Source organism: Aptenodytes patagonicus, chromosome Z, assembly GCF_965638725.1.
Source record: "Aptenodytes patagonicus chromosome Z, bAptPat1.pri.cur, whole genome shotgun sequence".
Classification (NCBI taxonomy): Eukaryota; Metazoa; Chordata; class Aves; order Sphenisciformes; family Spheniscidae; genus Aptenodytes; species Aptenodytes patagonicus.
The window spans coordinates 13,878,578-14,115,346 of NC_134982.1; the positions used below are offsets into that span (position 1 = coordinate 13,878,578).

Consider the following 236,769-nt stretch of genomic DNA (forward strand, 5'->3'; position numbering starts at 1 on the left):
CATATGCAGTCTTTGGCAGAGCGGAAGTGAGCCTTGCAGCAGTGAGCAGAAGTAGATATTTATGGTAAGCCAGAACATCAAACAGCTACACTTCTTAGCATGGTAGTATTTAAGATTAACACACCATAAGGTAGCTGTCCCAACCCATCCAATGCACTGAGTACACAAAAATCATACCATGCTTCATAGTTTCCTTGAACTGCCTGGTAGTGGAATGAAACTATTTCAAAACTTCAATTACTTTATTGAAGTTCTGTACAAAGCAGTACAGAAACGTCTGTATAAACAACGCGTTATGATAGGTTTAGCTATCTATGCAAGTGTTGGCCATGAAGCTCAGGAACAAAACCAGAACATATACTTTAGACAAGGGATTCTAGTGAACACAGGATGTTTACAGTGAATGTCAATGCCTCATACTTCCTAACCTCACTTTTGTAAAGATCTTCTCTTCAGTATATTTTTATTGGCCCCCTAATGAATTTTTTTGTAACTAAACCATTTTTTCTACATAATGTTTGCATTAAGCTTATTAACAAATATTTTTAGGTAATCGTGTTTTAGAGAGTTTCTTTTTATACCCCCAAATATTCAGTAACAGTGAAGCACAGTGAAGTGTTTTCAGTTTGTAAAAGATCTGTACGGAGTAATAGACCTGTCTGTCAGTGTGGTCCAGAGCAGTGAAGTGTAAAATGCAATTCAGCCTGCTGTTTCCAAAAAATGTAGAAATGATAGGTAGAGAACAGCAAAAGGTGTCAAAAATTTCTACATGTTGTTTCTAGAGGCCAGGGGCATCAGTAAAGCCTTTGTCAGCACTTTTAAATGTGAAGTCAAATAAAGATGCCTGAAATGGTATAGTATGAAACTATGGAAAAATGTTTCTAAGCACACACTGCACTTGAGGGTACAACCATTCTAACTAGCTTGCAGCTTCACTATGGTATCTGTTTTATTCCTGTTAGTGGATATGTCTCTAATAGAGAAATCTTCCAGAGCTATATAATCTATGAAGTTTATATAGAGTCATAATATGACAAGAGTCAGCAGTGCCTCAGGCTGTCTGGACTCGTAGTGCACTTATATCAGATAATTCCTAACCCTGACAAAACTAAAATGGATTTTAAAAGCAAAAAGAAAAATAACACCTTTGCATCAGTTAGACCTTGGTGTTACTTTTCCTGGGTGGTTTAACTAATGCCTGCTAATTTTGAACAGTATTTTGTAGTTAGATGGTTTTGAAAATGCTCCAAAGAAATGTGAAAAGAATTTTGCTGCAGCACTTCAAAACGAACAACAAGATTTTAAGCATGCTAATGCTGCAAAGTATAAAACTTGATGAACCATTTTGTAGGTTGCCTGATGGATTTAGTCTTCTACTTTGTTTTGGTTTGTATATTTATTACAATTATCTTTGTGGAATATTGAAAATTATATACTACAGCATAGCAAGTTTCTTTATATGTAATTTACAAGAAGTTTCCTTGTGCAGCAAATAAACTATTTCCAATTTTTTCATCTTTGTTCTTTTTGTGCCTTCATTACTTTGTGTATTGAGGGAAATCTCACTACACTGTTTCAACATAGCGCAAATATGTTCTGTATCTCATGTTTAGATAGCTGCCAGATGTACCAGGTTTTCCTCCCTGAAATTGCAACTTGATTATTAACTTTCTTGATCTGTCAGGTAGAATAGAATCCACTCCAAACCCCGTACAACCAGTTTTGCAGATTATGCTTTCTATCCGATTGCTAAGTTCAGAGCCATTTCTCACATGGTCATCCTGCTAGCGATAATATGGTTTTCCCATTCACTGCTGGATGCACTCCAACTAGGTTTAAAACTACCTTAGAGCAGTAGCACAGATTGGTGAGGTACCACAATTTTTCAAAACTGTGGCTCTCTATCACTTAGCACTTCACTCCATGCACAGAACTAGTGAAAGTGTAGATATGTGTATATGCATATGGATATATGGATATGTATACTTCTCTTTAAACTTAGCAACAGTTACACAGTCAGCCCCGTTGCCTTTTATCATCTCTCCCTCTCCTGAGTTTTATTTGAGAAACTAGTTTTTCAGTAACTTACTTGCTAATAATATCTTCCTATCTGGGGGTAGAATACACAAACGGCAGGAATTGCACCTCTTGTGGTTACATCCTAGGGGTGAAGTAGCTCTTCAGCCTCTTGTAGAAAATTCTGTAAGCTGCTCAGTACTGGGTTTCCTTTGAAGAAGGCTGCTGACAAACTGGTATGCAGAATCTGTTCATGGTGAGATCACCCAGCAGGGCAGATCAGACCTGCTTTGAAGGCTTTTGTGCCATCACAAGCAATGGGCCTGCTGCCTAGTATCTCCCATCTGAATTGCCGTTTGCTTTCCTTGTGGATGGCCGGAGGCCGGCTCTGTTGCATAGAGATTTTTTTTTACGGGCAGACCTGTGGCAGTCCTGCATTTTGCCTTCAAAGTTGGTTGTTGCCACATTCGAGTAGAAGTGCTTCCTGAGCACCACTGGCCTGGTGGTTATTTATTTCTGGTCTCCTGCATGGGCAGTCGTGACAGCATGGGTCTTCTCCTGGGCAGCATTTTTATAGCTGATTTCTTCCCCCCTACACTAAGCGTATGAGTACTGGGGATGAACAATACTCTTACCAAACTCGCAGACAGCAGGTCGCACACAACAGAGATCATTTGGTCAGACTGCTCAGCTTCAGCATACAGGCTCTTCTCACCCATCCCATGCCCTGTGACAGTAGAGAATAGTGACAAACGGTGGCAGCAGACTTCAGAGGACTGCGAGTGGGTTGAAATTTGGGAGGAGACATCTGTTTAAATCTGCATTAAGATCACTTTTTTTCCCCCAGCTCTTGCTGGATAAAGAAGGTGTGAGTCCCTCATTATTTGGCTTCTGGCTGTCACAGGCTCCCTCTTTTGCCAGCCTAGGTGGGCACGAGAAGATGATGGAGAATGAAGTGATTCAGGAGATTTCAGCAGCAATCGGGAGGCTTCTTGTGCTGTGCCTCCCAGATGGACAGGTCTTGTGGCTTCAGCAACATGTAGTGGCACATAGCCAATACGTGAGCTCAGGGGTGGTTGACCCTCTTGGATGAGCCTGGCTACCTGGGCACACTCCACACCAGCGGGACAGCAGCATCCTCTTGATCCTTTCTTCGCTGAAGCGTGTGCGTGCTCCCACTGTGGCTTGCGGCTATTTCCTGCTCACAGGTTCCCTGTGCAGAAAAAGGAAAGTGGTCATTGGTCCCCCTGTACCTAGTTTCGGTAAGTTCTGGGTTTTTTCTGCACAGTCCTACTTCTGGAGGACTGAAAGCATTAGTAAGTATCATTCCCCCGAGGCTAGCTTTTCAGAGGAATAGGGGATTGGGAGTAAAAGAAACGGTTGCCAGATAGTTTTTTCAGGTACCTCATGGATAGAGGCACGAGGTAAGAAGCTAGTATTTCCCCATGCTGGCTGAGCAGGGGCCTCAGTGATGGCAGAAAAGCTCTGCTGGTCTTCCTTCCACCCCTCCTCTGGTCAGCTAGGTGACGATGTGCTATGTGTCAGCACGAGACAGCAAAAGCCAAGTGAAGGCCAAGCTGCTGTGCGCTGCAGTAAACCACAGCACAGTGCCCTAGGAGAAGCAACCAAGAGAGGGCCAGTGGAAAAGCTGGCTGGAAATCACTTGGCAGATGCTACATCGCGATGTGGAGCTGCGATTTAGTTTTGAAGCCCACTTCACGTTATGTGAGTTTTCCTGAGCGATGGCTGGCTGGCTGGGGAAAGGAGGTAGGAGGTGTGTGGTTTCACTGCTCTGACCGTTTCAGAGCTAAATAAATTACTGTTGTTATACATGTGTTATGTTTAGACCATAAAAGCTGCTCTCTGGGTGGCTTTGGCAGTGTGGGGTACCAGCCAAGTAGAATGTGCAGGAGGGAGGAGGATAAGCAAGGAGCCTGGAGGTCTATGTGGGCCACAGGGGGAGAGCTGCCGTCATGGCGGTGGAGCAGGGGTGTCCCCATGAGTCTTTGCCCATCTGACCTGCCCCCAGGGAGGCTCTGGCTTGCGTTGGGCCAACCAGAGCGTCCTGGAGCTTTCTCCGCACTGATGCCAGCCTTCATCTGAGCAAAAGGCAGACACAAAAGGCTGAAGCAATCTGCCCTTAAACATGGCAGAGGCCCATATGCTGCAGGGAAGAATTGCTGGCTCAAGCAGTGTGGTCAGGCCTCCCAGTTTGGGGCAGGTCCGGGAGCAGAGGCAGCCTCTTGTGGCTTTGGCTGTCTGTGGGGCCAGGGCCTCAGCCTGCTGCTGCGGGAGGTCTCAGGGTGCAGGCCGCAAAGCAGCTGCACGTTGGGTCATGGTGCTGCACGTTGAAGAAACTCATGGAAAAGCTCCTGGAGGAGTTTGGTGTTGAGGTTTCAGAGTGGCAGCATAGGCAGACGTGATGTAACCCAGCACGTATTCTGCAGGCACAAGCATAACCCAGCAAATTTTTTCAAACAAATAAGAACGGGTGCAAGGCTTTTAGGACAGATCAGTGGTTTAAATCCTTTATTCACTGTGGTTTTGGTCTGCCACAGGGAGCACTAAAAGTGTTCCAAATTTAATGTGAAGCCACAGTTTAAGAGTTTGCCTGAGTACCTTGAAACCTTAATCTATAGCAACACTGCCTAATTCTGCAAACGCGGGTCACTGAGGGTGCTCATGGGTGCAAGCCAACTCTCAGCAAAACATTTCATAGAAGTGAAGTTTCCCAATGCTTTTCTTCATCCCTGCCTCCTCCTCCTCCTCTGTTTGGATCCTTCACTGATCCTTGTGAAAATAAGTAACAGAGATACTAAGACTAGAACCATACTTTATTTTGGTTTTATGTCCATGTTCTTCTCAGGGCAGTAACAAATTAATTCTCCTCATGTTAACAGTCATTTCCACAAACCTCTGTCTTAGAATTATATACAGCGGTGAACTGCAGCTGAAGCAAATTAAAATCTGTGATTTCATAAGTTTCCACTTATTTGAGGAAGCCTGAGATACAGTTTTTGTAGCTACAGAATAGTACTACCAGCAGACCCTGCTGCTGGCAAGAAAACCGTGTGCTTTGCTCGGCACCTACAAGTGTTGGGTTCCCCAGGTTACAATCGCATGTGACAAAATGTCTTCTAGGGGAAATGACAGCCTCTGTCTCGTTGGACCCGGTGATGGGACCCTGGGGTGGTGTGTCACCAACATAAGGCTCCTCTGACGGTCGCTTTTGCCCCTTTGCACAAGCAGTAGAGGTTTGTGCTTTTAGTCCTGCAGATGCCAGTCCCCAGTCCCACCGGTGGCTTCAGGAGGGTCTGTTTTGTGATACAACTTTAGTTCCTGAGGCATTTTATGGCAACACATCTGTCGCTGTTTACAAACCTTTGGCTGCCCTGACAGACTCTTACTTGATGAGTTTAACACAGGCATTTACACAATCATCAGTTTTTCAGTCTATTATTTTAAAAGCCTGATTGCATGCTGATCTGTCCAGATTCAGAGTGTTGGCCCTCCTCGTACATTTTCCAACAGCCTGAAATGCTCAGACGGTTGGTAATGGGGCCTCCTACCAGCAGCTGGAGATTGGAAACAGGCACATCTCGGTGACATCATCCCCCGCAAGGAGCTTGGGGCTGGAGCCCATCTCCCCCGTCCCGGTGGGCGGCCGTCTGCTCCTGCCTGCACAGCCAGGCCCCGCACACTCACGGTGTGCTGTTAACCCTGCCTGGGAGTGATGCCACAGCTGGTACCCTGCACCCAGCGGCTCTCAGGAGGCAAGCATCGCCTCCGTCAAAACACAGATGTGCTCATATGGGAAGCTGACACTCCAGTGTGGTCACTCTTTCCTTCGGGATTAGCCAGAATGCTCCCCAGTGATGGCTGGGCTCAGACCCACAGCACTCTTCTTGCATCCCCTGTCCTAAAGCAGCAACAGTCTTGCACCCTGCTGCACGCTTGGAAGCCCTGTTCAAAAATGTTTGGATGTATTTGCTCCTCTGTAAGCACTTTGCTGCCCACCAGGAGGCATCCCCCAAAGAAGAGGCTGGGGAGCAAGGGGGTAGCTGGATTAAGTGCAATTTCCAGACCAAAAAAAAAAAAAAAAAAAAAGTAGGGGAGGGACAGAGAGCTAAACCTGGCGTTCCTTCCCCTCCAAGCCTCCCTTGCAGCTGGAAAACAATTCAGGGAGCGAAGACACAAAGCACAAAGGTCTGCACTGCCCCATTCCTAGAAATAGCTCCTCTGGGCTCTTGCTATTCAAAGTGCGGATCCAAAAAAAGCAGTGCTGCATTCAGCAGCTGGTGGGGCCACAGCTGGGAGTGAGCACAGCTGGCCAGATGTTGCAGAGCCAGGTGCAGACATGCCTGTGCAGATGTTGCAGAGCTGGGTGCCTGCTGGAAGGTCGCAGTGTAGGGGTAGCAGGGTCCCTGTGCCTGTGGGGAGGGCAGCATGCTCCCCGGTAGTGCTCCTCCTGCCTCGTCCCTCGCAGCGTGTGTGCAGAGGGTTTGGGAGTGGGTGGTGGGAGCGGGACCACCCCGAAGCCCTGCACTGCGTGAGGGTGGCTGCATGGTATCCACAGCGTTTCTAAAATTTCTGCCCTTGCTGCTATGTGAAGAAATCACGTCACTGTCCGACGACTGACGAGGGGCAGGCTGGCAGAGTTTCCTCTGCAGATGCTTTTGCTGATGTGTCTCTGGCAGTATGTTCATTTGCAAATATCTGCGTAAGCCGTGCGTGATCACCCAGCCTGGGTTGTAGCACGGAAGAGGAGGGCATGCAGCTATGCCGGCTGCCCTCGAGCAGCTCTGTGCAGCCCGCGCCTCTCTGAGAGCCTTTCTGGCACCCTCGGTCACCTCCACAGAGTGGTTGCTTGCAGGGGAGATGCTCCCCTATGCTGCGAGCAGGTAACAGCCTGGGTTTACCCCGGCTCCTCTGGGACCTGTTTCATGCCTCTATTTAGTTTATTAGGAGAGTGAATGTCTCCAGCCAGCTGATGGCAGCGTTTAAGAGAGACAGAGCTCTCTCTGTCGAGGTAAACAGCTTATTGTAAAACTATGAGGAGAAGAAACACATTCTTGGTGATTCATGAGGCTACACCTATAAAAGTGGCCGGGAATATTCTCAGGTGCTAGAATGAGACCACCCCTATCGTTACACTGCTTGGGATGGGCCCTGCCACAGTGTTGGCCCAGGCTAACTAGCAGTTTTTGCAAATAACTGCCTGGCACGGCTCTGGATCAGCCCATTCCTCTTTGCAGGTGGCCCTGCACCTTGCAAGGTGAGGTTTCCGCAGTGCAAACCCCGGCTGTGCAGTGCACCAACCCATCCATGCCCAGGAGCATCTCATGCAGCGTTTGCATGGGCAGGTGTAACCTGGGAGCCAGCACTAGGGCCCTCAGCCTGCACTGCGGGGGTTTGTGGGAGCAACTTTGCACCTAAATGCTTGTTCCTCTGATTTCTGGACTGCGCTGAGCTGTGTATGAAATCTTAAGAGGAGTCTGTCTCCTCGGACAGCTGTCTGGTTTTCAAGCAGACAGAGGCACTGCAGTTTGGTGTTGCTGCAAACCCCCTGCAGTTACTGCCGAATTGGGTAGAGTGGCTTCACGCCTCCCTTAGTGCTGCAAAACCATTGCTGCACTGTATTGGCATTTATGGGGTAAAATCCACACGTATGTACAGATAGATTTATTATCTAGCTAGATAAATATAGGAAATACATTGAGGCCTCCAGCTTCCTGCTGGCTTGCTCATTTTTGGTCAACCCCACGGTCCCATCTGAGCTGGAAGGGTAGGAGACTGCTAAATTCTCCATGGAGAGCTTTCATCCTCCCTTCTCTCATGCCAGGAGACTAGAAAACCCACCACCCCCTCCAGGCTCGTCTGCAAGAGCCAGCCACCAACAAAGCAAGTTTAACGTCTAGTTCTTGACCAGTGGCTCACTGGGGTTTTGATCTGCAAAATAAATGATTGGGCTCAGGGGATTTCTGAAGTGCTGACCCAAACTCACCAAACGCTGCTGCATGCCGTCGCTCCGGAGGGAGCGAAATTCCCACCGTCTCTGCCCTCTGTGGGGGCAGATTTTCAATGGTATAACAAAAGGGGAGCTTTTCCTGGATTTCTTTGTTGTGCAAGTTCGGATCTTTCTAGACTTCCTTTGGGGGTATTTCTCCATGGAGGCCCAGGATACTTGCATAGAATGACATTCACATTCATGGTGGATATTCAAGCCCACTTCTCACTGCCTATTAACTCCACAAAGAGATTAGAGCTGCGTGAGCACCCGATTACATTCCCCTGCAACACTCGCTCCCTTGCAGAGCCCTTACAATGAGATTTAGCAATGCTAATGCACTACCCTGTTAGTTGTTAGAGCCTGGCTAAGGAGAGAAGCAGGGTAGAAAGAGGCTGAAGCAGCCTGTTGTGGCCCTCGGCTTCCATTTATACCTAAGCAGTCCCACCCCCCCTCAAAGAGAGATTCATATAAAAATGAGCTTCTGTCTCAACAGGAAGGCATCAAGCCTCTATTCTGTAGAGCTCTATTTTTAAAATAATTCCGTATTTGTTCAGTTTAATGTTAGTCTTCTATCAGCAAAAGCACTCTTTAGTGTTTCTATAGTTATTTATACAATTTCTACACATTTATTTTGGCAAGACCCACCTGCTGGATTCTTAGGGGTTTACAAGCTGCTACAAAATGAAGTTCAAAACAAGACACCTACAGAAAACAGCATGTGGCTTATCTCCACTTTTCTAGCTACTCTGCTAACCTCACTGAAGACCCATCTAGTCAAGAATACATTTCCTTATAAATCCATACGTAATTAGATATTCAACAACTGATTCTTTCTCATGACCAACTTTGAAACAGAGGTATAGAACTCAATTCCTTTGGGGGAATTTTGTGCTCAACAGTCTTCACAGATCCAAATGGTTGTGGGTGGGCCTCAACATCTGAAAGCCAGAGAGACACAAGAACTTGTCAATGTGTCGGGAGGTAAGAGTTAACACTACCACTGGCATCCTCGGTGTTCGCATAGAGATTGTCAGGACTAGGAGCCAGTCATTATTTTGGCTTCCAGTATCGTAGCAGACCGGTGGGACCCAAGGCCTGTTGGCAGTGGTTTTCAGGTAGAATGAAAGAGGTGCCTTCTTGAAGACTTGAGGTCAGTTCTTACTCTGAAATGCACAAATCAGAATAATCGGAGGGAAAATTAATTGTCAGTTTTGTGGCCTCTGGATCTGGATTGCCCAGAGCCCCAAACGCAGTAAATCAGAGCAGCCAGGGAGCACCTACTACAGCTATATTGAACCTGGGTGGAAAATGCTGGTTCCAGTTCCCACCTCCAGTGACTGTTTTTAGTTTACACCACCAGTAATTCCGAGTACTTACATGTACCATTTTATAAGAAAGCAGGTGGGCAAAATCTGACTCATGACAAGTCCGTTCTGTGATACTACTAAAGAAAAAAACATGAACTAAATGTTTCTTCCACTGCAGGTTTCCCATTGTCTGCAAGGGGAAAAGATGTGTCAAGTAGAGGAGATAAAACGTACAAAAGATACAGGCACCTGAGTTTTGGATCTCATGCGAACTGTGGTAGGAAATTAAATCTAATCCAACAGTGGAGGTTTGCAGAATTTTGCAGGTCAAAAAGATGCACAGCGACCTTCCAGTCATTCTCCTCTTTACCCTTCTTATTTTACTGTGTTTGAAGGCAGAGACGTAATAGAATCCATCACAGGTGGATCCTAAATCCACTCCTGGCCTTACTGCAAGGAGTCTGTAGCCGAGACTTTGAGTTTTTGTTCACCTAGAACCATATCCACAGAGGCACGAGGTGCACAAGCACCTCCCCACCTTTGTGAGTCCAGGCCCTGACTTGGTCCAGTGGGGTACAGACGTTAAGCCTTGCAGAAATTGTGCATGTCTGGAATAGCTGTGATTTATGAAATGCAACAGTTACTTTCTGGTATTTTGTGGTGTTCTAACTTCCTAGGATATTATTTCCATGATCACTGTTGGTAGATTACACATGAAATCATTAAAAGTACTATTTTAAGAAGTAATATACTACATCTGTAGGCAATTATATAAAAGTACAAATGTTAAGCCACAGTAATGTCCTTGAACACAAGGAGCTTTGATAGTCTAAAATAAATCACATTAAGAAAGTGATGTGTTCTGTTTCATTTTTATCCTGTCACCCAGAGATTATGTAAATCATTCTTAACACTCAGTAGTCAGGGATCATATTAATAATTCCCAATGAGACCGTAATAGTTTTTTATTCACTGAAGAAATTGAGACAGTAAGTCAAAAAAGTATTCAGTATAGGTGAATTTCCAAGTTTGGAAAAAAAAAAAAAGACGGTAAGTAAGAGTAACTTAGAATATTATTGGGTATCTTTATCAGTCCTGTAGTTCAAGGATTTGTAATTGTTTTTCAAATGTAAAATTTACTGCAATAAATGGATGATCTGCACAGAAGACAACAAAAGTGAACTGCTGACACTGTGTACTCTGAGAGTATACTCTTACTGACATAAGCAAGAGGTGAAAAATGGTCAACAAAAGCATTTTAAACTTAAAATAAAGCCAAAGGACTTGGATTCTGTTGAATTGTGGAGCAATCAACTTGGTAACATATGAACATACTGTTTTCCACATGTGCAAAGCAGGACCTCATCTTCTGACAAACAACGCAACTCGACTACAGCCTAAAGCTGCAGAAACCACCCGCAGATCGCTGACTCTTGGATCACGCCCCATGGCGGCACGGCAGGAAGACTTCAGTCTCTTGCACCTGGTTCAATGCCCAGCTGGTTCAGAGGACCTCCTGTTTTGAGCAGGTTATTTGCAACGGAGAGGTGTGAAAGGAGAAGTGCAACTTTTGACCTAAGTACAGCCCACCTCACTGTTTTGCAAAGCTGGCCACTGCAGAAAATTCTCCAGAAACCGCACTCCCTTTTCAGTGAGTAAGAGGTTAGGCCCATTTTTAGCAGTGATATGAACACACCACTCCATGGGACACAGGCAGCCTCTACTTCAACTTCGGAGTCCCTCCTGTTGCTGAAAAAGGCTATGGAGAAGGTAAACGAATTTCACAAATAATTTCAAATATGAAACGTTTCTCTCTTCTTATGATTCTTAACAGCATTAGTGGAAAGCAGCAGGGCAGGAAGGGGACATGTACATACAGAAACATTTCAGCAGCAGCATTCTTGCGGATGTGTAATAAATTACTAGATGCAAAACAGCAATGTTGCCAGAACAGTTATGAGTAATGAGTAAGTAAATCCTGGCTTCTATCTTAATTTACCAATTCAACACCAGTACTGCAGACAAAAGGGTAAATTGGTATCAGATGAAATTCCAAGGAATTGAGTTATATTAAGAATTAATCAAGATGAGGAGGAGCCTAGTGGCTTCACCAGCAAAACATGTCAGCATTTGCCAGAAAGAAACCACCTGCTGCTACTAAGAAATCAGTTTGAAAATGTCATCCTCTTTCTAGACAAGTTTGGTTTTATTTTTAAGTCACTGAAAGTTAGCTGGCTAGCATACAGCTAGTATGCAGATTTTCCCTTGTGTAATGGCTTAGAACAAGCCAAAGGCAAGTAACAAAACATAAATAAAAATTCTTGGAGAACACTGTGAAAAGCAGCAACATATTACACGAACACCACTTTAACATCTGTGCTGGAATCAGTGGCTACAGGAGATCAACTCCCCTTTTTGCTTTTTCAGCTTCAGTTTTTTGAGTCAAGGCTAAGAAATGTTTGCAAGGGAATAAAAAGGAAGTCTTCGTATTTCTAATTCCAAAGTTAAAAAAAAAATGACAATATCAAGTCTATCAATATCTACAGCTTTCATTCAGTTTTATAAAAAAATACATATTTTATATACCCATAAATCTATAACAGACGCCAAAACATACACCTACAGTTCTGCTTCAGTAATATCCTCATCAGGGCAACAGTAGTATTCCACAAAACAGATCTGTCCATCTTCATTCCTAATCATATACTGCAGTGAAAGAAATCCTTGAGCATCTGTTCGAATGGACACTTTACAAGATAAAGCCAGTGCCTTTGTAGATGGTTTAAGCAAAGAAATCTTGTACCTGCAGGGGAAAAAAAAGTCATCTGAAAAAAATACAGTGTACAGAGAGGAGCGGAAACATTACTCCCAAGTAAAGCCACAGAATAACTAGCAACGTGCTAATTTGATCTTTTCCTGCTAACAACGTCAGACAGACATTGTTATCGCTTAGCTTTTGATCACAGACACAGACTTTTATCAGATGGGAAGTATTTTTTTTTCCCCTGTACTAGTGAAATAAATGGTACAGTAATGCAAAAACAGTTTTTAAAACTTTCCAGCGAGAACGCATGACCTGCCACAGAGGGCACCGATCACAGACTTCCTAACCTGTTTGTCTGGGTCTGGTTACAGTGGAATGCTTCCATCAAATCAGAGTCCTTAGGGTAGTCCAGATGCGCACTTCCTGCATTTCCAAAAGTGGATAACCTGGAAGAGAAAAGGCACCATCTCAAAATACCTGATCACAGCTCTCTAAAAACTCATCAGAATCAGTCGTCTTGCATATCTCACTGGTTGTTTCACAAAACACTATTGTTTGTTTTATTAAAAATGCTAAACTGTCCGCATCAGTGTCACATTTACCAGGTTGTCAATATATTCATTACTATTTTTAATTAGATTACATATTGTGATTTGCTATACTCATTACAATTCTTCTTGAAATAAAGCAATATTCTAAAATAGCTCCCCCCGCTTCACACTAAAAACTTCCAGTCCTTACCAACGAAGGCCAAGCATGAACATTTGAGTTAAAAGCGTAGTTTCCAGTACCTGAAGTAGGGTTTATCTGGAGACATGGTAATCTGCAGAACTTCACTGGTCATATCCAGTTCGGCAAATGCTTCTCGTAGCCCCTCCGACTGCAGGATAATTTTATTAACAACCTTTGTACTGCAGAAATCAAAGTCTAACAACTCATCAGGTTCTTGAGTGTTAATTTTGCACACTGTCACTACTCCTCCTTCTTCCAAGAACAGCATCAAGGGATAACCATAACCACGGTAACACATCCTAAGGGCCGTTGATGTTCCTGAAAAAAGAGAATGAAATACACATTCTTCAGAAAGCTAGCTAGCACATCTGATCACTTTAGAAAATTCACATTTTACTGGCATAAGGGGCACAGATCAATTTGATTCAGCATGTTTGGTCCATCCTCCAATACATTAATGTAGCATGCTTAGTGCAGCCTCCTAGACACCCTATGAAGTGCTAACGGTTATGCAGCAAAATGAAATTATTTGTATGTAGACACCAGTTCAAATCCAACTCGTGTCATGCACCAAATGGGTAACACCAGCTGTGACAATGAAGCTGGATATGCTACAAATAGTTTAGCAGAATTGGAAAATCCTCCGTGGTCCTGAGGCTTTCTCTGACTCACATTGTCTTTCTTTACTACTCGTGTTACTTGTGCAACCAGTAACAATACAAAAACAGGTCTAAAGTGCTCTTACAGCACCTGAAGTGCTACCCGATCCAGCCACAGATTTCTTATGAGACCTTAGGTAAGTATCATTCCTCAGTACCTTATCTGCAAGCTGGAGATAATACTCACAAACAGATGCAGGTACAGCCTGAAGAAGGGAAGGAACAGAAGGTGCCAGGTAACAGCTACTGCACTGGGAGCAGGAGCACAGTGAGCTGATGGTGCTACCTGGAACCCCTGTGGACTTCTTCTAGCCCAGTAAATCTGCACCAGAACACTTCTTAATTCACGCATATGCTTGTTAATGTTTCTGAGGTAGCTGGATGTTCTAGGGTTGCACAAGCCACAGAAATATTGGAAAAGAGATCACATTTATTATTGAGCTGATACAAAATTTTTTGTTAGCAAGACAAATTCCAAGCAATGGCTATACTGTCTCTCAGTGTGCTGATTTCTGCTACAGTTCACAGCAATTAGTCAGCGTGAATCCCTTGTAAGCCCAGTGTGGATCCCCTGTGGCCTTAAGATGTTGTCATGGTTTGACCTCAGCTGGCAATTGAGCACCACACAGCTGCTCACTCACTCCCCCCTCCCCAGTGGGATGGGGGAGAGAATCAGAAGAGTAAAGGTGAGAAAACTCATGGGTTGAGATAAGAACAGCTTAATAATTGAAATAAAATAGTAATAATAACAGTAATAATAAAAGAATACACAAAGCAAGTGATGCACAATGCAATTGCTCACCACCCGCCGACCGATGCCCAGCCAGTCCCCGAGCAGCGGCCCCCCCGGCCAGCTTTCCCCAGTTCATGTACTGAGCATGACGTCACATGGTATGGAATGTCCCTTTGGCCAGTTTGGGTCAGCTGTCCTGGCTCTGCCCCCTCCCAGCTTCTTGTGAACCCCCAGCCTTCTCAGTCGGTAGAGCATGGGAAGCTGGAAAGTCCTTGACTAGTGTAAGCACGACTTAGCAACAACTGAAACATCGGTGTGTTATCAACATTATTCTCATCCTAAATCCAAAACACAGCACTGTACCAGCTACTAGGAATAAAATTCACTCTATCCCAGCCAAAACCAGGACAGATGTACTGATAGCTTTCGTGCTTTTCCAGCTCAAAGTGACAGCTCTGATAAGAGGCTGCCCCAGCTTGCCCAAGCAGTAGTCTTTTGCCTGATGTTGAGGGTATGTGCAGCCTGCCCTGCTGGCCACTTAAAAGCATGTGACAGTGTGAAGCACCATCCCTAGTAGACGGAATCTTGGGGCTCTCTGCATCCCTACTGACTACCCTGAATGGGCTGCAGAGGAACTATTCTGCCAGCTGTGCCCAGGTTTTCCCCTTAAGTGAAGGGCACTGGGGAACAAATTAGTGTTTGTGTGATGTGGATGGTCTGGGCCCTGGACTGAAAACAGATCGACAGGAAAGGCAGCCATGGCATGTGTGAGTCCTAGGGTACAGCACTGGCCTCAGAGTCAGAACTCCAGCCTAAACTTCACACAACTTGCCAGAGATGCCTGAACAAGTTACTTGACACGTTTTCTTATCAAGATTACAGAAACTATTTGAGATCTTCAGCCCCAAACCAGAGCAAGGGTACAAGCTGGGGCTGTTCATTGGACCTCATGCCACAAAAGGGTTCTCTCCCAAAACAAGTGGTTCTTTTGTGCCTTACACAGATCCAGGAAACATTACCTTCACAGGAAGACTCCTCTGTTTCTCAGTTTCCCCAATAGCCTCACACAGACATATACCTTTATTCCATCTTCCAAACTGAATCAGCCTCTTTTAGCCTCTCCTGCTGCAGCGGCCCCTGACACACTGGTTAGGCTCACATCCATCAGCTCCTTTCTTCTCCCCATCGACTGTTATCACAGCACACACTTGTATTAGCTTAAGTAAACAGGATGGATCCTGCTTAACAGCTGCCATGCTCAGAAGGACTTAAGGTGAGGAAGTCAGAAGTTAGGCCAAGATTGGAAATCTCCCCATAGCTATGTACAGGTTTCACTATGTGATTACACGTGATACACATACCCTGTCAAGGTAAATATGCACCATACCTGGCAAAGAACTGGTACCAAAAATGGTCAAGCAGTCAAGAAGAACAGACAAATTGATCCGGAACGTCACCGATTCCTCCTGAACAGCAAACTCCTGAAAAATTTCTGCCTATAAGAGAAAGGAAAGAGATGAAGAGAGGTGAGTTTCTGCAATTATTTTATAGTTTACACTTACTTCCTTAAATTCAGCGCTTTCACTTTCAGAGATCAGTGCAATACAAAGTGATTTCTACATGTAACATGACATTGATTAAAGAAAAATGGGTCTTCATCCTCAAAACTAGTAAAATAAAATCAGGTCACAGGTGAAACAAAGTAGCACGAAAACCTAAACACTTGTCTTTTATAGTTTAAAAACAAGCTACAAATGTTAAAGCCTAAAGCTGCCTACTTCTGGCTGGAAACATTCAGGGAACTATACATGTTAAGTGCCACCCTTCTCCAGAAACAATACTTACTTACTTTTCTTCACTTGGAGCATGAATAAAAATTTCAAATAATAAAAATATGTAAGAACAGAACAGAATAGTGAGTTCAGCACACAGAAACATGCCTTTGACTAGTCTGATGAGGGTAAACTACTCCAGGCTACCTCCCGTTTGCCACTGGGCACTAGCTGCTTTGTGGTAACTGCAGGAACAGAGTATCTCAGAAATAAAGCAGGGTGATGTGAGCTGCTTTTGAAAAAGCAGTTACGTATTTTTATTGGCAGCCAAGAGGGCAAACTGCATCCTGGGGCGCATCAAGCGCAGCATAACCAGCCGGTCAAAAGAGGCGATTGTCCCGCTGTATTCAGCGTTGGTGCGGCCTCACCTTGAGTGCTGTGTGCAGTTCTGGGCCCCACAATTTAAGAAGGATGTGAAGGTCCTTGAATGCCTCCAGAGGAGGGCAACAAAGCTGGTGAAAGGGCTGGAAGGCATGTCCTGTGAGGAGCGGCTGAGGACTGTGGGCTTCTCTAGTTTGGAGAAAAGGAGGCTGAGGGGTGACCTCATTGCTCTCTACAGCTTCCTGAGGAGGGGATGTGCAGAGGGAGGTGCTGAGCTCTTCTCCCTGGTACCCAGGGGAGGTTTAGACTGGACATTTGGAAGCATTTCTTTACCGAGAGGGTGGTCAAACACTGGAACAGGCTTCCTAGAGAGGTGGTCGATGCCCCAAGGCTGTCAGTGTTTAAAAGGTATTTGGACAATGCCCTTAACAACATGCTTTAACTTTTGGTCAGCCCTGAAGTGGTCAGGCGGTTGGACGAGATGATTGTTGTAGGTCCCTTCCAACTGGAACTTTCTATTCTATACTTAACAGCTCAACACTCTCAAAGGAACCTCTGCTTAACCCACTGCTTAACTGCCACTAGCACATGCCGGCCACTCCATGAGCCAGCTTAACTCACTCAAATAGCAGAAAGCTAACCAAACAAATACAGCACTAGTGTAAAGAAGGACTGTGCAGCAAGGAGCAGGAGAAAGCAAGGGGAGATGCAGGAACAGGGAAACTCGGGTTTCTCCTCTTTCATACACAGCTCAGGCTGCAGTTTCGCAGACAGCAAAGACTCAGACTCTAAAGGACAGAAGAAAGGTAAAGTTGGGTTCGAGTTACTACCATAAAATATTCCTCGCCCCTTCCATTTACATCCCCAGTGTCATACATGCTTTCAAAAACAGGAACCAGCACAACGCCTGTTCTTATGAACAAAGCATTTACAAGTTGGATATGCATTAAATAAAAACAAACAAACAAACAAACAAACCAACCACTCAGAAAGTAAACCATTGTTAAAAGAAGAAAAAAGTAAAAGTGCACCTTAAAAAATTAAAATGAAGGAAAGCCAGCAGTCACAGCTATGGAAGAGGTAGCAGAAAAGTGACCAAGGCTGCTTTTGATCTTATATTAAATGCAAGTTAAGAATAAATAATTTAGATTGCTATTTAAAGCTGCCTATATGGACAGTTCAGTGTAGCTGAGACCCTCTGTCTATGCGTAACCTCTCAAGCACCCGTTCTGGACAAAGTTCAGCACAGGCGGACTCAGAGAGGGAAAGGGGCAGACCACCGCCCCAGTCTTGTGATGAAGCACACACTCCTGCCCTGTGGTCGGAAGCTCTCAGCTTAGCCCAGCTGATACGCTGTAGATGAGCGTCTGTGAATTCGTACTCTCTTTCAGGGTTGACTTAAATTCACCTTTTTGGCTTTGGGATGAAACATAATAAAAATACTTAAAGACAGATAGGTACTTTATGAACTTGCTCATGCACCTAAGAACGGTATGGTCAGACGGAGCAGTGGGCTTAGCAGGTGCCAACACATTAAACAAGGGTGCAAGCTCATCACACGAGCAGGCACGCATGAACAAACCAGGCGCTGAGCTCGGCCTTTCAATAGCACGGACACCTCATAAACGACCGCAGTCTCATCACAGCAATTCCTTCACGTCAGCTCGCACAGCTCTGCCTTTACCCCCTTCTCCGCGGGTAAACTTGCTGGACGCCGCCCCTACCACCTAACCGGGGCCCTTCTAAGGCCGCTAACGGCGCTACCAGCCCCTCCTCACCGCTAACGCCGGGGAGGGGCTGCCCCGCCAGCAGCAGCCGGGCCCGGGGCCCGGGCGGCGGGGGGGGGGGCGCAGCCCCCACCTGGATGAAGGCGTTGGCCTGGATGCATTTGGCGTCCTCCACCGTCACCCTGAGGCCGTTGGCCGTGGCGAAGCAGGTGGCGTGGTCCTGGAAGTGGACGGCCCGGAGGAGGCTGGAGAGGTGGCGGGCGTTGTCCAGGCTGGCGGCCAGCACGTACGGCTCGCCGTTGGCGGGCGGCTGCGCGGAGAGCGGCATGGCGGCCGCCCCGCCGCGCTCACAGCGCTTCCGCAGAGGGGCGGAAGTGCGAGCGGGCGGAAGTGCGAGCGGGCGGAAGCGCGAGGGACTGTGGGCACGGCGTGGTGCGGCCGAGATGGTGGCGGCCAAGAGGAAACGTGAGGGCCCGGCTGCGCGGCCGAAGAAGCGAGCTAAGAGGGCCCCGAGCGCCCCCGAGCCGGATGCCAAGGCGGTCCCGGAGGGAGCGGGCACGGGGGAGTACAGCATCCCGCCGCCGGTCTCCCAGGTACCTCCCAGCCCCGCTGCTGAGGGTGGAGCGGCCTGGGCCGCTACCTTGTGCTGTCGCTGACGGGCTGCGCGGCGCCCGGGGGCCGCCTCCCGCTGCCTTGGCTGCTCCCGGGGCTGGGGTACCGGGGCTCGGGGTGTCTGGGGGGAACCCAGCTGCTAAGCGAGGATAGAGAGAATCCCAGCACAGATAAAAGTGACATGCGGCGGTATGTTGTTTCTGTGAAAACAGGCGAAGAGCATTATTCTGGTCAGTGTAAATGAATGCTGCGGCCTTAATCTCAAAAGTATTTTAGAGGGTTGGGTAATTCTGCTATATGCAAAGGATATATGGAAGTTATGCCCGTTTCGTTTAGGAATCATCCTGAGAAGGCTTCGATAATTGCCTCGTAGTTTGCTTAACAGAGAAACAAAAAGCAGCAGGTTGAAGTCTGAGGTCTCATCGCATGCTCGTCTGTAGGAAAAGCGAAATTGTGCTCTGAGACTGTAGCTCAGGTCATTTTGCAGGGAAGGATGTCTTTTGCAAATAAGTATTGCATAGGGCTTTCTTAATACTTAGGTGTTTTGTATGAGTGAAAGGCTTTATGTAGGAACATACTGAAGCAGGCTGGATGACACTTCTTCACGTAAAAACTTACGACCCTGTGTTCTGTAGGAAAGTCAGCACTCTTGCTGAGAGAGTGATTCTGTGTGGATGGGGAGATAACGTTAATAACAAATGTTCTGTGTTTTTCTGTAGTTACAGTTCAAACATTTATTGTTGCTGTGCTGTAGTAGTTTTAAGACTAGAAACTTCCTTTCCCTGCTTAACCTTTGTGTCTTTTTCCTAGGGTAAATGGAAAAACAAGGAGCGAGTGCTTATTTTCTCTTCTCGTGGAATTAATTTCAGAACAAGGCACCTAATGCAAGACTTAAGAACATTGATGCCTCACTCTAAAGCAGGTAGGGTTAGGCATCATCCCTAACTTACATTTTCAGAGTAGTTTTAAACCAAGAACTCCTAACAACCTGTTCTTTTTGAAAATGTGGCACATAACTGTTTTGACGAAACTTTTATCTTAAACAAACACCAAACCTCTTTTGAGCGAACAAATACAGTCACTGTCGTTGTATCTTAATATTTTCTGGGAAATTACTCCTATGGCCTCAGTCCTGTAGGTGCCCAGACACTTTTGTTGCTATGTTTATTTAGTGCATAACATGGCTGAAACAGCTTGATAGTTATTTTTAATCTTTCGTTTATAACCAGTAAAATTTTTGCAAAAGGACTGACTCTTAAAAGAACTTCTTGTGTTGAATTGGTTTTCTAGCCTTCTAAATGTTGTTCTTGTCTTCCAGATACTAAAATGGACCGTAAAGACCAGTTGTTTGTAATTAATGAGGTAATCCACGATTTAACTAGTGCTTCTTTTTTATTTTCTCTGGAAATTCAATGTGCAAGAGAAAAGGGCAACCAAGTTCAAAGGATCTCATACTAGTTATAGGAGTTGTATACCTTCATAGATTAAAATTAGGTATTCAAAAAGTGCTCATGTTAAAACAGGAAGTTGACTTTTGATTAATAAAACCAAAATGAAACCTTTAATTAAACACAGACTTTCGTCATGAAGAAATAAACTGGAATGTGCCTTTCTGTATAGGTGAAAGGTGTATTACAGTTTATACTTGAAGCAAGCAGGGAACAAATATGCAGCCAGGCCAAACAATGTAGTAGGACATTGGTAGTTCTGAAACTAGAACCTAATGTCACAGCTCCTGCTCTGATGTTTATGTCCTGGAGAGCTTATTGGATTGCTTGTAGCTTTAGTAAAGTTATTACTCCTGGTAATAAATACGTGACATTTTTCAACATAACAAGTGCTTCAACTTAAGTTTGGGGATCGGTGGGTGTAATTTATTAAGACGAGACCTTTGCTTTTGAACTTATATTTTGGAGGGGGGAAGATAATTAGAGATTAATGTGGAAAGTTTTTGAAAATGTCTTCAGAATTTTGTAAACAGCTAATTTGGCTTGTCTTGTGTAGGTGTGTGAAATGAAAAACTGCAATAAGTGCATCTTTTTTGAAGCCAAAAAGAAACAGGATCTCTATATGTGGTAAGGAAATGTTATGTTTTCTTACATTTCCATATATAGCTGGGGATGCTTCCGTTCTATCTAAAGTTTCTTACTGTAATAGTGAAGATGCATGAAATAGTGTTGCTTAGTTAAATCTGTACTAATCGTGCACTTCTGTGGGTAGTGCAAGTTTACAATGTGTGACCAGCTTTTGTAGACTGTTTACAGAAGCATTTTACAAAATTGTTTAGAAAGCATGTATTTATAAGTATATTAAAGGAAATCAATGCTGTAAAAGCAACTGAAATTACTTCAATACGGAAATAACCGGTTGGAGTGTACTGTAGAAATTCAGCATACCTTCTGGCTGCTGTTAACATTTTTCTTTTCTCTCTTCCCCACTACCTGTCTTCTGCAGGCTTTCAAATACACCGCAGGGACCATCAGCTAAATTCTTAGTGCAGAACGGTAAGTTGGTTGACATTATCGTGTTTGGACTCTTGCTTTCTTGTCTGTACAGTTTTCTGTAAGTACTAAAACGATCTTTTTTAAAAAATCACTGTAGTTCACACACTGGCTGAATTGAAGATGACAGGAAACTGCCTAAGGGGCTCACGGCCCCTTTTGTCTTTTGATCCAGTAAGTATAGGTTTTATTTCATTGAGTATGCTTTTGTTTTCTTTGCGTGACTATTGTATTTAGCTTTGTATGTGAAATTACATTTTTTCTTTGTAGACATTTGACAAGGAGCCACACTATGCCCTGCTGAAAGAATTGTTTATTCAGGTCAGTCTGTAGTTCTGCTGTCCAGTGTTTCTTCCTCATTGGAAATGTTCTTTGGCAACATACTTAAAAATCTCAAGGGTTTTTTTAAGTAGTAGTTTTACACTTCTGAACTTGCAAAAAAATCTTCAAAGGATTAGGGTCATGTGCTTAAAATCATTGGGACACTTGTTCTTAAGTTTTGAGTTTTGAAATGTAACCTGGGATCGGGATCTTAGTAAATTAAAATTAATTAAAAATAAGCCATTTATGTTTGGCCTCTTAAATTACAGATATTTAGAAGTACTGCCTTTTATTACAGATATTTAGTACACCACAGTATCACCCCAAAAGCCAGCCTTTTGTAGATCATGTTTTCACCTTCACCGTTACAGACGAGAGGATCTGGTTTCGGAATTACCAGGTTAGTGGTCTCTTAGCTCTTTGAGAGGAGCTCAGTGGAATAGTCTCATAGCAAATCCATTAATTACAATAAAATGAGAAGAGTCATTATTATCAGGATATGCCAACACCTAGTGCTTGCACAAAGTAATTTCAGTGTCTTAAAATGACATCTTCTCCCGTATCTCTGGAGAGAGATGGTTTAAGTTCTGTGTACTTCAACTTGCATTCTGTTAGTTGTGATTCTGTGATGGTTGTCTCGGTAATGGGAAGCACTAGCAAAAGCCTAAGCTTTGCTTGCCTTTTAATCTTAATTGCTGCTTTGACCCAAAGTGTGCTGGAGCTTACTTTCTAAAGGAGGAATTCGCAAATACCTAGAACTCTCCAAGTGCTTGCTTGCACCTGAAAGAACTGCTTGATATACAGAATTGTGTTTATACAAGTCTAGCTTATGAGCTTCAGCAGCATCGTATCTTGGATTCAAATTCAGTTGTGTATCGCCGTATGCAAGCTGCCTACAAGGTCATACACTTTGATTTGATCCATGAGAAATGGAGTATTCTTTTTATTGCAGATAATAGAGGAAGATGCATCTCTAGTAGAAATTGGGCCTCGTTTTGTCCTGAACCTCATAAAAATCTTCCAAGGTAGCTTTGGAGGACCAACTCTGTATGAAAATCCGCATTACCGGTCCCCAAATATGGTAAGCAGTTTTGCCTTTGTCTTGTCTTTCATTTAGCAACTAATTTGAAAACCGATCTTGCAGTCTGTCTGTGCAGGAGCATCATGTATGCCTTTCCCTGGGACCCTTTGTAGAAAAGAGTGCCCTAACTGATCACAATTTGAGAACAGGGTAATTTTGTAAAAATTGAATGAATGCAAAATTCATGTCACTGAAAAGATTGCATTACACTGAGGATTTTGACAATTACGCAGAGAAATTACCGCCTGTTTCTTTAATACCTGATTTTGTCCATCTTGCTTATTTGAAACCTGTTGTAATTTAAATTCTTATTTTTATAGCATCGACGGCTGATAAGATTGTCAGTGGCAGCTAAGTTTAGAGAGAAACAGCAAGTGAAGGAAGTACAAAAGATTAAGAAAAAAGGGAGTAAGGTGCTTATTGAAGAAGATCCCACTGAAGTGGTCTTTGAAACTCCAGCTGAAGAAAAGCCAGTAGAAATACAGCTCGTGAAACCAGAGTCAAAGCCAATTGTTAAAGATAAAAAGAAGCCACGCAAAATTCAGAGGAAGAAGCAAAAAAAGCTTTTCAGAACCGAAGCATCAGCATAAATGTTACAAGTGATGAAACTAGCTATATTGACATAATATTGTAAATACTTGTTTTTACGGGCAAAACTAACTGGACTTCAGTTTTGAGTAAACAAAATACCAATTTCTTTATTAGGATTGAGTTTGCACTCTTCTATTGTCATCTTCTCTTTGAGAGGATTCTGGGTTTTGAAAAACAACATGGCAACAGGGAAAGGGGAATAAGACACTCCAAATATTTCTGCTTTTGAGAATTGGCCTCTGAGACTTGAATATCTCTGGGAGACAACTCACTGTAACATGTACAAGGAATAAAAATAACTGGGTGGTCATTGATGCTCATTATGAACTGGCATTCAGAAGTCAGCTTTCCTAGTCTGACACCAGTAGAAAATACTTCAAAAAGTTTTAACTTTATAGGAATTCTCTCTTGGGGAGCATTGTTAATTTTTTCACCTCATAATCCCTCAGGAATGCAAAGGGTTATGGCCTCTTAGTTGCTCTTTTTTATTAATAGTAAAAAAGCTGCTACTTTTGCCTGTGGTAGCTCCTGTACCTAATCAGGTTCTTAGGACCTGAAACGTAGCTATGGGGGAGAAACAGGCTAACTTACGATTCTAACCCTTAATACCAAATTCATTGCAAGTTCCCCGAAGGCAAGAGGTACCTGCTACCTGTGACTGTGTATCAAAACCATACACCTACAGTAGCCTGAAATGGAATTGCCTGTGATTCTGTTACTGCAGCAGTGCTTAAAAGCAATGATTATGTTTAAGAATTCCATGTTTTTATACGCTTACATATGCAAGCAATTTTTTTTTTAAATGCTGTCCTCTTGGTTCAATTGTATGTGTTGTTTTAGGTTTTGTTTTTCAAAGTAGAGTGAGTCCATATAGGTTTTTCCATATAAAATTGGCAAATGAGCTTCCACTATTGCTTAAAAGTCATTACAACCAAAAGCCTTGATTTTGCTCATGGAGATAATGTCTGTACTTTAAATAGAATCATAGAATCATTAAGGTTGGAAGAGACCTCTAAGATCATCGAGTCCAACCGTCAACCCAACACCACCACCCACTAAACCATGTCCCTAAGTGCCTCATCTACACGTCTTTTAAATACCTCCAGGGATGGGGACTCAACCACTTCCCTGGGCAGCCTCTTCCAATGTTTCACCACTCTTTCAGTAAAGACATTTTTCCTCACGTCCAATCTAAACCTCCCCTGGCACAACTTGAGGCCATTTCCTCTCGTCCTATCGCTTGTTCCTTGGGAGAAGAGACCGACACCCACCTCGCTACAACCTCCTTTCAGGTAGTTGCAGAGAGCGATGAGGTCTCCCCTCAGCCTCCTTTTCTCCAGGCTAAACAACCCCTGTTCCCTCAGCCGCTCCTCATCAGACTTGTTCTCCAGACCCCTCACCAGCCTCGTTGCCCTTCTCTGGACACGCTCCAGCACCTCAATGTCCTTCTTGTAGTGAGGGGCCCAAAACTGAACACAGTATTCGAGGTGTGGCCTCACCAGTGCCGCGTAGAGGGGCACGATCACTTCCCTCCTCCTGCTGGCCACACTATTTCTGATACAGGCCAGGATGCCACTGGCCTTCTTGGCCACCTGGGCACACTGCCGGCTCATGTTCAGCCGGCTGTCGACCAACACCCCCAGGCCCTTTTCTGCCAGGCAGCTTTCCAGCCACTTGTCCCCAAGCCTGTAGCACTGCATGGGGTTGTTAATGCAGCAGAGTTCATTGCATGCTGATGAGTAGCAGAAAGTCCAGAGTTTGGTTCACTGTATTTCATGCCCAGACAGTTGACGTTGCCTCAGAGCTGCAGCATGAGGTCAGCTTTAATTTGGGGCTGTATTTTCAAGAAGCTTTTAGGAAATTACTGTCTGCGAGTTAAATGAGTCACTACGTTCGTAAGTTATTAGCTGGGGAAAGCAGCGTACAACTGTTCTCTCACAGAAAGTATAATGGCATCAGCCTCCAACCAGACTAAAAAATTTCAGCCATAATTGGGTGAGAATTTCTCTACAGTGCTCAGCAAAAGTCTGATTCCAAGAAACTTTTCTTGACTGATATTAGCAAATAGTTACAGACCTCTCTGGAGCTATTTCTTAATTACCTTTCTTTAATCTGCTTTCCAGTTCCAGACGTCATGACCTGGTTCGTCCACTGACTAGTGCTGTCTCCCTGTCCGCCCCCCCCCAGCTTCTCTGTGTTTCAAGGTCTTGCTCATGCCCTGTTCCCATTTGGTTTCTCTGTTGGTTTCAGCCTTTGGCATCTTGGTGCTGAACACAAGAGGACGCTGACCTATTAAGCGCTAAATTTTATCCCACTTGGTAGGGCAAGGGAAATTCAGTGTCACCTCTGTAAGGAGGTGGCCTGTGTGCCATCTGATTGGAAGGACTAGTGAATACAGGCATCTGCTTAGTTCATGTAGTCTAATACATAGAATCGTAGAATATCTCAAGTTGGAAGTAACCTATAAGGATCATCAAGTCCAACTCCCTGCTCCTTGCAGGACTACCTGAAACTAAACCATATGACTAAAAGCGTCATCCAGATGCTCCTCGAACTCTGACAGGCTTGGTGCCGTGACCACTTCCCTGGGGAGCCTGTTCCAGGGATTGACCCCCTTGGTGAAGAACCTTTTCCTAATGTCCAACCTGAACTTCCCCTGACGCAGTTTCATTCCATTTCCTCGTGTCCTGTCTCTGGTCACCAGAGAGAGGAGATCAGCACCTCCCCCTCCGCTGCCGCCCATGAGGAAGGTGGGGACTGCCATGAGGGCACCCCTCAGCCTTCTCTTTTTCAAGCTGAACAAGCCAAGCGACCTCAGCCGCTCCTCCTAAGTCTTGCCCTGGAGGCCTTTCACCATCTTGGTCGCCCTCCTCTGGACACAGTCTAACAGTTTGATGTCCTTCTTACGTTGAGGCACCCAAACCCGCACACAGCACGCGAGGTGGGGCCGCACCAGTGCAGTGCAGAGTAGGACAATCACCTCCCTCGACCGGCCAGCTACGCTGTGCTCGATGCACCCCGGGACACTGTTGGCCCTTTTGGCTGCCAGGGCACACTGTTGACTCATATTCAACTTGCCATCAGCCCAGACCCCCAGATCTCGTCGTCTAAACCAAAGCTCAGTTTGTGCAGTGCCAGCTGATAAACGTCTCATCTAGGGAAAAAGGTGGCTTGGGCCAAACGTGAGATCTCTGTGGAGCACAGGTGTCAAATAAAAAAAAGTTGACACTGATAACCTGAGACATGGGAGCTGCCTTGGCTGTACCTCTGAGCTCCCGAGCGCTCACAGACATTCTAGCACAAGGCATTTGGTTATTTGACATCGGGTGACTATAGGACCAAAATCCGGCAGTACGGATGGGGACAGCAGCCTCCCCGTGTTTATCCTTCAGCCACCAGCCGGGTGACACAACGCGCCCGCTAACCTCGCTCGGGCGGAGGCCGAAGGCGTGTGGGGGCGGAAGGGGCCTTGCGCCCCCCTTCCCCGCGGCGCTGCTCCCCGCCTCCCTCGCTCCCCGCGGCCTGCACCCGGCGGAGTCCGCCCCGCCTCCCGCCCGCGTAGCTCCTCCCGGCGGGGGGCGGCGGCGGCGGCGCCGGCCCGGGCTCCTGATGGCTGCGCCGCCGCCAGCCCCGCCTCCGCCCGCTGCCCTGGCCGCGCCGCCGGCCGGCCGGCGCTTTCCCCCACGCGGAGCCGCCAACCCGCCGCCATGAAGTGTCACTACGAGGTGCTGGGGGTGAAGCGCGACGCCGCCGAGGAGGAGCTGAAGCGGGCGTACCGCCGGCTGGCGCTGCGCTGGCACCCGGGTACGGCTGCGACGCCCGCCCTCCGCGGGCCCGGCCCGGCCGCAGGCCTGAGGAAAGGGTTCGGCCTGCCTCGTCCTCGCTCGGCTCCGCGGGCCCCCATCTGCAGGGGGAGAAGCCCCTTCTCCTCGCAAGCGGCTGCAGTCGGTGCCCCGCCGGTGGTGCCGGCGCCGCGCCGGCCGGCCCGTTCCGGGTCTGTCGCAGAGGCCTGCGGGGAGCGGGGCCGGGAGGCAGGGGCCGGGCAGCGTGTCGGTGCTTGCGGCAGCGCCCTCGGTAGCACTCGCGGCTTGGTGTTCCTGTCTCGGGTTTCTGAAGCGGTTGTGGCGGGTGCTGCCGTCGTGCGTTGACTCGTTCACAATTTCATTAAATTGTCTTGTAGATAAAAACCTAGAGAACGCGGAGGAAGCAGCAGAGCAGTTCAAGTTAATCCAGGCAGCGTATGACGTTCTCAGTGACCCCCAGGAAAGAGCCTGGTGAGCAGTGTTTATCTGGTGGCGGCCTGGAAAAGGCTTTTTTAATTCTGTCTCGGCCAGGACTTTGAAATTGCTTCTCGCTGGGCCTTACTGCTAGCGAGTGCGGGCCGCTGTGGCAGGAGCAGCCGCTTCGCTTCGGGCTTTGGAGGGGTTGAGAGCCATACAACGTGCAGCTTCCTGGGGAGGCACAGCTGCGCACCTACACCTTCCTCTCAGTGCTTGGGGAGGTGGCGTTGGGCTGGGCACTGAGGGTGGTCTGGGGACACACCAGTGTTGGCCTCTGTTGCACGTTAGCATAGGTATCCCTCTGGTCACAGTCCTCGCTGCCTGCAGGGAGAAAGAACCAGCACCACACTGAATGCGTGCAGGTGTTCAATGTGCTACTGATTGCTGCAGATAGTGTCATGTTTCCGTAACAGTCCTAATTTGAAATATGCACACACATCTCTTTTTAAGAGGTTGCTACTTTAAATGTTCTGTGTAGCTTGTTTTTGAAATGGGCTGAAGCGCCTACCAGATTATGCAGCCAAAACCACCTGTTAGTAAGTTTGTCCTCCTTGAAAAGAAAGTATCGTTTTTCAATTTTTATATGCTAATGTATGATTTGGGGTGTTTTGTGTGTGTATGTATTGGACGACTTAAATAATGTCCTACTGATTTCTGAAAGCTTACTGAAGCGTCTTGCTCAAATGTGTTTGCTAGCTGCCCGTTAAGAAATTGCTGCTATAGATATTGCAGATAAAGTAATAGTATTCTCTCTTGATCTTTATTTTACTTACTTACTGAGCCTGCCTTTTTTACTCTCTGAAGACTTTGGATATGAGACACAAATTCCAGACACTGGGCTAAGCTGTACATTGGGGTGATATGTGTACTGTGTTAGCTTACCAGCACTGGGGAATGTTCTGTGTGTCTACATCCTTGATACTGTGAATTTTTGCTAGGTATGATAATCACAGGGAGGCTCTGCTGAAGGGAGGAGTTGACAGAGACTATCAAGATGATAGTTTAGATCTGCTGCACTACTTCACTGTTAGCTGTTACTCTGGATATGGAGATGATGAAAAGGTAATGAATTAATTAATCTTCAATGAATCAATTTAAATTTCATGAAAAGTATTGGCATTTGCTTCATGTTGAAAAGCTATATGTGGAATTGCTGAGCACAGGTAGTAATAATGCTCACGCAAATTGTCGTGGTTTAACCCCAGCCAGCAACTAAGCACCACACAGCCGCTTGCTCACTCCCCCCCGTTGGATGGGGGAGAGAATCAGAAGAGCAAAAGTGAGAAAACTTGTGGGTTGAGATAAGAACAGTTTAATACTTGAAATAAAATAATAATAATAATAAATAATAATAATAATAATAAAAAATGGTAATGCAAAGTAAAACAACGAGAGAGGAACAAAACCCGAGGAGGGGGGGAACAACAAGTGATGCAGCTGCTCACCACCCACTGACCGATGCGCAGTCAGTCCCCGAGCAGTGATCATTGCCCCCCAGCCAACTCCCCCCAGCTTATATACTGAGCATGACGTCACATGGTATGGAATATCCCTTTGGCCAATTTGGGTCAGCTGTCCTGGCTGTGCCCCCTCCCAGCTTCTTGTGCACCTCCTCGCGGGCAGAGCATGGGAAGCTGAAAAGTTCTTGACTTAGTATAAACACTGCTTAGCATCAAATAAAACATCGGTGTGTTATTGCATTATTCTTATGCTAAATCCAAAGCACAGCACTGTACCAGCTACTAGGAAGAAAATTAAGTCTATCCCAGCCGAAACCAGGACACCAATCTTTCTAAGACAAAACTGACGCTGGACGCTTAGGGAAGCTTTAATTCCTGCTTATTGTCCAACAATTACTTAGTCATGATTTCCCACTATACCATAAAACTACAGAGTGTGTGTATATTATTTATTTACGTTATAAAGTGAAGCATTCCAGTGCTTTGCAATACCATCTGTTTATTCAAAAATATCTTTAACAAGCTAGAATGCTTCAAACTAAAAAAAAAAAGGCAATATAATAACAGTCCTTGGGGAAAGTGTGCTTCCTATAATTGAATACCCTGTTGGATTTTAAGATACTCATCGTAACTTAAAAAGCTCCAGATTATCAGAAAAACCTCTGCCAGAGAAGAATCCTTATCTGTCTTTGTGTTACTATACTAGGAGTGAGTTAGTAACACCTTAATTTAAAAAGAGATAGGATACTTAATACTGAATTTTATATTTGGAACTTCCTCAAAGCTTGATCCTGTGTAACCAGAAACTTATCAACATCTCCAGCATGCTGAAACTTTTTTTTTAGTTTAGATTTGAATACAGGTGCGTGATGTGTGAGAGAGACAGAGACTACATGAAGGAGATGGAAATAAAAGGAATGTGAGAGAATGGGAACTTTGTTAAACAGAAGGGTCTTGCTATCTAGAGCAAGTGCTTACAAGGCCTTTACCCTGATTTTGAGTTGCTGTTGCAGAATTGTAATATTTCTCTAAAATATACTGCTGTAGCTGAGCATTTGTACATCTATTATTGAGCCATGCAAAATGAGTCAGATATATGTATTTTTTTTATTTCAGGGATTTTTTACAGTCTATCGACAAGTTTTTGAAAAGATTGCAAAAGAAGAGATGGAATATATGACCCAGGAAGATACTGAAGAATTCCCTATGTTTGGATATGCCCAAAGTGACTATGATACGGTAAGAGCAAGTGTAAATCTGAACTGAAAGTGACACAGTTAAGTCATTACTTTGTCCCACACTGAGATCGAAGGAAAGGGTCCTGCTGATCTCCGAGGTGAGTACAAAACCATGTATCTGCTGTCTTTTCTACTACTGTAGACCATTACTACAAAGGAAGTGCTTGTGTTCTGATTCACAATATTTAGGTGAATTAAAATTGGTATTTCCTGTTGGACTATATTATTAGCCAGGCTTTTAGGGTAAGTTGTCAGACAAACACTTCACAGGGCTAACCATCAATTATGCCAATGAAACCTAAAGGCAGTGCAAGGCCTATAAAACAAAAGAACAGATGTTTTCTTTGCTTCCTGATGAGAATAGTTTACCAGTGTTTTAACGCAGCTTACGTTACAGAAAAGGATATTGAGATAACTTTTTTTTTTTAAAAATAACATGTAGTGTCTTGCCTCATTTGGGAAAACTGCATAGCACTTACTGCATAACACAGCCTTTAGAAAATGGGAGATGTGGTGGTTGACCTGCAGTGTGAGGTCCCACTATGATACTCTTGTCATCTACAATTACGCTGTAGTAAGATTTAATTTCCAAAATATTGCATGCTTTCCGTTGGGAAGCAAGAAAAGAAAATGTGTGTGGGACAATTGAGTTCTTGTCATCTGGTTTGCCAACTATTTGTTGTATTCTATCAGACTTACAATTTTTTTTTTTTAAGGTTACTGGTATTCCTGTGTTTAAATAGTAAAGTAATAGCACTTTCCCCAGTGAATAACTGCACAGTATCAGTGTACTCAAACGTTGCTCCTAGTCTGCTACTTCTCCCTGTCACTTTTAGTAGAATTGTACTGTATGACTAATTATTTATGAAATATAAATTGATACACACCTTAAAAATGAGTAATTTCAATGGTACAAAACTTGGCTGGAGTTGGAAACAAAGTTACAAATCAAACTAAGAAGTATAAGAATGGGTGTTTGAATATCAGATGAAATTACAGGATGGCTTAACAAATGGAAATCTTTCCCAGAGAGAGAATATTTAGTGTCTCTGAAACTGCTAAAATCCGTCCTTTAATGGAGTTATCTTGAAACATCTTTTGGAAACTGCTTGTTACAAGGCCATGGGATAGATATGATTATAGACCCAACATAGCTTTTATGCTGTCAATTAATAACTGCAAAAATGGCTGGAATTCTAGCACCAGCAGGCTTTGACATCTGCCTTGTTCACGCTGTTATGGAAGCAGAATGCTCACTTTTTTTTTTTGAAGGGATTGATAGGAGTAATTTATGGGAAATAGCCTCAGTTAAATGGGAAAGTCATTATCCCTGTTATCTTATATTAAGACAAAGAGACTACACTGTCAGAGGATTCCAGCATTGCAGTGCCCACTTCTCTACTCTGTGGAGTATTGTGGGAAAAGGGAAAAGAGTTTTAGAAGGGAGCTACAGAAACTCTGCAGAGGCTTCAAAGTCTGTGATGTGAATGTTCTCTGGTTCAGTCTACTGAGTTAATCCATAAGAAGCTTGAGAGGCAGCTCGATCAATGCCAGGCAGCCAGGGAAGATATTCTTAAGTCTGTGACTTCACAAGACTTCATGGGAAGAGAAGACTTGTAGGTCAATTAGATGCAGAAACAAAAGCGATCAGCTCCAAGTATAAGTAGTAGGCAAAACAAAATCCACCTGGGAGTTCAGCAAGAGCTGCTGTACAGTCTTTTGGAGAATGTCAGAGATGTGCTTGTATATCAGGTAGCTGCTGAGGAGGAGGAAAGTCTTAGCTCGTACAGCTGGTGAAGGGGAGGATGATCCCTGTCATCAGTTGATGGCCATGCATCCTTTTGCACAGAAGACATCCCTTTGTGAAGCAGAAATCTGAGATAGGGAGTCTAATCTCACTTAGGTTACTGGATTAAATATGAATATTTATTCATTATTATAGAGCTGGGTTTTTGTGATAGCAGAGAAAAACTGTAGTGACTTACCTGCCAGAGGCCACAGCCGTGAACTTTTGCATGTAGATAGGCCATTAGAAATTAGTGTTGAGGTGTTGATAGTCCATGTGAATACCAATAGCAGAAGGAGGAGACGAGGAGATACTAGAAGAAGAGGTATTAAACTGTTAGCTTAAATACTTCTATGAGCTATTCCAAAATATAAACAGTAATGCATGTAGGAGTAAGTATTAAAAAGGCAGCTTAATGGGGTGAGTAATGTAAGAAGGGAGTTTAGGTGTATACAAAATGCAGAAGGTTAGTAATTATTTGGAGAGGAATAGAGAACAAAACAAAAAATAATTATTATGCCATTTTGTTAATCCAGCATTTACTCATGAACAGTAAAAGGGAGGAGAATAAGGAAAGATCATTTACTGTTTCTTTTAGTGTGAGAGCTAGAGGACATCATTATAACCTGCAGTCGTATAATTTGCTAACAAAACAGGAGTAAGTGCATCTTCACATAGCCCCTTGTTAAACTGTGCAAGTCACGGCTCCATGCTGTTGTATATGCCAACAATTTACACGGGTTAATAAAAGAAATATTAAACAAATTCATGAAAGAAAAATCCATCAAGAGCTATTGATTTCTGTCTTGCTCTGGAAGCAGAGAGAATATACAGGGAAGAAATAGCATTATGTACTTGTGTTTGTTTTATTGCTCTTTTTGTGCTGGTCATTGGCTGCTGTTGGAAATGTATGGCTGACCTTTGGTGTAATTCAGTATGGTGGTTCTTGGGCAATACATGCATATGCCTGCTTGCGGACAGCATATCTCATTCTGATTGTGGTTTTCAGTTTGACAGGAAAAGTACAGCACAGCTAAGTAACTGGGCAGTAGTGTCAGCATGATCCAATCCTGCAAGGGGATATTTTTTAGAAGTTGCAGTTTGGAATAGTTTAGACAAGGTTGTTGATCTGGCATGGTTTGAAATTTTAAGGATGATATTAGAGGTTTCTCTAAACCTTCATATGATTTATTTATACTCTGAGGGAAAACTGTGGCCTATACAGAAGACAGAAAACTGCTGTATTATTTGGTATGGTTTTTGTCCCCCTCAAAACAAGTGACTTGTTTAAATTCTTTTTTCTTACAGGTAGTCCACCCTTTCTATGCATATTGGCAGAGTTTCTGTACTCAGAAAAACTTTGCTTGGAAAGAAGAATATGACACACGACAAGCCTCAAACCGCTGGGAGAAACGAGCTATGGAAAAAGAGAACAAGAAAACGAGAGAGAAAGCAAGGAAAGAGAGGAATGAACTGGTCCGTCAGCTAGTAGCCTTTATTCGCAAAAGGGATAAAAGAGTTCAGGCTCACAGAAAACTTGTAGAAGAACAAAATGCAGAAAAAACTAAGAAAGCAGAGGAATTTCGGAGGCAGCAGAAGCTCAAACAAGCCAAGTATGTAAATGTGGAAGAAATATTTTCTTTTAAACTTGGGAGAAATTAACCATGAAGGTACCATATAGAGTTAGATTCTAATAATAGCTCCACTTGCTCTTTTAAACATCCTTGAAAATTTTATGTATTAGTTTTGGTCTCTAGTCTGAGCTTTTTAAAACTTTAGTGTCTCTGCATTGTACTGACATGTAGAGATCTAAGATAACCAGGGAATAGTTATCTGTGTGCTGCAGGTAACTGGCTGTACTAGCACAGAATCTAGTGTGCTTTTACTTACCTGGGGAAGTAAGATTTTATAGTTAATCATTGTTCCTTTAAAGAAAAAAGAATGCCTGTTTTGGAATGAGGGAGAACAGGACTATGACAACCTGGACTTACATCAGCTTCATCAGCCTTGGAACTGTACCTGCTAAAAAGAAAATGGGACAAATGAGCTCAGTTTTGCTTTTCCTTTCAACTCTTCAGAAAGGACCCTTTCATTGGACTAAAAGAATTTTTTTTGATGCTTTTATTTTTCCTAAAATTAAGTAGAAGGAAGAGGCAATCTCCTGAGTGTAAGCACAATTTAGTCTTCCAACTAGAAGAGCTTTTTGCCTGCAAATGGGAGGAAGGAGCTTAAATTCTTAATAAGAGGGCACTTGGAAAATAATTGCATATTGATTAAAATTATAAAATAATAATTAAAATATATATGGAATATATTATGTACAATTTATTTTTTTACATATATATTTTTTTTCCCTAAAGGGAGAATGAAGCAGAGCTATGCATTTCCTGACAAATGGCTTGATAATTCTGAGTCCAGGAGCCAGCTGTAGCAAAATTCAGCTGTACTGTGGTGTACTGACTGGTAACTTAGGCCACACTTCGATTTGGAAAGCTGAGTTGGTACATTCCCATAGCACAGAGTCAAGGAGTAATGTGCTTGTGGCTTTTTTGGTCCTGTACTGTTCGTGGGTTTGGATTTTGCAGCAGGTAAAAGCAACTGTACTGCTTTGAGGATTGAGTCGACTTCCCTCCTGTCAGCTTGACATTGACCATGCTGCATAGCATTTCCTGCCTGAAATTCAAGCAGGACCCACCTACGTTAAGACCTCTTCACTTGCAGCGTAGATGTGCCCATTGACATCACAAATTAACTGCTCAGATTTCCAGGCCCTACAGATAATTGTTTGCTCCATCATAATATGTTCAGGACTTTCCTCCTAAAATATAAGAGAAGAACAAGTTATCTTTTAAATAATACTGTTTCTGTAATTCCCATCTCATGGACTCAATGTAGAAGTTACTGTATTATTCTACTTAAAGGCTTGCTGAGCAGTATAAAGAGCAGAGCTGGATCACTATGTCAGATCTGGAGAGAGAGTTGCAAGAGATGGAGGCACAATATGAAAAGGAATTTGGAGATGGATCAGACGATGAAGATGAAGTAGAAGAAGAGGAGACAAAAGGCATCGAAGGTATGGGTTGTGGGGGGTGATCTGTAGTGAGTCGTCAGCCTGAGTATTGGCTCACTGGACTTAAAGCCCAGATTGACAGACTAGTGCAACTCCCTGCCTCCAGCTGAGGCATGCCAGGCTAGAGTCTGGCCCTCTCTGGTGTTTTCCACTGAACATGAGAAGACATCAAGTTACAGCTGTTAATTTATGCTAATGTATGATTTGGTGAGATGGTCTTGATCTGTCTGCATGTCAATAATGCTAAAGAAGTTGAATGTCAGTGTTGTGACTGTTTGCTGGGGCTTTAAGAGCAGCTTACACAAAAATCGCTCATCTGACTGTCTCTCTGATCCCCTCTGCTCTCTTCAGACAAACTGAATGATGAGACTGAAGAAGCTGAGTTTGTTGATGGTCTGTACTGCCCTGCTTGTGACAAATTGTTAAAAACTGAGAAAGCGTAAGTGCTTGTGGTTCGGGATTTAGGGGTGGGGATGTTGGGGTTTACCTTTTTTAAAAATGCATTTTAAAGACTTTTTAACTTCACATAACAGTCAGTGTCGTCTTTCCAGGAGAGACATTGTCAGGGCAGAATTTTCCGTACTTAGTAGTGATGGGTAATGGGCCTGTTATTAATTTATATGTAAATATAACCATGTTTGCTCAGAGCTACCTGCAGTAACGATCTGCTGGTCTTCACAGCATGAAGAATCACGAAAAATCAAAGAAGCATCGAGAGATGGTAGCACTGTTACGACAGCAACTGGAAGAAGAAGAAGGGAAATTTCCTGTGTCTTTGGATGATGCAAATGGAATACATACCAAAGAGGAGGAAGACACAGAAGACATGCCCAAACAGAAGTACTTTAAATTGGTTTTAATTTTATCATGACTAATGATTTAATAAGTCTTGGAGGCCCTCAGAGGGAGCTTCTGATGATTTATAGTTTTGTTGGAACTCATAGTATTGTGCAATTTAAAATATTCTTTAGCATCAGAGTTCCAGTAAAATGCATGCATTAGTATGACTGGATTCAAATATGGTAGGATAACAGTCTCGTATTTTCTATGCTTCTTAAAGTTACGTTTAAGGAAAAGTAGTGATTGTTATTTTTCAAACAGGGGAACTTGCACAGGGCCAGTGCAAGTGTTTATGCTTTGGTACTTTTTTGGTACTTTTTGTCAGTTGGATGCTGGCATACATAGAAAATGAGTATGCTTAAAATCAGAATTGATGATGTAAGTTGCACAACTTCATTTTTTGAATGGCCAAAGCATAATACCAACTATCTCACTAGTATCTTCAAGTTCAGTCTGAGCAGAATAACTTTTACTAAATGCAAATAGTAGTTTAGGAGAATTGTTGTTTTCAGGCATGAGTGATTTTCTCTTTGTGGCTACTGTCTCCCTAATATGTTAAGAGGATAAGCAAAAATAGAATTTGGTACCTTTTTAGAAATTGTACCTTTTTTTTTTTTCCTTGAAAGGAGGTCATTTTAAACTCTTTATCTTTACAGACTCTCGAAGAAGCAGAGGAAGAAACAGAAAACAATGATGGTATGTAGTCATATAATGATATTCAGGGAACTTTACAACCCAGTTTTGTTATCTCCTAACCTAACTTTTTTTTGTCCTGAAGATTGAGAGAACTTGAAATTCTACGGAACTTGAAGACTGTTTTCAGATAGTTTTAATTCTTCTTTGACTGCAGAATAATTTTTAATTCTTCTTTGACTGCAGAATAATTTTTAATTCTTCTTTGACTGCAGAATATTTTTTATTACACTTACTATGATCATATGATAATAATCTCGTAGACCTCACTTTATGTTTGTGCAGATCCTAATAAGTGTGGTGCTGGCTCTAAAAAGGGTACAGTCTGAAGCGTAAGGAAGACAGACGGAAACAGGCAGATAGGGAGAATGCAAGGAATTGATCAGAAAGACCAGCAGTGGCCTTAGTGCATTACCAGCTTAAGTGTTTGGTGGTTGTTTTCTGCTTTGGTTGCTAGAGTTGGTATGATGTATTGTTTGTTAATCTCTAACTTAGGAGCGGGGGGGAAAGTAACACATTATTGGCATCCTACTGACACTGTAGTTGTTGGAACGAACACATCCATTCCACCCTTCACTTGAATTGTAAACACGAGTAACAGCAATCTGTTGTACTCCAGGATCTGAGTCTGTGCATGATATGACAGATCTGTGCTGACAGCAGCAGGGTGAAATTCAAGAACTGCAAGCTGTTTCAGGCTTGTGTGCCATAGTGAGCAAACTCTTCTGTCTGCCTTCCTCAAGCTTGATCCTTTTCAAGTCTTACCTCTTCTCTACTTACTGCCTCAGTCCTAGCCTTGTCGCAGTGAACTATCTGTACCAGGCCCTGCCTCTTCTGTCCTTTCCCAAGATGGTCTTGTGTCTTTCCCTAACCTAACCCCTCTAGTCTCCTATTATGTGTTCACCTTCTGTGCCCTCTCCCACACCATCATTATCTCTCATCCTCAAGAAACTTCCTGAGACTTTCAAGCAACTGAATTTTTCTTGCTTCTCTGGCTGGTATTGCATAGTCCAAGTCAGTGTTGGCTTGACCTTCCTGTTTCCATGCAGGCCATCAGGCTCCTGTTCAACTCTTGCAGCCTCAGTTTGAAATCAGAAGGTCTTGTTCTCACTGTATAGGTTGCATATAGGCACTGTGTCTCTCTTCCATCAGTTTGGTCATGAGGTCTTCTGCAGCCCAGACAGTAGGTGCCACTCTCGCGTAGCATGAGCTGGAATCTTGTGCAGAGAGATTCCTCTGGAAACATAACCTCCATCCTCTACCAAGCTTCATGGAGCGCAGGGAATCGCTATGGTTTTCGTTTTCTTTTCCTGAAGGTAGGTAGATTAGCCAAGTTTTTTTCAGGTAGCTGAGACTCTGCAAAAGATACTGGAGGTGATAGAGTTGCATTAATGTAGTGTTAGGTGAAATCTGTTATCCTGCTTTTGGGAGCTGAGCTGTTTTGCTTCAGACATGCTCAGGAGTTGATTTTTTGCCAGACTGCCTGTATTGAGTCTACTCTGTCTTCTGGTACGACGTGGAAAAGGCTGCCAGTGTTTCTAATGTTAGGGAAGAAAAATACAGTGTGTCTATCTAGCTTCAGTCAGCTCAGTTATTTTGGCCTAAATGTGCTAACGCAGGTGTCTGGCACAGAAAACTTTAGTCTAAATAATTAACATTTTGCAAAGTTACAAGCAAAGCCACTATCTTATAATGTGAAATGGTAGCCAGAACAGAATGAGCCCTGTGCATAATTAAAAGCTACCTTCATGCTCCTCTTCCATGGTCTTAGAGTCTGTTTTATTGGTGTTTCTTCCCTTTATCACAGGTGGCCTCCATCTTTCAAAACAGGAGAACTAAGGTTTTACCTGTTACAATCTCACTGAAAACACACAGTAAAATTAAGAGTGTCCATGACTTTGTCTTCTCCCCACCCACCCATTTTTGAGGTAAATGAGGTATAATACTATAATCAGTAATGAACTTAAAGTAGTTGACTTGTATTTCTTCCGTTTGGACAGACTTACGAGGACTCTCTTGATAAAAGTGCTGATGAAGAAACAGTTGAAGAGAAGGAGGTGCCCTGCATGGACAAGGACAGTGGCTCAGCAGAGGAGTTGATAAATGATGGCCAAAGATGTGCTGTGCCAGAGGACGCAAGCGCTACAGAAGATGTCGGCCAAGTGAATGAAGCAAAAACTGAAGCAAAAAGGTGTGCTGACTTGCCATATTGCAGTCACGGTGTCATTCTGTGTCATGTTTGATGCTGTCAAACAAGTCTAGATTTACTCACCAATGTGAACTGGGGGCTGCTCCACTAAGTCAGATTTGAATAAGTATGATACTAAACAAGGAGCGTTAGGATCTACTTTGGAAGTGGTGTTTGACTGCAGATCCCTGCCACATCACTTACCAGTAGCAGATTTATCATCTAGCTGAATCTTGAGATCAACAATTGATCGTATAAATTAAATTGCTTTGGTTTTTTTCTGGAAGCACTTGCATTGTGTTGTGTGAAGGAAGAACAGGGGGAAACAGCAGAGACATTGATGATTGAAAACCATCAGAAGCTCTTAAATGTTGAATGTTCCTGTGCACTGATCTTGTTTTCTCTTTGTTTATCAGCAGTACTAAGCCTAAAGGCAAAAAAGCAAAGGATGCAAAAAAGTCTGCTAAGGCATCTTCAGAGCACCCAACAACGGTATGTCACGTTACTTACGCTATTTAAAAGCTGGTGGTCATGTTATTACAAACAAGGTTGGTTGGTTGATCTCCTCCAGTCCACAAATTCTGTTTTAGTTTTTTGCTTATTTTTTAATAATGCAGGTATTTCTATCCCTGTGATTTTATTAGAAAGTGGGAGACTGGAACGTCAGCACTCATCCTCACAGAGAAGAGCAGGACTAATTTTCAGTTCCAAGAGTTGCTAAAGCTCTGTATCCAAGGCAGTTCAAACCAAATAAATTAAACAACTGAAGACAGAGCTGTTGTCATCAGGCAGGTGACAGGCAGTACCATTTGCATCTTTCCCAATATTGATGCTTCCCAGAAAGGGCAAAATCTTGTAATAACTACAGCTAAGACACATTAAATTCACTAAATCTCAGAGCCCAAAGTAGTAAGTGTATAGTCTTTTTTTAGTCAGGTGAGATAAAAAGTATTCTTTATCTTGAATTAGATTTGCAAGGCTTCTATTCTTGTTCTTGGTTCCTTAGTACTCTTCAAAATTTCAAGAAGCCATACTTGTGATTTTTTTAATATATATATTCAATTGTTAATCAGTCATAGAATATCTGTGATAGAAATAAACAGCTTATTCACATTTCATTGTCTAAAAGAAACTGCATACAACAAATTAGTGTATTATACTTATTTCATATTCCATACAAATGTGAAGCATTTTGGTTTTTCCCTCATTGCAGAATGAAGTTCCCATCCACTGTGTAACCTGCAACTGTGCATTTCCATCCCGAAATAAACTGTTTGAACACCTAAAAGCCACAGGACATGCAAAAGCAACACAAGCGCCAGCTGTAAATGGAGCTGTAAACACCAGAAACAAAAAAGAGAAACGTAAAAACAGATAGAACTTTGTTAGTGACAGTCTTCAGAATCGTACATGAAAACTCTCCCAAAACTGAAAGGTGCACATTGCCTGTGTTCGGAGTTAAACAGAGGAGGCAAGTTCTAATTTGGGGAGAAAAGGAAGATGCAACAAAAGGAATATTATCTTGTGAAGGAACCTGTGCTTTCTTTTGGTTTTATCAGCCTTTTTCATGACTGGATTTGACCTGCCGTCTCAGCAGCTTTCACATTGGGGGTGGGGAAATAGTAATTCAGAGCTACTCACCTTGCATTCCTGTTGAAACTTGCACGGATAAAGTACCCACACACAGGAAATAATAAATTATTTTAACACTTCTGTTACTGCTTTTCTTTTGTGAGAGGGCTTAGCTCAGGGTGAGTGTAGCCAATAGAGGGGCCCGTGCTGCTTTGATCATCAAAGATGAAACATCACCAAGACGTGGAAAAACACAAGCTCTTCTGCCATCCCCAAAGGCCCTTTCAAATTACTTAATTACATTAAACAGCAAACAGAAGGGAAAAAGTAAGATGACAAAGCTAGTTAATCAGTTTGACAATTCCTGTTGGTTTTGTACATCCACCTGCATGCCAGGTGTTGGAAAGAAAAGTCTCGTGGAAAAGCCTTGCTGGAATAAGTGAAGGGAGAAATAAATGAGCGACGTAAATTAATTTATTCTGATTTCTAATAAAAACCAACATGGGAATTGGTGTTGCACCTCTGTTTAAATGCATAATCTACCTGATCTTGAAGAGCACTTAACAAAAAAAAAAGGTGGGATGACAAAGACCTGATTTTGGAGTGGAAGTGGATTTTACACAGGAATTGTCAATGCAGTTGGAGAAGGCAGTGCCTAGCAAGGGCTGTAGTAGGTTGTTTAGGAAACCCCTAGAGTGTAATTTTCCGGAAGCACTGATCCTGCATTAACTAAGTTTCTCTGTGAAGTTTCAACTCATCACACAAAATGGCAGAATACTCTCCTTCCCCCACAAGTTGAAGTGGTACCTTTATTGGGTCAAGGAATTATTCAAATATTAAAATTTGAATGAAAGTAAAATGATAAATGTACAGTTCTTGCTGACTGTCCACAATGCCTTTTTTTTTTTGTTGGAAACTGAAGGAGATAATGAACTAAAACATAAAAAAAAGTGATTATGTAAGAAAGAAACATGGCATGTTATTTGCATCTTTGCTAAATGACTAATGGGTGTGCTGTGCAATCCCAAAAGCAGCAGGAGGAAAAGCATATTTTGGAGAGGATGATGACTGGATTAGAGCCCCATGATAAAAATAAATACTGTAATTAGAAATATTTCAACTTCTGTGTGCACACAGATTTTTTCATGCTCTAATTACAGCGTATCCTTGTAGTAAGGGTAAACAGTTCTAACTCTGTTTGAAACCTCCAGTTATGTTCTGCTCAGGGTGGTTCTCAGCCAGAGATTGACCGGGCTTACGTAAGTGAAACCTCACAGACTTAACCCTGCAGTATTACTTTGTGACTTAATTTTTTTTCTTATTTAAATAAAAACAAGTACTTTACCATTTGTGTGTTTTACAAATGCTTGTATGTATTGGGTATAAATGGCAAGGTTTTGGTAGCAGGGGTGGGGGCAGCAGCAGTGGTGACCACTGTGGAAGGTGGTTGGGGACCCAGCTAGCTCTGCACCAGAATGCTCCGCCATTCGGGAGCGTGTGGTGCTTCTGTGAAAACATTTAAGAGCCAACAGTAAAGGCTGTGCTACAAAGGAGCACTGCCAGAGCAGCAGGAGGCACTCCACCACAGCGCTGCTACCACACCCAAGGGGACTACGGATGCTACAAAGTCTGAACAGCATGTACTTCCCCAAAACAACTCTATTAATTTGCCATTATATTCTAAATATTACCTCTTTCTAAATATTACCCAATTTTTGTTACGACTTTCATCGATGAAAGATGAATATGTGTCTGCCTCTTCATCTGATACCCACTTAATACAATCAGGGGTTTTTATGCTAATGCTAGAATAGGTATGCAGCTAATACACAACACCACTGTAGAACTGAACTGTATGTTTACAAAACAGAGCATATTCTTTATTAAACATGGGATCTGTCAGACTGCTTTTATGATACTGAACAAGTATTTCATCTTCAGACTATGATTTTCTTATCCAGTGTAGATTAGTGCAGAGTCTGGGTGGCAAGTATCAGGGGTTCTGTGTGCATCTCATGTAAGGAAACAAGTCACGTCTATTTTGCAGCTGCTCTTTCCATGTGTCTCTGTAAAGCAGAATGAAGTACTTCCACAGCAAAGTCGACATCCTTTTTAGTAATGCACATAGGAGGTTTAATTCTAAATGTCTGAGAAGAGAGGGGGGTGGGGGAGAAATCCTTAAAATTGTACAGAAAGCATACAGTTTCTAGCAGCCCGTCTAGGTCAGCACTCCCCTTCTGCCTAAAAAAATCTAACCAAAAGTGTGGTAACAGCAGAGCAGGGACTGAGGCTTCTGATAAATGCACTCTGAAGTGAGGCAATTTTGGACTTGACTGCATCCCACTCCCCACTCCACTCTTGTGGCAAATCAACTGCCTCCAAGAGGCCTGGCTAAAGCAGATCATGTTTGCAGCTGTTATTCCAGACAGAGCTAGCATAAAACCTTAGATGGGTTTGTACTAAGAAAGAACAGAGACGTAAGTGTATTTTCCTTTCTGGCAGCTTTCCCACAGGGAAAAGTAATATCTATTGAGAGTGGCAGCCTCCTGCATTGTGTCACCTGATTTACTGTTATATTATAGGCTTTTTCTAAGGCTTCTAAGAGAATGTATTATCAAAGAATCACTAAATGCTAACGCTCAGTTAGGGTACCATAGCTTGAATGCGTGCTGATCAGGAACAGATATATATGCACAGTTTAACTTGCCAAGAACTTAGGTTCTTAAATCCAAATGTTTGATCTATATTATAGTGTTTCCAAGTGTATTTAACTTCCCTAAGAATCTTAAACCTTCAGTTTAAGTTTTTCTGTCATCATATCCCAGGACCTCGTGCAGCAAGAGTAATGGCCTTTCCCACCCACAGCAGAGATAAACAGATAAACTCACAGATAAACAGCACTCCCGTGAGACAGAATCAGATTTTACTACGCTCTGAGCTGCAGCCTGTTAGTCTGTGACGTGTGGAAGAACCAATGAGGTGACAGATGCAGCGTCCTATTTATTTTAGCCATCCTTCATCTATCCCATACAGAAGCTGCTTCCTCTATGTCAGAGGGCTTCACTGACCTGACCAGCCCTGAGGCAATTCTCTGCTATCAACTCGCATGCTGTAAGAAGCTGGTGACACAGTGCCCTGGATACAGCATGGTGCATCCTCAATTGGTGTGGGCTGATGCCCATTCTCATGCAACTCTCACTTGAGTGCTGCGCTGCTGAACTTGCTTATTAATGACTTTTTTTTATTACCATCCAGGTGGAATGCTACCAGCTCTCTAGAATGAAAGAACTGGCAAAACCAAACTTGCTCTGTGCTGACAGGTCAGGTGATAACCTGAACAGTAGCAAAGACTTCACAGAGCTGAATATTGCCGATTTCTTCTAATTTACACACATTATAGGACATTTCCTTTCCAGTTCCCACAACCTCCCCTAGAAAAGCAAACTGCAAGCTTAGAGCTATTTCAGCATACTTGAAACAAATAGCTCTGGCTCAATTTGTAAGTTACACAAAATTAAACAGAGCTAGTTCCTAAGAGTGTATGTTTTCTAGTTTATTTACTAAACTAAAGTTAATTTAGCTTGAGGGAAACTGGATGTAGTTCAGGAGGACAGAAAAGAAGCTTTATGTATAACCAGAGGTTCAGCACCTGACTGTAGAGTCCTCCTCTGCCGATCAGAACCCCCATGTCTTTGCAGTCCTCCCAGATCTGATTGATTTCTTCAGCTGGAAGAGGGTGGCGACTGTCCTAAGTAAAGTGAACATTAAACCTCACTTAGATATTCTAAATCAGTTCTATGAAAAAGATGTATATTCCAGACTCTCCAGTAAATCCCACCTCCAGCTGAAAACATTAGCTGCATTATCTGCTTTCTAAGATGAGTTTATGCAATTAAGGTACACAAGTCACTGTTTACTCAAAGCTTGTGAAATATTTGAAATGCTGGAATGTTCTGGCTCATTTTTAGCCACAGCAATGTTTTCTCATTTACTAGCTGTTTTTTAATAGAAAATCTTCCTCTCATTTCAACTGAAATAAAATGTGATAAAACTTTCAATGGCACTGTAAATTGAAAGGAATAAAGTAAATCACTAACCTTATCTGTCACCATTTCTACTCCAATCATAAGTCCCTTGCCACGGACATCTCCAACAATCTCAAATTTATCTCGTAGTTTAGCCAACTCCAGTAGCATATACGTTCCCATATCCTCACTGTTTTTTTGTAGACCATCTTCTTCAATAGCCTGGTTAAAATTATGTACAATGACAGTTTTGCAGGAAAAGCTTCCAATACAGTTGGTTAATCCCCATTTAGCTTGAAGACACATTATGTTTATCTCACTTCCTTGCAGACTATCTTCCTTCACTACTATGGTCCTTACATTTTTTTTCTCTTCTTACAATCTTCTAATGGCATCAGAGTACAACTGAACATACCATTTTGATGTTGCTGTGGAGTTTTTCACATTTTACTTATTATTCCATAAACATAATCCAGTAATTCATGCTCACATGTAGTCATAACTGAAGAATATCTGAACAGCAGGATTATTTTCAAAATCTTACCAGAAATATTTTAATTCTTTCTCCAGTATCACGAGAAGATTATAATTTGACAAGGCATACCTATGTCTACTAGGCAGTCTTTCAGGAAACAACCTGAGTGTTTTAATTAGACTCACCAACACCACGCTTTTAAATCACAATCTTTCTTTTCGTTCCTTACTCTGCTCTCCTTAATCAAAGTTCTAACATGCAGCCAGCTATCAGCACTGACATGCACAAACTATTTTATGAACTTAATACTTGCATTAAGAAAATTCAGATGAAAAACAAAAAATACAATTACAGAAGTTCAAGTGGGTGCTTCTCCTTTTTTCTTTTCTCTCCTCCCCCCCCCTTTTCTTTCAAGTCCATTTTATTCTTCCTGATTCTGAAAACCTCCCTGGGCTTACTTCAGATCCAGGCTCCAAGTTACTTCAGAGCCAAAAAACCCCAAAACATGGGTTCAGACAATCTCATTTAAAACTGTAAACTATTTTTTCAAAATGTTTTTATTTATATGATCAACTATCTTATAAAATAGCTTAAAAAAAACCCAAAACACTCAGGAAAGTAACATGAGTAGAAACAGCATCTGCTGTAATGAAGTGAGATTAAAGGAAAAATGGTCTGTATATGATGAAGACAAATTAAATAGCGACCTACTGCCCACCAACTGATTTTCTGCTGGATAATAAGTGAAATATGGTGCAAATTTTTCTATTGTCTTTTTCATGAGGTTTTTTTTCCCCAAAGGAATTCTGACCTTAAATATTTTTAACTATCTGGTCATTAAGGCTTTTTAGGCATAAGGTAAAAGCTGTGGAGTTGAAACAATTTTGTTAAGCATGTGTGCCAGAGAATAAATTTGGTTTAGCTGGGGATTTGCATAGTCCTATGAAAGAGTTAGCTAAGGCTTTTGAGAAAGTGCTTTCCTACATTTTTATTAACAAAGTAAAGAATGTAAGGGAGACAAAGAAAGATGATTCTGAAAACATAATTAGAGGACTCCTATTCTTGCTAGAGGGATGAAAATTTTGCAGTGGAACTAACCAGGAATTTATTTTTTCTTACTCATAGGGCACATTGGCCATGTATGCATAATACATGCATATGTTTATGCATTTTATACAGTTATTTAAAAAAATGTAACTTTATAGTAAGAATAAATGTAAACGTTTTTCATCTTTTGCTACAAGAAAGAGTGCGGAATATATAAATTTATATAACGTTCTTCCTACATCAAGAACTGCAGCTCCAACCACGCAGGCCAAAGGGCTTCCTCCAAATGTATTAAAGTGAAGGTTTTGAGCCAAGGAACTTGCAATCTCTAAAAGAAAAAGAACAAGATTGTTTACTCTTACAGTTGCCTTATGTTTGGTAACAGTACTTACCTGCTTTAATGTCGTGGTTTAACCTCAGCCAGCAACTGAGCACCACACAGCCGCTCGCTCACTCCCCCACCCCGCCCCCCATGGGATGGGAGAGAGAATCAGAAAAGTAAAAGTGAGAAAACTCGTGGGTTGAGATAACAACAGCTTCATAATTGAAATAAAATAGTAATAACAATAATAATAAAATATACAAGGCGAGTGATGCATGATGCAATTGCTCACCACCCGCGGACCGATGCCCAGCCAGTCCCCCAGCAGCGGCCCCCCCGGCCAGCTTTCCCCAGTTTATGTACTGAGCATGACGTCACATGGTATGGAATGTCCCTTTGGCCAGTTTGGGTCAGCTGTCCTGGCTGTGCCCCCTCCCAGCTTCTTGTGCACCTCCAGCCTTCTCAGTCGGTAGAGCATGGGAAGCTGGAAAGTCCTTGTTGATAAGCACTGCTTATCAACAACTAAAACATCGGTGTGTTATCAACTTTGTTCTCATCCTAAATCCAAAACACAGCACTGTACCAGCTACTAGGAAGAAAATTAACTCTATCCCAGCCGAAACCAGGATATTTAACTTAACTGTTAAGTTAAATTTGCTGTCTGCTTCAACCCTGATTCTACTGGAGACAATGCAATAGAAAGATTTTATTTTTTTCCTGCAAGTAGTCTGTACAATATGATTCTTTCCCAAAACTATAGTCTCTAGCAGATGCTAAAAACAGACTTTTTAAAAAGTCACACTTCTAACATGCTGTCAGTTGTCCCCTTAAACTGACATCTAAAAATTTTCTTCACTGGATTCAGCCAGTCATTTGTATGAATCAAGTAGTTGGCTAACATGCTGCCCTATATACTCACAGTACATTAATTAGTAAAACGGTGAATTCAGTGAGGATTTCCAGGATCTATTACCAGCTCTACCAACAACTCACAAAGTCATCCCTGCTTCAGTTATACAACTAACCTCACTTAAATAAAGTTTTGCACTGGTATAGCACAGCGCTTGGTAAAACAAGCGAGTAATGAGAATCCAATTCATTTGTCAAAAGACAGATTCAGACGAAGATTATTAATAAAGCTCAGCTGTTTGAACCCACATCTCTCCAGTAAGTAATTATTGTATAGTGTATTTTGTAATTGGTCTATTTTGATCCTTAGCAGAACAGAACAGTTATACCTTTTGTTGTAACAACAGCTGCCATTGGAAAGCCATTACCAATTCCTTTTGCCAAAGTAACAATGTCAGGGACTACATCATGTGTTTGAAATCCCCAGAAATGGCTGCCTGTCCGTCCAAATCCTGTCTGTACCTTTCAAAAGAAAAATCCAGAGAAATCTCCATCACCTTCTCATATTTTACAATACAGTTTCTTTTTCTTGTTTTTCTATTGTTACTCATTTGCATTAAACTGCAACTACATCTGGAGTCAACTTGTATTAGGATCCTTATTCAGATGGCTTTGCACAAAATACTGTTTATTGCAATTGGGTTTTTCTTTCACATATGAAAGAGATAACATGTCACCATGTCTTAGGCACGGTGAGATGCACAAATAAGCTGCAGCTTCCATTTCAAAATGGAGAGGAAATGCAGTTGCTTATCACATTTCAAAATTGCAATCCCATGATTCCTGATTTCTACTACTGCAATGCTTGAGGTACATATCATCATCACTTTGAAGTGTTTGCTACTATTTTGAAATAGCTTTAGCTAAGCAAATTTTATTTATAAAATGTAATTGCAGAGGTACAGCAACCAACTCCCTTCCAGAGTTTACATATGCCAACAACACTTGTAAGAGAAACTGTTACTGTGACACATCTCACATCACAGCTGGCATTTATTAGCTGCATATTTGTGTAAATTTACTGCTCCCAAAAGTTAAGGACTGAAGTGGGCTACTGACATTACCTGTGTCTAAAATCAGAATACCACATAGCAGAATAAAGACAGTAAAAACTGGGAGGCTCCTCTGCTTGGAAGATGCACTGTGTTAAGCTATGAAATGCATAGCATTTCATTAGATTATTTTCAGGCTTCCAGTTTGCATTCACTTCGATTCTTTTAAGACGACTTTCAGAGGTACACCAAATTCTAGAGCTCTTACGTCAAAAAAACTCACTTCATCTGAAATACAAACGCCCCCTCTTTCCCGTACTAGCTGATAAGCTTCCTTTAAGAAACTTCTTGGGTACTGAACAGCTCCATTAACGCCCTGCCAAGACAAAAAAGACAATGTCTTCAGGAACAGACAAGAAACAGGAGTTCCACTGTGTGACTATCCTACAATAAGAAAAAATACCAGCAGCCCTCAGGAAATAGCAAGACTGTTGTCTCAAGTTTCTACTTCAGCAGTGAAACTGCTTCAAAAAAGTTCCTGCTCAGGTCACTCATTCCCATTCCACAGGGCAGTTTGCTGTTCCATTAGTCGTGCTGGTATAAATGTTTGAGGCCATACTGTAAACTGGATCACTGTAAGACAGAATCGATTAAAGATAAACTGCCAAAACAAGTACCTTGAAAACCTACAAACTGAGAAACCCAGAAACTGTGATGACAAAGTTAACCAGAGAATTCACGTCCCTTCTTTGGTTAATTGTTTAAAACACTGTTCCTCAATTTCTGTTCACCTTGTCAGTTTTCATTTGAATCAGAAATTCCACTCTACACCTGGACTGCAATGGCTTCTTATGACTGAAGTATGTAAAGGCTTAGAAGACAGCAAAACCAGAGAACAGCTCTAATTTTCTCTGTGGTCACAATTCTCACATTTATTTTCTTCCCTTTACTGTTCCCAGGATATATTCTCCATTCTTCCTATTTAAGAACCACATATACAGCAGTTCTGAAACTTGGGTGAAGCACCGAGAGAATGAATCCTGTGGCCACCACTTGCTGGACAGCTACTAAAAATATAGTGGACAATGTGGCTGGGAAGAGGTGGAAGGGGAATTGAGTTAAAGTTTACAGAAATAGTAAAGAGAAAAGCAATATGGAATTTGGAAGAAGGTATTAGAAACTAAACAATAGAACACTCCATACTTACTATTTAAATGCAGAAGTGTGTATGTTTAATCGTGATTCTCTGTTTAATTTCACTTCATGAGCAAAATTCTAGCTCCATTGAAATCAGTGACAAAAGCTGAAATTGTAAGACACTGCATCCATTCTTTCAAATATTTAAGATGCTTAAGGCATTAAAAAAAATAATAAAAAAATCAGCAGAAGTCTATGTTTAGGATGTAGCTAAAGATGATCAGATTTGAGTTTCTTGCTATTTGTGCTATTACAATTGAGAAATGGCAAACTACCTACTTGAATTGGTTCAGCGATAAATCCAGCTATTGTCTTTGGCACCGAGGTATTCAGAGTATCTTTGAACTGTTCAATGTACTGGTCGTTTGCATGACATTCACCTGTTTACAGGGGAAATAGTTTAAAGGGAGTTTACTTAAAATGACACAAAACTAGCTTCAAAACATGAAATTACACATCTAAGCAACAAGTATTATCAGACTGCATGCTAAATATCACCTCTCAAATACACAATAAAAGGCTAAACGTTAAAGGAGAGAGTCCCTTATTTTCTCTTAAACCATTTATACTCTAAGGAATGCCAGTTCCACAACAGCAAGGCAAAGCTGCCAGACAGTAAGATGTTGCACATTATACAGGCCAGTAAGCTGTAGGTTAGAGAAAGTGTTTGTGAATCAGCTACAGGAGTAAGAAGGAGTAAGGAGTAAGAAGGAGTAAGCAGACACTTTCTCAGGGGTTAATAAACATCGGCACAGGACATAAGGAATCGTTAGGTTAGTGCAGGTATGAGGATTCTGGAGAATACAGCTGTGTATCAGTCTATACTGAAATAAAGAACAGAGCAGTTAGTATAGCTAATGCTCCCATTCACTAGGGAGGGCAAAGCTAAAAAGAAAACATTGTTATGTATGCATGTGAATTAAAATACTAAAGAGTACCTGTTGAAACAGTGGTAAAAAATTACTGTAGTTGCTGTTAATAGGAGAGCAGTAGAGGGGCTTTCACATTGTGCTGCGTACAGAATGTTTTGCCTCATATAAGACTTTTTGCCTATCACTGGCTTCAGGTTATCCTTACTATTCATATTCCAAAACAAAAGCTGGAGAGCTGTCAAAACTTTAGAAACAGCAGAAAACACCAATCAACATTTCTGTTCTTCCAGATGTGCTAAACTGAGTTCCACAGCTTCCAGAGTTGATCATGACAAATGCTGGCAACAAAGGCTGGGATTTTAAGAAGAAATCTGAGAATATGAGGTGTTACCTGCCCAAAATTTTTCTCAGCGGGAAGCAGGTGCCTGAGGTTCTCTGCAGTATTTTCTTTGGTTGCCCTTGCAAATCCTAACTAGAGGTCTACCTTTCTTGAGGAGGTAAATATAACCTATTTCCACAGCCCTCTAGTATTCTCTAATCTAAAAGCCAAATACTTTTTGTCATTGACCAACCTTCTGAACAGCTGCATTTTCGAACAGTTTGCACTGGAGAATCTCTACAATGGCTGCCTCCCCATGGACCACGAAAAACATCTGGTAACATTGTCTGTCAAGCATAAGAGAAATAGCTACAGATTTGACGACACCTTTCTAAGAGATGTTTTGATCATACTTAGGGGTGACTAATGAAAAAAACTAAAAAAAGTCCATTAGAGTCAAAGGGCATACCTAGTTCAAGCGACTTGTCTGAAGAACACTTGTGAAATAATACCAAACTTCCCCCTCAAGGAATGGTAGAACAGAGACAGAAGTTTTGGAAACAAGTTTAGACTATTCCAGCAATAGTCACTCAATTGATGACTTCCTTTATTTTGTTCTTTAAGTTAGTCAGCAGTTTTGGATATCTAAGAATAATAGCAACATTTTTAGAGTTGCCGGTAGTACTTCAATAATCCAAAGTATGATAAAAATCTGCAAAATACAGGAAGGCAGGCTGATCTAGTAGAGTAATTACAGGCTGGAAATTGGGAACTCCAGCCTTCTCATCCTGACTGCTAATGAAACACTGCGTAACTTCAGGCAACTCATTTATTGAGCCAGGTTGGGAAGCTGCTATAAAGGAGCCTTCCTATAGCCACTGCTGTGGCTGAGCTATCGCCAGTACAGATCAGAGTAGCCAATGACAGCTACTAGCACACAGAAAGTCATTCCCACCTGCTCAAAGGCAGGGAGGTAACTTTTTGCCATTTATCCCCAATGGATCTCCTTAACAGCTATGTCTTCTGTCTCACCGAGATGAGGGACACAGGGTTTTTTTCATTCCAGGGGAGGATCTACTTCAGACCAGCTGAAAGCAGCTTTGCACAGATTTGCCAAAACAAGTTGAGAAAAGGGGTTCTGAGCATTATTATTTTGCACCGTACATAGACTTCCATGCAAGCACCAAGCATGACTAAAGCACTGTAAATCATGACCACTCGTGTTATGGCTGTCCCAACTCCAAATTAGCATAAGTAACTATATGGAGAAGGAAAGGTGACTCAGGCTCTTGTTGTGCTTACACAGCAGGAACAGCTACAATGCAGTTTAGTTAGTGACCATAAAGCACTTTGAGGATAGAAAACATACTAATTGTTGAAATATTCAAATAAACTGTTAGTTACCCAGATTATTAAAAAAAAAAAAATCTCACTGTTGAACAGCCAAAGCCATTGGCAAGACCATGCTTATAAGGACCAATAGATGTCAATCCCAGCGTGTAAGGGCTGCCTCCATGGTACGCTCCTCTGTGAAAACAAACAAAGCACATGAACATTATTAATTTCCAAGAAGAGACTGTAGCAATATTAGTTCTGATAAGGCACGCTTCTGAGCTATAAGTTATTGGGGAAAATGTGCATTGTTACACTCAAAACAAGAAGATTCCTACTGCCATTTTTTTTGCCCTGGTTTTGGAAGACCCATGACTGCCCATCTGTATTGGTTTCCTGAAATTTCAAATGTTAAAATTGTGAGGGGAAGAGAACAATGATTGGAACCAACAGCAATTCAGACAGTGCCTCAGGAAGTTCTGCTGTAGCACCTGAGCCCTACAGAGCAAACATCTCTGTTCTTTGAATCTTGGGAACTGCTGCTCTCTCCAACAGATGCTGCCAATCATTAAACTACATGGTGGTTTGCTGCCAGTTTTGTACACAAATCAAAAGTTCATTAATGAGAATATACAAGCTAGGTGGGTACCCAGTGTTCTGCTGAACAGAATAACAGAAAAATACAGCTCTTTTAATACAAGGCCTTTTATTCTAATATTTGAGGCCACCTGGGATGTACTGTAAAGAGAAGAACTGCTTACACTGGTGCTTACATAGCACTCACCCCTGCACCACCTCTGTCGTTAAGCCAGAAGAGCTGTTTGTGTACCTGTGCAGTGAACTATGGTTCAGGGATCTGGCAGAAAAATACGGCAGCAAAACAAACAAAACAAAAAATCCTTCCGCCAGGTTAGCTTTCAGCCAGAGCAGTTCCCCGCTGTGGTTCACTGCACTGCTGTTCCAGAGGTACCTTTGTACCCCCACAAAGGGGGGCACTGCAGGGGTGGAATGAAGGAAGAAAGTAGCAATTCCTGAAGCTTGCTCTGGCCCTGAACGAAGATCCACCAAAGCACATCCTGAACACAGAGACTAGACCCTTTTCTAAGTAAGAAAAGCAAAAATTGCAGGTTGTGTTTTGTATGCAAACTCGTCCTAATATACTGTATCAAATCTTCAACTCCTGTTTTACTCCTCTTTGTCAAATAAAATAATTTTATAGCGTTCTCCTCAGCAGATCTGGGGTTAAAGAGTTCTCTATTATTTCTTGGTTTAGGCATATAGATACTGATCACACACACAAATGAGTTTTGTAAAGATCTATCACCATTACCTGAAAGAGATAATGTCGAAGTTACGAGTATATAGCCTTGCCATGAACATAGCCAAATCGTTGGCTTCTGACCCGCTGTTGGTTAGATAAACCACCTGCAGGAGAAAGCTTAGGATCAGTACAGCACACAACCACCACCTTCTTGTTTGACATCAGACCATGTCGTAAGATTATGAGCTATAATCTATAACTACCACAAGGCGACTTCACCGTAATAAACTTAATGTTGCCCATACACTACAGATGAGAACTAAGATCAAGCTGATCTACTCAGGGACAGTACAGAAAATCTTCAAGAGTTGGAGTCTTCAGGTTTTCCTAAGATGGAACATTGATTCAAAGAAAAATGAAAGTGTCTGGGACAAATTGAGCATCACCGACCAAACAGAAATAACCTTCACACAGGTAAAAAGGGCTGTACAGTGTCCCTGCATGTTAGTTACTAGGAGTGACATACAGAGACACAACATTGGAACAGAAGAGGTAAGCAGAGCTTGCTTATTGGGAGCAAATGATAATTAAGAGGATAACCTGAATGCAAGTTCTGAGATTTGAAAACAGCTCAAATTCTAGTGTCACCACTGTTAATTTTCAGAAGTGACTGAGATTCTCCACTGCTTAAACTATGCAGATGCCTTATATTTTTAAATTTTTTTTAAACTCCCCTTCCATTTTTAACATTGTGATAGCTTCACACTCTTCTACTAAGCTCATTTCATTTTATGACCATAAAGGTTTATTTTACCTGAAAGTAAACACTATTTTTTTCAGTGTTTCTAGGCATATGAAATGTGGCATTTGTGTGGTTTATTTATTTAAATGTCAGTAAACCTCACTACACAAAGTACTGCCAAATACTTTTCACTGTAAATTTTCATGAGATCAAGCAAATTAAGGCTGGCTACATATAAGAATAGCTAACATCTTCTTAGTTCCTTCAATAATTTTTAAGCTGGCAATGCCCTTTCACAGTGACAACTAGAAGGAGAGAACAAACAGAACAGGAGCTTGGGATATTACGCTTGTCTACATCTGGGTCTAAAGAAAAGGCCTTGAGAGTCATCATGCTCTCTTCATCTGGTGTCTGTAGTCCCCCATACAGGTTTTCTCTCCACAGATATCGTGGCTCTCATTTATTCAATAAATATATTAAATATTTCTTATAAACAGACACCCCCTTCACCAGCCCCTGCTCCTGTCAGAAGCAAAGTACCTTAAGTGGATCTGGAAGAAGAGAAGTTAGCTTTTCAGCATACTCTTGGATTGACGGGTGCATGTAGATATTGGTGGTATGCCACAGGCGAGCAAGCTGTTTCTGGGTAGCTATAGTTACCTTCCTGCATGCAGCACAAGAAGAGACAAAGGGATTCAATTCAACACACATGTACACACATACATGCACACACCTACCTGTTACTAATTCTGAAAACGCAGACACTGCGCCATTTGCTAGAGGGGTGAACAAACAGACAAAATTAATGAATTATTCAAAATGTAGTGGAAATTGACCTTAATGTAAGACATACATGACCATTTAGTGAATTATATTCTGGCTTTAGGCTCACAATGCCACAGATTAACAAAGAACAAAACCAACATAGGTATCTCTTCCTGTATTTTATAGTATAAATCAAACAGTAACAAACTTACGGGTGACAGTGACCAACACTGACAGTGACAATTCCAGCAAAAAGATCAAGGTATCTTTGTCCTTCATAATCAAACAACCACTGCATATGTCCTTGATGCAGCAACAATGGCTTCTTGTAATACATTCGCAGTGAAGGAGAAATATTTTGTTCACGAATCTTCTGCATACGTTCATACGGATAGGACTGAGTGGAATAAGAAAGTCAGTATCCATTTATGCTTTCTAAAGATCCAGACTAATGGAGCTGTAGTAGATCACATAGATTACACAGCTGTCTACAGCGGTTGTTCACAGAAATATGGTTTTAACAAATCCTGGCACACAGAGGGTTCTACAAACCTCCGAAACTCAGCTTTTGAAATAAGACTGCTGTTCTGCACTTACCTCTTCCTTAAAGTTTTTCAAATCAACAATTTAGCCATAAGTTACAGAATTGTCACATCTATCTATAGGTTATATTCTCATTGTAACATAATTGGGTTTTGCCCAAACAAGCAAATTTTATAATCATATTTAATGCACTGACTATAGCAGATGAGCCTATCACTCAGATCTAGTAATGCAGTCTTACATATTACACTGAATTTAAGTAATACTTACTTCGTATTTTTCAGGTACAAAATCACAAGGAGGCATTTTTGCTCGTGTGGAGACAGAGCTTTTCCATTTCTGCTGCCTAAAGGCAACTACAAAATAGTAAGAGAATTATTGAACGCTTATCAAAGTACACATCTGAAGGAGTTTCTCAATAAGCTTGTTCACAGAATACACAAGCTACAGTCAAAGCAAGGTGTTGGTTTTCTTTGAGAGATTTTCTTGGGGAAAAAAATAAGTAACATATCTCTGTAAAGGCAAAATATATGTCAAATAAAAAAAAAAGCGCTTCTCTCTTGTCTGCTAAAACTCAGCTTTCAGTTTCACATGGACTTTTATTTTGACAGAAAAAGATTTAAAAAAAATTAAATCAGTTTCTAAAACAAATTCTTATCTGGAACAGCAAGAGTAGGAATCCTCTACAACGGCATGAGCCAGGAGCCCAGGGTGACCGCAGCACAGGCAGTACTCTCATGGAGCAGGGTACAGTCTCAACAGACCTGAACAAGGTGGGCAAAGCAGGGTCCACTGACAGTGCCCACATAAAAGGAGGAGATGAATCAGGTCCGGGGTCCACCCAGGGAGTCCAGTCAGGAGCAGCAGCAGATGGGGCCAGAGACAGGGCTGGAGACAAGGCTACAACACAGGTCCAAGGTCCGTCGAGGAGACAGGGCCAGAGGCTGGACTGGTGGCAAGGCTATACCCACGGCACAGCTGAGGCAGGGACTGAAGGCTCAGGCCTGAGCTGAAACGGGGCTCCTGGGCAGTGGGCATAGGCAGAGGCCCCGGGTGAGGCTGCTCAGGGCACACAAGGTGTGCTCACGGCCCTGACAACTTTCACTGCCATCTTCCGTCCCATTTCCAAAATCCTAAAAACATCACACTGTCCTACCTTTTATTTAACTGGAAGTGTAATTAAGCAGGTATCAAAAAAAGTTATCACTTAAATACATTCTCTTCCTTCATCCCTAACATTATCTGCTGAGAACGACACGTTTATTTTTAAATGTCTAAGGTTTCAAACAATTTCTAAAACACATTAAAATGTAAATGGATGAAGAATAAAGTTTCCTGAAATAAAGTACATACACTGTCACTTCCTTTACAACCACTTACAGCACTAATAAATTAATCATCTACAACAGTCCAGTCTCAAAAATATTAACTAAAAACCTGTAAGTTAGAGAAGTTCTGCCTTTGGACCTCTTTCAGAGGGACCTACAGCTACACTGAAGGTGCTTCTTTAGCCCCCCACGTACAAACATGGTGCTGCAATCAAAAATCACCATGAGAGCGGGCTTTCAGGGAGATACGCCGGACCTCCCCAGGCCCCCCCCGCCCAACCCAGGCCTGCGGGGGCGTTGGGCTCCGCGCACAGCAGCTGCTCCAGCAGACCCCGGCGAAGCGAGCCCCCACCGCGGGAAGAGCCACCTCAGCTCCTCACGGCCCCGGGGAGCGCCCGTCCCGCCGGGACTCGGGCGGCTGCTCCGCCCGGCTCCTGCACAGCCGAGCCGCCTCCCTTTATCGCGCCGGTCCCTCACCGCTGCCGAGCCGGCGGCCGCGCCCCCAGAGCAGCGGCCCGAGCCCCCTCTCCATGTCGGCCGGTACCAGAGCAGCGCCGGGCAGCGGACGCGCGGACCCGCCCTTCGCCCGGCCCCCGCGGGGCCGTCCGCACGGACCGGCGGGAGCGGCCGTTACTGCGGCCTGGCGGGCGGGGGCCGTTGGCGCCGAGGGCGCCGAATACTAATTGCCATTATGCTTGGGCTGACAGCTTAATTTCGGCGTAATCCAAGCCTAGCCCATCTTGAGTCGTTTTCTGTGCGTTAATTAAAAAAGTGGCTGTGAGGGAGCGTGTGTTGTCCTTGCAGAACAGTGGTAATTTGTGCGAGCGCTGGCCACCCTCGGGCAGCAGCGCTGGGGAGCGCTCCCGAGGTGGAGCAGGGCAGACTGCGCTCGGCCTGGGCGACAAGGGGCATGGGGCAGACCAGCAAAACAAAGTCACATCAGGAAAAAAGAACAGAAGGAGGCGTTGTCTTTAAATACAGCCAGGTGATAAGGAGAAATTGAAAGATGTTATAAGGAGAGGGATAACTGATGACCCATTTCTTCCCTTTTTTTTTGCTTCCTCAGTAACAAGTACTAGCACAACCTCCTACAAGGATGGGAAAAGCGGAAAGCTCTCTGCTGCCTTCTACCATTACCTTCCACTTCCTCGTAATACTAAAAGAAAGAACATTTGTGATGGTGTTCCCTAGAATGGTAATTGGCATACACTGTAACTAGACACACTAGCCAGTGAAAGACATTTCACCATGATTTTGGTGACGCTAGCAGTTCCTAAGGCAGAAGGCTGACTACTTATTTCACCTACCCTGAGGGGAAGCCCCAGTTTTGCAGGAAAACTGCCTGATCTTGCTGCAATGGGTCAGGGATTTGTACTTTCTACTAACCAGGGCAGTGCTTACATCCCTTAGCACTCCCAAATGCTCAACCTTTCCCAATCAAACTTCACTTTTGCTGACTTGAAATGCCTGAATTTCAGCGATAAAGATAATCTGCATCAACACAAAGAGCCATGAAGAAGCATGAGTATAAAAGTTGGGACCTGGTGCATGAGCTATCAGTGTTAACCGGTTCAATTGTTTGATGCATGCAAAGTGTGTTAAACACATCTATCACGGGGCCTTCCACACGCAGAACAGTGGGAGCCCGTCCTACAGACTGTGCTGGATGTCTGGCTTTTCCTTTTTCTTTTTAGATGTTATATACTGGAATTGTTATATTTCATGAAGAAAGCTATGATTTGTGAATTTTATTCAAGAACTTTTATTAAATTGAAATGCGAACACCATTGCAAAGAGATTTTACAATGACAAAGATTGAAAAGTCCATCAGAAAGCTACAGACTTCAGTAACAATATTGATCTTATGAGTGAAATCGCTAACATTTTATTAAAGCCAGCATTTTCAATATTAAGAACTTAAAAAATACATTTTAAAGCATTTTCCTTCAAATACACTTAGAAACAATGAAGAATTCCTGAGCAACTATTTTTATACCAGTATTCTCCAACCAATGTATATACTGCATATGAAATCTACTTTCTATAATTTCTAAAATTTTAGAAATTTACAAAACATTTGGATCTGGTTCATAGAATAATTGTGCTTCAAGTCATTCTGTTGCTACAGTAATGACACTATGATAACTTGGATCTTCCAGATTGCATACAAATTCTGAAATTGTAATGGAAAAAATGCCTAGCTTGTATTGCAAGGCTAGCAATGAAATGGTTTATGCAAATGGAATTAAGTTTGCTTTAAATATTGGATCATCACTTTCTCTGCTGGCAAGTATATTGTTTATTCTGCATATTATTCAGAACATGCAATTTAATTTATAAGTATGTTTCTTTGAGAGACCTGCTGGCACAATTAAAGGCAAGGAAGTTCCAGAGACTTTTACCTGCACTTAACAGCATGGCAGAAATTTGAACAAATACAATCAGTTAACAACTGCTGACATGTTTTTTCTCGGCAATACTTTTTCAGAACAGCACCCTCAGTATTGCTATATTTTACACAACGACTAAAAAAATATATGAAGCACTATATAAAGATTTCAGAAGCCCAGATAGTGCTGAGTATCTCTGAGCAATATAATGCATATATGGAACTGATGGTTGTGTTATTCCAGATGATGAATGGCATTTGTAGTCAGATTAAAAAAATTACTTGACAAGGTGAAAAATAAACAACACTAAAGCAGCCCAGGAGCTCTTTCTGAGTGTATCTGGGCAGTAGTTTCCTCTTCCTTTTGGAATGAAGGACACAGGGATGAGAATTAAGAGTAGTTACAGCATTATGAATATTAAAAAATATGATTTGAAATCATTATATTTTTGCATGTATTCCACATGTAGAAAAATCTGCCTCTTCCTAGACATGTATAATTTTCTGTCCTACTGAAAGAATATTTTCTACAAGTGACTTCTTCAAAGATTTCCAGCATCCTGTAAAAATTCTACTCAGTGCTACATGTTTGTAAAACTGACCATTGCGGTCTTTGTAGGAATTGAAGTGATATCTTTCTATTTTTACTGATGTCAAAATGAGGTGAAGGTACTCAGCAGCTCACAAAAACAGACCCAGCAGCAGCACTGTCCAAAAAAAAAAGTCAAATAAAGACAAGGTGAAGACAAGCAGCATCACAAACTAGAACAGGACGTTAAACCTTCCAAAAATAAAAGAGGAAGATGTGAAAAAAGACTTTCCGATATCTAACTTCTCTATGCACCCATGTCTTGAGTATAGGCCCAGCTTTTAGCATATCAGCACCGCAAGAGGCCACACAACTAATTAAGGTATTTTTTTAAATTACTTTTGACGTATAATAGTTTCTCTTAAAAACTTAGCTTAAATGGGAGAGATGTATTTTAAGCCTGACTTGGTAATTTTTCAAATTTATCACCGAGACAGGGACTTTCTGATTAAGGAAAATGTTAACAGATACATTGTCACAGGTACAAATGAAACAATGCCCAGAAATACCAAGAGACCATTTACTAGTATCCACAAAGTCCTTTCTTTGGAGCTTCCAGGTCATTACATTATCTTTAATAAATAAAAAGTAGAAGAATGCTTAAGAAGGATAGGCATACGTGTGAGAATGTAAGTGGATAAATACACCTCATCTGTACATCTGTCTGAAAAACTGAAGGTTGCTTTTAAAAACAGTGCGGTACACTATATTTCTCTTGATTTTTTCCTTAGGAATGTAGGAAATGCAACAGCAGATCAGATGAGGAGTCTAGCTCTTCAAGTATTCTGTTTGCCCAGGACCAACGTCAGATACATGGAAGAAAATCCAGTAACTGATAGAAAGTGAATGACCACTTCTCATGTATAGGACTTTTTCTGCTTGTATAGCTGATCCGTAGCCGATTTCAGCATTTTGCCAACTGTTTAGCATTTAATAAGGCTTCACTACTTTTGTGGACTGTCTCAGGTAGCTGTGCATATTCCCACTTTTGATATAAAAGTGTTTTCTTCTCTTCCTTTTTTTCTCACAAACTCATTTAGCACTCCTCTCAGTTCTACTAGTTCTCATTTTTTCCTGTCTACTCTTACATTTGATTAATGTGCTTCCATTTTCTGTTCTCCCTCCCTCTCTTCTCAGCTGTAGTCAAAATGCATGTTTACCCACTCTGATTTCTCTAATTATCTACCTATGTACCATCCTTTAGTGACTGTACTCCTCTTCCATTCTGCCACGTGCAGCAACCGTGTCCCTCTTCCCATCATTAAGCTCTCTTTGTATCCCCATATATTTTGTATTTCTGTATTCCATTTATCTTTAACCTCCTGCTTGACATACATAGGAAAGATGAAGAAATTCCCTTATTTGTTTCAAAATGGTTTTCAAGGCAGGGTCACAAGATTGTTCCAATACATGTAATTCAGTCCATCTTTCCACACCCACAGGAACTAGAGTCTGAATTTAGTACAAAGGTTTGAGATAGTTGAGAGCAGGGCTAGTCTCCATGTTCACTCATTTAGGGACAGAGTTTGAAGATTTACTTCTCAGGAGCTCAGCTGAAAACAGGTCTTTCTAAATAGCAAGTATTCACAAATGCTTAGGTCCATTGCTGAGATGCAGAGTCAGAGCGTCTCTGACAACTCAGTTCATTCAGTCCTAGCGGCTAAGCACACAGGCAGTGGCAAAAAACTTTTCAGCCCAGGAAAGGGACTGATGCTTGGCTGCCAAGCTGGTCAGTATGGCTTTCCCTACAAGATGGAAATTTCTCTGTTATTTTTTCATATTAAAAACACATCATTTTGCTACACATCTCAAATATCCCATCCTAGTACTACCAGTGCAACACAAGTGATGATTCCATGACAAGCTGTTAGTTAACAAAAATAATTTGAACATTACAAATAAGATTTTTTTAATCTTGATAGAATGCTTCACAATTTGACACACAAAGTAAAATGCTTCTGCCTGCCTTTTTAAAGGGAGCAAAAAAAATAATCTGAGGTAGCAATTCTTTGAGAATATGATGCCTGATCTCATGACACTTTTTTCATTTCATTTGTCTTTATGGCTTTGTAGAAGATGTCCGATATCCATCAACTGGCTTATATGACTTTGGTTTCCTTGCACAACACCTTCAAATTGTTTACAGTTAATGAAAAATTATGAAATACATTTACAGGCTTCATGATGTGAACTCCACATATACAATGCTTTAGAGATCACAAGACAATTCTGCTTATTCATTTCGAACACCTGCTGTTACTACACTTTAAATACTTAAATGACATTTAAAGCAACTGTATTTTCCAGCCATTTAGACATAGACATAGAAACAGATATACCACAGAATTCACTGCTTTAACATAAATCAATTATCATTACATACTTGTTTTACAGTTTGTTCCATAAACACATATATCCTCTTACTAGTATTATATAAGGTCAGTTTACTGCATTTTTATTAAATCATCTTTGTAGTTACATAGTATCATCAGGACCATTCTTCAAGCCTGCATTTTATGTGACAGTGAGTTTTGGGAGCATGTGTCCCACTTCAGTAAATTGTATTTCTTTAGAAGTCAGGAATATTACACTGAAATACTAAAATTGTACCTCAAATATGTCTTTGCTAAAGAAAAAAGTCTAATTAGAAAATTTAAGATAATGAGTCATATTCGTCATATGTTAATAAATTAGTCCGAGTCCAAAGGAAAGGTAATTAATTAATTTATATATTCAGCTTGATGGATTTTATAAAATTAATTATGTCTGAAGAGCCTTTATGCTTCCTTTTAGGGCTTTTATGCTACTAAAAAGTAATTCACACTTTAAGTGACACATGCATAAACTTGACATTGAAAACATCGTTCAAACTTCTCAAATAATTATTCCAAGTGAGAAATTTGACTAATGGTGCAAGAGCTAGAGGCCTAATCCCTGTTCCTGGGGTAAGTTCTGTTACATACTTCATCTTTCTGTACATCAAAGGAGGTGTCAAGAGACTGTTATTCCCCACTGGTGTGTCGTAATTGTACAACAATTGACCGTGTACAACTGCTGCAAAACCTCGTTTATTTCCTAATAAAAAGCTATTCCTTAAAGAGCTGCAAGCAAAAATATTGTTGCAAACAGAAATAATTAAATATTTGAACATCCAAATGGCCCACACACTTAGCTGAAGGTTATTCTGATTTTACAGAACACTTAGTTTATTCTCTTCTTGATGTACTTTCAGATGTTAAAGGCCACTTTCAGAAGATGTTGCTCCCACCTTGGGAGTAACAAGGTGTTTTGGAAAATAAAAGCAAATCCAAGGGAAAAATAATCGACCTGCACATTTATTCAGCTTAAAGAATGAAATATATTTATGAAAATTGTGTTCAAATTACAATTATTTAGCTAGCAAATCCCTCAAAAAGCTGAGCTACCTCAGAGCAACAAGCAAATGCACCTTTCCACTCTGGCTGAATTTCCCTTTTCACAGAAAGCCATGATGATTTGGCATATTGAGACATTCATTAGCAAAGGTGGGAGAGAATCTATGCCTCACAATATAATTTAGGCTACAGCTATTTTGCAGCTTGAGTACCAATTTATGGCAAAGTATAGAAACTCTTCCACCCAGTTGTCTTTCTGTGTGGATTACTGGAGGTACACATATAGATACTTACAGTTAGGCAGGATGAATAATACACTTAAAATCTGCTAAAAGTTGTGTCTGTTTGCCTCACGTCCAAAGTAACCAATACGACAGCAACAGCCTGCTGCTGACACCTTGTCCTGTGCTTTCTTTGGTTTATAACATCTGTGTAGTGACCTGTGTTTTACCCTAAGAAATCCACTACATAAGGAAAATCTTTAGGCTGTGGCTTGGTAAGATTCTATAGCCTCTATGCATCACCAGATGCATCATGGAAGGCCTGTAGCAGCATGTCTTTATGCACCGCATTAGGAGTAGGAAACAACGGCTTGGCTCAGATATGGCTATCTGTGTAAAAAAAGAGAATGTGTCTGATCTGGATCAACTCTGTCAGATTCAGTCAGAAAACTGAAGTGTAAATGAAGCACTGTCAGAAAGAGTGTATCATCAGCTTACATACATGCACACACACAAGTTTCTGCCCTGCAAAACATTCCAGTTTTGACTGATAAGTTGATAGTTTCTTTGCAGTACTTTTAGCATCTCTAGAAAATCTGTAAGATATACTACAAACGCTACAGTAAAATTGTCCTGTTAACTATAACTAAACAAAATTTTGTGTTTGGCTGCTCTCTGGAGTAGCCACTTCATGTCTTCAAGTGTTAAACAAGTGGCTGAATTAAGAATCTGAGATAACTCCCTACACATTCAGCAGAGCATCCAGTCTGCTCTGATCAAGCCCTTCAAGTGGGCAGTGCGTTGCCTGTATAGAGGACACAGGCTCTAAATTTGATGCCTAAAGTAAATGTTACAGTATACACTAACACATATGTTTACAGACACACAGATAATTAGTTAAATTCTAAAGTCCTGCCCGCGCAAGGGCTAGACAGCTCGACTGATCTGTACTTAAGCAGTTCCATGGCATGAAGGTAAACGGTGAGAATCTGATTTGCCAAATTAGATGTGGCCTTCTGGGACCTTCAAAATCTGAAAGTCTCTTTTGGCTGGCTCTGCAGCAGGTTACCTGATACTGCAGGAAGGTTGGCTCAGTGCATAAAATCATGAAAAGCTGGAGAAATGTAAAGCTGTTCAGGAAGGAAAAGAACAGCAGAGAGCTGATCTATAGTAAACACACTTTCCTTCACATGTACAGTACAATTTCCCTTACCTTATGTTTCCAATTTCCCCTGAAGCTAGTGATACGGGCTAAATACTTGGCCCAGTTTTAATCAGTCATCACTTGGTCATACTTTCCTGGAGTAAATTAAACTTTTGTTTCAAGAAGGAAGGACCACAGTAAGTTCAGAGCCATTCCAATATCATTTTGATTCTGCCTTCGGTTACGTGGAATATGAGGAATCCTCACTGTTCCCACTGCTGTTCCAGGGACATCTGTCCAGCCTGAGGACTCCTTTCCTCATTCCCACCGCTATTTCAGCAGAGCTCTGACTCAGACTTTATGCCTCGTATCTTTGACTTTGGAGGCTGGATTCCAAAATTAATGTTGGTAAATTCATTATGAAAAATCTGACTTCAAACTTGCCTTCCAGGCTCAGAGAAAAGTGCAATGTCTAAGGATGCAGGAGAACACCATTCCATTCATGACTGGCATCAGAGTACAAATTCAGTGGGAAAGAAGCTTTGCTCTCAAAGCCTAGATTCTAGTTTAATTTTATAATTACAGGTGATAAAAACCATGTGAAATAAATAATTTACAATTCAAATAGCAATACATCTGCAATATATTAGAAATATAGTTTAAAAATTACTTCATATTCTTAATTAGTATAAAGTTTAATTTTATCTTTGTATAGAAATGGTAGCTTTACTTGTTACCGCTGTCTCAGCAGAAGGAAACAGAAAAGTTCCTAAGTAGCTAAATAGCATTGGGAAATTAAAAAATATTTTATTTTTGCTTTTTTTGGGTAATAGAAAAATAGCCTTTAAAAATACATTGTTAAACATATGGGCTTGTACTAAAGTAGAGTTGTATATTATATACAGTAAGGCAGTATATCAAATATTGTCCTGCTATTTTTTTCATGTTTGGTTTGATTGGACTAGGATATGAATGGGATACAAAGATTTCTGTCACATTGAAACAAAGCAAAAATATATTTAGAAGAATTTGTTATTTTACTGTAATTTGTTGAATATACTGTCTTTTATATATGATTTGTCATGTATAAGAGCTCCTTTTTTCTTAAGGATTAAGAAAAATATAAAGAAAACTTAATCTAGCGTCAGAATGCATTCAGAAGAAAATACATTGTAGAACAGAATGCTGTTGTGCAATGATTTATCTGATTTAGGAACTGCTCAGATCACTATGGTGTACTGACTGACCCATAACAATTTTCATCTTTGTTGAATCTGCAGTATTCCCTCAGGTTTAATCAACTAATAGAAGATCTGCAGAGCTGAATGATTAGTTTACAATGTATTTTTCATGGCAGATAATATCCATTTCCTCATTTCCCTGTGTCAGAAACAAGTGTTTCTGATCCAAGGTTTACTTCCATGATTATTACCTCAACCCACAGTTTATTTTATTCTCTGTATAATACACATAGGAGGCTAGGCTTTTTAAAGGAACTATTTGCTATGTGGTTTTGTTTTACTGTACATAAGCACTAAGTATGTACTGTACTAACTACTAGTTATTTAAAGGAGGGCATAAAGGAAGATGGGTCCATGTACTCTGATCCGCTGGTCTCTCTGCTGCACTCGCTTGGAACTGTCAGGCAGTAGCCCATATTTTTCTCAGCTTGACCTTGCTGAAGGTTCTGAGCCGCTTCCATTGCAGGTTCTTGAGACACAAACATGTGCTGGATGCGTGAATCTGGTATTAATACTAGAATATTATGGTCCACAACTGTTGAGACCTTGGTATATTCTTTGCTGGTTCCTGGAACAGTGTATTTTTCGGTCTTTCCACTGTTTTCTTTATGTTTCAGTAATACTGCTGTCTCCTCATCTTGTCTGACTTTGTGAACTTCTACATAATCCATTAGTTTAGGATTCAAAAAAGGTGACCTGTCATTAGGTCTGTTTTGTTTGACCTGCACCGTGGTTTGGTCAGTTTTGGAATGCAAATACTCCATCTCTCTTTGCTTTTCCATGTTGTCGTGGACAGTTTCAGTGATAGGATATTGTGACTGATGCTTTTCTTCATTTCCCACCAAAACTGGTGCAATGTTCACATTTGTGGTACTCAGTGTTATCTTATGTGCATCTACAGTACTGTGGTAGGCAAACATAGGAGGCTGATTATTAGGTAACTGAGCTGCAGGCCATGTGGACGATTTTGTACTCTCATTGTTAAAAAGGACTATTTTCTGTTCTGATGCTATACACTGAGTTTCCCAGCTCCTTTTCCCTCCTTTATTCTCTTCAGCATCTCTTACGTCTTGTGTTTGAAGTGTTGATGGAAGGGCGCGGGACTCCGGGCGCTTCTCAGAAAGCAGAGAAGGGCTATCGCAGCTCCCTCGGCCTGAGTCACTGTCTGTTTCTTTGGATATCATTTTTGCATTTTTACTGGGATGACCATTGTCATGGCTTGGCATGAGTTGCTGATCCTCACTGTCCTCTACCTCCAGATATTCTATCAGTAGTTCCTCACAGTCTGATGTTGGAGGGAAACCATGGCAACCAAGAGCACTCAATAATTCTTCAGATTTTCCTGTCTAAGGGCATAATAAATAAGATATATTTTTTCACTGTTAACCCTAGGGTTTATCTGACTAGAACAATTGTGAACAATCTACATATTTAATATACAAATACTTTAATAGTTACATCACTAGACCTAAACTGGATTTCTACTGGTAATTGTGTTTGCTAGTACATAATTCGGAAAAGTAAGTAATGGTGAATTCTTTTGTTGTTATTGGTGGTACTCACCTCTAACAGATGTGTATCTATGCCTTTTATCTTTGGTCCTGGAACTGGCGGTAGGATAAAGGCTATCATTCTAAAAAAAAACCCAGAACAAACACACAGGGTATAAGTATGGGCCCCATCGCTCTATTTGTTCTCCCATTTCCTCAGAACGTGGCTGACATTTTAAACACTGCTCCCATATCTGATACCTTCCTGTTGGACCTCTGTCTACCTCTCAAGCCAGGTAATTTACAAATCCAGTTACAGTTCATAAGTTACCCTTAGGTGCATTTATAAGAATGAGAACAGTACAAAAGTTATTCAGCTGGAAAAGTAACACTGCTAATGCCGTTTTATTGTCCTTTGTCCCTTAACCCCCAGTTCTCTAACATCACTGTCATCACTGGCCAAGAAGCAGCTATGTTGGGCACAGTTCAGGAGGACTAGTGGGCCTGTATGTACATACTTGACTGTCAGCTGACTACTGCTAAACAGGCTTTACGATGAATGACTTCTGATGGCTTTTCCATCAACAGTTTCTATCTCTTTCTTCTACTCAGCCAGGTTTTTTTGCGTGATAATCTTTGCGACACCTTCTCTTTCAAGATTTGATTGAAATTAGCCAGTGTTCTAATAAATTATTTGGGAATTGACAGACAGGTGGGCAGAAAGACAACCTCATAATATAACCTTCTTTCCTTTAGGAAATTAGGGTAAGAACAAAAGGCGTGTCTTCTACAGGAGCAGGGATATTCCAAATGATGTTTGCTGAATACTTACACGGCTAACCAAGATGGTCAGATCTAATAGAAACGTGTCTTTACCAATTGAGAATTTAGCCTGGTTTCCCTAAAGAACAGAAATACCTCTTTATCAGTTGTGAATTTAAAGTCAAATACCTGTAACTTTTAGTTTAGTTTATAAGAGAACACAAAACCTATAGGAAATTGAATCAAATGTTAGAAGCCTGTTTTTGAAAAGTTTGCTGAGATTTTCATCTCCATGCAATTGTGAAATTGGTGAATTACCTGTACCCTTTCAAAACCATTGTCCAGCTCATGATTAAACATACAAGAGATGACAAGACACCAACGACGATCCACACAACCATATCTTTTACTCTAAAGTCTAGGAAACAAACAGAATTATTTAAAGACACACATCTAGCATATGCGTAGTCAGCATGCAAAAAAAGTGTCAGATTACTTTTATTTTAAAAATTGGTCTAAACTGCCAAATTTGGTATTGAACCTAGAGGTCTTTACAAGCACAGATGGATCTCAACAATCATTGTAATGTCTGATAATAAATATACTTTTTATTAATGGCACTGTGCAGGAAATAAATTCACTTGGAAAAATGATACAAAAACGTATGAAAAGGGAAATTTTGTCACAGCCAGTTATAGCAATGGGGTTCAAATCCAATTGTCACAATTCTGTAGTCATTTCATTATCAAATACATATCATACAATTATTTAAATGGTGGGTTAATGAAATAGGACTAGATATTTTTAAGGATTTCTATTGTAACATGACACTTGTTACGTTGAGGTGTTTATTTCAAATTCATTCCAGATAAAGAGTAATGAAGAGCTGTTACTGTCTGAAGGTAGTCACTCTTTGTTGTCTATGTAGCAGTTTTAATTCTTTGGTATTTTATTGGTATTCTATTCTATTGGAATTGGTATTCTTTGAATTAAAAACTACCATCATGAGAACAAATGAGGCAATAAACAGAAAGGACATGGTTCAAATAAGTAAAGAAATTGATTCACCTTCTTAACTCCAAAAAGTAATGAAGGGGAAAGCTAACTGGGTATGGTGCAGCGATGCTGAGAATTCAGTTACCTTAGCAAGGATGTTCTTACCTGTCGTAGGGAAGCTATGAGATGTCAATCTGCATGGGTGCCACAAACAGCTAACAAAAGTATTACATGAACTTCCATGTAATAACAATTACTAAAGGGATGCCTGGCCACTCACCAGGAGGGATCTGAATATACTTTTCTGAGCTCCATTCACTCCATGATCCATGGTGGTCTGGTTTGCAGTGAATCTGTACAATGTACTTTTTTCCAGGATTTAAACTGAACATTTTATATTGTGTTTGCTGTCCAACAAAAATAGTCTGGAAATTAAATAAAATTCATAAAATGCATATAAAATTGAGACATTTTTCTATGAAAATCACAGCTAGGTTTAAGTCTTGATAACCAAGTTGGGAATATAGAATGAATCTAGATGCTTCCTAATAATTGTTATGCAGGCATGGAATAACAGTGCATTTATTTTATTTCTATAGTTCAGCTTTCTAACATAATTCAGTAGGAATGAGATCTGGCTCTGGTATACTGTGCAAATTAGACTACTACAAAAACACATCATGACCATATGGCAAATAGGGAGAAACTGTGGTAGTGGTGGGAACTGCAATGGTGAGAGGAGGAGAAGGAGGCAAGAAACAGAGATGGGGGAAGAAAGTGCAGAGAGAGAGAAGGAATGTGGAGTTGGTGGAACTGCACAGGGTAGTAAAAAGTGGATCTTGCAATGGCCAGGGGCCTGGGAAGTGCAGTGGCAGAGGGAAGGAAGGAGGAGATACAGAGATGGCTGGGAAGTATTGCAGCAGACAAGAAGGGGATGCAGCCAAATACCAATAGCTGGAGTCTTTAATTTGCCGCCCAGTTGTTTGAGTTGCAGATCCTGGCTATAGACAAATACTATTATGTGGCCATGACAACTATCACCTAATGGCTATTTGTACAAATTTAAATGATTTTACATAATGTCACTGAGCTTTCTGTTACCTAAGAAGTGCTTGTGGTTAAGAACAAATTACCACAAAAGAAACCTGACTAAATGAGAACAAACAATTTAAACTGTAATGCAAATAAAATTAATATATAATGGCCACAATTAAAAATAAGTACTTTATCACCTGCTATCACACAACAGCATCTGAGATACCAGTATTGTAAGTAGGAAATCGTAGATCACACAAATACTTTTGAAAAATGATTAACTATTTTGTGTGCCTGCTTCATTACATTCAGTCATGGGACATGGCTGACAAAATCTAATTGATCAGAAACCATCATCTAGCAAAAACTTGCAATGTCCTTACCTCCCATTCGTCTCCTTCTTCAGGCTTTAGTTGCAACTCATATTCAAGGGTAAGCCATCCAGACCTGACATCAGCCAGCGGGGGTGGAGACCATGTCAAGACCAGATATGGTTTTCTATTTATTGGCTTTTTTAATTCCAGAGTTACATTCACAGGAGGATCTGGCTGTACTGTTAAAATAAAAGAACTGACAATAAGAGTCTAAATGATTTTTTACTTGCATCTTAGGAAGAAATATAAAATGGTGTGAGTGGTGAGTTGCCACCTCCATTGTGTCTAGTAATTTAGAATTGGTGCTGGAATACAGAGATCAAGAGTTTCCTGATAAAGTAAGGACGGATTTATGAATTTGAAGAAAAAACAGAAGAACAGTAAACATGTTGAGTTTATGTTGAGATTTGCCTTAATCATTTATCATGAGAAATAATTTTTTTTTACATTTCTTACATTTTCTTACATTCTACTATTTATTGTTGCTTTTCCCCACAAATATGTTTCAAAGTTAACATCTTTAATGCTGTGTTATGAAAGTTGTGTTTTACCATAATCTTATCAAAGTTGGCATATATATTTAGGAACGCTGAAAACAGAGATGTAGCTGATGAAACTTCCCCCCCCCACCCCATCTTTCACATTCAGAAAACAAAACAGCATAATCCCTACATGCATACATAAGAATAAAAATAAAAAAACCCAGTAATATGAAAGCCCTGTCTATGTCTCAAAAATAAACCAAAATAGAATGCAGGTTTCCGCTACAAGTCAGGCTTGTGTCTTCCTCAGTTCAGAGGTAGAGCTTCCGCATATCGTGCATGTATTTTACCACTGTCTGATGCAAGGCTTCATCAAGTAAGCAGTCTGGGCATGGAGGTAAAATGTAAAGCCTTTTCTCCAGCAGCCCCTTTCCAGTTGCCACACTCTTGGCAGCCAGATCCTTGATAACAAAATGGTTATTGGTGATAATGTTCCATTCCCTTAGAAAAAAACGTAAATACTCGTCCACAGTCGCTCGGTGGAAAAAGTCTAAGAAAAGAGATTATCAGTACACTGCTATAAAAAGCACTAATTCAGCTTCTCTTGGGTCTGGAAACTACTTTTAGGTAACCAAATTTAAGTATTATTAGTTAAAAGATCAATTTGATTTCAGTTGCTGGTAGAGTGGAAAAAGATTTTAGCTGGATGATGTTTCTTATGACTTGACTGAAAGAAATATGGAAAACCAATAAATGGTTATCTGAATGCAGTTTTAAAGCTTTTAGCATTTTTAGGCTTCCTTTGAAAATAAAATTGTAAAGGGACAAATATTGATTTATTATTACACCAAATAAGATCGTATTTGTTCTTACAAGTTTTTAACTTGGATGTAATACTGTATATGAGAAGAGCTGGAATTAAAATTCTTCTGTCATAACCCATAATTTTGAATTGTTTGGTTCCACAGAAAATACTTTTTATCTTTTACCTATGTAAGTCACATCCACATAATGAGGATCAGAGACGTTACTTCCCATTTCATTAGTTGCCCTCACAGTAATATTGTATATGGTCCAGAAAGAGGTGTGCTTTTTATCGAAGTAGCACGAATTGGGGCCCGCAGTTCTGTAATCTGGACATTCATAAACTTGTTCTTCTCTGAAATGAAAGAATCACAGTGATTGGGTTACACAGACTAAAACACCTGACTTTGATTACTAGTAGTTCAGCATTATTTAGGGCTGGATCAGATTTTTCATGCCTGGCAATGTAAAGAAAATCAGAAAACTGCTTTCAGACTAAAGAGTCATTGCACAATTCCAGAGACTGTAGTAAGCATTTCCCCCCCAAAATAAAGACTATAAAGCCTGAAGAATTTAGATGCAGCAGTGGGCTGGCAGAGTGCAGCTTTTACTTTTCTGAATGCCATTGTCCACTGCATAGCCCTTACAGGTTCCAGAGAGCCAGCAGAAGTGATTGCTGAAGTCTTCTAACCCATCTATTAAAAGCTGAGTATTTCCGACGTTCATTTCACACTTACGTGAGTTCCGCATATTACATTAATATGCTTTCAGCATCTGTTTTGGTCTTTCATCACCTGTTCCTCAAAAAACTCTACTTTGTACTTGTCCTCCAAATCCATTCCCAAGCTTCCCAAAGGGAGCAGGGATAGGAGAGAAAGTTGAGTATGTAGTACTTGTTTCCAGGCTCCTCTGAGATGCACAATAACAAAAGAGAAAGTTGTGGATGTGGACCTCACACTCTGCCCTGGCTGGCTGGACCAGTTATCTGTCTTTTTCCACTAAAACCTGGCTCTCAGCTGACAAGTACAGAGTTTAGCATCCAGTTAGGTCAGTGCGAGGCTGAGCAGTGCAGGGTGAACCAAAAATAGTTCACAGGACCAAAACGAAATATTGACTACTCCTTTAAAATGAATGTTTAGCACTTGATCTAAGTTCCAGGACCAAGATTCCTGCAGAAGCCAGGAGGCATTCATGGCCTATGAATACTTGTGCAAAATATGCATTATCAGAAGATAAAAATTTTAGTATCTGGTCACTTTGGAAAGCTTTATTTCTGGGGCTGCATGGCCGAAAAGCTACAGGACTGCGTATTTGTATTGCATGCTATTATGCAGTTGCTGCGCCATGGCAACTTTCAAGGCAGTCTATCTTTCAAGGCAGAAGAATTCAAAGAAATTTGAAAAACCTGACAGTATAAAGAGATTTTACTTCAACCTTAAATATGTTGCTGCTAGCGCTATTCCAGGATATGTCACTTGAACAAAACCATGTGCTATGGAAAACATCACCTAAATGCAAAACCAATCAGGATTGATTTCCAGGTCCTTCCAATAAAACACTGAATAATTATATGCAGCTTATTACCCTTCTTTGCTGTAAAGCAAAGTGTAGTTAGTAGGACGTCCTCCATCTGAACCAGGTTTCCACCAACAAGTAAATGTTTCCTTTTCTGGAGAACGGCATTTTGTTATTGTAGGCTTTTCAGGAGGTGACTCTCCTGTAAGAGATAAAGAAATGAACTAATTAATAAGTTTATGCATTAGGTCAACCCTGATTCATAAAACAATGTCAAGCAGAGCACAGGAAAATAGTTTTTTTTCTACAAGGAAAGAAGACATTTTGTTTCATATTAGCATGGGAAAGGAAGGACAGTTCAGTGGCTAGGGCAGCAGCCTGCTACTTGGACCTGGATTCAAAATCCTTTCCCGCTGCAGCTATGCTGAAGAATGACGTTTTAGTTTCCCTGGCTGTGGCTCTTCTCTGCCCCCAGATCTGATAAGGGCTGCTCAAATACTGTCATAGCAGGTTCTATAAAATGATTTAAAATACACTCTGCTATCCAACCTATTTTCTACATAAACCATTTTTTCTTCAATAAATGTGTTTTAAGATGCTTCTGATTGTTTAAAAAAATATGCTGTCATTTGTTTTGGCTTTTACAGGAAGAAAATGAAGAACGTAAGCATTTGCCCATTTGTTTACGTCCTTGCCAGTAAGTCTCTTCTGAAGTACCTATGCTGAGCTGACTCCAAAGATACAAAGCAGCAGCTCTCATATTTCCTTGTAAAGTGATGTTATGCTCAGTACTCAGGCTACTTGCCTGATTGCTGCCAAGCAATTTATAATTATTTGGATTCCTGATGATGTTTTTATAGACTCAAGCAAAGCACTTAGAGTAGGGCAGAGAAAAATGCTTAAATTTTGAATAGGATGATGCTAGTCAAAACCCTGATGTGACTGAAACTTTTGCAGTTATGTATTTGTGGCAAAATATGGTCCTATTACATCAATAATATGTATTTTCTACTATTTAGAGTAGGAACATTGATTTTCCAAATTTCTAATTGCCTAAGGCAGATCTGAAAATGGGACATTTAAAAAAATATTTTTCTATTAACAGTACTTCAGCAATCTCCATGTCAAATAATGAATAATACAATTAGCGAGAAAAGAAGATTTGAGACAACCAGGCTAAAGTGTCTGACAACAAGATATGATGTCATGCATATTTAATGTGTCCAGTCAAACCCAACAGAACACAGATAATTATTTCCATATGATAGTAGCTGCAAGTTTTATACTCTGTTAGACATGGCAGTGCTTTCAATCCAGTTACTAATGAACAAATGAATGATTCTTACACAAGTACCATTACCTGATATCTATAGCTACAGATGAAATCAACATGATTTTTAAATAGAGGGACAGGAACAATAAATTATTTAGGCACACCTGATTCAGAAGTGACTTCCTAGTAAATCCCAGCCTGTTTGTCATAGCCAGTTTCAGCAGAGGATCGTGAGTGGATCAACAAGACTAAATATGCAATCACACACTAAGTACGGTAAGATGCACTAAGCTGTTCCTCCAGCACTGTGAAGTATCTGTGTGAGGAACTGGGTTTTCAGGACTGCCATTTAGGCACCTTTCACAACATTGAACCGGCTAGAATTTAAAAACAATTAACAGAACAGCAATCATCCACTCACCATTGGGGATCTGAATGCGTCTTTCAGAGCTCCACTCACTCCATTCTCCAAGGTCTAACACGCAACGGACCTGAACAACATACTTCACCCCAGCTTGTAACCTAATCACTTTGTATTGTGTCTGCACTCCAACAGATACTGTCTGGAAAACAAAATGGACTGGAAAAATAATAAAGAATTGGGCCATTTTAACAAGTAAACCATAAAAGAGTAGGCTTGTGTCACTGACTTCTGAACGGCAAGGATTTCAGTTGGGTATTTTATAAGATGTGAATTACAAAGAAGCGAAGGTAGTGACTTAACAGAAAAACTCACTTCAGTGACACTGAGATTCTGATACTCAAGAACATATTTAATTGTAGACTTCCTATAAGTTAGTACTCCATCAGATCTACAGTGCAAGGAACACTATAGGTAGTCCAACTCACAGATAAACCCTCTGTGTAATGCTTCTTAGTGGCTAGTTTTAGTGCTTATTATTAAGTACTTTCCTCAGGCCCTTTGAATCTCTCTTCAGAAATCTTTCAAGACACATAGCTTTCTCCATCATTAAGGCATCAACAATTTAGGTAGCACTGAGGCCACCTGACTATGACTTTAAGAATGGTATTTTATCCTGGTATCTCAGCTGTGGGAGTACTGTGGCCCACTCCTAGCAAAATGGCAACAGCTGGGAATGTCAATGGAAATAGTGTGTGTGAGTAGGACACCCCAAACTTTCTGAGAGGGGGGTTGCCCCCAGCTGATCATGTTGAAGAGGTTGATGACGATGACTCTCAGCCCAATTAAATAGTAATTAGGGAATAACTGAGAGACTTCTGAAACAAAAAGGGTCAGCTTGAAAAGCAGTATTAAAGAAGCATGAAAATTTGTAATAGTGGGGGGAGACTAGAAACTTCAGCAGCAGCTGAAGTTTAGTTTGATGCTGTCAGAAGCTGCTCTGCTAGCATCACGACCTCTGCCTGGGCCAGACAGAGCAGCCTCCCTCTCTGATGCTGTGAGTAGCTGCACTCCAGACAGCACGGGCTGCAGCAGGCAGGAACACACACCTGGGAGCATGCGTGTGACTGTGTGGGTGCCTTCTCACTGATGTGTGTCTTAGTAGACTGTAAGAAGGGATGTGGGTTCGCATGAAGTTAAAGTGTCCATGTCCCCTGCAGAAGCGGGTGTAAATACAGGAGTTTGTACTCTCAGGAGGGTGGGGTGTGCTTGTAACCTACCCTTCCTGGGAGAGGGGAATTTCTGTATATAGCATGTTGCTGGAACTAGTTAGAGAAGTGTGTTTATAAATTTGTAGGTGTCTATTAACATTTTTAAGTGCCCAGTATTTGACTTATCTGTTGTATTGCTGATACTGACCTTGACTGCATAGTTAACTGATTGCTTGTTAATTACATCTTCATGAATCAATAAACTGCTTTGATCCTGATTTGGTTTAAACTATATGAACTGAGCAGTCTCTTACTGTGACACTTGGGAACAGACACATTGATGAAAATTACAATTAAATATTACATCAGTGGACTAAATGGGCTTTTTTAGTATATGACATTAGGACAATTATACAAATACCTTGAATTTCACTGTCTCTACAAACCACTACAGTATTTCTCTTTCTTTAATCAGATTTGGTTACATTAATTTTTCTCTCCTTACAGAAACTAAAATTTTTATAATACCAGTTAAATTCAGACAAAAGAACTCACTGAAAAGAGCATTTATACAATAAATATATTTTTCCATTACCTCCCACTCTTTATTTTCCTCAGGTTTTAGTCGTAGCTCATAATGATATACATGTGAATTAGAGCTGACATCAGCTAATGGAGGTGGAGACCATTTTGCCCAAAGGTACATTATGCTAGCAGATGTTTTTGTTTCTAGAGAGAGGTTCACAGGAGCATCTGGCTGAACTGTATAAATGAAAAGTTTGCCATTAATGATTTAATTTTCTCTCAGAAAAGGCATCTCCTTTACGGTTTTTTATTTCATCACATTAATTTCAGATCATTCAGCACTTCTGTAAGAGAATAGTACAATAGCCTTTTTTTCCTTTCTCCCTAATAATGTTTAACTGGCTACTGGCTACCACAGTATCAGCAAATCTTGGACTTTACTCTGAATTTGTCAGGCTAAGGAAATACAACTCATAATTTCATTAGGTGACTCTTGCAAAATTAAAATGTCAGATATTTCATAGCTAAAAAGACTAAGTACATTTATCATTACAATGTGTAGATTATGTGCATGCAGAAAGCAGAATGGAGTTAGGAATACGAAATAGGCCGGAGAGTGCTTAGGCAGTTAATTTTACCCTCCCAAGACTGCAATGCCAGCAGCCAGAAAGATTTTACATTTGGAAAATTTAGGTAGCTTAACCTAATTTGAAAGTTTTATAATTTGCAGTGCTAGGAACCTACAAAACTGTCATTGAGTCTAATTGAAATACTGGAGATAACTAGAAACTGGAGCCAATTTTTCAGCCAAAGTTAAAATGACAATAAAATATGTAGTTTCTTAGTTTAAAAGTAAAATGCAGTTTTCACATAAATTAAAGATGCATATTTTAGATCATCTGTAGATAAACACTCCTCCATAGCAAGTTTCACATCATGAGGCAAGAAATCTTTCACCACTACTTGTTCTGGGATTAAAAACCACATACATCTCCAACTAGTTTGTTTTCCATTTCATTCTTCTCTTTTTACCTATGGAGGTCACATCCACATACTGAGGATCTGAGCTGTTAATTCCAATCTCATTTGTTGCCATTACAGTGATATTATATGTTGTCCAGGGATTAGTGTGGTTTTTATCAAAATAGCAGGAATTGGGACCTGATGTTCGGTAGTCCGGACATTCATAGATTTTTTCTTCACTGAAATAAAATGATTTAAAAAAAAAGTTTAGGAAATGAAGCAAAGCAGATAATATTCTAGTAATGGCCTAGGTTCAGCAAAGAATTTTGAAATGTTTAACTTTAAACCTATATATAATCCCACCTCTGGGTAGCATTTCATTGAGTGTCAAATGCTATTGCCATAAATGCTTCATTGCTATTTTTACTGCAGTTGTTCAGGATGAATGCTTTTATCCCCTTTTTTCTACATAGGATATGTCAACAAAAGAATGGAAAGCGGAATTTCCATAGACAGCACAAGGCAATTTTTAAAGATGTTTAAAAGCAAGTTAAAAGGCAAATTAACACACTGACTAAAGAAGAAAAGTTGCTAAATATCTTCTTTACATATTTCCCCTGGAAAGTAACCTGATGGGCCCTATGGTAGAGGAGTGTTTTACTGATTATTTTGTTTTCAGCAAGATGTTAATTTATCTGCTTTTTAACATAATCATCATCACAACTGTCTCAACAAAAAATATTTAATTTATGATCTCTTACCTATTACCTTTATACGAGTCTTCAACTTTTTTAGGAGAGGAATTGTTTTGCACTCAATTAAAGCTGAACTGGGTGATGTACTCAGAGCCTATCCCAGGTGTGAAGAACTGCACAAACCCAAAGCACCAGCTGAGATGGTTCAAGGATGCACTTCAGTCCCACTCTTATGCTCTATGCACCGCTAATAACAAGGTCTCTTAGTTTCCAGGCAGTTTTGTCCCGGTTCACAAAGAAAAGATGGGAGTAAGGGGACTGTACCTAAGAGACGATGAGCTAAGAAAGGCAACCGTGGCACAGATCTGGAGTGCTTGGCAATGCCTGGTGTTCAGCAGATTTAGTGAAATGGAGAAGCACTCTTATCCATCCCTAAGCAGGACTGTTCTGGGCTGTGATAGGTATGACTTAAAATGTTCATTAAAATTTCTGTTTTGATTGAGATTGAAACATCTGGACTTTCATAAAATAAAAGCTCTCAGATCACTGTTGAGTGTGGTAACATCATTAAAGGCTGCATCTTTCCTGATCAATTAATACCAAATTATTTGGAGTTTATTTAATTGGAGGAGGGAAGTCTGAGGCTTTACCTTATGTATTCTGAACCTCACTGGATTTATTAAAAAAAATTTAATCTCTGAGCTTCCCTGCTTCCTTGGCCCTGTTCTGAGACCTCTTGTTTTCAGGAAGAAAGGGCAGTTATACAAAGAAGCACAGGTTAAGCAAAGTTGCTAAACATACACACATTTTATTCTTAAACAGGATGAGGGAGTCACAGACTTTACCAAAACAGTAACTTTTGAGATGCAATACCCACACCTGATTTTACTCCATTTTGGGAACCCTGAGGTTGGCTACAAAACCAGAAGGGGAAGCAAACACTCTCTATAGATTTTCTCCAGATGGGGTTTTGCTATGCACGGTAATGGAAAAGCTCCTCAGCAGGGCCCTGAGGACACCACCAGCCCTCACTGCCCCTGCCCAGCCTCCCCAGGCCCCCCCCACTGCCTGGGGACCAGGACCCCATTTCAGCACACTGCAGCAGGGCCGGTCTCCAGCTCCCCGCAGCCCTGCCCTTCCCAGCCACGGGCCCTGCCGAGCCAGCCCCAACCCGCAGGCTGACATCCTGGCCCAGCCCAGCCTCAGCCTGTCCCTGTCCCCAAGGAGGTGCCCGATGTCCAGCGCTGGGTTGCCCCCAGCCTGCCCTGCTCCCTGGCTGGGGCGGTGGGATGGGCCCTGCCCTGCTGCCCAGGGGGAGCGCCCACAGCCCCGTGGTGCCCTGATGCTCCCCTCCTCAGAGAAGAATGCCATTCAGCTAAAAGCTGTGTGCCTCCTGATAAGATGGACAAACTACACCTTTCCCAGCACGTCTTTACACCGGTGGGATTTTAGGTTAGATATAAGTTTCAGTAGGGACAGGCTGAAGCTTTAGGACTGGTAGTATTCATGTTTCTTCCAACAAGGGAAAGCCATTCATCTCATGTAGCCCTTGGCTATCTGAGGTTTAACATGGATTCACAAAAACACCTTTATAAATGAATCTTACCAGTCCCTCATTCTGTCATAATCATCACTTGATCACTTACAGAATACGTATGCACCGCTTGTTACCTGTCCTTGCTGTAGAACAGGGTGTAATTGGTAGGAAGTCCTCCATCTGAGCCAGGCTTCCACCAACAAGAAAAGGTTTCCTTTTCTAGAGAACGACATCTTCTTATCTTAGGTTTTCCAGGGTATGATTGACCTAGGGAAGTGCAGAAATCCAGCTAGTTATATTGGAGTTGGACAATGTTTTTTATTGTTATTGTTGAATGAAAAATTCAGCAAGAAATGCTTTTTTGAGGACAACAAAATTATTTGAAACTATGGACTGAATTTGGCAAATAAATCTGCCTGGAAAAAAGCTCAAAACTTTCAAAAAAGTAAATATATTTTACCTCAAACTTCTAAAATAGCTGCAAAATTATTTAACGTCTCTTTTTCAAATGAAAATTTCATTTTTACCTAAACTTAAATGTGTACAGTTATCTCCAAATTAAATTAAAAAGCTTGGAAGTAAATGTATGACCTTTTGTTTTTTCCTAAAATATCCACAATTTTTATCTTCAGGTCATCTTAAAATTAAATAGGTAAGACAAATAATAAAAAGAAGGAATCAATGGGCTGGATGGAGTATTTTGTGTATTGGCAACCTGAATGTATTCATTAATGATTTGAATATTCCCTAATAATCCCAACACATTTAAGAATATTTCCTGTTAAGACTAATTCCCCAACATTGGACACTTTTAAGATTCAGCTGGACAGGGTGCTGGGCCATCTTGTCTAAACTGTGCTTTTGCCAAGAAAGGTTGGACCAGATGATCCTTCAGGTCCCTTCCAACCTGGTATTCCGTGATTCTATGATTCTGTGATACTTGTCATTAACTTCTACCAAGAACATAGACCATAAATTTACGTACGTTTTGACATGAAAAGCATGTGACTTTTCAACCTAAGCTTACCTTTATTTCATTTAAGTTCCATACTATTATCTCTATTAGTGTTACTATTCATATGATGCTAATTCCCAAGAAGGTGACAAGCATGGAGTGAGTGTAGGGATGGAGTGAGTGCCCTTCATCATCACCACCACATAATCATTAAATTAATACTAGAAAAAGAAAAGAAGACTCAAGCCATTTTCAAAATCTCCATACAGAACTTTAGAAGAAAGTAATTTAAATATGTACAGGCTCCAGTGGTGGTCAGGATAGATCAGGTAAAGCCTCGGACTTTTCTAACGAAAGTGTTTTAAGGAAAAACAAATGTTTCAGGAAGTGGTGTACTTACCAGTCGGACCCACTGCAGTGAGAGCAAGTAGCAAAATAATTTGAACTGATGATGTCAATTTCTGCGTCATGATGTCTGCTTCTCCTCAGGAGGAAATATCAGATCAAGGGCTCACTGAAAAATAGGCCATCATGCAATAGTCAATGACAATGCTTAACATGTAATACGTATCACTTGGCTTGATCAAAGTCCTTTTTGAATTACAGCTAACTGATTCTTGTTATTTCTCAAAAAGGTGCGGCAACACCTACAGTTCCACTTCAGAAGTAGAAAACTTGAATCACATAGTAGTAAGTACATCTTCCTGAAGGTCTTTGAATGGTTAACAGTGCTAGGATTACAATTCCATAGCATTAACAAATCTTGCATATTTATTTGGCATCTTGGGGTAGTGGGTGCTTTTCTTAAAGCTCTAACATTTAGACTCATTAATTTACCTGAGAAATCAGCCTTTTAGTAATAAAAAATGCACTTTTATCCCTGTTGATACAAAGAAGAGCTCAACATATTTGAACTCTGAAAGTCCTGAAAGCAGAAGGCAAATAGAAAATATCCAAAATTTATTTAGAAGTTTATGATTTTTGAGCCAATCTCATGACTTCTGAATATTTGGGACTGGCAATGTTGAATTCAGGATCACCTGAGCTGAAGAATGCTACTCTTTCTGTGCATTCAACTCATTGTTTTTCCTGCATTTGATTTTGCAGTAAAGTGGAAATGCCAAGACCAGAGAAAAGAAACCAAGGAAAAAGTAGTGTAACTTCACAGTTAATTTATCGGGTGAAAATGCAAGATGGGATGCATTATCCCTCTTCTTCAACCTGTAAAGGCCAGAGGCAGTGTTGCAGAAGTCGGCTGAAATACAGAGGTGCAAGTGGGAAGCCACCAGCTGTGAAGACCCAGTCCCTGCAGTGGGCTGACACCACTAGATGTCCTCAGAATTCAGGTTACAGCTCAGGATGATCAGGAATCCCTGTTGCTGCTAAATCTGTTTGCTTAGCCTGAAGAAAAGACAGAATAACTTAAAGCAAACCTCCTGCTTCTCCCACCAATATGCTTTCTGCTTGGAGATGGTGACTGGAGTCAGCTATTAGATTCTTGGTAGCCAACCTCATTCTTTGAAACTAAAGAAGAACAATTTACTATCGAAATAGGAAGCTCCTTACCTCAGCTTTCCATTCCTACCAAGCACATCTGACAGGTATTTTTATGGTTGAAACCCATTCAGTGTACTACTGCGTGGGAACAAGCTGTCTCTTTGCTGAGGAAAAATTTTTGTGGTTTATCATCAGATGACTCAATTTTCATTATACAATTCATTTCCTGTATCAAGAAGCTATAATCTGTCAGCATATAAATGTTTTTCAAGTGCAAAGGCAAATGAAGTATCAGTTAATTTAACTGAATCTAAAACATGTTTACTGTGGACAATGTGGAGAAGAACAACAGTTGGCTGCATTTCCATATACCACTTCTGAATATCCAGGCACGTTTCACGCATTTAACTGAACTACAGGCTGCAAAATCGCATCTGGATTAGTTTTAAATTCACTCACAGCAATCTGTGCATATACAGTCAGTGGAGAACAAACCATTTAAATATAAATTCCAGTTTTGTGTAAGCACATGCAAATTTTATGACTGTAAACAAATGGCAGGCACAAATGTTAGTGTTTAACTTCAGAAATGAGCTGAAGATTTGGTGTTATATAATGTGGAGCACAGACCATTAAGCTCATGCAAGAACAAGGCAATTTTTCTCAAGTGAAGGTGAAAATAATGAACTGTAAACAGTAACTATTTTATGTACATATGATACCACTTACAATATTTTACTGTTTCTAAAAATACTTGGAACATTTGCAAAATACAGCACTTTCAAACTGAGACTCATACTGTGCTTCCCTATAGGGAACTGGTACTATGATTATTTTTTTTTTACTTTTACAGACATATCTTTTCTGTGTGAAGAATTGACAGATAAGAGAAACTGATTACAGTGAATAAAAGAATGAAATTTGTCAATACGACAAAAGAGAGAGGTTGGACTCGATGATCTTAGAGGTCTTTTCCAACCTCAATGATTCTATGATTCTATGATCATCAAGAAAAAGCTGTATTAGAGCATTCTGCAAGAAAAACAGGATAATTTAGGAAACTGAAGACCTAAAGAACCAAATTAATACAAATAGGATTAAATTAATGCATTTAAAAACAAGTATTTTTCCTTGGGAGCATTTGTTTTTTAAAAATGAGGTGATTGTGAACCACTTCTGTAATGTGGCTGTGAAAAAGAACAGGAAGATACAGGGGAGGAATATGGACCTATTAGTGCCACAGACTAAACTGTTTGTACAATTCTGGTCACCTGTACTTGTTAGGTGACCAGAAAAAAAACCAGGTTAATCTATTTAGAACAGATTTAGAACACGGCTACAAAGATGAGCAGGGGACACAGAGGCTGTCTCATGATGACGATTTAAAGAATTGGCTTTTTCCTCCACGCAAGGATGGTTGTCTTCTATAAACATAGCAGGAGATTAGCATCAAAAGAGGGAAAATAAGAATGTGTAAACTCTAGCAAATTTTGGAACAAGAATAGATGTCCATAATTAGCTCCAAAAATTAGAGAAAAACGTTACCATCACAGCAGTGAGTTTCTGGAATAGTCTTCCAAACACAAAAATCCCATTTAGTTTTCCCAGGTAGTCTGATCTATTATGAAATATCTATGACATGGTTGTTCATGATCGCCGAGGACGGGACTTCATGATCCAATGTATGCTTTCCAGGCCAGTGTTTCAATTCAAGTTAAATGCCTTGAATTATTAACAGTTAGAAAACTGTGCAGAAGTATGAGATGGCTGGATGTCCTATTCTACATTCAGGATTTAATGCTTTCAAAATATTTTATATTAAAGAATTATGAGAACCTCTGTTTATTTGAAGATCATGCTTAAAAGCATCTTAGAAAGCTTCATTCTGATATTTGTATTACTTTCTGAAGGAATGTAAGCAGCAGCAGAGCAGTGGCCAGGAGGCTCCAGGCATATTAACCATATTCCAATGCCTGTTTCCATGGTTGCCTGGTATTTGGTATTTGTGGTTCAAATATCGTTTATAAGGCTTCTGGAGAGATGTCTTGTTTTTTAAAAATACTTACTTTAATAGAAAAAATAATGCCCACTTTGTCTTAACTATATCAGAAGTGCATCTCCCCTATCAATGACCTGAAAATGTTTTTATAAAACAGTAACTAGCATTACTGAAGATGCTGTGCGGGAATGCCTCACTTTTAGGACTCAATGCATTCTTTTATAAGGGACACAGTGGACATTGATTTGTCAGAATGGCATGCAAAATCAAGGGTTGAGGAACTGATAATTAAAAGATCATATGCCTCCGTTTTGAAGGTTTTGATTTAATTCCAACAAAGTTATTACATTCTGACATTATAGTTGAATTTCTCCCTTTTAACACAGCTGTTATGTACTATTCAACAGCTGCACATGCACCCCAGAAAACAGTATGCCTTGATGGAAATGGAAATCATTACTGGGGTTTTAGAATGCACAGAAGTGCTAGATATTCCTGTAAAATAACCCTACTCTGCAATTAATAATGTTACAAAATTGTAGGTTTGAAAACTGTGCTTACAATACTACTAGATGAAGCTGAAAGTTGAATACCAATACTGAAATCAGGTGCTGTGGAGTAGGGTTAAGAGGAAAATGTCCTTGTCCTAATTGAGTTCTAGTTCTTACATTCTTTTCTCTCTCCTTCTTGGCTATGCTGATGGAGAGAGAATGGCTATGCTTCTTGAGATTGACAGAGAGGTCTTTACTCAGTTCCGCACAGATGGAAAAATTTTCTATCATCTGCAGTGTTTTCAGGCTTGCAGGAAGGGGAACAACTGTATAGCACCCACTGGCAATGACATTATGTCCATCACAAGCTTTGCTTGTGCTGCTAAAGAAATCTAAAGCCGAAAGTACCAATCTGTACTGAACAAGATTCACATTCCAACTAGTTATGATGATAAACAATGTTCATCTTCCGGGCCTGGGGGAAGGCAGTTAAAGGAGTCTCAAAACACTGCAGTTTACTACCATTTGAAAGGCTGAACTACAGCTGTATGAAGCCAAGTACAAAAAACGAACAGAATAAAGCAAGAATGTGACAGTCCAGAATCCTACTGGCCATACATTCAACTATACTGTGGACATTGCATGACTCTGCCTTCCCACGCCAGGTTCTCAAATGCCAACACTGATATATGTCCCTAGCCAAGACTTGGGAATCGCTATCACTAGATGTGTTTCTGAATGACAGTGATGGTTGGGATTATTATTTCCTTCTCCAAGTGGTAGAGGAGCCAATGAGGATCCTTAGGGCACCGAGGAGGGTGCACAGCAAGCTCACTACCCTGGACTTCAGGAGAGCAGACTTTGGCCTCTTCAGGGATCTGCTTGGTAGGGTGCCATGGGACAAAGCCCTGGAGGGAAGAGGGGCCCAAGAAAGCTGGGTAATATTCAAGGATCACCTCCTTCAAGCTCAGGAGTGATGCATCCCAACAAAGAGGAAGTCAGGCACAAACGCCAGGAGGCCTGCATGGATGAACAAGGAGCTCCTGGACAAACTCAAACACAAAAAGGAAGCCTACAGAGGGTGGAAGCAAGGACAGGTAGCCTGGGAGGAATACAGAGAAATTGTCCGAGCAGCCAGGGATCAGGTTAGGGAAGCTAAAGCCCTGATAGAATTAAGTCTGGCCAGGGACATCAAGGGCAACAAGGAAAGATTCTATAGGTATGTCGGGGATAAAAGGAAGATAAGGGAAAATGTGGGCCCTCTCCGGAAGGAAACGGGAGACCTGGTTACCCGGAACAGGGAGAAGGTGGAGGTACTCAATGACTTCTTTGCCTCGGTCTTCACTGGCAAGTGCTCAAGCCTCACCGCCCAAGCCGCAGAAGGCAAAGGCGGGGACTGGGAGAATGAAGAGCCGCCCACTGTGGGAGAAGATCAGGTTCGAGACCATCTAAGGCACCTGAAGGTGCACAAGTCCATGGGACCCGATGAGATCCATTCGTGGGTCCCAAAGAATCATAGAATCATTAAGGTTGGAAAAGACCTCTAAGATCATCGAGTCCAACCATCAACCCAACACCACCATGCCCACTAAACCATGTCCCTAAGCACCTCATCTACTCGTCTTTTAAATACCTCCAGGGATGGGGACTCAACCACTTCCCTGGGCAGCCTCTTCCAATGTTTCACCACTCTTTCAGTAAAGACATTTTTCCTCACGTCCAATCTAAACCTCCCCTGCCGCAACTTGAGGCCATTTCCTCTCGTCCTATCGCTAGTTACTTGGGATGACACCCACCTCGCTACAACCTCCTTTCAAGTAGTTGTAGAGCATGACGAGGTCTCCCCTGAGCCTCCTTTTCTCCAGGCTAAACAACCCCAGTTCCCTCAGCCGCTCCTCATAAGACTTGTTCTCCAGACCCTTCACCAGCCTCATTGCCCTTTTCTGGACATGCTCCAACACCTCGATGTCCTTCTTGTAGTGAGGGGCCCAAAACTGAACACAGTAGTCGAGGTGCAGCCTCACCAGTGCCTGGTAAAGGGGCACAATCACTTCCCTAGTCCTGCTGGCCACACTATCTCTGACACAAGCCAGGATGCCATTGGCTTTCTTGGCCACCTGAGCACACTGCTGGCTCATATTCAGCCGGCTGTTGACCAGAACCCCCAGGTCCTTTTCCACCAGGCAGCTTTCCAGCCACTCTTGCCCAAGCCTGTAGCGCTGCATGGGGTTCTTGTGGCCAAAGTGCAGGACCCAGTACTTGGCCTTGTTGAATCTCATACAGAGATTAAACTGAAGTTGGCCTTGGCCCACCGATCCAGTCTGTCCAGGTCCCTCTGCAGAGCCTTCCTACCCTCGAGCAGATCAACACTCCCGCCCAACTTGGTGTCGTCTGCAAACTTACCGAGGGTGCACTCGATCCCCTCATCCAGACCATTGACAAAGATATTGAACAAGACTGGCCCCAAAACTGAGCCCAACTGAAGGAACTGCTGGATGAAGTTGCTAAGCCACTATCCATCGTATTTGAGAAGTTGTGGCAGTCCGGTGAAGTTCCCACTGACTGAAAAAGGGGAAACATAACCCCCATTTTTAAAAAGGGGAAAAAGGAAGACCCAGGGAACTACAGGCCAGTCAGTGTCATGTCTGTGCCTGGCAAGATCACGGAACAGATCCTCCTGGAAGCTATACTAAGGCACATGGAGGACAGGGAGGTGATTCGAGGCAGCCAGCATGGCTTCACCAAGGGCAAGTCCTGCCTGACCAACCTAGTGGCCTTCTATGATGGAGTGACTACAACAGTGGACACAGGAAGGGCTACAGATGTCATCTATATGGACTGCTGCAAGGCCTTTGACACGGTCCCCCACGACATCCCTCTCTCTAAACTGGAGAGGTATAGATTTGATGGGTGGACTGTCCACTGGGTGAGGAATTGGTTAGATGGTCGCATCCAGAGGGTAGTGGTCAACGGCTCAATGTCCAGATGGAGGTTGGTGACGAGTGGCGAGGGTTCCGTATTGGGACCAGTACTGTTTAATATCTTCATCAATGACATAGACAGTGGGATCGAGGGCACCCTCAGCAAGTTTGCAGACCAACACCACGCTGAGGGGAGCAGTTGACACACCAGAGGGACCTGGACAAGCTGGAGAGTGGGCCCATGTGAACCTCATGAGGTCCAACAAGGCCAAGTGCAAGGTTCTGCACCTGGGTCGGGGCAACCCCAGGTATCAATACAGGCTGGGGGATGAAGGGATTGAGAGCAGCCCTGCCGAGAAGGACTTGGGGGTACTGGGGGATGAAAAACCGGACATGAGCCAGCAATGGGCGCTCGCAGCCCAGAAGGCCAGTCGTATCCTGGGCTGCATCCAAAGAAGCGTGGCCAGCAGGTCGAGGGAGGGGATTCTGCCCCTCTGCTCTGCTCTGGTGAGACCCCACCTGGAGTACCGTGTCCAGCTCTGGAGCCCTCAGCATAAGAAGGACACGGACGTGCTGGAGCGGGTCCAGAGGAGGGCCACGAAAATGATCAGGGGGATGGAACACCTCTCCTATGAGGACAGGCTGAGAGAGTTGGGGTTGTTCAGCCTAGAGAAGAGAAGGCTTTGGGGACACCTTCTTGCAGCCTCTCAGTACTTAAAGGGGGCTTAGAAAAAAGATGGGGACAAACTTTTTAGCAGGGCCTGTTGCAACAGGACAAGGGGTAATGGCTTTAAACTAAAGGAGGGTAGATTTAGACTAGATATAAGGAAGACATTTTTTACGCTGAGGGTGGTGAAACAGTGGCACAGGTTGCCCCGAGAGGTGGTGGATGCCCCATCCCTGGAAACATTCCAGGTCAGGTTGGACGGGGCTCTGAGCAACCTGATCTAGTTGAAGATGTCCCTGCCCGTGGCAGGGGGGTTGGACTAGATGACCTTTAGAGGTCCCTTCCAACACAAACTATTCTATGATTCTATGATTATACTGCAAATTAAAAGCTGTGGATGTGCAGTGTGTCCAGAGCACTGCTTTCCCTCTCTGAACCAGCCCTAATTGGAAGTCACCAAATTCTGAATCCCTCAGGCACCCAGTTTAGCCTTCATGGAGATGTATAGGCTCCAGAGAAGATAAGGAGTTCAGACATGTCTCTGATCTGAATTTTTTGTGACTGATTCCAGGTGACTATTTTAGCACGTAGGTTTTGTGGAGTGCTTTGTGATGATGCTTAGTTCCTGCTATTGGCTATGTAAGGGAACCTAGACATCCAGTTAATTTCTTGGAATCGAGCACTTCATATTTCTGCGTTGCATAAACTGGAAGCACCTACAAGTTCTTTTAGATTTCACCTGAAAAGCCTATATAAGGGTTTCTAATACATTTTTTGTAAATTTCCTTCTTAAACAAACCTTCTCCTATTGACCCTTTGTAGTCCTTCCTTTGATTAGCAGTCAACATGTGATGATGAATGGAACAACTTCTCTCACCCTTGGAGATGTGCTCCTCAGTCTGAAAGACTGAAGTAATTTTTGAAAAAGAAAAATTGTGAAACCCCAAATTCTTGAAAATAGTTTAGATACCTACTTTTCCATCACAGTATTTATCCACTTAACTTCTATTGATTTTACAGAACTGAGCCTGAAACTCTTTTTAAAACCCTCAACATCTAAACTGACAAGAAAAGCCAAGACAACACGAAGAAAGCACCATTATCGCTACTTTACAAATGGAGAACCAAGACAGAGAACAATCAAATGCTTTGCTCAGACTCATACTAAAAATGTAACAAAAGGTAAAAACTGATCCTTTCCTGCTAGGTTTTTTTTTTTCTTTTCTGAATACCACCTCTACTGCCTTTTTTTTCCCAATAAAACATGATTTAGCTAACAACAGCAATCTTCCTCTACCAGTCTCACAGCTCCTGAATATTCTATTTTCTTCCCTGGTGGTCTGTACATTTAGTCATAATTTCAGTATTATTATTTTTACAGCAGTCTTTTACAGACAAGAAAAGCATAAGCTGTAAAGAGTAAAATTTTAGAGTTTGAAAGTTAGAATTTACATTAGAACTTGAAAATTGCTCTTGAAACATGACAGAAGTTCATCTCTACCAACTACCAAGCCCAACTCCACAGTCACTGTTTTGCTATAATGATTTTAAATATTATTTATATATAGCATAGTCATGAAATATAAAGTCCAGTTTCCTACCTAACGGGTTCATGTGTGTGAGGAGATTTTTATTCCTCTCATTCATGAATGTCAGATCACTTGATGATCTGCAAGAGAAAAGAATTGCAGGATTATTATATTACTGGAAGTATTACTACTTTATTCCTAAAACAGAAAGAGCAAAAAAAAAAATCACTCTTTGTATTAGCTGACTCAGATACTGACAGTCTAAGTCAATACATTTAAACACTGAGAGCAATAGCAACTATGGTAAAATACCATTTTACTGTACACTCTTTCCTTTATCTGTTTCAATAAAAGCACAAAATTTTGAGGCAACTGAGGATGCAGTTTAGATTTACCAGTAGACTGTGCTAGGCTATGTGATTAAAGGCTAATCACCACCTACACGAAGGCCGGGACAGGATCAGATAAAAATTGACAGGGTCGGGGTCGGAACCCTAGCAGTCTAATCAGTGAAAATGGGAATCGGCTACGCCGAAGACTACCAAAGCACAGTCAGACCATTGTCCCTTGTGTGGAAGCCACCAGGAGGAGCCAACCAAGCAAATCCCCTTCCCCATATGCCTCACAGACTGAAGGAGGTATAGCACTCGTTAAGGGATGCAGGGGGGAAAGAATTTGGGGAGGAAAGAAAGGGATCAAAGTGGACTGGGAAGAAACAAGCATGCGAAAATAAGGTGAAAAGGGGAATAAAGGGGTCAGTTAAGTGTAAACTGGTGGCTTGTCTGACTGAGATGTGTGCCTGATCACTGTAGTCTACCCTACGTTCTCAATTAAGTCGTATTTCTAACTATCTTCTGTCTGGGTGTGCTCTGTTCTGAGTGGGTACATTTGGATGCTAGCAAACTTTCAGCTGGATTAGCCAGTAAGGAGTGCATTGCAAACCTCTGGGCTCATATGGAACTCCCCCACAACTGGGGAGACCAGAGGATCTGGGGCCAGCTACTGCATCGCCTGAGCATCTAAGACCAGCTACTACAGCGATCCATTTTTTTTGTGCAAATACACACATATACGTGTAAATGTATATGTTACCTCTTTGTTGATGTGTGCGGCCTCTGTGTGTGTTTATTGCGTCCTTGTGCCCCCCCATCAGGAGCAGCTGCTCAGCTTCACTACTGGCAGAACCCGCGGATATGGACCTACAGCAGCCTCACATCTGCAGGGCTACCTGATTCAGCTGCCTCTAACAGACTGAAATTAAATGTTTTACAAAAAAAGCCACTATGTTTAACTAACTGGTCTTTGTCATCCCATCTGAATACACTATGCTGTGAAGAAATAATTTAGATGAGCTTCAATGGGCAACTTATCTGCCAGAGCAAGAAAACCTATTTATACATTAAATTACTAACTTTGAAATTACTAACTTCATCATACTATTTCTTACAAAATCTTCTCTCTTTAAACAATTTGAAACAAAGTAGAATATTTTTACAACTAACATTATGCCTGGTCTGTATCGCCTGGAGACCAGGTGGGAAGCTGTACTACTCAGTTACCAGGGTATTCTTTTGTTTGGCTCCATTTCAGTAAAGCTAATGAGAACAATAAAAATACCATGAAATTATTTGGCAGCTAGACATCATGCCATTACAGAGAATCAGATTTAATTGAGGGTGATAAATGGTTTCTTTTTTCTGTGCATATATAAAATGGCATAGATAACATATGACTGAATATGGCAGAAATAATGTTTGCAGTGAAGTTACTCAACCAAGACATAAGGTGAAATGTAGTTTAAAGATGGAGCTCAATAAGTGCTCTCTGTTTTAGAGAGGACAGAAATCTGGTTGTCAGTGTGCGTGCTGGGAACACAGTTTGACTCAACATTGGTTAAATAGAATAATTTTCCCAAAATACAAGCTGCCTTGTAGATCTAGATCACTTCACAGAGACAACTTAAAAATTATGCAATAGTTCCACATTTAAAAGGAAGCCTAGTTCTATGAGAAAATGTATGGTTATGATCACTAAATAAAAGTAAGCTTTCCTCTACTTTTTCTGATTTCTACTACTCGGTACTACATCAAAACATACAGTTCTATCTTACCAGCAAATTTTATTCTGCTTTCATGACTGCTTTCATCAGGAAGTGATATCACGAACTGGTGACGCATCCCTACATAATATGACTGACTTAAAACGTGGTTTTTACCAAAGCTACAATAGTGCCATAGGCACTGGCTTGTTCATATCAGTGATTGGAAAGGATCTGATAGAATTGACCTTACCTCCCGCATTAACCAGGACAATGACTCTCACCCAAGTATATCTACATCAAATAATCATTACTCAAATCATATTTATTATGATAGTCCTGAGAACAAAGATAGAATCCCACTGTCTTAGGTACTGTACAAAGAAGATTTTCTGCTCTTAAGAACTGAAAATGTAAATAACTGATTAATAATACAAAGTGGAAGAAAGGGATATAACAAGCAGGTCAAAACGTCAATATTTTTTGTTTGAAACTAAAGATTATTTTCATCACAAAATATTTTCAAAATATCCCATAAACTGGAAACCGCCTATGAAGAATCAGTTTTAGAAAATTCACTTCAGAATGTCACAAATTCTTTTTCAGCCAAAGCCAATGCATGCAAATTTTCAAAATTCCAAAATGAACAAATATCACCAAATACCAACATAAATCAGTTTGTTTTGAAATTTTCCAGTAGAACATTTTCTGAAATCTATGCAAATAATTGCATTTTATTATAACTTTTTTCCCAATGAAAACATGTTGCGATGAAAAATTTCTGATAATCTTTAATTATACATAGAATTTCAATGAGCAATGCAATGGCACGAAATGTCTTGCTATTCTGACATTTCTGGGGGAAGATGCTGGTGTAGAGGTTAGGAAGTTCATCGCGGAGAGACTACGATGACTAAAACTTTACAGGAAGCAAAGGAACAGGACTCTGAAAGCAGTAAAGGGAACACAGTAACAGAGGAAAGTGTGAAAGGTTTATGGAGTGAATCTGAGGGAGAGACAATGAGGAAGGACACAGAAGGGGGAAAGAACAATCTGTTGGTACTGGGCAGTAAAGGGTCAGATAAAGTTGTAATTTTGAATGTATTCCAATATTCCCTTTGAGTTTCAAAGCTCCATCCACTGGATGCCATCCCCAAATAGCCTTTTCTTGGTGAACACAGGCGATGGGGTTGGGTGGAGGACAAGCATCTTCTGGATCCTAGTGCCTGCAAGCATCAGTAGGGTAATGCTGAAGAAAGCTGTGACCTTAGCTCTGGCACAGCTTCTTTATTCCCTCTCACTGAGACAGTCCATTTTGGCTGAGTCTGTGTCTGGAGTGTCTCTCCAAAGCTTCATGACTGTGGTAAGACTGTAACAGAAAGAACCTGGCTGCAGGGGAATAAATGTTCTTGTTGAATCACAAATATGCTCAGTAATTAACAATATCAGTGGCAGCAGAGCAAACTATTGGACAAATAATTGTTTTCTGTTTCAGTGTTCTCTTTTTCAGGAGGTCCCCAGTATGAGGTCGTAAAAGTAGCTGTTTCTTTGTCTTTTTCTGAGTACATGTTGTACATTTACACTTGAATTGCTTAAGTGACTGTAGAGTTACTCTGTAAAAGAACACAATTATAAAAAATTACTACTCCAGTCAAACTGAATAAACACTCAATGTCCTATTATTTGTGAACATGAACATTTCTCAAACATATTCCTCGAGCTTCAAACTTGTTGATAAAAGAGCTTTGTGGTTGCATGCTGAAGGCTACCACTAATGCCATATACAGATCAAGTGGCATACTGGCTAGCTAAAGGAATGAAACAATGTTATCCCAGTAATCTAAAACTGAGGGAAAAATCTTTTCTTTCAATTATTTGAGAGAAAATGCTGACAATAAGGGGAATAAAACAATATTTAACCTTCAACCTTCACTTTCCTGAGCTTAAAATAATTAATCTTCTGGCACTTCTAACCTAAAGCATTATACTCCCTTTAATACAGAAATATGTGGATATGCAAAGAAGTATCTTTATCACGCCTAGCTCTAATCTTGGTGGCATTTTCTAGATCTCCTCCGCAACCTAATTCCTGAGCAGACTAGTGTTAACACATTTTATAAACAGATTATTTTCTACAGGTGTTTACATAGGTGGCATTAATCTCTAGTGTCAGTAAAAACCACACAGCTTCCTTATGAGGAGTGTCTCATTACAGAAAGTCAAATGTTCAAACTACTCTGAACATTCTACATGCCAAACCAGTAACAGTATCAATACTGCTGTATCACAACCCTGTTAAGTTTCACATAGATGCTCATCTTCCATCAAAAATATCTTTAATTAGAGTTTTGCAGTGGAAGAATACTGAAGCTCCTAAAAGCTGCAATATGCGTTCTGAAGGAACTGAATTCACTCCTTGATCAGGAGCACGAATTTCCCTTCTAATTTCTTCACGATGAATATATAAACTGAATGAAGCATAGCACCAGCCTGATCTACCCCCCCATCTTCATCCCAGGCTGCTATTCTTTGGAGATTCTCAGTCATGGTGAATTGTGTTTTGGATTTTTCATTTGTTTTGCAGTATAAGGAAATGACCCTGAGATTGCAGACTGTGGGACTTTTATGTACTTGTTTACAGAACAAAGACTTACACTGCAATCTCTGGAGGTTAAAGGTAAATTTATTAATGTATTCATTCATTAACCCATTCATTCATTAACTCACTTGCTCTGTTCCTTAGAAACTGCAAGGACAGTATTGTGTCTTCTAATGATGAATGCGTTTCTATCAGGTAATATTTGCATCTCTGACAAAGTAAATAAAACATGTCAAGAAACTACTTGAAGAAATTAATTTTGCAGAGAGAGAGAAATCTTCATTGTGCAGCAAAGGCAAACAAATGGATTCACCAATGAAGATTAATTAAATATGGGATATTAGGTTTCAGACTATGGATAGTGTTTAGTTTTAAGAAACTAAGGACATAAGAATGCCTCTCCCTTACCTCTGCTTAACACCAAATATGTCCAATTAGATTTAACATGAATGTTTCAGTTTGCCCTGCTCCTCTGTGGAGCTTGCACACTTCTTGGTTAAATAATGAAGAAAGAGCTACTAAACACAATTTGGAGAAGAAAAGATTTCAAGGAATGAAAAATATATTCTGTACTAGAGCAAAATCTATTTTAACACTTTTCTTCAGTATGTTCCTGTTATTTGGTGAAAAAAGACTCAGAATGAAATGAAGGACTTTTGGTTATAGCATGTATCGATGCATGTGGCTACATCTGTTCTTTCAGTAAATGTTCTTGATTCACTGTTTATTGCATAGCTTCAGTGGCTGTGAAATTTTTCCTTCTTTGCCCTCAGTCTCAGGTTGGACCTATGGTGTGTACGATAATTGTCAAGTTTTATAAGCCTTATTATACGAGGTAATGACTTCACCTTGGAACACTGGAGTCAACACTGGAGTCTGCTGCCTTTGAAATGGCATGCTTCTTCAAGATTATGAAACTGCCATCCAGTTTAGGGGCCAAAGGGGAAGGCATGAATGTGGGGTGTGGAGTGGTCAATTCAGAACTGCTTGCAAGCAAAACCATCTGATTTTCACCTAAAAGAAAACTCTGATGAAAATTCAAAAGTTTCAGTAACTGCAGGTAGACAGAGATGACCTTTTATGCCCAAGCATCTGAAATGTCAGATCTGCGTGTTTTAATTGGACCCACAAAAACATTAAAAAAAAGAAAATGTGATGATAATAAATCTGAAAAATCAATGACATTTCTTTTAGAATTATTAGATATTTACAAGGAATCAAAGACAAGGCATAAGCATCAGGAACCTTCATGCTTGCCCTCTGTATGGTGGACTTCATGGTAAATTGCAGCAAACTAGTAAATTTTACTAACAGCTGAAATAATTTTAAACATGGTAATTTAGATCAATAGAAATCAACTATCAGCCTCTCTAATTAACATCAACCCATTTTGTTTTATATCCCATTACAAACAACTTTAATTAGTAATTTTTTGTAGGCACCCAGTTACCCAATCATAATTCAAATGGTAAAAACATTCATTTTGCATTGAATCCACAATATTTCTTCCACAGTCCCTGAAATAAAAACCTTATGCTGACATTTATGAAATGGCAGGAGGAAAAAATGCTGTAACTGTGAGGTTTACTTTAGGTAATAACAACACAGGCTTTTAAATCCTTGCTTACATAAAGCCTGACCTTTTCACTTGATATAAAAGTCATTTTTACTGAAACTTGGATCCACACCTTCAGCCATTATTGTTACCTGCATCTTTTCAAGTTGCCTTTTCAGTGATGCCTCTTATGGTCATATGCCTGCATCTTCTTTGGCTGCATGCCCTAGGTAGCAGCATATTTTATATAATTTAAATGGAAAAATCACTGAAGAATAACACAACCATGTTTTAAATTACTCTTTTAATTTAATCCTTGAGTTGCTCCACTGACACTATGTTGAATATATGATCTGACACTGTTTAATAGATACCAGCACCAGACTTTCAAATCCAGTTCGGATTGTTTGTTTAACTGGGCATGGTAGGAACCTTGAGCCAGAATAGTCAGACCTCTGTCTCCCTTAAGGTCTTCTTCACTTGAAATTTGTGCATCCTTCAGAGTGCAGGAGAAAAGGATGGTTACACCTCTGACAAGGCTGCCTATATAAGTCTTGGGTGGCTATCACCAGCACACAGAACAAAGCAGCTATGAAGCAGCTCAAGCACACAGAAACTATTAGGGCTCTAAGAACCAGCCACGAAGTGGGTAAAAGAGGCACCTTTCCTTCCTCCTCCCTGGAGTTTTGTACCAGGTGCAGCTCAGAGACTGTAGGGGACTCAGCTTGCAAAGTTGCTATCTGGATGAGGAACAGGTTTTGAAGGTTGCCTCGAGACGGTCTTTCAAGACAGCACAAATAGCAATAGGACCTTAAGAGGGCAAATTAGTTGCAGACAATATGGATGGGTAATTGAGGCATTTTGAAATCTTTAGATGTAAACACAGATTTTAGAAATAAGTAGACCAAGTGAGTCATAGAAGTCCATTGGGTTATAAATACCGTTCTGCTTTTTTTGCTCACATTTCTTCAAACTGATTTTTACCTCACTTTCAGAGTCCTAGCTACATTTAAACATTTACTGTCGTACTTTTCATTTATAGCTACCTTCTATGAAGTATGCTGACTGGTACAAAAATTACTAGCTGTTCGATAATACAGATCAATTCTTCTTCATCGTTAAATGCTGCTGAATAATACACACTAAGGACACACTCAGTTCGCCACCACTGCAATGTTCCTAAACTGCTTCAGACACCTACTGCCAACGAAGCAGCATGCCGATGCAAACCTCATGTCTCTGTTCTGGACTGTAGTGTGAGCTACTCAGGACAGGCACCCAGAATCACACAGACTGAGAGTCACAGGCGTACAGATCTGAACAAACCACCACTAACCTCCTGTATGGATATGTTACTGCCCTTCAACAGAAGCTGTTAAGTGCAGTCAGAATGCTGTGTTACCCTATACAGAGAAGAGATAGGCAATGCCTCAGTTGTTGGAAGGTTAAATAAACACGGTAGCATTTAGCCACTTCTCACAGCTCGTTGTGTCTTTGGTATGAAAACCAAATCAAGAGGACGGGTTTTTTAACAGAGATTTCTGGTACATTCCTCCCCCAGTGGTGCAAAAGAACACTGGTTCTGCAAGTTGTTGATGCGCATTGCAGTTCAAAATCTACTCCACTATTTCAGTTTCCAACTCTACTTCAACTGCTCAACTTTTTAACTGCTTAAACAAAATTCATTCTTTGAAAGGTGAAACTGGTACTTGAAAATACTGATGTATGTATAGAAGCATATGAAAGGAAAAGGTCACGGGCTCTTTTTTAGGTCTCAAAACCTCTGATTTGAGCAAGAGTGCTTACTTTTTATACCTATGTATACCTAGAATAGTTTCACAATTATGTGTATACGACAGTATACACAAACAGAAAAATCTCCAAGTGCACAATAACAACTATGTTGCTACACAAAGTATGACCATTTATTCTTAGCTTATTTATTTATTAGCTTAAGCTTACTCCTTTTCATTTTAATACTCAATCTTGAATCACCTTGTCCTTCAAATAACTTACAACATTCAAAAATGTAAACAAATGTTGCGATTCCTTTTACAGGATCACGTTCTGAGCAGATACATTTATGAGACTAGATATACATGAACATTTTCTTTGAGCATAGTATTAAAGCTCTGTTATATGTCAATGATGTAGTCATGGGACAACTGCAAACAGCAGTTTGAATTATGAGGCCAGCTCTGAGAAGAACTTTGCGTTAGAGTTCCACTATGCTCATTTTCCACTGGTGAATATGTATAAGAACTGGCACTGAGGTTCAGGAAATTCTGGTTCTAATCCTGAATCTCTTTTTTTTTTCTTTTATATGATATTTTCCATTAGTCAAAATCTGATTCCTTTTTTAGAGGAACTGTGTTCATAACAAAAGCAGCAGCCAATGACCGAATTCCTTTACAAACCACTTTATTTTTGACTTTACAGCCAAACCATTAAATAAGTCATATAAATTCTCAACCTGGGAACAAACTGTCATTCTTCAGAAAGTTCATCTGTTTATGTTTGGCTAAGTGCATGGAAAAGAAAAGCTTTGTCATTTCTTGATGTTTTTTCTCCCCTTCCACTAGCATGCAGGTTGGTAACCCCTAACAAGTATTATATACCTGGCATTTCTATTTGCGTGACATTTTCAGTGATTGCACTGAAATTACATCCCAGAACATTTTAATGATTATCACCTTACAAAAACTTCAGAGTGACAGCACACTTCTCATTACTGAGGAACACAAGTCTTTGTTCTTTTTAGCATCTACAAAATAAGCAGGTCTGCATTTTTCCTGCAGCTTTACTTATACAACTATGTTTGACATTAAAACCCAGCAAAGCCTCCTACTTGTATGATGAAAGCAGTACTAGGTTATGAAGTCTGGGTGGAGTGCCTGACTGAGGACATTGTGAATTGAGGAGATGGGCTCTGTGCCAGCTATGACTATGGCAGCACAGAGGAAGAGAATACTCAACCCGCTTTTTGTAATACAGACAGTTGTTATGAAACAAAATTATTTTCAGATAGTTCTATTCTACAGAGTGGTATTGACCTATGTTGATGGTGCCAGGGTGTGATGAGTGGCTTAGAGACATTGCTTATCCCTTATACCCTCAGTTGCATCAAACGTTTCTTGGCCATTGCTAACACTTTGTGCCTTTGAATATAGCGAGTCTGTAATTTTGTGAGAACAAAAGCTCTTTCGAGAACAGTTTTGCAATACAGAGTCAACAGGAGTTAAGTTGTAAAACGTGGCAATAACACATGATTAAAGCTAAGACTAGCCTGGAAAAAACCCATGTTTTTCCATGAGCAGTGGAACTAATAAAGCCTGATTTTCTAAGAATTTGTTTCACCTTGCCACTGGAATACCAGCTTCCTCCTTCCTGACATCAACTATGATACTCCATTGGCCAAGAAGCTATGGCTGGGCTGGACATAAACTTATGCTGATGGGGTGGTTTCTACATGAGTTCGCTTGAATGGCCAGCATGCATATGCTGACAGTTTAACGGGCTTTTGCCAAATGGGAGGCGATGGTAACTATATTCTGCCCAATTTTCCTCCACATGAGGAGGAATGCTAATTAGGGTCTCTCTTTTCCATTAATTCGACAATTTTCAGAAAAATTGTATGTGTCTATTATCTTTGGGAATTCCACCCTCTTTTAAATATGATTTATACTGGACAACAGGATAATACAATATTGGAAGGAATGGGGCCTATAGATTGTGAGATCAGTTAGCCTCACTTCCTTAGTAAACCAAGAGCAGTTTCATATATCAAAATCTCCAATGATTATTTTGTAATGTCGAGCAATTTTAGTTTTATTTTTCTGGTAAGTCTGTAACAGTGTTTCTGTTCACTCTGAGTATGTGGTTCGCTTTTATGGGTTGCCACCTGAGCAAACAGGGCATAGGCTTTTAAAAAATGTGTGGACTACAAATTATTGCCTCACTTGGATAAAAATAGACCTGTTTGGTCATTTGCCTAGAAACCAGGAGGCGTAAGTTAAATTATCATCTCATCCTAGGGAAATTCAATGCCAAATCTCTTACTTCTTATGGCATAGAGTAATCTCGGCTAGAATTGTTCTCTACCCTTCTTGTTTCCATTCTAGCTATGAATGCAAGAGTTACAGGGACAGAAAAAAGATAACCAGGACAGAATGTGACTATAGCTTAGTGTTTAGGGTACTTGGCTGGGAAAGAATGAGGTTTGCTTGCTCCTTGCCCAAATTTTCTGTTTATTGTACAGTGGCTGCTTAATGTAAATTACATGAAGAGATCTGGTGGGCAGGAAACACAATATTTTAGAACAGCAATGCAAAGGAATGTGCAAGACAGCCTGGATCTGAATTCATATGTGAAAAGTGATTTGCTGCTTAACTGGCAGGGTGGTTCAGTCTTCTACAGTAGTTAAGGAAGAACATGAGAAACAAAGGATTTGGGTGACTGATCAGGAACTGTCCTCGAACCCTGTCTAGCTTGTTCCGCTGGTGACAAATTCACAAAGAAATGTGAGAGAGACAGGCCAATATTTTTGTTTGGACAAAAGGCAAAAGGAAATGTTTGGAGATGTAGGTTCATGGGTAATCACCACAGAGAAGATACTTGGATGGTCCATTCAGATGAGATTCAGATGAGATGTAGAATAAGATGTGGAGGGAGAATGAAAGAGGATCAAGAGTAGACCCCTGCAGAGAAAGAAGAGAGAAGACACGCTGTAGTAGTCAGGAGAATTATGGAAGACAGGGATAAAAGGAAAACTTCTGTCTCCTGTTGCGTGTGTGTCTGTACATGCACGCACACAGAAGGGAGGGGAGTCTGAGGAAGAAGGGAAGACAGCTGTAGGGGAAAAGGGACAAAGTCTTTTGCAATATTTTTTAGAGATAAATCAATTACTCAGCAATTTAATTGGTATTTCACAAGCTGCATATTAAATAGTTAAAGTTTGCATAGGAGATCTTGTGGAGTCACCATCCTTGGAGACTGAAATTAGCCGACAAATTAGACATGCAGAAGCATGTATTTGTTTAACTTTCCATTCAAAAGAAATGTTCTAAAAACAGTCTTGAAGAACAAATCAATGGTATTTGCCTGAACACAAGTAAAAAAGAGAAAAAAGCTAATTGACCTTAACTCTAGACGTACAACAGCTGTTAAAGTTAGGAAAGTGGAAAACCAAATACAACATGTTTGTTTAGAACTTCATGAAATGCTGTGAACATTTGGAGCTACCTAGTATGTTGTAAACCCTAAACCTCAAGGTTTATGGTTAGGAACCATGGTATCCACATATTCTCCTGCATGTGTTAATTACACTGAGCTAGATGTGGCAGGTAAATCTTACTGCCAAGACTGAAAAGACCAGTTAAGTACAAGCTACAAGAAGTTTTACTTCTTATTGGGGGCACTGCTAGAGAAGAATTCGAAAAGCAGAGGTAACTGTGAGGGACATGCACATAGGAATCATTAAATTCAGGAAATGCTGCACACAGAACGAGACAATGTGTCTGTATGTAAGCAGATCGTAAGAAATGCACTAAAAATGGAAAACAAAAGCCATAGAAGGACCCAGCAGGGTGACCTAAATTTCATGGGACCTATTAAGGTTAAGTAGAACAGCATAGAATCACAAAACCAAAGAATAATTCAAGTTGGAAGGGAGCTTGGGGGATCTCTAATCCATCCTCTGCTGAAAGCAGTCACCTATGAGACCAGACTGGGTTGCTCTGGGCTTATCCACTCATAGCTTGAAAATCTCCACGGATGGATACTGCACAACCTCTCTGCAGCAACATGTTCCACTGCTTGACTGTCCTTATGGTGAACAAATACTACCCTATATTCAGTTAGAACCTCTCTTGTTTCAGTATATGCCTGTCATCTTTTGTCCTCGTACCATGCACTGCAGTAAGAGCCTGCCCTCATCTTCTCAATAACTTCCCTGCAGGTACTGGAAGACTGCCATCAGGAAAATGCCTATTTTCCTTTCTGTGTATAGCTCTACTGTCCTATTGTCACTCTCTGGTTGTAATCCAAAACTTTTACTCTCTTGGAGCACTTATCTGAATTTCAGGCTGACCTTCTGATGCAGTAACTACATATGCATTCTATGATGTCTGTGGCCCTTTCTCCCTCTTAGAAGCAAATAAAACCAGTGTAAAACAAAAACTGCAGTTCCTTCAGTCACATTGGCCAAGTACTAACAATCAAGGAAAAAGAAAAATGCACTTGACCTACGTAAAAAAGGGTATGTCAGCATCAACTTCATATGAACATGTATATTTCTACAAAAGGAAACAAAATTCAAATAGATCATGAACATGAACCCTAGTGAGCTACTGCTGTTTCTTCATAGCAGTCTCAACTTGAATAAATAATTTTGATTATTGTTATTATTGTTATTAATTTTTCTGGAATGAGTTATATAAAATAAAAGACATCAGCTCCCATAGAACTGTCAACTGTGACAGTGAGCAGATCTAAAAAACCACCAAAATATTAAAAATAGATATGTGTGAGATAATTACCAAGTCATATTTTGAAAAGTAACTATTAGCCTTGTTACATTGTGCATTTAGATCATCCCTCTCTTCATATCTTGTGTGTATGGATGTGGTTAGAAACCTACTTTGCTGCAAATAAACTAGGTGGTCTCAGTAGGGAGGTAGGGTAAAGAGTACCAGGAGTTCAACAAAGAATGCGAACCAGCCTGTGGGCCCTCATACTCTCAGGAGAAATGGCTGATAATGAAACAGTCTTGAAATTAGGGATTTCATTATAGGCTCAGAAAAGGACTTTATATTTTGACTGGTATAATATTATCAGCCTTCCCTAGCCAGTTTGGCATGAACACTCCAAAAATTACACAAGAATAAGCAGGCACAAAAAACTGCCAACTCACTGCTAAAACAAAACCTATTCAAACTCTGCGTGCTAAAGAAATGGTTCAAGAACATTTCATAGTAATGGAAAAAGTACTTCTTGAAATTGGCAAGATTAGAAAGAGCTTAGCTTGATGCAGCTGCCTATTGTTTCAGATGAAAAAGATTAGCATAGGTGGGAATTCATTTTTTATTTTCATTTTCATAAAAGCTGCATGTTCTCATGTCTAGTCCATTCCTTTTAACGCCACTGTCCCCTTTCCCACAGACAGAGATATTCTGCAGTTGCTCACTTAAACCTACAGCTGCAGAATAAGAGACAATTTACTGGGTAGCATTAGCATATCACTAAACTGACCTGCATTGGAAGAATGGAGTCTATTAGAGAAAGATTGTTTGCCTGTTAAATAAGATCGCTAGACAACAAATGTTTAGGTTTAAAACTGTTGAAGTGAATGCAGTTATATCAATAACAATTATCAGTTCATTGTCCCTAAGATCCTAAGGCTCAAGATACCTACCCACGGCCCTGGGAGCACATACACTATTCTCTTTACTATGGCAAGACACTGAAGCTACTTCCTCATGGAGGGATACAATAAAGTTTTATGTGTAGAGAAAAGGCAGCATCTTGCCTTTACTCAGCAACAGAAAATACAATAAGGTTTTAAGAGTCTCATATGCTTTCCCACTTTTTTTTTTTTTTTTTTTGCTTGTGCTTATGTGGTATAAGCCTTGCAAGTTTTGCTGATGTTGATGGATTCTTTTACTTGTAAGGGGAGTGCAATGCCGTTTTTCTCATGCAACCTGCGTATATAATATAAGTAGCTTGTGAATACTTGAGAAAAGCTAAAAAAGTTGCACTCTGACTCAAAACATATTCTAGATCACAGGAAATGTAACATCTTTATTTAAGTAAACCCATGCTGTTTATGTGGAAACAGTCTGGAAATGGGCTCGGAAAGAGTCTAATATGATAATGCAGCAGGGCTCCAGTAGTACCTTCAGTTATTAAACTGATTTGCAGATAAATATAATAATCTCCCTCTTTTTGTGTATAAACAGCTGAAATGAAAACCCAAATGCAGATTGTTTCCCCATTGTCTTAATAAATAAACCATTAAGATCCCAGACCTAATTCTAATGAAACAGAAAATGCTCCTGAAGCTAAAATCAGTGAGATTAGAATCTCACTTGAACAAAAAAGTAATCTAAATCTGACCTAGTGTTTTCTGATTTGTAAGACACTCTGTTCAATGCAATGGAAAGATAATCCCTGGCACTTTGCACACTCACTCAGCGTTCCCTATTTAACAATCCAAAATATTCTCTACAAAGTGGGTATCTTGGTGCTGGTTGAGTCCTCCCTTCATCTGACTGCTGAGCTGGGTCCCAGTGCACTGGACATTTGCGTTCTTCACGTCTGTCCATCCTGAACTGATACAGCTTTGCTTGCCCTTTGACATAGTCCCTGCGTATGGGCTGCTGGCGGGGCTCTGACAAAATGGAGCCCTCCAGCTGTATGTTCCTGGGAACACTGTTGACCTCCAAGGCATCCCAACAGGTGGAACAGACCCTCTGGACATATCAACATGCAAAGCCATTTCAGCTTTGCACAGGGAGTCTAAACACATCTTAGGTACTCAGATGGCATGAAAAGAACAGAACTAGAAGAAAACAGAAGAAAACATCAGACCCTTTAATATAATACACAACTTTTTGTTCCAGGACTGTTTCATCTTTGCTAGTTATGGGGTTCATCCCACAGCTTAACAAGCTCAAACTTAATGTAAAACATTCCTTTTACTCCTTGTAGGTCCTTGGGATTCCTCTCTTGACACATCTACCTGCTCCATTTTTGAATGCCAGTATCTAAATATTTGTTCTTTCCATTCTCTGGCTGCATTTGTCTACTCTACATTTTCTGAAAAGACTCTAGAAGAACTTGTAGCATCATCTGGTATAATCTTTCAGGTGCTTCCCCTTATTCAGGTCAATAAGGAACTATTTACATAAATAAGCTGAGACATTGTACATCCCTTATAGTAAACAGCTGAATTCAACTCCACTGAGGTAATTCTGATGCAAAAAAATAATCAGAACAACTTATAATTTCCCCTGCCAAATTTCATAATAGCTTCATAATTTCTCTTACACTTCATAAACTGTACAGAAAGTACTGTTATTTCCATTTTCTGTGAGGGCACAGTGAGTGAAATACACTGAATACAGTTGAAAATAAAACTTGGAAGCTTATTTCACCATCAAAGCTTGTATGGCAAATATTGTATATTGCTTCCTGTACAAAAAAGAAAGATGAAGTAAAAACATAAGCTTTCATTTAAAAAAATATTTGCTTTGCTACCTTTTTTCAGTCTATTTTTAAGGTGATGTATAGTTAGATGATTTTTAAGGATTAAAATGAATTAATGCAAACTATTTTGGCACTACATAATATTCTTAAACAAGCTACTGATAAAAATAATTTATATAACATTGCATTTTTACATGCTATTTTTCAAATTTTAGATTAAGATGCATTCCTATGGCTAATGCCTTACAAGCTAAGAAGGATCAAGCAGAAAATCACAAATTAGGAAGGAGTTTGAAGAACTTCTAGAAGTAATAAGTGTTGATAAAAGTATTCTTGGAAGCCAAGAACGGGGAGACCGATTCTTCCACTAAAACCTCTGCGAAAGAAGTAAACCTGAATATCACAAAACTCAGATTATAAATTCAAGTCTTCACAGCCTGTCCCAGCCAGATCAAGTATTAACTTGTCCCTCAAATGTTTTTTATACTGAGAAAGAGGAAAAACAAAGTTGACATTGACCTAAATGCATTTGATAGAAATAGGCACAGAACAATAACCTTGACAAATGATAGCACAAAAGAGGGGGAGAGTGGAGCCACAGGTTGGGGAGGGGTTGTATGAGTAACTGCAGTGAGACTGTATAGTCCTCAAGGGTGAGGACAAGCTGCTTAAATTCTCTTTAGGGAAATCAGAATAGAATCATAGAATAGTTTGGGTTGGAAGGGACCTCTAAAGGTCATCTAGTCCAACCCCCCTGCCATGGGCAGGGACATCTTCAACTAGATCAGGTTGCTCAGAGCCCCGTCCAACTTGACCTGGAATGTTTCCAGGAATGGGGCATCCACCACCTCTCTGGGCAACCTGTGCCACTGTTTCACCACCCTCAGTGTAAAAAATGTCTTCCTTATATCTAGTCTAAATCTACCCCCCTTTAGTTTAAAGCCATTCCCCCTCGTCCTGTCGCAACAGGCCCTGCTAAAAAGTTTGTCCCCATCTTTTTTCTAAGCCCCCTTTAAGGACTGAGAGGCTGCAATAAGGTGTCCCCAAAGCCTTCTCTTCTCCAGGCTGAACAACCCCAACTCTCTCAGCCTTTCTTCACAGGAGAGGTGTTCCATCCCCCTGATCATTTTCGTGGCCCTCCTCTGGACCTGCTCCAGCACGTCCGTGTCCTTCTTATGCTGAGGGCTCCAGAGCTGGACGCAGTACTCCAGGTGGGGTCTCACCAGAGCAGAGTAGAGGGGCAGAATCCCCTCCCTCGACCTGCTGGCCACGCTTCTTTGGATGCAGCCCAGGATACGACTGGCCTTCTGGGCTGCGAGCGCCCATTGCTGGCTCATGTCCAGCTTTTCATCCACCAGTACCCCCAAGTCCTTCTCGGCAGGGCTGGTCTCAATCCCTTCATCCCTCAGCCTGAGTGGCCTGACTCCAGGAGAAAAGGGTGAAGCAGGAAACGAAGATTAGTTTAAGCAGATTATATGCACGAGCTGCTTTTCAGTAGCTGGATTTGTCTATAAGGAAAAGGAGTATTTATATTTTGAGCAATTACTGTACATATAAAATATACAATTCCAGATGTCTTTTTTGCAGCTAGAGATGAGGTATGGCTGAATTTGAACTTTTACCAGTTTTATGCTTTGCTGTAACTAGATGCCCTAGATAAAAGTAAGCACTACTTACTTAAAACGTAAGCTGACTACTGACCACACATACTGTTCTGTTAATGATTTACACATCCATGAAAAGAAGCCCTCAGATTTATGTACACCACCACTGTAAAGCACATTTACAATGAAGTCTGCAGCCATGAGGTAACAGAGAAAGTATTTTCTTTTACTGGTGTGATTCTACAAAAGCACCGAAACCCTGCTCAGTCACAAAACGTTTGGCCATCTGGTCTCACCAATTTGAGCTCCTTTAGTGTAAAGCAAGCACCTCTGCTCCGTCACAGGATAATGCAAATCAACAAGGTAAGAATGAGAAGAAACTACCAGGTTGTCTTGGCTATTCTAATGCCCTATTGGCTAAGAAAGACCACATAGACAAACACAAAGCTGAAAGCAAAACAGCAGGTCAAATTAAGGAAGCCATGAGGAAAACTGGCAAGAAAGTAAGTTAGGAAAGAATTCTAGAAAGTAGACGTAGATAAAAGCATACTTGAAACTCAGAACTGAGACTGATCGTAGCATAAAAATGCTGTGAAAAAGTGAATCTCAGCAGCAGAAAATTCCATGCTGTAAGCGCAAACCTTCAGCCCTTCCCACAACAGAAAAGAAGACTGCTGCCGAAAGGACAGGGCTGAAAAATGTTCTGTCAAACAAGTGGTATGTATTATTACGGGTGATAATTTTTGGTTTTTTTAATTTCAAAAAAATTTCCTGTAAGTTTTATGCTACAATCTGTGACTTGGTCACAAACACATTGATCCATTCAGCTACATCTATTTTTTCTCAGAAAATCACTGAAAACTATTTTAATGCAGAGGAATACTGTTTTAATGCAGGAACTCTTTCAGCTCTGAATCTAGACATTTGCCAAACAGGTGAACACAATACCACATAAAATACCTATGAACGAACGAGCTTGCAATAATGTATTTCAGTTTTATTATCATGACATACCAACTTTCAACCACTTTTGTTTGCTATACAGGCAGCTGGCCTACAGAAAAGAAGAGCAGAAAACATAGGCAAGCTGCTAAGAGAAAAAAGGTTACTTAGAAATAAAGCAGGCATTATTAGAGACAAAATACTTGAGTCATTGGATGCCTTATCTTCCTAAAATCCTTGGAAAATCAGTATCCTGTTAACCTTGGTTTTATTTAAACAAGATTATAAATATAAGATGAACTAGGACCTACTGATACAGAATATGTAACTGAGCTTCAATTAAAATAACAACCACTTCTTAAATACCAGTGAAACAAAGAGCTTTTGTTGGCTGACAAAGCGAATCTCACAGACTCTTGAAGAGGAAGAGATATTTATTAGGTTTGGGCCTGGATAATAAATTTCAGTTTCCACTTGTCCAAAAGCTTTGTGGACTTTAGATCCCCAGTGCTGATTTTGTTCCACTGTATTACAGGTTGTGAACGGTAGAGGAAAAGCTGCAGCAAAGGCAGGGCAACAGAGACTCAGCAGACCTGGATGCAGATACGGATCAAGTTCCCCTCCTGCAGCTCTTGCTGTTAATGCTGCCCAGAAAGAAGAGATCTCCAGCAACGGGCTAGCGAGGCAGCTGGGGCTGCCACAGGAAGAGCCCAAGGAGTCTGGTACGTGAGGAAGGACTTACTTACGCTCTTACTATTATTGTTACACTCTTGCATATAGGACCCAAGGTTTGATCTGCAAACTTTAAGGATACAATAAGAAACTACTTTGGGTCAGGAGCCCTCCTAAATAAAGAATGTATTTTATAACTGGGAAAAGAGGAGCTATATTGTTTGTATGAATTAGGCATGTTTTCAGCAGGCTGAATAGAGCCAGTCTTTCTAGCTACACCAATGGCACACATGCAGAAGCCTAAGCTTCTAGGAACTTGCTAAATCAAAATACCAGCACCTGATATATTTTGCAAATGATGGATTTATATGCTTTGATTTTGCCTAAGTGCCACACTAGGCACCTACAGACATCTGGAAATCTCACAGGAGATAGTTCACAAGATTCTTCCTATCTGAATGGCTTTAAACTAAAGGAGGGTAGATTTAGACTAGATAGAAGGAAGAAATTTTTTACACTGAGGGTGGTGAAAGACTGGCCCAGGTTGCCCAGAGAGATGGTGGATGCCCCATCCCTGGAAACATTCCAGGTCAGGTTGGACGGGGCTCTGAGCAACCCGATCTAGTTGAAGATGTCCCTGCCCACGGCAGGGGGGTTGGACTAGATGACCTTTAGAGGCCCCTTTCAACCCAAACCATTCTATGATTCTATGATTCTATGAAGGTAACATACCCTACTAGACACATACAGTGCTTTTCACTGTAACTTCTATCTGCTTCTTGCTGGTACCTTCCACAAGCTTGAAATCATCTCCCACTTGTTGGATCTTATTTTTAATTTCAGCAGTGTATTAATTATGAAAACTAGTGAAAATTCTTTATTATCTTGCCTAAAGCCAATTAATTGGTCCCTGGTAACTCTCCGACATTCCAAATCATAATTTAAATAGTTATCCTCTTCTATTCTGCTTGATTATACTGATACCTAATAATGAGATTACCAGGAAAAATATGGATCCTATCTAAAATACTTATAATTAAGATTGGTGTGACACAAGATCAGGATATCTGATCTTAGATGAAGATTTGAAGGAGGAAAAGTTTAATTATTATATTGTTTGGCTGAAATGCACACATCTTTAAAATGTCTTAGAGTTTGTCTAACATCCTTTTTTCCAAGAAAACAACTGTCATTTATTGATAGTACATTTAAACAGTGAATAATATTTATTTCCTAGTTCTGTATTAAGAATACAGATTCTCCTTCTTGCCCACTCTCTTTCCAATTAAGCTAAATATTACAGCTGCTTCTGACAAAAGAAGTGTTGGCTTTGAAGTACGCTTACACCCAAATAGCGGCTGTACCAAGTGGAGCTCAGACATACTCTAACAGTGACACTGCAAGAAGCCTGAGTTGCCTGTAAGACTACTTACATAACTTGCAAAACTGTCCGCAGTAACTACTGCTGTCAAAATCAGTGTTACTGAGAATAAAAAATGGCAACTCAATATGAAATAGGGAAAAAAAATTACTAGGAATATATACAGTGAACATGTATATTCAATTTCTTCAGACCCAAGATGAAACCCTTTATTAATTACAGAATTATTTCTTCCATGACATTGCTAGGATCCGCTTTTAATGCCAAACACCAAATGCAGCACTAAAATATTCCATGAGTCTTGAAAAAGATCTCCAGCTTGAATCAGAAAATAAAACAAAGTCCAAAACAAAAGACTTTGGTGTCTTCATTTTTCCCTTTTATAGTGCAAAGCATTGATTTGATTTATTTCTCATTTTTAGTTCAGTATTTTCAGTGTCTGTGAATGCTAGCTGATGATTTTTCCGTTGGGAGAAGTAGGATACAGAAATGACACCAGCAGTTGGTAAGCATAGACAATTAAGTCAACTAAACTTTGTAATTAACGTGTAAAGAATCTGCAATACTGAAATTACTCTGGTTTTAATCAGTCCCTTAAGAATACTATGTGGGAAAAAAGATAATAAAATATTCACATACATTTTTCTTTTGTAAAGCACTGCACTTTCTCTAACTGGTTAGACAAAAGCTCATCTGAGCTACCATCTTATCTCTAACAATAACCAGTAAAAAATATATAGCAAGCAGTCCTCTGAGTTAAATACTGAGTTATTTTACCTGCTATACCAACGCCATGTACACTTTAATCTCTTCTTTTGCTCTGCATTGTCCACATTCAGACCAGTATATACAGAGAAATCTCACTGAATTTAGCATTAGCTGAAGATACACATAGTACATATGACTTCCAGCCAGTAGATTTCTGGTTTATTGGGCAAAATATAAAAACCCCACAAAACTCAAATTAGCAGGTTTTCCATGAAATGGAATGCATATAAAACTTGCATGATTAAAGAAAAACAGAATCACAGTGTTTGACAGAAGGCCAAGACTGTCCCCCTGATCTCACTGCCACTCGTGCCAACTTTAATTGGACTAATTCTAGCATAGTAAGCAGGGATACATCTTCAAACAAGAGGAAAAATGTGATGCAAGAAAAGACAACAATTACTCAGAAATTAGGAAACAAACCATGTGAAGGCTGTACCCATATCAACACATTCAGGGTCATCCTTGAAAGTAAAACTGTTAAGTATTTGCAAATTAGAATGGAATTTCAAGCAACTTTTTAAGCTAACCAAGTTCTTTTTTATTTTATGGTGAAATCATCAGCCTCTTTCTCGTTCTGATGAACTGTAATTCACAAAAGTTAACTATGGAAGGATAATTTATGTAAAGGTTTACCAAGTGAACAACAGCTTCAATACTTTTCTTTCAAGAATGGCAACACTTTGAATATTTGCCATAGATATCTTGCATTTACTTGACAAGCAAACTGAAAAATTCATGTCAGTTCAAACTACCAGTATTTAGTTTTCCAGATATTGATTTAATGTGAGACTTCCCATTCCTTTAATTGTGTTTGCAGATACTTTAAATCACAGCACCTTGACGCTTGTCATACTGTGGTCCAGGATCAAATTGTATCTCAAATTCAATTCCATTTTTCTCTCAAGGTATAGCTGTTTTCTACTGTATCCCTGTGGCCCTGTAAACACACTATTGCCATTGCTAGCAATGGGCTGCAGACTGTACTGGCTTTGCAAGTCCACAGGACCGAGGCTTGTCAGGCTTACTTTGAACGTTTGTTGGCCTGCCTGCACCTTTTTGGGGACTTGTTTAGGCGTAGTAATATTTTTTCTAATTTATTTTACTTTTAATTCTCTTTTTTGTATGGTATAACCGTATTTTTTATATATGGTAGTAACACGTAGTTATTCTGATACAATGAAATATTTAATAATGGCATAATGATACAGTGTAGAGGAATACAAGCCTGGTCTCATAGCAGAAGCCTTGAGAATGAGGACACAGGATGCCATGCAGAGGAGTTCAGGCATGGGTTGATAAGATGTTGTGGTTTAACCTCAGTCGGCAACTGAGCACCACGCAGCCGCTCGCTCACTCCCCCCCACACCCCCCGGTAGGATGGGGGACTTGTGAGAAAAACTCGTGGGTTGAGATAAAAACAGTTTAATAATTGAAATATAATAATAATAATATGATAATAATGATACACAAAGCAAGTGATGCACAGTGCAATTGCTCACCACCCACCAACCGATGCCCAGCCAGTCCCCGAGCAGCGGCCCCCCGGCCAGCTTTCCCCAGTTTATGTACTGAGCATGACGTCCCATGGTATGGAATGTTTCTTTGGCCAGTTTGGCTGTGCCCCCTCCCAGCTTCTTGTGCACCTCCAGCCTTCTCAGTCGGTAGAGCATGGGAAGCTGAAAAGTCCTTGGCTAGTGTAAGCACTACTTAGCAACAACTAAAACATGGGTGCCTTATCAACTTTGTTCTCATCCTAAATCCAAAACACAGCACTGTACCAGCTCCTAGGAAGGAAATTAACTCTATCCCTGCCGAAACCAGGACATAAGAAAAGGGGGACAAGTTGACACTAGAAATCCAAGGGCTATAAACAACTTGCCAATGGCCAGTTAAAGAATGCCTACACTGAGCTGAGCAAAATGAAGTTAATGAAGAACAATATCCAAAATATGTAAAACCCACCAAGTAGAGTATACTTGGATGTAATGTAAACTGGCAGACCAGTAAGTAAATAGCAAGATACAGAGCATTAGCAAACAAATAAAAATGGCTCAAAGGGTATTCTAAAGAAAGGGATGAAGAAACCACGAACACCAATATCATATTCCTCCTAGCAAAGAAGATCAAGTAACCCCAGCATCAACATTTCACTCCTCTCAGTGAAAGACTTGGTGCACTGATGGTTTGCTGCAATGCTCCCCCTTCCTTTCTGCTCGAGGCAGACCAGCATTGTTGACCTTAGCAGGCAGAGGCAGTGAAAGGATAAGCGGAGAAAAAGAGGTAGATACTAGGAATTGTGTGCACAACAATTTTCATTGTATTATTATTTTTGAGACTTTTTCTGAAATTGCATTCTTTATTTTCTTTTTCTGTAACAATTAGATTTGGACTAGTAAGAATTTTTTGATTAGACTCTTTATTATAATAAAAGTAAATTCACAGCTTTACATATAAGAAGTGTTTCCTTTTTGTTCATACCAAAATTTAAAACCCATTACCCTTTATCTAGAACTTATTGAAACATTCAAATTTTATTTTCCATTTTCTGACTAGTGTTCCTTAATATCTCATGTTATTTCTCATGGGAAGGATGTTTTGATAGCTGTTTTTCAGACATAATCACTCTACTTGATTTTCCTAAAATCTGTGTCATCATATTACATACAGAAACAAAAAGACCATGGCAAATACAGCAACATCATACGACTGAGTATTGCAGATACAGGACAGAGATACATAGGTCATCACAAAGAACTTCTAGTTCTCAGTTTTTACCTACCTTTGAAGTATTTTTTTTTCCTCATAGCATGCATATAAAAAATGGTATATGTACTTGCATGGACGAAAAGGAGGTGAGGGAAATTTGAAAGATTTATGTATGGAGCTTAATATACAGATTCAGTTCTAAACCCAGTCAATGTAATGCTTTCTCATGCACATTCTTCTGCTGGAACTGCTTATATAGTTAATTATCTGTTTTAGCAATTGTTTCTAATAGTCTTCATAATGTGCAAACCATGCTTTAGAAACAAGACAGTTGCTGGCCTGGACTACTGACTAATGCATAGTTTAGTGTGATGTTGCTGCAGCAACCAAAAAGATGGAATAGCATGTCATATATCATTTACACATTACTTGGAACGTACAGCTTTCTAAAAGCCATTAACCAAGCAGAGGTGCTGTGATGGAGGAGACGAGGATGTCTTGGAGCATTCTAAAATAGTTTCCATTGTTCTGAAGGTCCAGGGAAGTAAATCAAAGTAATAAGCAGCACAAATAAGAGTTAAGTATTTAAAAATAAAAGAGCCTTCCTTTTTTAACACGATATCAGCATTTCTTAGGGTCCAACTGCCAGAAGAACGCGCTTCTAGATCATGGACAAACAACCTAGACTTTTACTTTAGACTTCTAAGAAGTGAGTATTTGTGGCCTACATCATGGCATGCAGAAATCTTTTAGACCCCATGTTGCACATAGCAAAACAGCTACTGTCTGAATGAAAGCTTGAGAGGTTTTCAAAATGGGGGCTATGACCTTGCTCCAATGGACCTCCTCAGCAAATACATATACCTTCATTAAAAGTAGTCTTGGCCCTCCAATACAAGCTAATTACCTCTCCTACTCCCTGCAGATATACAAACTAATACGAAAACAAAACCAGTATGTGTTTGTGTGGTGGTGGACAAATTTAGCAAATTGGGAAAATCCAAATTGGTAAATTTCATGATTTAGTGAAGCTACTTATGCATTGAGTTTGCAAGTGATCTGGAAAACATGCAGTTTATAATGCCACTGTGAAAAAAAGTACCCATGATTGGGTTAAAATTTTAGATTCACCAACAGGGTGCACATTTTGGATAAAAAAGTGAACAGAACATCTGGGAACGAGTTTGGGGATTTTTTCCAGACCACAGCTGAAAGATTGATGACTTAAGTCTGTCAGGCTAAAATTGAAGCTGACAGAGGGACTGGATAAGGTTTTGATTTAAGAAAAAAAGAAGAAGAAAGAAGACCAGTAAAACAATCTATAGAGTGGATAGGCCTGCTGCTCATTGTCAAAAAGGATATAATTCTTTGCTTATGTATAAACACAAGAGTTTCATAATTATGTAAAAAGGGAACATTTTGTACTGCCAGCAAGAGGAGAAATTCTGTAAGCAATGGAGGATGCCCAGTCTTTTTCTACATCTGAAGTACCAGAGGGTTTCTGGCAGCCACATTCAGAAGAGAGACAAGTTTCTGCACATTCAAGACACTCCCTGAGAGCACCAAACAGTAAAACCCCTTGAGTGCCCAATGCTTACTATACTTTCCACAGCATCCTCCTGCACAATGGACAACATGCTGCAATACATCATTTCAGGGCCAGAGGCAAAGGCAACATGAATCCAGGTGGAGTATAGCACCTTCCTTATTTTATTTAAGACATTTGTGCAGGTAGGAACAAGTTTTTGAAAATGCCACCTACTACATGGACATCACTGCCCATATGCCACAAATGGACTGGACACGAGTGTAAGACAAAAGCAAAGAAACTATGACTTACCACAAATCTGAGGACAGGGACAACTGGAAGAGGAGTGGGGAGGAAGAAGGACAACTGGAAGAGGAGTGTGGAGGAAGAACTCTTGTTAGAGGTCCTCACTTTGGGGAGAACTACAGAGCCTGTATCTGTGCATGGATTCATCTCCATAATGTGATGGAGAAGAATAAAAAGGGCCTTCAAGACACACTGTAGATATCTGCTCAGAGGGTAGTGGCAAAACTTCTATTCACACAGCTGTTGGTATCCTTTTACCATGGTACACCACTGTTCCCACAAAATCTTCCCTAGCCATCAACTCATCTAGGTTTACAATTCAGAAACAATGAGATATAGTTACCAGCTAAATCCATCCAGCTAGGACACCCGTTCCTCCTTCTGGCGAGGAATATCAATGCTATTGAGCTTATTGGCCTCCACTCAGCCTAGTAGTTGGCCCACATACAAAGAAATCCCCTTCCCTCTGGAAGGATCTGTCTGACAAAATTTAGCCAACCACAAAAAGGAGCAGAGTTCCAGTGAGTCCGTTTCATTATCACCTAATACAGAGGACAAAGATCCCAAGACAGTGCAATATATCATGGCTCTGGAAGGATTCCCTAAAGATGCCACAAAGGATAGGGCACAGTCCTGAATCAGGAGAGAAACTCAATGCCATGCCTAGTCATGCTCTTACAGCAAAATCTCCACTGCAATGCTTGGTGAATGTGCTTTGAGCCACTAAGGAAAACCACATGTGCTAGCAAGGAGACACGTGCAAGGCTGTCAGAGATGCTCTGGCCAAATGGAGGAGGCTGATTAGATCAGCGAGGACTGGCAGCCTTGCCCCATGCTTTTTCCAAAGAATTATTTCAGATGGAGGCCAGGGACCCTGTCATATCATGCCATCTTTTCTTGTAAGGCATTCCAGGCTGCAGGTGTAATCTCTTCACTCAAACACCATTATCATATTGCCCGGCAAAGGGAGTCCTGGTTTGGGTGAGTGCATTGTCATAGGCGATTCCCTTCTGAGGGGAACAGAGGGCCCGATATGCCGACCGGACCCGTCCCACAGGGAAGTCTGCTGCCTCCCTGGGGCCCGGGTCAGAGACATCACTAGGAAGCTCCCTGGTTTGGTACGGCCTTCTGATTACTACCCGCTGTTGGTTATACAGGCTGGCAGTGATGAGGTTGCGGAGAGAAGTCCTGCAGCGATCAAAAGGGACTTCAGGGCACTGGGGCGACTGGTTGAAGGACCGGGAGCACAGGTAGTGTTTTCCTCAATCCCTACAGTGGCAGGGAAGGATACTGAAAGGAACAGGAAAACACACCTGATCAACGCGTGGCTCAGGGGCTGGTGCCATCGGAGGAATTTTGGCTTTTTTGATCATGGGGAGGTTTACATGGCACCGGGCCTGCTGGTGACAGACGGAGTCCAGCTGTCTCACAAGGGAAAAAGGATCATGGCTCATGAATTGGCAGGGCTCATTGAGAGGGCTTTAAACTAGGTTCGAAGGGGGAAGGGGATAAAACCAGGCTCGCTAGAGATGAGCCGAGGGGTGGCGTGCCGATGCCGGGGGCGAAATCGATAGCCCAGCTCAAGTGCATATACACCAATGCACGCAGCATGGGCAGCAAGCAGGAGGAGCTGGAAGCCATTGTGCAGCGGGAGAGATATGACTTAGTCGCCCTCACAGAAACATGGTGGGGTGACTCTCATGACTGGAGTGCTGCAATGGATGGCTACAGACTCTTCAGAAGGGACAGGCGAGGAAGGAGAGGCGGTGGGGTGGCCCTGTATGTTAGGGAGTGTTTTGATTGTATAGAGCTCAACGACTGTGATGATGGTACAGTTGAGTGTCTATGGGTAAGGATGAGGGGGAAGGCCAACGAGGCAGATATCCTGCTGGGAGTCTGTTATAGACCACCCAACCAGGATGAAGGGGCGGATGAAGCGTTCTATAAGCGGCTGGCAGAAGTCTCTCAATCGCTAGCCCTTGTTCTCGTGGGGGACTTCAACTTCCCGGACGTCTGCTGGAAATACAACACGGCAGAGAGGAAGCAGTCTAGGAGGTTCCTGGAGTGTGTGGAAGACAACTTCCTGACACAGCTGGTAAGGGAGCCTACCAGGGGAGGTGCCTCGCTCGACCTGCTGTTTACAAACAGAGAAGGACTGGTGGGAGATGTGGTGGTCAGAGGCCGTCTTGGGCTTAGCGACCATGAAATGATAGAATTCTCGCTTCTTGGTGAAGTAAGGAGGGGGGGCAGCAAAACCGCAACCATGGACTTCCGGAGGGCGGACTTTGGCCTGTTCAGGACGCTGGTTGAGAGAGTCCCGTGGGAGACGGTCCTGAAGGGCAAAGGGGTCCAGGAAGGCTGGACGATCTTCAAGAGGAAGTCTTAAAGGTGCAGGAGCAGGCTGTCCCCATACGCCGTAAGAAGAACGGGTGGGGAAGACGACCGGCCTGGCTGAACGGGGAGCTCTTGCTGGGACTCAGGAAAAAAAGGAGAGTTTACCGCTTGTGGAAGAAGGGGCAGGCGACTCAAGAAGAGTACAGGGATCTTGTTAGGTCGTGCAGAGAAGAAATGAGAAAGGCAAAAGCCCAGCTAGAACGCAATCTGGCCGCTGTCGTTAAAGACAACAAAAAAAGTTTTTACAAATATATTAATGACAAGAAGAGAGCCAAGGAGAATCTCCATACTTTATTGGATGTGGGGGGAAACATTGTCACTGAGGATGAGGAAAAGGCTGAGGTACTCAATGCCTTCTTTGCCTCAGTCTTTAACAGGCAGACCAGTTATCCTCAGGGTACTCGGCCCCCCGAGCTGGAAGACGGGGACGGCGAGCAGGATGAACCCCCCGTAATCCAGGAGGAAGCAGTCAATGACCTGCTATGCCACCTGGATGCTCACAAGTCTATGGGGCCGGATGGGATCCACCCGAGAGTGCTGAGGGAGCTGGCGGAGGTGCTCGCCAAGCCACTCTCCATCATTTATCAGCAGTCCTGGTTAACAGGGGAGGTCCCGGACGACTGGAGGCTTGCCAATGTGACGCCCATCCACAAGAAGGGCCGGAAGGAGGATCCGGGGAACTACAGGCCTGTCAGTCTGACCTCGGTGCCGGGGAAGATTATGGAGCGGCTCATCTTGAGGGCGCTCACAAGGCATGAGTGGGACAACCAGGGGATCCGGCCTAGCCAGCACGGATTCATGAAAGGCAGGTCCTGCTTGACCAACCTGATCTCCTTCTATGACCAGGTGACCCCCCTAGTGGATGAGGGAAAGGCTGTGGATGTGGTCTACCTGGACTTCAGCAAGGCCTTTGACACCGTCTCCCACAGCATTCTCCTCGAGAAGCTGGCGGCTCACGGCTTAGACAGGTGGACTCTGCGCTGGGTCAAAAACTGGCTGGATGGCCGGGCCCAGAGAGTTGTGGTGAATGGAGTTACATCCAGTTGGCGGCCGGTCACGAGCGGTGTTCCCCAGGGCTCAGTACTGGGGCCAGTCTTGTTTAATATCTTTATTGATGATCTGGATGAGGGGATTGAGTGCACCCTCAGTAAGTTTGCAGACGACACCAAGTTGGGCGGGAGTGTTGATCTGCTCGAGGGTAGGAAGGCTCTGCAGAGGGACCTGGACAGGCTGGATCGATGGGCCCAGGCCAACTGTATGAGGTTCAACAAGGCCAAGTGCCGGGTCCTGCACTTCGGCCACAACAACCCCATGCAGCGCTACAGGCTTGGGGAAGAGTGGCTGGAAAGCTGCCCAGCAGAGAAGGACCTGGGGGTGTTGGTCGACAGCCGGCTGAACATGAGCCGGCAGTGTGCCCAGGCGGCCAAGAAGGCCAATGGCACCCTGGCCTGTATCAGAAATAGTGTGGCCAGTAGGAGTAGGGAAGTGATCGTGCCCCTGTACTCGGCACTGGTGGGGCCGCACCTCGACTACTGTGTTCAGTTTTGGGCCCCTCACTACAAGAAGGACGTTGAGGTGCTGGAGCGTGTCCAGAGAAGGGCAATGAGGCTGGTGAGGGGTCTGGAGAACAAGTCTTATGAGGAGCGGCTGAGGGAACTGGGGTTGTTCAGCCTGGAAAAAAGGAGGCTGAGGGGAGACCTCATCGCTCTCCACAACTACCTGAAAGGAGGTTGTAGCGAGGTGGGTGTTGGTCTTTTCTCCGAAGTAACAAGCGATAGGACGAGAGGAAATGGCCTCAAGTTGCGGCAGGGGAGGTTTAGATTGGACGTGAGGAAAAATTTCTTTACTGAAAGAGTGGTTAAACATTGGAAGAGGCTGCCCAGGGAAGTGGTGGAGTCCCCATCCCTGGAGGTATTTAAAAGACGTGTAGATGAGGCGCTTAGGGACATGGTTTAGTGGGCATGGTGGTGTTGGGTTGATGGTTGGACTCGATGATCTTAGAGGTCTTTTCCAACCTCAATGATTCTATGATTCTATGATTATGAGCTGAATTAAAGGCAGGCCTGCAGTGTCATATAGAAGACAGGGCAGCACCAATTGCATATGCTAGAAATAGCAGAGGAAGAAGGTACAGGGCAGCAGAACTGGGTTACACAACATAAAGACTGGAAAAGGGGAAATATGGATGTCATTCTTGGGTTTCTACTGAGTGTCAGCTTTCATGGAAGCTGCTCATTTGCCCTTGACAGAAAAGCAACACGCAAGCAGGAAAAGTCTGGGCAGCAATAAAAAAGACCTATCAGAAAAAAAATGAGGAAAATCCCTGCTGGCACAAGCTATTGGAGGCAAAATCTCATTCAGGTACAGCCAAATGTCCTGTGTGCCCCATTAGACTGTGCCTTTGGCAAAGCATTTTCTGAGGTAATACACAAATTAAGGCTATCTAAGCATGAATGTCAAATCCAAGCAAGTCCTCTTGCTTCTCATAAAAAGGCTGAAATGAAACTGAGGAGAAAGCTTTTTTTTTTTACCGTGGTGGGTTGGCTTTGGTCAGCTGCCAAACGCCCACCTAGCCACTCTTACCACCCTCTTCAACAAGAAAGGAGGCAAAAATAAGATGAAAAAACCTTGTAGGTTGAGATAAAGACAGGTATATGACCTACCAATTACCATCTCGGGCAAAACAGATTCAACATGGGGAAAATTAATTTAATTTATTGCCAATTAAATAGATTTGGATGGTGAGAAGAAACAAAGACAAAATTAAAACAACACCTTTTCCCCACACCCCTTTTTCCCAGGCTCAAATTCACTCCTTCATTCCTGACTCCGCTACTCCCCACCACCAAAGTGGTCCAGGGGGGATTGGGGAGTGGGGGATTATAGTCAGTATGCACTAGTTCATCTCTGCCACTCCCTCCTCCTCACGCTTTTCCCGTATACTACTCCCCTGGTCCAGCATGGGTCCTTCCCTTGGGCTGCAGTTCCTCAAGAACTGCTCCAGTGTGGGTCCTCTCCACAGCCTGCAGTCCTTCAGGAAAAAATCTGCTCCTGTGTGGGTCCTCCAAGAGCCACAGTTCCTGTCAGGAGAACCTGCTCCTTTGTGGGCTCCTCCACAGGCTGCAGTTCCTTCAGGAAATACCAACCTGCTCCAGCATGGGGTTCTCCACTGGCTGCAGTGTGGGTAGCTGCCCCACCGTTGTCTCTTCCACAAGCTGCAAGGGAATACCTGCTCTGACAGCTGGAGCACCTCCTCCCTTCTTCTCTGACCCTGGTGCTCACACTGTTGTTTCTCACACTTATTTTCCTCACTCCTCACATTGCGCTGCAATGTCTTACCCTTTCTTATATATGCTTTCACAGAGGTGCCACCAGCTTTGCTGATGGGCTCAGTTGTGTCCTATGGTGGGTTCGTTGTGGAGCTAGCTGGAACCAGTTGTGTCTGGCACAGGGCAGCCCCTGACCTCTTCTCATAAAGGCCACCCCTGCAGCCCCCTGATGCCAACACCTTGACTCCTACACCCAGTATGTCCACTAACATTGCTGATGTGATGGCAGCAAAGTCTCTTCTGGCTGGCTGGCTCAACCTCTTTGCTGTCTGTAGCTACAAAAATACAGAGATGAGGAGGAAGATGAAGGAAGAGTTTGCAAGGGGTGAAGGGAGTAGATTTAGAGTCTCAAGACTAGGTAAAAGAAAAGGCAAGAACTGTCATGGTGCTCTTGCTTAAGTTTCTTAACCACAGCTCTTTGTAACCAAAGTCAGTCTCAGGCTTGGCAACAGCTCAGATGTGGGCCTGGAGACACAAACAGCAAGGGCCATTGCTCTTTACTGTCCTTTCATGGACTGCAAAGTATTCAGCTGCCTTCCAATAATTTTATCCAGGCTTGTAGTAAGTTGATTTTATGGACAATACTAGTAGGCCTTAAACCGCCTGATAGCGCACCCAGTAGATATCTGATAAGAAGCTGTCATCAGAATAGCGGAACATGCCATACGACAGCAGAGCTAAGCATAAGCAGTAAGAATCTAGGTCAGAACATAAATGTCTTGACTGTAAATCTCTGCATAGGAACAAGTTAACATCACAGCCTACAGGGAGACTCTGAAGTCCTGAAATATGTGAATCACAGTGTTTCACAAAGTATGTAATAAAGCTGAACATGAATTGCTTAAAGTAGCTTATAAGTTACCAGGGTATGATGTAATGTTGTCAGGACTTCTCCAGAGAACAGCTATAGTTCCATATTTCTCAACAAAACATCTGGCCCAGCTGGTCATGTTGCCTCCGTGGAAAGCAGCAGTGATGTCAGGACAGCAATGACCAAAGCAATGAACAGTTAGTGGATGGCCTTGAGCATGTTTGCTACAGGAACAGTTACAGGAATAGAGCTTGCCAATGGTTAAGATAGATAGCCCCAAATCTTTAATGAGTACATTGTGGCCAGATGACGCCCACCCACTTCTGGATCAGTATGGACACCCAGGAACAGCTCTGAAAAGGCGGAATAGCTAATTCTGAATTCATGAAATAAGGCCCAGAAGGGCCTTCCACATCCTGAAATTAGTATCCCATTACTAATAGTTGAACACCTGAAGAATGATGTGGTTTATCCGCAGATGCTAGTGTGACCTCAGTATTGCCATCATTCTACAGTTCTGGTGTATTCTACATGAAAAGGACAGGGAGCAATTTTTGCATTGCTGAGCGATACTGTCTCAGAGCCACAGAAATATGGAAACTGCCTGACCTTGCATTCAGCCAGCCTGCATCTCGTCCTTTTCCAGTTTCATATGTAGCAGCTTGTTGACAGCAAACTGACACAACAAAATCAAATGTGGACATCTAAGGCAGTAAGTAGGGCACCCTATACAACAGGCTTATGTGCTGAGATTATGAAGCACATCTAGTACAAGGGAGGCAAGTGCTAGGTGGATCTTGTTAGCAGTAATGCAAGTTTTCTAGGACAGCTTTTGCTTTATCTATTAAACTGTTTTTATCTCAACTCACGAGCTTTCTGATCCTCTCCCCATCCCACCTGGGGGGAGTAAGTGAGCGGCTGTGTGGTGCTTAGTTGCTGACTGGTGTTAAACCACGACATGCCTAAAGGCCCCCATCCTGTTTGGACAGAGCTGATGAACTCTGGAGGTGCCTAAACACCTCTAAACAGCTTAGATCCCAAAGGATGAAGCAGTTGTCTCAATAACCATTAACTGCTAGCATCAGCACTGGGAGGTAGGGCAGCAGAGAGAGGCATATGTAAGTCCTGGCCTGGGGAGTTTGGAACGATGTATTTGTTACCAAATACAAGGAGCAGGTTCTAGGCCCTGTGGAATGATGACCTCCTTAGGGAAATTGGTGCCTAATTTACTTTCTGGAGTACACAACATTTTGCAATGATGTGCAGTAGTGATTACAAAAGAGGTTTTGATAGAGAAGGATTTAATTAACAAATTCAAGTCCTGAGCTACTGGGATAGCAAATGTAATTATCAAGGCATTCCTCCGAAATGAATATGTATCAAAACTAAGTAAATATATCTAAACTGTTAAATAGCAGCCTGGGTTAACAAAAACAAAACAGTGTTAACAAAACAAAACCAGTGTTATCGGGTTAACAAAAACAGTGTGCTCAAGTACAGGAGGAGACTTTGATTTCAAGGAAAAGGTAAATAAGTCCTTCCATGGCTTCAGCTTTTCCTCTTTGGCATTGAGACAGCATCTGCATCCTCTAAAAGCAATGGCTTTGGTGAGCTGTGACTAGACAGCTTCTTTACAGCAATGCATTATCTCTTGGATTGCCCCATCCTAAAAAGTCCATTTACACACTTGCTTTCTCTAAGCCCCATCATTCCCTGAGAGCCAGGGAAGGCCTCAACTGCTTTCAAGATACCTCCCCAAGACCTGAGACTGTTCCAATGAGAACACCACCTGACAAGTACACCCTCCCCATTTCTTAATCCAAAAAAGGTTTTTTTATTTAGTGCTTTTTTTTCTTATTTTATTCCCAGACTCGACTACAACTATGTCACTATGCCAGAATCCTGGAAGTGCATTACTGTAAAGTAAGCATGATTCTCAAATGCTTGGTTGGAAGATGTTAATTTCAGAAGACACCTAATTGTCTTCAGGTTTATTCTTCTCACAGTTCCTGTAAAGCTTGATGAATGCACGCGCACAATAAATTCTTAAAACCCAATCTGTAATAATTGCACTTCACGGGCTAAGCATATGAAATATTCATAAAGTCATGACATTCTTCTTAGATCATTGTTTAGCAGTCCTCTATGTATCACCCTCTTTTTCTGACACAATAAAACTGGAAACTGGGACACCTCATACTTACACACAGAAAAGAGGAACACTTGCAGATATGGCAAGGGTTGCTGCTGATAAGCTCATGTCAAATCTGATTGTGAATTTAGAGGATGGCAGCAATCAGTAGGTATTTGCAATTGCTTTAGAAAGGGCCTTTTTTTTTCCTTTAGGAAGGGCCCTTTTCTTGTTGTTCCTACTGTAATACAGAATAAATCTGATCTTGATCATGCTGTTCCAGATCCCCACAGAGATTAGATTTATCTGAAAGAGTTTATAAAGATTATGAAAGATCATAGAATCATAGAATAGTTTGGGTTGGAAGGGACCTCTAAAGGTCGTCTAGTCCAACCCCCCTGCCGTGGGCAGGGACATCTTCAACTAGATCAGGTTGCTCAGAGCCCCGTCCAACCTGACCTGGAATGTTTCCAGGGACGGGGCATCCACCACCTCTCTGGGCAACCTGGGCCAGTGTTTCACCACCCTCAGCATAAAAAATGTCTTCCTTATATCTAGGCTAAATCTACCCCCCTTTAGTTTAAAGCCATTCCCCCTTGTCCTGTCGCAACAGGCCCTGCTAAAAAGTTTGTCCCCATCTTTTTTCTAAGCCCCCTTTAAGTACTGATAGGCTGCAAGAAGGTGTCCCCAAAGCCTTCTCTTCTCCAGGCTGAACAACCCCAACTCTCTCAGCCTTTCTTCACAGGAGAGGTGTTCCATCCCCCTGATCATTTTCGTGGCCCTCCTCTGGACCCACTCCAACAGGTCCGTGTCCTTCTTATGCTGAGGGCTCCAGAGCTGGACGCAGTACTGCAGGTGGGGTCTCACCAGAGCAGAGTAGAGGGGCAGAATCCCCTCCCTCGACCTGCTGGCCATGCTTCTTTGGATGCAGCCCAGGATACGATTGGCCTTCTGGGCTGCGAGCACCCATTGCGGGCTCATGTCCAGCTTTTCATCCCCCAGTACCCCCAAGTCCTTCTCAGCAGGGCTGCTCTCAATCCCTTCATCCCCCAGCCTGTATTGATACTGGGGGTTGCCCCGACCCAGGTGCAGGACCTTGCACTTGGCCTTGTTGGACCTCATGAGGTTCACATGGGCCCACTTCTCCAGCTTGTCCAGGTCCCTCTGGATGGCATCCCATCCCTCTGGCTTGTCAACCACACCACTCAGCTTGGTGTCATCCGCAAACTTGCTGAGGGTGCCCTCGATCCCACTGTCTATGTCATTGATGAAGATATTAAACAGTACCGGTCCCAATACGGAACCCTGCGAGATGCCACTCGTCACCAACCTCCATCTGGACATTGAGCCGTTGACCACTACCCTCTGGATGCGACCATCTAACCAATTCCTCACCCACCAGACAGTCCACCCATCAAATCCATACCTCTCCAGTTTAGAGAGAGGGATGTCGTGGGGGACCGTGTCAAAGGCCTTACAGAGGTCCAGATAGACGACATCTGTAGCCCTTGCCTTGTCCACTGGTGTAGTCACTGCACCATAGAAGGTCACTAGGTTGGTCAGGCAGGACTTGTCCTTGGTGAAGCCATGCTGGCTGCCTCGAATCACCTCCCTGTCCTCCATGTGCCTGAGCATAGCTTCCAGGAGGATCTGTTCCATGATCTTCCCAGGCACAGACGTGACACTGACTGGCCTGTAGTTCCCTGGGTCTTCCTTTTTCCCCTTTTTAAAAATGGGGGTTATGTTTCCCCTTTTCCGGTCACTGGGAACTTCACCGGACTGCCACAACTTCTCAAAGACGAAGGACAGTGGCTTAGCAACTTCATCTGCCAGTTCCTTCAGGACCTGCGGATGGATCTCCTCGGGTCCCATGGACTTGTGCACCTTCAGGTGCCTTAGATGGTCTCGAACCTGATCTTCTCCCACAGTGGGCGGCTCTTCATTCTCCCAGCCCCCTCCTTTGCCTTCTGCGGCTTGGGCGGTGAGGCTTGAGCACTTGCCAGTGAAGACCGAGGCAAAGAAGTCATTGAGTACCTCTGCCTTCTCTGTGTCCCAGGTAACCAGGTCTCCCGTTTCCTTCCAGAGAGGGCCCACATTTTCCCTCATCTTCCTTTTATCCCCGACATACCTATAGAATCTTTCCTTGTTGCCCTTGATGTCCCTGGCCAGACTTAATTCTATCAGGGCTTTAGCTTTCCTAACCTGATCCCTGGCTGCTCGGACAATTTCTCTGTATTCCTCCCAGGCTACCTGTCCTTCCTTCCACCCTCTGTAGGCTTCCTTTTTGCGTCTGAGTTTGTCCAGGAGCTCCTTGTTCATCCATGCAGGCCTCCTGGCGTTTGTGCCTGACTTCCTCTTTGTTGGGATGCATCACTCCTGAGCTTGAAGGAGGTGATCCTTGAATATTACCCAGCTTTCTTGGGCCCCTCTTCCCTCCAGGGCTTTGTCCCATGGTACTCTACCAAGCAGATCCCTGAAGAGGGCAAAGTCTGCTCTCCTGAAGTCCAGGGTAGTGAGCTTGCTGTGCACCCTCCTCGGTGCCTTAAGGATCTTGAACTCCACCATTTCATGGTCACTGCAGCCCAGGCTTCACACTCCCCACCAGCCCCTCCTTGCTGGTGAGAACAAGGTCCAGCATAGCACCTCTCCTCGTTGGCTCCTCTACCACTTGGAGAAGGAAGTTATCATCAACGCATTCCAGGAACCTCCCGGGTTGCTTATGCCCTGCTGTGTTGTCCCTCCAACAGATGTCGGGGTGGTTGAAGTCCCCCATGAGGACCAGGGCTTGTGAGCGTGAGGCTGCTCCTATCTGTCTATAGAGGCCCTCATCCGCTCGGTCTTCCTGGTCAGGTGGCCTGTAGCAGACCTCCCCGTAATGTCACCTGTCCCTGCCTTCCCTTTAATCCTGACCCATAAGCTCTCGGTCGGCTCCTCATCCATCCCCAGGCAGAGCTCCATGCACTCCAGCTGGTCATTGACATAGAGGGCGACACCCCCTCCTCGTCTCCCCTGCCTGTCCTTACTAAAAAGCCTGCATCCCTCCATCCCAACTCTCCAATCATAGGAGCCATCCCACCATGTCTCCATGATGCCAGTAAGGTCGTAGCCCTGCAGGCGTGCGCTCATCTCTAACTCCTCTTGTTTATTCCCCATGCTACGTGCGTTTGTATAGAGGCATTTAAGTTGGGCCCCCGATGAAGCTGTCTTACTGGCTGGAGTTCCTTTGTGCTGCTCTTCAGGCGCTCTCCTGCTGACCTGTGTTCCTTCTCCAGGCTCTGGGCATCTATTGCTGGCCCTGGCATCAAACTGGTAGGAGTGGGATGGATTGAGGTTCCCCTCCCCCAGCATCTCTAGTTTAAAGCCCTCTTCACCAGCTTGGCAAGCCTATGACCGAAGATGCTCTTCCCCAGATGTTTCACACTTCAAAGTTTTCTATCCTAACTGACAAAAGCAAAATCAAAGACTGTACTTTGAAGTGAGAAGTTATTTCATCACTGTAGACTGGACTGAGTTGAGTTAGATAATGAAAGACAATGATCAAAAACCTTTGATTGTTACTTGCATGAGGGGAAAGAGGAACAGAGAGAAGATTGCAGAAAAACACTTACAGGTTAGCATATCTCTAATTAGAGGTATTCCTATGGAAATCAGGGCAGACATCTTCAGCACACTCAGGAGGTCTTGTAAATTTAAGTTTTGCATAAACATGAGTCTTACAAAACTCAGAATATCAAACGCTACCTTTGCCCATACATTCAAATCTCATGCACAGGGACAGTGAATTTGAAGAGATAAATATGTTTCCATTGTTAGAAGCATAACAGAAAAGTGGATCTATGTTTTAAATTTCATTTAAACTGTCTAATCAAGTTAAAGCAGCCACTATTAATCCAGTTTCACTGTTCTACCTCTAGCAGGTGACATAATCTTAAAACAACTGAGTGACTAAAGCAACAAGATCCCAGTTTATACAGCAAAGAATAGAGAGAAGGGAATTCCTTTGAACTACACACTTTTACATATTATTTCTACTTAAATAGAATTAAAAAAGAGACACACGTTTTATAAACTTTAAAAAAATTATGAAACCTCCAGAATATTTCTTCCTTATAGACTTATTTTGATTTTATTCTTGTGTAACAGAAACATCAGGTGTTTTCTAACTGTAGTGAAAAAAGATTAATCACCCACACATGTAGACTGCTAAGAGTGACTCAAGTACAACCTTTTTATTCTCCCATCATAATCTAGCCTTGACTGACTTGCAGGATACTGGAACCGAATGTTATTCTGGAAACAATCTTACTGAACTCAGGACAGCAGACAGCATGAAGGAAGAATGACATCAGTGACATTCTGTAAGGCTAGGTCAAGACTGCTGATGGACAGCCACATAATTATTTAGTAAGTGATGACAGTGGGATTTTAAAACTTTGTTCTTATTTAATGCGGACCAAATACAGTTTTAATACGTTAAAGCAGAATACATATAAGAAAAATCTTCTGTAAAAGTAAGTCAACAGAGAGCTCTCACCCAAAAACATTTCAAAATACCAAGTATAATATTTCAATTTACTTAAGAGAATAATTCCACTGTATTATGATGACAAGTACATTCTTCTTGTAAGGCCAGAACATTTTAAATGTAAGCTGGTTTTAGACAAGATTTTTCTTTAAATGTCGTAATAAATTATTCATCATTCATTAACCATGTCATTGTCCTGTATATGCTAACTGAGTGAAGGATAGAACCAGAATTTATTAAAGATATGTATTTTCTTGTTTTATACATGTGATTTTTTAAAGCCTCAGTGGGCACTCTCCCCCATTTCGCTCTGCAGTGGCTTTTAAGCTGAGGGCCTCATACTTGGTCCCCACCCAAGCTATGCTGCAGCAGTGTTGCAGCCATGCCTGTGCTGGGCCAGGAACCCCACTGATCTGGACACTGGCCCTGAGCCTTGAACTTGAGCTCCTGGCCTGATCCCTGACCTGCCTCATCTCTATGGACTTGTCTGGCCATCTGGGCTCATGGCTGAACCTGGCTACCATCACTAGGTAGCCAGGCACTGTGGAGCTGAGCCCTTGCACAAATTATGAATGCATGTATCTCTGACACTATCACAAACTTTTGTCTCTACCTAGTTCCCTGCTGGGCAGCATATCATGTGTTTGAGACTGCAGCTGGGGCATTTTGACAACATGGCTGAGTGGATCACTGAAGCTGGGACGTCACTTCCCTCACCCTCCTTGCTCTTGGACATGTGCTCCCACTTCTCCATGTGCCAGCTGAGCTCCAAACTGACAAACAACTACCTTGACAAAAAACTTCTGTCAGGTTAGCAAGTTAAATCAGCTTCATAAGAGGTCCAGTGAGCACCAAAGATGGTGCAAGGGAGGTAGTGCTCACTGGTAGGTAGGAATAAAGGAGCGGAGGGAGGAGTGGGTGAACAGGACCTCCCCTTTTACAGAACCATTCACTAGCTTAACTCAGCCACAGCATCAAACCCAGTCCTAAAAAGTTATAGCCAGTTGCATGACTGATCACTGTAAAATCAAATTGTGCTATTCTGCATTTCTGTAAGAGTTTATGAAGGGAGACAAAAGAGAGTAGAGAAAATAGTTCAGCTCCTTGAATAGTATGCATAAATGTACATGTTCTCACCAGGCTTTCTAGTTAAATAAGCCGGTAGCTTTGGTAGTTTAGTAAAGAAAAAGCAAAGGCTGCACACAGAAGCAAAGGAAAACAAAAAGATTAATTCTCTACTTCCCATCAGCAGACGATGTCCAGCCACCTCCTGGGAAGCAGGTCCTCAGTATGCGTAGAGGTTGCTCCAGAAGACAAATGCCTTAATACTTACTGCCCCCTCCCCTCCTCCTTTCTCTTGGCTTTTATTGCTGAGCAGACGTACGGTATGGAATATCCCTTTGGTCAGCTTGGTTCAGCTGTTCTGGCTATGTCCCCTCCCAACCTCTTGCCCACCCCCAGCCTACTGGCCTTTGGAGGGGGTATGTTGGAGAGACAGCCTTCATGCTGTGCAAGGACTGCTCAGCAGTAGCCAAAACACTGGTGTGTTATCAACACCTTTCTAGCTACAAATACAAAGCACAGCACTATGAGGGCTGCTGTGGGGAAAGTTAACTCCATCCCAGCCAGACCCAATACACTCACCCAACCCAACCCTTCCTGAATTTGCCAATGCCAAAAAATGTCAAACTGCATGCTGCAGAACCCAGGCAAGCTGCCTGACCCACCAAACTACAGGATCTCGCTACGTTTTCATGATTAATGCTTATACAGTTTTCTTTATTGAAGAAAATTATTATACGAGGGCTCCAAGAGGTCTGTGGGAAGCGCATAAACACCGAAGTGTTTATGCCATTACTGCTCCCACTCGAGTGCACATTGCAGATTTCCATGGTGCTGGACAGAGTCAGGAATGTTACTGTGTGCCTGATAAAAAAATGGGGTAAGAAATTAAGAGAACAATGTGAAAAGCTTATCTCCATTGTACAGAGCTGGGCTACAGAAACACATATAGCACTTCTCCTTCACAGTCCTCTATTTAGTTTGGCAGTTAAACATGCACTTTCCCTAAGCAAAGCTCCCAAAACCTTTAGCAGGGGTTATACACATGGAAGAAAAGCAGTAGTGCATAGAAAGAAAAGTGCAAGTTCAAGGCAATTGCCCCACTTACCAATGTGGTAACCTGTACTAATCTAAGCAAGATGTCAACAAAATAGGGCTTTATAAACTCAGTAACAGTTACCACTAACATGGGCAACAGTGACTCTGAAGAGGCATCTGAATGGTGGGATTATACCCCTTTATCTTTTCCCTTTCCTTCCATTTTTTCCCAAGGAAATCCTTTCATTTGCACATGTTGGGAAAGACACTCAGGACACCTGCGGGAACACCAGCCAGACCTGTCCTGCCAGTGCTGCCCATCCATCGTAACTGCAGAGCTTGAGGGGATCACAGGCTCCCCAGCTGCCATAAAGCACCTCCTTCCCACCACAGGCAGCACCTTAGCTTCACAAAGGCATAATTAAGCCTTTCATATTCTTCACTGATACATCAAAAGCTCAAGAGTGAGAAAATCTAATACCCCTGCATACATGAACCAGCGCTGACCACCGCCTAGACCTTCAATGAAAGTATGTGCTGCAGGGAACCAAAATAATAGCTGAACCAGACAATTCCAAAGAGCTGACACTAGCGTAATGGTTCAGTCTTCAAAAAATCATTTTTGAGTTAAGGTAGATCTGTAATATACCAGCGATCTGTCATCCACAGAGTTCTCTACAGGTCCACCCTCACAGAGGCAACAACTAGGAGCAGAGGCTGGAAGAAACCATCTGACTCAGCGAAGCCACCTGCTGTTACGAATAACCATATTGCATAAGCCTGCTAATGAACTAATCAAGATACATTTTAAAAGTAGCTATTTCTTTGGCTCTGACTGTTCTTACTGGGAGGTGATCCAGCCTTTAACTGCTTTAACGGAAAAGAATCATCTTCCAATTTCCCACTAAAGTTTATTCTCTATTTTACATCTGCTTGTTCTTGTGGCTCAGATAGTTCAAAGACTTCTGCATTTTCTTCTCCTCTCTGTCCTTAGTGTTACAGCCTCCCCTTGGCATTCTTCCTCCACTGTACAACATGTTATGGAGAGATACAATATCCCCTTCTCAGACAAGCAGACAGTTGGATGGGGCTTTGATGTCCCTGCCCATGGTGGGAGGAGTGGAACTTGGTGATTTTTAGAGGTCCCTTCCAACCCAAACCATTCTATGATTCTATGATTTTATTCCTTCTCGGACTTTTTGCTAGGGTAAACATTATTTTTATGATATCTTCTTGTAAGAAAGGCTACTAGAATAGTAAAAATAGAGCCTTTCTTTGCATCTACTCCAATTTTAATTCATGTTTCTTGAATATGAATGAGTAGAACTTCACAAATTATTTTGATGTGTTCACTAGAACTTTGCATAACATCATTAACACTCCTCTAATTCTGCTAGAAATAATTCAGCTAAGGCAGGCCAAAGCTCCTAGGATTGTACGTGCCAATGTAATTTGCCTGTGTTTCCAACTAATGAGCTTCTGGCTGAAACAGTAATTTTTGTTATTAGTCCACTCTCAGTCCTTGCATGCCATTCCATTGGATTTGCATTTTGTACTACTGAATTTAATCCTGTTTACATTACTGTAGTTCTCAAGGTCACCTAGTTCTTCCCATACAGCACTTTGATACTGAGAGTGCACTTTGCATAACCGGGAAATTTTGTCACCGTATTCCTAGCTTTTGTGTCCAAGTGATTAAAACAAGTATTAAAGGTTCAGATCCAACACTAACCCTGAGGAGTTTCAAATCTGACCCTCTTCTACACAAGAGCTTTCCTTTCATTGCTAGTGTTATTATCTACTGTGGTACAGCCCTACAAATCCTTTTCTAAATCCCACTTTTCAATCCCATAGTTTCCTTTGTGTCAACAAAAGATATGCTTTCCTGAAGTTAGATGAGATTTACTGCACTTCTACGTAGACAGGTATCAGATTAGTCTAGCTCAAACTACTTCAGCATTTCATTCTACCCTCCCTTTATGTCTGTATTAGTCTTTACCTTAAAAGAACTGTTCTGAAGTTCTGCATATTTTCTAAATTACTCTGACCAGTGCATAGCTGCCTGCATCTTTTTCTCCCAACCTCCCCTTTAATATAGATTCTATATACACAACATTCTTGAGTCATCTCGTAATATCCGAGAACAAACAGACTTTATAATTACATGCTCTCCTTTCTTATACCACTTCCACACAGCTGTGTGATGGAGATTCCCCATTCCCCAACATTAGTAGATGACTTGGGAACAAATCATTTGTAAAAAGGAATCTTGTGTGAAACTTTGAAAAAACGAAAATACCGAGTGATTTGTAACTGTACCAATCAATGCCAGAGAAAAGTTAAACATCTACTGAAATCTGTAGAAGTTTATGAAATGAAAAACAATGTTGAAACCCGACTCTTGTGTTGCTGTGTGTTAGCAATTTGGGGCACTGTTCTCAGATCTGTAGGCAGTATGTTTTCTATTAGCAGCCTGGCTTTCTGTCACTGTCTAAAACACCCTTGTTTTTGTGGTTCTCAGATCTGTAAAATTATATTCTGGTATTGTCTTACAAAGATTGGCTTTAGCCCAGATGTTTGTCAATTCATCATTTCAGCTGCTTCAAAAATGTTCTGCAATTTTAAAAGCAAATGCTTTTTTTTTTTACTGAAATATCTTACTTCTCACATATACAGTTTCAAGTTATAAACTCCAGTTTGTTTCTTCTATTCAAGGAATAAAATTCTGACAAAACCCACAAAGTGATACACATTCACATCAAAATGAAAATGCCACGCAAATACACACAGCCCTCTTGAGAACAAATTATTGTAAAAACACCCCTTTTTTTTCCTGGTGATACTAGTTTCTAAAGAAATACAAAATTTTCAGATGGCCTTTCAGGGTTTGCTTGTCCAAATTAATTCCATAAACCTGAGGAAAATACTTGAAAAGAAATTACCTACATACATAGATATAGCACTATGTCTAGCTGAAAGAAAAAAACCCAAATAGTGAAATAACAGATCTAGTTCAAACCCACAGGGTGTTTCATTATATTAAATAAAATTGACTTGCAAATATTCTTTTTAAGTGGACTTGATCCTAAATCTCCTTCTTAACAAAGTCTGAAGTGTTTTTGCAAGTGTTTCCTCTGAAGTCTTTCCTTTCAACTTTCTGTCTCTCTCCATTAATCACAAAACCTAGTGGATATTTTCTAACATGTAGGTTTATTCCATCTATAACCCTAGGCTAATAGGAATTTTACGTCAGCAGTAGTTTGCCCACGGCTTAAGTTTCTAACGGGATACTCGCAGCAGGGCTCTATCCCAGTACTCCACATACCCTACTTATTGTTACTTAAGTAATTCCCAAGTTATTTGCAGACACAGAGTTCAAGGACAAAAGGAAAAATCAGAACATCTAGTAACATTTGCACATCTGAGGCTAATACATTTCACCCATTTAACCAAATAATTCCAGATAATATGCATCACCCAGAAAAAGGGCAGAAGTAACAGTGTGCTCTTACCAGGCTCTGTTCTCAAGCAGCCTCCCCTGATTTCAGAAACCTTCTTTGGCTCCAGATCTCCTGGCTGAAGTGCACTGTTGTGGCTTTTCTCCTGTCAATTGACACAAAAAATACGTTGTGTCAATTTTCAGCTTATGCCTCACTTCTCCCTATGGACGCCTACCATAAAGTCCTTATTTAGACATTATCCCTGACAACTTATCTTGGGGGGCAGAATCATGCTCAGAACTGAAAGGGTATTGTTAACTTCTAAGCTGTCTGATTTTAGCTTCTGGTGATCTATTCCTATGACTTTAACCCCCAGATGAAAAGGCTTTTAATAATTTTTCTCTTTTTTTCTTTTAATGACTTAAAAATTGTCACCTATTCTTTCTGAATAACCAGACTGAGTCCCTGATTCTCCTCACATTAAGACACCGACTTCAGCTCCCCCACAAATACTGCAGATCTCTGCACCCTTCTATTTCTTCAGCATTCATAAATGTAGGAACATACTGAATACATGAGAATGCATTTTGTAATGGTGTACAGAGATATTAAACAAAATTACCCTGTTATGGAGGCAAGCTTGTTGAGATCTCATGTTAGCCGACAGCATCAAACTGACAGTACCTGAGTTGCTTGTCCTCTCTGAAGCCTCAGCAGTTCTCAGAATCAGTGATACAGTCTCCACTCTGTAAAAATTACCTTCATTACTCACTACTTGCTATCTACCATTTTGTACCTAACTATGCTTAACACACTGTACGAATGGCTCTAAGCTATCCTGTGACCCAAACTGCCATATATGATTACCTTCTTCTCGTCCTTATTTACCTCCATGACAATTGTTGGCCACTTTATTCAGGAGTGATTTAATTATTTCTTTCATCATCAAGAATTAATCAAGCAGAAGCAAATGCAGTATTGCTCTCTCCAGAGGTCTTCTTGGAAACACCTCTAAAGAAACACTATATCCTTTGGAGATTTAGTGTATATTGTAATCCATTTTTGAAGCACTTACTGTTTTAAACAGAACTCTGAAGAGAAAATTAAGATGTTTTTCAAAGAAAATATATTTTCCTGGACATTACATCATCAGTGTAACTCAGATCTTCAAGAACCCTTACAAAGAAATCTTGCTTTGGGATTTAAAGTGGTCCCTGTAGCTCAAGAAGAGCTTTAGGATTCTTTTCCATTTTGGATTTGCTGTGGTTAACAAAATCAAATTCAGAACGAGCTGATATAATCTAAATTTCAGCTATTCTGCGTTAGAGCCTGTGACCTATTCTGATCCAGCAAAGCCTGATTCTGCCAAAAAAAAATTTGGCTTGTCTGTGTTCTTACACTTAACTCAACAGAACTACATCTACACCTAATGCCTTCTGCCTGCTAGATCATGTCCATTTTCTGTGGGAGCTGAGAGGATTAGAGGATATAATTCTCATACAGAAACATCAATGCATATTTGAAACAAAGAAGAACACTCAAGGACATGGACAAGATGAAACTGTACTAGTACTGGGCTCTTTTAAAAAACTTGTGAAAAGCCCTTTGTCTATTAAAAAATCTGAAATATATCGACATTCAGAAGAAAAGCATTCTTTTCTTGTGAAAATATTTGGTGGAAAATTGTGAGAACAAACCAAACCTTCAGGATAGAATGATTTCTCATTTTGTTTTTCTAAAGAACTGGCAGAACAAGATCAACCCTAAGAGTTGGCCTTTAAAAGTCACCACGATACATTTTTTTAAAGAACAATGTAGTTGTTTAAATATACATTCTTCTGACCAAATTTATCCTTGTTGACTTCTGGTCAGTTGTAACAGGGTCAGGCTATTTTTAAGTTTTAGAGATCAACTGAAGATTACATTAGTTAATAGTTTTCTAGCAGAAAGCATACCTGTAAATCAGTATTATTTCAGTATGTCTCCAGTTTTAGAGATCAACTGAAGATTACATTAGTTAATAGTTTTCTAGCAGAAAGCATACCTGTAAATCAGTATTATTTCAGTATGTCTCCAGGGGATCTCTATGTTCAGCTTTAACTGGACTTGTGAACAAACTGCACTTTCTGTGCACCTGCAATCTTCATTGTTTGGTGCCATGCCGTGGTTTACTGTATCATGTGCCTTGCCTGTGGAATTCTCCAACTAGCTAAACAAAGAAACAGAGTTTTTGCTTGACTGAAAATTAACAGAGAGTCTTGCCTATCTATTTTTAACTTCAGCGGTCTGTTTTAGGCAACACAGAAGACAGCTTCACAAATCACATTATTTGGTTTCAGTTTATGTTTTACATGGTAAGATATCTGCTTTGTAAAATGCTCCAGAATGTTTGCATTAATAGATTTTCTAAAGAAAAATATGACTGACTTCTTGAGGCAAACCTGGAGACCAAGGCAACGGGAAACATAAGGCGGAGAGGGGCATGCCCATCATCTGCCCCACGTGGAACGCTGCGCTTGGCAGGCCAGCAGCTGCAGTGACACACATGTTGCTGCTCTGCATTGTGTTTGTGTCCCAAGTACTGGGAAATGCTCATGCAGCCTTTGGGCTAGGACAGTAGCCAAGAGCTAACTTAAGCTATTCCGTAGCTTAGCAGGATTGTGCTGCCTAATTAACAACCCATTCTGTGGACAAGGACGCCTGGACCTGAGTTTCAGGGTGGATAGACAATTAGCCTCCCACCAAGCTAAATGTGGGAGATTCCCCATGGGGAAAGCAGCAGAACCAAGGAGACTGGAGGCAGTTTTTAATCTGCCAGCACTATATCAAACCTGACTAAACTGTTTTTAGCGTGGCACTGATTTACAAAAAGATTTCTTGCTTCAGCTTAACCCTCACTAGTGCCTACACTAGCAGGGTGTGAACTGGATTAGTAAAGAAAAGCAAGTAAGCTTAACTCTATTAAAATTACGTAGCTGAAATAAAAAATGAATAAATGGTAACAAACTCATTAATTCATTGATTTAATCTTTAATTTTTCCCATGAGGCAGTTTATATAGGAGTTAATGAGCTGCCAGTCATCAGTCATTGGACACTGACTGCTCAACATTCAAGAGACTGATTAAACAATATAGGTGCTTATTTCATTCTGGCAGCACAACAGGATTGAGATTATTAGTTAGGAAAGAGACGGGATATTTTGAGCAAGGGAGAGGCAATCATTCTGGTTATACCAGTCTGAAGTTATTCTCATAAAACTCACTGTAATATTAGCTTTTTCCTTATATGGATTAGAACAGAGGAAAATACCTAAAGCATGGTATGATATATAAACCAAAACAGGGCATAGGATTTTAACATGCAGAGTTACCCCAACTGTAAAACAGAAAAGGGGGTCAGCATGGCTAACAGACATCTACTATCTTCAAAAGAAATTTCTATATATAGAGAGAGATTGTTAGAACAACCTCCAACCTACTTATAAATTACAGATGTCAACCTATGGGAAAAAAAAGTTCACATTTTGTAGTAGGGGATAATTTTCTTCTAGTCTTTTTTGGTGATGCTGAGCAGTTAAATCAGTTTACATGGTATAGTTCTATAACTTGAACCAATTTCAGCAGTCCTGCCCAATAAACTCCAAATATTCCTACCTCCTCTGTAGCATCATTTCCAGTACTCACCTGAACCTGCAATGAATCACTTCAAGGAACTAAAACCAATCACTTTTCTTTTTGTAGAGCTATTTTTTTATTATCTTAGCTCCTTGAACAAATCAGATGAATATCAGTCAAAGAACAAGGGAGGAGGTGGAGATGGTTTAAACTCTTATGCAATCACACTTAAACCCAAACTGTTTAAAGTACCCTTGCTTCAGGCAAACACTAAGAATAATCCCTGTGAAGTTTTGATTCAAGTATGAGGACATAGCTAAAAGTTAACATCAAGGTGACAATGTAAAAGCCAATGAAAAACTAGTTCTTTACTGACTGCTATCAAAGGATTATTAAAATATGTCTAGCTGTTCTTTGTAGCCATTAAGGCTGGCCCTACATAGTTACTGACCTGTTGAACCTAGTAAGCAGTCTGTTAACAGCAGTTAGCTGAAAAGCAAAACACAAGAGTGGAAATACAGTAAAGGCATTTTTTCAGGTACTCATGAGTATTGCTTGTTACCTGCAACAAGGTTCCCTCATGCCTCTTTGAATGAAGACAGCTCACGCTACAAATCCTAGTACAGCTGTGATAACATACCCAGACTTTCACAGAGTTACTAGGCAAGAGTCATAAAAAGAGTCCATCACACAACTGAAGAAGAGCTTCCAAGCCCATGCAACCTGTGGCTCAGCTACCTGTCTCCAGAATCACAGAAAACAGCCATACACACCCCTGTAAGCTGGAAAAGTTAGTTGTTATTTATGGGAACCAAGGACAGATTTTCCTGAGAGGATTAAAATCAGGTAAATACACAAACAGCAACTTTTCTCAAGTATCTTTGTTACAGTTAAGTAGCAGTAGGATCCCCATGCAATGGGATAGCATGAGCCAAGTCTGGGAAGTAAAAAATTTGGGAACATGATGTTGGTCCTTAAGCTATGGCTACTGGTCTTCCCACAGTCAGAAAAAGAAAGCTTTAAGGTCTGGTGGAAAAAGTGGCAATGGGTGTGTGTGTGGACAAAGTCCTACAGATCCAGTGAAAATTATCTCCTATTTAAGGAATCCAGTCCATATACTCTAGACCATATCTATCTGGCTTTGGATGCGTAGTACATATAAAGTTGTGATTTCTTGTACAAAGAAACTTGAAATTTCAGGGTTGTGTCAAGCTCCATCCATTAGCAGTGACAGAATGAAGGCAGCAGTTCCCCAGCTAAACAGGGTCACGGTCCTCAGCTCAGACACTGTTTATACAAGGTTACGCTGACCTCTCTTCCAAATGCTAGGGATGTAATTCCTACACACTGATGTACACCAACACAGCTACCCCAGGAAGCTTTCCTAACTAAGCTTACTGCCCTTCCCATACTGCAGTTCCCTACTTATTCAGTTGGGTTGATACAGCTGCTTATGGGTCTGTGAGGCAATCACGGAAAGGGTTTGTACTAAAAAATAACCTACAATTTTTCTTCAAGCCTGAGTCATCTCAGTGATTCAGTTTACTATTGCTAAATAAACAGCTGCACTGGCATGGCAGAGTGATAGTGAATTGGAGGACAGGGGTAGGAAGTAAAAGCTTAGGGCTGGAATTTCTTTAGCTTTGCTATTACAAGTAATGTATAATGGAAATACTCTTCAGTTGACACCTATTCAAGGTTAATATTCTTTCTTACTTCTCATCAAATGTCAGACCAAACCCCAACAAAGAAAGTGGTGGGTGCCTTAAAGTCACTTACCCTACAGTCATTATGCTTGTGATCATACTGTCTCTTAAATCTCCAATACTAGACATTGACATTGAATCAACTCAACTCCAAAAGAGATGTATAGTCTATAGTCTTCAGTTGAAAGGCAACAGAGAACCCTGGAAGGGTTGAGATCAGTGACTACACTCCAGAATAATCCTTTCCTCCACTATTCCTAGTTTCTGGCATTAGCCGGTAACTCAGTTCAGGGTGCTGCTGCTCAGCTGAACCTGTACTGCAGGAACAGGAAAAGGGAGGAGAAAAGCTCCTTCTGAGTTCTGGCCTGAACTTGGCAACTCATTTTTACTGGAGCCAGGAAACAGCAATCAAGTGTTCACCAGTCCTTTGTTTCCAGGATCTGCTCAGCAGTGACAATGAATGGTGTATTTTGTTGTACATTGACCTGCCAGTTTGTATACTGCAAAGGACCATGTTTCAAGACTTTGGCGTTGGAGCATTCAGGATTGGATTTTGGGATACTGGGGAATGGAACTCAAACCTGAGTTCTGACACAGGATGAACAGATGTTAACAGATGTAGAGAATTGAGATTCTTTGGCAGGCCTGCAGCTTGAAACAAAGCTTTCACTGCTCTTTGATAGATTCAGCTTTGAAGGAGAAGGAAAATAAAGATCATTACAAGTCTATCCCTTTAAAGAAAACACATTTTCCCAAATATTCAAACAGCACAATAGTAGATGATAGAAAATACAAGCTCAAGACCTTCAGTTCCTTGATTCAGATCAAGAACTTGAATGCAAGTCTTCCTTGCTACAGTGAGTGCCTCAACTACAGAGCTACTGGCTTTGGAGAAATAGTTGTCTCCGTCTTTTTATTAGTAATTCCATCTTGTTCTGATGATACCTTACTTTATCTATATGAAGACTTGAATGTGAGGCACCCTGGAATGCCTTGTCCCTGTTTCTTTGGGCACAGTCCAGGTACATTTCTCCCTCAAAGAATCGCCTTCAACAATGCTGTATTGCTCTGACACAATCCTTTTGTTCTATCCCTTCCTTCCACAACAATAAGAAAAATGAAAACACTCCTCACTAAGCATTAGCAATCTTTTCCCAGAATAAAGATTTCCAGAAACATCTCCTGGGGTGCCTCTTAGCTTCCATACTCCAAGACTTAGACTGCCCTGTTTCCATCAGGCATAAAATCTCCCAGCCATGTCCATTTCTATGTCCCAGGCTTTCTGGACTGCTTTCTTTTGTAGCAATTCCTAAATCCCACTTGAATGGAATTTTAAAAAACATCTTTTCCTATTTTCTTCTCTGTTCCTCCCAAAGGTTCACAACAGTGCTTGTCGTACTTCCATAACTCCATGATTTTAATGCATCTCTAGGCCCCATCACTAGCTTATCTCATTTCTAGCACCCTTACATAGGAATCTAGCCCTTCTTGAGATTTACAGAGCCCATCACAGTTCATTTTCTACAATACAGCAGCAAACCAACCTTCCCTCCCTAAATTAGTCAAATTTTCCTCCTTACACTACTCCCTGCCTGCCATAGGATATAGCTGCAGAAATGAAGTCAGACACAGCTAATTCAGCGTGTCCATTCTTTACCTCTGTTTAGAAGACCCTCTCATGCCCTCCATCAAGAGTATGCATGATTAGATTAGGACTCACCCTTAAAAAGTCCAGGGACCCTCAGATAACCTCTCAAACCCCAACCAATGCCATTGCTACTGAGCTACGGACAAGTCTCAACTTCTGTATCTCAACTCAGCCTGCCTGAACTATTCCCCTTTGTATAGTTATTAAATATTAATTGAAGAGAGCAAAAGGCAAAACATAATCCAGCAGCAAAAACATTAATCTACAATGCTAGACAGCCAGGATCCCTGCTACAGTTAATACTGTATTATTTATGAAGAGTGGAACTACTGACAAAAGAAATTAAACTATTTCATTTTTCATAAGTATTAAACATTAACACTAGTTAACTACTTGGCAATGTGAGGTGAAACAATTCTGTAGTAGCTATTCAGATGTCTTTAAAACTGGAAAAAAAAAGGTATCATAGTACTTTTATCCTAGTGGGTAAGATAAATCAAGTGGGGCATAGAATACTACAGTTAAAGGCTCTACTCAAGTTGAAAGCAAGCAAGGACCTGGTGCTGACTCTCTAAAAACCTGTGAGAATGAATGCCCTAGCCTCTCAATTACTTTAACTAGAATTTCTGGTTAAAAATTATAATGAGAGACATCTCCCTTCCAAATTAAAAAAAAACCTACTTTTTTTAAATTTTCCATAGAACATTTGTGTCTCAGCAAATCAAACTTCCCAACATTTTACACCAATACTTCTTCATATATGTCATGAATTTGTATGTTCCATTATGCATCAGGAGGTTGGAAAGGGGGACTGAAAGAAGTTACACTGAAAGAACCTAGATAATACTGTGGAAGAGACAAAGAAACGCATGCAAGTTTGGTTTAGAAAGAAAACAGTTTCAATTAATCCTAAAAGAATTATAAAATCATTTAAAGAAGTTACTATGCAATTTTTTAAAGAAAATCATCTGTAACTGAGCTCAGAATTTGTTTGCAAAGACAGATATTAAAACACACTATTCAATAGCTGCACTATCCCATCACGCTCTTTATGGAGTCAGGTGATGCACTGCTTCAAGGACTGTGTCTTTCTAAAGACCCGAGTCTCATAAAACTCACCCTGCTTTAAACCATAAAGCACCTCTTCACCTCAGCAAGTTCACCCCTGGTTTACACTGTTGTTGTGAAATCATATTCAGGTTTCTTGTGTCTGAAAGACAAAATTAAGGGTCTGTCTACCTGTCAGCATCAGTACCATCCACAGATAATCAAGCTAGTTCTGAGTAAATGAGCTTAAGCATTTAAATGAGTATCACTTCATTAATGTAACCCTCCACAGGGGCTAATATATTCTGCATTGTGTAATGTAGACAATTCCCCTTACGGTTTTAGTTAATGAAAGACTCTTTTCCACATTTTCTTCCAAAAACTGTTGTGTAACATCACTGTGTGCTGTAAATAGCTTCCCACTTCCATCTGCTGCCTGAAGTGTCTTCTCTAAACTGCTTCAGTTTGTGAAGTGTTTGCTTTGTAGTTCTTCAGGATAAAGCATTTGCTAGCTTTGTCACAGCGTATCGTCTCTTCTAGCCTACAGCTGCCAATAAACACACCACCAATAGCAGTGGCATGTAACTGCTATGCTGTTAATACAAATACATTCTTACTAGTTAAACAGAGTCTAAAAGAATACATAAAAAAACCATTTCAATGAAGACATTTCACAACAGATTGGACATCATTCATTTAGGGAGTATTCCCCTTTATCAAGGGGCTGAACAGCATGGCCGTATTAATATCTGCTACACTTTTTATGATTGTATGGCAATTGATGAATAGAGAAAAACAGTAAGAAATCCAAGAGCCCCCCGAGTTCAATGGCACGCAGTATTATTAACCATCTGATACGAGTATCTCTTGCTCAGTGCTCTGGGAGAAAAAAACTCTAAAGGCCCCTCAAATATGATACGGGTAACAATCATTCTTGACTTAAATTGGGTTTGTGACTATATTGACAAAAACATATTGAAATGATACATTAATCATGGCTGACTTCTATTACAGATCATATAAAAACATGATTTTTACCTATACCAGTCACTGCCACAGTTTCCAATAAAGTTTGAATTAGCCAAGATAATTTGAATGATGCCAGGTAATTCTGAAACATGGTTGTATTGGGTTTGCATGGCAAGGTTTTGGTAGTAGCGGGGCTACAGGGGTGGTTTCTGTGAGAAGATGCCAGAAGCTCCCCCCATGTCTGACAGAGCCAATGCCAGTTGGCTCCAAGATGGACCTGCTGCTGGCCAAAGCTGAGCCCATCAGCGATGGTGGTAGCACTGCTGGGATAACGTATTTAAGAAAAGGTAAAAACTGCTGCGCAACAGCAACTGGGAGAGATTCCCTGTCCCCCTGCACCGCTCGGGGGGAGGATTTAGAGAAATCGGGAGTGAAGTTGAGCCTGAGAAGAAGGGAGGGATGGGGAAAAGGTGTCTTTAGATTTGTTCTTATTTCTCATTATCCTACTCTGGTGTTAATAGGCAATAATTTAAATTAATTTCCCCAAGCTGAGTTGGTTTAGCCCGTGATGCTAATTGCTGAGTGATCTCCTGTCCTTACCTCGACCCACAAGCTTTTCGTCACTTTTTCTCTTCTCTGTCCAGCTGAGGAGGGGGAGTGATAGAGAGGCTTGGTGGGCACCTGGCAGCCAGCCAAGTTAATCCACCACATCACTGATAGCACAATGACTCACAGTTTTACAGTTATGTTCCAACACAACATGCTGATTAGATATCATTATTACTATACAGTTTCTATAATGACTACAGTCTCTAGCCTTGGATTGCTTTGCTGTGTGCTGTGCAAATACAAAAGAAATGGTTCCAGTTTCAAAGAATGTGAAACCTAATAATTTCATGCATAAAAGTTTCTCAATAAATCGTAAACTAGAGGAGGTCTGAGGAGGTCATCTAGACCATCTAAGTGCCCCAAGGAGGGATTAACAAAGCCAATTTCATTCCTGAGATTTGCTTAATCTGTTCTTAAAAATTTCCAATTAGGGGAATTTCACAATCTCCTTAGGCAATGTAGGCTACTGCTTTATTATCTTTATTATTAAAATGTTCTTAATATCTGATCTGTATCTTCCTTGCTGCAACTTAATCCAAGTACTTTTTTGCAGTCTAAAAACAACAAAACAACAGACTAATCCTGTCTCTCTGCAGAGCTAAGAAACTTCAAATATATCACCCGTGTCTTATCTTATTTAGATTTATCAGTCTTGATTCATTTTCTCATATGCCACATTCTCTAGACCTCTAAATCTTCTTGTTACTCTCCTGCAGACTCTCTGCCTGTCTTTTGTGAAGCGCTGTGCCTCAGAATGACGAAGTGTTTTAGTTGAGGTCTTGAAAATACTGAAGGGAGTAACAGAATCACTTTTCACACCTCAAACCAGACCGCTATTTATAAACCTTGGCATGGTATTTACTTTTTGCACAGCAGGATGACATTACTGACTCCTGTTCCTCTTGTGTACCATTATAACCCTTATTTATACAAAATACCTTCTTGAATCCCTGTTACCTCTTTCCTGTATTTGTGCAATTGAGTATCTGTGTTTGCAATTGAGTATCTGTGTTTAAGAGCAGCATCTTGCTCTTGTTTCTACAGAGTAACTCTTTTTTCATCAAAAACAATACAGCAACCTATCAAAATAACTGCTTTCTCTCCCTCTTCTCCAGCAAACTGGAAGTCCCTCTCCTTTCACTGTTGTCTAGTAAATACACTTGGTATAACGTTATCCACGTCACTAATGAAATACTGATTACTTGCCACACCAAGGAGTTAGTCTTGTGCAGCTGGTTTCGCTCTGTCCTTTCGGTCTGACAGTGACCCACCGATAACCACTTGTAAATGGTTTTCCAAGGACCTGTGTATCCAGCACAGAGGTTTCATCTAGACTATGTGTTTGTAGCTAATTTATGAAAACTTCATGAAACTGTATTGAAAGCCTGACCACAGTGCAGATGGATGACATCACTTCTGCTCTTCTGTCCTTGAGACTTGTTGGTCTTCTTTAGAAGGAAGCTTGGCATGCTTTGAGGAGATTGTTTCTTTTTGGCGGGAACCTATGTTGCTGTTACTTATCTCCATGTTCTCTCATATATTCATTTCAGTGTCTTCCAGCAGTTTATAATCAAGTGATCAACACACAGAGGGTGCAGGTGTCTCAGTTTTAATTGGCTAAGAATGGATGATTAAGAGAAATTTGCACAATGATTATAAAAGCTATTCTTTACTCTCCTGCCCCTAAATCACATCTGTTAAATTTAGCCATGGAAATATCTCTATAAAGGAGTGTATAAATATGTATAAATGCATATACTTCTTTTTATATATAAAAATGAATTTATATTTACAAAAGTTTACATATAAAAGATTGCTTAATAAGAGCAATGAAATTAACAAAGTTTAAATATGAGTAGAAAAAAATTAAAGAAGAAGAAAATACAGTTATGGGACCACCAGTTAACAAGACTGATGAAAAACCAACCAGTTCACCATACAGCACTACCTGGGCAGTCTTTGGACTCTGTGCTGTGCTACAAGATATGGGCAACATTGCCTACTAAAATGGAAAACCAGAACAAAAATTCAACTTTACAGGAACATGTGTAGGGGCACTAAGAAAAGTTCCCAATGGGTTTTCCCCAAAAGACCACATCCATCAGATAAATGATAGTTGGGTTGCGATTTCTGAAACAAAACCAAACTGTGCAGCATGACAAGGGCAGGGGATTACACTTACCAAAAGGCCTCTCTATTGTGAATGGCTCTCCCGAACCTGATACAGCAGTAAACATGTCTCCTGTTAGGACAGAAGATGAACTCCTGAAGGCAACTTCCAGGTCATCTATACCTTACATAGCAGACTGTATGCTACAAACTCAGAATGAGGATGTCTCCTAACATAACATCCAGCTGGCTGAAAGTAAGTGCCAACAAGTAATTCATCAGTCTCACTCTCTTCAACAATTTTGCAGCCAAGATCCAGCACGGTTATTCAGACCTACACAGTCTTTCCCATTCAAGTCCAGGGGGACAAATTGTATTATAGCTGAAAGTAATGGCATCTCGATGAACAAGCTCTTCTTGATGCTTGATTGCACTGGGGCCGCTTCAAACGAATCCAGTTTGGGTTTGGTACATTGTTCTGAGCAGCCACGAACAAAAATCAGCCTTGTTAAAATATATCTCCTTTTCTAGTTGTAGAATTGGCCATCTTCAGCTGGATTTCATGTTTCTTTTCCACTGTTCGGTAGGGTTTGTTATTATTTTACTTCTTGTTGTGGCTGGAATGCAGCCTGACACTACCCGTCCTTTTCCTTTTAAGTGTTTGAGGAAGGCCGTCCCTTCAGGGCTGTGACATGTCTTTCAACAACCCGTGAGACCTCCTGCTTTGCCAATGTTTGCAACTTGGCCACAACAGCCTGGGAGTCACATCTGATCATAACTTTGGCCATGTTTTCAGCCACGCTTTTAACATGTGGCTTAATTTCCGAACTCTTTTAGAAAAATGATATAGGTTTTGAAAAGAGGCTGTAGAATATACCTTCTACTCCACCTGGGCTCTTTAATAATTCATGTACAAGGAGGGGTCCTTTTAATTCTTTTACTACTCTACTACTTATTCTTTACTACATGATGGTGTGCTTTCTTAAAATATCAGAACCTTCCAGGGCAGCAGATGCAACTTCACAACCTCTTTTCCACTGTGAAATAAGATGTGCTTGTTTTCGTTTGTATTTATTTCAGTGCTGCCTGTATTGATATGAGGTTGGTTCACCGGCACATAATGCAGCTTGTACTGTGTCGCTGTAATGATCTCACTGCTATTACCATTTGCCAGAACACTGCATGATAATGGGACCAATAAATCTCCAACCAGCTGGTGCTCAACAAGGTTTTGTGTAGAGGTAGATTGAGATAAACCTTCCAGGCATGTCAGCTGAAAAGCGAAACTGTCACTGGTAAGCCCAGGAGAAGCTTCCAAAAAAATAACTAGTTTCCCAGCTGTACAAAAAGTACAAGAATTTTCATCTGTTTTAAGCTTTTTTTACTAATCGCAGGATTGAAGACCAGGCCTATGGCTGGTCAACAGTTAAAGCTCTGTTATTGGAACTAGTAAGTGTTTATACATTCCAGCAATATGCATATGGATGGATAATGGACTTGCCACAAAGAATAATGCCATGTCTTACCCAGCAGCACTATTAATATTATGCCAGCGGTCTGGGTATTGTATTTCTGCATACCCCACCTCCCACTGGCCTGACAGCTCCCAGGGGCTTTGAATAGCTGTTTCGTAAAGTTCAAACTGGTGTTTTGTGGGGAAATTCTGGTGCAAGCATTGTTGGGGAGCATGATGTAAAGACCACAGTTTACCATCCTTTTTCTCCCACTCTGGCTGCAACTGCTAAACAGCATGGACTTGCGAGGCTTTTATCCTGCTGTTAAATTTCTACGGCCAGCAACACCACTTTACAAACAGCTTTTTCTTCCTTCCTTGCCTTTTACTGCTAGAAACTTTTCAATTTTGCCGATTCTGTCCTCAACAGAGTTCACTTTTTAAAGTTCATCATAATAAAACATCCCCTTGATAGCGTGGTGACTGTAGTCTATTAAGCAGTACATGGGTATCTGACCCTTTCTCACAGTTTCAACTACTGTCTGTGAACATCTGCTCATAACCATTGTAAAATCTTTTTTTTTTGTTCTAGACATCCTCACATGGTCTTCCTTTCAGAGCAGAGGCATATTTACTCTAATTTTACACCAATTCCCAGACATGGCTTTCCAAATCCTTGCAGAGCTTGGAGGTTTCACATCCACAGGTCTGACTCTGTGGTTATATAACTGTGGTTATAGCTCTTTATATTATAAACTCCAGTAACACATCAATGTAGCAAATGTTAACTGCCTACTGTAAAACATCCCCACGTCTCGGTTTCTAGCATCCTGTTAAAGCAATTTGTGACAGAGGGCTCTACTTCATTATTAGTAACAAAGTAGTGAAAATTATTCTACTTTAACAGCTTGTCTAAAGGCTCGTTTAAAAACATCCAATCCCTGCTTGGTCTGTAATTACTGAGGCAGCAAAAATGGTTTTAAAAGCCTCAGCTATTCCAGAACCCATTCTGCCTTTTAGACACACAGTCCAGGCGCATTTGGATAATATGTTCATGACCATTAAAATGAGCTTAACGCTGTTACTGTGTTTAGAATATGCCACAAATACCTGTTACTTCTAAAGCACTTTCTCACTGCCTTATGTATGTGGTAAGTGTCTCAGTTTACAAGCCATGCAGCCACCTGCTTTCTGTTCAGATCAACAGTACTCCTGGCTGTTTCAGAAAGGGGATTTATACTCCCAAAGCTTCCCACTTCGCCAGGATCATAGTAAATATCTCTTAACAGATGCTGCAGTCTAGTAACATCCTGCTGCTACATTCACATAGGAATACAAACATCAGACAATCGATTTAAGTCATGTTCAATGAAACTTTATTTATTAATTGATCATTGGGGTGATGGTCACCTGTCTCTCATTGTCGCTGTTTCTTTTCTTTCAAAGCTGTTGTTCTTTTTTAAAGCATTGTCCTTTTTTTTAATCCTGTGGTCCTAAGCAGGAATAAAAACAGTTCACAGAATAATTCTGTCTTCTACGTAATCAGCCAAGATTATGTTTTCAAAAAGTGCTATAAAATCCACGTCAACATAAGGATAAGCGAACACATGCAGCACAATCCCTGTCACGGTATTACAGTATTACAAGTAGCTGTTAGCACACTGAGATGTAGGCAAAAGTTGCCTCCCACCCTCTCCAACAAACTTTTGTTTCCAAAATCCCAGCCCAGCTGTCTTTTTTCCAATGCACATGGTCTTTTTAGGAAAACCCTTTGGGGTGTAGGTGTCCCTACACACATGTTCCTGTGAAGTTGTTTTTTTGTTCTGGCTTTCTACGTTAGTAAGCAATGTTACCTGTATTTTCTAGCACAGGACAAAGTCGAAGGACTGCCCCAGTAATACTGTACGGTGGTTTGAAAGTAGCTGAAGGGGGCCTCTTGGTCAGATTCACAGGTCTGGTCTGTTCTTCGGATGAGCTGGGGCTGGGTGGCAGCCTCCTGGTTAGCTTCACAGCCTTAGCCCTTCACCCAACGCATATTCAAATTTTTTCATGACCCCCCCCCCCACACCCCGACACACTCCCACACCCCTCAATTGTACTTTCCTTTTATTTAATTTTCTATTTACATTCAATTTTGACTTAATGCCATTATCTCTTATTAAACATTTTTATACACACACTTTATAAATATAGTCCTTATATATTTATAAAGAAGTGTAACTATGTAGAAACATACATTTATACACTTTGTACCCTCTCACATGTATCTTTATAAACACACACACACATATATGTATGTATATATGAGGGCCTTTGACATACTTCTGGAGCAAAGAAAAAGGCAGGGTTTCAGCTGTCAGCAGATACGGGGAGTTCTGAGATCACATGGGGTATGGCCATGACCATGACAAAATGGTGACTCTCACGGACAAAGGGAGGACTGCCTGGGTCTGAGGGATCTGATACACTTCTGGGCTAAGTGGGTCATATGGCTGGAAAAGGGGGAAGGGCTTCTGGGGGCAATGGTCATCAGACTTTTGAGGGGCAGGTCTTCCAGCAGAAGTCAGGGGAATGGGGCCTGCACCATCTTGGATCAAAGTTCTTCTTAAACTGATGCTAATGACATTTCCCTTGGTTGTAGCCTTTCCTCACCCTCTCTTCATCTTTCTGAATCACAACAGAGATCTATGTTGCTACCACTCAAAGAATGAAGCGAGGTATTTGACATAAATTAATCTAGGAAACAGTATATAGTAATCATTAGAGAGAGGATTTACATATAAGTAGTATTTTAGCATATATTAGTAATTATTACAGGCAGTTTGGGTTAATTTGGCATTACTTAGGCTAAGCAGATAGATGATGATTAGGGTATAGTGATGATACAAGACACATGAGGTTGGGCTTTTCTTGGAGGGAAGATTAGAAGAAATATCTTGAATGCCAAATAGCCAATAAACTATTTTTTATCTTCCTTATATTAAGACAAAATGGTATGATCATAACCAATGACCTTATATGGAAAAAGATACTGGTATGTTATTACTTAAAACAAAGGGGCCAGACAAGGATCCTACCTGTCCAGACCTTGTCATTGAACCTAGTAGTTTAGTTACTTACTTAAACCTGTGTTGTGGTTTAACCTCAGCCGGCAACTAAGCACCACACACCCGCTCGCTCACTCCCCGCAGTGGGATGGGGGAGAGAATCGGAAGGGTAAAAGTGAGAAAACACATGGGTTAAGATAAAGACAGTTTAATAGGTAAAGCAAAAGCCATGTGCACAAGCAAAGCAAAACAAGGAATTCATTCACTGTTTCCCATCGGCAGGCAGGTGTTCAGCCATCTCCAGGAAAGCAGGGCTCCATCACGCGTAACGGTTACTTGGGAAGACAAACGCCATCACTCCGAATGTCCCCCCCTTCCTTCTTCTTCCCCCAGCTTTATATGCTGAGCATGACGTTCCATGGTATGGAATGTCCCTGTGGCCAGTTTGGGTCAGCTGTCCTGGCTGTGCCCCCTCCCAGCTTCTTGTGCACCTCCAGCCTTCTCAGTCGGTAGAGTATGGGAAGCTGAAAAGTCCTGGACTAGTGTAAGCACTGCTTAGCAACAACTAAAACATCGGTGTGTTATCAACTTTGTTCTCATACTAAATCCAAAACACAGCACTGTACCAGCTACTAAGAAGGAAAATAACTCTATCCCTGCTGCAACCAGGACAACCTGGTAGTTTAGTTAAAACTTCCATCTTAATAGGTAATTAATATTTTTAAAACTAAGCTTTACTCTTAAAGTACGTACCTTTTATTTTTTGTATTTTTAGATATTTTTGCTATTTTTATTCACACAATCATCATCTACCTACCTTTCATATCACCATAGCACATGACTTTGCCCTATCATAACTGAAGTGTACTGTTCTTTATTTTCTCTTTGCATCACAATTAAGCAAAATTAATCTTTTAAAGGAAAAGCCTGCTCTCTTTGGATTGGCTTCCTCAAACTCTCATGATTTCCCAGCTAATGTTTAGGCGTGAAGAAGTAGCGACAGCAGCAATCTAATTTTTGGATCAAGCTGTGAACAGATGTAGATTTGGCTAAAAGTATTCTTGGCTTTTCCAAAGGCCATGTCTTGTTTCCTCCAAGAAAGAAGGGTCACACCATATGGAAGCATCCAAAACATGCTATTCATCAAACAGATTATTCTGTCCTAAATTATAAAACTCCTATTTTTATATCATGATTGCCCCTGATTGTTCTTGCTCCAGTTAGAGGTCTGAAAGTTTTCAGAAATTATCAGTGCCAAGTTTATTGACTGTTTTTATGAACCAGTACATACTTGCTCACAGGGAATGTTATGTATCACATGTTCACTGGAAGTGGAAATGTGACAATTTAATGGTACTATTCATATGGAAAGACTTCACCCTGCAGGAACAATGAATGTGCTAAGTGATTTGCCATGCTAAAAAACTCTGGTTACCTCAGGTTATCAGGGGGTTGAAAATCAGGAGATCAGAAAATTCCTCAAGACAAGGAAAACAAATGATACCAGATGTAACAAATGTGCTGAATGAGATCTTTTCAGAGATCATTAACTGTAAAGCTAGAGGAATCATAATGATAATCTAACCTATATACAAAGGCGATAGGACTCACCTAAGTGCAATCTTGAACAGCAGAGGCCTTTCAGAAAACTGTATTTTTAACATTTATTTTAAATGTTCATTCTTTCACATTTTTAGTTCAGCAACCTAGAGTGGGGCAGGAAGTGAAAACAACAAAAATAAAGCAGAGTGCCCCTGGCTCTTCAAAAGACAACAACAAAAAAAATCTAGTGGTCTCTTAGAAATGTAAAATGATCCCCTAGCTCCTTTTTGGTGCATTATGTCAGCCTGCTCTAAAAGGAGTCTAACCTGACTCCTCTGCTTGTTTGGTTGTATGATGCTGCAAGGCACGGGAGTGTATGTGGTAGACAAAAGGTCTTCAGGCAGAGCCACAGCTGCACTTGGCAGGTACATGCTGCAGGTAGGGGTGTGTTAAGGGGTAGTCTGGGTTCAAGCTGCCCCACAGAGTGTGTTGCGGAGTTCATGCAGCGGCACCAGAGCACCTCACAGGCACCTCATGCATTCTCCACAAGTACCATATGTGGACATGTGAGTGTACATATTCAAGAAGCTTCTAAGTACTGTTCTGAAATGCTCATGTGTTGGAAATACTTCTGGAATACTCTGTCCCTCCCAACGCCTATGATATAAGACAAGAAGCCTGGACTATGGAAACAAGTGAGTGCTTTGAGATTTACACTTGTTTGTATCTTTGCAATGATTTTTTAAAATATTTATTTTTCTTATCTGCCAATTTCACAATTTTCAGTGAAATATGGAAAAATATGCATAATAAAGCAGTTTGTAAAAATGAATCTGCAGTCCTGCAGAGGATTTTAAAAATTTGAACTACCGCAGAACTCAACTCGAACTGTTCCATGGCAGTGAGCTGTGTCTGTGAATACTATAATTTGAGCCACAACTGATTGTTTTGTCTCTCAGCTTGTCTCTCTTCTCTCCCTTTTCTAGTCACTTTAATGTATATTCTAAAAAAATGCTCTTACAATAAAGTTTGAGTTGCATGTTTGAATTTGATGGACAAAAGGGATATCTATTTTTAAGTAAAAGTAAACTTATCGTATGCTTTCCCAGATTTAACCTCCAGATACATCTTTCAGATGAATCATTGTAGTTACAATTAGACTCCTTAGTCATACAGTCAGAAACTGATAGAAATTTCCTCATGGTTCAGTGCTTCCTGATTTCCCATTTTAAGAATCCTGATCCAAAGTCTTCTGAATCTTCAACTGAAACATCCTACGTAGTTTATTTTGAAATAAAGATTAAACAAAACCTTTCTAAGGTCACTGGCTATCCTGTAACTCAAAATATGAAACTTTTTTACTGCAAGAGAAAATTCCAAAAGTATACAGCACATATAGAAAACATCACTATCAGTGCAGAATTCTACCAAGCTTAGGCTTCTTCTGGGAATATGAAGTTACTTGCTATACACTATGAACTGAATTATTCCTTAAGAAAACTTCTGTTGATCAGCTGTAGAAAACTGCCATGCAATTTGACTGAACTCGAAGGGACAGTAACAGTTTGTAATTCCTAAACCAAAAATAAGTAGGATGCGATGTCCCAAGTAAGATGAGGTGACTAGACCATTTTGGCGTTTATCAATATTCACACTTGAAGAAGTGGGAGAAAGATTTTGATGGTGGATGCAACAGCTGCAAGTCTCAAAGTCCTTGTACTTGCATGATTAGAAGGTATTCCTTCTTACTCATAACAGACAAACAACAACTTGAAAAGTAATCACAAGATTCTCAGAATGAAGTTTGTACTAGTCCAGACCATACCAAAATTGATAGTAAATCTTAGAAAAGGAAAAGTAGAGATTTAATTTACACTGAGTGAAATTTTTGGTTAGACCTTTCATCGAGACACACAAGCTTAAGTGAGCCGAAACATTTAAATAAGCTGTATCAATTTTAATAAAGTGTTTCAGAAGAGAAAGAAAACCTAAACAATATTCTGAAACACTGAAATCAGTCATCACAGATTTTTATGAAGAAAACTTTTACATTTTTGATATGACAGTTTCATAATTCACTTTATTTCTAAAAAAAAAGCTTTAAAATGAAATGGTTTTCTTTCAGATTAGACACCATTAGCTGAATGCTTTGTTCAGCTTGAAGTTTTGACTTTTTAATTTGCCAAAACGCAATTAAGAAAACCTGATAATTTCAATTTCTTTAAAAATAGTTTTCAGTATTGCCAATGAACTGAAAAATCAGTTATACAAAAGTCCAATTAGATTGTCTGCAAAGATATTCTTACCAACAGAATTACCTGTGGCTCTACTGGAAGTTAAGATAAAGTTTTAGGGCTAAAAAGTGATTATAAGAGGAGTCCATTGGATATGAAAGTTTCTTAGCAAGTAAGTTTTTACAAGGATTAAAGGTCATGTTAAATAGAACCATTAACAACCGGTATCTACCAGAACTGTGAGATACTATTCTCTCAGAGCGAGGTCATGTCCTCTTCAGTAAGGACAGGCAATAAAAAAGATAGGAAGGAGGAAGGACAAGAAAGTGAGAAACCTTGCTTCTCTCATTATTTAGCTCACAAAAAAAATCTGAATCCTTGATTTCATGATGTTTAATTAAATTGCTCCACAGTGATAACTTGAGGTGGGCGGAGGATTGCAGAATAGGTACAGCTACAGCTGACCAACCAATAAAAGATATTAAAATAACATGAGCCGGTTCTTTAAAAGGGTGAAGATTAGCCTCAAATGAACTAAGTTTAGCCTATCTGCCCATGCAGCAGGAATAAGTACAGACTCATGTGACAGCAGATTTCTAACTCAGAGCCAGGCTGAGGGGAAATGCGGTAGTTAAACAAGAAGGGAGACCAAACCAGGGAATGAAGGCATCCCCCCAAAAGCGTAGGGGACCAGTCAGGAAAAGGTCAATGAGAAAGTCTTTGTGAGTGAAGTTGTTAGCGCATTAGATTAGTCCAATTTATTAGTACAACCAAGAACTTGTGGTACAGGTGAGTTGCCCTTTGATCCTACCTTGTGAAGTCCTACAACCTCTCTGAAAGGCAGCTGTACGGAAGGAATAAACGGGAACCAAAAGTGGCGCTGAAGCTGAAGCCACAGAAAACTTAAGGTTTTCAGGGTGGAATAGATCTTTGAAAGAAGGGTATTGCATAGAGTTTGGGAAAAAGCCCTAACAAAATCCTGCCTGAAGGATAAAAAGTGTATTGATACGTATATATGCATATGCAGGTATATAAATATATAGAAAACAACTTAAAGTTTGTAAATTTGAGTGTCTGGAAGAACCAGAATATTAGCTTCAAACAAGACAAAACCAAGAGGTAGAAGGAACAAAGTATTTCTATTGTTTTATGTAATTAACCTGTGTCTCATTCTGGTGAAGAATACAAGCCTGGGAGACTAGAGGTTTGGACTGAAATCCTGATGCAACTGAAGGAAGTGGCTGAACTCCATTTGCTTCACTACAGTAAGGAATGTGTAGAAGTCAAACTTCCACAATCTCTAAATGAAGACCAGAGCTTTCAAAAGCCACCTTTGTTCCTGAGTACCCTGTTTCTGATAGCAGAGCTTCATTTGCTGTGGGTGATAATTCAGCTGGAGCCATGAAAACTCAACACATTTAAAAAGGATCTTTAGCTGGGCAACAAAAAAAGATGACAATCCAATGGAAATAGCTTAAAAACAGATAAAGCCCTGCTCAAAAATAAAGATGAAAATTCTGAGACCTGAACTATCCTTCTGAGCTCAGTCCACTGGAAAACGTTGCCCTGTCAAAGCATCACAACTTTCACAAGAAAATTTAGTCTGGCAGATTTCCAGTTCAGTTTTAACAACACAAAAAATGCTAGGATTGCCTATCAGTTTTTGCTCCTCGTTGCCTTTATACTAACTTTAGATTAGTTAGTAGATTAGCAGTTAGTAGTCAGCATTTCTTTAGATTTTGTTTTCCTTCAAGATCTGCAAGCTCCATGCCAAATGAGGATCCATGTTAATCCTTGCGTCAGACTTTAACTAGGCTGTACTTCATCACAGAAGATCGATGTGCACCCACGCCACAGACTTTCTATAGATACTCAGTGCCATGAAAAGTGCATATGGTAAATGGCTGCATTCATTACGCAGACATTCAAGCATTACTTGTTGCTTAAACTTGTTCACTGCCTGGGCAATCCATCTGCCTGCCTTGGGGAAGGGAGTGCCTAGTTTGTTATTGTTTTACTCTAACTCCTGAAACGCAGAGAAAAGACTACGTTTAGGAAGGAGACATTGCTTTATTCGATAGTGCGCAGAATCGGACACTCGGGGGAAGTTCCCCAAATCGAGTGCAAGGTTAAACAGAAAGCTTAGCATATTTATACACTCAAGTTTGCATAATTCATTAGTATGGCATATACGTCACGTTGACCCTTCTTATCTACTACATTTACATATTGCTAACATTACAAAACTATACTAAGCATGCGCGGGAGTCCCGAGTGGTCATTGGTGGTCGTTTGTGTAGGTGCCCCCTACTCATGCCAAGGCGCAGTTAACTTCAGGATGCCACTACGGATGTTATTTTTCCAAAGGCTTTGTAAGCATTCTATACATCCTTAATTGCTCAAGTCCTTGTGGTTGTTATTCTAAGTTCCTGTTACAAAATTCCATCCTTGACCTCGTGAACGCTCTGCACAATAGCTAAAACTACAACAACTAGAGCATATTTACATAAGGTTAGGTTTAAATTCTGCTGGTATCAATTCCCCCCTTTGGAAATCTTGAAGTTATACTAATATTCATCTTCAAGACTTCCATAATTTTGCATCATCATTATTTTACTATTGAACAAGTTTTTCATTAGAGCCTGCTTTATGCATCCGAAAAGAATACAAACTACTATGATAATCACGATTATTATTATTATTATATTCTGTATCAAACTTGCTAACCATCCAGTTAAAGTCCATCCACTAATTCTTTGAAGAACCTGATTCAACCAGTTGGTCCCCACTGTCTCCTTAAGGATTCTAGTACTCTGAGCTATTTCTTTCATCCTATTCAATTGCACATTTAATTCTTGGGTTACATTCGGGATATGTATACAACAATGTTCTTCACTAAGATGTAAATAATCACACAATCCATGTTCACGGGCTAGTAATAAATCTAATGCCAACCTATTTTGCATTGTTATTTCACTGTTGGCCTGTATCTGTTTGTTTATTGTCAGTAATCCTTCATTAGTAGCATTAGCCAAGACCTCTACTTGTGCTGTCAGGTTCTGTATGAGCCATCAGTTCTGAAAAGACATAGCCTGGGGGCTAAATAAAGATTCTAATGCCCACACCACCTTGACAGAAGTAGATGGTTCTTGCCATGGATCTTCAGAATTTCTCTTAACTTTACTCCATAATAGGGGAGTTAGTGGATTACTCCTCCATAAAGGACATAAAGTTAATATTCCCAAAGTTATCTGGTGAGTTAGACTTTGAACTCAGAGTTGATTGGTCCATGTACCACCACTGAGCACCCAGACCAAATATCCAGATGTGGGTACTGTAATGGTATTACACTGTATGTCTTGATGCGTCCTCATCGATGAACTGATTGAATAATTTCTGCAACGACATCCAACGGTCAAAGCCTCTAATATATGAGGTATGCTTGATATAACGCCAGGATAAGAACAGTTGAATATCTTTGTGCAGTTCCAATTCCCCTTTATTGATCGCCTATCGAGTCGGCCTATTCCTTTGTAATTAGTTAATTCTGACTTACTGGCGTTTTGTTCCCCTATCCATTCAAAGGACAAAAAGGTTGGTTTCATATAATGCCAGTTATCAGCTTTGGGACCTTTCCATACAGGCTTGTAATAATTTTCCTTTAAAATGTCACCTTTATTAGTCGTTCAATTCTGACTAATCTCTTGGACTTGTTCATGGGATTGAGTAATATCAGAAATACACAGACTCATACCTGGTAGGCCGCCCATAAGAGACACCTTTTTCCCTGTACATAGTTCATTTCGGTTATCACCTTCACTACTGCATGTCCTTTGCCAGGTCCGGTCTGATTTTGATTAATTACTATAGTATTGGCATTGTAACTTGACCATGTCATTCTTCCCCAACAAATGCCATTTTTAATAAAATGAGTGGCTCCAGCTTTTTCTAAAGTAGTCAGGATCTGACTCAAGTTTTGTAACGTTTGTAAGTCTGGTGTTAGGATCCTCCATTCGATTGGATTTTTACTTGATCTTGGGAGCAGGAGACAAGCAGTAATACTAGTGGTGTTATGCAATTTACCAAATCCTTGGAGTAGTTTCAATATCAAATTTTCTTCTATCGGGCTAGCTATTGTTGCTAAACTAAGTGTTCCCCAAATAATCAAAATTTTGGCCTCCATAATGCCACAAGAGCCAGAAACAAAACACATATTATAATAAATAATACTATCCCTCATGGACAATCTAACTCTGCATAAGAGGGTCCTTGTTCCCAAGTGCAATTCATTAAGTGTCTCTTTTGATCTTAATTTGTAGGGGGTTATCTGCTTGAGGCACCACTGTCCACTTATCTCCTGGTGCCGCCTTCTTGATCCTCGTGTAATGGATCCAGGGTTCGACTCCCTCAAGCTTCACAGCAGTGTATGTAGTTAACAGAATCCGGAAGGGTCCTTTCCATCTTTCCTTCATTGCTCCACGTCCGTAGGTAGACTTAATCTCCAGGTTGGAAGGGATGAACTGGTGAGTCAAGTCCTACGGGTGCCCTCGACAGAAAACCTGTGCAGAAACCTGTCAAGAGAGTGCAATACTTTCCCTAAAGATATTAAATATTCCTTAATATTTTGATTTTCAATTATTGTTACAGTCAGTGGCTCAGTATTGCTTGCCATATAAGGTTTTCCACACACAATTTCAAAAGGACTGACTTTGTCCTTCGACTTTGGTGTTATCCTTATTCTTAATAATGCTAAAGATAGGGCATCTACCCACCTCATGTTTGCTTCTTAACAAATTTTGCTAATATGCCTTTTTTAAGGTTTGGTTCATTCTTTCCACTTTTCCACTGGATTGTGGTCTCCAAGGGGTATGTAGATCCTATTTTACACCTAACACCTTCACTAACTCTTGTACTATTTTTGCTATGAAATGAAGCCCTCTGTCTGATGATATTCCTAAAGGTATGCCAAATCTCGGGATAATTTCTTTCAACAAAACCTTCACTACTTCTTTCGCTTGGTTGGTACGAGATGGAAAGGCCTCAGGCCAACCTGAGAATGTATCTAGAAGTACTAACAAATACCTGTACCCATTTTGCCGCGGTAATTCTGAAAAGTCTATTTGCCAGTAGTCTCCTGGGGTATTTCCCTTCTCCACATCTCCAGGCAGTGGCCTTGGTTGTATCTTAGGATTGTTCTTTAGACACAGTTCACATTTCCTAGTGATACTTTTAGCCGTTCCTAACATTCCAACTCCAAGAATATTGCATTTTAGTAAATCCACTAGAGCTTCTGCTCCTACATGCATTTGTTGGTGCACCCTCTGCATGATTTCCTTCATTACTACTGCCATCACAATGAGTCATTTGTCTGGGGTCATCCACCATCCACTTTCCATTTTAATTATTTTTAATAATTCAGCTAACTTATTGTCTTCTGACCCATAAAAGGGGGCGGTTCCCATTTGCTGGTACTTGTCTGGCACCAAGACTAGTAGCTCAGCCGTCCCTGCCGCTCTTTTCACGGCTTGATCTGCCTTTCAATTCCCAATTACTTCAGGTGTATTTCTGAATCTATGGGCCTTGCAGTGCATAATTGCTACTTGTTTAGGTAAATTTGTTACTTGCAGTAATTTTAAGATAAGTTCCCCATACTCTATGGGGTTACCTTGCGATGATAAAGAGTCCTCTCTCTCTCCAAATAGCCCCATGCACTTGCACCACGCTAAAGGCATACTTAGAATCTGTCCAAATATTTACAGCTTTTCCTTTAGCAATTTCCAAGGCTCTAATCAAGGCCACCAATTCTGCATTTTGAGCTGAAGTGTTGGCTGGGAGGGATTTTGCTTCTATCTCAGAATCCGTGATGACAATAGGTATCCAACTTTCTGGTGTCTTTCTGTCATAAAACTGCTGCCGTCCACGAACAATTCCAGCTCAGCTGTTTCCAGTGGAGTATTGACTAAATGAGGCTTTTTTACAGGTAGAATTGGAGTATTAAATTCGGACTGACATTCCCGCAAGAGTCCATATTGTAAGAGAGGTTCCAAACCTTTTCTCACCTCCAATTTAATAGGATACTGTTTTCTTCTTACTGGTTTAGCTCCTGCCTTGAGAGGTATCTTTACCGGTTCCATGGCCTTCGCTCTTCCCAGTATTCCTGTAGCCCATACGAGAGGGTTAACAGCATTCACCACATCCCCTGGCATGGCATTCAAACCTTCCTGTTGATCCCGATTATGATTCTGTAAAATAAACACTTGCGCCTCCAAGGCGTATTCCTCTGAGATATGGACACATATTTTTCCTTTTTGAAAGGTAATTTGAGCTCTTAGTTTAGTTAGAAAATCTCTTCCCAATAGAGGTAGTGGGCATTCAGGTATGTATAAAAATTCACGGGTGAAGGTCTGTTTTCCTGCCTCGCACCTGAGGGGCTGGAAAAAGGGCTTCACCTCTCGTTTCCCTGTCGCACCAACAACCGTCATCATAAATTTACTTAAAGGCCCTTTACAAGAATTCAAAACAGAATATGTAGCTCCTGTACCTACCAAGAAATTTATCATTTCAGTCCCCAGCTTTATTGTAACCAGAGGTTCTGCTGGGGAGTTTGAATCTACCTCCGGTCCCCATCAATCTGAGTCCCTGTCCCAATCCAAAGCCAGTAAATCTGCAACTTCCAGAATGGAGTCCAATTGTGGTCTAGGGGATCTCGTTCTCTCAGGGATCTGGGGACAGTCCCTTTTCCAATGGCCTTCCTGCTTACAGTAAGCACACTGATTTTTCCATAAAGGGGTTCTAGCTGATAGAGCTGTTGGTCCTGTATGGCCCCTAAATGGTGGACCTCGTGGCCTAGGACCCTTCCTCTGATTTTCTTGCACTATTGCTGCCGCCAATAGCCATGCCTTCCTAGTGTCTTTCTTCACTTGCTCTTTTTCCTGCTTCTTCTTTTCTACCTCCTCTGTTATTATACACTCTCCAAGCAACTTCTAGCAGGTGCTCACTAGAACAATCGGCCATTAGGACCCTCAATTTTCTGAAGCTTTCTCCTGATATCGGGATTTGACTACCCTACAAATAAGGTTACAAAAGTGAGGTTGTCTGATTCCCTCTCGGGATCCAAATCTGTCTACTGCCTGGCTACCTCGCACAATCTTTCACAGAAAGCGGAGGGAGTCTCTTCTTTGCCTTGTACAACCTGATAAAATTTAGACAAATTTTTGGGCTTCAGGATCCCATTCTTAATCCCAAACAGAATCCATTGCTGATATCCTGAAATTAACAATCTCTGAGTAACATCACTTGGATCCCAAGCGGGGTGATTGGTTGGCAAAAATTCCTTCAGTCTTTCACTTCCGTGCTGTTTATGCAATCTCTCATTTTCTTCCCTTTCCTCATACGGTTCTCCTTTCCTCATACGTAAGAAGGGTATTCATTAGTACTTGCATATCCCGCCAGTCGGGATCATGATTTTCAATTATAATCTCAATAGTCCTAGCTACCTTATCCAGGTCTTCCCTATAAGACCCTGCCATATCTTTCCAATTTTTAAGATCTGCTGTAGAAAACGGCACTTTCACATATACTGGGGCTCCTTCTCGCCCCACAGCTTGTCTAAGGGGGGCTTGTATAATTGGTTTCTTGTCCATCGTTCGTCTAGCAATCGGACTAACAGGATCGTTACCAGCTTTACTTTCTACATCACTTTCCTCCCCGTCAGATTCCAGCCGAGGCATCTCATCCTCCTGACTGTCTCATATTCCTTTATCACGCCCACTCATCTTTTGAGGGGCAACCAACAACTCCACATCCTCATCCTCCTCATTTTCTTTAAGCTTTTTACATCTTAACCCAACACTACATGCTGAACAACATCGCGACAACCCTTTCTGTCCTTTCTGATCTTTTTCCATTAATAACACATTCAAATCTTTTGAGACTAACCCACACTTTTTCCGGATTTCATAATTGCCCCGCAACGCAAAAAACAACTGGACGTATGGCACCTCATCCCATTTCCTTTCCCTTTTACAAAACAATATTAACTGCAAAATAGTATTATAATTAACAGTCCCGAGCTGTGACCATTTTTCCCCGTCTTCCAGGGTATGAAGTGGCCACCAGTCATTACAATACATAATTAATTTCTTTCAGGTAAGGGGATCACCCCCAAACTTATTCCAATTTCTCAGAATGCATCCTAACGGCAAACATTGGTAACGCTGCCTTCTGCCAAGGGTACATTACCCATTTTGATAACACAGAACACAAGCGGAACAAACAGACTAACAAACAGACCTTTAACAATTACCAATGCTGCCAAGAGAAGTGCTCTCAACCCGACTCCCCCTACTCCGATTGTCACCATAATAGCGTATGAGGAGATTTCCAATAGTCCAAAATTTAACCTTGTTATCCCTCTGATATGTTCCTAATAGTGGATACGATTTACTTGGGGGAACCAAATTACCTGACTGCAATGTCTCTAAGGACTTTGCTTCACTACTCATCCTCCGGCGGGGAGATCACAGATGGAGTCCCTGGAGAAATCCTCCGGTGCGCGCCGGAGTCCAGGCAGTGAGAGCTCCCCTCCGGTGGTACGCAGTGAGTCAAGGTCTAGTCCAAATTAGACGTCTGATCTGGATCGCCAGAAAACTGTTATTGTTTTACTCTAACTCCCGAAACGCAGAGAAAAGACTACGTTTAGGAAGGAGACATTGCTTTATTCGATAGTGCGCAGAATCGGACACTCGGGGGGAGTTCCCCAAATCGAGTGCAAGGTTAAACAGAAAGCTTAGCATATTTATACACTCAAGTTTGCATAATTCATTAGTATGGCATATACATCACGTTGACCCTTCTTATCTACTACATTTACATATGTAATATGTATATCTACTAACATTACAAAACTATACTAAGCATGTGCAGGGGTCCCAAGTGGTCGTCGGTGGTTGTTTGTGTAGGTGCCCCCTACTCATGCCAAGGCGTAGTTAACTTCAGGACACCACTACAGATGTTATTTTTCCAAAGGCTTTGTAAGCATTCTATACATCCTTAATTGCTCAAGTCCTTGTGGTTGTTATTCTAAGTTCCTGTTACAAAATTCCATCCTTGACCTCGTGAACGCTCTGCACGATAGCTAAAACTACAACAACTAGAGCATATTTACATAAGGTTACGTTTAAACTCTGCTGGTATCAAGTTCAGCTCAATAATTGCAAGCCAAGTCTCAAAAGAAGAAAAGACTGATAGCTGCAGCATGGCATTTCTGCAGCAGAAAGCTAATGCTGGTAATACAGACACAGAATCCATACACTGTCTTGCAGGCTGCTGCGCTCTCTAGAGGGAAGTCATAGCAAAGGAAACTGTATTCATTCCCAGTTTATTAATGAATTCCCAGGTGACTGCTGGAATAGTGAAAATATTACAGATGATGATGGTACAGTGTTTCAATAGAATGCAGGGAAAATTGGCTAAAAAGATGCTCTCAGGATCAAATCACACCGTTTCCTTTACTCCTTGCCAGCTCAGTTACCAGCTTTTCTTTCCCTTCTCTCTGAGATCTCCGTTTCCTTTCAGCCTTTGACTGCCAGTCTATGCCAATACCAAAGAATTCTGAAAATAGTAACACACAACAGAATCTGGTAACTAGTGAATGTATATGCAAACATAGGAGAGGGTAACACAGGAAGAATAAAATAATAGCTAGAGAACATCAGATAGTGGAAGATATGATGGCAGTTATGGGAGCTCCAGGAGGTTTATTTCCTCAACGAGCGTATTTTCATTAATGAATGACATAAATAAGGTATACTTAGTGAACATAAATGATATAAAGCAGTAATATCATGAGATTAGTACACCAAGTGCATTAAAAATGCTTTAAAAAAATAAATGCAATCCTGAGTGTAATTTTAAAAAAACGTATAGAAGGAGTGGCATCTCTGCGTCCGGCTTATTTCAGTATTTTAAAAGAGAGACCACTCACTGACAAGTAAAAATGGTTTTTTTTTTTTTCAGAATGTAAGCCATACAACATTTAGCATACTATATTAAGTTGAACTGGTTTTACTTTTTTTGTAAGTTTTTAATTTCTGCTAATAGAACTACAGTCTACTCTGTTCTTTATAGAACGACACAGAACCTTTTTAGTCAGGTAAACATACAGTAGGAACAGGTTTAACTGCAGTACTTACTTTTGCCTGGTAACAAAAAGTATGTTGACCCATGTCAATTCATGAATGCTTCCTGAAGAAGGACATGAAAATCCAGCATTTGCAAGCGTTTCACATATATTAAAAAAAATTAAATCCAGAAAGAAAGGGCGGAAAAAAGACCCAAAAGCAGAAAGATAAACAAAGAAAAAGCCTGTAAGGTTTACAGCTCTGACTGCAAAATATTCAGCCTGGCAGCTCTGGGAGAAATACAACTCTGTGTACTTGTACATGCTCTCCCCATTAGAGGAGGAGTCAGTTTTGCAACACTTACGTTCCTTGCTCGAGGCAAAACAGTGATTCTCTTCAGTACAAGCAATGTTTGGAGTGTGACAGCTTTAAAGGTAAGAAGTGTACTCTGGAGCACAGGAGAATGCTGTGCTCTATGCTTCTGCATCAGCAGAAAAAGAATATTTTTAAGCATCAGCTACATACTCTACAGGTTGTTGTGTCTCCTTTTAAATGCTTATTGCCTAGGATTTTTTTTTAAAGGGAAAACTAATACCCCATCAACATAAACTGCATCCATAATACTCTTTGTGCACCAGTAGTCCATGTTTTATATTCTAGAATAGCAGAAAAAAATAAATTATTTTTACAACAGAATGAAAGGTGTTGGGTTTACATCAAAAAGCTGACTAAACAGAAGGAAAAAAAAGGTCTTTTTTTGTAATTTTGTTAGCTTTTTCCTGTGATTTGAAAAGAGTTTCAGATTATGCAATAGGGCTTTGAATTTTACTGACATACTCAATTATTCACTAGTCATCCACCTCTACTTAACTGAAAAAATTTTTACATATTCTTATTAATGCATTCATTGAATCACATTTTTATCTTTTCTGTACTCATGACAGTGAACTGAATAGAAAATAAAATGCATGCATGTGTAGCGAAAATTCTTTGAAGCAAGAAGATTGAGCAAGAACATTCTTTTTCATAACGAAACGAGATTTCTGTGGTGTGGACGTTGTTATTAGAGTCAAGTCTCTCCAATCAAGGTCAGAATTGTTCACATCTTGTGACCAAATAGACATTCTGCAGACTATTTCAAAGAATCAGTAATCAGCTGAACAGTTTCTTGGCAAGACATTTTCAAGTAAGGAACACATACCTTGTGATCTATCCACACAGAGATTATAAAACTTAAGGTGTGTTTTTTCAGTATGGTTAGGGCTACGCCAGCCGCTGCTGAGAGGAACAGTTTCACTCTGTGCCTCCACCTGCGTTGCTCCTTTCCATCCATCATGTGTGCTGTGTTATCCATCTGACTCCATGTTAAGATAGTTCAGGGAGCGAAACTGGTGGAGGACAATTCCTTTTTTTTCCTCCTATTGTAAATTACTGAACAGGCTCACTCTGAGGTCAAATGAATACTGGCAATAGGGGAACAGAACACGTAACTGGCAGTAAAGACTCAGTTGATTGTATCCTAAAACTATGCCCTAAAATTGATCACATGCTCACCGTGTTCAGCCAGCTCTGAGCATGAGGATGAAACTGCTCCTGGAAATAGGGAACGTGTGCTTGAAAAGATGCTATCACCTCAGAAATGAGAAAAGGAACAGAAGGTAGAGCCTAACAGGTATTTCACCAGCCAGAAAAGATGTAGTAGGCCGTGGCTGATTGTTTTATTTCTGCATCTGCTTGCCCCTCTGCTAAACACAGGGAGATCAAAATGGGGAGGGGGCGGGGGGGGGTGGGGGGGGTGGGGTGGGGAGAGAAAGATAAGATCCTATCTAGGGAAGAAATTTTCAAAATGAAGGTGAATCAAGAAGTATTGTCCATGCCATCACTATCTTAATTTCTGTAAGAGGAGCGTATAATGTTAAGGTCTGCATGTACATTTTTCCCCTAACCAAAATAGGCTTTACACCCCTGGAATCTAGTTGAAAGGAAAAAGAGAACAAAAACTAAATCACTAATGATTTAGTGAAAGACAAGATGAGGGATGAGAGTTAAGAACTATGACTGAGATATATAACAAGGATAACTTCAGACATTTATACCTGTGCTATCCAGTTTATAGCTAGCTGACGTAATGGAACCTTGGTAACTGGCAGCAGGCAGTGCAGTGTGAGATAGTTCTTAAATATTTCCCCAGGATTTTGAGTTCGTTTTTTCAACTTTTAATGAGCACTGCATGCCTGTGGCTACACTACTAGCAATATTCAAGCCAGTCAGGCAAGTCTGTATAAGCACACTCAGCCTCTGGTGGAATACTGCCAAGAAAAGACAACTGTGATCCTGGATTAAGGAGACTATTTTAAAGTAATAGTAAGATCTCATATGCACAGAACACAGGTCACCCACATTCAAGAAAGATTCTTTCAAATTAGGACAGGTGAAAAGAAAGGTCACCAAGATGAGGTAAAGGCTCTAAAGCCTATCTATTACTTGGCTGGTTTAATGTGGCAAAGTAAAGGTTGAGGCAGAAAATGGAACAGGCACTTACATGTCCCTATAAAGATAATGTATGTACATAAACACAAAAGAGAGTAAGCACTGGAAAAGTCCAGTAGCTGTTTAGGCTAAAGAACAATGCTGGAGCAAAAACAACAGGTAGAAACAAAACACAAAATCAGGCAGTAAACTAAAAGGATATTAACCATCAGAGTATGAAAAATTGGAGTAGACGTTCAACGGGGTAAAAAAAAGCATAGCTATTTCTAGAATAGAGCTTGGCCACTCTCTGAAAGGGATTATCAGCTTGACTCATCCCATGTCATGTAACTGGTGTATCCACTTTAGAAATCTGGTTTAGGTCAGGATTGTAAGCTGCCCCTATAGTCAGCAGAGAAAGATTCTTCTGTGGCTGGTCTAGAAGCATAATAATTTCATTTCCAAAGGCTGATGTATTTAGAATAGTGTGTAGGCTTGGAAACTGTTAAAATAAGCTATTAAATTCCAAACAGGCATGTCCATTCCATTCCAAACATGTCCTTACAGGCATCAACAGATCATTTACAGAAAGGAAGGTTTAGCAAATTAAGAGAGTGAGGGCCTAACTTTATTTTCAATATAATGACATTTGTATCAGTATAACCTTACCAACCTCAGTGAAGTTATTTTGCATTGGAGCTCCATCAGACTTCTGACATTTAGGCAGAACAGAATTTCACTGCCCTCAAAAAGAGCAAAATAGTGTCACAACAGCAAGAATGTAGGACTGGCAGGAAGGCAGGAAAGAAGATACAAGTTAGAGCAACTAATCAAAGGAAGCAATAAGGTTTCAGGAAAGGGCTTTACAGGTGAGAAAAATGCTAAAAGGAGCATGTCAGGCAGTGAGATTGAAAGGGCATATAAGAGGAGACTACAGTCTGTCTTTGCCTTTCCCACAGCCCTTATCTACAAAAAACCTCCAGACAGTAACAGTTTGTATAGGGGTTGTGGCTGTTTGTCCCTGCCTTTCCTCCTCCACTACCACCCCCCCCCCAAAAAAAAAAAAAAAAAAAAAGCAGAGGAGAACAAACAGGGCAAGCCTCTGTTTTTAAATGTAGAGGAAAGAATATAAGAATAAAATAGGAATAAGAATTCAGAGAACTACAGAGAGAACGGTATTTTCTGCTGCTGCTGCCTTCTTTCTTTACCATGACCTCCTCTGAAGAAGCAGCAGCCAAAATGTACTTACAGGACAGCGGCTGGTTCCGTGGCCACTCACTCACTCTCACATCACCCACGTGCCTCAAAAGTCCTGCCCCTTTCCTCATCACACAGCAGGTTCACCCCAGAAGTACAGCAAGGTCCCCTAGGACCAGGATGTCCTTAGCCCATGGTGGCTACTGTTTTGACAGAGCTGTAGCCCATGCTATCTGAGAATGGCCTATGACGGGCTGGCAGCTGAAGCTGTGCCTTCTCGTTTACCCAGCAGTACCCCAAGGCCAGCAAGTCCAGGACATTCTGCATACACTCCGTATCATCAAAAATACAGCCCTTCCTTGTTTCTGCATTTTTGGTCATGGACAAAAAGCACTGATGTTGGTTTATTTTCAAGATCTGTTCATAACACATACCACATTTCCAGCCTTTACATTTGTGAGTCTTTTCCGCACATCCTTTGCACCTTTCAAACAAAACCACAATCACTTTAACAGCCAGGGCCTTGTGCTGCTGTAAGCATTCCCCAGACCTCTGCGGCAGTCTGCACTTAGGGCACCTTATTCTGGCACTCTTGTTCTGGGATATGTGAGATTGCCACTTGCCACAGAAATCCCCAGCCTTTTTTACCCTCAGACATGCTGATGATCTTTGCATTAACACGTAGTGAATGGCCACACAGTGGGATCTCACTCAGCGTGACCTCTGTGTGCATGGACCATGCTGGCAAGCAGGCACAGCTTCAGGAGCCAGGCAGTCACAGGGAGTCTGGAGATTGTGTGGGTGTGACTGATGGTGGCACAGTGGGAGCTGGCTTGGGCAAAGGAACGGAGGACATCGCGGTCCTGAGGGACCTGACACTTTCCTGGGGTGAGTTTGCCATGTGACTGTGGCAGGCAGGACTTCTGCCAGAAGTGAGGTCACTTCTTATCTTGTGTGAAAGTTGCCTTTTAGTGACGGAAGCACTCCATCTATCACCCTTACTCATGCCTGCAGCCAGTGCGACTCCTCGTCTGTGTTGGTATAGTAGAAAAAACTGGGCTCCTACTAAAGGAGGTAGAATGCGAAGACTTAACTAGCTGTACCCATGCTGAAGAATACTGAAAATCTTGTAAGGCCTGAATGAATTAATGAACAAATGAATTAACCAGTTCTTCCAGTTTTACAGAAGTTGTTTCCATATGTTTATTTTTGTTTTGAAATGATAAGCACACCTTTGGTATTTACATAAACGTAAGGAATATGCCTGTCATCACTGAGAGCTGTTCTTCAGGAATCATCCGTGTCTCATGATGTCCAATATACATACAAAATACTTCGATATATTTTTTAATACAGACTGAATACTAAGTGTAACTTTATCTAATTCAGCCCTTTATCACTTGCCCTATAAACCCCTGTAAATTCATATTCAGCTGTACAAGTTCAGCACATTCAGCTGAGTTTATCTGTTGATACAGATAAAAATTCTTTTTTCTTGGATGGGATCGTTGTACAATGTGGCAACTTCCTACTTCATTAAGCCATGCTTGATCACTTGACTACTTCCTAAAGAAATTCATGAAATGTTCCTATCTCTTTTAATTGTGGACTCGCAACAAACCCATAGCTTTCATGGATGCCTTCACTGAGTATCTCACTCTCTTGCAGTTGGCACATAGTTTAATTATGGCTGTTATTAAAACAGAACTGGAACACGGTGGAAGAAGTGGAGATCACACCCACTATCTGTATTTCAGTTCATTATTTGTTATATTTGTGTCAAAACCTCTCTCTTTCCCTTCAATTTAATCATGCAGAGAAAGGGAAAAACATATCTTTTGTCTACAAATATGTTTTCTTCTCATGGCAACATTCATGAAATAAAGATGAAATTCCTCCTGACTGAATTTTTTTTTGTTTAAATTATAAACAAAAATATTTCTGTATCACAAAAGCTTGGTTGATGTGAGATGCACATATACAAATACTGGGTTAATAACATAAGATCTAACTGATAAACTATGATGCCATGAAGATAAAGTAGCATTTACCCACGAACATGGTCTCTCTGTACTGGTAGTAAGTGACAGGCCAGCCAACCCTTTCAGAGTTTAACAGTTTTCATCTCTTTGATCTACAACTAAAGTTACACTATTATATATTGAGTCATTTCTTATTGGATATTTTTACTGTTACAAAAAGCCTACTTACATTTCTATTCCAGAATGCATTTCCACAAAACTCTACTTCTAATTAACACAGTATGTCCAACAGAGTCTCATGTTGTCTGAAAAGACAAATAGAAAAAGAGGTGGTAATAAAAACATGCTTTCAAAGGTCTTGTATCCTAATTGTTTACAATCTCTCTTAAATTCATTCAGTCTCTTAAAATATTCTAAGAAATGGTCCTAGCCATTACTGTAGGGCAGATACAGGTTTCTAAAGGACACTAAACACAAATAATGCTTAATTTCCAACTTACATGATTGTCTCATGAACACTAGCTGTAAAAGTGTATTTTGTTCTTCTGTTCTTAGTTTTTAGCTTATTCAAATGCAGAAGTGTTAGAACTCTGTCATTTGCTCCCTAAATCAATCAGAAATTGTTGAAGTAGATGAGGAGATGTATGTTAAATCAATAACGTATGTAATATGCAGGAGGCAGAACTATGTAATGATGATGAGATTCCTCTGACTCTGTAATCTGTTCAATGATGAACTTGCCCTAATGCACTTGTCCATGCCAATCTACTGATGGCCATCAGTGTAAGCCCTATGGCCAAGAGCAGTGCCTCCTGAGTGACATTTAAATTCAACCCTGAGTGCAGTAGAATGGCTACTCAAAAATCTTTTCTGAAGTGTGCCTGAATGTATTAGTGTTCCTTGCTCCAGAACAATCTCATGTCTCTGCTCTAACTTCTGGGCCTGAAAGCTGTGCTATCCAACAAAGTTGAAAAATCTTTTGCCTTTTTCAAGGAGTTTTACAAGTCATATCATATATATATATTCTGTATCAGAACTAGTGTGGCCAGCAGGAGGAGGGAAGTGATCATGCCCCTGTACTTGGCACTGGTGAGGCCGCACCTCGAATACTGTGTTCAGTTTTGGGCCCCTCACTACAAGAAGGACATTGAGGTGCTGGAGCATGTCCAGAGAAGGGCAACGAGGCTGGTGAGGGGTCTGGAGAACAAGTCTTATGAGGAGCGGCTGAGGGAACTGGGGTTGTTTAGCCTGGAGAAAAGGAGGCTGAGGGGAGACCTCATCGCTCTCTACAACTCCCTGAAAGGAGGTTGTAGCGAGGTGGGTGTCAGTCTCTTCTCCCAAGTAACTAGCGATAGGACGAGAGGAAATGGCCTCAAGTTGCGCCAGGAGAGGTTTAGATTGGACGTGAGGAAAAATGTCTTTACTGAAAGAGTGGTTAAACATTGGAAGAGGCTGCCCAGGGAAGAGGTTGAGTCCCCATCCCTGGAGGTATTTAAAAGACGAGTAGATGAGGCACTTAGGGACATGGTTTAGTGGGTAGTGGTGTTGGGTTGATGGTTGGACTCGATGATCTTAGAGGTCTTTTCCAACCTCAATGATTGTATGATTCTATGATTCTATTTCAAGGAGTTTTCCAAGTCATACCATATATATCATGTAATATGATATAATTTATCACATGATGAGATGTATCCATATTAGAAGAAAACTCTCCCTTAAGAATTATTTCCAATAAATGTATTAAATCCATTATGAAATAGAAAATAATGCTCACTTCCAAAAAACATATTGCTATTCAAAATCATGTTATATGATCATTAAGAATGATACTGCTGTTTTACTTAACATCTGAATAATCACTGTGTAGAAAAATGTTGTAGGTGAGCAGTATTTCATTGCCTATTGAGTATTCTTTATCTTAACAAGAAAGCGGCTATGTTTTGCCTTAGCTTGCATGATTAACGTGCTACTTTATAAAACAGAAATATATGTTTGCTTGAGATTATTCTCTTTCCCAAGTAGCATTTGTTGGCCATGGTTGGAGAAGGGAGAGTGAACCAGATGGAGCTTTCATCTGTCCCAGTATGACTGTTCTTCTAACAGTACTTAATGGCAACAATAGGATGTATGATGCATCTTTTCCTCTCATACGTGCACATTCTCAAACCTCTTCCATGCAGTGAGCCTGAAGGAAGAGGTCTCTGCCATCATTAACTACCTGATCTTTCAGAAACCACTGAAAAAATAGCTGGACTGCAAATAGGAAATTTGGAAATAGTTCCATCCTATCAAGGCTATCCAATTTTCCACTTAATTTTTTTCAACCAAAATAATTGAATTGTTATTCAGGATTATATGAGGGGACTGATTCACCATTTGACCAGAATCGTACTTTTAAGTTAGAAGAAATCACATAGGCATACTAAAAGCATTCTAGCTGATCAGTTTAATACTGACATAATTACTAAGAATTAATCTTTACTTAGCTATCCTTTTCTTTGTTGTGTTTTTTCTTTCCCCCCCTTCTTTGTGTACTATCACTGATGGTCATAATTGCAAGAAAAAACAGTATGTCCATACTGATGATGATTGTCTCTCTCCTTGGTAATTACTAACTTTTCTTCCTTTCTTCCTAGGATTCAATCAAGTTTTGAATGTGATAGCTTGTTAACAAGAAACAAATAGTTACAATGCCTAATTCATATTTTTAACTGATGCTGTTCTACTGTAGTAGTTCCAAACTGGAAGAATGTTTTATTAGTGGGGTATCCCTACTTCGATTTTGAGCCTTCTTCTCCATATTAATACAAAGAGCTAAATTCTGCAAAGATACCAACAGGCAGACAGTAGAAAACTAGCAGTGAAAATGGCTGTGACAATGTCTTACAAACCACAGACTGAAAAGAAGGAATTAGCACATGGAAATTCACAATGATACTACCTGAAGAGACAGATTCTGGAGACTGGAAAAACATTAAGTTCACATCATTTGCTCAAGCCATTCATGGGACACAACACACTAATCAGAAAAACTTCCATGGAAAGCAAAATATAAAATAAAACACATGGCAAATAAACAATGTAACTTACACGCAAAGCACTCTGACAAGTAGAACTTGGATATGAATTATGTTTGTTTTCTTGGTACTTGAGCTTTAATGTCCCAGTAAGACTGCCTATCTGTAAGGACAGCAGCTGTTTTTTATATTTTATTGTTTTCTTTAATCTAAAATAAGAATTTTTATTGAATGTACATGCCTTGATCTTTGTGCATAACAATAAATGGCTTTTTCAATAGAACTACATATTTGAAAAAAACTCCATAAATACTTAAAAAATTCTGGGCAAAGTCATTAAAAATACAAAGCCTTGTAAGATTATTTATGAATCACTCTAAGAAGCACATAGAAAAAATAATGCTAATTTTGTCTACTCATGCTGTTTCTCATGGAAGTATTCTTAGCAAAGAGTAAGGAACTACCATCACAAAATCACAGAAAATGTAGTGCACAGAAAATAAAGTGTAAATGCAGCAAAAACAATTTCTTCAAATCAAATTATTGCTATACTCCCTTAAGGCCAAACATGCTCTGCTCAATTTAAGCACCCATTTGAGGTATGGCTTCTCTAGCAAATAAAATCTAAAATCAACCTTCTGACTTTAGGAGGGGAATGATAGAGGATAAGTCCCTAATTTCTCATGAGTCAATGGAGAGAGGCACCTTTGAGAATTGCAAAGATGGAGATTTCAACAGCCCCTTTAGCTAACCCAATCCAGTGTTTAACCACTCTCAGTATTTTTTCCATATGTTCAATCCAAATTTCCTTTGTTGCAACTTCTGAGCACTGCCTTCTCATGCTATACACTTTTTAGAAGAGTCTAGCCTTTTAGGTAGTTGAAGAATATAACTAGATCCTCCATTAACCTTCTTTTCTTCAGGCTAAACAAACCCTGTTCCCTCAGCCTTTCCCTGTGCATTATAAGCTCCAATCCAGTCCAGTTTGTTGACATTTTTCTTGTACTGGGGAACACAGCACTACAAATGCAGCGACCCTCCTGCTAAAATAGCACAATGTACGGTTGCGTGTTTCACAGTGAGAGTGCACTGTTGGCTTATATTCAACCTGGCATCCATTGTAAATCCCAGGTCCTTTTCAACAGGGCTGCTACCCTGCAGCTGGTTCCCAGCCTGTACTGATGCATGAGGTTCCTCCTTCCCAGATGCAGAACTACACGAGCCTTCTTTTGGCCCACTCCTCGTATTTCTTAAGGATCCTCTGGGTTGAAACTCTGCCATTTGTCCTCTCAGCCTGACCTCACTCCCTAATTTACTACCTTTTGTAAATTTACTAATCATCCAGGTCACTGATGGAAGTACTTACATTAGACCACCACTAGCCGGTCAGAAAGTAAAACTAGCTCTGGAAACAGAGGCAAGAATGCTACACTGTCTACCAATGCCACGTGAGCTATAGATATTAGATGTACCTAACGGAACAAAAAGTCACCTCTCCAGAACAAGCACTCCTAAACATGTTTGGGTGCGCACAGCTACGTGCTGAGGGGAATTCTGGTGCGGAAGGTAAGCACCTACACATTAGGATGATGGCCACACTCCCTGTCTGGATTTAGATGGGCTTCAGGAGCTAATGTCCTAGTTTAGGCAAGAATCCAGCTGACAGTAGTCCTCTCATTGGGCATAAGGAGCTAGAAAAATAATTCCCAGGTGCTCAGGGACAGTAAGTGGCAGCATATAAGGCCAGCTCAAATGACCTGAAGAGGGTTTAGGTGCTCAATACCTGATAGAATATACACACAAACATTATAGAATTTCTATGGTAATAGTTCAAAACAGTGTCTTATCATCATGCAAAAAATTTATGTTTCTAGAATTGTAGTTTGTTACAAAATAAGATTTTTATTTTTTAGTAATGATTCTTTCCTTGTTTCTTGTTTCTTTTTTTAAAACTCTTTTTATAGCTTCTCACTTCAGGATGGTAAAGCTAACAGTCTAATACCCTGGTCTCCCTTTCAATAGGTCTGTTGCATAGACAAGAGAAGAGATTTTCATCCTATGTACGTCAAAATGGCAGAACAAAACGAATTATAATTATGTAGGGACACACTCTCATTTTCAAATATAGTTTGGCATCTCAAGTTTCACTCTTCAATGCCTGTCTGTGGTGGGTTATGTTGCTTTTCCAGTTCTACATAATCTTTCATTATTGTGCAGTCAGAAGCTTTCTTACAAAGTTAAGCTAGATTCCTTGTGAAAAGCTTATTTGCTGCAGAAGGTACTTTAGTTGTAGAAAATTAAAATACTGGTTTCTCAGCAAATCCCTTTGTTATTATTAGTTTGCTGATATGCATAAATAATTAAATGGAGAAAAAGACATGAATGTGGTTTTGTGATAGGTTTGCTCCTTTGTTACCAATCACGGCTTTATGTTCATAGTCTTACAGTATTTTTGAAAGACTACAACACATTCTGTTCTCAGCACCCTTTACAACAGATGTACAGTATTTGACATATGCACACAACTTCATTAGCAGAGAGATGATTAAATAAAATTATTGATGTATGAAATTGGCTGCCTTTTCCTCTTACCCATATATACAAGAGACAGGAAATGCTTTTGAAATGGAAGATCTAAGGTATAGGCCAAATCATCCTGTGGGAGGAATTTAGGAGCTACCAAGCTTCTGGAGAATACTCAGTTTGTTTCTTGCTTTTTAAAGCAAAAAAACAACCTATGGAATGGGGTAAAGTTTTCGATTTTACACAATTAAGCACAGAGCACAGTTGACATTCTGCAGTCCCTTTAAACCACTCTTCAGTTCTAAGGTATAATCAAGTGTACCAAAGTAATTTATAAAAAATATTTCTGTAACCTGTTCTCAAAGACATCTAGTAATAGAGGTTCTACATTTCCAAGCAATTTTTGAAGACAGTTTTTCCCACTGTTCTTGAAAAAGCCTGCCTTTTACTGTGATGCAGACAATTAGAGTTGCAATTGTTTATCTTAAATTATCGCACCCAATACTTAAGATATTCTACATATCTGTGTACCCGATTCATAGGCATATCAAAGTATTTACATGTCTATGTCAATTTGTAAGTCTGCCTTTACAAGCATAATATGCAAATGAAGAGCAATCCACAGAAAATCTGCATTTTTAAGTATCTAGAAGAACTGCTCTCATTCATCATTTGTGAATGAAATAAATTAATTCATTCTCTGTAGTCATCTCTTTAAAATGCCTTACAGAAATAATGCCTTGGAAAATATCATTAGTTCATTTTCCTGCTAATAGACTAGATTGCAGTATCTCTCAGGCAAAGTGCTAGAGGGTACATTGTTCTAGATATTAAAAACCGTACAAAGACATATAGATTTTTCACTGTCTTTCTTCCTTCTTCTGTATATGCTTTTTAAGATACAATAATTTTTTTTTCTAACAAGAATGTAGAATGTCTATTGGAAATTTTGATAAAAGTTGTATTTTCTCCCATAAATTCCACTCATTGTTTTTTCATTTCCTGCATAGGTTGTCTAAAGTAAGTATTTGACTGTTTTTCAATCATTTAGAATCATTTACAAGGTTCCATGTAGAGCCTTTGTTCTACATGGATCCTGTTTAATACTGTTTAATTTTTATTACGATAAAAATACTTACATGTGAAACATATCAGATCATACTAACTGGGAAATACTTTAAAAAAACAAGAAGAACAATTTTCTCCCTCAGGATGTTAGTCTCACAATTTGACTTTCCTTGACATGTACTAGCTGAGAATTATTATACACTTCTAATGCATCCCATGTAGTTTTCAAGCCAAAAACCCAACTTTTAAAAATAGGATCCATGTTAATAGAAATAACTTGGTGAAATAACATTGCCTTTTTAGACAATGAAGCAGAGAAAATAAAGACTAGTTGTATATCATTCTGCACCTTGACATGTTGAGTTTGACATCTGCATGCATATGCTATTAATTTTCTATTCAGCCTTTGTAATCTGACCTAGTTTCTACCTTATATGTGACTCTGTTTCTTGGGTCAATCTTCAGGTTCCTCCATCACTGAAGAACTCATGATTTCGCCACATTTGTCTTCTATTGAATCGCCTCTCTTTCTTTTGCTAGAGAGTAATTTGTGTGGGTGCCCGTCATATTGTTCCTTTAAGAAACTGTCAACTTTCTTTAGTTGCAGTTATGAAAGAAAGCTTCTGTGTAAACATGAAAACAAAGTAATAGCCTGTCTGGTCCTTCAGCTCTCTGCAAGGAAAAAAAATTGTGGGAGCTCTCATTCAAATACTGGTACAGTATCTTTCCACAAAACTATTATAGAAAATACCTATAAGGAAAAGTAGGTTTTAAGACATGAAATTTTAAAGCTGTAAAAGAAAATAGATAACCTCTAAGATAAGGTATATAGCTGTATGTAACTGAGAATCCTTTCTGAAAAGCTTTACCAGGGAAATGAAATTACAGAGATGTACTTTACCATTCTTTAAAGAGATGAGCTGCCAAAATTCTCATTTTTGTAAAGAACAACAAGTGGTTTCAAAGAAGATGCTGGTAAGCCACTTGGGCCAATGGCCCTTTTACTTAAAGAACCCAAGTAAAGAAGAGAAACAGCATAGAACCCAAGTGTGGAAGAGAAACAGTATCATTAAAGCAAAGTAGTTTTCTTTCATACAGTCAGACAGCCAAGCAAAGAGCATGTCTACAATACTACATGCTGCCCATCACACGTCCAGCTGACCTAGAAAGTGGATGGACCACACATGAGCAGAAAGTAGTGTAGTGACATCAGTGTGACACTGGGTTTGAGTTAAGAGGCCCCACTTCTCTGCATGGCCTGTTAACCTGAGCTCAGGATGATGCTTGCAGTTTTGATGTTTGCTATCCTTTAGTGGCCAGTTCCAATGATGACTTCCCTTATTCCACCTAAATACCTTTGCTGGCGTCAAGTCTCATTTTGCAGTATACTTAAGCAATTTCTTTCATTTCCATGGTGAAATTTCCAATTTCTGACTGTTTCTTGTCTGATTATTTTGCTCTGATATCTCCTTCTTTGGCAATACGGGTTTTTTACCCTTCTCAATACTCAACTCTCTATTCTTATCCCATTGCTTTTTAGGACTCTTCTCTTCATTGGACTTTGTATGATTTTCTCCTTTGGTTAATTTCTAAAGATTCAGTTCTTCTAGCAGCTCTACCACAAGTTTTGGCTCTCAAACATTATCTACAGTTCTATGTTTGGCTATAACTTAATAAAAAAGAAAGTTGGAATTAATAAATTTGCCGTTTTAAAACAAAGCCATTTGCTACATTTAGGAATTATGTGCATTTCTGAAATTCTCTAATGAATATAACTGAACAAATTAATCTGCTACTGAAAGTGACTTTAAGAGGAGAAATATTGTCTAGTTATTAATCAGAATTGCAAAAGTAGCTGATTGTACCACAGTACTTCGGGATTAAAAACATAGAAATATTGCAGCATCTGTGAGCAAGGTTTAAAAATATGATTCATCAGTTTCTTTTATTACAAGATGTTTATTTAATTACAACAATAATATGCCGTAAGTATAATACAAGATGTGAATCACGCTGTAACAACTCATGTTGCTCAAAATATGAAGGAATAAGATACAGATCTAGTCAGTCTCCCCATGCATGTTATTTCCTTATCTACGATCAATATAATGTAGTACAGTTCTGTTTTACTAGGTGTAGTTTCATGCCAACTAAAACTTCAGTATGATTGATCACGCTTGATCTATGCTATATATCTGCATTGTCTTCGCAAGGCTGTAGCTTTGAAATGGTAAAAAAGGCCAATGTCTTCAATACTGTTTGGAGTGTTTTATCTCGAATATCTGAATCAAGATTGCATTTCTGTTATAAAAACATGCTTTAGATTCAGTAAGTATAGGTTGCTTTTCTTTCCCCCGCCCCCCATATGCATCAGTTACTGTTAGCAGATAAGTGTAGTTTATCTGAGTTAGACAGATGACGATTCCTTGGCTGGTATTTTAACAAAGTGACAATTACTTGTAAGAATATTCTAACACTTAAGGTGATTATGTAAATATATTCTACTTTTTTCAAACATAAAAAATTATTCTCATGCAGAGGAAGGACAGCTGAAGTAAATGGCTGCTGAAGAAATCAGGAAGCAGAGATGCATTTCTTTACAAAGACAGAGAAATCTAGATAGATTGGAGCATTGGGCAATCATCAATGGAATAAAATTTTACAAGAACAAATGCCAGATTTTGCACCTGGGACAGAGTAACGCCGGGCACAAGTATAGATTGGGAGAGGAGTGGCTGGAGAGCAGCCCTGCAGAAAGGGATCTGGGGGTGCTGGTCGACAGCAGGCTCAATGTGAGTCAGCAGTGTGCCCTGGCAGCCAAGAGGGCAAACTGCATCCTGGGGTGCACCAAGCGCAGCATAACCAGCCGGTCAAAAGAGGCGATTGTCCCGCTGTGTTCAGCGTTGGTGCGGCCTCACCTTGAGTGCTGTGTGCAGTTCTGGGCCCCACAATTTAAGAAGGATGTGAAGGTCCTTGAATGCCTCCAGAGGAGGGCAACAAAGCTGGTGAAAGGGCTGGAAGGCATGTCCTGTGAGGAGCGGCTGAGGACTGTGGGCTTGTCTAGTTTGGAGAACAGGAGGCTGAGGGGCGACCTCATTGCTCTCTACAGCCTCCTGAGGAGGGGACATGCAGAGGGAGGTGCTGAGCTCTTCTCCCTGGTATCCAGTGACAGGATGCATGGGAATGGCTCAAAGCTGTGCCAGGGGAGGTTTAGACTGGACATTTGGAAGCATTTCTTTACCGAGAGGGTGGTCAAACACTGGAACAGGCTTCCTAGAGAGGTGGTTGATGCCCCAAGCCTGTCAGTGCTTAAGAGGCATTTGGACAATGCCCTTAATAACATGCTTTAACTTGGTCAGCCCTGAATTGGTCAGGCAGTTGGACTAGATGATTGTTGTAGGTCCCTTCCAACTGAACTATTCTCTTCTCTTCTCTTCTCTTCTCTTCTCTTCTCTTCTCTTCTCTTCTCTTCTCTTCTCTTCTCTTCTCTTCTCTTCTCTTCTCTTCTCTTCTCTTCTCTTCTCTTCTCTTCTCTTCTCTGAAAAAAATACTAGCAGCTAATTCTCCAGAGTTACCCATAGCTGGAATTTCAATCCCATTGTTATTGTGTGGCTGAAAGGTATTGATGTTTGCGACATCCTTAAGGTAAAAAATTAACCTATACATTCTCAGAATAGCAATGACAGATGCTTGATAACTAGTATATGGAAACGTATAGACAGAATTTTTTACATGGCTTGGGAGGACGGGGGTATAACCCTAACCCCACCGATCCATGTACATTTTCATGTTGACAGTGCTCATTTTAATGCCTTTCATCACAACCTACACTGCTTGTTTCCTCCCCTCTGATGCCTCTTTAGTTACATCTGCTTATTTATTTTGCGGGATCTATTGTGAACTGGATCTAGGAACTGGTCCATCTGAAAACAACTTGCAAATTTGATCAAACCTTCCACAAAATGAGAGTTTGTTAGTTGCTCGATTCAGTTCACAGTCTTGCTCCACAGTCAATTGTGTCAAAACAAAAGACAAGCAATGCACCCTGACTTGAAAGGAGCAGGGAAAAATCGAGGGCTTTTCTTAATCTATGAAGGATGACTAAAGAAAGTGTAATTTAATGTAGAGAAATGAAGACTGAATGACAACACTATATACCTTCAAATATTGAAAATCAGAAAGGTCTTACGCCAGTGCTGCCGCTGAATGTGGAACTTTATGCTAAAAATCACTGCAAAATAGGGTCAGAAACAGCCCTAAGACAGCATCTGCTCTGTCTCCAATACCAAAGTGCTTTCCCCTTCCTGAAAGACATTTTTGTAACCTACTCTTAATGATTCAGTGATGGATTTCCACAATCTGTCATGAAACCTAGAAATCTTAAAAAAATCTGCCTTCTCCATAATCTCTCCTAAAGTCTTACATGAAAGTTTTCCTAATCTCTCACCTAAATCACCTGTTCTGTGATTTGGAACAATTACTGTTTGCTCTGTGTACCACAGACAGAGAACAGATTATCCTGTTTCTTTTTGCAGTGGCTTTTAAGTATTTGAAAATTGTTATCATATCCCTCTACTACTCTTGTCCTCCTATGTTATCTTCTCAAGATCAAAGATTTCAAGTTTTTCCCTTGTCATAGATTTCTCTGGATTTCTGAGAAAGCTTTCTGCTCTTAGATTATCTGAAATTATTCTACCTCTTCTTGAAGCAAAACACCCCAAAAATGAATTAAATACTTAATTTAGTCATTACCATTGCTGAAGAGTAGAAGAAAATATACATATCTTACAAACTGTACTCCTTATATCCGACATAATACTTGCCCTTCTCATGAATGAGTAAACCAGGAAGTAGCCATATGTCTAACTCAGATAAAATATGTTTATCTGCAAAGAATAACTGAAACATATGGCAAAACAGAAAGTCTTCCTTTTGCAAACAAAGCATGGTTTCAATGTGCAAATAAATTTCATATTCAGATACTTGAACTGAAACACATCAAACAGTATTCAACAGGCTTAACTCTCGCTCAGCTTGTGATCTGCTGTATTCTACGGATCCTTTTATTTTTGCAGAATTATTATTTAGTTGTTCCCCATCCTATTGCTGTGTGGTTATTTTTTCCTACCTAAATTCCTAAGTTTCCATCCTTTCTTGTGTTGTCTCCTACTTTTTCGTAACATGATTTCAATTTTTAAAGGCTATTTTGGATTGTCTGCCATTGCAGATCCACCACATCAATTTCATTTGTTTACTTATTAAGTCCATGTTTAAGGCTGTTAATAAAAATCCTGACTCATACTGGATACAGGACAGACACTTATTGAACTCCACTTGATAGGGACTTTTGATGCTGAACCATTGATAACTACCTCTGGTTTGATTTTCCAACTAGTTTTGTTTTCATCCTAACAAATTCATCTTGACCATGTTTCCCTGCTAGCTTATAAGAATGGCATGTGATAGAGCATTGAAACCTTATTAAAATCAAGATATCTAATATTTACTGTTTCTCTATCTATGAGGTCTGCTATGCTTTCAGAGAAAGAGATCAAACTGCTTTGACATGAGGAAAAATTTCTTTACTGAAAGAGTGGTTAAACATTGGAAGAGGCTGCCCAGGGAAGTGGTTGAGTCCCCATCCCTGGAGGTATTTAAAAGACGTGTAGATGAGGCGCTTAGGGACATGGACCCACACATGGTGGTGTTGGGTCGATGGTTGGACTCGATGATCTTAGAGGTCTTTTCCAACCTTAATGATTCTATGATTCCATGACATCATTTGTTCATGACAAAGCTGTTAAGTTACTCATCTGCTTGTTCCCCTCTTGATGTTTATAGGTAAGTAGTTTGATTATATTGTTCTATTTCTCTCCTTCAAAATTGAACAGATTCCACTAGCTCTCCCTTTTGGTATTAACTGCATTCAGTAGCTCATCGAGACTGACTTCTTCAATGAAAGCTAATCAAAATCTTTGGCCTTTCCACTTTTTAGAGAACTAAAATTCTCTTGGTCTTTTTCTTACTTCTCTTCCTGTACCAGAGAGATATTTCACATTTGCCAAATTGTCCCTCTTTAGTCACATCTCATTTCATGTCTCCTGCTTAGGAAAGCTGATAATCTTGAATTGTAAGAAAACCAAGAGCCTATGCTGTTAATACGTCGAGGAAGAGTCATTCCTATTCAAAGGCTTTAGACAGGGACTAAACCCAAGAAGATAAATGTGCTGTATTAAACTGGTCCCTTGAGGGAAAGGATAGGTAGGGCATGTAAGGATCTCCGTAAGGAAAAGAAATATATACTACAGTAAAAAGTGTAAAGGACTCACCGGCAATATTTACTATAGTAAACAAAATAACGTCATGGCACAAGCTCAAGCACTAGTATGCATCTGTCCATACTATTTAACAGTTAGCACAATCCTGGTCCAGTTTTAGTCTGTTCAAATCAGCACTCTTCCAGAAGGTGCACAGGAGCATTTGGGAAGTAGCATGGACCAGTTACTGTTCCCTACAGGCAGTATGGGCCAAGGCCATACTGTTTTGGAGGAATGAGAGTTTAACAATATGGGTATGGGATGTGTGGCGCCACATGTTCTTGGGGCTACAGAATTGTCCCTGGGTCATTTTGTATACTGGTATAGACACAGCCAATAACTTTTGTCTAATTAATCAGTGGTTTCCTTTATTTTGAGTGCTCGAAGTGTTCTGGATTTGTCTGAGTTTGTCCCTGGTTTATACAATTCTCTTCTACTCCTCTGTTGCCATTTGACAAAGCTTCTGCTTTCTTTGTGCTTACTTCTTATATTTGAGGTCAAACAAGAATTTACGATTTATTTGGGCTGTCGCCCTCTACACTGTATACACTCTGCATTGGAGGAATGTGTAGTTAGTATAATAGTATACTGTATTCAGGGTGATACCTGTTTTCCTTTAGTCTTTTCTTAGACTTACCTCCTGTGAAATATTACATATTAATTTTCAGAGCTGAAGTCTGCTAATTTGGAATCTGATGGTGTTTTTTTGCTGTATTCCTTTCATCAAAACATATCTGAGTAGTCAAAATCCTTCACTATCACTACTGATGGTAGGTGATTCTACTAGTTGCTCATTAGAAGCTTTGTTTTATTAATCTTTCTAGGTTAATTGTGTTTACTAGGCCCTCACCATGATAATTGTCTACGTTCTTGTCCCCTTTAAAAACTATCCAGAAATTTCAGTACGTTTATGCCACTGTATTACAGGCTCCAGACAAAGTGTCCAAGCAAACATCACCAAGCCTCTCCTATATCTATTCATATAGTCAGTACAGAAAGTACAATCAGCCTGTTATGAATTGATATAGCAGAGAATCAGTAGAATAATTAATATGTATTACGATAAAACAATGTAGCTTCTTTGTGAAGGACAGAGGGGGATAAAAAGGAGGTGGTGTTTGCTTGGACACTGGAAACAATGCAATCATCAGCTATATACATTTGGAGGAAATGATCTGATGAGTAAGTTGGAAGAGCATTCTTAGGAAACAAGAATTTTACACGTGAACAACAGTGAAACAGGAGCACATTAGTTTGGAATGCACCAACAGATATAAACACGCCTTCTAAAGAGGCAGGAAGGCAGCCTCAACATGCAAGAACTAATGAATTCTGTTCATTCAAAATCCAACTTACTGAAAGCTTCCAGCAGCTTGTGATTGATAGAACATTCTCATGCCCTGAAGCTCTCTAATGGAAATGCCCTGTAATGGAAAGCTGTGAGACTGAGGCTGCAGCCCCGGATGAAAGAAAAATAAATTCAAATTAAAATGCAGTGGTGTAGGTGCCAAAGAGAAATTATCTAAATGCAAAAGAGCAAAGAAGGTAAGGATCAGAGACAACTCAAGAAGTTTCCATTGCGTTAAAAGAGCAGGCCTGAGTAATGCAGCAAAATCCAGACGGTTTTAAAATATTTTTAGTGGAAAAGAAACATAAAAGCACATTATGTATGTATAACAATGTATACAGTTGGAGGAGAGTTTCCCTAAATAAAAAATAGTTTCAAAGCCATAAGCCAGAAACAGCTAGAATAGCAAAAACATGAAAAGGAAAGGATTATGATCTGTTATCTCTCAGTTAACCTCTCAGTTAACTGTGTGTTGCCTGCTTGCAGCATTAACTTTTCAGCACAGAGATTTCTGTCTCTGCATGTCTAAAAAATTCATAAACTACATCAATAAATTACACTTTCATGTTTTTAGAGTGTTTGTCAATGCTGTGATGCAATCCTGCAGCTCTTGAACTGGAAAAATTATTATTTTTAAAGTTGTAGTTATTTTCCAATACAGATCTGCCAAAATGACTGGCCTAAAACTGAATTATTTTACAGGAATATTCCCTGTAAGCTGATAGATATATATCCTTCACTACATGCTAATTGGTATTAGTTATAACATTGCTTAATATTCACTTTGTCAATGTACAAATCTTCTAAAGTGAGTACTGCCAAAACTCAGAGGTCTTATTTTGTTTCTCAGTCAAGATTCAGCAGAGACTGTGATGGCTCAACTACGAAGATGATGATGAAAACAAAACATTTCACAATATATTTACTAATATATTAGAAAACATCATGGATAGGTAAAATCATTCACACCCATTAAAATGTAAAAGAACATAAACAAAAACATTAGGTGCCATATTTGTTTTCTAAATGTGCCAATAAAAGTAGTCAATCTGATTCATGTTGAAGGTAGCAAATGGAATATATGAATTGCTTTTTTCTTCAGAACCTGAAGTTACTGTAGAATTTGATAGAGAGGGCAACAACATTCAAAAAGTGCACATCAGTGTGACTTAAAACCACATTACATATTACTCAGATGCTAACAAGGTCACTAGAACTTTAGTCTGAAACTACTACATGTAGTAGTAGTAGTTACCTCCATGCTTGTAAATCAAACTATCTAGAAACATTCCTGGGCATTGGAACCTGATTGCCTATACTGTTAATTGTTGGAATGGTCCCTGACACAGATTTGGTCCACGTCATCTATTACTCTCCCAAACAACAGCAGATCTGGACACAAATCTTCAGCTTGCACAAGGGACCAGTCCCAGCAGGTTGTCTGGATGCAACCACAGTGTTTTGGAGGGCAAGACAATTTATAAGTATGGAAATAGAGTATTTCATGTCAGTTGGCCTCCAAGCCAACTAGGTACATTTAATTTACTAAAAAAGATGCAGCCATAATGACTGCCTGGCAGAAAGTAGTGCTGAAACTTTTTAATATGCATAGGAAGCCTACTGATACTGTACTTAAAGTATATATAAGAAAGAAGCCAGCATGGCTTCACAAAGGGCAAGCCCTGCCTGAGCAATCTAGCGTCCTTCTATGATGGAGTGACTACATAGGTGGACAAGGGAAGAGCTACAGATGTCACCTCTCTAGACTTCTGCAAGGCCTTTGACACAGTCCCCCACAACATCCCTCTCTCTAAACTGGAGAGGTATGGATTTGATGGGTGGACTGTTTGGGGGATGAAAAATTGGTTGGATGGTCGCATCCAGAGGGCAGTGGTCAATGGCTCAATGTCCAGATGGAGATCAGTGGTGAGTGGTGTCCTCTCAGGGGTCCGTACTGGGACCGGTACTGTTTAATATCTTCATCAATGACATAGCGGGATCGAGGGCACCCTCAGCAAGTTTGCAGACCAACACCAAGCTGAGGGGTGCGGTCGACACACCAGAGGGACGGGATGCCATCCAGAGGGACCTGGACAAGCTGGAGAAGTGGGCCCATGTGAACCTCATGAGGTCCAACAAGGCCAAGTGCAACGTCCTGCACCTGGGTTGGGGCAACCCCCGGTATCAATACAGGCTGGGGGATGAAGGGATTGAGAGCAGCCCTGCTGAGAAGGACTTGGGGGTACTGGGGGATGAAAAGCTGGACATGAGCCAGCAATGTGCGCTCGCAGCCCAGAAGGCCAATCGTATCCTGGGCTGCATCCAAAGAAGCGTGGCCAGCAGGTCGAGGGAGGGGATTCTGCCCCTCTACTCTGCTCTGGTGAGACCCCACCTGGACTACTGCGTCCAGCTCTGGAGCCCTCAGCATAAGAAAGACATGGACCTGTTGGAGCGGGTCCAGAAGAGGGCCACGAAAATTATCAGGGGGATGGAACACCTCTCCTGTGAAGAAAGGCTGGGACAATTGGGGTTGTTCAGCCTGGAGAAGAGAATGCTTCGGGGAGACCTTCTTGCAGCCTATCAGTACTTAAAGGGGGCTTGTAAGAAAGATGGGGACAGACTTTTTAGCAGGGCCTGTTGCGACAGGACAAGGGGGAATGGCTTTAAACTAAAGGGGGGTAGATTTAGACTAGATATAAGGAAGACATTTTTTACGCTGAGGGTGGTGAAAGACTGTCACAGGTTGCTCAGAGAGGTGGTGGATGCCCCGTCCCTGGAAACATTCCAGGTCAGGCTGGACGGGGCTCTGAGCAACCTGATCTAGTTGAAGATGTCCCTGCCCATGGCAGGGGGGTTGGACTAGATGACCTTTAGAGGTCCCTTCCAACCCAAACTATTCTATGATTCTATGATTCTAAGAATAAACAAGTATTTAACTTTTGTAAGTGTATGTTATGACTAGTAAACTGTAGGTGGTGTTTTATACAACATCAAAGCTGCATATGCTAATAAAGTATGGTAATCTATAAGACATGATACTTTACTGCCTGTTGTTTTACATATTTCAGCAATGTAACCTTCTTAGCTGTCCAAATGGTTATTCGGTAAAATGGAGCTAAACAGTTAAGAGGGCAGCAGAGAAAAGTGTGTGAATTTTAAGAGTGTCGGTGTTTGGTTTTGTTTTGGTTTTTTTCCCCCCTGTAAGCTCAGGCCAAGTCTCTTCAATTCTAAAGCTGCAGAGGTGGGGATGAAGAGGAAGGGACTATTTCTTGAGCCTAATGTTCATTACTGCTATTTGCCATATTTTCTGCATGCTAAAGGAGTGGGATTAAGGGAATACCCTCAGAGTATAAAGTACTCTAATAGGATTGAACTAATAATCTGATTACAGAATGAGCTGTGCACTGCTCAAGATGCACACAGTGAATACAGTATGCATGCAAACATGCATACACATGCATGTCATCATAAGAAAAACTTTGCATCACAGTACTTCTGATCTCATTTACAATTTAAGGATCATTGTCTGCCTAATCTATTACTACTACATCCTTATTACCCCCTAAAAATTCTTTGTGTCTGACAAACATACCACACTGTTCATTGGCTAAAGAAAAGCAAGACTCTGATTAATCCCATCTAATTTTAGTCATGTAACACAGACACAGAGATTATAAACATACACTTTTCAATAGTAAAGTGGGCAAAATGTTAAAAGGAGCTGAGCCATCCTCAGCTTCCTTTAAAATCATTCCAAGCATGAGAACAATGTTCTAGGAAAGACTCGATTATTTAAATTTATTTAAAGAAAATCTGATTACTTTCCTGAATAGCCTACTTATTAAGTATGCACCCTGTTAGGATATTCAATAAAACAACAGGAATGGCTGTGGCAAATGCTAAATGTTTAATATATGCAAAAGTGTTGGTCAGCCTATTAACACTGTTGATATAATTGGTATCTGGACTTCTTTACCTACATCATGTGTCTCTAAGAGCTGAATTTTATGATATTTTGTAAAGGGCAAATACTTGGGATTGGATTTTGTTTTGGCTCTTTATGATTTATTGAGAAATTCAGAATTTCTTTTCTTCTGGCTTCATGTTAAAGGTAAAATCGCAGGCAGTCTCAAATGACACTTGGAAATGATGATATCACATGAGACAAGGCAATGAAAGTCAGGGAACTGAAAGAAAATTTGTTTGCCTTTTGACATGAGAAGAGCTGGTGATTTTTAAAGAATCCCAACCCCACGTGTTAGCTGATGTATGCTAGACAACATGTGATGTAACACGTATTAACTAACGAAGATAAACACCAGGGAGCATTGGCTTCAATAAGATTACTTAAAAGGTTAAAGTCTTTCTCAGTGGAGTCAAAACTTTCAATAAAGCCATCTTTGTTTGGATAAACAATCCCCCCCCCCCAATTCAAACAGAATACTAATAGTTGCCTGAAACTGATTTACAGTTTTATTAAAGTAACTTCTTATTTCAGCTGGAAAACACGGAAATAGAAAAATGCCTTTAAAATTACTAATACAGAGTCTAATCCAGATTGTGTATTAGAAATCTTAACTGTTTTAGCTTGTTGAAATAGAAAAGCATATAGAAAGACTATAAATCCAAGATCCTGAGATACGTTCAACCCAAATGCCAAATAAAGAAATAAAAAGGGAAGTTTTGATTTTGGCTATTCATTGTACCTTCTTGATTTATAGTCTATTTTTATACTTTTATTTGGGTGTTCAATTGTTCGTAAAATTCGAATACCTTAATATAGCCGAAATAAGAATAATCATGCACATTAATTATATAGCACTATCAAAAGAAAAAGAGTAACAAAACCAAGAAATGAACTGTATATGAATATGGAAATTGGAGGAAGTTAGGTGACAGTTTCTACCTTAATGGACAACTGTCACTAAGAGACAATTAATTATAGATAATTTAGTCCAAAGCAAAAGCTGATTTTGCCACCTGGCCCGTTGCAGGCCAAGCAGCTGGCAGTTAGTAAAAGTAACCTAAACTGAACCCAAAATGTAACAAGACAATGAGTAGCTGCCACAGGGATTTATGTCTTCTTAAACAAGATTGAAGGAGATAAAGAAAACTGCATAATATCTCAGAGAAGTAAAATAACTGCTTAATTAAGTGAAAACATGACAAACAAGGAACTGGGAAAATTACAGAAAGTGACTAGAACAACCAACCTGTGAATACTCAGAATGAAGAAAAGCTGAGTACTTCTGAGTTACATCATTTCCAAGTTCTCCAAACTCCCAGGTCATTTAGAGAACAGATGTATGATCTCATTAACAGGGATTATACATCACTGGTGAGTTTTGCATAGTTACATATGCAGCCAGTAAACTTTGTCCATTATGTTACGGACAGTCATTAGGTCAGTGGCTGCTCAACTACCCAATCCCCAGAGTGACAGTTTGGACAATGGATTTGACACCCATGGGTGGGTTCAAAGGTTGAGTGAACCAAAGTAAGCTTTTTGGATTGAAAGACTGTGACCTTCCAGCTCTTACTGATCTCAAAACCCGTATTTAATGGGGCCTATAAAGCAATTCTGTATTGTTAATATGCTATGTCCTTCAAAAATAACTTACTTTGCCTAGGAAGGAATGACCCAGAAACACCAATTTACATGAATTCTTACTTCAGAACTTTCTGTACATAACAGTTTTCATTCACACTTGATTAGATGAAATGCTTTTTTGAAAAAGGAAATTCAGTTATGATCTTGATACTTAAAAAAAAGACAGCTACTATCATCCAACCTTTCTCAGACATTAAAAAGCCATTAGCCGTTACTGATAATATCTCAAGAGCATCATGATACATGCAATCATCTTCTCATCAACACGCACAGGAGCTTGGATTTTAATTCCAATCAATCATGAAATTATTTAATGAAAATTAAACGTTGAACTCTTGAGTTTTGCTTAAACTCAGAGTCCCTTCCTATGTACTTAACTTTCCATATGATGAACTTACTTCTCTGAGCACAACTTTATAAGAATATGTATACCCTCTATGTGCCAGACTGTGCACTGAAGACTTTTCAAGCTTGCTTCTTTTCCTCTTCTGCTGCTATTTACCCTCCCTTACAACTTCTGTTATTTGAGTCCACTGGGCAATCTCATGCCTTGCAAGCAGTGTCCAAATCACAGGAATTACCAGCCAGCATAGCTGCTATGCATGACAGACAGTCAGCAGCTCTAATGGGTAAGCTTTACGGGCACCTTCATTTTTCTGTCATGCCAGCAACAAGATGAAGACAAGTCAGTGTTTTCTGTAAAGCCTGTTTTGCAGAGAATGCGCTTTTGCAGGGAAAAGCTTGTGGCAGAGGCCCCTGGGCTACTGTATATCAATTTCATTTTAAGTCTTGTCATATTTTTCTGTTTCAGCATTCCTATGCAGACAGGTAAGGTGCAGCTTGGCCACGTTTTCTAAAACCTCTGTCAAAACAGGAACTTTTGTTGAGTTCTTTTCAAATTTTGAGCAGGCAGGCTCAAATGACTGGTACAGCTAATAGGAGTATAACAGTATGTCCCAATTAATCAGTCAGACCATGAGCCTAAAGTATGAGACCATCAAAACTATGAGTACAGAAGAAAGGACTAAGAGCAAAAAAGCAGGCCTCAGGATGGAAAAATCTCAGGGACAGAAAAGGCTGGGAGGATGTGATGTTCAAATACCTGCTTCCACCAATCATTTTAGCTGTTGGATGCACAATAGCCCTGCAATCCACGATGAGAGAAACAGAGTGGAAAATCTCTTCTCTGCATTCATAACTACAGTCTTTGCACAACAAAGATGTAAGAGCAGAAAGGAGTGTCAGCAGGAATATATCCTGTCACAGCAGATTTCAACCACCTCTTTGATACTCTTGTATATGTCTCTGATTATGCAAATAAATTAACACTGTATCCATGTATCTCTTTAAATGCTTCATTTCTATATGTTGTTTAATTCTAAAAACGAAGTGTACTTATCCTCAGAAAAAAAGAAAAAAAAATCAATCCTCCTCCCTGCCTTCCCTATTTTTTTGGTTCTGCTTAACCGAATCATCATGTTTCTGTCACAACTAGCTATAATAAATATGTTTTCCATGAATTAAGTAACATGCGTGCAGTTTCTGGGTAGATAAGAAGTGGAATCAATTGGAACCAGCTCTAACTCACTAGTGTCATTGCAGCCAAATTTCCTGTTTGAGTCACAGAGCAAGACCACTACCACTACTACAATCCAGAAATTACAGTGTAAAAGGCTATAGCAAAATGTACAACATTATTTTTTTCTTTTCTCAGACCAAAGCCTCAGGCAGTCTAAAAATTTGTAACTGTAAAAAACACACTGTTTTTGCGCAATGTCTATGACCATCAATAGGGCCCAGAGATAATACCAGAAATAAAAGACATATATATCTTCTTTGATACCTGAAGGTAATTCTGTAGAAATATTTTATTACATGTGGTCACTGTTACCTAACTTCATAGTATTCTCTATTTTGCTACCACAGCAGTGAAACTGGAGTTAGAAGTTACAAATGTACAACTTTAAGCAAATCAGATGCACTATAAAAGCTTGCTCAACCAAAAGCTTATGCACAGACATAGCACCAAATGCAAATCCTGTATTGTCCACCAAATGTAGAAAAAAGTATTTCTTTGCAAAGGAAACAAACATTTCTGAATTACTGTTAACCTACTGAAGTCATGCCAAAGAAGAAACAGCTGGACTAGTATATAAAAGAATACCTTCGCATTTAAGGATTCCATTGAGGAAGGAATTTTCCATGTCAACTGAGCAGTGTGTGGGAAAGAACTGTTTTTATTTTACCATGGTTGTGATCAGAAATATTTCTTTGTTGACATTTACAGAGTTTAATATGCAAACATAAAAATCCTCCAAAAAAGCAATGGAAACAGTTTTACAATCATATCCTTTCAGAAAGAAAATGCACTATAAGTCATCATAATCACAGGAAAAATATTTCCATCGATTTTTAGTTATCTCTTACAGTTTTTGTAATTTTAGTCATCAGCTTGGAGTCTGAAATCTCCTACCTCTCCATAAAACACATAAAAAGCTGGCATCATTGGGACCAAATAATTTGGAAAGAAATACCTGAGAATAAATTAAAATAATGTGCTCAACAAAATACTATAAGCCTATCTAGATGATGACTAAGCATAATAAATGGTTCTCTTGTGTTTCTGTAATCTTCGCAGTTTTGTAATGTTTCAGTAAGAATTTTTAGAAATACTTCAGGAAGAGATTAAGAAGTCCTTGTAACTGCAGCAACTTAAGGCATAATGATTTTACCTTAGACCTAAAAATTCTGTATGTAGAATAATATCACCATATATTATGCTTTATTCAATAGGAAAAAATTACATTTTCCTTGAACTCTTTTTAAACGTACTAGGGATAGTTAGATTTTGTGTGTAGTTCCACATCTATTCATTCGTTTCTCATAAGAGTCTTTAGCCAGTTTACAGTAAAATTTACTAAGAAGTGAACAAAAGCAAATGCATGAGGTAATTCTTAAATAGTTAATTTATCACTATGTTGACATAATTGAATACTCCTGAATTAAATTCACGCCATTGATAAAGCTCAATATTAACATACATATTATTATTCCAGGTATATCTTGTCAGTGTCCTTTAATCTTAAGACATAATTAGAATTAATTTACCTAAAAACAGGGGATGTAAATGTAGTCATTTAGAATGAATATAGAATCTCATAAATCACATCTGAAATAAGAACTCAGGTGGGCTAAGACACAGGTATGCATCCTGACAGCAGAATAAGGAACTGCAAATTACGGCAAAATGAACTTCAATTATTCTATTTCGTGAAGAGCAGCTGTATTAAATCTGGAGATAAAAGTTGACTTTATGAGTGGAACAAATGAGCAGCTTGCTAGTGCTGAAAGGGAGAGGTCTTACTTCCTCACTTCTTCCCGGTTCCTCTTGCTTTTGATTCAGTTCATTCCATCCCACCCTCAGTAATGCAGTTTCCCCACCCTGCCTCACTGTCCAGGATACAGCATCCATATGATCTCAAGATTAAAGATTTAATGAGTTAAACTGCTCCTGGTTTTCCTGAGCTAGTTTGCTGACATTTTAGTGAGCTGGCTATGCTCACATGCAAGGTAAGCAACTGACATTTGTGGCCAGAACTGGTGAAAGAAAAACAAGACAGTGGATTTCCCGTTCTGCCATGGAGAGTTGTTAATGTGTCTACATCTGCTTCATGTAACCATGTCTTATTAGCATATTTTAAAGAGGAACTATACTGTTCATTCATTAACTCGTAGCCTGTATCAAAGTTTCAGGATCTATTAATATCTGTGGGGAAAGAGAAATGAAGGCAAAAGATTTTTCTGCTCAATAAACGTAAAAAAGGTGAATCTGAATATTTAGAGACATCTGTAGCTAGAAGAAGCAATCCTGAAATTACTATAGGCAACTAAAGGACAGCAAAACACAGTCAACTCTGTCAAGTAAAAGGTCATTGTAACTTGCCCATCTTGGAACAAAGAAGTAATATGTTCCCTCTTCAATGAGTTTGACTGAGCTCAACTTTGAGTAGATTGTGTGCTCCCTAAGAGATAATACTTTCAGAATGACAAATCAGGATTTGCCTCGCTTAACTAGATGCCTATAGCTGAGCTTGTAGCTAAGCTATATAGGGGTCCCTATATGGTCAATAGAGAGAAACAGGCTCCTATAGAACGTGCCTCATCTTACCTATTTTAGATAAAGGATAAGACAAGTTTCTCTGAGAAGTGCCTATTTCTTCACTGACTGTGAACAGGGAGTCTACACAGGCTGTTGTTAAGTATCCACACTTCGTCGGAAGAACTGCAATCACAGTAACAAGTGGGATGGAGTCGAGAGACAAACAGCAAAAAATTGGAAAAAAAATAGAGATAGATAGTAACTAAGCCTCATCATCACAGACAACTGCAAACACCCTCTAGGGGCATATCTTTGGCTACTGAAGATTTCACCCATGTCCAAGTATGATACCCAGCCTTTTTTCACTCCTCCCCCGTGACTAGCATAAAAATGGGAGAATCCTGTTCATCTTGATGAACTTAGGACTTAGACCTAAAGTCTGAATGAGATCTGGGGTTACACTTTCTTTTGATAACATAGTAATGACAGATTGAGGATGGATGAAAAAAGTATAAATTGTAGTAGGAAAAAAATACAAGAGGTAAGGCCAACACACTTTTTATGGTTTATGTGTGAGTCTTCAAAGAACACAGAAGATAGAAAGGGAAGCTCAAATGAAAATTAAAGAAATCACTGTTAGGCAATATTGCCTGATAAAATAAATTAGCTACTGTTCCTTCTCCCTCTTACATCACATTTTATTGTTGATTATACTCACTGGGATCTTAAGATGGATATTAAGGTCTCTAAGACAAATATATTGTGAGCCTATCTACAGAACACCTACCCTACACGCCCAATTTGAAAGCAATCTTATTTTTGCTGCCAATTTTTATTAAATAATTTTTGGCAACTCTCACATTCTGTTCTATTTTGCTTCTCTAATCAAGTTCATAACCTGGTATGTGGAATGCACATACCTGGGGGTGAAATGGCAGCCCTGTTCTTTATGATTTGAAGGCTAGGAAAAGATGAGACAGAGTAAACTTGGGTTTAGAAGGAGCAGCTCAGTGAGCATGGAGGGCAGAACCAGTCTGAAAGTTCATGTTTACTAATATTTACTAATTGTAACCAAATAAAACAAATCCTAACAGCAGGCACACAATACATTGACAGCTGCTTTTATAATCTGTAAAAACAATTCAAAATTTTTACTTCTAATCGTAGTATTTAAGATTTTTACTAACAGAAAAAAATAATTTCATATTATTAATTAAACTGTTTACTGTAAAATGGCATACATGATACCTTTTATAAATTAAATATTAGTTAAGCTATTAATCCATTTAATATTCCTAACATCATCTCACTGACGTGTGGAAAGAAATACTGAGAGCTTGCAGTTTAACTTCCCTTGTCAATCAGGCCAAGGTCAGGGACCTGTGAAAAGAAACAGATGAGGGGGCCTGGGGAGAGAAAAACATTTACAATTTTAATTCCAAGGAGTAACTGGAAAAATGCTCTTGTTTTTGAGAAATCCTTATAATTACTTTGCTTTAGACAAGAACACAAATTTTTACTTTCTATTATGAAAGTGCATGTAGAGATTTAAAAAATCACAATTTCCTTACCAAACATAGAGTACAATTTTATGCGAAAGATGGACAAATTGAATGGGCTGGCAGACTCTTTTTTGTTTCCTGAAGTGCTTTAGAACAGAAATGATGGCTTTTTCATTATGGTAATGACATACAGATTTTTTGAATATGTGTAATTACGTAAATTCTGGTTTTGACACAAGCAAGGACTATTGCATTGTAATTGGACATCTATTTATAATGAAAATTCATGTCATTTGATTTTTTCTATCTCTGTCAAGATCTACTGTCTTGTATTTGTTTGCTTTTGTTATGAAACAGACCACAAAACACAACCAAAAATCCTTCTCTCGATGGCCTTACCTTTCCACTCAATAAAGAAAACAAAGCAAAATAATTTCCAGAAGGCTGTAATCAAGCCGAAGAGTGCTATATAAAAGGAAACTTTCAGTGTGAATGTAATTGGGAAGGGGAGTTTCATGCATCCAGCACCACGCTAAAATCTAAGTTGTCTTTCCCAGATACTCCAAGTTTAAAATAACAAAATAGTGACTGTGTGGTTCATCATTACTTCAGATCTAAAGTACTGCTAAGCGTGCTAAATAACACTGAGCATGAAAATCACTGTGCCATTTAATGCAAATAGTGTCACACCCTCAGAGGAAATGTCTGCTACAATATCTAGAAAATCTGAGGAGGATTAAAGTAGGAAATTAATAAGTATTTAGCAAAAAAAAATTCCTGCATTTCCCTCTAACTTTTTGTGCAGACCTTTTATTATTTAATATTGGAAATTCAATTCTTTCATAGTCTCCTCAGTTTCTTGAAAGTGTAGAACGGTGAGTCGAGATACCAGGAAAAAAATGTAGAAACATGTATTGCATAATTACATTTCTTAGTGCACCTACAAAAATAATATTAATTTGTCCCTACTATGCACGATGAAAATTGCAGCCTCCTCCCACAAAACATACGTCAATTCATAAACATTCCATATTCATATTTATGTGGCTCTCCACTCAAATTTTAGAATTCTAATTGCTTCCCTTTAATTGTTGTATTTGCTTTTCTTTTTAATGTTAACAGCAATCAAATAAGGAGTAATTTCATCTTAGACATACTCAATTTTAAGACAGTAATATCATACAGTTTATATTGTACTGGTGGAAGTGAAGGGCAAGCAAAGAAGTTAAGAGTAAAACAAAATATTTACCTGAATTGTTTTGAAGATATGAGAGAATTCAGTTTATTGGTTAGTTAACAATAAAGTCCTATTTAAACAGGGTATGGTAACTCAAAAAATACTATCAAATGTATGAAAACACACAAGTGCAAAAAAATTAAGAAGTAAAATAGGGGAAACAGAATGACTGGTTTTAAATCAGTTTAATAACATTGTACACATATAAAACATGGTGGAAGAAAAATAATAAGTGGAATGCTGTAGTTCAGTACATAAAACATAGAAAAAACTATTGTTCACTCCAACAGAAGAACAGTGTTAAACACTAAAATAACTGAATCAAATCAGATAAACAAGTTGACTGCATTAATAAGGAAAATAGGATCAGTATGGATTGGGATTCCACACTTAAGTAGGAAAGCACAGGATTTTTAAGACGATAATACTGACAGTGGGACTAGGATGATGACAGTGACTGTGAGATAATGTGGGAGACCCGGAAACCTGAGACCAAGAAGCAAACAATAATGCAACACAGCTAAATTCCACAGGGCTGCATTGCTGAGGCAAAAATTTATAATACTAGAATGGATTATTTCAGTGAATCCAGTCAGGAAACCCACAAGAGGAGAAATAACACTTGAGTTAGTCTTCCACAAAGTACAGGACATGATTCAAAATGATATTATTACGGAGCTAATCTGTTACTGTATCCACCACATTCTTTGTTTCATGGGCAACATAAGCAAAAAAAAAAAAAATTTACAAAGAAAAATTCCACAAATCTAGGGTTTAATTTCAAAAACAGGAAATTATTTTTAAATGAGTGGCCTCGTTAAAAAGAAATAAAAAAGGAAATTTTATATCTTCTCTGCTTGTAAGTGCCATGAAGACTTTTCAGTGGCACCACGACAGGGTTTCAGAAAAAAACAGGAGCTTTCCTTACTGGGCATATGCTGGAAAATCTGTTTCAAATATATGTGACAGTAGAAGATTTGGAACAGAATAACAAAATGAACTGTCGCAAATTGCCAAAACTAAATGAAAAGTACTCACTGGTTTTGAAGGAACGCACCTCCAAAGTAACTAAATTATTAGTGTAGATGTGCAACCTATCTTAATTCCGGTGTTTTCCAAAGCAGGTTGCTAGTGTACATGCCTGGGTTCCCCTCCTTTTGTCCTGAATGTAAGCTAAATACTAGTTCTGTTTCCCACTCATTTGCAGTCTGACAAAACTGCAAATGAATTCAGTTCACTGTGGGAAAAGCTGCAGAATAGAACAGCCACAGCAACAAAAGATAAGTGAACATCAAATGCCAACAAAACAGAAAATTTTATTAAAATAATTATTCTTGCAGTATCTTAGAAAAATAACAAATCATATCAAAAAAGAAACACACAGAATCAATGGCATCCTGAGATTTAGTTATCCCATTCTCTCAAAGCTATTGCTTTCGTTATTGGTTCAGACTGAATGAATATTCTGCATCTTACTTAACTATTAAAATCAATTTAATAGCATTCTATTTCCTTTTTGCACCAATACCAAGACTTGAATTGTATCACCCATCACTAGATTTCTGAGAGGGAGCTTAGACAGCTTCATTAGTAACATAGGTAATCCATCAGGCAGAACACAAGTGAAGAGACATAAGGAAGATAAACAAGAAAGAAAGAAAGTAGAAATAAGACAAGATACAGGTGGGAAACAAAATGAACTGTCACAAAGATCATGCGTATTGTTACTGGATGCTTGAGAAAAAGTCAAAAAAGTGGAGTGCCACCTTTGGTCACTTAAACTTCAAAACTGCACAATGGACAGTATTCTAGGTCACAAAAATTGAAAAGTTCAAAATACAAATATTTTTTAATCAAGCAAAAGAATGGGAAAAATATAATAAATATACTTGGACAAAGAATACAGAATTATTCTTTAAAGTAGCCAACAAGAAGTCACAATAATAAATACTAAATTTGTAACAAAACGATATTTTATGAAATATACCTGTTTTTCATACCTGAGGAAGCAGAATATTTTCCATTTAAATATCTTCCAAAAGTAGACATGCTTTTTGTAAATTCTTTTTTTAAACCCAACAGAACAGTTTGGCTGCACTGACTCAAAGTGACTTACGCTGATTTAAAACAGTTAGAACAGTCCAGACCAATAAATTTAAACTATCTTCTAATAATACTCCCAGTTAGAAAAAGCAGTGAAAGTCAATACACTGAAGGGGCAAAACTTAAACACAACTGCAAATTCTATATTCAGTGATCCTGGTATACTCATTCTCCCCTTAATAGCAGAGGTTTTAATCATATCCTCACAAGACCCATGGAGTTATTCAAAAGCAGGACCACAAACCAGAAGTCTTTCCAATTTCATTTCTTCAGTTAAAATAAAATTCACTCTGATTTTAAATAATGTTCAGTACAAATTGGTTATATATTACTAGACTCCAGAAGAACTGCAAATTATCACTAAAGAATCCAATTATAAAGGGTAAGCAAATCAGTATGATCAATAAATGGTTCATGTTTAAAGAAAAAAATCACCAAGACCCAATGAAGAGATTTCATGGAGACACAGGAACCATCAAAGAGTCATAAGAACAGGAATCATTCTTGAATACCATAGTAAGTTGGACTAGGTGATTGTTGTACATGGTACATCCCTTCCAACTGAACTATTCTATTCTATTCTACCAAAAAATTACAGATCTTGAAAAACAATCTTGTTAACATTTCTGCCTACAGCGAGCTGCAGGCAATCCAGGAGTCTCCTGGAAGGCATTGAGGATAACTTCTTAAGCCAGGTAATAGCAGCCCTACCAGAGGGGATGCGACACTGGACCTGTTGGTCACCAATGCAAGTGAGCTAATTGGTGATGTCAAGATTGGAGGCAGCCTGGGCTGCAGTGGTCATGCACTGGTGGAGTTCGCAGTCCTGAGGGATATGGGTCAGGCGAAGAGTAAAGTCAGGACCCTGAATTTTAGGAAAGCAAAATTCCAGCTGTTCAAGGAGTTAGTCAATAGGACCCCCCGGGGATCTGCCCTCAGGGACAAGAGAGCAGAACAGAGTTGGCAGATCTTTAAGGGTGCTTTCCATAAAGTACAAGAACTCTTGATCCCCAGGTGTAAGAAATCAGGAGAGGAAGGCAAGAGACAGGCGTGGCTGAGTTGAGACCTGCTGGTCAAACTAAAGGGCAAGAAGGAAATGCACAGGCAGTGGAAGCAGGGACAGGTATCCTGGGAAGAGTATAGGGACACTGCCTGGTTGTGTAGGGATGGGGTCAGGAAAGCCAAGATGCGGCTGGAGCTGAACTTGGCAAGGGATGCAAGAATAATAAGAAGGGCTTCTATAGGTATAGCCAGAAAAGGAAGCTTCTATAGGTTTCAGCCAGAAAAGGAAGGTCAAAGAAAGTGCACCCCCCCAATGAACACAACTGGCAAACCGGTAACAACAGACGAGGGGAAGGCTGAGGTACTCAGCAACTGTTTTGCCTCAGTCTTCACTAGCAACCTCTTGTCCCACACCTCTCGAGTGGATGGACCTCAAGGCAGCGACTGGGGTAGCAAAGTCCCTCCCACATTAGAGAAGGTCAGGTTCATGACCACCTGAGGAACCTGAACATACATAAGTCTATGGAACCTGACGAGATGCATCCTGGAGTCCTGAGAGAATTGGCTGATGTAGTTGCCAAGTCACTCTGCATGATACTTGAAAAGTCATGGCAGTCAGGTGTAGTCTCTGGACACTGGAAAAAGGGAAACATTGCACCCATTTTTAAAAAGGGTAGAAAGGAGGACCCTGGGAACTACTGACCTGTCAGCCTCACCTCTGTGCCTGGGAAGATCATGGAACAGATCCTCCTAGAAGCTATGCTAAGGCACATGGAAGACAGGGAGGTGATTCGAGACAGCCAGCATGGCTTCACCAAGGACAAGTCCTGCCTGACCAACCTAGTGGCTTTCTATGATGGAGTGACTACATCAGTAGACAAGGGAAGAGCTACAGATGTCATCTATCTGGACTTCTGCAAGGCCTTTGACATGGTCCCCCACAACATCCCTCTCTCTAAACTGGAGAGATATGGGTTCGATAGATGAACTGTTCGGTGGGTGAGGAATTGGTTGGATGGTTGCATCCAGAGGGTAGTGGTCAACGGCTCAATGTCCAGATAGAGATCAGTGATGAGTGGTGTCCCTCAGGGTCTTTACTGGGACCAGTTCTGTTTAGTATCTTCATCAATGACATAGACAGTGGGATCGAGGGCACCCTCAGCAAGTTTGCAGACCAACACCACGCTGAGGGGAGCAGTTGACACACCAGAGGGACCTGGACAAGCTGGAGAAGTGGGCCCATGTGAACCTCATGAGGTCCAACAAGGCCAAGTGCAAGGTCCTGCACCTGGGTCGGGGCAACCCCCAGCATCAATACAGGCTGGGGGATGAAGGGATTGAGAGCAGCCCTGCCGAGAAGGACTTGGGGGTACTGGGGGATGAAAAGCTGGACATGAGCCAGCAATGGGCGCTCGCAGCCCAGAAAGCGAACTGTACCCTGGGCTGCATCCAAAGAAGCAGGGCCAGCAGGTCGAGGGAGGGGATTCTGCCCCTCTACTCTGCTCTGCTGAGTCCCCACCTGGAGTACTGTGTCCAGCTCTGGAGCCCTCAGCATAAGAAAGACACGGACCTGTTGGAGTGGGTCCAGAGGAGAGCGACAAAAATTATCAGGGGGATGGAACACCTCTCCTATGAGGACAGGCTGAGAGAGTTGGGGTTGTTCAGCCTGGAGAAGAGAAGGCTCCAGGGAGACCTTATTGTGGCCTTTCAATACTTAAAGGGGGCTTATAAGAAAGATGGGGACAGACTTTTTAGTAGGGCCTGTTGGGATAGGACAAGGGGGAGTGGCTTTAAACTAAAGGAGGGTAAATTCAGACTAGCTATAAGGAAGAAATCTTTTACACTGAGGGTGGTGAAACACTGGCACAGGTTGCCCAGACAGGTAGTGGATGCCCCATCCCTGGAAACTTTCAAGCTCAGGCTGGACGGGGCTCTGAGCAGCCTGATCTAGTTGAGGATGTCCTTGCTCATTGCAGGGTGGGGGTGGACTAGATGACCTTTAGAGGTCCCTTCCAACCCAAACTATTCTACGATTCTATGATTCTATATTGTGTCTAGTACAGTGTAAAATATGCAAGTAGTTTTCTTCTGTTGGGTTCTGCTGAAGCTTGCATATAACTACATTTTTTAGAAGATTTAAAAGATAAGTGAGTTGAAAATTCCTGGAAAAAGTTCAAGGGGAACATTTAACCTGCAGTTAATTAATGTGTCCCACAGCATGGGACCTATAAAAAAAGAATCAATACCCAGGCTAAGGAATTCAACATTGCTTAAGAAGGAAGCTGCAGTCCAGGAAATCCACAATCCTGAACACTCAAGAACTGACCAGTTACCTGACTAGAAGGACCGCTGGATGAAAGAATATCTGTTTGCCTAACTGTGATTCTGGTTGTCCAGACACCACGCTGCTCTGTTATCTGCTTTGACAGATAAGGAGTTTGTAACCTAGCCTCTTAAAAGTCGAAAGACACATTCTAAAAGAAAAAAGAGGTGTGTGTGTGTCAGAGAATAACACATTCTATCTTATTATCTCAAGCACAGAGGACTATACTGGGAGAAACAAATGACTAAGTGAGCTAATAGGAAGAACCTCTAGTCCCACCTCCGCAATCTCCAGTGTATGAGATATGCAAGCTGTCTGTGCTTTGTATCTGAGCTCTGCTCTACAACCAAGAGAACACGGACAGACTTAATTTCTACTTTGAAAATCACATTAGCAAATAAAATTTCCTTGATAACTACAAACCAAGCAGACACTGGAAGAAAAAAAAAAACAACCTACTTGCGCTATCAAATACACCTACTAAAAAAGAAAGCCCTCTTCTCAATATCCAAAGTTGCTCAAAAGCTTAAGCAAAAACAAAGCATAAGAATTAGAATGGAAGAGATTATCAGTGTTCATACGGACTACAGAAATCAAAGATGTATCTATACTAGTAATACTGATTCAGTTCTAAGAATCACCTATCAAAAAATAAGAAAACAGGAAGAATACAAAAATAGCAGAAGGAAGTTCAGACAGGAATTTTAAATATGCTAAAAATAGAACAAGAGGTATAGAAAAAACTACCATATAAAGGGAAAAAAATGCCAGACTGTAATTTAGAAAGGAGATGACTATGTGGGCATATAAACCAACAAATAATACAATGAAAATAAGCTGGGCTGCTATTACTCCAAAACTAAAAAACGGTAAATTCAAAATTGATGAAAAGAAATGCTTAAAATGCCCTTTTTCTCAAGGGAAAAGTTCTTATTCTTATCTTGTTTACCATCAGGGACTGAACATGGAGATCTTCAGATAACATATAGGTCTCATCACTTTTACCTAATAAACCGTGTATCAGGAAATGTAATTAGCACCAATCAATATCCCAAAAGCCTCCTCCTTCCCCTTACGATATATCCAAGGTTCTCACCACACTCATGACAAACACAATTATATCCTCTCCCTGAAACTGCATCCTGAATTTTACCCAATTTCTCCATTTTTGTTCAGGCAATACCCATTAAATACTGACTATTCAGAAGACACTGTCAGCTACTTTTGTCACTGTCAATCTCTGGGTCTCTGTCTTTCCTCTTCCTTCTATCACTCTTCCTTACTGTTCTCCTTTACCCAGCAGCACTAAGTAACTTTTACCTTTCCTTCATTTTCTCCATCCAGCTCAAGAAAGCAGAGTCTTTGCATACAAATCAAGCCTCACAAGCAGTGACTGGGAAAACCTACCATAAATTTTTTTTTTAATAAGCTGATTATTCTGTAAATGCAACAGATTCTTGCCTTTTTCTCTGAAGAATGGGTTATCAACTCCAATCATAGGCTGAATATCAGAAAAATAAACAACAGCTTTGATCCACTACAGCAATTTCTATGTTCTTGTGTATGAAAGTACTTAAATACCTCCTAAGGAAGCACAACAGTTTTGCGTTAGCAACCATGTGCTTCAGTATAAATCCTAAGCAACAAGCACTGAAATAATCATCTTCTTGGATGTGGGCCTGTTAATACCCTTAAAAAACAGAACTGGTAATCAAAATGATCCTCTGTGTGTTTTTCCCAGCCAACCTGAAGATCTGTTAAGAAGAAGAACATTATTACTTCCAAAAGAATGTTCTATCTCTCAGTGGAAGCATCATCAATATTTACTCAGGTTTTATCAAGATTGCAGACTGGAAATGGAAACACCAAAGAATGTTAGCAAATCAGTTGAACCTGTTTTCTCAATTTTTCTATTAATAATTTTCTGGATTTGGTTCTACCACTTCTAAAACATTAAACTGAAACACTGGTGCTTTAAATAAAAGTAGTAATGGAAAATATGCATGTTGTGCATTGTTTCAATAAATAATCTGGACAAGTGCATGACACTTATCAAGAGATCAAAAAACCCAACAAGCATTGAGGGTTCCCTGAAGACCCTCTTTCTTAAGGTGCTTGACAATGAAATAATGAGGTAGTAAGTTGTGCGTTGCTTGTAGGTATTACACAGCTTCCAGAAGTCACTAAGCCAAACTACCTTGATGCTGAAATGAAACACCTTCCCTATTTACAGATGGAAGACAGCTGTGAAAGCCACTCTTTGCTCCAGTGCAGAGCTACAGCTTTACAGTTCTGTACCTCTGCAGCAGCCTCCTTGCTCTCTGAGCTAAGATGTGAACAGGCACAGGGGAATGCACTCAAGCCACTACTCACTACTTGAAAGCCATTTGCTGTCTCCTGGAAGAGGCAGTGAGCCATAGGGGAGCATCCTTAAGCACAGTCCAGCTTGTAGGCTGCTTGTGGGATCACAGTAAGCCTCAGTAAAATCATCTTAAATATGATTAACTACTGTTGCTGCCAAACAATTTGAATTTAGGAAGGATATGGATTCAAACATAGTGATAACAGTCTTACAATTGAAGTTTTGGTTTGGTTCTCCATCTAAGTTTAAACTGGGTTGTAAATTGAAAATCAGCATGTAAACCATATACGCTTATGCAAAAAACACAGTAAATTGATTTTTAAAAATATGAATAGATCTTACTACTACTGGCTATTTTTCTATTTGATTATTTTTGTATAGAAAAGACACATAAATACTAAAGGAGCAAACAAAAATAAAAAATGTGCAGTTAAGTATGCAGAGGAATACAAAAATATTGATGTAAACATTTTGCATAATTTTCTATGTAACAAATGTCAATTAGTTCTAGGAAAACAGGGCAGGCAATTTGCAGAAGCATGAGATACTTTCTGGCTAGTTGTTAGAGTAGTACCCTTAATCTCTTTTAGGATTATCTATTGCTACTTATTATTGCAGTGATACAAAGATACATACTACAAATGTCTTTAGTTGTCTTGTACACAGGCTGACAGTCTTTGACTTAAAACTGATGGGTGACAGCATATTGCTGTATGTTATTTATTTAAAGAAACTACACATCTGTTGATTAATATACTCACCAAAACATCCGGATTTCATAACCTGAAAAAGCGTGCTCAAGTTTGAATGTTTCACTCATTAAAACCTGTTCAGAAAGTGATTTATGGCTACTAAGTTACCCTCATGAGAAACTTACTTTTAAATGAGTAAATCAGATCAGAAGTCTAAAGGTCAGTTAGGGGAAAAAAAGCATCTGAGGTACACACTTGTATATATGTTTTATAAACCAAATTCAAAATATCCAAATATTACAATACAATACAAAAATAATACAATACAGTTTATTCCTATAAACACATAATTTCTTAATAAAAATGGAATTAATGCACCATAATCTAAGGGGATATAATTCACATGCAAAAGAGTCAAGAAGAACATATGAATAAATTAATTTTACTTGCATATATTTACACTCCTATTTGTTTTAGTTAAAACTACAGCTCTCGGTTCAGCCCTTTGGCAATAGTAGCCTAAACACTGGAGGTCTTCCACAGCCTCATTTTTAATGGAGTTTCGCTGTAAATGTTAAATATATGCCAAATGTGAGTATTTTCAGTTGGTAAAATTGTTGTTCCATTTTACAGCACTGTAAATAGCTACATAAGATGAAAGATGAAGAAGAATTAGACATGAGTACTATAGGTCTAGTTCTGATTTCCTCCATACTGCTATTACAGAATTAATCTGATTTCACAGTAATATGTTTCTAATGACTACTCCTAAATTCATGTCTGAATTTGATCAAATAAATTAAATCTCCTTGGTACAAGGCACTTAGAATAGATGGACCAAAGTTACGCCAATAATTTAAAATGGAATGAGAAAATCATATTTGCCAGCATTTCACATGGAAGAAAAAATATCTACTACACAAGTTGGAACACCTGCACACATGGTTTTGGGACATGCACAAATGGCCTGCTGTATATCTACAGCCTTAGAAATACCTTAGACTTGTTACACACACACGGATCAGTTGCAGAGCGGATGCACAGGAGGCATGACATGTCCTGGATGCGTCTAACTCACTCCATAAGCAGGGAAAGGCTGATCTGCCTATTTGTCCACAAAAAAACCCAATTGGAGAGACTGCTGCTGCTCTGCCTATTGTTCAGGATTGCAGATTATCCCAGAAAGTGGAAGAGTAGTAGATAACTTGCAGTAATTTCCTGGCACACTGTTAAAGCAGTTAGCTGGTTTAAAGAAAAGAAGTTGGATTCTACTTGTTGCTCCTAAATTAGTGATAACTGGTCAAGGTAATTCATATTAGTGAGCTCTAGATTAAAAATTAAATTTAATTCACATCAAACTCCTTATAGAAGCCAGACTATTTAACAAAAGCATAGATTTTAGTGATTGAAAAGCAAAGAAAAATGACCATAAAGCTACAGATAGAAGATGGACCAAAAGAAAATAAAGGCAGATTTATTTGTACAAAATTAGGAAAAATGTAAGGAGGGGAAAAAGTTAGAGATGCAGACAATAAATTAGGAAAAGTATCCAGCTTTGTACCTGACCTTCAGAATAACTATTAGACCCATAAGGAATAAACAGAAGCACCAGAGGATGAAATCACATGTGATACTACGGGACTAAATATAAGAGTAGTACAAAACCACCTGAAAATTGAGACTAAAAAATTAATAAGGAAAGAAGGCATGGGAATGAGAGACTTTTGGGGAGGCACAACACATTTCCTAATCCTTTTATTTTGAATATTAATATTTTGTCTCTCTAAGCATATTTGGATCATAGTGGACTTTTCTCCAAGGACTTAAGTCACAGTTTTTTAAACTAACTGCTGCATGTATTCTAAAAACTTCGATGTTGTTATGCTCTTAAATATTCAAGCATTAAATATGCTCTCATCTAGAACTTTTCTATTGTGCATTTTACATAGTTAAGAAGACTGACATCATATTCAGCTCACAGAAGTGGCCAAGTCTTCCCTGTCCTCTTTGCTTCATTTGTTGCCTTGATGTTCTGATAGAAAATCTTACCAGGAGAGTGGCAACTCTCAGAAATGAAGCCATGAAATCAGGTCAATTTCAAGTTTTCTATAATGGCTTTAAATGTGCTGCAAAATGTCTGAACTTCTCTCTTTAATAGGAAATATTTTATACACAGAATTTTTCTGTAACATAGTTGAAATGGTAAAAACAGCAGTTCTGGGAAAAAATCAGGTATTTTAAATAATCAGATACAAAAAGGAAAGAAATGCAGAAGCACTGAAAAAAAGGAGTGGGATGCAAGAAAAGAATAATTAAAATCTGACAAAATCCATTGGCTTTGGCAAGTTTAGATTAACATCTGTAGGAAAAAAAAACACCAAGAAAGAAAATAAATCACAAGATAATGTTAGAAGTAAAATCACTGTGATAATCAGATATGTCTCATTTCACAGTTTGCTTCAGTTCCTCCCTTCTCTGTACAAGACACTGGACAGTATCACTATTGAAAAAGGTTCATCTGGCATTATCTGCAGATAAACTAACATTGATTTTTTTTTTTTAAATGGGCACCTAACACCACAAGAGATACCGAAACAAGAAAAAATACAATGGTTAATACAAATAAATCCAGATTAACAACTAAAGCATAGGGTTAATTAAGAATGACATTTAATCACCTTTGATGTTACGTGACAACGTAAAAAAGAAAAGCACAATAAACTCCAGAGGTTCTGCCAAAGCATGTAAAATTTAGTTGCTCGTTCATTCGTTCTTATTTATTATGAAGCTTCAACTAAAGTGTAACATTCTATTTTACTTTAGAAACAAAAAGGAATAGTATTTTAAAGTTTAAACAGAAAACAATTAACTTCTGACAGCAATTTAGACAACTTTTTCAACTTCCTTCTCCACCCAGCAAAAAACTATTAGGCATTTTTCTCTTGCACTTATTTATCTCGGTTCCATTTGAATTTTGATTCTTTTAGATACAAAAAACTGGGATGAAATAACACGTGTATGTTGGAGTGTGAGTTTACTTCAGTGAAACATGCATTAATTCTTTCTACTAAAGAAGCACACTGTGCTTGAAATTGTTGACAACTGTTCTGCATCTCAGTGTTCTATAAACTTTGTTTCTTATCACTGGGAAATTAACACATTTTTATAATGACACACTTGTGTGTGAATTTTAGCCTGATTATAAAGCTACAACAAAAATCAAAGAGACTTCCAGAGTTCATCATACTTCAATTATCTGTACCTCATTTCACAGCTTGCAGAAAAATGTCACATTACTTTCTTCTCTATTATTTAATTTTATTTTATATAAATGTTTTACTTACACAAATGGAGTCTTTTGATCCATCTAACTGGGAAATGCATTCACTTGTTTGAATAATCCAGGTCTGACATTTAAATCAGGTACATTGCATGTATGTTTTTGCCTGTGCATATCTCCCTCACTCCTGAGGGACACCTGCACAGTGAAGAACAGACAGATCTTGTTGCTCCCTGATAAGGTCACCGAGGCTTAGCTATAATATAGCCTTGCTTAATCCTCATTGGTTTTGCCTACTGAGCACAAGGCTGTTTCCTTGACAACACAGCTGCAGTTGCCACAGCATCCAGAGCCACATGTGATGTCCAGGTTTAGGGTATGGCCCAGCTGAAAATCTATTATTCAATGCTATTTTCTACAAGTTATTTTAGGCTAAAAATAAAATCAGTGAAAATCTTCCTTACATTCTATTTCTTCTGTTAATATTAAGCCCTTTGCTATTACTTACTTACAAAAACATCTCCTATATGGGATGGACACTTCTGAAACTCAGGAGTCATGACAATTCTTCTCTTGGTGAGCACACAGTCTAAAGGTGTTCTTTATTCAAGGCATGTCATTTGCATGTGATATGCAAGTAAGAATTAATCATCAGCTTGTGATATAAGAAGGCAGACAGAATTATGAAATATATATAAAAAAACGCAGTAATAATCTGGAAAGTGGAAATATGACTAATGACATCACAAACAGGGAGACGATTTTACTTTTTTTTCAAAATGTTTCAAAAAACATTTCAAAAAGTGACTGGCATACATTATACCCAGTTTTGAAGTTGAGAATCACGCAAGACCATACAAAGCCTATCCTATTTTTTAAGCCTTGCCTCACATCTTAACCAAGGTAGTCAACTGTCTATCCTGTTGATGCCAGTAAGAGATTTGTCATCTAACAGTATCACTATAATGACTTGGTATTAAAATCATTTATGGGCTTTGTCTGCTGAAATGGCTAATGCATTAGGAAAAGTGACCCAGAGAAGTTCCTTTCTGCTGTTTTATTATCACTGAATTAGAGAGAGGTTATCTGATTTATAAATGCTCACAGTGTGTTTATCAGTTACACGACACAGTAACCTTGCCTTACTTGTGGTTTTGCTTAATGAATTCCACATATTCCTGGAGCTCTTATACATGACGGTAATTCATCTGGATTTAAGTATTTCCTGGAAATTTCAGGGATGAGTTGAAACTGCTAGGTGTATATGTATGTAACTGCTGAAAACCATCTTGTCTATCCCATGGGAAGTGGATACTGGTCAACACACAAAGATTTCAGAAGCAGAAGTATGATTAGATCCTCTGGTTAGAAGTTGAAGGCAGACACATTGAGGACAGAAGTAAGGCGCAGAATTTCAACATTACTGACAATCAGGCATTCAAATAACTGCTGGAGGGCTGTGTGGAATGTTCCATAAATTCTGAATGATTTTCTAGGTTATACATTCTACTTTAAAGAACAATAAATGCATGGAAATTCTACAGCCCCATACTACACAGAAAAGCTGATTAGATGATGATAGCATTATAATCTATAACTCATTACCAGGAAAAGAAGTGTTCAGAATAAATCAATATACAGTAATCTGTTACACTAGCCATTTTAAAGATGCACATATTCTTGAGTTTCATAGAAACAGAGCAGACTCATCCAAGAACTATACATGCAAGGCTCCAGTGATCAGCTAATTATATGTACTTTGTTTCTGTGAAATGCAAGAACACTGAAAATCTGTCTTCCACTGAGTTTGAGCTTAGCAAGACATAAAACTTGGTACTCAGAGGTTACAGCTGTACTCATAACTTAACTGTGCCCAGTATCACTCTCTGGCACTCAGACTAACTGCCCTAGAACAGAACAATATTATTAAACTCTATTATCTTCCAAAACAGGTTGTCTGCAAGCAAACTGCCAACTGGGGATGACCCACAGCCTATACAAACAGTAGCAGTAATGCTCCTCCTCCTCAGAAAAAAAAATTATTCCTGTGAAAGCTTCATATTCCAGGCTAATGTCCCAGGCAAAACTTTACTCCCTTGTACAAATAATAACACAGTATTGACAACTGACTTTCAGTGAGGGGGGAAATTCTCGGGCACTGTGTAACTTACTAATATTCACATAACCAAGGAGGTGAGACTTCACGTGGCAAAAACCTTCTGACCTCAGAGCTTGGGAGGTTGTTGTGATCCTGCATTTGACTGTCAATGAAGCAATATCTTATCATTGTGAATGGCAGGACCAACCAACTTCTACTGAATTTAGAACTGATATGAAATCTAGCCTCTTTCAAGCATTGGAAATAACAATAATAGTGGACTATGGTGTTTAGTTCCACCCAGAAACCCCAGATCAAAGTGAGTCTGATGGAATTTAAAATTGAGAAACAAACCAAAAATTTAAACCCAGAAACGCATGACTTGTGCAAGTAGAAGCCAGAAATCCTCCATTATTTCATAAGCCATATGTCCAAATTAGTGCTCTAAGTCATGATTGAATCACCTCTAATAAAACAAGCTGAGAATTCCAAATTAGCCTGGAATATGAAGCTTTCACAGGAATAATTTTTTTTTCTGAGGAGGAGGAGCATTACTGCTACTGTAAATCAGTAGAGCTACTGAGCCTCTGATACTTGTCCTAAAAATATTTCAGAATGAGTATTAAGTGAGGGTCAGCAAAAAGTAGCTGAGATTGTGTGACTGCTGATCTATAAAGCTATTTGTACTATCTGAAAATATACGGCTGGGAATAATAAATGAAATATATCAAATTAAGAAAGACATGGGAAGGTAGAAAGATAATGGTTAATGCCTGATGAGTCACAGCCATACAACACTAACTGATAAGCCCAAGATGTTGCAGGCTGTAATTTATAATGTTCTACCAGTTTCAGTTGACTTAATAAATTTCAGATCTTCTCTGGCTACGTGATTTGTTCCAAATGGTTAGTTTTAGATATTTGGATTAAAATTCCAGTTTCACATAAATCAAGAGCAAAACTATGGTGAAAGACTAGAAATGGATATAGACAGGTGAGGAAGAAGGAAGCAATGAATACAGTGATCATGGTTACAGGCTGTAATCTCAGAAAAACCTTGATCTAACCAGTCCGAACTTCATGAAGCTAGCAGAGCAAAAGTGATAGTAAGAAGCCATGGGATATACGGGGATTACTGAATGTTTACACAAATTCCTATCAAGTGGGAAAGATAACATGAGAGAAAGCAAAAAAATTACCATTGGAAAATTTAACAAGTGGGAGATAAAGGCTGGCATAGAAAAGGAGGGAGGGAGGCAGGGAGGGAGGGAGCATTGGGGGTCTAAAGTGAAAGGTTTAGGAATAGGTTTAATGTGGATATAGAAATGAGATGGCGACAAACTACACACTGCATCAATATTTTAGATAAACACACATGGAACAAGGCTACATTTTTCTAACTTTAGAAAAAGGATTTTACAATAATTAAATGGTGAAACAAGAGAAAACAAACCTATCAGTCTGTAGCTGAATAAGGAAGGTGCTATTTTAGAAATACTTTTCAGTAAGTATAGGCAAAAAAAATATACAGTCTATCTAGCCAGATAATTCATTGTACTACATCAAAATTATGCAGTACTACAATGCATAGAATAGATCCTATACAAAATGACTTTATTGGTTTATGTTTGTTCAAACAATGCTGACAGTAACTATGTATTGGCAGACTTTATATCTGACAACATATCTACTATCATTCCACATCTAATATAAAAACAAAAAGCTGTTAAAAATCTTTCCTTGTGGGCTAATTTGACAGAAATGCACTATGTGCCCACATGTGTTTTAACTCAGCTTGTACTGGGCAAATTCAGTACTAATGATGGTGGAACAAGAATGAGCTGAAGATGGCACCCAGGCTCCAGTACTGCGTGACAGACGGATTACCAGGAGCAAGGCAAGAAACAGGAGAGGGAGATAAGTGTGGAGAAATAGGAAGAGTTTTGTTTTGTCCCCTATTGAACTGGAACTTTATACTAGATGTTCACAGAGAGGTGTCTGAGTGATTTTAGTTTAGATGGAGCAAGACTGAAGTAAGTAAAGAAGCAGATAATAGCTTGACCTCATAGTTAATGGATTTGAGATGTCCGAGCCTGAATAAGGCATTCCAATGTACCTTGTGGTAAAAACACTTAGAAGAGAAGGATTTAATCAACTGAGAACACAGCAGTTTGTTTCTTAGCAACACAGGTCACCAAGAATACATCACTCCACTCATATAATTGTTTTCCTACTGAATATGGTTAAATTTAAGTTTTCAATTTTTCCTTTCAAATATGTCAAGTGTGCCAGCTTACATAACAGAAAAGATCAGGTTAGCACAACTATGAACACAAGCCCCCACGACAATGATCTTCCACCTTCAAGAACAGTGGAGCTGAAAATGTAAAGAAAATTACTGGGGGCGGAGGGGGGGGGTCCTTTTGTTTTGTTTTGTTTTGTTTTGTTTTTAAACACCCAACATACAATAGAAAGTGCTCTCCATCTGATTGACCCGTATTTGTCAATCTCTGGGAAGTCAGAAAAACTAGGAATTCTATTGCTTTCAGAAGAAAATGTAGAATGTATAATCTATTATATCTATTATCTATTATAATCTATAATCTATAATTATTTTCCTACAGACTACATATTAAATAAATAACTAATAAAGAAAATTAGGCCCTTTGAAAGAATGCAGTAAGAAAGACAATATCAATTTTCTAAGATACTAAGATAGTACAGTGATAAGCAAGATATAGTAGGTCTAGTAAAATAACCACAGTTAATCAAACTAAGAGCATTTGGTGAATACTGTTTGTGCTTTAGTCCCCTCATGATTCATAAGTTAGAAAAATACTAAAACCCAAAATTTTCCGTAAACTTGTGAAAACTTATTTTGAATAAAATATTACCTATGCAAAACTGTAACTAATTAATTATTTGCTCATTTCAATTCTGAGAAAGCTATTTACACAGGTGATTGAACCACATAAAATTTGCATGTTGCAGATGTAAGACAGTGAAGTGGCTTTTGGAAAGTTACAGGCTGTTTAAAATATTGCTAAGAAGAGTGTTCAGTCTGTAAAGACTATGAGCACCTTGCATTATCAATGCTCTATGAAATCACTGTCATAAAATATTTTACAAATTTTAAAAATAATGTTAATACACAACCAAACCATTAATTAGCCATTTCAAACCTTAATGATGCAGAAGCAGGTCTCATCTAGAAGTGAGACTTTTATAAGCAAAACAACTACATTTAGACAGACAACTAATGTTCCTATTAGAACAAATGTACAGACAAAAATTTGTTCCTATTAGAACAAATGTACAGACAAAAACGTACCTATAGGAAAGCTCCAGAGTTAATTATTAGAAATTCTGAAACAGGTGACAACTGCAAACACAGTTGTATTTGCATCATGTATTTTACATCCATACCAGATAAAAAAAAATCTATAGTCAGGAAAGGATCTTAATTTTCATAACTACCTTAAAAACATCAGCTGAAAAACACAGAAAATAATAACTACAAATGCTTAAAAAAGAGTTATAACTAATGTGACAAATCTCATTTTAAAATTCTTTAAAACGAATGACTAATGAATAAACAACAAAGATTTCAAGTTCACTCCTTTTGGAGGCTAGCACATATTGGTCAAGATAAAAGCAAAATCAAAGTTAAGTGGATATAAGGCTTTCTGTAACAGGAGAAGGAATAAGAAAGAGGAAAAGACACTAATTAACAGAAAAGAATACAAGCATACTCAGGGTTAGTTCATGTTTAACAACAAGATTCTTACACGGTAGCTCATGTTTACATCCACTCTAGAAGAACCCCAAATCCCTAAGTTCTTACAATAATATTCATGTAAGAATGAAGATATAAATGATGTTAAAATGTATTTATATTAATGTTAATGTATGGAAAACAATGCTAAAAATGAAGTTACAAATAAAATAACATGTAGATCACAATTGCTATCTTATTATAGTCAGGACCTTAAGTGAATGGTTTTCCTAGCACATATGGTGGTAATACGCACCTTGACAGCTAACTGAAGGAGTCATTAGAGTTATGAACACCCTTTTAAATATGAGCTACTCAGGATTCCCAATCCATTCCCTCTGTCTTGTCTTTAAACAGTTTAATTACGTCCTCTCTACTGCAGAGTAAGCTCTATCATCCTAGCTTGTCAAGAAATTCCTCTGAAAATTCTATTAGCTATTTTCTTAAGTTATTATGAATGTATGTTCATTAGATTGTAACATAGATCAGTTGAAAGATGCTGATATTCTACTTGCAAGGTAGATTCTCTGCTAATACTGTGTTAACATGGACACTGAACTGAAACTTGACAGTCTTCTGATTCACACAAGAATTAAATGTTTCTTTTCTCCTAAGAACTCTCTATTTCATATTTCCCTGTATTACCTATATCTTGTATCTCAGAACTTGTTGATTTCTTTTCTGTGAGATCACTTCTTTTGTTGGATCCACTATTGAATAGAACACCTTCCAGATAACTGGGACTGAAACACTGACATCATAATTCAACAGCTCCAAAAGAATTAAATGATTTAAAACACAATCAAGCATATAACAAGATTCTAAAACTGCAGCCGATAACAATGTTTACTTGTTAAACAGGTATAGATATTAAATGCTTAAAACATTGTAAAACCATTAAGTAACAGTGTAAAAAGAGTAAGTAACAATAAGGAGTCTCACATACATCAGGCTTAGGTCAGCTGACATTACTTGTGAAAGTATTACAAATCTAATTAATAGTTCTAGCTGGAAAAGTAACAAAGTAAGGTTTCATTTTATAATTTTTTCAAAACAAATTTTCTATACTAAATTAACTACAATTTTAAAATAAAATTAAAATTTTCATCACGATTGGTAGGGATTTTAATCAAAACAAAGCATTTCTAAAAATACAGAAAACAGTAAATTTTCATCATCTACAAAGGAAAAAATAGAGATAAAATGGTTAAATGACTTACATCATGTCACACAGTCAGTAGCTTGTGCAGGAGAAAGACTTCACATTTCTTGTTTCAAAAACTTTATGGATTCTTTCAGCCTCCAATATCTGAAAGCAGAGTTAAGCACAGGTTAAAAAGGGAGCAGTAATACAGGCACTAAAATCAGACAAAAAATTTTCCATTTCCTAAAAACCAATGTAGCTTTCAGCATTACAGAATGTATTTTTTAATGTGATGGAGATAGATTTTTCTTTTTGTCATACTTAATGATGCCTTGTCAAGTGTGTTCAGGTAATTACCAGAAGTCTAATAGCAAAATGAAACAACCCAAATTGCCAGCATCTCCATGTATCTGTCATACAAGTTTTCAATCACTGCAGCTCCAATTTCAATTTCTGTATCATAATTATTCTTCATTACAGCAACAGCGTTAAGACATGAAACTGATTTCCACTAATGTTAATTGTCTTACAGTAGTAATTCATGTTTAACTACCTGCTTGTCTCTATATTCCTTGTTTATACTTTTCCTACATGACAATATTTTTTGGATTGCATAGTTACAAAGACATTTCATAATTTGCCACTTTTCAGTGAAAGAATAAAGTTTTAAGACGTGGCCAGCACATCATACAAGGAAACACAGACTTCTAGTGATATCTTTTGACCTCACCTTTCTCTCAGTAAAGTAAGTCTTCTAAAAACAGTGCTAGCAGAGTCTCAAACTCTTCAGTGATGGGATATGTCACGTAAAATTTGGAAAATTTCAGCATCCTTCTCGACGCAAATGTAGAAATAACACAAGTCTTACATAGTCTGTAAAGTGTGACAGATCAAGTGATTGTCTCTGGTTTTGATGGAATTCATAATTTTAGAAAACATTACTAACTTAGAATAATTCAACTGATTTAAAACAAAATATTCTTTATACAATGGAAACATTTCAACACAATGCAGCAAATCTATTACAATTTCCTATTAAGAAATGAGAAATTTCAACAGTATTAAACATCTTGTATCTTTTTTCTTTTTCAGAATTAATCATGCCAGAAAATTTATCCTTATAGCAATTTCAGTGCTGTTAACTTAAAATACAAATAGGTTATCTTGAGATTATTAGTTAAGCAGTATCCAATGTTTGGAAAGCCCAGGAATGTAGCATCATATGCATCAACCAACTCTCTTTACCAGACAGTATATTATTACCTGAACAGATGCAAAGAATCATTAGTCATAACAAATGTGAGGACAAAGTCTGCCAAAATGATCGATACTGAGAGAAAGAAAGAAAAGAATATGCTTCATTATTCAGAAAATGTTTTTATTTTCTTTTTTAATTCTAGAAATGTTAAGCAAAAATAGCTAGTAGCTTGATAATTATTTGATAATCATTGAATATGAGTTTGCTGGTCAGAAGCTTTCACATTAGTTGCAATTAGAAATAAGATATATCACCAAGAATGAAAAATACTTTAAAATAACTATTTTAGAATATAGCCTGCTCATTTTCCAGAATTCTTAGACTCTGGTGAACTAGCATATTAATTGCACACGCTTTACACAGTCCAGCTTTGCAACATGCAGTGACAGCTGATGCAACTCAGTGGTCATTCACTACTGCCTACGAACCAACAACCAACAACTTTTCATCTAGTTTTCTGTATATTTCTATTTTCCTGTTTATTATTGCCCTCTAGGTTCATAATTTCTATGTTATTTCCCTTTCAGTTTTTCAGAAATGTCAAAGTTTTCATTAACAGATTACAGTCATAGTTCAATGATCTTAAATGATATAAAATACCTCCTAATGAAAAATATAAGCCCATATGAATTTAAAAAAAAAAAAAACAAACCACAAACAGTTTTTTTCTATTTTGCTGAGTGTGTAGCAACTGCACTTTTTGTAATCTTGCTGTTCTTACTGTCTGTAAAATTCCAGTAGTGATTGGATCAGAAAGACTGGAGCTAATGTACCTTCCAACAGTGCTTTTGTTTCTACTCCAGTGTTCTGTATGTTATTAGATAGAGCAGATCACCCCTTCCTAAGCAGAGGAATAAAAATATTTACAACTGGTTAGTAATCATCTCATCTATAAAAAATTGGGTAGGCCTAAGGCAAAACACACAGCGACAAAGTATATAATGTAATAACAAATTACAGTATTCTCAACATGAGGAAAAACCTAAATTTTAAGGATATTTAGGAAAAAGAAAATCTTATTAATCCCATAAGTTAATCACCATAGGCATCATAAAGAAGTACATTGTTTTCATGGTTGCTTTGCCTAGTCTGTTCCATTCAACCTCCACAGCCAACACAAATCTGTCTCTTACCCCTTTTCCTGTGTTCTTCCACCTCAGTTATTGTTGTCTACATCCTTTCACTCTGTCTAGCAAACCCTAGCTTCTCCATTCTTCCAACTTCTATCAGTGCTCAATTCTTTCAAACCAAGTGACTCTCTACCATTCTCTGGCTTCCTCGTTGTTTCCTGTCCCCTGCATGGCTCCCAATCCTACCCTCCTCATTCACTCTGTTCTTGAATATAAAATCATCTTCCCAGTTGCATGGAACCTTTTTTTTGCAGACAGAAATGCTACGCTTTTAATGGAAGTGGCTTAACTTTCACTTTTTTAATATAAAGTGGCAGGATACCTCCTGCCTTGTACATTAACTTTAGTGTGTGCAATACATATATTGTACTGTCTCAGTACAGGTCCTTTTCATATTTTTGCCTCTTCATTTAATAGTAAGAAGTGAAGAAGTCACATTTTAGCAGGCCTGAATTTTGCAGCAATGCAAAATTTTGCAGCAATGTCCAAGTCAACCAAACTGCACTTCAGAATTATGCAAAGAGGTGGCTTCCCTGTCATGGGGATCATTTTACTGGAATTAGTGCTGAGTATCTTGGAGGAGGGATGGGAAACAGAAAAGGATACATTAATGGAAAAAATCAAAGAAGAAGGAAGAAAGGAACAAGCTGCTCCCCAGATCCCTTCTTTGTGAAGGGTACAAAATAGCGTATTTCCCATTCCTGGTTGCTGCAAAAAGTATTTAATAATTTGTCATATCAACTGGCTAGAACATATCTTGGGGCTTCTATTCCCCTGGGAAAGAAAATTTTGACTCAGTCTGCTTCAAGATTGATCACATTAGTTAAGCCATGTCATTCTGAGAGCTATCAGCCAAATTTCTATAATCATACACTTGGAAGTGTAATGATGACCTATCTGCTGTGTAATTCACCCACAAACTGGCACTATTTGGTTTATCTGTTCCACAATTATAAATGCAAATCATACTATCTGCAACGACAAAGATGGCAGAGCTTTTCTCATTCCTGTGTCAAAGACAGTACAAACTTAAGCAGCCCAGAATTCAATGGACAACAAATAATCAAAGATTTTGTGATTACATGTGCAAAAGTTTTGGTTACGCTGGCTGGTGCAGAAAACCTTTCCTGCATCTCAACATTCAGTTGCTGGCATAGCTAAAGTAGCTTCCCTTCTTTGAACCATACAACAGTATCATCAGTCCTCCAGGGAAATGATACAGAGATATGAAGCATATCCACCCAACCATACTTCATAGTAATTGTGCTTTCCATATTTATGATATCAGCTTCCAAACAACCCTGTTCACTAATTTGGTAGATGAACAACTTATCTGCATTCATGGCCAAATAAAAACAAAAGTTTAGGCAATTCTGCTGCCTTGCAGTTCAGTCCTCAGTAACTTTTCCACAAAAAAAGAGGACATAAATGTAAATTTCCATGAAAATCTTGTTTTCTCACTCAAGCTTCCTTTTTAGCTCCCTATGCTTGGGCCCATATTTATAGTCAATTTCATAAGCTCTCAAAAGCTGATGTTGAATAATCTCAATAAATATTCTTGCAAAATATTGTCCAGATTGTATCTATCAGCAACTGGTTAGAGAAGTTTCAATAGTACTCAACTTCATTTAATTCCTTTGTTGCAACATCTTTAAGAGTGCTGCTTGCAAGTTATATGTGTTGGTTTTTTTGAGATGTTACAATTAATTTCCACCGCCTTAAGCCAAGACAGGCAAGCCAAATGGGTTACTGCAAAAAATAATGAAAAGAGTAATGTCATTAATGTGGTTAGATGAAAAGCTGCACTAGATCAACAAGGAGCTCTGGAAAAATTAGGCCAGCTGCAAGGTAAGATATAAAATACAGCCAAGACAAGCTAAGTTGAAAAATACTTTGTAGAGATGCAGAGAAGCTTAATACTTTCAAATGGCAGACTAACAGAGCTGAAGGAAAAGGTCCAGCTGTTTCATAAGCAAATCTATAATTAAATGCAATTAAGGATTTAAACTAATATCAATCAATTCTAATATTAACTGCCACAAAGCTTTAGCCCAATTAATATCTGAAGAGCAATTGGCATTATCTACAGATCACTACTGATATGATTAGCATATCAATAATTTGTACTAAAATTGCTGGAGACCCTTAGTTGAATAATACAATTGCTCCTTGTTCCCTTTTTGGTTCTATTGTTACTCCAAGTATACTTAAAAAAGACAAAAAAGAAGTGGCTTACAGAAGGCAAAGGGAAGGAGTTGAATTTAGGAAAAAAGCTATGGTTACACAAAGTAAACTGTATGTGTTACATAGAATGTGCATCATATGTACCAAAATCATTGTTGGTTTTACACACACGTATTCAGGCTTTCATTGTTTATAAAATAACTCTTTCTTGGTACATTCAGTTCACCATCTAGATGATACTCCATAATGCTTCGTAAGTCTCCAGAGGCAGCTGCTCAAGACATAGTGTACCCATATTTTGATACGTCTCTTTAAAATCCAGATCAAACACTTTAGGGATTGAGATCATCATCATGATGCTTTCCTATTTTCAAGTTTGGTTTTGACTCCACAATTGCACAGATAACTTCTTCAGCTCACTTAATCTCAGCTGATTCCAAGAACAAATTCTGACTCATCACATACAGTGAACAGTTTGAAGTGCAGCAGCAAAACTCCTCTTACCGGTCTATACTTTATTCACACACTCAGACCTGGCTGAGTGCCAGTCTTAATCCTGACCAGAATTTGCACTTTAACTCACATCACAGGCCACCAAGTGCTCTGTAAACAAAAGAGCACTCAAAGCCATTTAGACCTGACTTGAGTATCAACATCACCATCTATTTTGGTCGTATGGATAAGGAGTGAGGGGAGCCAATATAAATTCCTTGTATTGACATATTTCTGTATCCAATTATTTTTCTTTACATTCTGGGACTGCATGGCTTTGTATGTCTAACAGGAATATTACTTGCAATGATTGGGGCAGGGTGGGCACGGTGAGTGGGAAATATACACTTTGCTTGCTGTGTAAGAAGTACTAATTCTGCCTTTCAGGCTCATAAGAGAGTAACCCAATAGTCTTACAGGTATACTGTTCGCCAAAACCAGGATACTTATGAATTTAGAAAAGGCTCATTTTTTATCACTGTGTCTGCAGCAAGGTTTCCCTTGATTTCAAATTCATGTACCTGTCTTCAGAAAAAAACCAAATCAACAGACAGCTTCAATTATTACAAAGTTCACATTATCTCTTTGAGCAGGTTACTGTTCCTCATACACAGTTAAATTACACAGTACCAAGTAATATATCATACCAGCTTACTAACTTAAGTTAAAATATTTAAAAGACAGTAGAGGACATTATTTCTTTCCTGATATCAATACAATATTACTAAAAAAACAAAGTTGGAAAATAAACAGACTTTTATGCCAGTTCAAAATGAGTTTTCTCTCTCCAATATTATTGCTCTTTCCTCTTTTGACAATGACTACTGTTAAAGTGAAGATAAAGTAAAGATTTTCTCCCAGGGCCAAGAAAAGTAATTGCAAGTTGCATCATGTCAATCCCATTTTCATTTTTTAAAATGTATTTTTTGAAGTATGTCTTTCTTATGCGCTAAGCAAAAGCCATTAAAGTAAGCTAGTAATGATGAATATTTTCTAACAACTTTAGGGTACAGATTTGTAAAGAGAGAGTTTCATATAGAAGGATTAATACTACATATGTATATACATGAGTTATGTATGTTTACATACATACATATACACATACACATATACACAGATATATCTACTAAACTTTATTCTGAAATACAAGGAAAAATTTATATATGTGTTCTATCAATGTTTAAAAAAACCTTGCTTCCAAAATTTAGTTATGTGTGAAAAAAAGCCCGTGTTCTTGAAGAAAAGTATTCATGATAGAAAAGTAAAAGAAAAACCAAACAAAAAAACCATATAAAGAATACATAAAAACAAGTCAATTCATAATAACATTTAATTTAGTACTTGTCCTGGTTTCGGCAGGGATAGAGTTAATTTCTTTTCTAGTAGCTGGTACAGTGTTTTGGATTTAGGATGAGAACAAAGTTGATAACGCACCGATGTTTTAGTTGTTGCTAGGTAATGCTTACACTAGCCAAGGACTTTTCAGCTTCCCATGTTCTACCGACTGAGAAGGCTGGAGGTGCACAAGAAGCTGGGAGGGGGCACAGCCAAACTGGCCAAAGGGACATTCCATACCATGTGACGTCATGCTCAGTAAATAAACTGGGGAAAGCTGGCCGGGGGGGGGGCCGCTGCTCGGGGACTGGCTGGGCATCGGTCGGCGGGTGGTGAGCAATTGTACTGTGCATCACTTGCTTTGTGTATTATTATTATTATTATCATATTATTATTATTATCATTTTATTTCAATTATTAAACTGTTTTTATCTCAACCCACAAGTTTTTCTAACTTGTGCTCTTCCAATTCTCTCCCCCATCCCACCGGGTGGGGGGGAGTGAGCGAGCGGCTGCGTGGTGCTTAGTTGCCGACTGAAGTTAAACCACGACAGTCCTTTTTGGCGCCCAACGTGGGGCTCGAAGGGTTTGAAATAATAACAGGTTAACCGGAGTGTATTAAAGAACTTATATCTGTTAGTAGTTGTGGGTCACAATGTTGGTTTCTCTGTTCTCGATATTGATTTGTATAATCTGCATCGCGCTCTTTTTCCTGCTGTACATGTTAAAGATTGGTGTTGGGTTTTGCAGTTTGCTGTGGTCTGCAGTGAATAGTAATGTCTCGCTTGTGAGGTTTGTTTTTAGAACATTGACCTTGACGTTAGTGTGGTATGTAAACTTCGCAATGAAGCCGTTACTGTACCACGGAGATCATTTCGTGGAGACAACTAGCAATTGCAGTAACTTTTCTGAGAGTTTTTTTACGGAGGAAATACAGAATGGCAGGGTCACTACCTTCTTCTATAATGTTTCCTCCTTCATTACAGTAATTTTTCAGTATTTTGAACATCCTTGGGCAGTTAAGATACTTCTATTAATACTTCTTGGGAATACTGTTTCGGTTTTGTGTAAAGTTGGTAAGCAATTTAAGAATATCATCCAGAGATCTGCCCCAAGGCTGAATAATTATGAGTGGCAGGGTGTGTGGGACAAGATGGGCAAGTACCTAGGCCAATGGGCACCCCCAGTGTTTTGGAACTTCACCCCTGAGCAAGTGCAGAATCCTGAAAAGTTAGTAGAATATTTGGAAAAAGTATGCTGTCACCCTGGCAACTCCAGAGAGATGCAGCTCATTGCAACGTGCTGGGGCCTGGCCCATGCCTACCGAGCCCTGTTCAACACCATTCAGTGCCCTCAAAGGGAAGGGAAGGTCTCTGGCTCTGACAGTAAAACGACACGCACTGCGGCCACTCAGACCCGGGCAACGCGCCCTGCGGCCACTCCGACCCCAGCGACAGGCCGTGCAGCCACTCAGACCCCGGCAACAGGCCCTGCGGCCACTCAAACCCGGGCAACACGCACTACGGCCACTCCAACCCCAGCGACATGCACTGCAGTCACTCAGACCCCGGCAACAGGCCCTGCGGCTACTCGGACTCCGGTGACATGCACTTGCACTGCGGCCACTCCAACCCCGGCGACATGCACTGCGACCACTCCAACCCCGGCAACAGGCCCTGTGGCTGAACCAAAGAACCAGCCTGTGCCGGTATCAGTCGCCCCTGTACACAAGAAGAAATTTTGGAAGCGGAAGTCGGCTCGTTTAGTAAGGGAGGAAGAAGCTTCTTCTAAAAGGGAACCGGAGGAAGAACTGTACGACTACCCTGGAGAAGGGCCATCACAAGAACAGGAGGAGGAGAGCCGGCCGCTGATCGGGGAGGAGGAAGAGGAAGAACTCATAAACGAGGCAGTGACCACCCGATCTCTATCCCTGAGTGAGCTGCGAGGTATACGAAAAGATTTCAGCCGCCGTCCAGGTGAGCATATTGTCACCTGGCTGCTCCGATGCTGGGATAATGGGGCCAGTAGCCTGGAATTAGAGGGTAGGGAAGCCAAGCAGCTGGGATCCCTTTCTAGGGAAGGGGGCATTGACAAAGCAATTGGAAAAGGGACACGAGTCCTCAGCCTTTGGAGGCGACTCTTGTCAAGCGTGAAGGAAAGGTATCCCTTTAAGGAAGATGTCATATGTCGCCCGAGCAAGTGGGCCACCATGGAGAAGGGTATCCAGTTTCTGAGAGAATTAGCTGTGCTGGAGGTGATTTATGGTGACCTGAACAATAAACAACTATCCAAAGATCCAGACGAAGTCAAGTGCACACGACCCATGTGGCGGAAGTTTATAAGGAGCTCACCATCGTCATACGCCAATTCATTGGCAGTGATAACCTGGAAAGATGGAGAGGAACAAACAGTGGATGAATTGGCTAGTCAACTCCGGCAATACGAGGAAAGTCTTTCTTCCTCCATCGTCTCGGCTGTGGAGAAACTGTCCGAAAAACTGTCCCGGGAGATCCAGCAACTCAGAGAGGATAGGTCCTACTCCTCACCTGTACGGACCAGTATCTCAGCTATTAGAAGTAAGCGTTCTTTTGCTCAAGAGAGAGAATATAAAGGGTACACACCACGGGGCACCCTATGGTTTTATCTGCGTGACCACGGAGAGGACATGAGGAAGTGGGATGGGAAACCTACTGCAGCCCTAGGGGCACGGGTACGCGAATTGCAAGGGAAAACAATCACAGAAAGAGGTTCTTCCAGGAAAATTGCTGCTCCAGTTTCCAGCGGGCAGTTCCCCAGAGAGAGTAGAAGGGCTGATCTTACTCTTGATCTTAATGAAGAAACTTCTGACCCATACGTACAAGAAATGAGAAATGAGTACTGTGATGAGGATTAGAGGGGCCCTGCCTCCAGCCAGGGGGAGGAAAGGGACAACCGGGTTTACTGGACTGTGTGGATTCGGTGGCCTGGCACGTCAGACCCACAGAAGTATAAGGCTCTGGTAGACACCGGTGCACAGTGTACCCTAATACCATCAAGCTATATAGGGGCAGAACCCATCTGTATTTCTGGGGTGACGGGGGGATCCCAACAGCTAACTGTATTGGAAGCCGAAGTGAGTTTAACTGGGAACGGGTGGCAGAAGCACCCCATTGTGACTGGCCCAGATGCTCCGTGCATCCTTGGCATAGACTACCTCAGGAGAGGGTATTTCAAGGACCCAAAAGGGTACCGGTGGGCTTTTGGTATAGCTGCCTTGGAGATGGAGGAAATTAAACAGCTGTCCACCTTGCCTGGTCTTTCGGAGGACCCCTCTATTGTGGGGTTGCTGAAGGTCGAAGACCAACAAGTGCCAATTGCTACCACCACAGTGCACCGGCGGCAATATCGCACCAACCGAGACTCCCTGATTCCCATCCATAAGCTGATTCGTCGACTGGAGAGCCAAGGAGTGATCAGCAAGACCCGCTCACCCTTTAACAGTCCCATATGGCCAGTGCGGAAGTCTAATGGAGAGTGGAGACTAACAGTAGACTATCGTGGCCTAAATGAAGTCACGCCACCGCTGAGTGCTGCTGTGCCAGACATGCTAGAACTTCAATACGAACTGGAGTCAAAGGCAGCCAAGTGGTATGCCACAGTTGATATTGCTAATGCGTTTTTCTCAATCCCTTTGGCAGCAGAGTGCAGGCCACAGTTTGCTTTCACTTGGAGGGGTGTTCAGTACACCTGGAACCGACTGCCCCAGGGGTGGAAACACAGCCCTACCATTTGCCATGGACTAATCCAGACTGCACTAGAACAGGGTGGAGCTCCAGAACACCTGCAATACATTGATGATATCATTGTGTGGGGCAACACAGCAGGAGAAGTTTTTGAAAAAGGGAAGGAAATAGTCCAAATCCTGCTGAAGGCCGGGTTTGCCATAAAACAAAGTAAGGTCAAGGGACCTGCACAGGAGATCCAATTTTTAGGAATAAAATGGCAAGATGGACGTCGTCAGATCCCAATGGATGTGATCAACAAAATAACAGCCATGTCTCCACCAACTAGCAAAAAAGAAACACAAGCTTTCTTAGGCGTCGTGGGTTTTTGGAGAATGCACATTCCAAATTACAGTCTGATTGTAAACCCTCTCTATCAAGTGACCCGGAAGAAGAACGATTTCAAATGGGGCCCTGAGCAACGACAAGCTTTTGAACAAATTAAACGGGAGATAGTTCATGCAGTAGCCCTGGGGCCAGTCCGGGCAGGGCAAGAGGTAAAAAATGTGCTCTATTCCGCAGCCGGGGAGAACGGCCCTACCTGGAGCCTCTGGCAGAAAGCACCAGGGGAGACTCGAGGTCGACCCCTAGGGTTTTGGAGTCGGGGATACAGAGGATCCGAGGCCCGCTATACTCCAACTGAAAAAGAGATATTAGCAGCATATGAAGGGGTTCGAGCTGCTTCAGAAGTGATCGGCACTGAAGCACAGCTCCTCCTGGCACCCTGACTGCCGGTGCTAGGCTGGATGTTCAGAGGGAGGGTCCCCTGTACACATCATGCAACTGATGCTACATGGAGTAAGTGGGTCGCACTGATCACACAACGGGCTTGAATAGGAAACCCCAGTCACCCAGGAATCCTGGAAGTGATCATGGATTGGCCAGAGGGCAAAGATTTTGGAATATCACCAGAGGAGGAGGTAACGCGTGCTGAAGAGGCCCCAATGTATAATGAACTACCAGAAAATGAGAAGCAATATGCCCTGTTCACTGATGGGTCCTGTCGTCTTGTGGGAAAACATCGGAGGTGGAAAGCTGCTGTATGGAGTCCTATGCGACAAGTTGTAGAAACTGCTGAAGGAGAAGGTGAATCGAGCCAATTTGCAGAAGTAAAGGCCATCCAGCTGGCTTTAGACATTGCTGACCAAGAAAAGTGGCCAGTGCTCTATCTCTAGACTGACTCATGGATGGTGGCAAATGCCCTGTGGGGGTGGCTGCAGCAATGGAAGCAGAGCAACTGGCAGCGCAGAGGCAAACCCATCTGGGCTGCCGCATTGTGGCAAGATATTGCTGCCCGGGTGGAGAACCTGGTTGTAAAAGTCCGTCACGTAGATGCTCACGTACCCAAGAGTCGGGCCACTGAAGAACATCAAAATAACCAGCAGGTGGATCAGGCTGCTAAGATTGAAGTGGCTCAGGTGGATCTGGACTGGCAACATAAGGGTGAATTATTTCTAGCTCGGTGGGCCCATGACACCTCAGGCCACCAAGGAAGAGATGCAACATATAGATGGGCTCGTGATCGAGGGGTGGACTTGACCATGGACGTTATTGCACAGGTTATCTATGAATGCGAAACATGCGCTGCAATCAAGCAAGCCAAGCGGTTAAAGCCTTTTTGGTATGGAGGATGATGGTTGAAATATAAATATGGGGAGGCCTGGCAGATCGATTATATCACGCTCCCACAAACCCGCCAAGGCAAGCGCCACGTGCTTACAATGGTGGAGGCAACCACCGGATGGCTGGAAACATATCCCGTGCCCCATGCCACCGCCCGGAACACTATCCTGGGCCTTGAAAAGCAAGTCCTATGGCGACATGGCACCCCAGAAAGAATTGAGTCAGACAATGGGACTCATTTCCGAAACAACCTCATAGACACCTGGGCCAAAGAGCACGGCATTGAGTGGGTGTATCACATCCCCTGTCATGCACCAGCCTCTGGGAAAATTGAACGATACAATGGACTGTTAAAGACTACACTGAGAGCAATGGGTGGCGGGACGTTCAAACATTGGGATACGCATTTAGCAAAGGCCACCTGGTTAGTCAACACTAGGGGATCTGCCAATCGAGCTGGCCCTGCCCAGTCAGAACTTTTACGTACTGTAGATGGGAATAAAGTTCCTGTAGTGCACATAAAAAAATATGCTGGGGAAGACAGTCTGGGTTATTCCTGCCTCAGGCAGAGGCAGACCCATCCATGGGATTGCTTTTGCTCAAGGACCTGGGTGCACTTGGTGGATAATGCGGGAGGATGGGGAAGTCCGATGTGTGCCTCAAGGGGATTTGATTTTGGGTGAGAATAGCCAATGATCTGAATTATGTGATGTTAAGTACTAATTATAGTTATAATAGTTATACTAATAATACACAGATATACTAATAATACTAATAATATTATATGCCATACTAATGTTATTACAATAAGAATCACCCAGACTAATGAAGAATAACTTCAGTGAAACCAAGCAAAGCACAGTGATGATGGTACCAGAACTGACTTCAACATGGAACAATCCAACACCACATACCATCTCCATTTTTCCTGCCCTGAAAGATTATTATGACAGATGGAGCCCGAAGTCATGGACTAAATGAACTCACTGAACATTTTAGAGGGATGACCCACAGACGAAGGGAATGATATCTCTGTGTGTGTATATATATATATATATATATAAAGGGGTGGTGATTAATGAAATGTACTGGAAAATATGAGACTTGAGCATGACGCAGATGGTATAGAATAAGGGGTGGATATTGTCCTGGTTTCGGCAGGGATAGAGTTAATTTCTTTTCTAGTAGCTGGTACAGTGTTTTGGATTTAGGATGAGAACAAAGTTGATAACGCACCGATCAGGGGGGCCGCTGCTCGGGGACTGGCTGGGCATCGGTCGGCGGGTGGTGAGCAATTGTACTGTGCATCACTTGCTTTGTGTATTATTATTATTATCATATTATTATTATTATCATTTTATTTCAATTATTAAACTGTTTTTATCTCAACCCACGAGTTTTTCTAACTTGTGCTCTTCCAATTCTCTCCCCCATCCCACCGGGTGGGGGGGAGTGAGCGAGCGGCTGCGTGGTGCTTAGTTGCCGACTGAAGTTAAACCACGACAGTCCTTCATCTAAAAACATTCAAAGGAAATTCAGAAACTTAAGGTACATAAACAACAAATTTAACAGCAAAAGTACAGGTAACGTTAAATAATGAAAAAATCCTCTTTCTGTCTGACTGCTCTTGGATCAAAGTGAGAAATAGATAATACACAAAAAGGGACAGAACAGAAGAGCACTAGACTGATAATTTCTTATAAGAAAACATCTTCCAGACTAATGTAGAATTATAGAATATTGCTTTAAAAGACTGTAACACCAGATCCATTTTCAATGCTGTAAGCCAATTTAATATCAAATATTTAGAAGACATGCCTGAATTAAGAAAAACTTGGCATTCACTGTATCTAGCAGAAAGGACAAAGAATTTTGATGAAACCATAAAAAACATATTAAAGTTAAGACTAAAGAAAAGGTTGTTGGGCAACATTAAGACCAGCAAAGTAGCACAGTTTAGGTAGCAACAAATAGGGTCTACATCTGCTAGTTTAAACTGTGGTGATTTCCAGAGATTGTCCCTCAACTGAATGACAGACTACACCATATTTTTGTAGGGACAATAAAGTAAGTGAACAGCTCAGTATCCAGCTGTGGATAGCACACTGAGAATTTGTCCCAAGTTATATTAACTCATAAGCTGCCACAAATAAAACATGTTTAAAGTCAAATGCTAAACTCAGAAAGAAAGAAAAGAAAAAATCCCAAACTAGAAAGTATGTTTTTAATCTTCACCTCATACATTTTCTCAGGCATCATGTCCTCTTGTGTTTAAATCCTATCATAAATGAATTTCTGAGTCATGGTGAGGCAATAAAGAGTAATTACTGACAATAACTATAAATTACAACGTATAATTTTCTACTCCATTTAAACATATAGTCTGCCTATATAAGCCATCAAAGGACCACACCTGTCACAAATGAGATCCATTATATTGATCATAATGTCAAGTCAGACTGGTTCCTAATGATTTAGCAGGCTGGCATTTTGTTGAGAAGACTAGTGTCTTGTGTCACAGAATTTGATTTTATTTTCTTTGAAAAATAAGCATAAAATGGATCTACCATAAAGTAGATTAAATAACAAACAAATCCTCAAATTAGAAAAAAATTAGAATTTCATACTATACCTAATTTGAAATTGTAAATAAAAAATATTAAATTGTGTAAGAACAGAAATAAAACCATTCATATATATGAAAAAAAATTCCAAGTTTACAACTTGATTGAAAGTAAATCTTCAAATCAAAAAATCAGTGGTACAGTACTGTAGCCAAAATACTATATATATAAAAAATATAATCCTAAATCCTTTAAGTAGGTTGCATTGTACCTCAGCAACGGAGCTGAAAGCCATTGTGCTGCGGGAAAACTATGATATAGTTGCAATCACAGAAACATGGTGGAATGACTCACACAACTGGAGTGCTGCAATGGATGGCTATAAACTGTTTAGAAAGGATAGGCAAGGAAGGAGAGGTGGTGGCATAGCCCTTTATGTTAGGGAGTGTTTTGACTGGCTAGAGCTTGATGATGGTGATGAAAGGGTCGAGTGTTTATGGGTAAGAATCAGGGGAAAGGCCAACAAGGCAGGTATCATGGTGGGAGTCTGTTATAGACCACCCAACCAGGTTGAAGAGGCAGATGAAATATTCCATAAGCAGCTGGGAGAAGTCTCACAATCACTAGCCCTTGTCCTCATGGGGGACTTCAACGTACCAGACGCCTGCCAGAAATACAATATAGCGGAGAGGAAACAGCCCAGGAGGTTCCTGGAGCGTGTGGAAGACAACTTCCTGACACAGCTGGTAAATGAGCCAACTAGAGAAGGCGCCCCACTGGACCTGTTGTTTGCGAACAGAGAAGGACTTGTGGGTGATGTGATGGTTGGAGGCCATCTTAGGCATAGTGATCATGAAATGAGAGTGTTTTCAATTCTCGGAGAAGTAAGGAGGGGGGTCAGCAGAACTGCTACCTTGGGCTTCCAGAGGGCAGACTTTGGCCTGTTTAGGAGACTGGTTGACAGAGTCCCTTGGGAGGCAGTCCTGAAGGGCAAAGGAGTCCAGGAAGGCTGGACATTCTTCAAGAAGGAAGTCTTAAAAGAGCAGGAGCAGGCTGTGTCCGCATGTGCCGAAAGACGAGCCAGCAGGGAAGAAGACCAGCCTGGCTGAACAGAGAGCTTTGGCTGGAACTCAGGGAAAAAAAAGAGAGTTTATGACCTTCGGAAGAAGGGGCAGGCAACTCGGGAGGAATACAAACATGTCGTGAGGTTATGCAGGGAGAAAATTAGAAGGACCAAAGCCCAACTAGAACTTAATCCGGCTACTGCCATAAAAAACAATAAAATATGTTTCTATAAATACATTAGCAACAAAAGGAGGGCTAAGGAGAATCTCCATCCTTTATTGGATGCGGGAGGAAACATAGTGACAAAGGATGAGGAAAAGGCTGAGGTACTTAATGCCTTCTTTGCCTCAGTCTTTAATACTAAGACCAGGTGTCCTGGGGGTACCCAGCCCCCTGAGCTGGAAGACAGGGACGGGGAGCAGAATGAAGCCCCATTAATCCAAGGGGAAATGGTTAGTGACCTGCTACACCACTTAGACACACACAGATCTGTGGGGCCGGATGGGATCCACCCAAGGGTAGTGAGGGAGCTGGTGGAAGTGCTTACCAAGCCACTTTCAATCCTTTATCAGCAGTCCTGGCTAACTGGGGAGATCCCAGTTGACTGGAGGTTAGCAAATGTGACGCTCATCTACAAGCAGGGCCAGAAGGAGGATCTGGGGAACTGCAGGCCTGTCAGTCTGACCTCAGTGCCGGGGAAGGTTATGGAACAGATCATCTTGAGGGCCATCACACGGCACGTACAGGACAACCAGGCGATCAGGCCCAGACAGCATGGGTTTATGAAAGGCAGGTCCTGCTTGACTAACCTGATCTCCTTCTATGACAAGGTGACCTGCTTAGTGGATGAGGGAAAGGCTGTGGATGTTCATAGAATCATAGAATCATTGAGGTTGGAAAAGACCTCCAAGATCATCGAGTCCAACCATCGACCCAACACCACCATGCCCACTAAACCATGTCCCTAAGCGCCTCATCTACACGTCTTTTAAATACCTCCAGGGATGGGAACTCAACCACTTCCCTGGGCAGCCTCTTCCAATGTTTAAGCACTCTTTCAGTAAAGAAATTTTTCCTCACGTCCAATCTAAACCTCCCCTGCCGCAACTTGAGGCCATTTCCTCTCGTCCTATCACTTTTTCCTTGGGAGAAGAGACCGACACCCACCTCGCTACAACCTCCTTTCAGGTAGTTGCAGAGAGCGATGAGGTCTCCCCTCAGCCTCCTTTTCTCCAGGCTAAACAACCCCAGTTCCCTCAGCCGCTCCTCAGAAGACTTGTTCTCCAGACCCCTCACCAGCCTCGTTGCCCTTCTCTGGACACGCTCCAGCACCTCAACGTCCTTCTTGCAGTGAGGGGCCCAAAACTGAACACAGTATTCGAGGTGCGGCCTCACCAGTGCCGAGTAGAGGGGCACGATCGCTTCCCTACTCCTGCTGGCCACACTATTTCTGATACAGGCCAGGATGCCATTGGCCTTCTTGGCCACCTGGGCACACTGCCGGCTCATGTTCAGCCAGCTGTCGACCAACACCCCCATGTTGTCTACCTAGACTTTAGTAAAGCCCTTGACACCGTTTCCCACTGCATTGTTCTGGAGAAAATGGCTGTTCATGGCTTGGATGGGCAAATGCTTTGCTGGGTAAAAAAACTGGCTGGATGGCAAGGCCCAGAGTTGTGGTGAATGGATGTTTTAAAAAAATATTTAAAAGCATATACACATGTGCTTGCACACCCACACATAATTGATACATAATTTTTCTTATTAATCTTACAGGTTTCAGTAAAGCTGGGTGTCATGAGACAGATGGGATAGACTTTGACATCCCAAAATGTCCTTTAATTTTCTCCTTGAGTTGCTTTGGGGTGGTTGCAACCACCAAGATCCATTCCCGCTAGTAAAGGGTTTTCCATGTTAACATACCAAAGCAAAGCAAACTTAATTCCTTAGCTTTAGACACAAATGATAAGCTGACCAAATCTTAAAACAATTGAAACAAAATTCTTATGAATTTAACTGCTGCACTGTCTGATTTTGTTTGCATGAATGTCTGGGTCTGTAAGAAAGCAATTACAATTTCATTTATTTGCTTTTTGGTTATGTTTGCCATTCCTGGGCTTTCCGTATCTCATTCCTCTCTCACCATGGAACAGAAACTGTTAAAAACATTCCTTAAAAGGGATTGTTGAACACAGTTTCCCAGAGCAGCTAATCACAGGAAGCAGTTGCATAATTCCAGAAACAGAATTATATGAATCTTAGGTTCCACTTATCATATTATGCAGTAAATTATTAAATTTTACTTGCATGGCCTATACATATAAATGAGATTAATTTGACACTGCATAAGCAGTGAAGTCTGTCAGGTACGCTTATTTCTTGTTTCAAAATTAAAACTTTTTCTGTGCTTTACCTGGCCCATTCAAGTAAAACCATGCAATAATCTGTAAAAAAAAATAAAATTCAAACCAAAGGATAGAATTTATTTGATTTAAAATAACTTAATAAACAGTATGCTGCACTTGACTTTTATAGGCTTAGGCCTTTTGTTATTCCAAATATGAAGAAGAAGAAACCAAAAATGTATACCTAAATCTTAGAAAGGCACCTTTCTCCAATGGAGGATAAAGACTACTCTGTTAAGATTCTTCTGATGTGTGCAGAATATATGGATTACGTGTCTGCAGTGGGTATGAGCTTTAGTGAAAGAATTTTCTGCTGCCATCCAATGGTAAACTGACCAAAAGATAGACTGTCGGCTTCATTTACATATTTTATTATCTACCATGCAGGAGAAATCTTGTCACAGAAAATGTGATCATTTTCATTTTTAAAATGGAAATGAAAGAAGAATTTATTAAATTGCTATAAGCAGCAAGAATTCTATTCAAGGTTACAGTAAACCTTCAAATCCTCTACTGAATATAATTTCAAAAAAGAAGAAATTCTACCAGCGACTTACTAGAACTTGTATAAGAAAACATTTAATATCAGTAAGTACCCACTCTTATAACTGCAGTTGAAATAGCTGTTTTGAATGGTGCAGCCGGAGCATCTGTATTTGGTATTGTAAAAGAGAAGTAACAGTATGGTGAGGGGTAAAACAAGAGAAAGGGCAGAATAAGCTTTACTGTCAGAAGTCATCAGTGAGAAGAAAGAGAAACAGTGATGTGGCATAGTACCTCTTTACTGACACTGAGGACAGGTCTACCTGAGTATATACCTAGACTAACGCTACTTCAAACTCAGTGAGGTTTTCAGAGGAGGCAGGAAGAAAATCATGCATTCTGGATATTGTTAATGATTCAGTCTGACAAATGCTGCTACTGTGCTGCTAAAAAGGAACTTGTCATTAACAATAATTTCTTTGGGAGCATTCATTCTGCATAAAAAGCTAAACACACTGACAACTAGCTGATTGTTGTTGCTGATTGTTGTTCCTCCCAGGGGGAGGAAGCAGCTTTTGAAACCCAAGAGCAGAAGATGTGCCAGACTTGGAACATAAATTGTGTAAGATAAATCAGAACTTATATCATAGGTTCAGAATAAGGCACAATATATGTATGAACACAGGCATAATTATGCAAATTTGGGACTACATGATCAATGGTTTCCTAAGATACTTGGGAAAAAAGATACTCTGTCTAGTCTTAGGGTTTTTTTTAAAGCTGGCATATTTACCAGCTGTTTTTGTGCATACCTGACAGTCCAACCATGATTTTGCTTGGTTTTAATTTTAAATCTCATTCACACAACATTTCTCTGGGATGGAGCAGGACATCTACCATCCCTCTGGGGAAGGAATTTCAAAACTGTAATTTGCAAAAACACTAAGCTGTCCAGATAGGCATGTGCCAAACATCCATATTCCAAAGAGCTTACAAAGTACTTGTACAAAAGGAACAGCTGAAGGGTTTTTTGGCCTACCACTCTACACAACTCCAATGGCCAAAAGGGACAAACTCTTGCCATTGAACCTAAAAAGTATTTCTACAGTTTCTACCATCACTCTGGAGAATGAGGAGAAAAGAGAATGATCAGAGTTGTTACAGTAAAAATCTGACATAACACATAATTCAGAATGTGGATAAACTACTTCAGAAACAAAGTGTGCATATGAGCCTTGGTAGGAAAGAAGGATTAGGGCAGTAGATGAAAACAAGAAGACACATCATCAAATGTGAAGACCTGAGGAATATGAAGAAGGAAATAAATGGCAACAAATGGGTAAGAATAAATCTGATTGCGGGAGAAAATAAGAATCAATGGAACAGAAAGAGTTGGAAATGGGAATAAGTGGGTAGGACAGCTGGAGAAAATCAGAGGCAGAATAGCACACCATTTTAGATTCTTACTACTGGTTTGAACATAGAGCATTCTATGTTGTTATATGATTTGAAGTGATCCATCGGTAATAGTAAGGCAGTCATTGCTCCACCACACAAGTCCCTAACAGTTACAGTTTATGTCATTTCTTTAAAATGCTCATTTGTGCCACAGCTTAAATCATGAACAGTTGGATGGCTTTTTTGCATCTTTCACTAGCACCTGTGTTCCGTCATTCTATATTAAACTTTTTTACAGAATTTCACTGACTTTAAGGCAGACTGTTTATTCCCATTTACGTCTTCTATTCAGATTGCATGTAGTCAAAAAAGAAACTGTTTATGAATAAGACAAAGATATCGTTAGACAAAATTGTATTTCAGTAGCTGTTAAGCACAAGCATAACATTATCCCTGCCATTATCAGCAACTCTGATGTCCAAGAAGAAAAAAAACACCTATTGGAATCAGCCCAACAACAAATTTATTCTGGCATAAGATGAGAGAAATGTGCAACTTGAAAGATAAATCATTATTGTATAAAAGAAAGTCTACACATATCTTCTCCCTATAAAATTAAATTCTGTGTACTAGCATTATCATGCCATGATCTATCATTAATTTATCGTTAAAAGGAGAAACTGGGCATGTTAGCCCATGGTCTCTCCTTTGTCTAGCTACATCAACATCACTTTAATTTTTTGCAAACTATTTACATCACCAGTTTTACCCTAATTAGCTAACAATTGCTGTGGATTAAAGAACAATTGTGAAAGCCTAATTTTCTACCAAGAACATTTCCAATGTACACAGTATGCTTGACCAATGTTCTCATTCAACATAATGAGAAAGAACAAGTATCCAAGGCTTTTAAGTGCTGGCATTAGTTGCAAGGATGCTAGCCAAATTCCAGATCACTTAGCTACATTCCCTCTCCACTCCAGAACAGACACACTATTCTTCATTTTATACCTTTAAAATATAATTGAACAGAATTGTTAGTGCACAATAGCTGTCCTAGTACTAAAAGAAAAAGCAGTTGCATTTCAGTAATAGCCAAAAGGATTCTAGTTACATTGCATACATTCTTTAATAATGCTAGACAAAAGCTACAGTGAAAGAACATGACATGGTGCACAGTTAATGAGCATTTATTGAATGATAAAGATAAAATACTAACTGATGAGGCCTTTTGAGTATTCCAAATACTATTCAAAATATATCAGGCCATTGTGTATAAAGCAATGCATCCATAAAATGATAAACTCACATTTTGTAACTGTCTGGAAAAGTCTGGTTTCATTAACCTGATTTGTATCTTGCAGAAACACTATGCCAGAGACTGAATTCAACTGTGCACGGCAAAAATGCAACCGACTGGAGAGAATTTTCATTCATTCATTGCATTCTGTGCATGAAAGAATTACTACAAGAAAAATGTTCACTAATTTAAGTTCTAACTGCATTATGACACAGATGTGTGTGTGGATGTGAGTAATTAGTCAGATTAACTGAACACATCCTTTGCCAGTATGTTTTACATACAATTTCCTATCGTAGAGAAATAGTGAGTCAGAATTTCAAGGCTCTGTTCAAGCCATAGAACTAAGGCAATTTTTGTCGCCTCAATCCCCTTTGTTGCCTCTTCTTGGCCAGCTATCTGTACCAGTCGCATTCCTTTATGAATCTTCATCCAATTCCAGTCTCTAATCTTCAACTTTTTTTACCCCTTGCCTACTGCCTTTCCCAACTACCCCTAGCATCCCACTAAGGGATCACAGTCTGCATCCTGGAATCTCCACCCTTCTGATGGAAAAAAATTGCCATACAGGTATTAAAGGAAAGAAATCAGTAATAAAAAGGAAAATAAACTATTAAGAAGAATGAGATGCTCAAAAATGGGTAATCCATTCACTGGCATCACAGTGACTTCTTTAAAATAAAAACGTCCTTAATTTCCCATTCTTTGTTTCACACACTCGCTTAAAGCTGTATCTACATGCCAGTCTCTAATTTCCCTGTAATTTACTGTGTCCTTAAGACATGTAGGTACTCATTATTCAGAGAGGTTCTAATGAGCTTTCTACTTCCTTTTCTTTTGCTTATGTGAATTTTCATTCTGTCGGGCAGTTTAGCTCTTTATTTCCATCACTTACGCTCAGCTTTTACTGTTTTGATGCAACAAGTGTTGCTTCGCTCTTGAGATGGTTGAGAAACACTCTCTACCTTAAAGCCACAGAATCT

At 40.3% G+C, this 236,769-nt stretch overlaps 5 protein-coding genes across 10 annotated transcripts; 2 read left to right on the forward strand and 3 right to left on the reverse strand.

The window, feature by feature from the left end:
- Window positions 1-8,601: 8,601 nt before the first annotated feature.
- Window positions 8,602-18,435, reverse strand: RAD1 (RAD1 checkpoint DNA exonuclease). 2 transcript variants are annotated; one of them, XM_076362266.1, is made up of 6 exons: window positions 18,235-18,435; window positions 15,609-15,717; window positions 12,889-13,147; window positions 12,445-12,543; window positions 11,957-12,136; window positions 8,602-9,189 (listed from the first exon to the last, which is right to left on the reverse strand). In XM_076362266.1, the coding sequence occupies exons 1-6, from the start codon at window positions 18,427-18,429 to the stop codon at window positions 9,138-9,140; spliced, it is 894 nt and encodes a 297-aa protein (XP_076218381.1). In that variant the 5' UTR covers window positions 18,430-18,435; the 3' UTR covers window positions 8,602-9,137. The 2 variants fall into 2 exon arrangements, with proteins under 2 accessions (XP_076218381.1, XP_076218382.1); XM_076362267.1 differs by lacking the exon at window positions 8,602-9,189 and adding an exon at window positions 10,281-11,092.
- A 93-nt stretch (window positions 18,436-18,528) lies between these two features.
- Window positions 18,529-24,115, forward strand: BRIX1 (biogenesis of ribosomes BRX1). The gene is made up of 10 exons (XM_076363007.1): window positions 18,529-18,694; window positions 19,524-19,635; window positions 20,032-20,075; window positions 20,718-20,788; window positions 21,168-21,217; window positions 21,315-21,388; window positions 21,485-21,535; window positions 21,834-21,935; window positions 22,488-22,616; window positions 22,937-24,115. Exons 1-10 carry the CDS (start codon window positions 18,545-18,547, stop codon window positions 23,204-23,206), a joined length of 1,053 nt encoding a protein of 350 aa, XP_076219122.1. The 5' UTR covers window positions 18,529-18,544; the 3' UTR covers window positions 23,207-24,115.
- Window positions 24,116-26,857: 2,742 nt separating this feature from the next.
- DNAJC21 (DnaJ heat shock protein family (Hsp40) member C21) lies at window positions 26,858-40,475 on the forward strand. Of its 2 annotated transcripts, none has more exons than XM_076363286.1 (12): window positions 26,858-27,011; window positions 27,388-27,481; window positions 28,426-28,549; window positions 30,064-30,186; window positions 33,280-33,584; window positions 34,893-35,044; window positions 35,393-35,480; window positions 35,723-35,881; window positions 36,538-36,577; window positions 38,575-38,765; window positions 39,179-39,254; window positions 39,976-40,475. In XM_076363286.1, the coding sequence occupies exons 1-12, from the start codon at window positions 26,915-26,917 to the stop codon at window positions 40,138-40,140; spliced, it is 1,614 nt and encodes a 537-aa protein (XP_076219401.1). In that variant the 5' UTR covers window positions 26,858-26,914; the 3' UTR covers window positions 40,141-40,475. The 2 variants fall into 2 exon arrangements, with proteins under 2 accessions (XP_076219401.1, XP_076219402.1); XM_076363287.1 differs by having other exon boundaries at window positions 39,182-39,254.
- A 1,711-nt stretch (window positions 40,476-42,186) lies between these two features.
- Window positions 42,187-57,001, reverse strand: AGXT2 (alanine--glyoxylate aminotransferase 2). Its single transcript, XM_076362754.1, has 14 exons — window positions 56,941-57,001; window positions 55,406-55,491; window positions 54,805-54,989; window positions 54,368-54,491; window positions 53,155-53,249; window positions 51,926-52,019; window positions 50,746-50,839; window positions 49,581-49,681; window positions 48,388-48,480; window positions 47,442-47,574; window positions 46,121-46,209; window positions 44,432-44,581; window positions 43,984-44,082; window positions 42,187-42,481 (listed from the first exon to the last, which is right to left on the reverse strand). Exons 1-14 carry the CDS (start codon window positions 56,993-56,995, stop codon window positions 42,371-42,373), a joined length of 1,509 nt encoding a protein of 502 aa, XP_076218869.1. The 5' UTR covers window positions 56,996-57,001; the 3' UTR covers window positions 42,187-42,370.
- An 8,009-nt stretch (window positions 57,002-65,010) lies between these two features.
- PRLR (prolactin receptor) lies at window positions 65,011-163,897 on the reverse strand. Of its 4 annotated transcripts, XM_076362908.1 has the most exons (15): window positions 163,712-163,897; window positions 133,612-133,702; window positions 89,576-89,643; window positions 80,800-80,913; window positions 79,579-79,711; window positions 77,282-77,451; window positions 76,320-76,486; window positions 74,574-74,715; window positions 72,949-73,081; window positions 71,550-71,719; window positions 70,088-70,257; window positions 68,950-69,094; window positions 67,992-68,091; window positions 66,985-67,054; window positions 65,011-66,767 (listed from the first exon to the last, which is right to left on the reverse strand). In XM_076362908.1, the coding sequence occupies exons 4-15, from the start codon at window positions 80,867-80,869 to the stop codon at window positions 65,742-65,744; spliced, it is 2,496 nt and encodes an 831-aa protein (XP_076219023.1). In that variant the 5' UTR covers window positions 80,870-80,913; window positions 89,576-89,643; window positions 133,612-133,702; window positions 163,712-163,897; the 3' UTR covers window positions 65,011-65,741. The 4 variants fall into 4 exon arrangements, with proteins under 4 accessions (XP_076219023.1, XP_076219024.1, XP_076219025.1 ...); XM_076362909.1 differs by lacking the exon at window positions 89,576-89,643; XM_076362910.1 differs by lacking the exons at window positions 89,576-89,643; window positions 133,612-133,702.
- Window positions 163,898-236,769: the final 72,872 nt, after the last annotated feature.

Bases quoted from the DNA above. Each gene is read 5' to 3' on its own strand.
- RAD1 (XM_076362266.1), bottom strand. From the start codon at position 18,429: ATGCCGCTCTCCGCGCAGCCGCCCGCCAACGGCGAGCCGTACGTGCTG. The intron at 13,148-15,608 runs GTATGGTGCATA...CTCTTTTTTCAG, and splicing joins TGGTACCAGTTCTTTGCCAG to GAACATCAACGGCCCTTAGG. The intron at 9,190-11,956 runs GTAGGTGTATGT...TGTGCATTTCAG, and splicing joins GATATTACTGAAGCAGAACT to AGTAAGAACTGACCTCAAGT.
- BRIX1 (XM_076363007.1), top strand. From the start codon at position 18,545: ATGGTGGCGGCCAAGAGGAAACGTGAGGGCCCGGCTGCGCGGCCGAAG. The intron at 21,389-21,484 runs GTAAGTATAGGT...TTTTCTTTGTAG, and splicing joins CCCTTTTGTCTTTTGATCCA to ACATTTGACAAGGAGCCACA. The intron at 21,536-21,833 runs GTCAGTCTGTAG...CTTTTATTACAG, and splicing joins TGAAAGAATTGTTTATTCAG to ATATTTAGTACACCACAGTA.
- DNAJC21 (XM_076363286.1), top strand. From the start codon at position 26,915: ATGAAGTGTCACTACGAGGTGCTGGGGGTGAAGCGCGACGCCGCCGAG. The intron at 36,578-38,574 runs GTATGTAGTCAT...CCGTTTGGACAG, and splicing joins AGAAACAGAAAACAATGATG to ACTTACGAGGACTCTCTTGA. The intron at 38,766-39,178 runs GTGTGCTGACTT...TTTGTTTATCAG, and splicing joins GCAAAAACTGAAGCAAAAAG to CAGTACTAAGCCTAAAGGCA.
- AGXT2 (XM_076362754.1), bottom strand. From the start codon at position 56,995: ATGGAGAGGGGGCTCGGGCCGCTGCTCTGGGGGCGCGGCCGCCGGCTC. The intron at 55,492-56,940 runs GTGAGGGACCGG...ACTATTTTGTAG, and splicing joins CGGCCGCCGGCTCGGCAGCG to TTGCCTTTAGGCAGCAGAAA. The intron at 53,250-54,367 runs GTACTTTGCTTC...TTTCTCCTGCAG, and splicing joins TTCTTCCAGATCCACTTAAG to GTGGTTTATCTAACCAACAG.
- PRLR (XM_076362910.1), bottom strand. From the start codon at position 80,869: ATGACGCAGAAATTGACATCATCAGTTCAAATTATTTTGCTACTTGCT. The intron at 70,258-71,549 runs GTAAAAGATAAA...TTATTTTAACAG, and splicing joins TGTGGATGTGACTTACATAG to TACAGCCAGATCCTCCTGTG. The intron at 69,095-70,087 runs GTAAGGACATTG...TTTAATTTCCAG, and splicing joins AAGAAGGAGACGAATGGGAG to ACTATTTTTGTTGGACAGCA.